Genomic DNA, 288,358 nt, shown 5'->3' on the forward strand with positions numbered 1-288,358 from the left:
ATGATTCAGAAGGTGGTAGCTGTGGGCAACTGGTGATCAGCAGCATCATCATGACAATTCACCCACTCATGCATCACGTCTCATGCAGAATTTTCTGGCAAAACATCACATCACCCAGGTGACTCAGCTGCCTTACAGCCTTGATTTGGCACCCTGCAACTTCTGGCTTTTTCCAAAACTAAAACAACCTTTGAAAGGGAAGAGATTTCAGACCATCAATGAGATTCAGGGAAATAGGACAACGCAGCTGATGGCAATTCCAACAAAGGACTTTGCAGAGTGTTTTGAATAGTGGAACAGATGCTGGGTGAACTGTGTGAGGTCCCAAGATGCCCACTTTGAAGGGGACTGAGGCATCATTGTACTATGTACAATGTTTTTTGTATCTTCTATCTTCGTCAGTAAGTGTCTCTCTTTTTCATATTACATGGCTGGAAACTTTCTGTACAGACCTCACAAAACTGAAAGCTACGAATGAACAAACAAATCAAATAAACAAAAACTCATATATATGAACAACAGTATGTGGATAACCAGAGGAAAAGAGGGGTTAAGGGAAGGTAGTAAAGGGCAAAGAGGGTCAAATATTTGATGACAGAAGGAGATTTGACTTTAGGTGGTCAACATACTATGCCATATACAGATAATGAATTAAATAGTTGTACACATGAAACCTATATAATTTTATTAACTGATGTCACCCCAATAAATTTAATACAAATACTATCAAAATAATTGTTTTATTTGACATATAATTATCATATAAAATTCATACCTTTCATTTGTATAAGCCAATGAATTTTGAAAAATTTATACACAAATTTCAGTAAAATTTATAACATTTCCGGAAACCCAGAAAGTTTTCTCCTTCCACTCTTCATTCTACATTACTGCATGCCCACCCCAAGGCAACTACACAACTAATGTTCTGATTTCTATCATCATAGGTGAATTTTTCCTATTCTGTATTATTACATAAATAAAACCATACAATATGGACTCTTCTGGCCCTGATTTCTTTTGCATGTATCAGTGGTTCAATTCTTTCTAATGTTGACATAATGTTCCATTTATGAATATACCACAATCTGCTTATCTATTTACTCGTTCATAAATGTGTGTTTATTTTCAGGTTTTGGCCCTTATGAGCATGCTTGTTTAAGTCAATTTGTGGACATATTTTCATTTGTCTAAAGTAAATACCTAAAAGAGAAGTTGCTGTGTCATAAAGGAGGGGCATGTTTAACCTTATGAAAAATTGCCAGAATGCGATCCAAATGGTTCTAACATTTTAAATTCTCACCAGCAGTGTATGAGAATTCCAGTTTCTCTATATGCTTTCCCAGCATTTGGTATTATCAATGTTAAAATTTTTAGCGATTATCGTGCATATAAAGTGATCTCATTTTAATATGTCTCTTTCCCTGGTGACTGATTATGTTAATGTCCTTTTCATATGCTTATTTACATATCCTTATATGGAGTCTGTTCAAGATGGTTATCCATTCAAAATTTTGGGTTGTTTGTCTTTTTATTGACTTGAGTGAGTTTTTAAAATACTCTTTTTTAAAATACTTTATTGATTATATTATTACAGTTGTCCCAATTTTTCCCCCTTTTCCCCTCCACCCAGCACCTCCTACTCCCTCAGGCAATCCCCAAACCATTCTACATGGGTCAAATGTATAAGTTCTTTGGCTACTCCATTTCCTGTACTGTACTTTACATCCCCATGGCAATTATTTAATTACCAGTCTGTACTTCTTAATCCCCTCACCTCTTCACCCATTCCCCCAAGACCCACTCCCACCAGGCAACCATCAAAATGTACTTTGTCTCCATGACTGTCACTGTTCTTCTTATTTGCTTAGTTTGTTCTTTAGATTCAAATGTTAAAAGATATGTATTTATTGATATTTTATTTTTCATAGTTTTGATCTTTTTTCTTAAATAAGTCCCTTTAGCATTTCATATAATAATGGTTTGTGATGATGAGCTCCTTTAGTTTATTCTTGTCTAGGAAGCTCTTTATCTGCTTTTCGATTCTAAATGATAGCTTTGCTGGGTAGAGTAATCTTGGCTGTAGGTCTCTGCTTTTCATGACTTTGAATATTTCCTGCCAATCCCTTCTAGCCTGCAAAGTTTCTTTTGAGAAATCAGCTGAAAGTTTTACAGGAACTCCCCTGCAGGTAACTAGCTGCTTTTCTCTTGCTATTTTTTAGATTCTCTTTTTATCTCTAATCTTTGGCATTTTAATTATGGTATGTCTTGGAGTGGGCCTCATTGTATCCATCTTATTTGCAACTCTCTGCTTCCTGGAATTACATGTCTATTTCCTTCACCAAATTAGGGAAGTTTTCTTTCATTGTTTTTTTCAAATAGATTTCCAGTTTCTTGCTATTTCTCTTCTCCTTTTGGCACACCTATGATGTGAATGCTGGAACATTTGAAGTTGTCCCAAAAGCCGCTTACACTATCCTTGTTTTTTTGGATTCTTTTTCCCTCTTGTTATTCTGATTAGTTGTTTTTCCTTCCTTATGTTCCAAATCATTGATTTGATTCTCAGCTTCATCCTTTCTACTGTTGTTTCCCTGTAATTTGTTCTTTATTTCAATTAGTGTATCCATCATTTCTGACTGGATCTTTTTTATGCTGTTGAGGTCCTTACTAAGTTCCTTGAACATTCTTATATCCAGTGTTTTGAACTCTGCATCTGATAGATTGCTCTTCATTTTGTTTAGTTCCTTTTCTGGAGTTTTAATCTGATTTTTCATTTGAGCCATGTTTCTTTGTCTCCTCATTTTGGCAGCCTAACTGTGTTTTTTTCTTTCTTTCTTTTTTTGTGATGGGGAATTAAAAATTTTATTTGTCATATTTTATTTTATTTTTATCTTCATTTTCTTTTTTACAATTTATTTGTTATTCTTATTCAAGAACAATTGTCTCCATTTTCCTGTCACCCCAAACACCCCCACCTCCTAAACTCAAACCTTCCCCATTTTCTCTTTGTCCATGAGTCCTTTGTCCATGTTCCCTGACATATTCCTTTATACATGTTCCTTGGCTTGTCCTTTATACATGTTCCTTGACTTTTTTCTCCGTTACCACTCTCCTTCCTCCCCGCTGGTTACTGTCGGTTTGTTTTTACTTTCAGTGTTTCTGGTTATATTTTTCTTGCTTGTTTGTTTTGTAGATTAGGTTCCACTTATAGGTAAGATCATACGGTATTTGTCTTCACTGGCTGGCTTATTTTGTTTAGCATAATGCTCTCCAGTTCCATCCATGCTGTTGTGAAGGGCAGGAGTTCCTTCTTTCTTTCTACTGCATAGTATTCCATTGTGTAAATGTACCATAATTTTCTGATTCACTCACTTATTATTGGGCACTTAGGTTGCTTCCAATATTTGGCTATTGTAAATTGTGCTGTTATGAATATTGGGGTTCATGGGGTCTTTTGAATTGGCGTTTTTGGATTTCTTAGGGTATAATCACAGCAGTGGAATTGCCAGGTCAAAAGACAGTTCCATTTTTAGCATTTTAAGGAGATTCCAAACTGTTTTCTATAGTGGATGCACCAGTCTACAATCCCACCAACAGTGTAGTAGGGTTCCCTTTCCTCCACAATCTTGTCAGAACTTCTTGTTTCCTGATTTGTTTATGGTGACCGTTCTGACAGGTGTGAAGTGGTATCTCATTGTGGTTTTAATTTGCATTTCTCTGATGGCCAGTGATGATGAGCATCCTTTCATATAATTCAGAGATTTGTGTTCTTCATATCCTCTTGCCTATTGTTGATAGTTTCTATGTCCTTTTTTATGCTTATATAGTTTGCAGTAAGTTCCTCATTGTTCCCCTGTAGTTTTTGGTAATTGTCCCTGAGCTCAGTGAGCTTATTGAGCTTCCTTATAACCATTGCGTTGAACTCAATATCTGATATTTTACTTGCTTGTATTTCATTTAGTATTCTTCCTGGGGATTCCTCCTTTCCTTTTGTTTGGGCGTTGTTTCTTTGTCTTCCCATTATTTGTGAGACTTCCTTTTTTGCTTCTGCTTCTTTAATTGATCCGTTTTTGACTTCCTGATTTTGTGGTGTGAACTTCCATGGTAGGAAACCTGTGAGATTCAGTGGTGCAGACTCCTTGATCTCCTGAACTTCATGCTCTTTGGGTGCCTTTTATGCCATTTATGTTGGCTCTCTGGAAGTAATTGGGTTTTGATTGTTATTTGGTCATTCTTTGGTGGGTTGTTCCCAGTAACTGGTTGACCGAGGGTAACTCTGCCTACCATGTCTTGTGTGTTTCTGTGCAGGCGCTGCCAGAACAGAACCACAAAACCCAGGAAACAAACCCACATCTGCAAAAATAACTCCCCTGCAATCCCCCTATCAACAGCAAATGAACCAGTATTAATAAGGCTGTAAAGAGATTAAGATTATTATAAGAAAGGAGAGAAATAAACTATTAGTACAAAATATACTTAATATGCACAAACTTGTTGGACCCAAAATGAATGTTATAAAGCTATGTAGTAAAGAAAATATTTTAAATCGTAGAGAAGACTACAGTGGATTTTGTCTTGGTAGCCTCTAGTATTTACCACTGTTTTTTCTACCTGGATCCACTTTTGCTGATGTCTGATGTTGACCCTATCTGACCTTATGCAGTCTGTTGGAGACTTCAGGAATCTACTGTCTGTGCCTGTCTTGTTCAGTTGCTAAATCTAGTCATTCTGCACAAAGCAGTCAGGTTTAGGCCCTGTGGGGCAGAATCCCTCTTGGGGTAGAAGCTGTTGTATCCCCTCAGGCTGTTCAGAGGGTAATAGTCTGCTTGAGTCAGAAGGCTTGAATGGGGGGATGACTTAACACTGGGATCCCCACAGATACTCTCTCAGTTCTTTCCCTAAAGTCTTTATCTCCAGTCTCCCTTCAAGCATCTCTAGTCCACTCTTCCTATCCCCCTTTGCCAGGAATCTACTATTTGCGGATGCCACTCTGTACTTAGCAGTCAGGCTTAAGCACCACAGGACCAGGGCAGAGTCCCTCTGGGAGCAGGGGGGTTCTGTTGTTTCCTCTCAGGCTGCTGCCACTTAGGGGAGTGGTCTGCCTGAGCAAGATGGCTGCTGCCATATGGGGGATAAGTCATCAGTGGGATCCCACTGGCTACTCTCTCAGTTCTCTCCACAAAGCCTCTGTCCGCAGTCTCCTCAGGCATCTATAGCCTACTCTGCTTCCACCTTTGCTGGAGCCCAGGGTAAGTGGTTGCAAATAAGAATTTGTGCATTGGTCTTTTAAATGGTTCTTTGCATCTCCAACCTCCCATCTCTGGCAGAGAGCAACCCTGCCACTTTTCGCAGCTGGCTGTTATCTGTGTACTTTTTGGACTCTGATGTTGTAAGTGGGGGATCCCCGCTTATGATTTAGACCCCACTCTTCCCAGGGGGATCCCACTGGCCACTTAAATATCCCTCTGGCGCTGCTGCCTGTAGCACCCAGCCAGCCTCCTTGAGTCTCCACCATACTCCTTATCAGTCAGGTTGTGCTAAAGCTGATTCTTGTCTGTCCGAGGTTATAAGGCTTCTCTCTTGCTATTGTTCAGTTGTTTGTTCTGGGTGATTTCTCCACAATTTAGTTGTAATTCCAGACTGGTCCTGGAAGGATGTCAATGTGACTTCCATTCACTCCTCTTCCATCTTGCCTCCATCTGTTTTTTTTCCATGTATTAGGTAGAAGTGCTTTGACTCCATGTCTTGGTAGTGAGGCCTAATACAGTGGGTGTCCTGTAGGGTCCAATGGCACAGCCTCACTTATCACCTAAGCTGGGTACTCAAGATGTGCCCTTTGTGTGAGCTAAGTACACCCTCCTCTTGTAGTTGAGCCTTGATTGTTATTGGTGGGTTATGGGGAAGTGTTTACCCAGGCCAATCAGCTGCGAGGACTGGCTGTGACCACTGACCATCAACTTCTACCCTCTGTTGAGGATCAACTGTGCAGGGGCAGGGTGGCAGTGCTCTGACATATTCTGTAGTTGTTAGTGGGGGCACTAGCCTTGAGTTTTTCTGGGTGGTGCAGGCCAAGGTCAGCTCCAAACTGTGTTTTGCCCAGGGCCACCCTGCCTGAGCTATAAAGCAATCTGAGATGGTTTCTACTTCTTCCTGGCTTAGAGATTCCCAGGTGAAGCCAAGTTGTGAATCTAAGGTGGGTCCTGGTAGTCCTGGGCCTCAAGCCACTTAATAAGACTTATAAGGGCTGGGGGCTTACTGAGGCTGGCTGTTGCTTATTGATAGGATTTATGAAGTGTGAAGCATTAGCCAAGACCAGCCATTCATATGGAAAAGTCAGTTAACAGTTTGGGTGGGTCTGTAAGTTGGGTGTGATGGAGTCTCAGGGGATCTCCAGGGCAGGGGAAACAGTGTTAGCTTGGTTGATGGAGTCTCAGATATGGCACCTGCCTGCTGGCTCTGCGGTTTTCATTGGGAGAGGCCTCAGAAAAGGGACAGTGGCCTCTGCCTACCTTTCTGACTGAGAGAAAGCTGTCTTCCAGGTCCCACCTTGATGCCAGACACTTTGGTTCCTCCCTGTATGCCACTGGTGTCTTACAAGCTGTTACCCGGGTGCTGGAGCTCAAGGAAGTAAGTCTGATTAGTCCATGTGTGGGTTTTTTAAGGGGAACTGCTTTGCATTCCAGAAGTTTCTTCCATTGACTTAGTCCCCACTTGTTTTGGCAGTCAAAAGTTAGGCAGACTTATCTTCTTTGCACTGGAACCAGGGACTGGGGGGCTGGGACTCCTTACTCCTGAGATATCCCTCCTGAATTTTTATTCACGATTTGTGGATGTAGGACCACCCCATTCCATGTCTCTTCCCCTCCTACCAATCTGGATGGATGTGGTTTCTTTAATTTCATAGTTGTCAGACTTCCATTCCACTTGATTTCTGATGGTCCTGAGTGATTGTTGTTCTATACCCTAGTTGTAATTTTGCTGTGGTTTTGTGAAGAGATGAGCCATGTTTACCTATGCCACCATCTTGACAGGTAGAAATATTCTTAATACAAGTTATTTTTCAGATTCATAATTATCTTGTGATTTTTGTTTCCCATTCTGTGGTTTTCTCTCTTAGTTTCTAAATTATTTCCTGATGAGTAGAGATTTTTAATTTTGATGATGTTAATTTATCAATTTATTCTTTTATGATTATACAGTAGGTAGTTAGATAGGCATGAGTAGAGTAGGAATGATAGTCCAGGTGGCAGAGGTTCACCGGCATGGAGATCCCTAGGTGCCTAGCAATCAGCAAGAGTACAAGCCCATGCCTGACAACCCCCTTAAGTAATTAACCCCTAGAGATGACATCTAGGCCTCAGCCATGTTTCAGATCCAGGCCAAGATAAGCAGCAAAACCAGATGGAGAGATGCCAGCAGAACCAACTTAATTGACTAATGACCTCCTGCTCTGGTAGTAACCAATTACTGGAGACCACAGACCTGTGGAGAAACACCTGGAAAGCTAATGAATATTCTATTGAAATCCTCTCTTGTTACCTCCAGATAAAACTGTAGGGCAGAGGACCCAGTGTGGCTCTTTCTATGGAGCACACCTGTGCCTTACCCCTCCTTCCCTTTTCCATCCTCTCCTTTTTCTCCCTCATACTTCTCTCCTTTCCTGAAGGTGTGTTTTCCTTGCCTCTCTTTTTCCGCTAAGCTCCAAGTGCTCATCTTTTGCCTGTGTAACTTTTTTGCTTAGCCAATTCCTTTTATGGCTCACTTCTTCTACCTCTGTGACTTTTAAAATAAACTTTCTCTTATATTTTGAGTCTTGACTCTGAATTCTTTTTTAGCCAGAACTCAAGTACCAAGGTTGCTGAATCCACCATTCTAACACCAGTCTAATAAGGCCACCAACAGTTAGTGTTTTCTGGGTTCTAAGAAATATTTGTTTATCCCAAATTGTGAACATTGTCTCTTGTTTTTTTTTACAACAAGCTTTGTTATTTCAATGTTCACATTTAATTTTGGGTGGATGTCAAGGTTAATTTTTTATTCCATGTAGATATTTAGTGGTTCTAGCATCATTTTTTTGAAAAGGATGTACATTTAAAATAAATGGTGTTGAGATAACTGGATAGCCATATGAAAAGAAAGAAAACTGCATTCATTTTTAAAAAACTGAAGAAAAGGAGATTTAGTCTCATAAGATCCTAAATTAAAATTAAAATTAAAATTCTGACCTCCAAAATTTTTTTTTGCCTGAGCCTAGCAATGTTTAACAGTGGCTTTATTAGATGAATGCTTGAGAGTATTTAATCAGAATTTTAACATAATAAATTTGTTATTTTGCCCTAGCTTTTTCTGAGGTAGAATTGATATAACATTGTGTAAGTTTAAGGTATATAATGTGATAATTTGATAGTTACATATGTGAAATGATTACTGCAATTATTAATGTTAGTTAACACATCTTTCATTTCACATAATTACCATTTTGTTGCTGTTATGGTGAGAACATTAAAACTACTCTGATAGCAACTTTCAATTATCTGATAACAGTGTTGCTAACTATAGCCATCATGTTGTATATTAAACCTCAAGAATGGATTCATCTCACAACTAGAAGTTTGTACCCTTTAACCAACATTACCCTCCTATCCTCAGCCCCTGGAAACCACCATCCCACACTGTTTTTCTATGAATTTGGCTGTTTTTAGATCCCACATATATAAATGAGATCATATAACTTTTGTCTTTCTCTGTCTGACATATTTCATTTGCCATAGTGTCCTCAAGGTCCATCCTTGTTAGCACAAATTTCCTTCTTTTTTATGGCTGAGGAATACTCTATTGTAATATATATATATATATATATATATATATATATATATATATACCAAATATTCCTTATCCAGTCATCTGTCATAGAAATTTAGGTTATTTCCATGTCTTGGCTATTGTTAATAATGCTGTAATGAACATTGGGATGCAGATATCTCTTTGAGATACAATTTCTTTCCCTTTGGGTATATAACTGGAAGTGGGATTACTAGATTATATGGTAGTTCTATTTTTAATTTTTTTTAAAACCTCCATATTGTTTTCCATAGTAGTTGCTTCAATTTACATTACCACCACAAATGCACAAAGGTTCTTTTCCCCCCACATCCTTGGTAGCACCTGTTATGTCTTCCCTTTTAGACTACAACCATTCTAACAGGTGTGAGGTGATATCTCACTGTGGTTTTGATTTGCATTTCCCTGATGATTAATGATACTGAATAACTTGTCAAAGATAATAAATTTGCATTATTTAAGCAGTATATACATACATACAGACAGACAGACAGAAATACAAAAAGGTCCCAGGAACATTATCTCCAAACTAATAAAACATGTTAAGAATGTCTATAAAATTAGGAAAATATGCTGAAATACTTTTGTGATTGTATTAAGCATGCTTGTATGAGAATTGTGAGAAAAGTCTTTTCTTTATTTTGTCTATTATGATTATACTATAGAGATTTTTTTTTTAATGTAACCAAAAAAATGCATGGTGAAAATATGTAAGTAGGCTTTCTAGCTCTTCTCTAGACTCATCTCCATACAGATGTCTGTAAATCAGAAGCATCACCCCCTGTATATTCTGGATTCTGAAAGATTATCTGATTCCTTGTCTCTGTGCTCTGATACCAGTGGGATTATCCAAAAAAAAAAAAAAACAACAAAAAACAAAAAACCAACCAAAAAACAAAAAAACAAGGAGGGTTTGTTAAGCCATAATCATTCCCACCATAGAAATTTATACCATCTGACTCTGACTATTCATCTTCTGTCCTTCTCTCTCAGCTCATGGGGCTGGGGTCATTCCCTGACTTTCTCAGCTCTTATCTCTCCCACCTAGCTGTTGATGAAGGTTGTCACAGTTGTGAAACCTGTACACTGGACAGTATCTGACACTCTCATCAGTCCTTTAAGGACTCCTGGGAGTTAGTCATCTTCTACCTGATTTGGATGCTTACAGCATAGACTCTTGAAGAGGTACTTTAGTGCAATGGTTTTTAATGTGTGGTCCCTGGGGTATTGTTCACCGGGGAATTTATTAGAAATACAAATTCTTGAGTGCTACTCCAGACCTGCTGAATCAGAAACTGTGAGGGTGGCACCCAGCAATTTGTGTTTTACTAAGTTCCCCAGTAGACTCTGATGCATGCTAAAGTTTGTAAAGCACTGCTTAGCTTGGTCTGCCCTCTCATCCTTAACCTTAATTAGAAATAATCTTCAGACCCTCAGAGGTTAGATTAATAGGGATATATATTTGTATTTAATATTAAAATTTTCCCTCCATATAATTTGACATAGCTGATAGAATTAATGTGACATAATAATCAAAGAGATGAGGAAATTGGGACAAAGACAAAATAGCAAAGAATCTGGAAACTATTATTACGTAGCAAACATCCAGTAACCTTTATAGAGGAGAAGGAGAAAGAAGGAAATGTGACTTAGTACTTAAAAGCTGCCAAAGAAAACACCATCACCTCAAGTGTTCCAGGAGTCACAAGATGATTACCTAGCAGAATAGAGAAGCATATTGCTCTTTCTGGTATTGGGAACTGAAAGATTCCTTTCCCAGATCTTTACATGGAGACTGTTCAGTGTGTAGCATCTTCCTCAATTCCCAAAGACAAGCTTTGGGGAGACATCTCCTGTAATATCTCTTAATTTAGCTGATGGCATAAATCCCAAAGCTTATGTAAATGCATCGCTTGAGGGGTATTCTTGAAGGTGTGTCAAAGTTTCAGTTTGGTGTTTGCCTTTCTAAAGATACGACTTAATCAAAAGATAAATTGTAGAGTGTTTAGATCTACTCTTTTTCAAAATTTTAAATATGCATTTTATCACCCAAGAACTTCAATTTTTATTTCTAGAGGTCAATATTAAAAATGACACTTTATTTTCCAAATATAAAAGTATACTATTAAATGAAATATGGTTCTACATGTCAGGCTTGACCCTTGTCTCAGCCTGGTACGTCATATTCCCTTTCTCCTTGGATTGTCACTGATCTGCAGATATGGAAAGAGTGGATACTTTTCAAGAAATACTCCTGAAATGTTATTCATTTGTGGCCTCAAGGATGTTAGGGAGCAACGGGTTTATCTCCAGATAAGGGAAGTCTGGATTTTTAACACTCAGCCATACCCTGGAGGCCCTCAGGGAAAGGGCATTCAAGGCAGGCCTACGCATCAAGAAGAAATGAAGGGGAGACCTCCTGTGGGTGACAGAATCCCCAAAGGGGAGGGCCTTGTTCTTGGCGAAAGGAACCCAGGTTTGAAGGCATCATGGATTTGCTCCAAATCTTAGCACTTAGAGGATTGCTCTTTCCTTTCCACAGGCTCAGCAAGATCTCAACTCATATTTTGGTGTAGTAGGCAGGGTGTCTGATTCAGGCATACCCCAGAGCAGTGGAAGGCAGGCAACAGGAATTCGCAAGCACAAAATGATGGAGGTGTGCACATCAACAAAAGGTGGGGGAGCACCTGTCAGTTCCAAAGCTAAGTCTACCAGTAACTTTTCGGTGTCAGGAGGTGGGTTGATAGGTTTGACCTAGGTCAAACAGCACATGTTACTCCCCAAAGCCGGTTAGAGATCGGGTCAGCTTCTGGACTAAAGTCGCGGTTTAGGCGGAGCAAACACGTGAATCAGGGGGCAGAATAGCAAGGTCAGGGGAGGGGGGCGGGTCGACCTGGGGGCGGAGCCTTGGAAAGGCTGGGGAGAGGGCAGGGGCGGGGCTAGAGGTGGGCTGAGGCTTGAGTCAGGCGGCAGGGGCGGTACTAGAGAGAGTGTGTGGGCCCGCAGGGTTTGCGCCTGCGCTGTGGCGTCCGGGGCGGGGCTGCGCGCGCGCCCTTGCTAGGGCTCTGGAGGGCGGAGTCGCGGCGGGCGCCGGCTGAGGGAGGGGGCGCGGTGGCTTGGGAGTCTGACGCTCCTTCTGGCCACTGGCGCGATGTTGGCTGCTGCAGATCGGGCCCCGAGGCCCGCGGGGATGTGACAGGCGGCCCTTCCCCTTACCTACGGTTCTTGGGCCCGTAGGGCTCTGGGCGAAAAGTAGCTGGGCCAAAGCCGAGGAAGAAGGACACATCCGCAAGGTAGGAGCTGGGGTCGGGGCTGGAGCCGGGGTCGGGGCGGGACTGGGAGAGCGTCTGCGACTCCTTGGGCAGGGGGCGCGGTCCGATTGCTCGGGCCCTGGTGCTTGAGATGAGGCTTTGGCGCCCTTCGGCCTCCTGCCCTCTGGGTTGACCCTCTCGAGCCCCCAGCGAGCCTCCTGTGGGGAGACACGCGTGAAGCCGGGAGGCGGACGTTCCCCGCCCCCAGCCCACTGGCTGTGACAGGAGCGCTTGGGGCCTCCGCGGCTGGGGCTGCTGCCTTTGCCTCAGGAGAAATCAGGGCGAGGCTGAGATACCCAGTGGTTTCAGAGTCAGGATGCTCTGAGGGTTGGTAGGGGAAAGTACCGGGGTGCCCCAATGACTGTTTTTTTTTGGGGGGGGGAGGGTGGTTATTACTAGGCCACAACAAAGACACACCCTAAACACATCCTGAGATGAAACTTTGGTGAACCACACCGTTTCCATAGATCCAGGTGCTTCTCTCTCCTTTTTAGACATCTGATATTTTATAGTACAAATATATTTTATGTACCTACTTTTCTTTGTCAAAGTAAAATGAGGAATGACTTCTTTGAGGTAGTCGTTGGTGGCTAAGCTTGAGTTTGAATTTCAATAATTGCAAATTCATCTTTGTAGGCTACCCAGCCAATTAGGCATGCTGTTCCAAGACTAGGCCTTAGCACTATGGAAATTACTTGGGTAGGGACTCTTTAAGTGGTCCCAGATTGGCATATGCATTTTTCACTCTCATTGGTGAAATAAACAGAGTTTTAGGCTTCTCCAAATAACAATTTGAAAATACATCCTTTTTCTTTTTTCCTGAGCATTAAAATATAACAGGACCTATTAGTTTTGCCATTAAAAAAAATCTTCCTTTAAACTAGTCTAAAGGGATTAGTTATGAAGACAGCTCTTCTTTAACCAAAAGAATTTAAAATAAATACCCTCCTCTTGCAAAAGATAGGCACAAAACGTGTCTTATCCAAAATCAATATACAATAAAGATTTAAACATTTGTTAATGTTTTACCTGAAGTAAGTCTTCTCAGATGTTATTACTGTTTGCTTTTCTTAATTTATTATATAGATCTTTAGTGTTATCAACAAAATTGACTTCAAAAGAATCGTTAGGTTAAAAAGTCTTTAGATTAAAAAAACACATTCTTGAATCTTTTAGCAGTAGTTTTGCTTGAGTGTTGTATTAATATGCCATCGTAAGAAACTGATGGAAGCCATCCTGAGAGCATGAACTCGCCATTTAAATAAACACAGTTTATTCTACCATTCTACATCCAGACTTGCGTTTTTTTGTCTATTGCCTTGACTCAACTCCTTTGACTGTATGGTAGAAGATGGGACTTTGGTTCCACGTTTAAAAGTCCATCAGTGACTGTCCATAATCTGTATCTGATAAAAAAGTCAAAGTCCTTCACAATTCTGGTACTTGTGTATGTTTCTAATTTCATTTTCTATCATTTTGCCTGCCCTCTTCATACAAAGACTACATAGAGGTCTCTGAAAATGACATCTTCCTTTGTGGTTTTACACCGTCCTCTCAGTTGAGAATTCTTTTCTACCTAGTAAACAACTTCCTTTCAAGACCTAACCAAAGTATCACTGAATCTTGTCCAGACATCTTATCCCACTTGTCTTGACTAATCCAATTGATAGTGCATTATACTAGCATTTGTCAGTTGGTAGTTAATGATTTGTCTCCACTAGACTTTTGGGCTTCTTCAGGAAAGGGACCTTTGCACATGCTATTGTGTGGCACAGGTGCTCAAAAGCTATTTATTGAATACATTTTTGAGGAATGCTTTCAATCTTGACTATAACTTTAAGATAGGCAAATGTGTTAACTACTCCTCTCAATACCAGAAAACTTGGAAGAAATGAATGCACAAACAAGGTACTTTTAAATTTCCAAGAATGAAGTCAAAATTATTATTTCTAGTTAGGAAGGAAACCCTTGTTATGACAGAATAAATCAGTGTGTTTTTTAACACAAGAATAAAAGAGTATGACAGTAAGGATTACTACTTCTTTGATTTTAGGATTTTGAAGCAGAATAATTTGCCCGAGATCATGCGGTTATATAGAAAGAGGCATAGCTAGGATATGATCCAGGTTTTTGACCATTCATGTATTTTACCTTTGCCCCCAGTTTCCTAGCTCTAAGACTTAATAATTGTTTTACAATCTGAGTAAGAATATTGAATGGGTGATTTTAATTCTATTAAATTAATAGATTATGGAACTTGAAAGCATTAACAGATTATTGGGTTCAGCTTTTAAAATTTTACCCATTAAACAACTAAAGCCCGAAAGGACACGTTGCTTGAGGTTAGAGTCACCTGTATCCCACATGTCCTGATCTCATGCTTGTGTATTTTTCATTAGTCCATGGTGCTTTTGGGAGAAAATGAGAAAGTTCTCAATTTTCAAGAGGGAGAGCAAATCAGCTTGCACTTTCTCCCTCCTTGAATGCTTAGCCTTTGAGTGGCTAAGAAACATGATAATTCATTTGGGGATATAGGAGAAATCTAAACTTCACCATTCCATTTGGTCCGATAGTTTTTAACCTCAGCACTTGAGGCCCTGTCTCCAAGTGCCCCATAGCAAATGGCTTCTGCTCACCATATGGAGATCATACCTACAGTTATGTTTTGATGGTAAAATGAGATTTTAATATAACAAGGTTCCAGCTGGCTAATAGCATGGCTAAAATTACATGTATGGCTGCTCTGAATGTGAGAAGAGCCTATCTGATTACTCTATGTGATAGGTTTTTTGGGGAAAAAATTTATAATTGTGGTTTTATGCTTCTGAAAAATCAATTTTAAAATTTGTACTTACTGTGGTGGGCCTGATCAATTCCAACAGGCTTTTTATTTTACAAACAACTTAATGGTCAAAGAAATTTAAAAAAATATCAGACTTTCAATTTTTTTCTTAATTATTTCTCACCATATGATTTTATACGATAAAGCATAAATGTAATGTTTAATATTTGCTTTTATAGTTAATGTTTTCTTTTTGCTAAAGTTTTTATACATTTAAATTATATTATTGTGATGAGTTAAATTTCTTATTTTTAATAATTGTACATCTAATTTGCCTCCGGTTTTGCAAGTAATGAAGTTAATATGTAGCTGTCCTTCCTTTTTCTTTTCCTTTATGCTGAAGTTTTAGGAGAGGGATTACAAGGTCAGAGGGTATGAAGTTTTTTGTCACTTTTGAAAAATATTGCCAAATTGATTTCTGAAAGGTTGTATTGATTTACATTGCCTCCTGCAGTTTTGTGACAGTTTTATTATGCCTTTATAGGCTTTTGTTTATTAAAAGTTATTTAAAAATGGGTATGAGGGTACCTGTTGTCTAACATACTGTCTACAATAGAAAAGCAAATGCAGTATTTTCCTAATTTTATTTTCTCCTTTGTTGGAATTGTTTGTCCTTTGCGCATAATAAATTTACTGGGATCTTCTTAGTAATTTTTATTAGCACTTAATATCATAAATACATTAATTCCTTGAAATATGTTTCTGGTATGTTTTTGTTGTGTTTATTATTGTAGACTTTGCAGTTTTAAAAATGATTAAAATCGTTGACTTTTAAAAAAATTTCATCATTTCATCTTTTTAATTGTGAGGTCTGAGTAGTTGACTGTCCATCGTCTGATGTACACTTATTTTCTTAAATTTCTAGAATTTGTTTTGTTATTTTTATATATCTTAGCAAAATATTGCTAAGCCTGCAGTTGAGATTGAATTTAATTCATGTGGATTTTAAACTATAGAGAATCACATTTTTAAATATCTAAGTGGGTTTCCATTGATAAGGTATTATTTTTTTCCTTCCTGAATTTGAAGAGGAAACAAAACAAAACTAATGTAGTAATTTTTTAAATAAATGGATTTTTTAAAATAAATGATAGTAAATTTAGACAAACCAAAATTTTCATGAAAGCAATATTTTGGTTAATTGAAGTTTTTGTTGGTTCAGGATTAACCAGAAGGCCATTTTCGATTTAACTCTTACTGTTAATCATTCTCAAATACATGAAAGTAACACCTTGATTATGTGCTTCCTTTGGGGAGTGAGACATTCTGGATAGATGAGACATCCCAGGGTAATAGTTAATATTGATTGAGTGCTTGGTACTGTGCTGGTGTTTGGCATGAGCTTTCTTATTTCTGATAACAACCCCAAGAAAGGTAGGTTCTTTTCATGTCCCCATTTTGCAAATGGGAAAAATTAGAGAGGAAGAGTGACACTCCAAAGGTAAAATAGCCAGTAAGAAGTGAAATTGGAACTTCATCTTCCTACTTTTAAAAGGCTGTATTTGAAAAATGTATTATATAATCTTATTTTTTGTGCTAAGGATTTGAACTTTATCTGTTAGTCATTGGAATGATATTAGATGTTTCAAAGCAAGGGGAAGATATGGTATGTCTTTTAGGGAGATGGGTGATGCAACAGTGTGAAAATGTGTTAAATTGTGTTTCTGATAGACAGTGGTTGCAATAGGTCATATGAGAAATGAAGCCTGAGTTGCAAGGTGGTTCTGGAGATCAGGGGATATGATGGAAAGATATGATACTTAGTAACTGACTTACAAGAGAGTGGGAAGCTGGAGTGTTGATTTGGAAAATATCAAATGGAGTAATGAGAGATGAATGAATATGCACTCACAGCCATTTGTCGTATTTTTTTTTATAGCATTGACTATGATGTACTGTACTCAATCTAGTGACATATCTACCTCATGCACTGGATTATGTGCTTGTCAAGAACAGGACTCAGAAGAAGGCATGAGCTAATGTAGGATGAACTAATACAGGAAAAGGGCAAGAGACTGAACTGCCTGTGGGAAACACCAGAGTGGATGGAGGAAGAGGAGCTGTCAGGGAGGTGAGGTAGAGGCATCAGTGTCAGATGGGGGAGTAGTGTTAAGGAGCAGGAAGTATTAGCAAAGACGTAAACACAGAATGCCACCTCAGGCTACAAACAGTTCTGGTTGGTGTGTCCTAGATATACTAATACCAGGGGTTGTATAGAGCTAAACTGTGTTTTCCTGTGTTACACACTCAGCACCCCCTTCCTCCCTTTCTCAGTATATCCTGTTGTCCTCTACTTCTTTTAGCTTCTGACATCTGCTTGGACAGGTACTGATGTTGGGGTTTGACTCAGCCTAATAAGAACACCCAATTAGAACCCTCCTTTCTTTTTAACTGAATTGCTCAAGCAGAGTATGTTAGGTGTAATCTCTGAGTTTTCAGCTCTTATCTGCTGAGTTGATTGCTTTTGAGTGCCCTCAGTGTTATTTCTCTGACTTCAAGACTTCTAATTGGTTATTTTGAGATTTGGAGCCATTGGAAAGAAGATTCTTAAAGGCTAGGTGCATGAAATCTGATTTTTTTTTTTTTTTTTTTTTTTTTACCAGTTTACTTTTGCATGTTGATCTGTAGGTTAGTTTAAATATAGTTGGATCATCTTTGAGGATTGTTGGCTTTAACAATGCCACAGGACCATTATTCCAAATAATTGAGAATTTCTGTTCTCTTTTGTACAGGTCTATAGTTATCTAAGGTATGGGGGCTTGTTTTAAATTTCTTTGGTCAATTCCTAACTTAATTCATATGTCTGCTTTTCAAAGACATGTTCCTTAGAAAAGGAATTTCTGCTTGATTTGTTCTGCTACCAGTAACTTCAGAGCATCCTTACCCTTCACTCTCTGCCTCCTCCTTCCCAGTTTTCATCTGCCCAATCTCTCTACCTGGTTAGTACAATAAGAAGAAAAAAGAAAACAAAACAAAACGTGGGTAATTACCCCTTGCATCCCTTCCTTTCCATGGGTCACCACCCTCCTATCCCAGCTGTCCAGTTTGGCCTGGCCTCCTACCCCATGGTTTCAGTTTTGTGTGTGAGAATGGAATGCTGACTCTCTCAGGGTTTTGGTCCTTCTGTGATCTGTTTCAGTGTCTGGTATTGGTAAGTTCAGGTGACATGTTTTAGTAGATGCTTTCTATTCCCTGGCAATCCACCTCTCTTTAAAATGCAAAAGATAATCTAGGCCCTGTTCATTTTTTTTTTTTTTAAAGATTTTATTTATTTTTTAGAGAGTGGAAGAGAGGGAGAGAAACATCAATGTGTGGTTGCATTTCGCGCGCCCCCTACTGGGGACCTGACCTGCAACCCACGCATATGCCCTATACACTGACAGTCCTTTGGTTTGCAGGCCAGTGCTCAATCCACTGAGCCATACCAGCTAGGGCTAGGCCCTGTTTTTTAAAAAAAACTCATTGTCCCTTTCCTTCTTTTACTCCCTTTCCCTTTCCCTCTCCCTCTCCCTGTCTCTCCCTCTCTCTCCTCACCTTCTCCCTGTCCCTCTTTCTGTCCCTTTCCCTCCCACATTACTACCCCCATACCAAGATATCACAATCTCTGATGCCTGAACCCTGAGCCCTTAGCGAATACACTAGGGACAGTGAAGATAGGCAGACACCAAAGGTACTTTGAATTGTTGTTATCTTATTAATGATATTTGATTGCAGCCTGAGTGCTTTGGAGAAATTTGAGAGCATTCTGTGACCATTATGTCTTGGCAGCCAGTGTTAGGGTTGGGAGTTAAAATTTTTTCTGAAGATCGTAGCTTAGAAAAGCAGGAACTCTTCATAATAGCTATTTAAGTGTGTAGAATGGGTCTGGTGATATTTTGGTCAGAGTTGGTAGGTCAGCTTACAGGAAACATATTTAGGTGGTATTTCTTTACAGGAAGTGTGGAGTCAGGGATGGCCATTTTTTCCCTTATTTTTATTTTAAATTTTTTTCAAGTTTATTTTCTTCATTTTCAGGATAGTCTGGACTTGTCAACCCTTGTTTATTATTGGCTTCAGCTAGAGTTGGACACTTTGCCACTGTTGTGGCCACTCTTGCAATCAGCTTCTTTCCAGGACATGTTATACACTGTAAATGCCCTCAACACAGACTTTGAGACCAATTACTGAGTCTGGATTTTCCTTATGCATGTCATCTGTCCATTCAAGAAATATCTGCTGAGTGCTTGCTAGTAGTAGTATAGGGAGGAAAACACATTTTCTGCCCTATGAAACTTACATTCTAATGACAACATATAGGAAATAAGTAAATATGTAATATGTCTCCTATTATAGGGCTGTGGAGAAAAACGAAGCAGAATAATGTGAAAATAGCATATGAGGGGGATACCGCTGTTTTATATAAGGTGGTTAGAGAAGGCTGTAGTGATGAATGGTATTACAACAGATATGTAGAAGAAGTAATAATGTGATCTAATCTGAGCAGATTTTAGGGAGGAGAACATTTGAGGAAGATGGAATAAGAGTGCAAATGTCTTGTGGTTGAAGCATGCTTGTCCTGTTTGAAGAGTGGCAGGTGTCTCTGTGGAGGCATTGAGGGGAATGATTGGAGGAAGATGAGGTGGTGGGGGTGGGGGAGCGTGAGAGCATGGAAGAAGGGTGCATGATAGATTATATATGGCCCTGTTGGCCAGTGGGACTTTGACTTTTATCCGGAAGATGGGAAGCCATTGAAGGGTTTTGACTTGTTTTAAATAGACTTCCCAACTGCTTTTTAGAGAACGTTAGAGGCAGGGCATAAGGAGATCCTTCAGCAGGCTCCAGCAATAATCCTGGGTGGGAGAGGATGGTGATTTTAGGGAGGGACTGGGAGAAGTGCTCACCTTCTGTACACATTTTGATGGCAGAGCCAACAGATTTTAAGGGTGGATCGAATATGGGCTACGGATTTTTGCCTGAAAAAGTGGAAGAGTGGAGCTGCCATTTACTGAGATGGGGAAGCTGCAAGATAAGCAGGTTTTTAGGTGGAAATAATGAGTTCAGTTTTGGACACGTTAAGTTAGCAGTTCAAGTAGAGATACTGTCTGGACACCTGGGTATACATGAGCCTGCAGTTCAGGGCAGAGGTTTGGGCTAGAGATAATACATTTTCAGTCATTGACTTAGAGATGTGATAACTGAATAAGATAATCTAGGGAGCGAGTGTGGCTGGAGAAGTCCTAAGACTTTGCCGTGGGATGTGGGAATGTTTACAAAGAGAAGGAAAGAGAGAGGCATAGAGGGGAGAGTTAGAGCAAGAGCTAGCAAGGGATACTAAGATGCACCCAGTGAGGAATGAGGAGAATTAAGAGTGAATGGTACCACTGAAACCAAGTGAAACATTTTAGAAGGAGGAAGTGATCAGCTATGTATGATGCTGTCAGGTCAAGGACCAAAATGTGGTTGTTAGATTTAACAGTATGAAAATCATTGATAACCTTAACACGTTGTTTGTGGTGGAGAGGTGGAGATAAAACTTGATTGGAGTGTGGCTAAGAGAGAACTTTAGGGGAGGAATTGGAGGCAGAAAGTCCTTTCAAGGAGTTTGTTATAAACTGAAGCTGAGAAAAATAGGATGATAGCTGGAGGGGATGTTGAGTCAAGGATTTTTTTTTTAATGGGTGCCTTTCTAGTATATTTGTATAAATAGATAGTATTTATAGCTGATGGAACAATCTAAGAGAGAGAGAAGAAATTATAGGAACCATATTTTTGAAAAATAAGTGAAATTAACTTTATCCTAAAATGTGTACCCAAGGTCTATCATTATCATTCATATATCCTTGTATATTAACCTATTTCTTTCAAATGAAGACAATGGCTGACTGGGAGAGGTGTTAAAGAACAGTCCCTCCCCCAAGTTTGGTGAATTTTCATCAGTTCAAACTGTAGTTTTTATATGTGAGTAACAGTTTTTTTATGAATTATTAGGAAATGGGTTAACGGTTTTTGTTTTTGTTTTTCCCTCTCCTATTTTTCTCTGGTAACTTTTACCTGTTTATCGTTCTCAGCAGTTTTGCACAGTGCTTGCCCAGTGGTAGATTCTAAATTTTGATTTGGTAATCTCTGTCCATTATGGTAGTTTTACTATCAGTACTTTTTTAATAAAGAAAAAAATATATTTAAAAACATTTTAAAGTATAAATGAAGCATTTTTAAGAGGAAAATTTGATGGCCACTCTTTTTCCTTTTTTTCTAATGTACCTGACCACACTTGTACTGTAATTGCTTCTGATTATTGAGTTGCTATCTGAGATGAGTTCAGAAAATTAAGTTGAAAGCCCATATTACAGTTAGAGCACTTTATGTGCCTTTTTCTGTGGTTCATTTATGTTTGAGTAAGTAGATGTCAATATTTAGTGTTGGAGCATCATTACAGGAACTTTTTTTTGGTATTCACCGGAGGATATGTTTGTTGATTTGAGAGAGAGAGTGAGAAATCAATTGGTCGCCTCCCATAGGCATTGAATCTGCAACGTAGGTACCTGCTATGACTGGGGATTGAACCTGTTACCTTTTGGTGTATAGGGCAACACTCCAAACAACTGAGCCATCCTTCCAGGGCTCATTACAGTACCTTCTTCATCTTCTTTACTGGTCTTCCTCAAGATTTTCTTCCCTTAATCACTGACCCATGCTACTGACTTTGGATTTCTGAAACACAGATCTCATCAGGTTCTGCTGTTGCTTAAAAATCTTCTGTGGCTTCTTGTTTATGGAAGATACTTTGCCCTCTTTTTTGCTTCTTGCCCATTTCCTTGTGCTTGCTTTCTGCTTTAGGGGGTCTGGAGTGCTTCCTAGGGGGTTCTACTGCACATCTGATGTTTCTTACCATGGGATCACAGGAGAGTGATCAAATTCTTTTATCAGTGTACAGAAAGCCCTCCAGGAGCCGTGGCCCTCATCTTCTGTTATGGTTCTATCCTGACGAGAAACTCTTTTGACATCTCTGTCCTTTTGCACATACTATTCCTTTTTTCCAGAATACTATTCAACTTAGCTATCTTGTTAAATCCCTTCTTTTTAAGAGCTCAATATAGATATTTCCTTTTCTAGGGAAGCTTTTAGACATATTTTTTATCAATGATTCTTCTACCTATCCTCCATTATATTCTCTGTTCTCTGTTCCCTGTGTTCCTATAATATTTTGCAATTATTTCATTGTAGTAATTGCTATATTTTACTGTATTTGCTTCTGTGTCTAGCTCCCCTTGCCCCAGCACAAACTTATAATCACTCAGATTTTCGTTGAATGCGTGATGAAATAAAGCAAATAATTATTCAACATTGACATAGTTTTGATTTACCTATTTACCTATTTGGTTGGGCTTTTATGTCAATTTAATTTGTAAAAAATATACAAATGAACAACTCAGATAACATGTTTAAGACAGAGTTAGACCCCAAAGTATTTTAAGAAATTAATATTTTATTAAGTATTCTTATGAGCAAATAAGATTTGATTTTATTGTATGTGTATATAGCAAACCTAGTTTTGTCTAAAAGTCCAAATATTTTCCTCTGTGGTATCATTTTACTCTCTTTGGCATTTCTATTTGGATGTTGACCTTAGACACTCTTCACCCTAAACCTATCTTAAATTAATTCCTTAAATTTGATCTTGACTTCTTCATTAGTATTTTCTATATCACTATGTTATAAGATACAATACTTAGGTTTATGTACAGTATCTTTAAGTCTCACTTCTGTATCTTATGATTACTGAGTTCTATTGTAATTCAACAAATGGTGTTTCTGATTTCTTAGTACTAATGATGAAAGGCTGAAAAAGAGAGGGCCCCATTCCACAAATGATTATGATACAGTGTGATGAGTATAATAATATAGTCATAGGGGAAAATATGGGGCACCCTTGGAGTAGAAAATATCTCTTTTATGTATCCCTTAATTTTTACTTCGTTCCTGACAGACTCTTTTAGGCTCTCATTACCATGTTTAGATAATTTTAAGACTGTTTAATAGGTTGGCCTCCCTTAACTCTCGTCATTCTAGTTCATCATGGGTGCTGGTCATCAGAGTAGTTGTCTGGAAAAAAAAAAAAGAAAAAGCTACCTGTCTTTCTTTTTCCTACTCACAGAATAAAGTCCAAAATAGAATAAAATCTGGACTGCAAAGCCTTTGGCCTAGACTTTCTTTTTTGTTTTCTGCTATGTGAACTTTCCATTCCAGCAAAACTCTTCTACCTACTGTTGTAAACACACTTCACATAATTGACCTTTTTGCCTGGTTTGAGTCATACCCCCTCCCAACAGTGTTTTTACTTTTGTCTCCTCTACTTACTGAAATTGTATCTATCCTTGGTCATAGTTACGTAATTTTTAAATTATTTGTGAACTTTCTATATGGTCATGCTCATGCTTTTAATACCTTTTCTTCCTTTGTCTTTTTGACATCACTGTCTCCTATTTCTTTCCTCTTCCTTTTTTCTTTTTAACCTATTCTTTCTCAGCTGTCTTTCCTGACTCCTATCCCTTAAGGTTCATGTTTCTTGAGGTTTCAGGCTGACATCTTTTTTTTTTTTCCCTTCATTGTGCCATGCTTTCTTATTTCCATTCTGTGTTCATTTCCTTAGGCCATTTTATTGCTAAGGACTTCTAGTCCTTAGGTTGCTACATAGAATGCCTACCATATTGTCTAGTAGAAAACATCTTAGAGTATCAAATATTAAGTGCCTGATTTTCTCCAGATGGCATGTATTCATCTCATTTTCATGTCTTGATTAATGATGCTGCTAGTCACTCAGTTACCCAAATTATAAATCCAGGAGTCATCTTGATTTCTGTTCTCCTATCCCTTATTGTTTCCTCTCCATTCCCTTTACTGTTGCCTTGAGCCAGGCTATAATATCCTGAGTAGACCATTGTAAAAAGCCCCTTTAAGATAAGTCTTCTGCCTGGTTCTGTATATTCTATAGGAAATGGCATGTTGGTTATATTATGTAGGAATGCCGATGGCAGAATAGTTTCGGATGCGCCACCTTAGAATATTGTTTGAACTATAGACTAATCCATGTGTATCCATTAAAGGTCAGTTTCCTAAATATTTTTATTAGGTGACATGATTAGGAAATAATTATGGTTTTATAAGGAATTTGCTTAAGGATTAAGAGTATGATTTATAAGGATTAGAGGGAAAAAGTAAAAAAAGTGACATGGAAAATGAAGTCGGGCTGGGATAAGTGGCAGGAATGATCTTAGAGGACTTTTTTTTTAAAGAGCTAGAAAAGGAATTAAAAGTTTGAAAGTAAAGTGATACAGTACTTGGTGCTTGGTGTTCAAATACCAGGTAGGAGCAGTTAACTAGAGAAAGATCTTGAGACTGAATAGACAGAAATGAGAGCTTTAGTATTGGAATTGTAAGCTAATATATTTGAGTAGTACTTTGAAGAGATGCTATTAAGTTTCGGTTAATACCCAGGAGAGACTCCTGATACCAGTATTGTATGTTCCTGGCAGATACTGGCCTAATGTGGTAAGACTTCAGATGTGATAATATAATCACTGTATCTTTACATCATCTAATATGTTTCATGACCACAGGGTGTTTAGTATATAGAATCACTCTTTTCTGAACCCAGACATAATCATACAAGTGCTCTTAATTTCTTGAATTTTTATTTTGCTTTGCAAAGAATAGATTTTAGAATTTGTCTTCCTTGTAACATTTTAAAAAGTTCAAATTTGCACAAGAAAGTACTTTAAAATTGAGCCCCTTATATTCTAAATTACTTAACACATTTTAAAATAATTGAATTTTACCAATTGTGACTATTTTGCTAAAGTATGAAGTATATTTACATTATTGCTTTCAGATGAATTTTGGGTCTGAGGCTGGCACTAGATTCTCATTTGTAACTTAATGTTGGAAGATCTATTCAAACCTTCTGTATTATAATATTTTGAAGTTGAGAGTGGAGTGTGTGTATCATTTTAGTCTATATTGCTGTGCCTATGAACTCACCTGTGGAGATGGTGAAAAAGAAAGGAAAAAGATTCAGAGAGAGAGTTCCCAAGGTGGACCAAGGTGGGTAAGTGGCATTTTGAGCCAAAGTAGTAGCATGTGCTCTGATAAGGAGTCCCGAAAGGTCATAGTGTGATTAAGGATAGAAGGCAGGGTTCGTTGGGTAGTGGTGGGAGAGAGTAGCTGCCAAGGAATACCAGAGATAGATTTTGAAGGCCTTTGTTATCTTAGCTGAACTCGCTTGCTTTCTGTCTATGTGTCGACTGTGATTTTTACAAGTTTCAATTTCTTTAATTCTGCAAAATAAGAATAATAAAAATATCTACAATGTAGCATTGTTGTGAGATTTAAATGGTATAATCTAGGTAGCCAGCACACAAGGGCTCAATAGGTATCAGCTGCTGTTGATAGTACTATTTTATGGCACTTGTCATTTGGAGAGCCACTGAAGGATTTTAAATTGGAGTGACATGATCAGATTTATAATTTTAAATATTAACTCAGGGAAAAGTGTAAAGGATAGATTGAAGGGGAAGAAAGTGAATGTAGGGACTTTAGGACATATACTAGAATACTAGCTAGAGATGGTAAGATTCTAGATTGAGAAATGAGGCAGTGTTGGAGGAGACGGTGAATTTGAGGGTTATTACAAATTGACCTGTGTTTTGTATTTCATGAATTTGGAAGCTCTAAAGAGAACTAGGAAAATAGACAGTAAGTATGTAGACAAAGCACCCAACTGAGTAGGATACTCGTACATTGTACTCTCCTCTTCATAGTAGGAGAGTGCTGAAGAGGGTGATTAGAGTCACCTGCTTCCTATTGGCAAGTATCTGATGGCAGCTGAGCTGGACTGCCCACCGTTCCCCTGATGCGTTCCCCTGATGCGTTCCCCTGATGCGTTCCCCCCTGCATTCCCCCGATGGCAGCTGCAGCATTTGGGTAACTCTCGATGAGTCTATTGCAGTAACTTTGGGCAGCACACAGCAATAATGTGCCAACTATCAGGAAGCTCTTACCAGGGCAGGTAAGAAACAATCATAAACCACACATAGACTTGTACAGTCAGTACCAGGCATGAAACAGAGGAAAAGCTAGTTCCTAAAGGACTAGAAGGACAGCAGTGTTGCATTATGTTTGGATTTGAATCTCTCGGTTCTGCCCTTTCTGTGCCAAAAGAGGATCAGGTCCTTCTAGGGACTCACCTCAGTTTTGTTAATTTTATAAGCTGTGAAGTATTTTTTAAGCATGTGGTATTCTAACATTTGATAGTGGAACATTTTGAAGTGTTATTGTATAGTCATTTAGGGAAAAGATGCATTTCTACTTTATAGTTTTGTTTTTGGAGTACTTTATGTATATTCTCATTTAATCACATTCTCTTTGGCAAGTTTAATGGTAGCATTTGAAAAGCCCTCTCACTGTAAAATGATTAGTTTTTAATTGGTTTACTAGTGAATATTCTTACCTCATTACATAATTTTATTTAAAGAGTCTTTGAAAATAGAGAACAAAGTTCTGTCTAGAATATTATGACATATATTTTCTTGTTACTGAAGTGTTCCCTTCATTGTACTGACCAGTGGCTAGGATAGATTATATATAAATATACTTTGATTTTAAGGTTTGGATGACACTCAGGTCTCAGCCCAAGATACCATTTAACTTTTTTTTTAAACATTTAATTAATTAATTAATTTTTAGAGAGAAGAACGGGGAGAGAGGGAGAGAAACATCAATGTGTGGTTGCACCTCGCGCACCCCCTGCTGGGGATCTGGACTGCAAACCATGCATGTGCCCTGCACTGGGAATCAAACCGGCAACCCTTTGCTTCAGAGGCCAATGCTCAGTGCACTGAGCCACATCAGCTAGGGCCCTTTTCACTTTTTTCAATTATATTTTATAAAATTATAATTATTATTTAGGTAAGCACAGTTTTGGGATTTTGCATAGTGTTATTGGTATTTTCAATCCTTGTCTCCTTTGGTATGGAATTAGAGTAAGACTTCTGTGCTATGTCCAAGGTAAAACAAATAAACACACAACAAAAAGAAAACCAAAAGGAAACCTTTTAGTAAAACTGCAATCAGAACATATTTATATGTTTCAGTAACTTTTATTTATTTCTTCATTCATTCAGTTTTGTTGACTATCCTTGCTGCATGTTATGATAGTCTTTAGGAATTTAAAAACACCCAAATATGTTGTGGTCCTTCGTCTCAGGGAGTTCCAGTCTAGTAGAGAAAGTAGAATACATGTACATGTAATTTTAAAAATAAAATAATAGGATAATTGCTATACCCAGAGAGATATGAAAGCATATGGGAAGAGCACTTAATTCAGGCAGATGTAACATGAGTTTGCTAATTCTACAATTAGATTTATTGTTATATATTACATGAGAAGAGAAAATGCAAAAGCAAAGAGCTGTCATCTAGCAGCCTGTCATAGATTGGGGCATAGTAGATTCTGGGGAGCAGAGATACAGACATTATACTTCATATGAGATTGCAAATTACAGAAGCCTGTTGTTATAGTCTTTACCTTTTGTTATGCCGTCTATTTATAGAGTGATCATGTGTGCTCCTTGTCTCCCTGAAGGGGACAGTAATATGGGTAAAGGAAAAGACAAGATGGTTGGTTGATGGGAAATGCATACGATATGAGTTGAAAAAAATTCAAATTATTTAGCATGAATAAAAGAAGTCTAGGACTGACAGCTTTCTTTTTAATTTAGAAATAAGTTCATACCTGGAGAAATGTTTCAAGAATAAGAATAGTGCAAAGAATATCTGAGTAGTCTATATCCAGATTTACCTGTTGTTAATGTTTTGTGCCATTTGGTTCTCATTTGCTCTCTTGCATGAATACATATATATGCCTATACAAATGTCTGTATATGTATATATGGTCTCTCTGTGTGACACATACAAACCAAACATTTGAGAGTAAGTTGCATATTTTATGACAATTTACTCCTATATATTTCTATATGTATTTCTTAAGGATAAGGATTTTTAAAAATTGTAACCACTATACAGTATGGACTTGACTAAATTTAACACTGATACAGTAATTTAAGCTACCATTTGTATTTCAGTTTTTTCAGTTGACCAAGTTTCCTTTAAAACATTTCACCCCTTCCACAAACTGCCTTTTAAAGAGCAGAGAATAAGTCATGAGAGGTTTTGGTGGAATTTCGTATTAAAAAAAATCGTGGAAACTTAAAGTTGGAATCTCTTCGTACTCTGTCTTTCCCCTGATCTTTCCATCCCAGAAAATGGCAGCATCATTTGATTAGTTCATGCCAAATGCCTGAGAGTCATTTCTTGATTTCCATCTATCCCTTTTCTCTTTTCCTTTGCATTTAACTCATCACCAAGTGCTATAGCTTCTGTCTTCCCAACAGGTATTAAACTCTTTTGTTCCTTTCTATCCATCTACTTCAAGCTACTTAGTCCACTATTATTTCTCATCTAGGCAGGATTCTTTACTACATAGCTTCTTAACTGATTCCCCTGTGTCCATGTTTCTTTCTTTTAACTCATTTTCTGTGTAGCAGGGAGGATAATCTTTTAGAAATGAAAATCAAATCGTGTCACTCTCCTGCTTATAACCTTCAATGGCTTTTCATTGTGCCAGAGTGCTCATTGCATAGTTGGCTCCTCTTCCTTTACATCCCAACTTAAAAATGCCCTCTCTGAGAAGCCTTCTTTGATGCCCAGTCTACTATATTCTCCTGTAGCTTTTCATTGTTTTCCTTCACAGGACTCATGGTTTGTAATTTGTTTACTTGTGGGTTTTTTTTTTTTCTTTTATTTCCTGCACTAGACTATACTTACAAAATCCATAGGGGCCATGCCTGGATACCTAGCACCATTGTTAGGATTATAGCAAGTGATTATTAAATATTTGAATACATTGTTCACCCAGTATAAGAATCTTCACTATCTATGGCAAATGATTATTCAGCTTGTTTATGAATACTTTCAGAGATGGACAACTTAGTGTTTTTTGTGGTAGCCCATTACCTTGTTCAGTAATTATGATAATTTGAGAGACTTTTTTAATTTTGGGCTGAAAACTGCTGTTCTGGTTTTTCCATCCCCTGATCCTAGTTCTGCCCCTAACACCTTAAACTATTTGAAAACAACAATTGTATATTCTCTTGGTTTTGTAAATGCTTTACCTTTCATCATGTGACGTGGTTCTTCATCCTTACCCCTCTGTATATATCTGTTTTGTTAGTATAACTCTAAAAGTGGTATATGGTATATTGAAGGGTAAAGATGTTCATAATCTTTGGTTCAGTAATTTATGGTTAAATAGTTTATATTGCATGTAAGTTCAGTGTATTACATTGTAGCCATTAATATAATAAATATAATGAAAGAAATGTGGGAAATATTTATAAAATGGTGATATTTAAAAAGTAGAACATTAAGTTGTACCTAGATTGTTATTATAGCAGAGTGAATGTGTAGAGGTAGGTATGATTCAGAAAGGTACTTGAAGTAATGAGAAAGTTGTGTTAAGATGGTGGAATTATAAGAAGATTTTAAATAAAGAATATTTTATAGTTAGCTTAATAAGAAAGGAGAAAATGTAATGTTCAGAGATATTAATGTCATTCCAACCAGAGGTGAGACTTCAGTGGCCTGCATTAACTCCTCTAATTTAGATACTGTATTTCTCTTATGTAGTCTTAAGATTGCCTGTTTTGTGGCCTTATCACAATATTAACCCATTTGAACTTTTCAACTACAATTGTTAAGGTGGATCTAAGGCACAAAATTTGTTTCCCTGAGATTTAAAAGCATTTTAATTTTTTCGTAGTGATGTATCAAATTTGCAGTTTAGAAACCTGAGATAGACTGAGTGACTGAGGGATTGTCCAGGGTATTCTTTGCTGTCCAAATTATTTCTTGAAGGTATCAAAACCTCAGACTGCTAGTATTTTTCTTTTAATATTCTGTTCCAATACTGTCATTCCTACTGTCCTGAAATAGGTTAATATTTTAATGTTATTTTCAATTAAAACTAATAAGTGGTAATTATAACTGAAGTTTAGGAAGTTATTTCTGAGAAATAGCTTACTTACTAAAATGCTGTAGTTGGCATATTTAATAGCAAACTTAAAAATAAATTCATACTTTGTACAGAAAAAATCTTTAGAATTGAATTATAGTAGTGCCCAAACTTAAAGGTGTTTATATAGTACTTGGAAAGCTTTTTTTCCCTCAAAAATACTCTTTTATATTTATCAATAGAAAATAGAAAATAATATCGTTGGATATTAGTAATTAAATCCAGAAAATAAAGTTGATTGAAGTTTATTCTTTTAATTAATATGTGAAGAAAATTACATTGTATCAGATGAGTGTTAAGGAGACAGATGGATACCTAGAAAGAATGAGTGTCTTGAAAGTAAGGTTTCTGTCTTACTTTTTATCTAGTAATTTGCTGTAAGTGGTTGTTGAGTGAATTCTGAAAGAATTTCTGGGTACATACTGTGTCAGAAAAGCTGGCTTTGTGGTCAACAAACAGTAAATGACAATTCCCTTAACTTCTTTGACCTCAGTTTTGCATATGATCTGTAATCTTCCAATTCTAAAATTTTGGTTTACTAAAATACACTATATGACAGAGTGGTGTTTTCAAGGATATAGAGGTAAATAGCAGTTTTATCAATTATATCTAATTTTTAAAAATATTTTTTTTATTTATTTTTAGAGAAAGGGGAACGGAGGGAGAAAGAGAGGGAGAGAAACATCAATGTATGGTTGCCTCTTGCCTGCTCTCTACTGGGGACCTGGCCCACATCCCAGGCATGTACCCTGACTGGGAATCGAACCAGTGATCCTTTGGTTCATTCACAGGCTGGCACTCAATCCACTGGGCCACACAAGCCAGAGCTTATTAATGGTATCTAATTTTATCTTAAAAATTCTTAAAGGAAGCTATTTTTATCTGATTTATCTATTTTTCAAGGTTTATCTGTCTTCCTAAGGTACATTTTGTGGTCCATAAAATGGAATGAAAATAAACAAGAGGCCTCTTTCTCTTAAATAATAATGACAAGATTTGAAAAGACAGGAAAGAGGATAAATAATCTTTTGTGTGTGTGTGTGTGTATGAGACTGTGCTGTCCATTATGCTATTCTCTAGCCACATGGAACCATTTAAATTTAAATGAATTAAAATTAAATAAAAATAAAAATTCAGTTACTTAGTCACCCTAGCCATATGTACTGAATAGCAACATGTAGCTAGTGACCACTGTATGGGACAGGACAGATAGCATTAACATTATCTCAGAAAGTTCTATGGACAGTGCTAGAATAAGTGACTATATGGGATCGGATTATTCATGAGGATGAAGACAGACAAAATGGTGACTTGTGTAAGACTGAAGAGGCAAAATCTTGAAGGTGGGGTGAGGGAGAGGAGTTGTGTGAACAGGGCCCAAAGACATACAATTCTTTGCACTGGCCAGCAGCTATCAGTGTCTGTTCAGGTCAGCTGGTTATGGGAGAAGCACTGGGGAAGGGAGAAAAATAAGGGGAGCACTCCTCTGGATGAGTGGCAGCTAGTGTGCAAAGTTTTTTGTATATGCTATATATAAAAGTTTGTTGGTAGGGGTTTTATATTTTAAGGAATATCTATGCAGAAAAAATTTCTTGGACCCTACATAAAAATGTTTTATCCTTGTGTGTTTTAATTTTATAATGTTCAGAATATTTTACCTGCTGCACATACATATAACTGAAACTAAAGTGTCATGAAACACCCTCACTATGCATGATGTCTTTATATTTTCTATTCTGTTCTTATTGTTGAATATGCAGAAAGGATATTGACTCATTATTAAGTAGGAAGAGACTGTTTTAGGTTATTACTATAATGAATCTAATTTGCAAAAGAAAAAGTGATTCTGTGAAATGTTGCTAAATTAATTTAACAGTCCAACTGAAATTATAAAAATTACTGATGCTGTTATCACCTTAGATTCTGTATTGGTTTTTCCTATATGAGCCACTTATCAAAAACAAAAATGTTTATATAATATAATTATATTTTAGAGTATTGTTTCAGTTTTAAAAAATGTTACGGTGAAGTTTTTTACTCTGTCTCTTAAGTCCATGAATGTAACAAACCTTGTTTCTTTGGTCTGACAGGTAAGACCATTACCACACACAAATGGATTTACTTATTTCACATGAAGAGACTGAGTCTGTCACTATTTAACCGTCTTTAACCCAATTTCATCTTTCATCCATGGCTTGATTATAGAATTCAGATGAAGCCTTTTAAAGTAATCTAGAACATCTGTCCTCCTTTGCTGGCATTTTCCCTCGTGGTGGTCCATTCCACTATTTTTTCTAATTCACCACAAATAAGATAATTCATTTTCACCTTTGGACAATTTTTATTTTGATTTTTCAATTAAATCAATCAGATTTTCCACTTGCTGTTTTTCTCCTTTAAACAACCAAATGCATACATGTATTTGTATATTCTTCCAGCATCTCTCTACCTTCTATTTGTTCTTTAAAAGAGTTTTAGATTTTCCCGAACTTCCCCTGCTCCCTATTTACAAAAACTTAGTCTTCCTTTATCTATCCTTCTGTCTCATTGACAATTTTCCAGTTAACATTTTATAGCTACTTTTTTCCTTATTTGTTTCTTAACTTTTAATGATGAAGCTGACCGACTTCCAGTACACTATATCTTTCCACTTAAGATTTCTTCCTCAGACTGCTTTTCAAAACTTATCTCTGAATCACCTGAATCAGCCAGTACTTTTATGTCATCTTTCTGTGTAGAGTGTTGCTTTTCATTTTTCTTGTTGATTTCTTAGCCCCCTCTAATTTCTTTAGGGGGTGAGAAGTATCTTTGATTTAATGTCCAAAAGACTTTAATACATTTTTTGTTGTTTGCCATAGTCTTGTTTGCATTCAATGTTTCATTTTCTTGGCTTTAGGTGTGATTGCATAAGGGGTTATTTTAATATATAATTACAACTCATGCTATAATTGTTTAAAAAATGATTTTTTTCTTACTGTGATATTCTTGAAAAAACTGCAGTTTGTTAAAGTGTTGGCATACAATATGTCGTATTAGTTTCAGGTGTACAGTAATGATTCTACATTTATATACCTTACAATGAGATCGTATGTAACCTTCTGTCATTGCACAAAGCTATTACAGTATTATTGACTATATGAGGTCTGTGCAGGAAAAGTCCAGCCATTGTTACTGTAACAAGAACGGTTTGCATGCCATGGACGTAACCTGACAAGGAAAGTGGACATGGGAATGCGCACTTGTGAATAATGATGACTTCACTGTTCTAGTCAGTGGGGGCAGTAGACGCGGTTGAGTACACATGTGTACTGTGTGGCCATTGCATTCAAAATGACTAAGTGAGTAGAGCTATAGATCTGCATCAAATTTTGCATGAAGCTTAAACATTCCTCTGTGGAAACTATTCAAATGATTCAAGAGGCCACAGCTATGGGCAACTGGTGACTGGCAGCTTCATCACAACAACATGCCTGCTCATGTGTCACGTCTAGCGCAGAGTTTTTGGCAAAACATCAAATCACTCAGGTGACCCAGCCCCGCTTAAATCCTAGATTTGGTGCCCTGTGACTTCTGGCTTTTCCAAAAACTAAAATCACATTTGAAAGTAAAGAGATTTCAGACGGTCAATGAGATTGAGGAAAATACGAAAGGGCAGCTGATGGCGACTGGGAAAAAACTGTGTGAGGTCCCAAGGTGCCTACTTTCAGGGGGACTGAGGCATCATTATCCTGTGTACATTGTTTCTTATATTTTGTATCTTCTTCAGTAAATGTCACTATTTTTCATAGTACATGGCTGAGTACTTTATGAGCAGGCCTCATATTCCCTTTGTTGTACTTTCCATCCACATATTTTTTTTGTAACTGGAAGTTTGGGCCTATTATTCCCCTTCACCTTTTTCACCCATCTCCCCACCCCACCTCCCTCGGCAACCATCAGTTTGTTCTCTGTATATATGTGTCTGTTTCTGTTTTGAAAAACTGCCATTTTTATATTGTTATTTTTAGTTCTCCTGGAGACTTAACTTTTCTTCTAATTTTGCATACTTGCGTTTGGTGGCTACATATTTTTTTCTCTTATTAAATTGAGCATCCTCTTCAGCTTAATTTTCTTAATTCCCACCCTTCATATTCTTCTAAAAGTTTTCCTAAGTGTTGATTTCTTCAAAAATATATTATTCTTTGGATTTATTTCATTGAAATTGACTTTATAGTTACTTTGAGTAATTCTTAAATGTTTTCTCTTTCTATTCTGTGTAAGTTTACACTTATACAAGTAGAAACAGATTTTTGGATTTGTGCTCCATGAAGTTTTTGAATATTTTTTATTATTTAACTTAATTGTTTTTTTCCCTACCCATTGCAAAACTAAACACATTAATTATAATATTTTTCCTGCAGTTTGCCACCTCTATCTTGTCCAGCACTAGAGAAGGTACTATGAAAAGAATGGGATAGGCAATTCTATTCTGGTATTTTCATTTACAACAAAACTTGCTTGTTGTAAAAGAATAAATTGCTGTCACGATCAGCAGTTTGAAAACATAGGTATATTGAGTATAGCTTAAGAAAATGAATTGGAGAGAGGTCATATAGGGTCATGGTTAAATTTCAATCCTGGCCCTACCACTTACTAGCTGTGTGATCTTGGGGAAACTGCTTAACCCCTCTATATTTAGTTTCTTCATTTGCAAAATAAAGATTATATTTACTTCATAAAGTAGTTGTGAGAATTACATAGGTTAATATATATCAAACCCTAAGAACATTGCCGAACACATGGCAAGAGCTATAAAAGTGTTAGCTGCTATTGCTGTTTTTGCTACTACTACCACTGCTCATTCATATTGAGCACCACTGACTTGGTCAGTAGTCTTGGCTCTTTATTATTTATATGAACTTGGACAAGTTACTTAACCTCTGCAAATCTCAGTTACTTCTTTTCTGAAATGCAATAAATCACCTGTCCTATGTTGTAATGAGGTTAAGATATGATAATTCTTAGAAACTGCTTAGCACAGTGCTATGCACATACTGTTGTTGGTAAAATTAGCTGTTATCATTAAGGTCTCTCACAGTCACGTTGTTCTCTTTTGTTTTCAGCAGGGACAATTAGGTCTTTCCACCCTCTGGTCCCATAGGTAGGAGAGTTTCTTGCCCAGGTCATGGAGACACTACATAGCCTACGTTCCACAGGTGTTCCCGTCCCTTGGATATTGGCCTGAACCAACCCTCAAATATCATTCATTTGAAGACATTGATGTCTGTTATATGTCAGACTCTGTGCTAGAAGCCGAGATTTTTAAAAATGCATCTTTTAGTTAAGCTACTGAATATATAATTTTCATTACACTTATATTTTTGAAATTGTACTGCCAAAGTTCTACATGCTCTTGTTGGTTGAATTTGCTCATAACATTTTAGAAAAGTGTAGTTCCTGCCTTCTCTAGCTCCATTTTGTTGCAAGCACAATTCCCACACCCTGTAGACTCGGCCAGTCCTGACTAAGATGGGTGAGTGGGGCCTGCAATTAGTGTGGGTACTGTAGCTGAAGTGTTAATTGGTCCCAGGGCTAGAGCCCTGAGCAATGTGCCTGTCAAGCTGTCACCATTTTCTTTACCCAGCTGTAAATCAGAACCTCTGCTTTGTTTTACTGACTAGCATTCCAGGTCTCATAACAGGACTGGAAGCTTACCTTTAGCTTTTAGTCTGTTGGATCTAGCTCCAGCTATTGTTCCCACCATTTTCTTTATTTTTAACCTTCTTTTTAGTTTTCCCCCTGTATCTTTGAAATAGAAAAAGGGTAAACAAAACAAAAAACCATTGTCTTTATATCCTCTCAAGTTATTGCCTTTTTCTTTCTTGTCTTTGAAAGAAGGGCTTAATTTTCTGATTCCATTTCTTTATCTTTTTTACTGTTGAACTTGCTGTAGTCAGTTTTTTTGTGTCATATCTCGTCTCTTGAAACTGCTCTGGCAAAGGTGACTAAACTTTCAAACTACCGAGTCTAATCATTCTATTCAGTTATTAGTTTTTCTTTGCTTACCTGTGGAATCTGACACTACTGCCTCTTACCATTTTCAAATTCTCTTGCATTTCTTTTCTTTCCTCTCAAATCATACATTCTCAGCATACCCTCCCTCCCATCCCTTCCTTTCTTTCTTTCTTTTTCTCCATTCCTTAAATGTTGTTGATCCCCAGGGCAGTGTCCTTAACCTTTCTCTTTCCTTGATCTACATCCTTCCCAGGTTACCTCACCTGTTTCTGGTGGAATATTTGACCATTATCTTTGTGCTGACAATTCATAAATTATCATCTCCCATTATGACCTTGTCCTTGTGTTTCAGACTCCTTTATGGGACTTAATAAACACCCCACTTGCACCCCCTGGAGATACCTGAAATTCTGCTTGACATAAGTTTATGATCTTTCTCTAGACACGTTTGCCTTCAGTTAAAGGTTCCATCCTTTGTTTAGTCTGTCAAGCCTGGAATCCTGAAACATTTCTTCTCTTTCATCTCCAACATCTAATCAGTCAAATCAGTTATCTATTTATTCGTTAAATATTGTGCTCTTATTTTGTGCCCACTATTGTGATAAAGTTCTTTAGATTCCATATTGCTAATATTTTTTTTTGTATTTGTACCTTTTCTCTAATCTTTTTGCTATAATCCCTGCCACTTAATCTCATGTTATAACTACCTAACCTTCCTTCTTCTAGTCCATCCTCCATACTGAAATCAGAGTGACTTTACAAAACTGAGATCAAATTACTGTTTTTCAGATTAAGATCCTTTGATTTCCTAACTCTTTAATAAAGTCCAAATTTCTTAGTGTGGCACATAAGGCCTTCCATAGGCTGTGTTTTCTCCAGTGTTCTCTTTTTCCTATTGCAATTCTTTGAACCCTGTTCTGTACCCTTCTTTAATTAATAACAGTTTCCTAAACGTGCCCTGCTGGCTCTATGCTCTATGCTCTTTACTCAGGCTTAATTGCTTTTCACATTCAGTGTCTTTACTTTAATTACTATACATTACTTGAGACCCAGCTCAAGCATTGCCTCCTCTGTGAAGTCATTTATGATATCCTCTTCTTCAGTTAAGCACTTTCTTTTTTGTGCCCCCAAGCACTTTCTTTTTTGTGCTGTAGCAGTGAAAGCACTTCATTGCCCTTTCTTGTCTACATGTATTTGTATTAGGGCGCCTTATTTTATCTCTAGCCTCTAGCACAGAGCCTGGTTTGTAATAGCTTTCAACAAATGTTTGAATGAATATATTGTAAGTCATTATGTAATGAAAGCATTCCTTCCTTTCCAGATCATGAACTTCTGCAGCAGGTATTATATCTAATCTTGTTTATGTTTCAGGATCTTGTCATAGGTGCTTAATAAAAAAATATTGTGGTAATGTGAGGTGGAGTAATAAGTGAGGTAATATGCAGTGGATTAAAGCAGGGCTTCCCTGCAGAGAAAGAAGTAGAATTGTGCTGGTCCTAAGCACAATAAGATTTTTTAATATTTCATGGTCTTCATGTTTATGTTATGATCAATTGATAGATGCATCTAGCGTTAATCTTCTTTGATATTTGCCAGATCAAGCAGATTCTTAGTATCAGTACTTGGAGGATTGATTAAATGATGTTAACTAGTATGAGGATTTTTACTTTCTACAAATGTTAAAGTATGGGTGTCCTAGTTGCTAGTAAAAGTTGCAGAGTAATTATCTAAAATACTTTGTAATTAAATCAAAGAGCCAGCATTTGAAGAGCACAGTCATGTTCTCTTTTGTCCTATTTCTTTTGTAATTCAGTTTTTTTTTTATTGCCGTTTACATTCAGTATTATTTTGTATTAGTTTCAGGTGTACAGTATTATGGTTAGACAATCATATACTTTACAAAGTGGTCTCCCCAGTACTTCAAGTACCCACCCAGCACTTTACATCGTTATTACAGTAATATTGACTACATTCCCTGTGCTGTATTTTTACATTCCTATGGCTATTTTATGATTCCCAATTTGTACTTCTTAATCCCTTAATCTTTTTTACTCAGTCCCCCAAACCCTCTCCCATCTGGCAGCCATCAGTTTGTTCTCAGTATCTATGAGCCTGTTCCTATTTTGTTTGTTCATTTGTTTTCTTTCCACATATAAGTAAAATCATATGGTATTTATGTCTCTGTTTGACTTATTTTACTTAACATAATTCCCTCTAAGTCCATCTATATTTTCACAAATGATAAGATTTCATTCGTTTTTATGGCCTCGTAATATTTCATTGTGTATATGTACCACAGCTTTTTTATCCACTTGTCTATTGATGGGCACTTGGGTTGCTTCCATAGCTTGGCTATTGTAAATAACGATCAGTGAACATGGGGGTGCATATATCTTTTCAAATTAGTGTTTTGAATTTCTTTGGATAAATGCCCAGAAGTGGAATTGAGTCATAGGTAGTTCTATTTTTAATTTTTTGAGGAACCCCTCAATACTGTTTTCCGTCATGGCTGCACCAATCTGCATTCCCACAGCAGTGCATGAGGATTCCTCACTAACACATTGTTTGTGCATTTATTGATGATAGTCATTTTCTCCACATCCTCACCAACACTTGTTTTTTGTGTGTTATTGATATAGTCATTTTGACAGGTGTAAGGTGATATCTCACTGTGTTGTTTTTTTTTAAATATTTTTTTAAAAGATTTATTTTATTTTTTTAGAGAGGGAGATAGGGAGGGAGAGAAACATCAATGTATGGTTGCCCCTCAAGTGCCCCCTACTGGGGACCTGGCCCGCATCCCAGGCATGTGCCCTGACTGGGAATTGAACCAGCAATCCTTTGGTTCATAGGCTGATGTTCAATCCACTGAACTGCACCGGCCAGGGCTCTCATTGTGGTTTTAATTTGCATTTTTCGGAAACTATAAAACTCCTAGGAGAAAAAACATAGACAGTAAATTCTCTGACATTGCTGTTAGTAATATTTTTTTTTGTGATATTATCTCCCTGGACAAGGGAAACAAAATAAAAAAATAAACAAATGGGACTACATCAAACTAAAGGTTTTGCGCAGCAAAGGAAACCATTGACAAAATGAAAAGACAGCCTACTGAATGGAAGAAGATATTCACCAATGATTCATCTGATAAAAGGTTATTATGATTAGTGATTTTGAACATCTTTTCATATGTCTGTTGGCCCCTTCTGTATGTACCCTTTGGAGAAGTGTCTGTTCAGGGCCTCTGCCCATTTTTTAACTGGGTTGTTTTGTTGGTGTTGAGTTATATGTGTTCTTTCTTTATAAATTTTGGACATTAAACCCTTATCATCTGTTTCCTTTGCTGTGCAAAAACTTTTTAGTTTCATGTAGTCCCATTTGTTTATTTTTTTATTTTGTTTCCCTTGCCTGAGGACATATATCAGAAAAAAGTACTGCTAAGAGAAATGTCAGAGATATTATTGCCTATGTTTTCTTCTAGGGGTTTAATGGTTTTTGAGTCTTATAATTAAGTCTTTAATCCATTTTGAGTTTATTCTTGTGTATGATGTTTAAGAAGATGGTCTAGTTTTATTTTATTGCATATCTCTGTCCAGTTTTCCCAACACCATTTATTGAATAGACTGTCTTTATCCATTGTATGTTCTTGCCTCCTTTGTCATATATTAATTGACCACCTAGGGGTGGGTTTATTTCTGGGCTCTCTATTCCATTCCATTGATCTGTTTGTCTGTTTTTATGCCAATACTGTGCTGTTTTGAGTACTATAGGCTTGTATAGTTTGATATTAGGTAGCATGATACCTTCAACTTTGTTCTTTTCAAGATTGCTGAGGCTATTTTGGGTCTTTTTTCAGTTAGGCTTTTTTAAAATAATGTTTTATACTGAAAGTTTAATATTTATTTTTGAAAAAAACTAAAGAAGTTAGGCGCCATATATATGAGTATGGATTGACATTCCAAAATAAAAAAAAAATTAAGCAAGAAGGAAGCCATCAGGGAATGGATTGGTTTGTTAATTGGGTTTAATAACCCAGTGTGGTTTAATTACCCAGTGTGGTTTGTGGAAGGTTGGGAAAAAAATCAATATCATGAATTTGCATACCTGTTTTAACCTGGCAAAACAGGATCTTATACACTGAAGCTCATAAGCCAGTTCTGTAGGATCTTAGATATTGCCAGTAGTTGATATATAGTGCCTAGCAGTGTCAAGGTATGTTAGGCTTTATATGTAGTATATGTGTTGGTATTGTGCATCTGAGGTAAAACAAAAATTCTCATCAAGACACTGTTAAGGCTTGTACTATTCATTCTTGCTTTCAATCTACATTTATAAAACACCAGTTATGTGCCAGGCTGTATCCTAGGATTGGAGAGAGGAAACAAATGAGTAGAAAGCATAGTCTCCGTTCTCAAAGAACTTGGCCTCCAGTGAAGGGAACAGATACCTAGAGTGGTATGAGTAACACTTCTTGACTTGTTGACAAGAAATAGGAGATCACAACCTAGCCAGGTGGTCTCGGGCTCTGCAGACGTTGTGTGATGCTGTGAAGGATGTATGCATTCCACGCAGAAGAAACTGTGTGCAAACACACGTTGGTGGACCAGCATCATATGTTGTGGGAGCTGTGAGTCCCACAACTCCTCAAAAATCAATCATGAGCCCTTATAAGTAGTGGAATAATCCTGGGTTGATTACTAATTACACAGTCCACACAAACACTGAAAATTCCCTGACCTGGTTTTCCCACATTGAACTTCATTCTCATTGTATGTCCTGACACCATATTTTAGAATATTAAGTTTTATTTTTATGCGTATTTTACTGTCTAATCTTTGATGGACCATTAGCTTTGTGAATACAAAGTTCATGTCTGTTCTAGTCATAACTGTATTCCTAGTACCTTGTACAGTGGTTGACACATAATGAGTGTTCAGTAAATATTTAGCCAACACATACATGGTATTATGGATAACATTGTGATAGTGTTTATGGAGAGCATACAGTAATAGCTTTGTTAGAAAAGAGAATGTGACTTAATGCATTCTTTTTTTTAGCTTTGAGTTCTTTTCCTTTTAATTTCAACCCAGATTTGTTTTCTTTTCCTTTCCTGCGAGATGGAGATTAGCCCTCTAGACTTCATAAAGAACACGCTTGTTTCTTAAGTTGCTTACCTATACTGCACTTGCCTCCCATGATCTGGAGGACATATGCAATTACAAAATAGGACATCTTGTTTGAAATTAAGTTTAGTTAACTCCTAGATTAAAAATTTTATTAAAGTCAAAATTGTTGGAAAATCAGATGGTGACCAAAGATCAACCTTTCTTTGCAGATTTTTTTGAGCATCAGTTCAAGTAGTTGGCTCATGCAAGAAAAACCTGTCTTCAGATAACAGTATCACACTTTTGGTAACATGCTCATGCTGACAGGCATGTACACACTGAGACACTGAGGGGAAAAGAGATTCATACCTTCCTTTGTATTCCTTACTTTGCTTTGCTCACATCCAAAAGTTTATGAGTTGACAGGGAATAGAGGAGCTTCTGTAATTGGGATCCATGGACCATCAGCATTTGTTTTGTGAAGTTTGTTCCTCAAATGGACCCCTATAACTTCCTCCCACTGTTAAGGATTCAAAGTGATGGGAACATCTAACTCTTAGCTGACTTTTTAAAGTTTTATTTTCAAAGGATTACTTAACTTAGGCATTACTATACTGATAATATTTTATACAATTGAAGATTGACAGGGAACTTATCTGCTGTATGGGCACTTGCAACTCTGAAGGATCTAGAACAAGAAGTACATTTTTTTATCCTGAAATTTTATGAGAATGAAGACTGCACCCCAGTTCTTCTTTTAGCTGGAAACCTCTAATCAGCTTTTCAGTGAAATAAATGAGTCATTTTAATAACTGAGAAAGGCCGTTATCTTTAGGTGTTTACTGAATTATCAGAGAGCTTATAATAGGTGTTGGTATAGGTCTAGCTCCATGTATGTTATTGCATTCTGAATATCAGTGTTTGGTTATCAGAAAAATTTGTTCCCTGATTTCCCCTGGTTGGTTTATTGTGTATACATTTGTTGTTCAATAACATTTGAGATTAATATTAAAATACTAGCTTCGTAATTTAATATAGTTTCTTAATATATAGTAAGTACTGTCCTTTCATAGCTTAAATATAATAAGTGAGCTAGGGGTAATGTGGTGAGGCTTTGTGCCATGCTGATAGGAAACCGAATATGATGCATCACTTTGAAACTTGATTGGATACATTGTGTTGTGATCTGCCAATTTTGGTGGAAATATTTTGTTTTGCTTAAAAAATAAATTATTAATATGAAAAACCTACAGCCAATATTATACTCAACGGGCAAAAACTGAAAGCTTTCCCACTAAGATCGGGAACATGACAAGGCTGTCCGCTCTCACCGCTTCTTTTCAACATCGTATTGGAAGTCCTAGCCACAGCGGTCAGACAAGAGAAAGAGATAAAAGGCAAACAAATAGGAAAGGAGGAAGTAAAGCTATCATTGTTTGCAGATGACATGATAGTGTACATAGAGAACCCTGTAGACTCCACCAAAAAACTCCTCAACCTAATAAGTGAATTTGGCAAAACAGCAGGATACAAAGTCAACATTCAGAAATCAAAGGCATTTTTGCACACCAGCAATGCAATAGAAGAAGAAGAAATCAGAAAAAAAATACCATTCGATATAGCAAGAAGAAAAATAAAGTACCTAGGCATAAATTTAACCAAAGACGTAAAAGGCCTGTACGCAGAAAACTATACAACATTGAAAAAAGAAATTAAGGAAGACACAAATAAATGGAAGCATATACTGTGCTCATGGATTGGAAGAATTAATATCATCAAAATGTGCATACTACCCAAAGCAATTTATAGATTCAACGCAATCCCTATTAAGATACCAATGAGATATTTCACAGAAATAGAACAGACATTTCAAAAATTTATATGGAACTATAAACGACCCCGAGTAGCCTCAGCAATTTTGAGAAAGAAAAACAAAGTAGGAGGGATCACAATACTGGACATCAAACTCTACTACAAAGCCACTATACTCAAAACAATCTGGTACTGGCACAAGAACAGATCCATAGACCAGTGGAATAGAGTAGAAAACCCAGAAATGAGCCCAAGTCTCTATGGGCATCTAATATTTGACAAAGGGGGCAGAAGCATAAAATGGAGCAATAATAGCCTCTTCAACAAACGGTGTTGGGAAAGCTGGACAGCTACATGCAAAAAATTGAAATTGGATCCTCAGCTGACACCATACACAAAAAGAAACTCAAGACGGATAAAAGACTTAAATAGAAGTCGCAACACCATCAAAGTCCTAGAGGAGAACATTGGCAGGAAACTCTCAGATATCCCACGCAGCAATTTTTTCACTGGTATGTCTCCTAAAGCAAGGGACATAAAGGAAAGAATAAACAAGTGGGACCTCCTCAAAATAAGAACCTTCTGCACAGCTAAAGAAAACAGCAGCAAAATGAAAAGGGAGCCAACCCTATGGGAAAATATATTCGGTAATGATACAGCATATAGAGGTTTGATCCGCAAGATATATAAAGAACTCACTTGACTCCACTCCAAGAAGACAAAAGATCCAATCCAAAAATGGGCAAAGGACCTGGGCAGACACTTTTCCAAGGAGGAGATACAGAGGGCCCAGAGGCATTTGAAAGGATGCTCGGCATCACTAGCCATCAGAGAAATGCAGATCAAAACCACCGTGAGGTACCACCTCACACCGATCAGAATGGCCATCATAAACAGATCCACAAACAACAGGTGCTGGCGAGGCTGTGGAGAAAAGGGAACCCTAGTCCACTGAAGGTGGGAATGCAGACTGGTGTAGCCACTGTGGAAAGCATTGTGGAATTTCCTCAGAAAGCTGAATATGGAACTGCCTTTTGATCCATTGATTCCCCTGCTGGGACTATACCATAAGAATACCAAAACGCCAATTCGAAAGAACCTATGCACCCCAATGTTCATAGCAGCACAATTTACAGTAGCCAAGTGTTGGAAGCAACCTAAATGCCCATCAGTAGGTGATTGGATCAAAAAGTGATGGTACATATACACAATGGAATACTACGCAGCAGAAAGGAAAAAAGAACTACTACACTTCGCGACAGCATGGATGGAACTGGAGAGCATTATGCTAAGTGAAATAAGCCAGGGGGCGAAAGACAAATACCATATGATCTCACCTATAAGCGGAACCTAACCAACAATACAAAGATGCAAGGAAAATAAGACCAGCAACACTGAAAGGAAAAGAAAGCAACAGAGACAAGAGGGAAGGAGGGAGGGGGGGCGGGGACAAGGAAGGGAAGGGGAAAGTCAAGGAACATATAGCAAGGACTCATGAACAAAACCAAAAGGGAAGAGCTGAGGGAGGGAAGGAGGGAAGGGGCAAGGGAAAGTGGTAGGGGGTAGGCAGAGACAAATGTATTTGAAAAAATAAAAATAAAATTTAAAAAAATATATATAATTTAAATTAAAAAATAAAAATTATTAAACATCTCACATGCGTAAACCACAAAGTAACATCTGACAGCCACTTTTCCATCATCTATGACCTCTGTGTCAGGTACTCAGGTGTGGGAAAGGCCAGGGATGCCTGTTGTTCATATTACTTTTTGATAGTGTTTTCACAAAACATCCCTTGACAAGTGTCAAAATAACAGGGCCAGATTGGCTCCATGAGATTGCTCTGTTAATCTGAAAATAGTCACCTAAGATAAAAGCTGTGATTAGGTACTATTATTTATCCATAGTTTACACATGAAAAAACATTTAATGATGACCAAGGAATTTGTCCTAGGCTACACCTCTAGGAAGTAGTGAGCCTAAATTTCCAATTTGGGCAACTCTACAACACTCTTAACCATTACCCTTTACCACTTTCCTAGATAGTTTCCCTCCTAGTGGAAACTCTCAAGCTTTGATTAGGTCAGTTTATGGCTCATGGTACTGCTAATTTACGAGTCCTTTATCATTTACGGGAGGGGTTAAGTGTAGGGAACCAGGCATTGGGAGTCCTCTGAATAGAAATTGGGGGAGTGTAAGGGGAGGGAGAATATGAATGCTAAATGGAGGAGGATAATGTATAATGATCTGTAATTTATTACATATCTCTTTCTCTTATGAAAGCATCCTTGCTTGGATTTACTTTTTTAAAGGAAAAATTATATATGGACTTTTTTAAACATACTAAATAGAGAAAACAGTATGGTATGTGGCGAGCCCCCCAGTGTGTTACCATTCAGCTTTTAACAGTTATTTTATCTATAACACCTTTTTTGAGCAGGGTGGTTGTGGGGAGAGGTGATATTTAATAGAATATTTCAATGCAAATCCCAACATATAGTTTCATGTTTAAAGACTTGGTATTTGTAATGTAAAACAGGCTTGCTTTTTTTAAAGTATGGGCATTAAAGTCATCACTCCCAACAAAAATAGTAAAGTCCTTAATATGATTCAATTCACACGCCATGTTCAATTTTCCTGAATTGTCTCAAAAACAGTTCTTTATTACTGGAGCTTGATTAAGTTAGGATCCATACAGGGGCCTCACATTGCATTTGGTTAATGTGTCTATTGACATTTCCTTTCCATTTATTTGTTGAGGAAAGAAACTGAATCCTTCCTCTTACAGATTTCTCATGTTCTAGATTTGGCTGGTTTTTATGTTCTTTGTCTTTCTTGTAAACTGATCTAGGGGCTGGGATGGATTCAGATTGTTTTGGCAAGAATATTTCATAGATGGTACTGTATATATTTCCTCATCTCATGATAGGGCTTTTAGATTGACCCAGGTTCAGGTGTCTTTTTCACCTAATGGATTTAGCAATCATTAATGATTGCTACCTGAATCTATTAGTTCATTAGGGACTGCTTGTTAATTAATATCAGATACAGCTGATTTTCTTATTTTGTGATTCCATTACTTTTCTGCATTATTAGTATGATTCTTCTATAGAGAAACCTTTTACCATCAGCTGTTTCATTACCTGGAAATACAGGAAAGACAGGAGGGTTTGCTACCCTGTCCCCAGTAGTTTAAGGCTGTGTTTATAGGATGGAAGGATTCAGAGAAACAGGTGGGGCTGTGTTCTTGTCCCAGGACAACCTCTGATCACTTCCTGCATGCTTGTGTCATTGAGAAGGGGCTTGTTCATGTCTTTCCCTTAAGAAACAGGTTGAGGCCCATCAAGAGGAGCTTGCTATTCCAAACTAACATTATTACTCCACATTTGGCTTTTAAGCACACATGAAAATGTTAGTCTGTTACTCCTTTTTTGGTGGTCACCTCTTTCTCTTATGCTCTGCCAAAAGGAAAACTGTTAAATTGTCTTGTTTCTCCTTGAAAGACCTTGGCTCCCTTTGAAATTTGGCTTGCTTGCCTTACAATGTAAGCTCTCTGATAGGCTCAAGAAAAATTTAGGATTTTGAATATTATCTAGCTCTTTCAGGTTGTTAGGTAGTAGTGAAATTCATGCCAGTGGTCTGCATCCAAAGTGGAAGTGGAAGTCTTATCTTCCTGTAAATGGAATGATGTTGTGTGTACTTTTAAATATCTGAATTCTTTCATTTAAAGGATTTTATTAGATTTATGTTGTTACATGTAACCAATAGTTAGCTTTTTAAAATTACTGTTGTATTCTATTATGTCAAAATTACTATTAAAATTTATTTTTCAGTGATACTATACTTTCAATACATGTAAATTTTAACAAAGTGTTTTATTTTGCGGTATTTATTGTGTGTGTCACATACTGAGCAGGCTTGGGGTTGGGTAATGTATACTGATAGAGCAGACCACAGTATATGTGATCAGTGAACTTACAGCCTAATAATTATCCATCCAATGTTAATTTTACCCAGTCACTCTTCCCTCTGACACGTGGCCCTCCAAACCCAGCTCTCATTGCCTGTTTAATTTAATTTAGAAACTTTGCTCCAGCAGGTCCTAAACAGACCAAAATGCAAATGATTGCATGATGGGATTTTTTTCAAGCACCTACGGTTTGTAAAATGTCTGTGCTTAATTGTTATGCCTATATCTTATTTTAAAAGGCAGTGTAAACTACTCAGATATTAGGCTCAGTTGTTATTCAGGCAGCATGTTACCTATCTTTACCTAGCCTTTACTCAGCACTTTAATGTCATATGCATGCTCCAAACATTCATTTGAATTCGACCTGAACTAAGTGGTAAAATTTGGAGGTAGAGTTTTTTTGGTTTGGCCAGGGGTACTTCTGTTTCCTCTTTATCTGCTACTATTCTCCTCCTCCCTTTAGTTGAAATTCAGGAGGTAATACACCTTGAATTTACATTTTATAACATTGTTTAATGTTTCTAAGCCACAAATCCATTTAGAGCCTAACTTTCACAAGTTGCTTTGATCCCCATCTGCCCAATTAAAAAGTTGTAGCTGGAGGTCAGCTTGATTCAGCAATGAGGCTTTGTTGAGATTTGGTGTGCTGCTCTCTTTAAAACCATGAAGAATCTGTAATGAAGCTGAACTGTTTTCAACCTTTGCTTTCAGCTGAAGGTGTCATTTTTGCTTATTTAATTGCCATAATTAAGCGTTTGAATCAGCTTGTGCAATGGATGAAAGCCAGGAAAACCAGAGAAGAAGGGGGTAATGGTTGAGTAACACCAGCGGAAGAAAAACAATTGTTTTTAAAATTCAAATGTAATTCAGATAAAGTTACCTGCCTGTGAAAGCAGGTTTCCAGAAGTGACTGATAATGGGTATGTAGCCATCAACATTGTTCAGGTAATTATTTGCTCTTGGACTCAATTGTGAATTTATGCCTGTGTAAATCTCTAAAATATAGGCAATTCATACCTTCTGAAAAACTATTCGAAAACTAAAAAAAAGGAATGTGAGTGGGTGGTTCCCTGGATGATAAGGCAGTAGATATGAAAGGAGTTTGAAAGAGTGAAAGCTCTGTCTCTCTGCAAAACTTCTCCTTTAATTAATACCTAGGTTCTTTGTAGTCCTTACACTTCTCTAACCTTAGCTATCCAGTTCCTTCTGTCACCCTTGTACCTAGCTATCAGTGAGCCTCTTAGAATATTTCATTCTTTTGTCAGGAAGGCAGTTGGCATAGACCCTGGAATCAGGTAGACTTGAACCTGAATCCTCTTCAGTAGTTTAGGAACTTGGACTTTGGACAACAATTTTAGCGTTTCTGAATCTTGGTTTATCTATTTAAAGTGGGATAAAGTGTACCACCTTATATTGCTATGGAAATTAAACAAGGATAGAGTGGTAGGCACCTGTTGTGTAAGTGCTCAGTAATGTTTGCTACTTCTTTTCCCTTCTCATCCAATTGTGTATTCCTTTTAAAAGCAAAAAAAACCTGTGATTTATTAGTTCTTTAAAAAGGAATTTGTAAGTAATTTGAAACTTTTTTCAAATGTGAGATACCAGTACTGTAAATCTGCTATACTTTTAAAAATTGTTCTTAAAGAAATTAGCTCTGAAAATCTCAGACCTTTCTAAGCCCTGTACCAGCAGGCAATATTGAAGTACTTTAGAAATTGTTATATCATTAGGTTTTATAGCCAACATGTACTTTTTCAGATTATTATGACTCCATTTTTTTTGTTGAGTTTTATTTATTTTTAATTAAGTTTATTTCAGTAACATTGGTTAATAATATTGTCTAAATTTCAGAAATACAACTCTATAACTTGGTATTTCTATATTGTGTGCTTACTACCAAAAATCTAGTTTCCTTCCATAACCATATATTTGATCCCCTTTATTCAATTTGTCCACTCCCATCTTCGTCTCCCTCTGGTACCCACCATTCCATTGTCTGAATCTATGAGTTTTTGTTTTGTTTTGTTAGTTTGTTGGTTTTTTTTGTTTTGTTTTATGTTCTACATATGAGTGAAATCATACAGTTTTTGTCCTTTTCCATTTGACTTATTTTAGTTAGCATAATACCTTCCAGATCTATCCATGTTGTCATAAAATGCTGTATTTCATCTTTTTTATGACTGAGCAATATTCCATTGTACAAGTACTGCAGCATCTTTTCCATTCATTCATTGATTTATCAGGTAAAGTACATCAGGATAGCATAGCTACTGAAATAAGCTAGATTCACAATGTCTTACTTCATTTCAAAGTTGCAAGTTAATGTAGGAGGAAGTTTCATGAATACTTAGAAACAGAAAGTAGGTCATCAACAAATGAAGTGTCAAAATTTATAATATAAGCAGATACAGAAACTTTAGAATTGAGCCCTCAGATTAGCTTAGACTTTATTTTTAACTGGGGTAACTTTTCTTAAAATAATTTTTTATTTTTCAATTACAGTTGATGTACCATATTATACTAATTACTTTCTGGTGTACAATTCAGAGATTGGACATTTATATAACTTATGAATTGATCACCTAGATAAATATTGTACCCATCTGACACCATACATAGTTATTACAATATTAATTGACTATCTTCCCTCTGCTGTACTTTACATCCCTGTGACTATATTGTAATTACCAATTATACTTCTTAACCCCTTCACCTTTTTCACCCATATCCCTCTCCCTGCTTCCATCTGGCAGCTGTCAAAATTTTCTCTGATTCTATGAGCATTTTTCTGTTATGCATGTTTATTTTGTTTTTTAGATTCCACATATGAGTGAAATCATGTGGCATTTGTCTTTCTCTGACTTATTTCACTTAGCAAAATACCCCGTAGGTCCTTCCATGTTGTTGCAGGTGGCAAGAGTTCATTCTTTTTTTATGGTTGAGTCCTATTCCATTTTATATATGTACCACTTCTTTATTCATTTATCTTTTGATGGACATTTAGGTTGCTTCTGTATCTTGGCAATTGTAAATAATGCAGCAGTAAACATGTGATTATATATGTCTTCTCATTCAGTGTTTTGGGTTTCTTTGGATAAATAACCAGAGTGGAATTGCAATGTCCTTCTTTTTCTCTTGTTATAGCATTTGTTTTAAAGTTTATTTTATCTGGTAAAATATTGTTACCTCAGCATTTTAAAAATTCCATTTTCATGAAATATCTTTTTCCATCCCTTTGTTTTCTAATCTGTGTGTCTTTCAATCTGAAGTGAGTCTCTTGTAGAAAGCATGTGTAACGACGATCTTGTTTTTTTATCCATTCAGCCACCATATGTTTTTTGATTGGAGCATTTAATCCATTTGCATTTAAAGTAGTTGTTGTCAAGTCAAGGAACAAGTATAAAGAATCCGTGGACAAAGCCAAAGTGGGGAAGGATAGAGGGTGAGAAGTGGGGGTGGGTGAGGCAGGGGAAAGTGGTGGCTGGAAAATGGAGACAAATGTATTTGAACAATAAATGAAATCTTATTAATCATCAAAAAACCCCCAAAAAACAAACAAATCAGTTGTTAACAGAAATGTATAATTGCCATTTTATTATTCATATATTTGATCTTTTCTTCTTCAAGAAGACCACTTAACATTTCTTGTAATACTGGTTTGGTGGTGATGAACTCCTTAAGATATTTCTTGTCTGGGAAGCTCTGTATCTGTCATTCAATTCTAAATGATAGCTTTGCTGGATAGAGTAATCTTGGTTGTAGGTCCTTGCATTTCATCACTTTGAATGACTACATGCCAATCCTTTCTGGCCTGCAAATTTCTATTTTGAAATCAGGTGCAAATTTTATAGGAGTTCCTGTGTAGGCAACTACCTGCTTTTCTCTTGCTGCTTTTAATAGCCTCTCTGTCTTTAATCTTTGGCATTTTAATTATGATATATCTTGATGTGGGCCTCTTTAGGTTCATCTTGTTTGGGATTCAGCAGTTCCTGAACTATTTCCATCACCAGGTTAGGGAAGTTTTCTGTCACTATTTTTTCAAACAGGTTTTCAACTCGCTCTCTTGCATCTCCTTCTGGTAACCTCATAATGTGAATGTTGGTATGCTTGAAGTTGTCCCAGAGGCTCCTTAAACTATCCTCATTTTTTTTTTTTTTTTTGGATTCTTTGGTTTGTGTGTATGTGTGTGTTCTGATTGATTTTTTTTCTGCTTATCTTCCAAATTGCTGATTCAATCCTCTGCTTAATCTGCTCAATCATTGATTTCCTGTAATGCATTCTTTATTTTAGTTATTTTATTCTCTATTTCTGACCAGTTATTTTTATGTTTTCTACCTCTTTGTTGAAATTCTCACTAAGATTATCTACTTTTCACCTAAGTTCATTGAGCATCCTTATAAGCAGTGTTTTGAACTCTGCATCTGGTAGATTGCTTGTCTCCCATTTTGTTTGGTTCTTTTTCTGGAGTTTTTTTCTGTTCTTTCATGTGGGACATGTTTCTTTGTCTCCTCATTTTGGCTGCCTTCCTATGTTTGTTTCTGTGTATTAGATAGAACTGCTACATCTCCTGGTCTTGGTAGAATGGCCTTATGTAGGAGGTGTCCTGTAGGTCCCAGTGACACGGCCTCCCCAGTCATCCAGCTGTTGGCATGTCAATGGGAGGGATTAACCCCCAGGCCTATTGGCTGTGAGGATTGACTGTAACCACAGCAGAGGATCTGCTGTGCAGGGGCCCACTCCAGAAGCAGGACTCGCTTCAGCAGGGCTCTAGGGCTCACTGAGTCCACACCTTGAGTGCGTTGCTCATGGAGGTGGTTGGGTGGTGCTTCAGTGTGGACTGAAGCTGTTCCCTGGGCATGCTGTCTCTGGGGCCTCCTGGGAGGTCCAGGCCAAGGTCAACCACTGCCTATGTCCTGCCTCAGGGCACCTGGCATGAGCTACAGAGTGATCTGCAGAGGACTGCTAATTTGCAGGACTTGGAAGTGCTGGCGAGAGGCCAAGCTGTGAACCAAGGCTAGCTGCTGCTAGTATTGGGCCTGGGCTACTTAGCAAGAGGCATAGGCCTGGATGGAGGCCAGATGCTGCTTGTTTAGGGTTTGTGAACCTTTGAGAGAGTTTTTAGAAAGTCTGAAGCATGAGCCAAGACTGGCTGTTTGTATGGAAATCAACTTGTGGGTGGACCCACAAGTTGGGTGGGGCACGGTCTCAAGGAATCACCAGGACGGGGCAAACAGTGTTAGCCAGGTTGATGAAGAGTCTCATATCATGCCTGCCTGCCTGGCTCTGTTGGGGGAGAGCTCAGCAAAGGAACAGTGTCCTCTGCCAGCATTTCTGTTCGGGAGAAAGCTGCCTCTCTAGAAGTCACTGTGAGGCCAGACATTTCAGTTTTTCCACGTATGTCCCAGGAGCCTTGTAAGCTGCTGTTGGAGTGCTGGAGCTCAGTGCAAGTGAGTCTGAGTACATCTGTGCATGGGCCCTTTAAGAGGGACTCTAGAAGCCCTCTGTCTTACTCAGCCACAATCCCTGCTGGTTTTCACAGCCAGAGTTACGGGGATTTCTCTTCCTGACACTGGAACCCTGGACTGCTTGGTCTGGTATGGGACTGGGTTCCCTCAATCATCAGTGAGGACCTCCACAACCGAGGTATTCCTCCCAATTTTTAATATTAAGAATTTTTAAGATTTTATGTTATTTTTAGGGAGGGGGAAGGGAGAGAGAAAGGAAGAGAAACATCAGTTTCAGAGAAACATTGATTGGGTTGCCTCTCGCACATATCCCAACCAGGGACTGGGCCCACAACCCATGCATGTGCCCTGACTGGGAATTGAACCAGTGATCTTTGTCTTTGCGAGATGATACTCAACCAACTGAGCCATGCTGGTCAGGGCTTCTCCTGGTTTTTACCTGCCACACGTGAGTGTGGAACCAGTGGGTTCCAGCCCCCTGCCCCTCCTACTAGTTTTGGTATGTCTTCTTTGTATCCTTAGTTTTAACACTTCTGTTCAGCTAGATTTCAGATGGTTCTGAATGTTGATTTTTCTGTAGTTGTAATTTTGATGTGGTTGTGGGAATATATGAGTATCACACTTACCTACACCATCTTTACCTAGCTTAGATTTAAGACCATAGCCCAAGATTATTGATATTTATGTTGCAATTATCTGTGCATTTAGAAATCAGTGAATGTTCTTGATAGGAAATAGTGCATTCAGGCTCTTATCTTTTTATTTTTCCCAAATGGTAGCACCCCAGATACTTTGGAGTAACAATGTGCCTTTCTTGTGGGCTTATCTTGTGACTCTAAGCTATTAATACTTAAGATGTTTTTAGGACATAACATAAATGATCTCCATTTTAGACAATAAAATAGGGGCATAGAGAAGTGAAAGAATAGAATGTTCAGTCCTCAGTGTACTTGTGACAGTCAGGGAAATGTCCTTTCTGTCTTACAGACTGGCTCACCAGAGGACAGAATCCTTAATCTGAGTTATTTGCAAAATGACTCATAGCTAATATCATTTCCAGTTTCCTTATGATTATGCTGAAACTGTTTATACTTGTGGGAGAGTGTTGTGTGATAAAGACCATTATCAAAAATGGAGATGGCAGTCATCTGGCATGGATATCACCACTGTTCTGCTCATGGCAGATAATGTTTGATCATGGTACTTTATAGTAGAGTCTACATTTGACTTCAGAACCTTTTTCTACCTATTGCTCAAGGCAGCTACTACCAGTTAATCACAGGCACACAAAGCAAAGTTATTTTTCAGTTTTGACTTAATTATTTATTAAATTCATTTGTACTGAGAGAGTAGGAATTTACTTACAAATTGAGGATCTATCAAATTTGTGGTCCTATAGCAGACCCCAATTATATGGGATTCAATTTATGGTTGCAACAGGTTTACTTTCTTATGGGTTAAGTAGACATGCATACAATTATAATACAGACTTAGCTACATTATTGTTATAAAGGGAATCGAGAAGGATGCAAGATCAACTCTTAACTGGAAAGGTCTGTGGGTATAGGGATTTTGGAACTTGAGAGTAGGACCTTCAGGTGGTCTTTACAACTTTAGGACAAGCTTAAAAGGAAGAAAATATAGGATGGATTTTGGGGAATGACAAGCAGTGCATTTTGGCTTGAATGCGTAATACTGCAAAGATAGAGTTTAGAACCAAAGAGAGAAGCTTGATCTCTGTACCAAAGATTTTGAGTTTTATTCAATATTTTGTTGTTCCTGGGACACACATAGTTTTTAATCATTAGAATGATATGATCAGATCTGTGCTTTAAGAGAATAATTGTTGACAGTTTGAGTAGAAGTGAGATTGAATCTTAATAATGTAGGAAGCCTTTGTAGTAATATAGAAAGAGAAGATGAGGGTAAGCATTAGAACTGTGTAATGGAAATAGTGAATTTAAAATCAGTTTTAAAGAAAAAAATTGGTAAGCAAAACATACTAAACTTAGGTTGAAGTCTGGAGAAACTGAAATGGTAATTTATGAAGTAATAGCTGTTGAATTAAATCTTTTTTATCACCCAATATTATTATGTCTTTTAAAATATATTTTATATAATATAATATTAAACTTAATTATAAATACTTTTTTGGTTAGATTGAATTCTTAAGTCTTGTTTTGGCATTGAATAAGTTGGCTTCATTTTTAAAATGCAGTTTTTTAGTTAAAACTTTTTAACATGGGAAGAATGTGAACATATGTAAATATTTAAGCTGTAATGATTTAAAGGTAAAAGAAGTCTCCTTTCGCCTAATTCTCACTTCTCTAAATGATAACCACTATTACTATGTTTAAATATAGGTACACACACATCTTTATGTTATATCTATTTCTATCTTTTGTTACTTTTATAAAAATATGATCCAGTGTACAATTTCTCAAAGTAACAAAAATAAACACATTCATTTATGTATGTAGCATACAAAAATAAGAAGCAAGAGCCTATGATTTTGAAATTATGTTGATCAATACTTTAGTATTCTTACTTAGAAATGATCTAGTGAGCCAATGGTTATCCACTGATTAATTTAATATTAGTCCAAGGTCTTAGGTTACCTTTAAAGTTCTTGGAAATTATTTGTAAACTGACATACTATAAAACAGTGTTGAAATAAAAAATTTGTCAGAATAATTCTTCAATTTAAACACAGACTTACATTTTCATAATCTTAAACATTGTGTCGGAGCAATACTGGCTTGTTTGATCAGTAACCTTATATACATTTCAAAAAGGTTACTCTAGTAGAATAAATATATATGCTTATACTTAACACTAATAAGAAATCAGAAGACAAACCTATTTTATTAAACCAATTTTGTTTGCTAGACATTTATTTAACCTAATATGTGAACTTGGTTCTTAAAACCTTTCTGAGTTAGTTTCTGTAAGAGTAATAAAAAAAGTAGAACACAATTAAAATATTAGATCAGCTTACTTATTTTGTGGGAATTTTGGTAATATTCAGTTTAAGTAAGTGCATATTTATCTCTGTTAGCCAATCAGAACAGAGTTGTTTTATAAGTTTTTATAATATAATTTGTTAGTACCCTCTGGAGTTAGGAAAGCCTTAGGTACTCACAAAGAAAGGTAAAGATCTTTCTGAATTATAGACACGTAGCCATACAAATACTGAGAAACCTTATCATTTCCAGTTTTACAATTTTAGCCATGGCTGCAGAGTTAACACAGAAATATAAAGCTGGACCTGTTCAGATACCAAAAAACTCTTCTCCTTTCTGTTACATTGAAATTCTAAGTTGGTTTGAGCACAAAATAGATACACAAAAGAGATAAATGAACAAATAACTAAAGAATCAGGTTTTCCTTTTTCTCTCATCCAACACAGAATAGATCTATTCTATTGTCCAGTCTTTTGGTGTCTCTGGGCCACACTGGAAGAAGAGTTGTCTTGGGCCACACATTAAGTACCCAAACACTAGGGAAAACTAATGAGCAGAAAAAAAAAAAGTGGGGGGCGGTTTAAGTAAATTTATGATCTTTTGTTGGGCCACCACATTCACAGCAATCCTGGGCTGCATGCAGCCTGCAGGCTGCCTGCTGGACACTGCTGGAACCATTAATTTGTGCATAGTGATTACTAAATGGCAATTCATAAAATCAAATTCACAATCATTGTTATCACCAAAAGGGATAACTTACTGACCACAAAAGAAACAAACAAACTAAATGCAAAAACAATACAAAATTAGAAGAGAGGCAAGTTAAAATAGACGGAATTAGCAAAGTTCTATTGCTTTTCTTTATTCACTTCTGGAAGACAAAGACATGTCTGGACTTAAGCTGTGAAATCTACCACTCTAGCAAGGAAATGACCCAGCTGTGTTGTGTGAATCTACTGGGTATCTTGATGGAATTTCCAAACTGTTAAGGGATAAATTTTAGAAGAGGATAAAATCATGACTTCCACTCAAATAGCAAATGAACACATGTTTAAGATTTTATTTATCTCATTATTAACAAGGTAGTTAGAGAAAATAGCTGGTTCAAAGGAGAATGCAAAGAAAAGGTACATTTGTAGATCAGGAATATTAAAATGAATTTGCCAATGGATACAAGGCTGGCTTCTTCCATAGTAGTAGAAGGAAATCAGCTGTTCAGGACAATTTACTTGCATGCCTGTAGACAATAATTGTTTGCATTACTGTTAATTTTCTACATGTTAACCTCTGTTTTCAGAGTTACCAAATAGCCCAATGATAATTCCTGTAGGATTAAATTATCCACAGACGCTGCAACCATTTCATTGGAAGGGTATCCAGTACTCTCTTTTGCTTATTCTGAAGTCTTAAAATTTTCTTTACAGAGTGATTTTTTTTCTGCCTGTATTCTTGGAAAGTTATGTCTTTATTTTACATATTTCATTAACTCAGCCTAGATATGTATTTGAATCTATGGTTTAGTTTACTTTTCCTTCTCTTCTGTAGATATTTTTTCTCCTTTATTTTAGGGATATTTTCTATTATGTCTGTGTGCTTTTTCTTTTCTACTTGTTCAGGTATCCTACTTCAGGGATACTAATTATCTTTCTTGTCAATGTCTGTCCTACATCTTCTATCTAATTGATATCTTTCTTTTTTTTCTCCTCAATAATCAGGTTATTTTACGTTTTTATTGTTTGCATCAGTTTGATTTCTTTTGTCTTTAGTTCTTTTCTTTTTTGGTTTTATTCCCCCTAATTCATTGTTCTTGTTCATTGATTTCTTTAGCTCTATTTTCAACTTACCTCTTTTGTCTTTTCATCTTCGAGCTTTTATTTTATTAAATATATGCTCTTTGTAGGTTGTTCTCTGTTACAGAGAACTCACTGGGGATTTCCTTATTTTCCTTTTTATGTTTCAGACTGAGTTCTTCCTTTGTTTTTCATGCTATAGTCATTATTTGTCTTTCTCCTTCCTTTCACCCCCTTGTTTATATGCAACTGAAATGTCGGTCCAGCTGTCTGCTGTTACAAAAGTCAATACTTCAGAGGCAGGTGCTGATATAAAGGAAAGTGGTTTAGTTTTGGGTGCTGGCCACCTGGAAGATGCAGGACTCGTGTCTCAAAGCCCATCTCTACCATCTCAGTGGAGGCAGAGGTTTTTATGAGGAGGGAGAGTGGAATAGAACAAAATAATCAGGGAAGAGGGTTGAAAGTTCTCCATGTGCAGACTAGCACAGTCCATTCTGGCAAGACAAATGATGGTCTGGTGTGCATCATCCTGGTTTAGTCACCCTGGGCATACATCATCCTGTCTCTACGTCATCCTGGCTTCATGGTTGAAGGTCAGCAAATCTCCCAGGGCTGGGATCCCTGAAAGTCAGAGTATGTGTCTTTGACGTTAGTGCCTAGGATTCTTATACAAACATGCTGTTCATCTACAAGCTACATCAATTAGTCAGAGTCAGCATTTACAGAGATAATGTCAAAAGAATCCACTGTTACATGTACAGTTAAGTGGTGGTTCTTTTTTATCTTGCTAGGTACAGGCTTAGCTAGATCAGATATTGTATTGGCCCTGATGTAACATGAGTTAATTCTCCAAGCCTTTCTTACCTTAGCTATAACTTTGTTTCCTTCTTTTACTGCACCCCCTGGATGTACCTTTTGTTGTTCTCTGTTTTCTCTTTAGTAGAAGGATATAAAGTGGTAATAGGGGAAGAGCTTTTCAGGCACTTCAGGCTCTCTCTCCTTCCTGTCTCTTTAGATTTTGTTAAGTGTCCTGTAGTGGCCTCGCTCCATCATGCTTAGGGTGTAGTGTATTTCTAGTAGCTTCAGACCCTTCTCTCAATTCAGAATAGTGCCTTGGAAGTCAACAGGTTCTGGTGGCCACTCTGTCTCAACTGAGGTTTCGAAGCTTCTGTGCTGAAGATGTTTTCTAGACTTTTCTAGGGTATGCCAAATTGAATTTTTCCTTCCAAATTGGAGGATAGTCATTAAAACTTTGAAGTTTTATTAACTCATCTATTTTTCTCATTACTGCTTCCAGGCAGTGTAATCAGGCTAGGAGTCGGATCATACTGTACAAAATCTTTCTGTCTACTTTCTAAAGTTCAGAGGTTCTTAGTTTAAACAGTTCCTTGTTTGATGGCAGCTGGTGGGTTTTTTGCTAAAAAAATTATACACACACATGCACACATACACGTACATACATAAATGCATATATTGTTTTCCTTTTTAAAAAAAATATTGGGGACATGAGATTTGGTAATTCTGTTGTACCCCACCATCTTTACTTGAAAGTCTGTATGATTTCCTGAGTATTACTTTTGACATAATTAATAACATATATGCACTCTAGAAATTCTCTAAATTCTTAAGGTCAGGGATGACGTGGAACCAATTTTTAGATTAAAAAAATAAAACTAACAAATTAAAGATAATGTCGTAAGATACATAAGTTTAAAAACATCATTGACCCTTAAGCATATATTTTTCTTTTATTTGCATTTTGCTCTTGTGGGTGCTTTTGTAGACTTTTTATATAATCTCAGTGAACACATAGTTAGTGACCATATTATATTTCTATTAATGTTAGGGTACACCTTTTAATATTTTTGTTTCATCTTTTTAATCTCATCATATGACCTGTCATAATTTATTAAAGTTACTCAATTAAAGGACACTAATTGTTTCTACTTTTATGTTCTTATTTGTGCATTGTACTTTTTCTGTTTGTTGTCTTATATTACCTTTAAAATAAATCAGAGAGGTTGAGATTAATGGACTAATAAGCTTTATTGAATTATCATACTTTTTATTCTGACATTAACTGTAGTGTCTTTTTATATTGCTGGATAAAAATTCTTTTGAGATTGTTGCTTAAAACGACAGCTGATATCTCAGCCCTTAATGCCATTAGACTTTTTGGTGCTATTGTATTCTTCACTTATATCCTTCCCATGACTTGAATGATGAACATTTAAAAATGTAGCCTGGTTTTTATAAGATCATGTATGCTTGTAAATAAACCAAAAATCACATGTTCATGTTGTTGAAGGATATAAAATTACCCAAAGTTAAAAAATAGTTTGGATTAAAATTAAAATATATGCTAGAGAAGTGGGTTTTTAATATATTCTTTAGTAGTTTAATTTGTTATTTCTGGGTTTTGCTATAATCACTTATAGCCCAGGTATATAAAAGTGTTTATAAGTGTTAATAAAAATGTTTTTTATTTTCTTCTAAGTTACTAATTTAATCATTGCATTCCATATTTATGAATTCTGTAAGAATCATGAGTAGTTTTGTGGGTTTTCTTGCATTTAATTATATAAAAATATGCATTCACATTATGTAATAATCTATGTAATTGACTTTATTTAGGAATGTGTAATCTGTTTTTTTGTTTTCTTTTTTTCTCTCCTCAGATTCTGTCAAATTTTAAGAACAAATGTACCTTATAGCTCATGGAAGAAAAAACACAAATCAAGACTTTTTTGGGTTCCAAGTTGCCAAAGTATGGAACAAAATCTGTAAGAAGTACACTGCAGCCAATGTCAAGTGGGACACCTGTTAATTTATTGGGAACTTCCAAGAGTAGCAATGTCAAAAGTTACATCAAAAATAACGGCTCTGATTGTCCATCACCTCATTCATTTAATTGGAGGCCGGCTACTAAATACCAACTTAGTGCACAAAGTGCTGAAGAGTCTAATGATACCCAAAGTTCACATGATAAAGTAACTAACCCTGAAAAACATACATCTGCTCAAGGAATGTTTGCTAAAAATGGGATAAAAGGAGGTTTGAAAAGTGTTTCTTTATTCACATCAAAGTTAGCAAAGCCATCCACTATGTTTGTGTCACCTACAGAGGAGTTAAAACAAAAGTCTTTGTCTGGACCATCTAATTTGGGTAAATTCACCAAAAGCACATTTTTAGGAAGGACTTCATATTCTTCAATCAGTGCTCCAAAATCACAGTTGAATGGATTTTATGGAAATCGATCGACTGGTAGCATACAGAGGCCTAGAGCAAACTCCTGTGCTACCAGAAGCAGTTCTGGAGAAAGCTTAGCACAATCCCTAGACAATATTAAATCTCTTACTTGTGAAAAAATGGTAAGGTCACAGAGTTTTTCACATTCCATTCAGAATTCATTCCTTCCACCTTCATCTATAACCAGATCACATTCCTTCAATAGAGCTGCAGATCTTACTAAGCCTTATCAGAACCAACAGCTGCCCATTAGAGTGCCTCTGAGGTCAACTATGCTAACAAGAAATTCCCAGCAGTCAGAAGTACTCAATGGGAATGAACATTTAGGGTATGGATTTAATAGGCCTTACGCTGCTGGTGGAAAGAAGTTGGCTATACCAAATGGCCCAGGTATAACTTCCACTTTGGGTTATAGGGTGGCTCATCCCCCTCTACTGAAATCTAGTCGATCTCCATTTTCTGGGACTATCACAGTTGATGGTAATAAAAATTCACCTGCTGGCACGTGTGTAGAGGAAGATACTGCACTTTTGGCTAAGGTCAGAGCTACTGACAAGGACCAAGAGCTAATTGAAAATGATAATTATAGAACAGAAAATGGCCAGACCATGAAGCATGATGCTAAAATTAGATACCTGAGTGATGATGTGGATGATATTTCCTTGTCTTCTTTGTCATCTTCTGATAAGAATGATTTAAGTGAAGACTTCAGTGATGATTTTATAGACATAGAAGACTCCAACAGAACTAGAATAACTCCAGAGGAAATTCCTCTCAAAGAAGAGAAGCATGAAAATGAACCACCAAAGGATATATTTGATCCCAAGGAAAATGAAAAACCTTTCAGTAAAACTGATGAGTGGATAGATATAAGTGTCTCTGGTAAATATTAATATGCTTAAGTTTGTTTGCTTTTTCCTAGATAATATAACTGAATTCACATTTAGGGTTATCTTCTAAATCCATGATATTATCAACTTCATGGAGGAATGAATCTAGGTAAAATAGTAGAGGGGCAACATTTTTCTTCCATGTGACTTTTGTCCTGTTCTGTTTTTAACTTTAGAACATCAATAAAAACTTTCTCCTAAAGAATCTTACCTTTGTTCTTTTTTGACTGTCATACCCAGGCCTATTCCTACTTGTTTCAAAAACAATTTCTTACACTTCCCCAACAAGTGACATGCCATTTTATTTTTTTATTTTTATTTTTTAAATATACTTTATTATGTTATTACAGTTGTCCCAATATTTTCCCTTTGTCGTCCTCCACCTGGTACTCCCATTCCCTCCAGTAATCCTCCACTTAATTCATGTCCGTGGATCATGCATATAGGTTCTTTGGCTACTCCATGACCTAAACTATCTTAATGTCCCCCTATTTTGTACCTACCAATTTGTGCTTCTTAATCCCTGCACATTTCCCCCCCTTTTCCCCTTCCCCCTCCCAACTGATAATCCTTCAAATGATCTGCATATCTATGATTTTGTTCCTGTTCTGCTTGTTTGCTTAGTTTGTTATTTGGATTTTACTGATAAGTTGTGAATTTATTAGCATTTTAATATCCATCGTTTTGATCTTTTTGTTGTGTAATTCCTTTTTGCATTTCATATAACAATGGCTTGGTGATGATGAACTCCTTTAGTTTTACCTTCTCCGGGAAGCACTGTATCTGCCTTTCAATTCTTAATGATAGCTTTGCTGGATAGAGTGCTTTAGGTTGTAGGTCCTTGCTTTTTATCACTTTGAATACTTCTTGCCAGTCCCTTTTAGCCTGCAGAGTTTTTTACAGAAACTCCCTTGTGTGTAACTCTCTGCTTCTTTCTTGCTGCTTTTAAGATTCTTTCTTTATCTTTAACCTTGGCATTTTAATTATGATGTGTCTTGGTGTGGTCCGTTTCGGGTCTCTCTGTGTTTCCTAAACTTGTATGTCTATTTCCTTCACCAAATTAGGGAAGTTTTCTTTCATTATTTTTTCAAATGAATTTTCTATATCTTGCTGTTCCTCTTCTCCTTCTGGCACCCCTATGATTTGGATGTTGGTACGGTTAAAGATGTCCCATAGGTTCCTAAGCTTATCCTCATTTTTTTGAATTTTCTTTTCTTTCTTTTGTTCTGATTGAATGATTTTTTCCTTCCTGTGTTCCAAATCATTGATTTGCTTTTCAGGTTCATTGCCTTTATTGTTGGTGCCCTCTAGAGTTTTCTTTATTTCACTTAATGCAGCCTTCCTTTCTGCCTGGGTCTTTTTTATGGTGTTGAAGTACCCAATAAGGCCCTGGAGCATCCCGATAACTATTGTTTTGAACTGTACATCTGATAAAGCTTCTTAGCTCCATTTCATTTAGTTCTTTTTCTGAAATTTTGTTTTGTTTTTTCATTTGGGCCATATTTCTTTGTCCTCTCATTTTGGCAGCCTCCCTGTGTTTGTTTCTATATATTATGTAGAGCTGTCTGGACTCCCTGTCTTAACATACCTGTTAAGTTGTATGGGGCGGAGCCTTAGGTAATTGCCAGGGCAGGGCAACCTGTGTCTACACTCTGTTGCTCTGTGTTTGGGAGGGCTCTCAGAGGGGACGGTGGCACTGCCTGGCTTCTGGAGTTTTGCTTGGGAGGAATCTGTCTCCCCACTTGCACTTTACTTTCTCCCCATATGCCACTGGTACCCTTCCAGCTGTTTCCCTTGTGCTGAATCCCAGAGGGGGTGGGTCTGCCTGGGTCCTGAGTCCCTTGGGGGCCCTTTAAGAGGACACAGTTTTTTCTGCTGCCCCAACTCCCACTGGTTTTTACAGCCAGAAGTTATGGGGACTTACCTTTCTGGCGCTGGGACCCTGGAATGGATGGTCTATTCTGGGGCTGGGATCTCTCATTCCTTAGGTATCCCTCTCATTTTTTATCCACCATACGTGGATGTGAGACTACCTGTTCCCATCTCTGCACTGCTTCTCCACGCCTCTTCATGTCTCCCCTTGTCTCCACCCTTCCTACTTGTCTGGATGAGTGTGGCTTCTTTAAATCCTTAGTTGTCAGACATCCACACAGCTTGATTTTCTGAAAATTCTGGGTGATATTTATTTTGTAGTGTACCTATTTTTTTTGATATAATTGTGCTTGGAGGTTAGGTGTGTTTATCTATGCCTCCACCTTGACCAGAAGTCTGGCATGCCATTTTAAACCATCTCTTTTCTTAGGGTAGTAGATCATCGCTGTTTGTTAAAAGTAAAAGTTATACCAAAGGATAAATGAGCAGCTATGTCTAATCTAATGAATTTTCTTATCCCAGGAAATTTTAATTTTTTTTTAATGAAAGACGTAGATTTCTTGTTATAACAAGCTTTATAGTTAATACTTTCAGAGGAGCTTTATTTTTTTAATTGAGGAAAGTGAGATAGCAAATGTTAAACATTTCTGCTTCTTCTTGGTTATCTTAGCACTAAGTGTCAGAGCAAATTTATTTTTGTGCTCGTACAGCCTGAAAGAAGAACAAACTGAAGGGACTGGATAAAGTCACATGGCCTGGTCAAGGCACTAGGCCATATCTAGAGATGTGTATAACCCTTGATTGTTAAGGGTGTTCTAGTTAGGAGTGATTGTCAGAACAACGTTTTTCCTTAGGGACCAACTGTGAGGCTAAAAAGATACACACAGAGGAAGGAGTTTCCTGGCCAGTGCTTAAATGTAAGTATCTTAGGAAATGTTAAAGGAATATTAGGCTTTACTTGTATTTCTAGAAATGTTGCAGAAGTCAAAGATGATTCTGAATTTTCTTTACATCTATTGGGAAACATTTCAGTTGGTTATTTTCAACATTTCACCTTTGTATTTATTTATTGTTTAGAAGTTAGAAAATGCTACAAGTATGAATGCTCTTTGCTAAATTTTTTGCTATATCAAGTTATTATTTTAAAATATATATAAAAATATAATTTGTATTTTTGGAACCTGAGAAATAATTATATTTTTGTGAATTAATTACTGTTTCTTTCTCTTTTTTTAAAAAAAAAACAATTGAAGACAGGAGTGAATGTACGAAACATAATTCTGGGAATAACTTGATTTCACCAGATACAGACTACAGAGTCGGTTCTTCATTTGAACTCTCTCCATCTGATAGCTCTGATGGAACATACATGTGGGATGAAGAGGGCTTGGAACCCATTGGAAATGTCCACCCTGTTGGGAGCTATGAGTCCTCTGAAATGAACAGCATAGTATGTATGGAATTCTCTACCCTTTTGGAATGTTTGTTTGCCTTACTGTAGCAGGGGTGTCCAACCTTTTGGCATCTCTGGGCCACTCTGGAAGAAGAACAGTTGTCTTGAGCCTCACATTAAATACATTATAACACGTAATCACAAAAAAAGATCTCATAATGTTTTAAGTAAATTTACAGTTTTGTGTTGGGCTATATTCATAGCCATCCTGAGCTGCATGTGGTCCACAGGCCGCAGGTTGGACATTCCTGCTAGAGAGACTTGTGATATGGATTGGATTATTTTTCAGTTAAATTAACTCTCCTAGTTTGAGAATGTAAATTTATATCCATGAAGGCTACAATAAAGCATATATTTGTGTCACATGACATGTGGTTAAATATACTGTCATACACATATATATAGAGAGAGAGACATTTGTATTTTTCAGGTTAAGTGAGGCTAATGGTTCTCCAACTGGAGGGAAGGGCAATGTCAGAGAGACATTTTTAGTTGTCACATTGAGGGGTTCCATTGAGGGGTGCTACTAGCAAATAAACAACGAGGAATGCTGCTTAATGTCCTATAATGCTTGGGACAGCACGCATAGCAAAGAAGTATCCAGCTCAAGATGTCAGTAGTGCTGCTGTTAAGATAACTCTGGCTTAGGCTCAGTTAACATTATGTGCCAGTTATCAGGGGCTTAACACAATAAAACATTATTTTTTACTCTTACAAAGTTTCTTGTAGATATGAACAAATCTCTAGGGCAAGTTCGTAAGTGTTCTAAGCTGTTTTTACCTTGAGGCTTTGCCATCTTCTTTTGAGGCCATCTTGTCACTGTGGTAGAGGAAGAGTGCCTGAAGGTCTCAAACATGCAATTACTAACTTTGGCCTGCAGATGGCACATGGAACTTTCACACACAGCTTATTGACCCAAACTAATGTTACGAACTTGTTATGTACTAAGCAATTTTCCTGTGTGCTTGGAAGGTAAGGAAACCAATATGAGTGAGTACTAGAAGACCCACCATGCATATGTATACATGTATATTTTGAGAAACGTTGCAAGTGATGTATATGTTATGCCATATGTTTAGAGTGTATCTGTTGTGTTTAAAGTGACTCACGTACTTACTCAGTATATAAAATGATTTTTCAGTAGGTGAATGGAAAATTGGTAGGCTTTATGGATATATTAAATTTTAAGTGGATTTCAGGCAATATAATTTTTTTACACTCACATAAACCTGTAACTTGGAAAAAATAACCATTGTTACCAAAGGCTTATTAAGTTGCACAGAGAGACTACAGATTTAATTCACAGAGATCATCTCTATTCTGTTAGATAAAGGAAGTTAAGAAAAGATTACATTTTAAGGTCTTATGTGCTTTTTTATTACTAGGACTTTTTAAAGCAAATGTGATTGAAATGGAAATGAACATTGTATCCAGAAGATGGCAGCAGTAATCCACTTAGTACTTGACATTTCTCAGAAGGTTCACCACATTCAGTTCACAGTTCCTGTAACTTAATGACAAAATAACTTTTAGAAGTTCACATGTACCTGGAATGACCATTAGTCTTTAAGATCTTAGGTCTTCTGATCTAAAAGGGAAAAGTGTGAAAAATAATGAAGAGTTGATGACAATAGGGTTTTATTCTAAAAGATTTGTTTTTTAACTTTTAACATTTAGAGCTACAAAGTCATCTGGAAGTTATTTCTGTGCATAGTGTGAGGTAGAGGTCAAGATTAATCAGTTTTTTAAACTCAATCTTTCCTTCTCTCTACAGTTATTTTTGTCATATATTTCTTGACTCTCTCTTAGTTCATCGGTCTCTTTGCTTATCCTTATGCCATTGGTACACTGTTTTAATTACCATTATCTTTAAGACAACTATCGACATCTGGTAGTGAAAGTCTTCCATCTTTGTTCTTTTCCAGGGTTTGCTTAACTTACCTTTTTCAGTCTATTTAAATATTAAAATGAACTTACCAATTTCTGCAAAAAACCTGCAGGGATTTTGGATAGGATTACATTGAATTTTTTGTGAATTTGAGAAAAATTGACATACTTGCTATAGCAAGTCTTCCAATTCATGATATATGTCAAAACTCGTTCTTTTTATTTGGGACTTTAGAAATATTTTTTGCTAATGTTTTTGTAGTTTTCTGTAAAATTTTATACATATTTGCTTTATTTTAGGTATCTGATTTTGCTGTTATAAATGGTACTTTAAATTTTTATTTTTTAAGTTTGTGTTGTTTGAACAAATTTACCTGATTTTTGTACTTTGACTTATTTTTCCGAATACCTTGGTAAATTCACTTATTAGTCTAATAATTTGCCTGTGGATGTGTAATTTCTATATGTACTGTACAATCATACCATTTGCAAGTCTCCATTTCCCCACCTTCCTCTTTAGTGCATTTGTTAGGACCTCTAACAATGTTGAATTGAAATGATGATAGAATTTCAGGAAAGTTTTAATAGTTAACTGTTAAATTTTTTGTATGTGTGCATGTGTGCTGGGGGGTGGTTAATACACATCTTTCATCAGATTAAGGAAGTTTCCTTTTATTTCATTTACTGAATTTTTGTTGTGAGTGAATGTTAATTGTTACCATATGCTTTCTCTACTATTGAAATGATCAGACTATTATTATTATTGTTATATATTTGCTGTTAATGTGGTAGATTGCATTTCTTGATTTTAAATATTAAACCATCTTTTTATTCCTGGAATGAATTCACTTGATTGTGATTCATCATCCTTTTAAGTGTTGTTAGAATTGATTTCCTATTACTTTATTTAGGTTTTTTGCATTTATATTCATGAGCAAGATTGCGCTCTCTATATATCTACATCTCTCTATTTTTATTTTTGTCACATTTTGGTATCAGGGTTATGCTAACTTCATGAATGAGTTGAGACGTGTTTTCCTGTTTTTTGCCCTTTGCAAGAGTTTATGTACAATTGATGTTATTTCTTCCTTAAAGGTATAAGGGAATTCACTAATGAAACCTTTTGATTCTGGAGTTTACTTTGTGCGAAGGTTTTTAATAACATTTGGTTTTTAAAATAGATGTTGACCCATTGAGATATATATGTATATTTCTTTTTGTGTTGGCTTTTGAGAAATTGCTTCATCTGTGTTGTCATTTATTGCTGAAAGCTGTTCAGAATTATCTTACTAACATCTTTATAGTAGTGATGTCCACTTTTTCGATATTGGTAATTTTTTATCCCTTTTTCTTCATTTCAAAGAATGAAATTTGGACTTTGCTGATTTTTGTCTATTGTTTACTATTTTTCTGTTTTATTGATTTTTAACTCATATCTTTATTTCCTTCTTTCTACTTTCTTTTAGTTTGATCTTGCCTTTTCCAAATTTTTGACATGGAAATTAGAACATTGGTTTTTTGTTGTTTTTTTTTTAGCCTTTCCCCTCGCCCTGTCCCCCCAATATATTCACTGATGTCTCATAAAGAGAAGACTTTACTATGTATGGTACTATGTAGTGTGTTCAGTAGCATCATAGTGAAAGATGTAACAAGTGGGTTTCTTCTTGTGTGCTTGGCTTTAAAACAGTGAATTCTAAGCCATGTCAGAGAGGCCATGTGTAGTTTTTTAACCTTTAATACATTTGCTTATCTGTGAACAATACATAATACTGTTTTGTATATATATCTTATAGCTTATTTAAGTGATACATTATGGTCTGCAACTTTTTTTACTCAATTTTGTTTGTGTTACATGTGTATATTATAGGTGTACTTTGTTCATTTTTACTGCTGTATAATATGTGTAATATGCTATATAATAGCATTTAAATATATCATTTTTTCTCTGTTCCCCAGCTCAAATGGACATTTGAGTTATTTCTCAGTAATAAAACATATCAAGACAGTGCAGCAGTGAACACCCTTACTCATGTGTCTTTGATGTGCATGTCAGGGTTTCTCTAGGATGTGAACCTAGAAATACCATTACTGGATCAGAGGATATGTGGATCTTCAACTTTATTAGATGCAGCCAAGTATCTCCCTAAAATAGTTTTACCAATTTATACTTCCCAGCAGTGAATGAAGATTTATGTCATTTCTCATCTTTACCCTCCTTGCCAATATCTGATTTTTTAAAAAAATGTACCCAGTCTTGTGAGTGTGAAATGGTATGTCATCTTAGTTTGCATATGTTATTATTATTATTATTGATATTGTCATTTTTCATGTATTTATTGGCTGTTCGGTGTCCTTTTCTCTGAATTACTTACCTACTTTGCTGATTTTTCCCATTTTGTTTTTGCCTTTATCTTGTAAGGAAAAGTTTCTTGTATGTAAATTTAATGCTTATTACGAGTGTCGCAAATAATCTCTCAGGCAGTGGCTTCTAACTTTATTTATTATGCTTTTTACTATATGTAGTTTTAAATTTTAATGTGATTAAATTATGGTTTATTTATTTATTTATTTAATTGAGAGGCAGTATAGCACAATGATTAAGAGTCGGTGCTCTGGAACAGGCTAAATTAAAAAATCCCATCTTTGTCATGTACTAGCTGTATATCTTGAATTCTCTGTTTGCTTCTTTTCTAAAAAATAAAATGGAGATAATAATAGTAGTTATCTCTGGGGCTGATATTAAAAAGTACACACCTTAATGATGTAGCAGCCATGTGATACTGGTTTTTTAGTATTTTGAGTATCATTTCTCAATACTTCATGGAGTTGCTATGAACATTAAAGAAGGTCATACAGATAAAATACATAATGCCAGGGATATAGCAAGAGCTCAGTAAACGTTAACCCTTAATTATTATTTTATTCTAGTTGTTTTAACTTTTTTTATATTTAAGACTTTAATCCATCTGAAATTATTAAGAGACATAATAATTTACCCTCATTAATATTCCTTTGTAATGTACTTGGGGAGAAGAATAGACTTAATTTAACAGTCCTGAGATTGCCCATTCTTAGAAAGGCCATCTCTCTCTCATAAAACAGTACCTCTACCGTGTTACAAAACTTTACCTAAGTGATCAGAGTGGCTCACTGAACCTGAAGTGTTGAACAAACAATGTGGCTTATGCTGAGCACATGCCTTCCTTCTGGGATTCTGGAGTTTTGGCATGTGCTAAGTAGAAGTGCTCACATAACTAGCCCCCAATTAAAAATCACCACATTTCTTAGGAACGTCTGTAATAGACAACACTATTTGTGTATTGTCACAGCTTGTTCAAGGACTTAAGCACCACCTATGTGATTCCACTGGGAGGAGACTCTTGGAAGCTTACACCTGATTTTCTTCAGTTTCACCCTGTGTATCTTTTCCTTTGCTTATTCTGTTTTGTGTTCTTTTGCTGGAAGAAACCTTAGCTGTAAATATGACTCTATGCTGAGTCCTGTGATTCTTCTTTGTGAATTGTCTGACCTGGGGGTGGACTTAAGAACTCCGACACAGGTACTGATTTCGAAGTTTATTTTGCTCACTGCATGGCAATATCATTTTTTATTCATCATCTTTAATATTTTTATAATAATACTTTGGAGTAGCTATATATCAGTTACTAATTCCTGTTTCAGATTTGGATGCGTTTCAGAGTGAATTGATTAGATTAGGAATGACTTTACTAATTATATACTCACTCTGGTAGTCTTGATTTTTAGCCTCGTATCTTATCTACTCAGGATAACTGAGCATTTTTTTAACTCAATAAACTTTTAATATCTTTGATATTTAACTTTTTGGAATATGAAATATAGCAATTTTTTTTCTGGTAGGTATTATCAAAATCATATTTTACAATATGTGTGCAATTTTAGGCAAAAACAGTTTTTCTTCTTATAAACACAGTGAGCCATACTCAGAATTCTCTTTGCTGCAATTTTGTAACCAATAGGAGAGCTCTCATTGAAGAGGACTTGAACTATTACAATGTTATCATGACTGATTTACTAGCACTAAAACATCTAGGAGTTGATAATTTTAAATCATCACATGGAGTCATTTTATTTTTGGAAGGATTTTTAGAGGAAGCCTAAAGAAGTTCTTAAACCAGATGATCCCTGAAAGTGTTTTCTTTTTGTGTTTTATCAGCCTTGACTTACCTTCACATAATAGGCAAGTCTAACCTTCTTATCATTTAAATAATCTTTTTCACTTTAAAATTTAGATTAATACTTTTGCTCAACTATTTTTGACATACCAGTAAGTAACTATGCCTTCATTTCTCATGATGCTAAAACATTTTTATTATACATTTCTTTACTTAAGTTTACTAAGGCAATGACCAGCTAGATTTGAGATTCTACCTTGGTGACTAGAGTTTATTGAGACTTAAATGTGTACTGAATGTAATAATACTCTCAGCAATTGTTTATGTGGGAATATGAGTTTCCTAGGTTATTTGTACTGAATTTTGGAATATTCTGTGGTCCATAATACAGCAGAGGAATATCAAATCTGGCTTGTATTTGCCTCTATTAATTTTATTTTGAAGTTTTGAGAAAATCCCAGTTATTTTAAAATTATTTGTATCATGGTTTTACTGTAATTTAATGGAGCCTGGGCTATTGTACTTTATGGGTATGACTGGGGATGTTTTAATCTCTTTAAAATATATTTACAAATGTTTTCTTAGAAATGGTGGCAACTTGTCTCCATTCTGCTTGTTTTTCACCCCATTTAACAGCCTTTCGTACCACTGTCAGGTTGTTTTCAGTAAACGCTGGTGAGATTATACTAAGGCTTCTTTAAATCTGTATCCATGTTCAGAGGCCTTTTAATATACTGCTTCTCTTACCTGTATCCCCATGCAAAGATCATTCGACATTATTTACATTTCTCTAAATACTCCCATTCTCTGCCTTTGTCTATGCTATTCTTTAGTCTAGCATGCCTTCTTCCCATGATTCCTCTGCGTATTGAGTTTATTCATCCTCCAAGGATGTATTCAGACTTCTCCTCTCTCCCCTCCCCCTAAAAGTTAGCTGTTTGGCAATGAAACTCCGTAACACTTCTCAGACACACTCTGGTTTTCTACTTTTCTTCTTGCTAGATAGTGAAGTGAAGACTGCCTTTTTTCATCGTTTTCTTTCCCCCTTAATATTGCCTTAGGGTATGTAGGTAGATATTAAGTAAAATGGTTCCTTTAAGTTAGAATTAATCACTCCTTTCTGCTTCTAACCATATTCCTTCCTCCTGGTTTTGGCACTTACTTTACCTTGTAGTGTACTACTTTTTATTGGTCTCCCCGCAAACACTGAAGTACTTCTGAAGGCAAAACAGGACTGTGTCTTACTTATCTATTTTCCAATCCCAGGATAGAAACTGTTGATATGTTGAAGTGAATTTAGAAATCTGGATAAGTGCCAGTGATATGAATTATCTATGAAGTTTTTAATTTACTTCTGTAAAACTCCAATTTTCTGATGTTTTTGTCACCCCTCCCTTGGGTTTTACCCTAGATTTGGCATCCTTATTAAGTTTCTTGTTATTTATCTTTAAATTCTATTGTTTTGGTTTAGAATAAAGTCTCAAATTTTGGTCTCTACTCCATAAGGCTATTTTCATGGCTGAGCTTTTAACATTATACATGTTTGTCCTTTCTTCACTGTTAATAGCCTTCTTATGACCTTTTTTACACAGAACAATGGAGACTGTTCTTTCCCCCATTTATTCATTTTAATAAAATAATGGTGAGAAGGTTGGGATACGTGGTATTGATCTCTACAAAGTGATGCAGAGACCAGTGTAGTTAGTTGTACATGTTAAAAAGCATACAGTACAAATGACTTTTTCCTTGAGACATCTCAGATTTAGTTCCCTACCTGATTTTCCATCACTCTGAGGTTCTTTAATGTATATTTCTTATGAAGAAGATCACTTTCCTATGGAACTATAGTAAACCATTCACATCATGAAATTAACATTGATATATTGCTACCATCTAATCCTCAGAAGCCATTCAAGTTTCTCTAGTTGATTAATAACATCTGTAGCAAAGAGATCCAAGTTTTATCTTGTTAGTCTCCTGGCCAATGAGTGCACCTTGCAGCTGGCTGCTATGTCTTTTCTGCTATATTTAGCATTCTTTGAGCACTCCTTTGCTTTCTTGTACAAGATGTTCTGGTTTCATTCAATACTTTTTCTTCTTCTCTAGACCTAGAATCAGCCATTTGTCCAAGAGCCCTGTTGTGGGTTTTTTTTTTTAATGGAAAATGCTGTTTAGAAGCCAACTGTTGTTTTTTTTTGTTTTTTGTTTTTTGTTTTTGGCGGGGTTGGGGGTGATATGCTCACTGCTGCTGAAAAGTTGCTGCTCCCAGGCATCTTCAGCAGGCAGGTAGAGAATGTGTGTATGTATTATATTTATTTCTACATTATCTATATATTGAAAACTGTGTGTTCATACAAATACCTCCAATTAGAATTCATCACTACAGGATTCATTCTAGTCTCTATGTGTTACCTCTCATTTCTGATGGTGATAAACCTGACTTATGTTATTCTTAAAATATCTACTTATTTGATCATGTAGCTAATTGTCCTTTTTGCCACCACTTACTCTTTCCAATTGATGTCTTTCTTTATTAGGCTCTAAAACATATACAGTAGGCCACTACCCTGCGTGGATAACTTTCCTATTGTGTTTGGCCCTGACTCCTCACATCAGTCCATCCCCCACATACATTCTGCTTACATTCTCATATCCTTCGCCAGCTCTGTGCCTTAGATTCTGCCTCTCCATGCTTCAACATGAGTATCATCTAATTAGCCCTGATGTGTACAAGCTCTGATATGCCGGGTCAGCGATTTTCAGCCTGTGTGCCATAAGAATTTTTAGAACATGCAGTACCAGATTATTTAGTCATGGTCACTGACCTCCTTTCCCTTAGATTGTCAAATAAAAAAGTGAAAACAGCAACACAGTAGCTGTTCAGTGTGAATGAATCAAAATTATATCTATTTTTTGTCAGATCAGCAAAAAATACAAAATTTTAATAATTCGTTTGTGTGGGTGCCATGAGGTAAAAAAGGTTGAAAGTCGCTCTGCTAGGCCAACCTATGCATGATGTTTTTTTTTCACATTACTTGGTTTCTAATTCCCCATGTTCAGCTGCTTCTCTGTGTATATGACTTCCTCACCTTGCAATTTATTACTCTTCATGCCTCACTGCCTCCACTCCCTATCCTACATGCCAATTTGAAAAACTATTTATGGAGATGTTCTTAGACATCTTAATAAAAGAGATACAGTATAAACATTCCCAAGCCTGTGCATATATCTGTTTTATTACCAAAATGAATGACAAATAGCTTTCATGAAAATTATGAAAAACGCTTCTAGATGTAATGAGTTTTATAGGATCCGTATTTTATGTAATTATATGGAAAGTTGGGTCTAGAAATGTGCAGAGAACTAAAAGTTTCATTTTTCCAAACACTGGTGAAAGTCAAAATTTGGTGTAATATACTCAGATTTTTAGGAAATGTGAATTAGGTTATCATAATGGTCAGTTTATAATTATTATCACTTGGGAAAGTACACAGTATTTTGTGGTAGAGAGATGTATAAGAATCTGGGATCAGCTCATTTCTAAAGATTTAAGAGGCATTTATTTCAAAATGATTTCAAAGGGGAAAGTATTATTATTTAGTTGGAAAAAATATAGCACATATTACCACCTTTTTTGTAAGTTTATACAGATAAAGTATTACATACATTTTTTTAAAAAAGAATCGCATTAAGGATGCCAGGCATTCTGATTTTTGTTGTAGTTTTTGTAATCATATTTAGACATTAATGAAAAACACATTTATAAATCTATTGGTGTCTTAGTTTTCTTTTATAACTAATTACTACAAACTTAGCTTAAAACAATATAAACATTGTCCGACTTTTAGAACTCAGTTCAAAAATGAGTCTGGGTGTCACTGGGCTAAAAACAAGGTAGGCAAGATTGCATCCCTTTTGGATGCTTTAGAAGATAGTCAGTTTCCTTGCCCTTTCCAGCTTCTATAGGCTTCCCTCATGTTTGGCTTATAGTGCCCTTCCATCTTCAGAGAGGGCAATGGCAGGTTGAGTCTCATAGCATGTCACTATGACCTTCTGTCTCTCTTCCACTTAAGGGCCCTTGTGGATTACATTGGGCCCATGTGGATAATACAGAATACTATCCATCCCTACTTTGAGGTCAGCTGATTAGCAACCTTAATTCCACCTGTAATCTTAATTCCTCTGTGCTATGGAACCTAATATATTTACAGGTTCTAGGAATTAAGATGTAGACATCTTTGAAGGAGTTGTTATTCTGCCTAACATAACTGAAGGCATACTTTTCAGTTTTTAAAATAATACTATTATTATCTTAAAAATTCATTCTTTTTGAGGTTAACAAATTTAGTTTTAGTAAGTTGTAAATTTGACTTATAAAATAAATAGTAAATTATAAGCACAATTTAGTCAAACTCAATTTTTCAGTTTAAGTTAATCTAAACTGATGGCATAGCTATTCAAGTGGCCTTCGCTGAAGATTGTTATTGTGATAACTAATTACAGATTTTATTATTTACAGATGAATATTTTCACTCTTAATATTTGTTTTGGTATCTTGTAATGATTGGAAATAACATAGTGGCTTGTTTATATGTATGAGTTTGTATTCTCTGTAAATTGACATGGAATTTAAAGATGACTCATTTCTAAGAAAGGCAATTAAGAGCAAATAGGGTGATGAAATCATTGGCCTGGTTTAAATTTTAGGTATATTCAGCTCTTTTCTAGGGAAAATTGTTTATAGACACTGATTTGAAAACAGTATCCAGTACTGTCAAGTAAATTTTGGATTGGCCAAAAAGTTGCTTTGGTTTTTTCTGTAAGATGGCTTTGGTAGTACTTAGTTGTCTTTAACTTCATTTGAAACAGTTTTGTTAGATTGTATTGTAACAGCTGTCATATCAGTGTGCATTTAAAAAAAACTTAATCAAAATTGTTGAATTTTTGTGTAGCCATTTTAATATTAAAGATGGAAGAAAATATGCAACATTTTCAGCACATTGTGCTTTATTATTTTAAGAAAGGTAAAAATGCAACTGAAACACAAAAAAAGATTTGTGCAGTGTATGGAGAAGGTGCTGTGACTGACTGAATGTGTCAAAAATGGTTTGCAAAGTTTCATGCTGGAGATTTCTCGCTGGACAATGCTCTTCATTTGGGTAGACCAGTTGAAGTTGATAGGGATCAAATCGAGACATTACTTGAGAACAATCAATACCATACCCCCGGGAGATAGCCAACATACTCAAAGTATCCAAATCAAGTGTTGAAAATCATTTATGCCCGCTTGGTTATGTTAATTTTTTTGATGTTCAGGTTCCACATAAGGTTAAGTGAAAAAAAACCTTCTTGATCCTATTTCCTCATGTGATTCTCTACTTAAATGTAACAAAAACATTCCATTTTTAAAACAAATTGTGATGCATGATGAAGAGTGGATACTTTACAATAATGTGGAATGGAAGAGATTGTGGGGCAAGTGAAATGAACCACCATCAACCATACCAAGGGCCTGTCTTCATCCAAAGATGTTGTGTATATAGTGGGATTGGAAGGGAGTCCTCTATTACAAGCTCCTTCCGGAAAATGAAACAATGCTCGACAAGTACTGCTCCCGGTTAGACCAAATGAAAGCACCACTCAATGAAAAGCATCCAGAATTATTCAACAGAAAGTGCATAATCTTCCATCAGGATAATGCAAGATGGCATGTTTTTTGATGACCAGACAAAAACTGTTACATCTTGGCTGGGAAGTTCTGATTCATCCACCATATTCACCAGACATTGTACCTTTGGATTTCCATTTATTTCAGTCTTTACAAAATTTTCTTAATGGAAAAAAATTTCAGCTCCTTGGAAGACTGCAAAAGCACCTGGAACAATTTTTGCTCAAAAGGGTAAAAAGTTTTGGGAAGATGGAATTATGAAGTTGCCTGAAAGATGGCAGAAGGTAGTGGAACAAAACAGTGAATATGAACTTTTTGGCCAACCCAATATAAAATTAGATAAGCACTCCATAGATTACAAAGAATAATGATATCTTTATTACTAAGTGTGCAAGATAAATGCATGTTTGATATTATTGACTGTCTTACATCAATAGCTATCTAAAATAATTACAGGTCTAGCTTCTTAAATTTAATCTTACATTGCATTTTTTTTCCGTTACCATTTAGTTCCCTTATACCCCCCTCTCAACAGTTGTCACCACACTGTTGTCCATGTCCATGAGTCCCTTTTCCTTTTTGTTCAGCCCTTCTACCCTCTAACCTCCCCCCAACCCCTAGCTATCATCCTACTCTCCATCCATAACTCTATCCCCATTTTCCTTGTTAGTTTAGTTTGTTCATTAGATTCCACATATGAGTGAAATCATATGGTATTTATCTTTCTCTGACTGGCTTATTTCACTTAGCATAATGTTCTCCAGGTCCATCCATACTGTCGCAGATCTAGATTCTTTACAACTGAGGGATGAAGTATTTGTTTTGTCTTGTTCCTATAAACTATTTTTACTCCTTTGATTATTTAATAATAATTAAAATAAACAATATTTTACTTGTTTGACATTTCCTGTTTCTATTGAGATGTGAGTATATACTTAGCATACTAGGTGTGGCTGCACTGTGATTGAAGATAAAAGAAGGATGGATTACCTTATAACTCCCAGTTTTTGTTTTCTCGGTCCTTGGGCCTAAATTTATATATTTAGTCTGCATTTTTATTTTAGATATGTTATATTTATCACAATAATAATCTCCCATTCTGTTTTGTGAGATTTTACTTTTGCTTTCATCCATTTGGCCTTTTACTATTTGGCAAAGCTATAGAATCTTTATATGCAGAAAAATTAGATGCCATAACATCAAGGACACAGAGCTCACTTAGTTTTATCCACTCATTTTATAGATAAAGACACTGAGGCCTAGAAAGGTTAAGTGACACAGTCACTTAAGGGACACAGAGGAATGAAAACTTGGAATAACTTACTCCCAGGTTATTATCCCTACTATACCACGTGCCACCATAGATTTATACTGGGTTTCTTCTTTAGGGTAAAGAAGTAGCGGTTTACTGCTGTCCTGTTTTCTGTTCTCAAATGTCTGCCCTTTGGAAAATGGTTTATTTGCAATCTTATTGGAGAATACATGGTTTGAAAATCAAAACATTCAGGTTATCTGTGTCTCCTCTTATTTGTCTTTGTGCCACACTAAGGTAGACTGGGAAATTGAAAGGGGAAATGGTATGTGGAGGACTCCCTCTATATATTTCTTTCTTTTGGTTCATTCATTTATTCAGCTGGTATTTTTTAATTCTTACTTTGTGCTACTGCCACTGTAGTTACTGAGAAATTGTATGAAGAGACTGTTGATACCTTAGCAAAAACTCATGATCCAAATTAAGAGAAGCAACATACTTAATTCTCACCATTAGAGGAAGGTTTCACTTCTTCCTAATTAACAGATAGTCTATTTCCATTTCAAATTTGGGAGGTTTGTATGGTATTTCAAAAAAAGCTTCTTTATGAGTTTAAAATAGAGAGTAAAAAATTTTTTTTGTTTAATTTTTATCTCCTGTTTCTTTGGGATATTAATAGCGGCCAGTAAACAACAGCCTGCAGGCTGCCCTCCTGTTTTTGTAAATAAAGTTGTACTGGAACACAGCTATGCCCTTTAAGTTACCTATAGTCTGTGGCTGCTTTCATGCTCCTGTGGTAGGATTGAATGGTTGCAACACAGATTGTATTGCCCACCAACCTAAAGTATTTACTATTTGACCTTTTAGAAAAAGTTTGCTGAACCCTACCTCATTTTAAAGATTCAGATATTACTTTTTTTAAACCAAACATGAATCTGTGTAAATTTTTATTTATTTTAATTTTTAAAATATATTTTATTGATTATGCTATTACAGTTGTCCCATTATTTTTCTCCCCTTTATTCCTCTCTACCCTACACCGTCCCACCCCTTAGTTCATGTCCATGGGTTGTACATATAAGTTCTTTGGCTTCTCCATTTCCTATACTATTCTTAACCTCCCTCTGCCTATTTTGTACCTACTATTTATGCTGCTTATTCCCTGTACCTTTTCTCTCATTCTTCCTCTTCCCCCTCCCCTCTGTTTTACTGTTAATAGTTTTTTATCCTTTTCTTAGATAAGTTCCTTAAAATTTCATATAATAAAGGCTTGATGATGATGAACTCCTTTAACTTGACCTTATCTGGGAAGCACTTTATCCGCCCTTCCATTCTAAATGACAGCTTTGCTGGATGGAGTAATCTTGGATGTAGGTCCTTGTCTTTCATGGTTTTGAAAACTTCTTTCCATCCCCTTGTCTGCAAGGTTTCTTTTGAGAAATCAGCTGACAGTCTTGTGGGAACTCCTTTGTAGGTAACTGTCTCCTTTTCTCTTGCCTTGAAAATTCTCTCCTTATCTTGACTCTTGGGTAACGTAATTATGGTGTGCCTTGGTGTGTGCTTCCTTGGATCCAACTTCTTTGGGACTCTCTGAGCTTCCTGGATCTCCTGGAAGTCTATTTCCTTGGCCAGATTGGGCCAAGTTCTCCTTCATTATTTGTTCAAATAAGTTTTCAGTTTCTTGCTCTTCCTCTTCTTCTTCTGACACCCTTGTGATTCGGATGATGGAACGTTTAAAGTTGTCCCAGAGGTTCCTAAGCCTCTCCTCATTTTTTTGAATTCTTGTTTCTTCATTCTCTTCTGGTTGAATGTTTATCTCTTCCTTCTGCTCCCAGTCGCTGATTTGAGTTCCCGTTTCCTTCCCATTACTGTTCGTTCCCTGTATATTTTTCTTTATGTCACTTTGCATAGCCTTCACTTTTTCCTCCATTTTGCCACCATACTCAACCAATTCAGTGAACATCCAGATTACCAGTGTTTTGAACTGTGCATCTGATAGGTTGGCTATCTGTTCATCATTTAGTTGCTTAGTTCTATTTTTGGAGCTTTGATCTGTTCTTTCATTTGGGCCATATTTCTCTGTCTTGGCACGCCTTGGAAATGGTTGGAAGGGGCAGAGGCTTAGGTATTTGCCAGGGTGGGGCAACCCAGGTCGCTGAGTTGTGACACTGTGTGGAGGAGAGGTCCGAGTGGAACAGTGCTGTTTGCTTGGCTCTAAGCTGGCTTTCAGTCACTTACCCTCTACTCACAAGCAAATTGAGCCCTTGTGGTGCTAATTTCTGGATGGGTTGGTCTGTGTACATTCTAGGACCCCATGGATCTCTACAACAGATTCTCCTGTGAGGCTGGAAGTTTCTCCTGCCGCCTCAGTCCCCGCAGGTTTTTACCCCTAGAGGTTTCTAAGCGTTTTTCCCCTGTGCTGGAACCCTGCATTGCGCACCCTGTCTCACTTCCCAGCTGTTTCTCTGATTTATCTGCATGCAAATATGGTACCGCCCAGTCCTCTAGCCCGCTGCCTTGCTGCCTGTCCTCTCCAGCCCTGTTGCCTGTCTCTGTCTCTCCTTCCAATCTGGATGAATGTTTCTTTAACTCCTTAGTTGTCAGACTTCTATATATAGTTTGATTTTCTGGCAGTTGTTGTTATTTTTTTTTTAAAGTTGTTGTTGTCCTTTTGCTTGTGCGAGGAGGCAAAGTGTATCTACCTCCATTTCCATCTTGGCCAGAAGTCCTGTGTAAACTTTTTAGGCATTCAGTTTTCTCTTTGTTGTCATTCCTAGCACTGTTTTTCCTCTGGCAATAGTGGAAGGCATCCATCATTACATTCAGCATATTACAGCAACTGCTGTTAAGTGCAAGGCACTGAGGATACAGTGATCAAGAAAGCTACAGATTCTGTTTTAGTGTTACTTATATTTGTTGAAATTTTTTTTCAGCTTTAGTATTTTTTAATTTTGTTCAGTTACAGTTGACATTAAATATTATTTGATATTCGTTTCAGCTATAAGCATAGCAGTTAGACAGTTAAATAATTTATGAAGTGTTTGAACAGTGGCCATTAGTGAAAAGGTGGAAGGGTGATTTTCATTCCCCATTGAATAAGAAGGTCTCTTCCCCAAATATTAAGTGGGGCTGGAAGGACATAAGGCTGGATTTACCCTATCTGTCCGTCAGGGCCATAGCACCTGATGGACCAGACACTTTTGCATGGCTGAGTGTTGCCTCCTATGCCAGTTACAGATGTGTTGGCCTCTGTTAGTGGCCACTCTGGAGGCCAGTATTGGCTAGAAATTATAGAGACATCTGCACCTATCTCTAGCAGACCATGGAAAGTTCTGTCTTTAATGGTCACTTCTAAAAGAGGTTTATTTAATTTAATGGAAGCAGTCCAAAAAACCAACTGGTTCTTAGTACTGCGGAAGCCTCCCTTTCCTCTCTTAATGTCTTGGGTATTTGGCACTATACAGGGAAGAAGAAGAAGTTGGGCTATACGAGTCTGGGCAGGAATACATGATATCCAGAGGCTCTAATCATAATTTTAATTTCTCCCTGGTAATCAGAATTATTCCAGGCTGGACTAGGACTCCTTTGACAGGAAAGCTAGTTTTTTCTAAAATCAATCCAACTGTGCCCTCAGGCAATGGCCCCCACACTCCCGTAGGAGCTAGGAGGGTTTTGTCCTGTTCCTTTAAGACAAGTTCCTGGGTAGTGACCAAGTCCAATCCTGCTCTCCCTGTTGTGGCGGCACGGAGTTCGGTGACTCTGCATGTCCCTGACATCAGAACTGATTATGGCTGTCTGGAGAACTCCTGTTTGGGTTTGGGGCACCAGAATTCGTGCCCCTCTGCCCGTTTCCCTGAGAGGGAAGTGGTTTGCCATCCTTGTCATAGTTAGATCTACTTTGATTAACCCAGTGTCTGCCCTTATGACAACGTGGGCAAACTTTATCCGGTCAAATTAACTTGCGGGGCTTTGCAGTCCCTGCGAGAATGACCTGGCTTACTACAGGCAAAACAATTTCTTGTCTTATAGCAGCTGCTGATAGTGAGGCATGATGCTGCTCCAGACCTGCTTTCTGGCAGGCCTTAACGAACTGACTGATATTAGTGGCAGTTAGCTTAATAGGATTGAGAACAGCTTTACAATTATCATTCGCGTTCTCAGAGGCTAACTGTAATAGAAGTGTTTCAGCTGCTTCCAGATTTTCAACCTGCTTCTGTATTGTCTCCTGCAGTCTGTCAACAACATCTAAATAAGCTTCCATGGCTCCTTGTTGAATGTTCACAGAGGAGCTGGGCCCCTGAACTTAAGCTTCTGGAACCATTTTTAGAGCACAGGAAGCCACCTGGGAACATTGGGTAAAAACCTGGGGATCCATTCTGGCCTGCTCTTCAGGAGGTTCATACTGACCGGTCCCAAGTAGCACAATAAGCTGCACTGGGTTGCTGTTCCTGTGGTTTTCTATGGCCTGTTGATGGCAGCAGTCAGTATTCTGAATGCCACACAAGGAACTGAGCTGGGGTCAGAACAGTCCTAGCCAGAGCAATCCAGTCACAGAGGGCCATTTGATAGCCATCAGTGATGGCAGAGATAAGCCCCAAAGTGTAGGGTGACTGAAGTCCATTGTCTTTGATGCTCTTCTTTAAATCTTTATATATTGTAAAAGGCAATGGCTCATGGACAGGCTGTCCATATTGCTTAATGATAACTGGAAAAGCTGATGAAGCTTTCCAGTCTCCTGCCTCTGCAGCTTCTTTAAGACATTGCTGCACTGCAGTGGTGGTCTGATTAAATGCCAGAGGAGAATCTGCGGGAGGACGCAGAAGTGGTAAATCTTTCTGCACCTCTTCCAATGGTGGGGCAGTAGGAGGGCTAAGAGAGGAGCCGCCCTTCTCTGTGGTGGCAGCTCCCTGTAATTAGATTCAGTATTCATGCCTGCATTTGCCCTATGACCCCCTCTCTTTAAGTCTGAGCTTTCTGATTACAAGGATTTCTAGTATGAATAGGGACAAGAGCTGTTCTAATTAGGCTCCAAGATAATAAATTCTGATGTCCTATAGGTGTCCCATTTTCCTGAAGCCATTTCAGTTTCTGTCCGATTTTTTCCCATACTTTTAAATCCAGAGAACCTTTATCTGGAAACCATGGACAGTATTTCTTTATTGTCTGCAATAAGTTGGTTAAATTTTTCTCTTTAACCCTACATCCAGCAGCCTTAAAAAGCTGCTGAAGCAGTTGAAAGTACATTTTCTGCTCCCTAGAAAGTCCTGAGCCCATTTTTGTGGCTCAGATGCTGTTGTTTCTGTTTCCAGGCTCTATCTTCTCTCAATTTCACTCCGCCTTTTGTAAACCTCTTCTGACTAATTGCTAGGGAGTGAGAAAAGTGTAATAGGTCAAAGTGTGCTGCTTGTGGGAGGTTTCCAAGCATGTGACCCCTTGGTAACCCCCAACTTTCTTATGTGTCTCGGTTTCTCCCTATTGTCTTAAACAGCCAGGGGAGCTCTGAGTGCTGGGTGACCAACCCTTATTTTTGCATGTCCCTGAATGAGCTGAGAGTTAATTACTGTGATTGGAATTCCCTGTGCAGCCCCTGCACATTTTAGGAAATAATCCCAGATGCTCCCATGAAAGCCCCCACTCATGTGGAAACACTCCAGCGTGGAGCACCAGAGCTAGGAGAAGGACACACCCGTTTTCCTCAGACCCGTGCGAGACTGAAGCACTCCTTCAAATCCTGACTACTTAACTACTTAATTGCTGGAGACTTCCTAATTACATTGAAAAGTGGAGGTAGAGGAGAGAGAGTCTGGAAAAAACAGCACTTTTTGCTCCAAGCTAGATTCTTGCTTTCTCGTCTGGAGAACTAAACCTAGGTGGGAATATGCTGCAGGGATGGGACTGTGAATGTTTTTACAGCATGCCTCTTGTTGCATGGACTTTAGCTTGTGGCTGGTGGGAAACCTAGTGTTCTGTCCAGGTCCACGTCCAGCTTAACTTTTCATGGGAGACTTTTAGTGTTGAGCGCACTTGTGGCATCCATGCCTATGAACATTCGGCCAAAACTCCCAAGGGAGAGAAAGCAAGCTCCTGCAAGGAGTGTTTGGATTCAAATTGAACTGTCTGATATTATCTGAGGCAAGGAAAAAAATGGGGCAGAAAATAGAATGGATGCGATGGCCCTAACGAATGGGTGCAAGAGATGGCCCTAAAAGAAATTCCCCTCCCCTTGAAACTACACACACCCTCAGCCTTACCATCAAGTGATGGTGCTGCTGAGTCCCTTACCGGGGATGAAAGGCACACTGAAACTCCCGTCCAGTAGGTGTGTGGTCTGTGACGGTGGCTCGTAGCCACTGGCTGATCCAGGTTCTGATGGCCCCGCATTGGGCGCCAGCTGAGGTGGTGCGGAGCTCTGGATCTGAGCGCCCCTCTTTGGGCGCCAGCTGAGGTGGATGGTAGACTCTCTCCTGCAGAGTACGCTCTGGGTCATCATGAATGGGGAAATAAAATAAAGTGTCCCAGACACTTTTCTGTAAGTCTGCCAGGGGAAGGAGTAGTAATTCCCTCTAGTGGAGAATGCCCCAGAGCCCTTCTCTTGAAGTGGCTTTTATTGAGAACCATATGCATAGGGGTACACAGCATGGATGTAAAGCCAATCAATCAATGTGAAAAGGCTGTGTTTACAGAAAACAAATAGAGATCATGGATAATAATGGAAGGAACACAAGAGATTTGCCTCAGGTCAGGGTCTGGTAGACAGTGCCTTGAAACCTGGGAGCATGATCACATTCTATGCTCAACCCCAAACATTAGTATTCATTAACTGGAGGGCATTCTTAGCAATGTAAGTTTCATAGATTTAATGCATTCCTTTTCCAGGCCTAATTGTCCCTGGGAACCACCCGATCCAGTTTAGGGCTGTACCTGCCTTTAGTATTGTTTCAAGCCTGAGCCAGGTAGGTGGGGCAGAGCCAAGAGATAAGGAGACTTCTTTCAGCTAAAATGAGGACTCTGGCTATATCTAAGCGTAGGGATGAAGGGTCTTTTTCCCCTTCTCCTTGTCCCCCAAGTCCTTCCCATGATGGCCCATGTGGCTGTGCTTTAGGTTGCCCCTGCCATTGAGGCATCATTTACTAACCAGCCATCTCTGGGGCCAAGCAGGGTGATGTGAAGGAGGCAGGGGCTACATTTCTGCCATGGGGACAGGTTGTATCTCCTCAGTGGCCTATTTTCCAAGGCCTCCTTGCTCAGCCCCAGCCTTGAGGCCCTCTTGCCTATTCGGTGAGTCTGCAGTTCCTGAAACCAGGCGGGATGGTTCCCAACAATGAAGTGATTCCCACCCCAATTTCTTGTACCCACCTGGCACCATGCATTGTTATTACAATATTCGCTATAGTCTCTATGCCGTACTTTACCTCCCTGTGACTATTTTGTAACTACTAATTTGTACTTCTTAATCCCTTCACCTTTTTTACCAGGCTCCCTCCCTGCTCCCATCTGGCAACTATCTGTTCTCTGCATCTATGAGTCTTTTTTTATTTAGTTGATTTTTTTCTTCTCTTACCCTCCACCCCGCTGCTGTGTAGCTCCTGATTAAAAGGGCCACTGGAGGGGAGCAGTCACCCCAAGTTTTGTGCAACGATGTTATCTGGTGCTGCAGCCTATTTTGTTTTTTAGATTGCACATATAAGTATAATCATATCGTATTTGTCTTTGTCTGACTTATTTCACTTAATATAATACTCTCTGTGTCCATCCATGTTGTCACAAATGGTAATCTTTTTATGACTGAGTACTGGTTCATTGTATATATATCCCACATCTTCTTTATCTACTTGTCTATTGATGGGCACTTGGGTGGTTTCTATATCTTGGCTATTATAAATGATGCTGCAGTGAGGATAGGGGTGTATATATCTTTTCAAATTAGAGTTTTCGACTTCTTTATGTAAATATGAGAAGTAGAATTAATAGGTTATAAGGTAGTTCTATTTTTAATTTTTTGAAGAATGCCTCCATACTGTTTTCCATAGTGGCTACACTAATTTGCAATTCCAACAACAGTGAACAAGCGTTCCCTTTTCTCCACACCCTCACTAATACTTGCTGTTTGTGCACTTACTGATGATAGCCATTTTGACAGGTGTGAGGTGATATCTTATTGTGGTTTTAATTTGCTTTTTTTTCCTGAAACTATAAAACTCTTTGAAGAAAATATAGGCAGTAATTCTCTGATATTGCTCTTAGTAATATTTTTTGTGATACATCTTTGGTAAGGGAAACAAAAGGAAAAATAAGTGAGACTTCCTCAAAGGTTTTACACAGCAAAGGAAACCATCAACAAATGAAAAGACAACCCACTAAAAGGGAAAAGATATTCCCCAGTGATACATCTGGTAAGGGGTTATCAACCAAAATTTATAAAGAACTCACATAATTTAATATTTAACAAAAAAATAAAAAAAATCCAAACAAGTGGGCAGAAGACCTGAGTAGACATTTCTCTGAAGAGGACATACAGATTGTCAATAGACATATAAAAAGATACTTGATGTCACTTGATGAGGCAGGTATAGTTGAACTATTTAGCTAACTCATTAACTGGTTATCTTCAGTTGAAAATAACCAGTTAATGAGTTAACTGGTTAACTGGAAAGTGCTACAGAGGAAAATTTCAAAGTGTGAAAGTATTATCATTTGAAAATCTGGTCTCTGGTGGGTGTTAGGCCCTAAGGCTTTTTCAGGATATGGTGTTTAGGCTAAGTTAGTCTAGGAATACAGTAGGTAAAAAGAGCATATGTAATTGGAAGAATATTATGTATTTTAGTAAATTGCATATGGGAATGCCTTGAGATTGTGGAGTGTTTGAGGAACTATGGGAAGGCCGGTATAGATGAGTACTGACACACAGGGGAGGGGTGGTGGGAGAGGAGGCTGCTAGTAAAGAGGTTTTATTGGAGCTCAAAGGATTTGGATTTTTACCCAGAAAAATGGAAGGGAAGATGTTGGAGGATTTTAAGCTGGAAAGGGACGTAATTCGATTTATATTTAAAAAATTCTCTCTATGAAGATTGAATTAGAAGGGAACTAGGCAGGATGCTGGAAACTACTGTTCCAGTGAGAGATTGTAGTAGCTTGGGCTAGGGTGATTGCAGAGTGGAGATCTGGGAAGGGGTGTGTGTGTGTGTGGCAGTTTTGAAAATGGGCTAAGAGGGTACAATTGACAAAAATATGTTGTTCAATGACTGTAGGGGAGAAAAGTGTCTTCTCACTTTTAGAAGTTAAGACTAGTATTGTTGCTTCCATTTATTGTGCCCAGATCACCCTTAATTGCCAGTTTGACGTGTTATTTTCCTGTTAATTTTCCCATTCCTTGTAATGTTAAATCTAAACTCCTGTTTTGACTGACGTTCCATGTCCTCTTCTCACCTTATACTTGTCTATCTAGTTGCTTTTAATTTCCAGTTCCTATTATGTGTCTTGAATATAGTTGATATTTCATTATCTATTTCATTACTCTCTTTTAGATCTCTGGTGCTAAATAAGGACATAATATATACATACTTGTTGAAATGAGTACCATTTCATTCAAAATAAATAGAAACACTTAAAGATACTATAGAAACACTTAAAGGTACTATTAAATTCTGTTCAATTTTTTTCACACACATTGTGACATAACCTATTTCACAAAGGAAGTTTCCAAGGTACCACGTGTCATAATAGTAAGCTACAAGTAACTAAAAATGTGATGTTAGCATAGATATGATAGTGGAGGGACAGCTTACAGAAAGTTGAGACTGTCATATATAGGTAAATTGAAATCTCAAATTGATTTGATAGTTTCAAAAAGCTATGCTCTGATACTGAATATAGAACTTAAAGGCAGAAAAGGGATTTAATCCAATTCAGTTAGTTTACAGATAAGGGACAGAATGAAATGAGGACACTAGATTTTTCTTAAGTCTGTCTTTTTCTTTTTTTTTTTTTGCCCAACGATTGAATCTCTCATATATATTTAATTATTAGCATAGCTTCTTTTTGCCCAATTAATATAACTTTTATGTTTGGAAAAAGTTTAAATATATCAAATAAGTTATTGCGACCCTTTAAACATAATTTTCTTTATATTGTTTCTTATAGATTAAGTCTATTACAGCATGAAGTTCAGTTCAGTAATTATTGAGCTTCTGTGTGCAAGGTATACTGTCAAGTGGTGAAGATACTGATGTGGATAAGACTGTCTTTGTCCTTAATGAATTCAAAGTCTAGTATATGTATATATTTTTATCATACTATAGTTTTATAAATGATATTATGCATTCTATGATTAGTGTGCATGTGATCCTGAAATAATGCATAAGGGAGGTTTAACTGTGTGTATGTGTGTTCAGAAAGTTTAGAAGAAGGAGTAACATCTGAGTTGAGTTTCAAAGAATGAGTAGAAAGTTGACCAACTGCCTAAGGAAAAGAAGGTAAGTATTTTAGGCATATGGAACAGCATGTATTATAGCATGGATGTAACACACAAAATCATGATGTGCTAGAGGAATATTCGCACTGCTAAGAGTATAGAGTGAGGTGAAGAGTAGTTGAAGACAAAGCTAGGGAATTACAAATGTGGAAAAGAGGAAAAAATCTTGCATGTCAAGCTGAAAGGACAAATGATGTTTACTTAGATTAGTTGTTATTAGTTCTCATTCCTGTGGTTGTTACTCATTGGTAATCCTGTTAGGTTCATTTGTTACTATTTGTATTTCAGTTTGAGGTTTCCCCTCTTCACAGTCATGATTCATTGAAATTATTGATCTACTTCATATCATTTCATAAGGATCTTCATTTTTTTACCACTGTATACTACTTCATTTCATAGATATACATTGTTTATTCAGTTATTCTTTAATAATGGATGTTAAGCTTATTTCCAGTATTGTACAGTTATAAACTGCTGGAGCACCTATCCTAGTGCATATTTATTTTTGTAATTTAAATAAAGGAATGCTTTTTATCACCTTACTCTATGTCCATTGCAGCTCCTTTTCATTTGTTTAGAAATTTCTGCATGTGAAAATGCTACTCAGTATTACAATCTGGTGTTGTTACTCCTGATACTGTATTTTCCTAGAACATTTCAGTCACCTTCCACTCTTATCCAAAACTTACTGGCTATACTTATTAAAACTATGAACTTACTATAATATATTCATAAATTTCATCCTATGATATTTTATTACTACCACCTCCTTCTTTTGTTAATCTTTTTAAAATATATATATTTTATTGATTATGCTATTACAGTTGTTCCATTATTTTCCTCTCCTTTATTTCCCTCCACCCTGTACCACCCATCCCTTCAGCATTCCCCCTCCCTTAGTTCATGTCCATGGCCTGCACATATAAGTTCTTTGGCTCCTCCATTTCCTATACTATTCTTAACCTCCTGCTGCCTATTTTGTACCAACTATTTATACTGCTTATTCCCTGTACCTTTTTCCCTCATTCTTCCTCTTCCCCCTCCCCTCTGAGTTCCCATTTCTGTGATTCTGTTCCTTGTTCTAGTTGTTTGCTTAGTTTGTTTTTTTTGTTTTTTAAGTTCAGTTGTTGATAGTTGTGAGTTTGTCATTTTACTATTCATAGTTTTTGATCTTTTTCGCAGGTGAGTCCCTTCAACATTTCATATAATGGCTTGGTGATGATGAACTCCTTTAACTTGACCTCGTCTGAGAAGCACTTTATCTGCCCTTCCCTTCTAAATGATAGCTTTGCTGGATGGAGCAATCTTGGATGTAGGTCCTTGTCTTTCATGATTTTGAAAACTTCTTTTCATCCCCTTCTTGTCTGCAAGGTTTCTTTTGAGAAATCAGCTGACATTCTATCGGTACTCCTTTGTAAGTAACTGTCACCTTTCCTCTTGAATGTTTTTAAGATTTTCTCCTGATCTTGAATCTTGGGTAATGTAATTATGATATACCTTGGTGTATGCGCCCTTGAGTCCAACTTCTTTGGGACTCTCTGAGCTTCCTGGATCTCCTGGAAGTCTATTTCCTTGGCCAGATTGGGCCAAGTTCTCCTTCATTATTTGTTCAAATAAGTTTTCAGTTTCTTGCTCTTCCTCTTCTCCTTCTAGCACCTCTGTGATTCGGATGTTGGAGTGTTTGAAGTTGTCCCAGAGGTTCCTAAGCCTCTCCTCATTTTTTTGAATTCTTGTTTCTTCATTCTGTTCTGGTTGAATGTTTATCTCTTCCTTCTGCTCCCAGTCGTTGATTTGAGTCCCGGTTTCCTTCCCTTTACTGTTAGTTACTTAAATATTTTTCTTTATGTCGCTTTGCATAGCCTTCACTTTTTCCTCCATTTTGCCACCATACTCAACCAATTCAGTGAACATCCAGATTACCAATGTTTTGAACTGTGCATCTGATAGGTTGGCTATCTGTTCATCGTTTAGTTGCTTAGTTCTATTTTTGGAGCTTTGATCTGTTCTTTCACTTGGGCCATATTTCTTTGTGTCAGCATGCCTGTTACATTGGGAGGGGCAGAGGCTTAGGTATTTGCCAGAGTGGGGCAACCCAGGTCACTCACTTGTGGCTCTGTGTGGGGGAGGGGTCTAAGGGAACAACGCCCCTTGCTCAGCTCAGGGCTGGCTTTCAGTCACTTCCCCCAACATCCACAAGCAAATTAGGCCCTTCTGGTGCTGATTCCCAGGTGAGTGAGTTTGTGTACATTCTAGGACCCCGCGGGTCTCTCCAGCGGACTCTCCTGTGAGGCTGGGAGTTTCTCTTTGTGCTGCAACCCCCACAGGTTTTTACCCTCAGAGGTTTTGAGGCTTTCTTTTCTCGCACTGGGACTCTGGATTGTGTAGTTTGTCTTGCTCCCCAGCTGTTCCTCATGGTTTATCCACAGGCAAAGGTGGGACCACCCACTCCACCAGCTGCCACTTCGCCTGCCTGGTCCTCCAGCCACGGCCTTGTTGCGCTACCTCTCTGCCCTGGATGACTGTCTCCGCCCCTCATACTGGTCTGGATGGATGTTTCTTCGTTAACTCTTTGGTTGTCGGACTTCCATACAGTTTGATTTTCTGGCAGTTCTTGTAATTTTTTTGTTTTTAAATGTGTTGTTGTCCTTCTTTTGGTTGTGTGAGGAGGCAAACTATTTCTATCTACTCCATATTGTCCAGAAGTACCCTCTTCTTTTTCTGAACCAGGGTCCCATTAAGCATACTATTGGGTGGGCCAAAGAATCTGTTTAGCTTTTTTTTGTAAAATAAGACACCAATAACTTCATTTTTTCCAATAACTTTATTGATTTGGATATTTTGAGTATGTCAGCTATCTCGCAATTGGTGTAATGTTGATTGTTCTCAGTTAATGTTCTGATTTGATCCATATCAGCATCAACTGGTCTGTCCCACCGTGGAGCATTGTCCAGCAAGAAATCTCTGGGATGAAACTTTGAAAACCACTTTAGTGGTTTTGATTAGTCATAGCACCTTCTCTGTACAGTGCACAAATTTTTTTGCATTTCAGTTGCATTTTTACCTTTCTTGAAATAATAAAGCATAATATGCTGAAAATGACCCATATTTTCTTCCATCTTCAATATTAAAATGGTTACACAAAAATTCATCAATTTTGATAAATGTTTTTTTAAATACACGCTGATATGACAGCTCTCACAATACAGTCTAGCAAAATTGTTTCAAATGAAGTTAAAGATAATTAAGCACTACTAGAACCATCTTACCTAAAAAATTCTAAAGAGCTTTTTGGCCAACCTAATATATTACAGTTAGTAGCCATGTCTCCTTAGACTCTTCTTGGTTGTCATAGTTTCTCAGACTTTCCTTCTTTTTCATGGGCTGGGTAGGTTTAAGGAGTACTAAGCAAGTTTTTTGTAGAATATTTCCCAAATAGGATTTGTCTGATGCTTTTGTTATGATTAGACTGGGGCAATATATTTTTGGAAGGAAGACCACAGAAGTAAAATGCATTCTTAACACATCATATCAAGGGTACAGTATCACTTAATCACTTGATGTTAACCATGATTATTTGGCCTCAGTCTTTGTCAGCCTTGACAATAAAGTTGTTTTTTTCCCCTTTCTGTCCATACTGTATGTACTCTTTGGAAAAAAACACCATGAGCAGTCCATACTTAAGGAGTGGGTATTTATGCTCTACTTCCTTATGGGTGGAGTATCTGCATAAATTATTTGTATTTCTGCTGTGAGACTGAAAGGGGTTTGTCTCTTCTTCCTTACTTATTTATTTATTCTTTATGTCAGTATGGACTTACATATTTCATATTTTTTTGCTAATCTAAACCTTAATGGTTTTTTTGTGACTTTGTGAGAACTTTAAAAAAAATTTTTTTTGACACTGCAAGGTGCTCCAGGCTCATCTTGTATATGTCCTGCTTAGTTATAATTCAGCTATTTCTTCCAAGAACCCTGGTTCCTTTAATTGGAGAATGGTATTAGTAACCAGAATTTAGATGTGAAGTGTCCTTCTAGGTTCTGTCAGCTGAAAGAAGATACATGTTTATATACGAACCCTGTGTGTATGTATATACATATACCTGTAAGTATGTCTATATAAATAACCCTTGTATTTTAAGCTAAGCATGAGTTCATATACTCCAACTCTGGTCCATTACTACATGTATCATTCTTGCTTCTTCTTGCTTGTTTGTAACTTTGCACTTATCTAGTAAGGAACCTGCTGCTTACTGTCAGCCATCCATTTAATTGTTCTGTTTCAGTATAACTTATAGCCATTTCAGAATTGTTAATATATGTGCTGTGGGGACAGCAAACACCTTTATCAAACAGTGTGCAGTTCTGATATATAACTCCTATACCTTTAGTCTTACAGACTCCATTCATTTCCAAAGTTACTGAGGTCAGCACTTTAATTTCCCTCACCTACTTCAGTGAAGTTGTTTCTTACTTTTGTAATACATTTCAATTTTTGTCACATTCTACATACCTTCCAAGGACCCTGATTCCTAAAAGATTTTTTAAAAAAATTACATGCGCTAAGGTTTACTCTTTGTGCTATAAAGTTCAGTGGATTTTGACAAATGCTTAATGTCTTTTACTCACCATAACAGTATCGTAAAGAATAATTTCACCATCCTAAGATGTTTCTTATACTTCATCTACTTTTCCTTCTCCTCAGTGACCCACTGGCAAACACTGATCTTTAGACTATCTCTATAGTTTTTCCTTTTAAAGAATGTTACATTATTGAAATCATACAATGTGTAGCTTTTTCATACTGGCTTCTCTGATATAGCAATAATCATTAAATATTCATCCATGTCTTTTTTTGGGTTAATACCTTTTTTAAAATTTTTTTCTTTTCTTTTTTGTTTTTTACCCCAGAATCCTCATTTCCTTCTGGTTTTTGCTTAAGCGTCCTCAAAGGACCTTCCTTCACCACCTTATCTTTTAGTAGAATTTGTATATATTGCCTGGGATTATAATCCATTTTATATGACAGGTGTTAGTACATAAATCCTGTCTCCCAACAGCACTGTACATTCTTTGTGAATGAAGGTTGTGTAATGTATATCTCTTTCCTAATCCTAATCAGTATTTAATACAGGGCTAGAACTGTAGTGAATATTGCCATTAAGCTTATTCACAAATACTTATTTATTTATTTATATTATATTTTTATCTCCTGAATTTCTTTTTTTTTTTTTATTGTTCAAATACATTTGTCTTCATTTCCCCCTGCCCCTCTTCCCCTTTCCCTCCCTCAATCCTTTCCCACTTTGGCTTGTCCATGGGTCCTTCATAACGGTTCCTTGACTTGACCAACCCTTCCCTTCCCTTTCCCTGCTTCCCTGATAGCTTTTTTTAATTGATGAATAATGTTACATTGTATGGATCTACCACAATTTGTTCATTCAACTATCAAAGGACTTGTTGGTTGATTCCAATTTTAGCCATTACGAATAAAGCATGCATAAATTCTCACATGCAGATATTTCTGTGGGCAGATGTTTTAAACTCATTTGGGAAAAATATCAGAGTGAGATTGTTTGATCATATGGAAAGACTATGTTTAAAACATCTTGTAAGAAACTGCCAGGCTGTTTTGCAAAGTAGCTGTATCATTTTGCATTCCCACTGGCAGTAAGTGAGTGGAATACTAGTTGCTCAGCATCCTCACTGGCAATTGAACCCCTATGAGTGTTTTGGGTTTTAGGCATTCTAATAGGTGTATAGTGATACCCACTGTCATTTTAAATTCACAATTTTTCTAATGATAAGTGATTTTTGAGCATTTTTTTTCGTGTGCTTATTTCTCATTTTATATCTTTGGTGACACGTGAGTTTAGATCTTTATTTTTAAATTGATTTGTTTCTTATTGAATTTTAATACTTCTTTATATATTTTGGGTCTAAGTATTATTACCTATGTGTTTTGCAAATATTTTTTTCCTAGTCTCTGCCTTGTCCTTTCATTCTGCTAAAAGTGTCATTTACTGAGCAGAAGGGTTTCTTTAGCAGAAGTTTTAATAAATTCCAGCTTATTAATTTTTTCTTTTTTTAATTTAATTTTAATTTATTTTCTCAAATACATTTGTCTCTGCCTACCCCCTACCAAGTTCCCTTGCCCCCTCCCTCCATCCCTCCCTCAGCTCTTCCCCTTTGGTTTTGTTCATGAGTCCTTGCTATATGTTCCTTGACTTTCCCCTTCCCAACCTTTTCCCCGACCCCCTCCCTCCTTCCCTGTTGTCTCTGTTGATTTCTTTTCCTTTCAGTGTTGCTGGACTTATTTTCCTTGCATCTTTGTATTGTTGGTTAGGTTCTGCTTATAGGTGAGATCATATGGTATTTGTCTTTCGCCCCCTGGCTTATTTCGCTTAGCATAATGCTCTCCAGTTCCATCCATGCTGTCGCGAAGTGTAGTAGTTCTTTTTTCCTTTCTGCTGCGTAGTATTCCATTGTGTATATGTACCATCACTTTTTGATCCAATCACCTACTGATGGGCATTTAGGTTGCTTCCAACACTTGGCTATTGTAAATTGTGCTGCTATGAACATTGGGGTGCATAGGTTCTTTTGTATTAGCGTTTTGGTATTCTTATGGTATAGTCCCAGCAGGGGAATCCCTGGATCAAAAGGCAGTTCCATTTTCAGCTTTCTGAGGAAATTCCACGCTGCTTTTCACAATGGCTGCACCAGTCTGCATTCCCACCAACAGCGTACTAGAGTTCCCTTTTCTGCACAGCCTCGCCAGCACCTGTTGTTTGTGGATCTGTTTATGATGGCCATTCTGACCAGTGTGAGTTGGTATCTCATGGTGGTTTTGATCTGCATTTCTCTGATGACTAGTAATGCCGAGCATCCTTTCAAATGCCTCTGGTCCCTGTTATCTCCTCCTTGGAAAAGCGTCTGCCCAGGTCCTTTGCCCATTGTTGGATTGGATTGTTTGTCTTCTTGGAGTGGAGTCGAGTGAGTTCTTTATATATCTTGCGGATCAAACCTCTATCTGCTGTATCATTAGCGAATATATTTTCCCTTATGGTTGGCTCCCTTTTCATTTTGTTGCTGTTTTTTTAGCTGTGCAGAAGCTTCTTATTTTGATGAGGTCCCACTTGTTTATTCTCTCCTTTATGTCCCTTGCTTTAGGAGACATATCAGTGAAAAAATTGCTGCGTGGAATATCTGAGAGTTTCCTGCCAATGTTCTCCTCTAGGACTTTGATGGTGTTGCGACTTCTATTTAAGTCTTTCATTAATCTTGAGTTTATTTTTGTGTATGGTGTCAGCTGATGATCCTATTTCAATTTTTTGCATGTAGCCGTCCAGCTCTCCCAACACCATTTGTTGAAGAGGCTATTGTTGCTCCATTTTATGCTTCTGCCCCTTTTGTCAAATATTAGATGCCCATATAGACCTGGACTTATTTCTGGGCTTTCTATTCTGTTCCACTGGTCTATGGGTCTGTTCCTGTGCCAGTACCAGATTGTTTTGAGTATAGTGGCTTTGTAGTAGAGTTTGATGTCCGGTATTGTGATCCCTCCTACTTTGTGTTTCTTTCTCAAAATTGCTGCGGTTATTCGGGACCGTTTATGGTTCCATATAAATTTTTGAAATGTCTGTTCTATTTCTGTGAAATATGTCATTGGTATCTTAATAGGGATTGTGTAGAATCTATAAATTGCTTTGGGTATTATACACATTTTGATGATATTATTTCTTCCAATCCATGAGCACGGTATATGCTTCCATTTATTTGTGTCTTCCTTAATTTCTTTTTTCAATGTTGTATAGTTTTCTGCGTACAGGTCTTTTACGTCTTTGGTTAAATGTATACCTAGGTACTTTATTTTTCTTCTTGCTATATCGAATGGTATTTTTTTTTCCTGATTTCTTCTTCTATTGCATTGCTGGTGTACAAAAATGCCTTTGATTTCTGAATGTTGACTTTGTATCCTGCTGTTTTGCCAAATTCACTTATTAGGTTGAGGAGTTTTTTGGTGGAGTCTACAGGGTTCTCTATGTACACTATCATGTCATCTGCAAACAATGATAGCTTTACTTCCTCCTTTCCTATTTAGATGTCTTTTATCTCTTTCTCTTGTCTGACTGATGTGGCTAGGACTTCCAATACGATGTTGAAAAGAAGCGGTGAGAGCGGACATCCTTGCTGTGTTCCCGATCTTAGTGGGAAAGCTTTCAGTTTTTGCCCGTTGAGTATGATATTGGCTGTAGGCTTTTCATATATGGCCGTTATTACATTGAGGAATGCCCCATTTATTCCCATTTTGCTGAGTGTTTTGATCATAAATGGGTGCTGTACCTTATCGAATGCTTTTTCTGCATCTATCGAGATGATCATGTGGTTTTTGTCTTGTCTTTTATTTATGTGATATATCACGTTTACTGATTTGCGTATATTGAACCATCCCTGCATCCCTGGGATGAATCCCACTTGATCGTGGTGGATAATCTTTTGAATGTATTGCTGGATGCGGTTTGCCAATATTCTGTTGAGGATTTTAGCATCTATGTTCATCAGCGAAATTGGCCTGTAGTTTTGTTTCTTTGTAGGGTCTTTATCTGGTTTTGGGATCAGGGTGATGTTGGCCTCATAGAAAGAGTCTGGGAGTCTTCCCTCCTCTTGGATTTTTTGGAATAGTTTGAGAAGGACAGGGGTTAGCTCTTCCTTAAATGTTTTGTAAAATTCTCCTGTGAAACCGTCTGGCCTTGGGCTTTTGTGTGCTGGGAGTTTCTTGATTACTGCTTCAATCTCCCCAGGTTTATCGGTCTGTTCAAGCTTTCTGTTTCTTCCTCCTTCAGTGTTGGAAGATTATACTTTTCTAAAAATTTGTCCATTTCATCAAGATTTTCAAATTACTTGGCATATAATTATTCATAGTAGTTTCTAACGATCCTTTGTACTTCTGTGGTATCAGTTGTTATTTCTCCTCTTTCATTTCTGATATTATTAATTTGGGTCCTCTCCCTTTTTTTCTTGATGAGTCTGCTTAAAGGCTTATTGATTTTATTTATCTTTTCCAAGATCCAGCTTCTGGATTGGTTGATCCTCTGAATTGTTCTTTTCGTCTCTATGTCATTCAGTTCTGCTCTCATCTTGACTATTTCCTTCCTTCTATTTGCTCTGGGATTTATTTGTTGTTGTTTCTCCAGTTCTTGAAGTTGTAGGGTTAGGTCTTTTATTTGAAATGTTTCTATCTTTTTTAGGTAAGCCTGTATTGCTATGAACTTCCCTCTCAGTACCGCCTTTGCTGTGTCTCATAGGTTTTGAACTGTTGTCTGTTCATTTTCATTTGTTTCTAGAAATTTTTTGATTTCTTCTCGTATCTCATTATTTACCCATTCATTGTTTAATAGTGTACTGTTCAGTCTCCATGAGTTTCCAAGTTTTTGAAGTTTCTCTTTGAGGTCGATTCCCAGTTTCAATCCCTTGTGGTCCGAGAAAAGTTTGGTATTATTTCAATTTTCCTGAATTTACTGAGGTTTGCTTTGTGTCCTGTCATGTGTTGTATCTTTGAAAAAGTTCCATGAGCATTTGTAAAGACTGTGTATTTTTCTTCTTTGGGATGTAAGGTTCTATATATGTCAGTTAAGTCTCTTTGATTCAGTGTGTCATTCAGCTGCACAGTATGTTTATTAATGTTTTGCTTGGAAGATCTGTCCATTTTTGACAGTGGGGTGTTGAAATCCCCTACGATCAGTGTGTTGCTGTCTATATCTTTTTTGAAGTCATCCAACAATTTCTTTATAAACTTGGGGGCTCCTGTATTGGGAGCATATAAGTTTACAATGTTGATGTCTTCTTGATAGATTCTTCCTTTAAGTATTATTAAGTGCCCCTCTGGGTCTCTCTTTATGGCCTTTGTTTTGACATCTACTTTGTCTGATACAAATATGGCAACCTCGGCCTTTTTCTCATGCCCATTTGCTTGGAATATTTTTTTCCATCCCTTTATTTTCAATATGTGTAGGTCTCTTGCTCTGAGGTGGGTCTCTTGTAGGCAGCATATGTGTGGGTCATGTTTTCTTATCCATTCAGCTACCCTGTGTCTTTTGATTGGGGCATTTAGTCCATTCACATTGAGAGATACTACTGATAGAAACTTACTCATCTTTTCTCTTTGTACCTGTGTTCCTCTCTCTCTAATTCTTTTCCTTCATCTTCTTTAACCAGTCCCCTTAGCATATCTTGGCGTGCTGGTTTGGTAGAGATGTATTCTTTTAGACTTCTCTTGCCTGGGAAACTCCGTATTTCCCCTTCCATTTTAATGGAGAGCCTAGCTGGGTAGAGCAGCCTTGGTTGTAGGCCCTTGCTTTTCATGACTTGGAATATTTGTTGCCATTCCCTTCTTGCTTGTAGTGTTTCTGTTGAGAAGTCAGCTCCTAGGCGTATCGGGGCCCCCTTGTATGTAACTTTCTCCTTCTCCCTTGCTGCCTTGAGGATTCTCTCTTTGTCTTTGACTTTTGCCATTTTAATGATGATATGTCTTGGAGTGGACCTCCTTGAGTCCCTCTTGAGTGGGGTCCTCTGTGCCTCCTGGATCCATGAGAGCCTTTCTCTCCTCAAATTAGGGAAATTTTCCATCATTACTTTTTCGAGGAGGTTCTCTATTCCTTGCTCCTCTTCTTCTCCTTCTGGTATCCCTATTATACGGATATTATTGCGTTTCAGGTTATCCTACGTTTCCCTAAATGCCTCTTCATTCTTTTTGAGTCGTTTCTCCATTTCTTGTTCTTCCTGGGAACTTCTTTCTGGCTTGTCCTCCATCTCACTGATTCGATCCTCGGCTTCATCCAGACTGCTTTGGATTCCTTCTACTGTGTTCTTCAATTCAGAAATGGTATTCTTCATATCCTCTTGTGTCTTCTTGATAGTTTCCATGTCCTTTTCCAGGCTGATATAGTTTGCTGTAAGATCCTGATAGTTTCTCTGCAGTTTCTTATAGTTATCTTTGAGCTTGCTGACCTCATTGAGTTTCTTTAGAACCATTGTTTTGAATTCAGTATCTGATAGTTCCTTTGCCTTTATGTCATTTAGCTCTCTCTGTGGGGAGTCCCCTTTTCCACTCATTTGGGGGGAACTTCTTTTTCTTCCTATTTTTGTGAGAGTCTGTTAAGTATTTTTGTCCTTTTCTTTTTGGGCCTGCCTCTGATGATGTCAGTTGTTGACCCTATAGGACCTTGGGTTGTTTGTTTGAGCCTTCCAGGAGTCTACTGTCTGTGTCTGACTCCTGCTTCGGGCACCTCTGTGACCCCTTCGGTCAGGGCTGGGCTATTTTTGGGATCTCTCTGCACTCTCACCCTGGCTCTTTGAGCGCGCTCCAGGCATGGCAGGATCCCCCGCCTGCCTGGGCTCACATGTGCTTGCCCAGATCAGGCGGCTTCTTCGCCACCTCGCGTACTCATCTGGCCCCCCTGGCCGGCGAGCTCCGCGGCACTGGTCAGTTTAGGGTCTTCTATTGTGTGTTTTCCCCGCTTTTGGCTCTTTGGGTGCGTTGCTTGCCCTCGCCAAATGGGGACTACGGAAATGGGAGGAAGTCAGCTCCAGGACTCTCCGGTTAATCCTGTCTCCGGTCTCTCCTCCAGGGACTCTGGGCAGTTCTGTGACCCTTTTGGCCAAAGATCCAACCCCTGTGCGGACTGCGTTTCAATCGCAGGCAGTCTGGTTCATGCGCGCCCTGCTTCTGCCTTTTTGGGGTTGAGCCTTTCCAGCCCACAATGGAGATTACAGAACTGGGAGGGAGTCGGGACTCCCCGTTTTCTCCTTCTGCTCATTCCCCTACACCTCCGTCTCTTCTCTCTCCTCAAGGCTCTCCCAGCCAGTCTGCACTCAGCCCCACTGCTCACACATGTACAAGCTGTGTGTGGAGCGCACAAAAGGCAGGTTAATTGATTCACTTATGCCTGAGCAAGATGGCAGCTGCAGAGTTGGAGGTGTGTTATCACCCGTGCTCCACCAGCCGCTGTGTCAGTTCTCTTCACGAAGTTTTCCTCGCCAGTTTTTTCCCAGGCACCAGCCCACCCTGCTGCCGCCTCTACCCAGAGATCAAGGAGCGTGGCTGCCACTGCAGTGTTTGTGTTGGCCTTTTAAATGTCTCTTTGCATCCCCAGCCACCTGTCTCTGGCAGAGAGGGCCCCTAAGCTTTTCGGGGTTGTGTTTTGTCTGTATTTTCTTGGTTTTAGCTGCTGTAGTTTAGGGGTCCCTGTTTATGATTCAGACCCCATTCTTCTCGGGGGAAGCTAACTGGCCGTTTCAATGTCCCTCTGGTGCCAGTACCCGTGGGCACCCAGCCCACCCTCTTGAGCCTCCACCACACTTCTCACCCATTGGGACGTGTGAGAGTCGAATCCACTGTCCGCGGCACCAAGGCTCCTCTCCCACTATCGTTCCATTGTTTTCCAGGTGATTACTCCACTATTTAGTCGCAATTCCAGTTTGGTCTTGGGAGGAGGTCAGCGTGACTCCTGTTCACTCCTCCGCTATCTTCTCCCAATTTTTTCTTTTACAAGTCATGCTATTGGTGTAATTAAAAAATCATAAGCAAACCCAAAGTAATGCAGTTTTTCTACTTTTTTTTTACCTCAACAAGTTTTGCAATCTTGTATTTTACATTTCTGTGATTTATTTTGAGTTAATTTTGTATAACACCTCTGTTTGGGTTTATTCTTCTGCATAAACAGTTGGCCCTTGAACATGGGGGGATTGGAGCACTGATACCCCATGCAGTTGAAAATCTGTGTGTTACTTTTGACTCCCTGGAAACTTTACTAATAACCCACTCTTGACCCAAAAGCTTTATAGATAACACAGTCAATTAACATATATTTTGTATGTTATATATGTTATATACTGTGGTCTTATAATAAAGTAAGCTAGAGAAAAGAAAATGTTAAAATCATAAGGAAGAGAAGATATCTTTACAGTTTTTACTGAAAAAAGTTCATGTACAAGTGGACTAGGGCAGTTCAAATCCTGTTCAAGGGTGAGTTGTAATTTTGTGTAATTTCAGCACAATTTGTTGAAAAGATTGTGTTGTTTTTCCTGCTAAATTGCCTGTCAGAATCAGTTGAATGTATTTGTGCGGGTCTACTTCTAAACTTGCTGTTCTGTTCCGTTGAGCTAAGTGTCTATTCTATTGTGAATAACATGCTGTCTTAGTTATTGTCTTGTTTTGTCTTGTAGTAAGTCTTGTATAATAAAAAATGTAGCTGCTTTTGTCCCCAGTTCCTGTGTGGGAGCCTCTACATCTTCGGAATTTTCCAGATGATAGGAGTGTTTTTGTTCATAGTGGGCCCTTATAGTTTATGCTAATGAGTTTACTCAGGATGGGGTAGGCCACATGTAATTAGCGGGTTTGGATGTAGAGTCATGTGATACGAGTCTGACTCTTGGGGAGCAGAGGAAGTAGGCTGTATCAGGAGGTCAATGATTCAATTAACCAGGCCTATGTAATGAAACTTTTATAAAAACTCTGAACCCTGGACACTGAATACCAGGTGAGCATTTCTTGTTAATACACTTTATCAGTGTGGCCAAGGAGATGACCTGTTTTGACTTGAAATGGAGAGAACATGGAAGCATTGCATTTTGGACCATCTTACACCCTACCCTATGTGTGCGTCCTTCTGGCTGGTTGTGACCTGTACCTTTTTTTCTATAGTAAAACTGTAATCATAATGTATATTGCTTTCCTGAGTTCTGTGAGTTGTTCTAGTGAATTATTGAGCCTGAGGGAATAGTGGAAACCTCCAAATTTATAGCCAGTTGATCACAAATGGAGGACCTTGGGAACCCTTGAGGTTTGGCTGATGGTGTCTGAACTAAGGTCAGTCTTGCAGAAGACTGTGCCTTTCACTGTGAAATTTGTCCTAACTTTGGACGGTAGTGTCATAAAAAGTGGAATTTGCTAGACAACTCTGACTCATTGAAATATGTTTTTTGGGAAGAGAAAGGATTAAAGGACTGAGGAGGGTGAGGAATTTTTTGATTCTTGGATGGCTATCTAGTCACTCTTGATATGAAACTGCAGCTGTGCCGTGATTCATTACTAAAAGCAGAACTTGTGGAATGGAATTTAGGAATGGTGGTAGATCTAACTCACTAGATATATAAGGAAATACAGAATAAGAAGAAACAAACTAAATATACAATACTCTGATTATTATTACCTGTAATAACTAAAATGAAAGTAATAGAGAGTGCTGGGTGCTGGTCCTGATGCTGGGCCAAGTTTAGGTTTCACTCAGTTTGAGCTACAACTAATAATCTTAAAGCTACTCCTAATAGGAAAGATTATTCTAAGACAACACACAGTATTGTTATGACCTCTGGTTACCATGAAGGTAGTCCATTTGTGGAGAGGGCAAAACCAAGAAACTACTGAAACCAGGGGTTATAGTGTGAAGAAGTTGTCTCATTTTGCGGATTAGTATCATCAGCTTCCTCAAGGACCTTTACTAACGTGTATTGCAACAGTGATTAAATTTAGAAGTATTTTTGGTTTTGAATGCTACAGAGTGGAAGAGAATGTTTGGGTTGATGTAGGACTCACAGCTCACTATAGAACAATCACAGATGGTGATATACAGCAGGTTATTCCCAAGAGAGCAGGTAGCCTGGTAGACTGGATAAAAGCTGTTGTGAAGTTTGTTTACCTGAGAAGTAGGACTCCTTTCTCCTATAAATGCTGTTTGGAACACCCCAGATGAAGTGGCTGTTCATTTAATAGTAAGCCATGATGGACTGGCTTTACGATGATTGGGATATTCATCTACTCAATAGGTCGTTTAACAAGGTCATAGTAACTGGCCTGATTAAGGGGGGCCTTTTACATGGGCACCTCATGTAACCATGCTGCTATAAAACCAGGTTACTATCCAAGAAACCTTATCAGATTTGCTGTCTCAGTTTCCCTTATAGGTATTAAAGATGCTTTAAAAAATTAGAGTAATTAACAAGAAAAGGGGAAAGGCAGAAGGGGAAAGCCGAAGGATTCATCTCATCAGGGATCAGTCTTTATTAAGAAATGGAATGACTCTGTTGGATATTGATGAGGTCAAAGCAAAAGTGTTAATGAGCCCTGTTGAAGACTGAGTGTACTAAGGGATGCAATGCTGGGTCTACAACATTAAAGGGCCATAAACAACTCTATTTACATAAGTTTGGAGGAATTGAAGAAGCTGAAAAGCAAATTGAAAATGAGAAAGAAAGGGATCTGGAATCACCTGGGACAATGGTTTGGTAGATGAGTCAAGGAGATGATTGACAGAAGGTCCAGGATCCCTTTGCTCTTACCTCTTCCCCCACTGAGGACCTAAGGCCTTATGTATATGAGTGAGTAAAATGGTCACTGGGTGTAGAAGAGACTTTTCTGGACTCCTTGACACAGGAACTCCACGTGCTTTGGTATCAAAACTTTTTGATGTTCTAATGGGGGCTACTTTTAGACTGAGACAGTCTAGAAATGCATCAGTTGATGGTATTAAGTTGAAAGTTCAGATGAAAATTGGAATGTTTAAACAGGCCTTATGTGACTTGGTTGATCTCCTTAACCTAAATGTTTATTTAATTGAAAAGGCTCCTATGCCATACCTAGTATTATAAAACCAAAACCACTTGAAGTCTTGATGGAGGCTTCTGTTAAGAATGCAAGTTTCAATGGGATTGTTGTCCTATGAAGGCAACAATAATTCCATCGCCAGCAATGTAATTACTGAAAACAACTTGAGGATTAAAATTTTTTTCCTACTTGAAAAAGTTTCTCCCTGAATATTTATTCCATGAGCTTGATACACAGTTGAGTTTGTGTATATCATTCTTATTTCTATTTTTAGGGATTCATTTAAGCATTATTTGTTACAGTAGAAGATTAGAAGCAACCTAGACATCTAATAACACTTATTTTACATAAGAATAACATTGCAGAAGCTAAGTAGGGAAAGAGGTATGAATATAGATTTTTCAAATTTTTTAAATTTACCTTTTATTTCATTTTTTTCAAAAAGGAAGCATATGCAGGGTTGGGTAAAAGTAGGTTTATAGTTTGTATGAAAATAATAATAATACGGGAATAAACTGTTTCGTGTATTCACAACTGTAAACCTACTTTTGCCCCATCGTGTGTTTATATTTACCTCCCTCAGCTTCTAAGCATATACATTATGCTTTTGCTATTATAAATAACACTTTAATAGCCTTGTCTTTTTGTATGTGGATGATATATGTGTAGAATTGTGAAAGGTTAAATGTACTAGTAATTTTCTAAGATACTTGAGCAATAATTTTTGTTTTTTAAAAAGCTCTTTTTGGGGGATGGCAAAATTCATGTAACATAAAAGTAACCACATTAAAGTGAACATTTCAGTACCATTTAGTACATTTACTATATTGTACAGCCACTATCGCTATCTAATTCCAAAGCATTTTCATCACCCCCAAGTAAATCTCATACTCATTAAGTAGTCACTCCTACTGCTCTCCAACCTTTGGAAACCACCAATCTGCATTCTGTCTATATGGATTTATGTATCTTGAATATTTTATAAAAATGAAATCTTACAAATATGTGACCTTTTCTGTCTGACTTCTTTTACTTATTATATTTTTGAGGTTTATCAATATTGTAGCTTGTATGGACAGTCCATTCCTTTTTAAAGCTGAATAACATCCCATCATATGTATATTCCATTCAGGAGGACCAAATGGAATAATAGAAATGCTTACCGCATACCTGGAATCAAGTAGGTATGCAGTAAGTGTAAATTACGACTGTATAGTCCCCTAATTCTTAAGAATTGTCAGTTAATTGTTCTTTTTTCTTAAATTTTTGATGGTGGTAAAAATAATTACATAAAATTTACAATCTTAGCCATTTTAATTGTACAGTTTAGTAGCATTGATTATATCCATATTCTGTGCAGTATCTCTAGAAATTTTTTGTTTTGCATAACTGAAACTATAATCGTTAAACTCCTTTTCCCTCTTCCCACAGCCCATGTTGCTGTGAGTTTGACTAGGTACTTCATATAAGTGGAATTATACAGCATTTGTCTTTATGTGACTGGCCTGTTTAACTTAGCATAATATCCTCAAGGTTCATCTCTGTTGTAGCCTATGACAGGCTTCCTTTTTTTTAAGGCCAAATGATAATCTGTTATATGGATATATATTTTATTTGAAGTATATATGGATATACACTTCATTTTATTCATTCATCTGTTCATGTACATTTATTTAGGTTTCCACCTTGTAACTTGTGAATAATACTGCAGTGAACAAGAGTACGTAAATATTTCTTTGCGGTCCTTCCTTCAGTTTTCTGCGTAATGTATCCAGAAGTTTTAGTGAGTGTTTCAGATGTCATATTTTCACCTTCAGAATTTTTATTTTTCCTTCCTTTATGTTCTACTCTTCACTGAGACTCTGTACTTGGTTAGATATCTTTGCCTATGGTTTCCTTTAGCTCTTTGAGCATATTTAAGACTATTGGTTTAAAGTCTTTGACTATTAAGTTTAATCCTTGACATACTGAGGACTTCTCAGGGATCATTTCTGTTATTATTGAATATTACTTTTTTTTTTTTTTTTTTGTGAATGGATGATACTTCCTTTGCATGCCCATAAGTTTTTGTTGAAAACTGGATGTTTTGAATATTTTAATACACTAACACTGGAAATCATATTATTTACTCTCCTTAGGGTTTATTTTTGTTACTTGCTGTATGGTACAGTTACTTGCTTTTTTAGTGACTTTTCTAAACAATTTTTGTAAAGTCTTCTTAATCATGTGTTGTCTATGAAGGCAGTGTTACTTTAGCTTGAATCTATTTGGTCTTTTGCGCAGATTTTCTTGAATGCTAAGAGCCAGGGAAAAAAAGAGGGAGAGAAGGGAGTAAGAGAGGAAGGAAAGGAGAGAAAGAAGGAAGGAGGAAGATAGAGAAAGAACAGAGAAATAAAGAAATCTCAGTAAAAATTTAAAGAAAACTTTTTTGCATATTGGCTCTGTGTTGAGGTTCTCCTTCAATGTGTGGTCTTCACTTGCTCCTCCTTCTGAACCTAGAAATTAGCCAGAGTTGGACCTTCAGGTCTTCTTAGGTCTCTTACTCAGAATGCATCCTGCCCTGGGCTTTTTTGTGGCTTTCTAAATTCTCCAGTATACATGACACTTTTGAATTACTAATTTTCCAAGGAAACTCTCTCCCCAGCCATTTCTTTCAGTCTTTCAGCATGACTCAACTAGTATCTTTTGGCCTAGGATGATTGTGGATTATTTGTTAGTTTTATAATGTTTTTGAGCATTACCCATTGTTTTTCTGACCCGTGTGAATTCCAAGTTAGGCAAAACAAAGATGTGTACTTTGTGTCAGTCGTTCAGATAACCCCAACATAGGTTGAGCAGACAAAACACAACTTGTGAATAAGGTCTGCACTGCTCTCTTTGCAACCCGAGACTAAACTGGGAACAAAGCCTGCTATCTTCAAGTCTGCAACCAAGCTAGGGAATGGCATATGGAAAGGCCAGTCTTATTGATGATTGGAATGCAAGATGTACAGCAACTTCAGGACATGGTTTAGTAGTTTCTTATAAAATTAAACATGTACTCAATATATCAACCAGCAGTCTCACTCCTGAGAATTTACCCTAGAGAAATGAAAACTTAAATTCTCACCAAAATGTCTACATGAATACTAATAGTAGCTTTATTTTAAGTAGGTAAAAACTGTAAAAACCACAGTGTCCTTCAATGAGTAAAGGACATTGAAGTAAAGGACTGGTACATCCATCCTGCAATGGAATACTACTACTCAGAAGTAAAAAGTAATGAATTATTAACATATTCAATGACTTAGATGACTCTTAAAGATATCCTGCTGAGTGAAAGAAGCCAGTCTCAAAAATTATTCCATTTATGTGACATTCTTAAAGATAAAACTATGATGGACAACAGAGCAGTATTTGCCAGTGGTTACAGGTGGGTAGAGAGTGTGACAATAACTGGATAGTACAAGGGAGTTTTTTAGAGTGAAGAAATTTCTCTGTCCTGACTGTGTTGATGTTTACACAAACTTATATAAACTGATACCAAAATAAAAAATTACTTTTACTACATGATAATTAAAACAAACTGGTAATTATGCCGTTCATTTGTCAAAACCATTTAGATTATCTCCATTTTTTAGTGAAAGCAAAACTCGAAGAAAGTACTGGCCCACTATCTCATAGTTCACTCTGTTTGAATGGAAGAGCATTCTCAGAGACCAAGGGAGTTCTTTGACAATTCTGCTAACATGTGCTCAGAGTTTTAATTCTCTGAGGCTTGTGGGAGCCTCTGGAACCCAGTGAGTACACAGATTTAGGTTTACATTGTCATACTCCCAGCTAGTGGTTATGCTGGATGGTCTTTCAATTAAAAGAGGTGTATGTGGATGTTGGCTGCCAACAAGAGCTGGCCGCCAGTTATTGAAAGAATCTACCATGATAAATGGAAAAAAGTCTTTACCACGTTAATCAATCTCGATACAACATGGTAGCCTTTCTACCTGTAATAATGCTATTTGTAGCCTGTGCAGATGACTGGTGAATAAAAATTATAACATTATTTTTTAATTTAATCTTTATTGTGTTTTTTTTTCCGTTACCATTTAGTCCCCTTATTCCCTCCTTGCCCCAGCAATCACCACAATTCAGATTATGTTTTTCCTTTTCTCTTCGACTGGACCCTGAAAGGTTTAATCCTATCTCTGATATAACTTCTCAAAATCTGATGTTGGAGAAACATAGGCCTTCTGTAAAGATGAATAGGGTAAAGATTGTCTAAGACAGATATTAGAAGCCAGTCTTCTCACTCTGTACCATCTCTCTTGTCTAATTCATACTGCTTAACATCTTTCAGTTGTCATTAATGTGGTGATGATGACTCCCACACCTCAAATCTCTCTGGTCTACTCCACACTGCTATATATTCAATTATCTGCTGGACATGTCTTCTTAGAGAGGCAACAGTCATGTCAAAATTATCAGGTTTTAAAATTATATAAATTTTTTATTCTTCTACCTCTGGTATTTCTTTTTTTATACTTTAATTCAGTGAAAAATAATCATCTGTTTCTCAAGCCAGGAACTAGGGAGTCATTCTTAAGTCCTTTTTTCACTTCTCATTTAATTTTGATTCTATAGACCCTAATCCTCAGTATGTCTCATCACTGCTTATTCTTCATTCTCACTTGGCTACACAGAATGGATGCCAACGCAGCAGTATCATGGAGTAGTTTAGTTACACTCTCAACAAAAATAGGGATTGTCTTTACATGCTTATATCCCGTGTCCAGAATTGTCCCTTACATATACTGCTTTTTATTTGTGTTGAGTTATTGATAATGTGTCTTTGGTTGCCATATGAAGGCGCAGGGTCAACTCCCTTCCCCTCAAATTTTTTTGGATGCTGCAAATGTACTGTCAGGGTATGAAAAGATTTATTACTCAGATAATAGGATTTTCTGGGAAGAGCATGGCAGGCACCCAAACCAGTCCAGTATGGCTTGAGTGAAGGCAGGAGGAGCAGGTAGCTCTAGTTTTTATTGTTGTTAGATGGCTGGGTTGAGGGTTCCCACAAGCAGGCTAGATTTGTGTGGTTGGAACTTTCCTGTAGATGCAAAGGTAGGTAGACTTTTACTAACATGGTTTTGCTTATTATAAAAGCACTATGTCCATATTACAGAAAAAACAATAAGGATATAAAGAGCATAAGCACATATTTCTCCCATAATGGAAAATTATAAAAATTTCTTTGATATTTAAATATTTAAATATATTTCCATTTTTTTTAATCTTCTGCCTGCCTTCCTGCCTTCCTTCTCTCCCTCCTTCCTTCCTTCCTCTCCTCCTCCCCCACTTCTTTTTCTTTCTTTCTTTTTAAGAGAAGGGAAGGGAGGGAGAAAGAGAGGGAGAGAGAGAAACATTGATGTGTGAGAGAAACATCGATTGGTAGCCTCCTGCACACACTCCAGCTGGGAACTGAACCCACATGCCCTGACTAGGAATCAAACCTGCAACCCTTTGATCTGTGGGACGATGCTTCCACCAACTGAGCCACACAGACCAGACTTCCTTCCAAGTTTTTTCTATGCATATCACACAGTGTTTTTTTAATTCATAAAACAGATAATTTTATGATAATTAACACGTAGTATTTAGAGATTTTTTTTTTCAGTTAACATCTAGGCCTTTTCTGTGGAAAAAATTATTTTTTCTTTTAACATGAAAACCACCTTGTATTCATACTGATACTTCCCACTTATATTCAGGAACATAGCGATTTTATTTATTTTCACTGTTTTTTACATTTTAATTTCCTTTTTCCTAAGAAGAGAATCTATTTTTCAGCAAACACCAATACAATTTTTTTCATTTACACCCATACACAACCATCTCAAAATAATAACATCAGTACTACCATCCATATTATAATTACTGAAAACAGTATCCCCCTACTTGAGATAGTTTTTGAGTGTTATGCCATCAACATGATACACAATTAGTTTCATTGATTTCAATTTACTTTTTGATTTATAAGAATTTATTGAAACATATTTTTAAGAGCAAAAGATTAGAAACAACCCAGTCTGTTTTTTTTCTCCCCAATTAACATCTTTTCATGTCTGTAAATATATTCATTATTTTTAAAAAATAACAACATAATATTCTGTTGTATGATTATATCACATTTTTGGTTTAACTTTTCGATTGTTGGGCTTTTAGGCTAGTTTCTCCTTTTTTACCACCTAAACAATGCTGCATACTTTACTCATATAATTTTCTGCATTTGTTTATTTCTAAGGCATAAACTCTTAGGAAGGAAAAATTTACCTTTTTAAAAAAGATTTTAGCTAAATTTTGATGTATTGGCCTCTAGAAAGTTTATATGAATCTAATGCTATCTGAATTATAGATGAGTATTAGATTCCTCTCAACCATAAGTCACCTGGTGTTAGCATCCTTTCCTACATCATATTTATTGGCCAATTATTTTATATTTATTTTGTGATCTGTCCATCATAGCCTTTGTCAATTTTTTCGTGTTCATCTTTTTTCTTGATTTTTAAGTAGACTATATTAAGGATAGCAAGTTTTTCATGATTCTAAAGAGGTTTTATGAAGTAGTTTTTTTCCTGCCAAGATTAATAATTATCCTGAGCTTTTTTATAATTACAGTTATCTTATTTCTCAATAAATAAATAACTGTGTGTGGATCCTGGAAGGAAGGTCCAGCAACACAAAATTAAAAAGATTTGGTTGGAATACCTGATTTAGGGAACAATCTAATTCATTCATATTATCTGTAACAAAGTTAGTATTCCTCTTCTATAAGTTTTTCAAGGCCATACTTTCTAAATCCCTTAAAAATTTGTGGATTTTTTATCTTCTTACATGTATATAGGTATAAATATATTACACACACACACACACACACACACAGAGAAAAGGTATTATAGTATTGAATCAGTTCTTGGATTAGAAGGAACCCACTAGTAGACTTTAATTTTTTTTTATTTAGTTATTTAGACTTTAGAACAAGAATGTTTGAAAGCAAAAACATTACTTTCTTTTTTCAATCCTTATCCCAGGATACGTTTATTGACTTAGAGAGAAAGGAAGGGAGGAGGGAGGGAAGGAGAGGGGGAAGGAAGGAAGCAAGGGAGAGGGGAAGGGAGAGAAGGGAACAAAGAAATCAGTGTGAGAGGGAAACATTGATGATTTGCTTCCCATATGTGCCCTGACCAGGGATCGAACCCACAACCTTTTTGTGTACAGAATGACACTCCAACCAACTGAGCCACCCAGCCAGGGCAAAACATTACTTTTCTTGGGATAGATGATAGCTAGCAAGGTTGCAAATAAAACACAGGAAGGGCTGCTAATAGCAGTTTGACTACTCTGAATGAATTAAGGCAAACCAAGGAGTTAGTATCAGTACTGAAGGTAGTAGTAGGTAGGTAGGTTTGGCACAAGAAAGAAGTGGAATAATAACATCCTTAAAGGATTATTTTGTTATTTTTACATAAATTATCCAGTCCTTAGAGATAATACAACAAAACCTCCCATACCAAATATGAATGAATTTTCGGAGATGTTTTATTATTTTGGATTATTCATGTTATCCTATGTCATATCCTGTTTTGGCCAGGTCATTTAGGCTCTCTGTGCATTAAAGTCATCATATACAATATGGGAATTGTACAAGTCATGAAATCACAGGGTTATGTTGAAAAATAAATGAATATTTGAATGTGCTTAGAACAATGTCTCGCAGTTTGTAAGTTTTTGAAAATAAAAATCTGGTGGGGAGGAAGACTTAGGAGAATAATGTTACAAATAGCTTAATCAGGTAAACCAGTTGAGTCTACTTTTTTATTTAAGAAATTTTATCTGTAAAATCTGCTTTTACAACACAAACGTTGAGTAAATTCAGATTATCACATAGCCATGTTTCTATTTAGATCTAATGATTACACACATCCTTGAGCTAGGTTATAGCATTTTTACTGCTTTTGTTCACAGGATATTCTGAATAATCTTGAATCATGTGACCTTGAGGATGATGACCTTATGCTTGATGTGGATCTGCCTGAGGATGCACCTCTTGAAAATGGTAAGTGAGGACAGTATTGAACCTTCAGAGGCATATATTTGACTATAAGCCAATTTGATATTTGTTACAGACTTCCTAATCTCAATGGAGGAAGACTTTTAGACTGAGAATCAATCTTAAGTGATGTTAAATAGTTCATTGCAAATTTATGTAAATATTTAAAATCTGATTTTGTAGGTCTTAGACATAATTCTGTATGATCCAATAATATTGTATTCCTATACCATAAAATAAGTAGTAGATAGGATTTCGCCTATTTTCCCCTATATACACACACACACAGTTTTTCTCCCTTTTTCTCATTTTGATTCCAAAAAGAAATACATTTGGCTTGTGAAATATCCATAAAAAATTATTAAGTTGATAAATATTTTAAAAAGATCAATTCTGGGAAAATCATGACCTTCTGAATAAATCATTCTACCCTTTTTATTCTGAAATTCAGTCTGCTTCCTTTGTGGACCCTAGTAACTGCTGGAGTAGTGGGGCTTTAGATAATCCACATGGAAAGGGGGACTGGATGCTCTTGCCCCTACTGACATAGCATTTGTAGGACTTTCTGTCTTAAGGACTGGCCAAGAACCAGACACCAGACTAGAAAAGCCCTTGGGACAGGGGTTGAGATGGGGATACTCTTGGGAAGAGGAGTGGCTCTGCAGATCTATGGATTCCCTGTTAGTCAAAACTTGCCTGGTCTGTCTGGCCTCCCCGGGGACCAGGGATGAACTAAAAAGGATGGTGAAATTGTTTTTACATGTGATGATAGAAGAATGCAAGGATATTTCAAAGAGGGTAGCTGTTTGGTTTTAGTGTATTATCGAGGTATTAGGAACCTGTTGGTTCTCACATTATTCATATTGATCTGGCTTATTTTTGTATGGGGGGGAGGGTGTGTGTGTGTGTGTGTGTGTGTGTGTGTGTGTGTGTGTGTGTGTGTGTGTGTGTGTGTGATTGTTACAGAGCACTGCCAGGATGCTCTGTAACAATCAATCTCAAAATCTCTGTGACTTTCAAAATCGATATTTACTTTCCTCATTCATGGATCCGTGGATTAGTTGGGACAGCTTAGGCTGTTGGACTGAGTTCAGGTCTACTTGTTTTTCATTTTGAGACCAGGACAAATTAGAGTAGGTATCTCTCATGGCAGATGGCAGAAGGACAACGGGGAGAGCAGAAACACACATATATCATCTCTTAACGTCTTCACTTGGAATTAGCACACTGTTAATCCTACACCACTGGGACTGGGAGGTATACATTATTCACAGTGAGAAGCTCTGCAACAGAGGGCATTAAATGTATAATTCTATTAAAGGAAGGAATGGCAAGCTGGTAACAGTATCTACTCTACCCTTGGGGTAGAGACTTGCACCTTCTTGTGGTTCTGCTGTCACTTGGGGTACTCCAGCTCAAAGCTGAGTTCCAGTCAGCTGAGAAAGAAAATCACAACTGATACGCAAGATGAAGAACGTGGAAAACAACGAGCTCCCAGAACTAGAGTGGCCCAAGGAGATGATAATGAGAGCACTTTGGGAGAGTCAGTTGCAGCACAATATTTTGTGGAGTTATAAAAGAAGATTGATTTCCCCATAGAATGGTTCAGAAAATAACAGAAAGAATAGCTGCGATTGAGATCTGAGTTAGTGGCCTGGAAGATCAAGTAAAAAATTGTAAAACACAGAGAAAAAACATAAAGCATTGAAAATTATAAGGGAATAATAATGGTACTTCATGATTCAGGATATTTAATGTTAAGTTTTAAATGCTGGTAGTGAGGAGCAAGGGATTTACCTCATTGGTGTAAATCACATCCTAAATAATGCATTTTACTTTGACAAAATTATAACCACTTCTCATTGGAAACCTTATACCCCTTTCTGAGCTAAACCAGGGAGTAGAGATGGAGTGGTCTCTACTAAGAGGGGAGTCTTAGAGGCTGCCTCACTTTTGGAGCACAACAAAAAGTTATCCACATATTAGATAAAAGCAGAATCGCAGGGAACTTAAAGGCTTGAGGTCTTGGATGGGACCTGTGAAAAGTTTGAGGGAATCCCTGAGGTACATCTCATATATATTACAGATTTTCCTAGAAGGCAAACAAAAATTGACTATTTTGAGCTAATGAATATTGAAGAAAGCAGAACATGAACCTAAAATATGTTGCCTTCACAGGCACTGAAGATAAAGTAGTATTAAGCATTGTGCCCTAGCTAGTGTGGGTCAGTGGATTGAGTGCTGGCCCTGCAAACCAAAGGGTTACAGGTTCAATTTCTAGTCAGGGTACATGCCTGGGTTGTGGGCCAGGTCCCCAGTTGGCGGTACTTGAGAGGCAACTGCACATTGATGTTTCTCTCCCTCTCTTTCTCCATCCCTTTCTCTAAAAATAAATAAATAAATAAATAAATATATATATATATATATATATTTAAAAGGATCGGTATTGCTAGTAAGTAGGAATGACTAGTGTCTTTAAAGCTCCTGAATAACACTATAACCACTCACTGAGTTTTTTTTTTTGGAGGATTGGAATGTTATGAGGACCAGCACAGGATTTGAGGAGTCCTCTAATATACTTTTGACTATTGTTTTCAGTTCCCTATAAATCCTGGGTTTTGAGGCTGTTAGGCAAATTTGAGTCAAGTTTTTGGATGGGTCACTCTGAACCTTGATGGGTTCAACTCACTAATTCTGCAACTCTAGGTAGAATTTTTACCAAGAAGAAGACTATCACCTCGTTGAGATCTTCTATTTGGACAAAAATTTGCCATAACTTCATTATGAATAGGGGGCTGTTCTGTGATTTCAAGGAAGAGGCCATGATCATTATTTATCTGGCAATTGAATTTGTATAGTAAATCATTACCTATTAAGCCAGCATATATCGTAGCACAGAGGAGGAACGAATGTTTCGTGGACAGTTGTGGGCTAGGATTTGAGAACTGTTTTGAGTTATTGATCCTAGTCACACCTGAGTGGTTTGGTGACACAGGGGGAGGTTATGAAGAAGTAGTAGCTTGATACTGTAGAATCTATCAGTAAAAATTTCAAGGTTGTCCTTAAATATTTAGAGAAATTTATCTTTAAGTTACAGGGTGAGACCAGAAATTGGGTGCTTGATTTCTTTCTTAGAACACTTTGATGCATCACCCACTTTACTTTTTATATTTTATTTCTTAAGGCAATATAGGACACTTATTTTTTGAATGCCCTGCTACTTATAGGATCTGTAAATGTATTAAGAGATTCTTTCTTCTAGTGTTTAACTGAGTTTGGTGGAGGTGTCTAGTTAATGTATGTGAAGGACATATTTTATTCTGAGGCTTATTCTGCTTTTTTTTTCTCAGGTTCTTTCCAAGCACTAGAAGTCTGGCAATGAAGCTGTTTACAGGATTTCTGCCTTAAAATTTTTCACAGAAAGTGACTAGAAAGATAGGGTCCCATCTCTTTCAGTATCTACTCCTGAATGTTATCTATTGGTGTTAGTCTTTCTTTGAAGGCTGCAGTAGATTTTTCATTACTTACAGAGCTGAATCAGAACCTGGTCTGTGTTTACAGAAAATACTGTGCTTACAGCCTGTGAAAGGCCTTTTTTAACTTCTTTTGGTTTTTTGTCCAATTGAGTTCAGGACACACTACCCGAAACATGGCACCTTGGCCAAGAAGATAGTAGGAGGGGAAAGTCACTCTGACCTCCTCCCCACTTTGCCCTTCCCTGAAACTGGTCATAAAACCCTCATGTGAGAGTTGCCCTCCCTATACATCCTTTTCTTTGAAGACAAAGGGACACTAAGGGGAATCCTAAACAAAAGGCCTTGCTAAGTTTTCCCCTGTGTACTACAATTACCTAATGCTCCTTAACTAGTCATATTCTTTCATGACTGTCCAGTCTTCATCAAACGTGGCATAAAAACACACAGGTCTAATGGTTTCTTTGGGTCGTTATTTCTTTACAAAGGCTCTATGTCATGTATTATATTAAATATTTTTGTATGCTTTTCCCCTGTTAATCTGTATTGTCCATTTAATTTTCAGTCCTTAAAAGGATTGAGAAAAACTTTTTCCTCTTCTACACAATGTCACGGGTTCCTAAGTTATATTCACGTTCCTCACACTGTGCTTGTTCTATCTTTTTTTTTTTCTTTTTTTTTGCTCCTGGAGTACCCTGTAATGTATGAACTTAATGGTATAGTTCTGGGGGACTCTGGATTATCAATTCCTAACTATTGTGGGGAGCGCTGTGCAGGGCACTCCTGGATCTGAGGGTTACTGTCTGCAGCCGGCTGAGGAGGGAGCAGGACTCTGAATCCTGCAGAGCCTGTCCTGGGGTTGTCACAGATGCAGGGAATAAACACGAGTTGTCTCAAACTCTTCTCTGTTTGCCAGGGGTGGGGACATGGCTTTTCCTTCTAGTGGAGAAGGCCCAAGCCTCTTTGTTCAGAGGCCTTCATTGGGAACCATATGCTCAGGGGTATATGGCAAAGCTCATCAGTCAATGTCAAAAGGCTATGTTTACAGAAAACAAATAGAGATCATAGATAACAATTGAAGGAACACAAGACATCTGCCTCAGGTCAAGGTCTTTGAATAATGTAAATCTCCTTCCCAGCATGAGCCGGTTATCATTGCTTTTGAGGGAAGAACAAAGCAGGCTTAGAGGACTTTACTTCTAGGCCTGATTTTCCTTAGGAACCACCTGATCCAATTTAGGGCTGTACCTGCCTTTAGTATTGTTTCAAGCCTGAGACTGGTGGGTTGGGCAGAGCCACCAAGAGATAAGGAGACTTCTTTCAGCTAGAATGAGGACTCCGGCCATGTCTGCGCCAAGCTGGGGGGTGTGGGCCTTTTGGCCCTTTCTCCGTGTCCCCCAAGTCCTCTTGCTGCCCATACCGACTGATGTCTGTTTAAGGTAATCTCTTCTTGTGAGAGAACTTACCGGTCTTGGACTAACTGACCATCACAGGGCCAAGCAGGGTGATGTGAGGGAGGCAGGGGCTCCGCCCCTGCCCGGCAGACAAGTTTCATCTCCTCAGTGGCCTGTTTACCCGAGGCCTGCTCGATTATTTCCAGCTTTGGGGCCCTCTCGCCTGTCGAGAGGGCGGGGCTGCAGTTTCTGAAACCTGAAACCCGAAGGGGTGTTTCCCAACACCTAATGCTGTTCTAAATTACTCTACAAATTTCTTCCAATCTCATTTAGACCTTTGAAAGTATGTAGCCATGGCCCTCAGCTCAGAATGAGATACCAGGTCTTAAAAAAACCTTAAGGGGTTTTAACCTCTCTTCTGAAGGAGATTTAACTTTAAGAGGTATTGAGCTTTTGAGGCTTCTGGACAGCTTTGGGGAAGGATGAACAGGTTAGGGGGAGAGATCGGGCAGAGGGAAGTCGAGCATAGAATGAGGGAAGAGGAATAAAAGAAGAAAGGACTTTTGGTTTGAGTTACAATTCAGGAGGATATAAAAGATAAATTGTTTTAATTTTTTTAAATATTTTTCTTTTACCTTGATCAAGGAACCTCTTAAAACAATTTTGGAATCTGAATTTATTTTGGCAGATTATTAGATATTTGAGATTTGTGCCAAACTGTCTCCTTAAATAAACAGTTTTGTACGTCAGCTGATGGTTGTTGGTGTCAATTCAGCACCAACAGGAATCCCCAATTTGTGATCTGATGAAGAAGAAAACTTTATTCAGTGCAAACAGCTCAATTGTGATTCAGCATGTCTGTAAAAACAGCATGGCTATGGAACAGCTCAATTGTGATATAATTGTCTGTAGAAGAGTGCAGGGACCAGGCAGCCCTGGGGCCAGGCCCCTCTCTAGCTCGACAGCTTTGCTCTGCTCCTTGATGTCCGCCATGCTCTGATGAGACATCTTCAGTTTATCAGCTCAGCCAGGGAGAGGCAGCCTTATTCAGTGGAAAAGGAAAGTGTGCTCCCTAAGCCACAGGGGAGCTGGCTTACTTGGAAAGAGTCCCTGCCCTTGGTTCTTGATTGGTCCATCCTCATGCAAATTAGGACTCTAAATCCTCATAACCTGGTCCAAAAGGCCCTGTCCTGATTCTAGAGATGCTCTGATTGGCTAGAGCTGCAGAGCTCTGATTGGATGGGGAAAGTCTCAGTCCTGTTGGTTGAAATATGATCCTAGGAACTCCTTTATAAGAGCTGTCTCAGGTGGTGGAAACCCAGTGCAGGTATGCAGTTTAACACAGAGCCCAGCAATTTAGCACAGAGGCAGGGCAGTTCACCCCAGGTTTCTTTGTGAATTAGAGTTTGTGTAAGAGGCTCCTGTTTACAAACGATTACTAGGCTCTGTTTTTTAAAATTTGAGTCCAGATAGCCACTAGGAGCACTTCTTAGTAGTTGTTTTGTTGTTTTTTTTTGTCCCCCTCAGGCTTCACAGTTATATCAAAAGCACCATTGTATTATTCTCTTGCTCAAGAACTTCTAACAGTCACTCATTACCTATGGATTAAAGCCTAGCATTTGGCACATTCATAGTACTCAGGCTTATGAAATTTCTGTCATGTATCCCTTCTTACGTGTGCTGTTTACTCACTCTGGTCAAACTTTTCTGAGTTGAAAAAGATGTATAATACCTTCTGAATAATAATACCTTCTGTATAATACCTTACCCCACCAAGTTATGGTGCCTATTAAATTGCACTTATTTATGTGATCCTAAGGCCACATTTTTGCTAAACTTATTATTGAGGTATAGTCATATGAGGCTACCAGTATTGTCCTTGACCACTTTCCAATTGTACTTTCTTTTGGAAACTTATATATATCTATTTCTTCTTCTTCTTCTTCTTTTTTTTTTAACTGTTCAAATACATTTGTCTCCAATTTTCCCACCACCACTTTCCCTTGCCTCACCCAGCCCCACCTCCCACCCTCAATCCTTCCCCACTTTGACTTTGTCCATGGGTCCTTTATATGTGTTCCTTGATTTGACCCTTCCCTTTCTTTCCGTTACCCCCTCCCTCCTTCCCTCTCATTACTGTTGGCTTGTTTCTTTTTTCAGTTTTGCTGGTTATATTTTTCTTGCTTGTTATTTTTGTTCCACTTATACGTGAGATCATATGCTGGCTGTGTTTAGTACTAATAAGGTTTCGTGATTTTTTTTTTAACAGGGTCTTTTCTTCTTTCAAGCCAAATTTCAGTTAAAACCTTTCCTGATCAAATTTTAAAACATCCTGCAAAGCACATTTTTTCCAGTTTTTGTGTCGTATAATTTCTTCTGACTATCTTCATAACCAATTGTTAGTCACAGATGGAAATATTACTATCTGTGTCTTCCATTACCTTCTTAGGACAAGCTACCTGAAAAATAACCTAGGTAACTTTTGGTCTCATGTTTTGTTTCTTTATCAAATTAGAAGAAATGTGTGTGATGAATGCTAGACATAGGCTTCCCCCCCATTCCCATAGCTGTCAGCTGTGTTAGATCTTCTTTACCTCCTCAGTGTGTAAGTCATGGTACTACCTTCCTGTTGCCTACTTACAGTAAAAAAAAAAAAAACCCTACACACTAAAATGTGTTGCCCTTTACATTTGGAGCTGGAAACCTCCTTCAAAGGGTCTTTTTTTTCTCCAGTTGTAAATTCATAGCTAGGGCCAAATCTGCTGAGGTTAGGTAGTTTTGATCAGCTTATTGGGTTAAAACTTTTTCAAACTAGGATGCCTTTAGGTTTGCCCTATCATTTCTTATGATATCACATTCTGAAGGATTCTTAGTCTTCTTTGTCTTTTTCTTTATTGGCTGTGGAAACTGGTTTTGATTTATCTCCACTTTGTGATTTTATTTGCTTTCATTTTCTTTCTATATTATTTCTTTAATTCTTTTTGAGAACTCTTAACCTTTTCTCAGAAACCACCACTGATTTTATTTCACATTACCTTTTTAGTAATATTTTAAAAAATATAAACCTGTGACTGATGGGTGCCTCAGGAAGAAGTATAGCAATACCCTCCCTACAGAGTTCTAGAGCAGTCGGGTCCCTGAGAAGTAAGCCCCTCTTTCTCAATTTCTACCAGTCATCTTTTGAAGCCATGCCAAATGTTTGTTTCTGGTCCTCATTTGTCATTATGCACAGGTTTGAGTTCATATTTCAGTAAAGGCGCTTTAATTTAAAGGCTCAGTATAGTACCAACAACCTTTAGTAAATAGAAAAACCTCACATATATTTCTGCACTATAATTTCCACGGTATTTAACCTTATCTTCTGACCTGTTTACCTGGTTTGTTTGCTTCTTGTTACTCTGTGTGCACTGTGTTGATGATGTGCTAATTACATATCAGATTTTATTATAGAATTTCTTGTTTGGTGAGTTGAATTTTACCTGCTTGATTTAAGAAAAATATGAATTTAGAACATTTAAAAGTAGGTATAGATTATCCCTTAGCTGTTTGGAGTTGCTTAAACTAAACATTTTAATACCATGTAGAAATACTTAAGGAACTTAACCAAGTCTGTGAGTATAATACAAATGTATACTAAACACAGATTTAATTAAGCCTTCTTAGAGTTAATTTTTAATTTATTTTTCTTTTGTGATTTCATTTTCTACTAATGATTTTTTTTGGGGGGTGGTGTCATGGTCACCATACTTTTATTTATCTAAAAGCCTGGTTTTTTATAATTGAGTTTTAAAAAAATATGTTTTAATTTATCTCAATAAGAAGATAAGAAATTGAAGTAATTTCAAATGTAAGGCCTCTTTTAAATTTTTTCCTTAAAAAAGTCTTTTTAAAAACTATAAAACATACAGTTTTTTCCCAAAATTGGTTCCTCTAATGGATTTAAACAAAATTTCAGTGTCTTTTAAAACCTATTTGAATTGTGCATTTAGAAGAAATGTGTTACAGTGAGTTCCATGTATATGAGAATGAACATCTATACTTTAAGTACATCATCTTTTCTTTGGAGTGCAAATGTTGTTTTTCATATGGTATACTGGACTGAAACACTCTCTGTATTTCTAATTCAAGTTTTAGGTTAAGTGAAAACAATCAAAGAAATAATGAGCTTTTTTTTTTAAATAAGGAATTACATTGATTTTTAAAGGTTTTTATCACAAGAAATTCTGAACATGCAGGATTTGAACTTTCTCATGTAACAATTCTCAAACTAGAGAATCCTTTCCTGTTCCCAGTTTGGATTAGAGTTGAGTTGTATTTTTAGTAACAGTCCTAACTCAGTAGCTATGTAAGCATTGAGCGAAGATGGAGTCACAGGGTAAACTGGGCTGGCTTCCCACAGGGAGGGCTGGGAATCTAGCAGGAAGGAAGGCCTGTTTGTCAGTGCCTTGTGTGCAACTATGTCTGAGTAGGCAGCAGGCAACACAATGTCTCCCTTGTACAAAGTAACTCTCTTAGTGAGTGCTCAGATATGTGAGGAAAAAGTGTTTGGGTAAGTGAAGGAGAAGCTTGGGGTATTTCAAAGAGATTCTTTTCGTGTTTTTGTGGCATTTGGATTTCAGGGAGTGTACTATTTGTTGCTGCAAAGTACTGGCTTTGTTTTCAGTGGCATTTTAGACTTATCGAACAAGCTCTACTGCAGGCAGATTGAAGCGTCTTTCTAAAACTGTGAGCTTAATTAAAAAATATGATTTGTTTGTGATGAAAAGTTAATTTATGCTTGAAATCAGGGAAAATTAATTGTGACATTCATTTTTAGGAATGAATTCACTTAAAAACTATTTATAATTTTCATTCTGAAGTCGGAACCAACTAGTGATAATGAAGGAGACCACTTAAAACTGATTACTGGTGTTTAAAATGTATACTGTTGATTTCAAATACAATTTGCTTGTTTTAAAACAGTGGGACTGTTAGTTATTACTTTAAGTGACTGTGATATGAAAGTTAAATAATGTTCTTCAGTTCAAATGATACAAACTTCAGTTTTTACCAAAAGAACTAGTTATTTTTCTTCTGGACATCTTGATTTTGAGATTAGCTAACATAAATTATTGATATTTTTATGAATATTTTATAATTTCAGCAACATTAATGATTAAGCTATAAGTAATTTTTTTTATAGAGTATGTACATATTTATAGTGTTTTGCTTTTCAATCTGCCTAGTGGAGTGTGACAATATGAATCGCTTTGATCGATCAGACAGAAATGTTCGGCAGTCTCAGGAAGGATTTTGGAAAAGGCCACCCCAGAGGTGGAGTACACAGGAACATTACCACCTCAGCCATCCTGACCGCTATCATCACCATGGAAAAAGTGACTTGAGCAGGTGAGTCTCATTTTCTATCTTCTGGTTAATTTTGAGTCATAATTTCCTCTTTAACCCTCCCCCAAAAATCTTCTTGTTTTTTTTTTGGCCTGGTTTTTAGTGGATGTCATAAACCATTGCAAGTTAGATGTGGTACTATTTAGAATAGCACATCTAAATTTTTTCTTTGGTCCTAAATCTTTTTTTCATTAACTATCATAAATATAAATATTTTATTTTTGTCTGCTATTTGGACTTTGAGTTTTGGTGTGATTTTCTAGTTCTTATTTGGGAATGATTAAATGTTGACTTTGTTGTAGTTTATTATTTTTTAAATATTGTAAAATTAGTGCCAAGTTATTTTTTTTGCATATATAAATTGCAATTTAAAAAATTCTCAAGTACTATTAAAAACAAAAGAAAGTACTGTGCAACACTAGAATTCTATTCCTTTTTGAAGTATAGCATAGTCTTTAATTTGATCAGACTTTATATACAATGTGGCTCTGTAGTCATTCAAGCCTGGGATCAAACCCTGGCCTGGCACATACTAGCTTTGTGAGCTTAAGTAATTTATTTAAACCCTCTCTCCTTCAGTTTATCATCTATAGAAAACAGTTTATAGTAACTTTTTCTCACTATTTAAGGATCAGGGTTATAAGTGCCTGGAGCACTATCTGACTTATAGTAGGCACCCAGTGTTAGCTGTTAGATTCTTTTCCTTTTCACTCTTGTTGTGTTCCACTGGGGATTTGAGGTCGTTTTGGAGCTAATTTACAATACAAGTAATAAAATTGGGATAAAGAAGAAATGGAAAGGAAACACATGGCTCCATCTAGTTCTTGAAGTAAGAAAAAGAAAAATTGGCTCTAAGATTCCTTGCAGCAAAAGCAAAGAATAAAACTTGATCTATTACAAGAGTTACAGAGTACATAAGATAAAGACATGTTTTCCTGAATTGATTGGCTTTTATGAGACAGAAACCTAAAAAAGGTTGCTTTGTATTCATTCTTATAAGGAAAATGCCTTGTGATACAGTGGACAGGTCTCAGACAGCTTCCTGAGGTAGAAATAATGATAAATTCCTTAAGTTCATTTCTTATGTTCTGCAGAAAGCTCCAAAGAACTCTAGTCCAGGTGAGAAAAGGCAGCTCTACAGTGGGTCATAAAATGGTGATGTCCAACCAAAGATCCTTCTATTGGTATAATTTGATGCAAGGATAAAATTTAGAAGATTTGAAAGAATGCATGCAGTACAGATCCTCCCAGGCATTATTTTGTCTGTTCTGTTTCTTACATCTGGGCTTTTGATAAGGAACAGACATCAGAGAGTTGATATTATCATACAAGAATCTGACATAAAGATAAGTCTTCATTTGAAGATTTTGCTTCCCTTATCTTTGATCGTTGGCTTATAAAGAGGTAAATTTAAGTCCAAATTATGAAAATTTAGAAGTCTTAAGTAAAATGTGAACCATTGCTTATACTTCAGATAAGATCTATTCAACCATTTCCCAGTTATTCATTAAGAACTGATATGTCACACTTTGTGCTCAGTTCTCAAGCTGGGATAAATTTGTGTATGGCATGAGAGCTATGGAATGGTAATAGCTTCTTGAAACATTGTTTTGAAGATGAATAAAAGAGTTATGCAGTGTGTGGGCTCAGTTGGAATCATTGCAATTATTGGTTAGGTAGAAGATTCATGTCTCTCTTCCATCCCATAAAAGAATGAGTAGTAGATACTTACTGCTGACGGGGTGTTGAGTCTGTGGGAATGACAGGTTGTTGTTAGTTATAATGCAGTATTAGTGTAGGGCAATGGTGACATGTGCCTCAATAAAGTGATGTCTACAGGTCTGTAGAAGCAAGCAGCAATGGGTTGTTGTCTGGGATAGTGGTATATAAAGGAGGTTACTTTTGAACTGATAAGTATGACTAGAGATTACAGAGGAGTAGTTTCTGTAGGAGAAGGATGAGTGTTCAGATGGAAAAAAACAAAGGTGCAAAACCATTTACGAAACAGTGTGGCATTTTCAGAGAACTACCCTACATTTAGAGCTGGATTGCTAGGTCATTTGGATGAATGAATAGATGTGATTTCTAACTGTAGATGGCAAAGCTATCTATGCATTTTACCATAAAGGGTGGCACATTTCAGCCTAAAGTGAGAGACTATTAATCAGACCATACAAAATGGAACAAATTACCTGGAGATAGTCTCTGTCCCTGGGAATGATCAAGCTGAGGCTGATTAGTTTAATCTGTCAGAAAAGTTAAGTAACATTTTCCAAAAACTATATTAATGGATGTCAATAGGTATAGATATCTTTGATCAGATGAGTGTGGGAATGATGAATAAGTTAAAGTTAAATGAGGTCTTTAATAGTAGACTCCATAGTGCCTTTAATATGTAGTATTATGATTTTGCACAAGGTAGTAAAGGATAGAATATGTAGCCATTTCCCAAAACATATGACCACAAGTCTCTTCTACACAATGTGTTTTGAAGGACTAGTGATTTGTGGATCATCCACACTGGTAATTCTCAATGAGGAGACAGAAATGCAGAGCATTCTTGGGGGTTTCTAATATGACTCGTTTAGCACAGAATTTCCCAACAAATGGGCTGAGGTATACCATTTCATCATGAATAGTTATAAGTTAACCAGGCCATTTGGAGTTTGGGACATCTAGATCCCCTAGAGCTAGTTATGGGGATGTTTGGTAGAGAGAGATTCCTCAAGCAAGACAATCCTTACTCCAGTGTTCTTTAAAACTATCATTTACTCTCTATGCCTTGATGTACTTGTACTGTACAAAAAAGGTTTGGATGCGCTAATCCCAGATCCTTTTAAATATTACATGTATAAAAATCCCTCTTTCCATTCTATGACTTCTTGGGTGTTGGTGCCCTGTCCTTTCTGCCCTTCAGTTCCTGACATTGTCATAATTACAGAATTATGTTGTATTCATAATTCAGGGGACTGGTGGTTCAGAAACACTGATCTACTTCCTCTATACAGATTCTCAGTTTATGATGGGGTTATATTCTGATAAACCCTTCATCAGTTGAAAATACCATAAGTCAAAAATGCATTTAATGCACCTAACATCATAGCTTAGTGTAGCCTGCCTTGAAGGTGCTTAGAACACTTACATTAGCCTACAGTTGGACAAAGTCACCTAATAAAATGAATACACTATAGAGTATTGGTTGTTTACTTTCATGATCATATGGCTAACTAGAACTGGGGCTTGCTCGGCTGCCGCCCAGCATCAAGAGAGAGTATTGTACTGTATATTGCTAGTCCAGGAAAAAAATCAAAATTTAAAATTCTCAGTATGATTTGTACTGAACACATACCACTTTCGCCCCATCATAAAACTGAAAAATTGTCAGTAGAACCATCTGAAATTGGGGACCTGTATTTTTATCATAATACTGTGCTCTCTTTTCTCTTGGCCTAATTTTTTACTCCTCTTTTCTCCCAGACCTCCCTTTTCTCCTATACTTTCTATTTTGTTATATAGAATTTTCTCACATCCTAACAAACTCATATGTTGACCTCTTTTTCTACACATTCTGATTGAAATTGAAACCTATCTCTCAAATGTACTGATTCCCCAGTAGCATTCTTAAAATAAAGAATTCTTATTTTTTAGTTACTCCAGTACTTTAGTGATTAGAGGTGGGGGTCTTGTCTTTACTCCTCATTGCCACTTCTAAATGAATTACTATTCAGTTACTTTCCTTTGACATTTAGGATTTTTGGCTATATGAGCTCCTCCTTAATGGCCCATAACTCTAGCTCACAAAAATCCTGGCCCTCGACTCACTTTCTGTCTTCATTGTAAGCTTTGCTGTAATCCTGAGTGCCTCTGATGTTCATGTACATGGCTCATATAACCCTGTGGTCCTTAGTTCCTTAGGCTTTTCTATTCTATATTCAAGATCGTATCATCTAAGACTAGAAATAGTTTTACTTTTTTCTTTCCAATCTGGACACTTTTCTTTTTTCTCTCCATCATAATTGCTATGGCTAGAACCTCCAGTACAATGTTGAATTGGAGTGGTGAGAGCAGCCATCTGTGTCTTATGTCTGATATTAGGATCAAAGCATTCAGTCTTTCACTGGTAAATACAATGTTAGTTTTGGATTTTTCATAGATACTCTGTCAGGTTGGGGAAGTTCCCTTCTATTCATACTTTGTTGAGTGCTTTTATTATGAAAGGGTGTTGGATTTTGTCAAATGAAATTTGTGTCTGTTAAAATATTTTTTCCCTTCATTCTCTTAACTTGTTCTATGACATTGACTGATATCAGGCTGCATTTCTTGAATAAATCCTACTTAGTCATGGTATGTAATCCTTTTATATGTTGCTAGACTCAATTTGTTAGTATTTTGTTGAGAATTTTTCTGTAGACATACTAGATATTGACCTTTTGTTTTCTTGAGATATTTTTGTGTGGTTTTGGTATTATGATCATATAGATTGATTTGGTGTTCCTTTTATATTTAGTCTTAGAAGAATTTATAAAGGATTTTTGTTAATTCTTCATTAAATGTTTTGTGGAATTCACCAGTGAAGTAGTTTGGGCCTGGCTTTTCTTTGTGGCAAGTTTTTTTAGTTACTAGCTTAATCTCTACAGATGTCCTATAGATGTCTTTTTGGTTTTGTTAGTTTGTAGTGCTGTTCAAGTCTTCTGTTTCCTTGCTAACCTTCTTTCTGGTTCTATCCATTAATGAGAAGGAGGTATTGAAGTCTCTAGCTTCAATAGATCTTATAGGGAAGGTCTGATAGTAACAAACTTTCAAGTTTCTGTCTGCATGGGAATGTTTTAATTTCTCTTAGTTTTGGAAGATAGTTTTACTGGATATTGAATTATTGGTTGATAGTCTTACTGTTAACATTTCAGCCTTTGCTTTCTGATGAAAAGTCAGCTAATTTTATTGAATATGTCTTCTACATGATAGGCTGCTTTTCTCTTGCTGCATTCAGAATTCTCACTTTTTCTTTGGCTTTAAACTTTTAACTATGATGTCTCTCTTTTTAGTTTATCATATTTTAGAGTTTGTTGAGCTAATAATTATGAGCTAATGCCTTGAACCAGTAAGTATTCTAACCTTGGCCAAGGAGCTCTTTATGTGTGTAAGTTTAGGGAAACCTTCAACAACCTTGTAAGCAATTTGTAGTTCTGCGTTAGCCATGATTTTCTGTTTGCTCAGAGGCTCAATGTTGGCCAATGGTGCACACATCCCTATAGATGTGTATGTCCTTCTCTATGCCCAAGAATATATTGGAGCATTTCAAAACCTCCTGTGGATATCTCATTCCTCAGGTTTTCCTTACAAGTTTTTTGGTTATTTTGTTTGCCCCAGTTGGTATCATTGTCTCAGGCAGCTGGGATTTTAAACAATTGCCACTGATTTTTTTTTTTAAACAAATATACTGCAGATAAAGCTGTTTCCACAGAATGAATTCTGAATCAGGTCAAATACGGCTGCTGAGAATGGGCCTTTTCTAGGGAGGTGCCAGTTTAGGTAAAACAGTAACAGTTCTCTGGAAATGGTGGGTTTTTTTGAGAATTTCAAACGCAATTTACCATCCCCACCCCCTAGTGATTACTGAATTTCATAGCTACCATGCTTGTAAGACTTGTTTTTCAAGCTACCACAGAGCTAGAGAGAGAGGTATGGCAGTAGAATAAATTAAAATGCCACAGAGCTTTTTGGTCTCACCAAGATTCATGAAGCTGTTTTTTGTTGTTGTTGTTGTTGTTGTTGTTTTTAAATAAGTGCTCCTTAGTTGTTGCAAGCATTAGGTTGATTTACAGAGTTCTGAAAAAGTTGATTTTGACTAATTTGCCAATGTTCTCAATGCTTTCATGGAAGAGTGAATTTTTGGAGAAATTTATTCTAACATTCTGGAAGTACTCCCTTTTCATTCTGTCATTTTTTCCCTTTGTTTTAATTAATAGACTTCATTTTTACAGCAGCTTGAAGTTTACAAAAATATTAAGCATAAAGTACAGAGTTCTCATGTACTCCCTCACCTTTTATACACAGTTTCTCTTATTGTTAGCATCTTGCATTAGTTGTTACAACTAATGACTCAGTACTGATATATTATTATTAACTAAGATTCATAGTTTACATTGGAGTTCATTCTTTGTGTGTACATTCTATAGGCTTTGACAAATATATAAAGGCATGCATCTACTATTACTGTGTCATACAAAATAATTCCAATGTTCTTGAATTCCTATGTCCTCCACCTACTCATCCCTTCCTCTTTCCCAGTCCTATCACCCTTGGCAATACTCCTGTCAAACACTAATCTTTTTATTGTCTCCATAGCTTTGCATTGTCCGGAATGCCATCTAGTTGGAAATGGACAGTATGTAACCTTTTCAAATTGAATTTTCTCACTTAGCAATATACATTTCAGGATACTTCACCTCTTGATGAGTTGATAGCTTATTTCTTTTTACCTGTATATAATGGTACATTGTATGGATGCACTGTAATTTGTTTATTCATTCATCTAGTAAGGACATCTTAATTGCTTCCAAAACTGGCAGTTATGAATAAAGCTGTTCTAAACATTTATGTGCAAAGTTTTCAGCTCCTTTTGGTAAAAAACAAGATGCGCAATTGCTGGACCAGATAGTAAAGGTTTAGCTTGGTAAGGAACTTCCAAAGTGTCTTGCAAAGTGGCTGTACATTTTGAATTTCTTTCTACATTGAATGAGAGCTGCTGTTGCTTCACATCCTCGTCAGAATTTGGTTTTGTGTTTTGCATTTTAATCACTAAATTAGGTGTGTTTTTATATCTCTTTGTTTTAATTTGTATTTCCCTAATGATATATGATGTTGAGTTTTTTTAATATGCTTATTTGCTCTCTGTACATCTTGTGTAGTTAGATGTCTGTTTATATCTTTTGCTCATATTTAAATTGGGTTGTTTCCTTGTTGAATTTTAAGAGTTCCTTGTATATTTTACTTATTTTTTAAATTATATATTATTGATTATACTATTACAGTTGTCCTGATTTTTAACCTTTTGCCCCACTTCATCCAGCATACCCCACTCCCTCAGGCAATCCCCCCACCATTGTTGATGACCATGCATCATGCATTTAAGTTCTTCAGCTACTCCATTTCCAGGCTGTACTTTACATCCCCATGGCTATTCTGTAACTACCTATTTGTACTTCTTAATCCCTTCACGTCTTCACCCATTCCCCTACACTCCCCTTCCATCTGGCAACCATCAAAACACTCTCCATATCCTTGATTCTGTTCCTGTTCTTCTTGTTTGCTTAGTTTGTTTTTTTAGATTCAGTTGTTGATAGATACACATTTTTGACATTTTATTGTTTGTAGTTTTGTTCTTTTTTTTTAAATAAGTACCTTTAACATTTCATATAATAATGGTTTTGTGATAATGAAATCCTTTAATTTTCCTTTGTGTGGGAAGCTCTTTTTCTGCCCTTCAATTCCTTGCCTTTGCTGGGTAGAGCAATCTTGTCTGTAGGTCCCTGCTTTTCATGACTTTGAATATTTCTGGCCAGTCCCTTCTAGCCTCAAAGTTTCTTTTGAGAAATCACCTGACAGTCTTGTGGGAACTCCTCTATAGGTAACTAACTGCTTTTCTCTTGCTGCTTTTAAGATTCTATCTTTATCTTTAACCTTTAGTATTTTCATTATGATGAGTCCTAGCTTGGGTTTCCTTGCATCCATCTTGTTTGGGATGTTCTGTACTTCCTGGACTTGAAGTCTATTTCCTTCACCAAATTAGGGAAGTCTTCATTATTTTTTCAAATAGATTTCCCATTTCTTGCTCTTTCTTTTCTCCTTCTGGCACCCCTTGATGCAAATGTTGGGCCTCTTGAAGTTGTCCCACAGTCTACTTACACTAACCTTGTTTTTCCGGGGTTTTTTTTCTTATCTCCATGGTGGTTTTTTTCTTTCTTACATTCCAAATCATTGATTTGATTCTCGGTGACATCCGCTCTACTGTTGTTTTCCTGTAAATTGTTCTTTATTTCAGTTAGTGTATCCTTTGTTTTTGACTGGATCTTTTTTATGCTGTTGGGGTGTTCACTAAGGTCCTTGAGTGCCCTTATAACCAGTGTTTTGAACTCTGCATCTGATAGATTGTGTATCTCCTATTTATTAAGCTCTTTTTGTGGAGTTCTGATCTGTTCTTTCATTTGGGCCATGTTTCATTGTCTCCTCGGTTTGGCAGCCTCCCTGTTTTTGTTTCTATGTATTAGGTAGAGCTGCTTTGACTCTGTGTCTTCATAGTGTGGTGTAGTGTAGTAGTTGTCCTGTAGGGTCCAGTGGCACAGCTTCCCCTATCACCCAAGGTGGGTACTCCAGATGTACCCTTTGTGTGGGCTGAGTACACCCTCCTCTTGTGGTTGAGTCTTGGTTGCTGTTGGCAGATAAGTGGGAGAGATTTACCCATATCCCAGGTCTGTCAGCTGCAGGTTTTGATTGTGACCACTTACCACCAACCTCTACCCTCTGTGGAGGATCAGCTGTATAGGGGCAGGGTGGTGGTGCTCTGATGTGGTCTACAGCTGTCCACTGGATGTGCTTGCCTTGGGGTTTCCCAGCTGGTGCAGGCCAAGGTCAGCGCCCACCTGTGTTTTGCCTGGGGCCACCCAGCCTTGAGCTATAAAGAAGTCTGAGATGGCTACTACTTGTGCTGGGCTTAGAGATTCCCAGGCAAAGCTAAGCTGTGATTATAGGCTGGCTGCTGCTCGTGCCAGGCCTGCGACTCACTGAGGCCAGCTGTTGGTTATCTGAGAGGATTTAGCAAGTTTTAAATCATTAGCCAAGACTAGTCATTTATATGGAAAAGCAGTTTGGGTTGGCCTGTAAGTTGGGTAGGGTAGAGTCTCTGGGGATCCCCAAGATGGGTCAAACACCTTAGCTAGGTTGATGGAGTCATATATGGCACTAGCTTGCGGGTTCTGTGGTTTTGTGGGGGGAGGGGGGTTTAGAAAAGGGACAATGGACTCTGCTTGCCTTGATACCAGACACTTTAGCCACTGGTACCTTTCATGCTGCTACCCTGATGCTGGAGCTCAGGAGGAGTGAGTCTGAGTAGGTGAGTCCATTTGTGGGTTCTTTAGGAGGAAATGCTTGGGACTCCAGCAGTTTCTTCTACCAACTTGATCCCACCTGGATTTTGCAGCCAAAAGTTATGGGGACTTATCTTCTGGCACAGGAACCTTGGGCTGGGGAACCTGGTGTGGGGCTAGGGACTCTGCTTTCAAAGTATCCCTCTAGAATTTTTATTCATCACACGTGGATGTAGGAGCAGCCCATTCCATGTCTGCGTATCTCCTACCAGTCTGTATGGATGTGGTTTCTTTAATTTTGTAGTTGTTAGACTTCATTCAGTGCGATTTATGATGGTTCTGAGTAATGGTGGTTCTATATTTTAGTTGCAATTTTGATGTGGTTGAGCGAAGAGGCAGGCCATGTCTGCCTACACTGCCATCTTGACTAGAAGTCCCAAGTTCCTGATATATTTTAAATACCAGTCCTTTATCAGATACATGTTTTAGAAATATTTTCTCTCAGTCAGTGGCTTGTTGTTTCATTCTCTTAATGTTGTTTTTCACAGAGCAGTCATTTTAAATTTAATTTTATTTAGTCCCTCTTGTCATTGTTTTCTTTCATGGATTCTTCTTTTTGTGTTGTATGTAAAAACTTATTGCAAAACTCAAGATCACCTGGATTTTCTCCTTTGATATCTTGTAGTTTTGCATTTTACATTCAGGTCTTTGATCTTAGTTAATTTTTGTGAAAAGTGTATAAGGTCATTTTTTTTTCACATGTGAATATCCAGTTGTTCTAGTATCATTTGTTGAAAAAATGATCCTCCCTCCTTTGAATTGTCTTTGCTCTTTGTCAAGGATCAGTTGGCTCTATGTGTGTGGGTGTATTTCTGGACTCTATTCTAGTTTATTGATATGTCTATTCTTTAGTCAGTACTACAATGTCTTGATTACTGTCATTTTGTATAGTAAGTCTAAAAGTCAGATAGAGTCAGTATTCTGACTTTATTCTTCGATATTGTTTTGATTATTCTGGTCTTTTTCCTATTTATATAAACTTTGAAGTCACTTTGTTGATATCCATAAAATAACTTGCTGGGATTTTGATTGACGTTATGTTGAATTAAGCCTTTAAGAAATATAGACAGGAACATATAAATACACAGTTAACTTTAAATATACAATTTTTATTTTTAGTGAGAAAAGGAACACTAAAGGTTTTGTAAAGTCAACTTTTGACTTAGGAAATAAATGAAGAAAAATATCTTCCTTTTTTGAAAAATCACACACACACAAATAAATGAAGAAAAATATCTTCCTTTTTTGAAAAATCACACACACACACACACACACACACACACACACACACACACACACACACACACACACACCCCCCCCCCACCCCCCCAATCCCCCCGCCCCTGCATTTGCCTTTCTAACCTATGAATCATGAACCCTCAGCACAAAATCAGACATATTGGTAATAAAGAAGTGGAAAAGAAGTATGTAGATACAGCAACATAATTTTAGGAGATTCCTTTAAAACTATAATAAGTAATTATGCAGCAATGTGGTTATTAGATGTGTGGGTTGAATGCCAGGTGCTGATACTGTATTGGATTCAATTTTAATGGGTTAAAAAATGGCTGATATCTTAAAGATTCCTTTCTATTACTCTGATTTTTTTTTTCTTGTTGATCTTATTGGCTATACTCATTGAACAATGTTAAATAATATTGGTGATTGTGGGCATTTCTTTCTTATGCTTCTATAACCACTGAACTCACTTGCCTTCACTCTTACATTGATTCAGTTCCTCATATCTACTATCCTGCCTGGCCTATAATTGTCCACATAGACCACAAGGGCACATTTGTGGCCTTTGCTAATGCACTGCTGACTTTCCAGTATATTCCCCAAAACAGCTTGTAGTGTTCTGTTGGTTTCACCATCTAATTTCTCTACTGGAAACCCATGATTGTTAAAACTTGTATAAAAATACAAACTTGTGCATGTCACCTTAATATGAGGTGTCTAGTAATTCCTCTTTTGTCTCATGTTTATTTTTTTCACCTTCTTTCTCTTCATCTCTGGATTTGTATTTTTGCTTGCAGTCTTAGAAAGTAGTTTTACCTCCGATTCCAATTGAAAGGTTCAGGTTCTCTTTTGAGAACTTCATTATCTTCTCAGAATGTGAAATTTCAAATTCCCTCTGTCCTATTTTCCCCCCTCCTGTTTTAATAGTGCCATTTCATTTTCTGAAAATAGCCTCTACTATATATTTCCTTTCTCTTCCATTTTTGTCTTCTGCCTCTTGGCTTTCTCAGTTATACTCATGTTTTTCCAGCAGACTTCAAATGGTCCTCCAAAGAGGTGTTATGTTACATACAACTTATTGTCAGATGGTTTAGCAATGATTTAGATATTCATGTATGAAGGAAATTGTGTCAACATTTACCAATTGGGGAATGTATCTTAAGGGTGTATGGCATTATATTATCTCTTGACATTAATGTTAGAGAAAATTTTCAACATAAAAAAATAGAAATTATTGATAATAATAATACAATAGAAATTTGATTTTATTTAACATTTACTATGTATTAGCCATTGTTCCAAGCACTTGAACATATATTACCCCATTTAATCCATAAACTAATCTAATGAGGTATTCTTAATTATCCTTATTTTATAGATCAGAAAAATGAAGCACAGATAAAGTAACTTGCCCTGTGTGTTATATAGGTAGTAAATGACAGTACTAGTATTTGAACTCAGATAATCTGTGTAGATAATATAAAAATGAGTAAGATATAACCCTGTTTTCAAAGGCTTGCAATCTAATTAGAGGTGGTATGTATACAGGTTTATCAGGAAGAACTTTTGGAGGAAGACCTTTTCAGTACTAGGAGAAAATATAAGTTTAGTTTATATCTTGTGGTGGAAGTATTTAAAATGCAGCCTAAGGTATATGAACCTTATTTGGTAGGTAGTGGAGAACACTGAGAGTTAAAGAAACTATGGCCCCAAAATAATAGTATTTTCAATAGCTAGTTACTGTAAGCCAGGAATTAAACCTAAATCCTAAACCAGACCTATTTCTTTAACATTGCTGTGGTTTTTCTAGATGCCAGTTCTTTGCCCTTACATTTAGTTAATGATCAAGACTTCTTGACTCTTCCTTTGAAATGTTTTTAATTCATTAGTTCCTTGAATGTAGTTCATGTTTATGTCAACCTAATATAAGCCCTTCGTCCATTCCTGATTCTAATGCTATAGACAGCAGACTAATTTCCTCCAGGCTCTTCCCTTTCCAATTTTTCTTTTACTTACTTAGTAAACAAAAAAGTAAACTTTAACTCAATTGTTAACTGGGAATTTTTAGTGTGACTGCTTCCAGATTTAAAGTATTGTTTTTAATGTCATAACTAAAGAATTTTAGAATCTCAGAGATGGAAACTTAAAAAAAAAACAACCCCAAAACCTGGTGGTTAAAATCCATGCTCCTTACTCATTCAGTGAAAACAACCACAACAGAACTAAACAAAAAAACCCGACTATCTTTGTTAGAGAGAAAAATGCCTAGTTTGTCTTCATGGAGTTTCTAATTTGGCATGGTGACAAACAAACACAATATACTCTAACAATATGTAGTAAAGGGTTGTATAAGGACACTTGTGGAAGTACCAGGCCCTGTTTTAAAGGATTAAGGAAGCTTTCTTTGAGGAAATGCCAACTAATTTAAGATGAAGAGGAGTTACCGTTCTCCAGATCATGTGCGGTGGAGGACAGGATGGATAGATTGGCCGAAAGTCCAGAGAGGTTGGGGACATGGTTTTGAAGATGAGGGATATTGTAGCATGCTTTGGCAATCTCAGGTAATTTGCTACGGATTAAGATGTCAGTCTGAGGGAGGCAAATGTGTTAAGGGAGAAAGTTGAAGAATAAATTGGATTCAGGCTCTCTGTGGCCTTACAAGCCATATTTGAGGGTTTCCTTGACCCTAAAAATCATGCTTAGACTTTGTCATTACTTTTCATTTTCTTTTTCTAAAAAGCCTTTGCCTTTCATTTCAGTCAGACTCAAACCTCATACTTTGTAGTTCATTCCAGGTTCTTTCCTATCCAAGAAAAAAACCTTTTTTCTCTGAAAACATGACTCATTATCTCTATTTATTTGACAGATATATTTTTGTCTTACTATTTTGTTAACTTTATTACTATATATTTTTCATCACTTTGTGTATAGATTGTCAGTCATGGATGGTTAATGCATACTAATTAATAGATCGGTATTTGAAATTGAATAATGCAGCTATATTTTGAACCAATAAAAATAAAACAGAATTATGTGAATGAATTAGGGCCTTACCTATGGATCAGCAATTTAAAAGATCTTAAAAATCTTTTGTGGGGGTTAAAGGAAAAATCAGGGAGGTAAAAAATGGAGTAGTTTCAGAGAATTAGTTTCAGACAAGAATAATATGGTGAAAACAAAGATTATCTTGAGTATTTGAAATTAGAAATTTGGGGATATTTGTTTAAATCTACAAAATTTAGTAGAAATCATATTCCTGCTTTTTCAATATGGTTGAAAATTAATGCATTATGATTTTTTCAGATTTAATGCATCATGGATTTAACTTTAATAGTGGTAAACCATAGCCATGATATTGGAGAGAATATTTTTTTCAGCATGTTCTTGTCTTAAAAACCAACTGAAATTATGTGTAATGTGAATGCAGTACTTTTATTTATTTTTAAAAGATTTTATTTATTTTTAGGTAGAGGGGGAGGGAGGGAGAAAGAGAGGGTGAGAAACATCAATGTGTGGTTGCCTCTCACACACCCCCTACTGGGGACACGGGTTGCAACCCAGGCATGTGCCCTGCACTGGGAATCAAACCTGTGCCCCTTTGGTTTGCAGGCTGGTGCTCAGTCCACTGAGCCACACCAGCCAGGGCTGAATGCAGTACTTTTAAATTGCTGTAGTTATAACTTTTGGTTAAAACATTGTGTTTTTCATGTCCATGAAACGCATTATCCTTAGTGTTAAATGTCCAAACAAAAAGAATTTAAATTTTTCAGAATTCGTATTGTATGAAACTAAGGGAGGCTTAAATTATTTTAGAGTAGATTTTTTAAAAATGTAGTTTAAGATTAGGAAACAAGATTTATAAAATCTTACTCTTTATTGGAAAAGATGATTTATCAACAACGTGAAAACAGAAGAAATAAGTGTGTTCATCTGTCTTAACTGTCTGTGGGGACTTTCAAGAACTTGGAATCGAGCAGTGTGTCAAAACTGAGTATTAACATAGGTAGAGTATTTATGAAACTTAAAAACAATGTGCTGTTTAAGAAGCCACCTAAAGTCAAAAAATGGAAAGCAGACAAATAGTGCAGAAAAAATAAAATAAGTATAATTTTTTCCAGACAAGGTTCTGGAAGGCCTTTCCCCAGAGTTTTTTGTTTGTATTCAAGTTCCTAAGGAATAAGGTTTATTTAACCAATGTGTAAAATACACAAAAGGGAGTACAGAAAAAATTAATACAGAATATTAATTACAACTAGAACTGATTGTACTTCTCAGTGGAAACAAATTTGGTGTCTGAGGCGAGTAAAAGTCAGAGGCTTTGTGATAATGATAAATGAATTGTAATAATCATTGCAATAATTTTATTACCTTTATTTCTTCCTGAAATCGTGCTATATATCTTTTACCTCCAAATTCTTCTCCTGCCCTTCCAGAGGCTCTCCCTACAGAGAATCTCCTTTGGGTCATTTTGAAAGCTATGGAGGGACGCCCTTTTTCCAGGCTCAGAAGATGTTTGTAGATGTACCTGAAAATACAGTGATACTGGATGAGATGACCCTCCGACACATGGTCCAGGATTGTACTGCTGTAAAAACTCAGTTGCTCAAACTGAAGCGTCTGCTGCATCAGGTGAGTACATAATGAACATTTTCAGCTCTGACACTTTGAGTTTCAAGATAGATTGACATTACTTAAAAAAAATTAATTGGGTTTTAATGTCTATTTAGAGTTCTGTAAAAATAATACTCATAAATAATACATAATAGAAATTTTTATGGGAGAAAAAAACATGGGATTTTGTATCATGGGTTCAGTATAGTCCTCAACATTTATGAGCTGTGTAATGTTGGGTAAGCCAATCTCTCTGCATATGTTTCCTCATTTTTATGGAACCTACATTGTAAGTTTATTGTACTTGTAAATTGAGAGATCTAATACCTGAAACAGTAGGCATTCAGTTTTCAGTGACTGCTACTTTAATTTCAGCTAAGTGGGAAATAAGAAACAGCAGTTTTTACTCACCTAAACTTGAAGGGTTTGTTTAGAACCTTTAGGTTTAATCTTTCTCAGTCTTATCTTTTCATTTGAGAAAATCTAGCCTCATGGCAGTGATGTGACTTATCAAAAGACACAGGGTGAGTTGGTGGTTGAATGTGGCTTCTGATTCAATAGTGCTCTTTTTGTTTGAACGTATAACACAGACAAGGTCAGATGCATAGCAGAAAACTAAACAGTAAAATTCTAATTTGAAAACCTGGATTTTTTTTTTTTTTTTTAGTTTTAAATCTATGTTTATCTTTGTAGACTAGTGAAATTAACTTAAATTATTGGTGAGAAAGGACATTGTGTCTTTTCTGTTCAACTTACTTTCTCATCTTCCTCGGGGTTGTATGTTCTAGCTAATTATGAGTAGAGACCAAATTTTAGAATTTATGGTGGTGATTAAAATCAAACTCATGATATATGCTCAGAAGCGAAATCCTGTATCAGTAATGATGATTCATGTAAATATTCTGTTAAGCTCATGTAAATTGTTTTATGTTACTTGGTTATGGATTTTCTGGACTACTCTTCTCCTTTCTTACATATTTCACTTTTCTATGCTAAGACTGGAAGCAAGTGGACGATCCTTTTTGGTTATGTGATTCTTGGACTCCTGTCAAGGCAGAAAGGATTTCATGTTTGAAGTATATAGACATAGAATTTACATTGTTTAACTGTAATAGAAGATAGATGGGTTTATATTGTTTTCCTCCATACCTGTGAGGAGAATATTTTCTGATCAGGAGCTTGAGAGTTAAAGTGAAAAAGAGATAGAAAGGGTGGGAAATAGCTAAAATATGTTCAGTATCTTCTTTGAGCCAATCATTGGGCTAGCTATGCTACATACCCTCTTTTCTGCCTGGGCTTATTGTCCTGAGACATAAAGAATGATTAAATATCAGCTAATAAGACCGGACCACACCTGGTAATGAGAGAAGTAGCATAATTCAGGAGAGAATAGGCGTAGAAGTACCGTAAGAATGGAAAACTGTTTTTCCACACACTTTCTGAAAAACTGAATCTCTTAATAACTTTTTGTCATTTTAACCTCTGAAATTTTTCATAGTACGCACTGAAAAAATGGACTTTTTGTTTATGCAGTGACAGCAAAATTTTGAGAAGAAAATTATGAAATCTTTTTAAGGCAACTTTACAATTTCCCAGAATCTTAATAGATGTTAAAAGCTGAATGAAATCCAAGATTTCATATAACTGCCTCTTAATTTTTCCCTTTTAATATTGCTAAATTTTAAAAAGTTGACTGTGGTACATATGCATGGTTTGAAAATTTTCTTAATGAGAGAAACAGTATTCCTGTCCCTCTCTTCACCTCACTCAACCTTGGAACATCTGAACAGGTTACTGTCTGAAGGTTCTTTAGAGCTGTCCTGCACTGACTTTCTTTTGTTATACTCTGGGATTGGATCCCCGTATTTTCTGGATAATGTATCTTCTTTTTGCTTAGGCTTACTCCCTAATTTTTCTAGAGTATGTCCTTAATTTACTTCCTAAGAGAGGTCAAATGGATGATAAATTTTTTTTCTTACTGCATTACGGAAAATCTCTTTTATCTACACTCATTTCATTGATATTAATAGTTTGGCTGGGATAGAACTGAGTTTTCCCTTAAATCTGAATGTATTGCTTTTCTAGGATCCAGTTTAGCTACTGAGAAAAGTTTACTACATTCTGATTTATTTTACATTGTATTTTGCCTGTTTTTAATTTCTTTGGGAAATTTTTAAAATCTTTTATTTCTGACATTTTAATCATTTTCCTGACACTCTGAGGTCCTCAGAGACATGCTGGGTTTTGAGTTTCATAGTACTTGTTTGTTTTCCAATTAATGTATGGATAAATTATTGGACTCTTTGAAGAATCATGTACTGTGAAATTATGTCATTTCTGTGATTTGTTGTTTTACCATGTTTTTTTTTTTTAATGTGTCTGGTATTCTTCATAATCACAAGCTAGAACTTTTAAATTGTTTTTCAGTCTTTTATTTTTTTCTTTCATATTTTCAGTTTCTTTAGGTTTGATTATGTTTTCTAGTATATTTATTCAACTTCATATTCCAGCTATTTTTGTTGAATTACTTATTTTTGGCAGTGGTATTCTCAATATCCAAGAACTCTTTATTGTACACTATCCTTATTCATATCATTCAATTCTTGTTTTGTCAGTAACTACATTAAGTAGAATGTTTTTGTTTATGTTTTGTTAAGATTTCTGATGTTCCTTGCATTATCTCTCTTTCTAAATGGTTATTTTTTTCATTATATTTATTTTTTCTCTTTCTTGTAGAATCTTTCTTCAAATATATAATAATTCTTTGTTGCTTATTAATATTTAAGAGTGGGGAACTAAAAAGTTCCTGTGTACAGGAGGCAGCTTATAATCCAGCTCGTTTTATTTTACAGTGATGGATGGATATTGGTGGATCCTTAGTGTCCACACAAAGTGGAGGATTTTTCTTTCTTAGGTTACTGGAGTTTCTCCAGAGAAGAAACCTCTGATATTTTTCCTTAGAATAAAGGTAGAAGACTGGGAATCTGCTCTTGCCTTATGCAGACTTCCAGTCAATTTCCACATTTTTAACCCTGACAGATCATATGCTAACCTTTTCCTGTATTTAAAATTTTGGCCCTCTTTGGGGTTTTACAGGGCATATTTTGTCCATAATTTTTATATATGTACACCTTAGTTATGTCTTCCACCAGTCCTGCTAAAATCGCTAAGTTTCTGTTTTCAGTCCTGATAAATCACTTACTAAAGTTATTATTTTTGAAAAATTTCTTTACTATCATTTTAGTATAGGTTTAAGAGAAGATAAACATATCTCTAATCAAAACCCCTTTTTTAAAAATGTACGGAAAAATTTTATAAAAATACTTTAGTGAAGCATGAGGGGACGGAGCGTGTCACGGGGAGCGCAGCACTTGGGGATCTGAGGGTTACCGTCCAGGGCCGTTTGAGATGGGAGTGGGGCTCCGAATCCCACAGAGCCCGTCCCAGGGTTGTCACAGATGGGGGAATACACACGAGTCGTCACAAACACTTCTCTGTTTGCCAGGAAGAGGGGTCAGGGGCACTTCCCTCTTAGTCGAGAAGCCCCCCTAGCTCCTTTTTCCAAAGGCTTTTATTGAAAAGGTTGTCAGCGGGGCTAGGTAACGGGAATGCCCAAGTTATCTCATTACATCAGTATGTTAGTGTTCACAGAGAATGGGTAATGTTTTGAAGAAAACAAATGGCAGAAACACACCTATTTACATGGGTCCAAAAGGAGACTAGTAAGCAAGAGAGATGACTAAACATGAGAGCATAGTACACATAAGAGTGCCTAAGGATACAGGGTTAGGGTGTGTGATAAACCTAAATTTCCTTCCCAGCATGAGCTGGCTATAGCTTCTGAGGGAAGAACAAAGCATACTTTAAGGAATTTACTTTTAGGCCCGATTTCCGTGGGAACTGCCAGATCTGGTTGAGGACTGACTCCAGTATTGTTTCGAGCCTGAGCCAAGTCGGGGGAGGGAACTGCCAAGAGAAAAGGAGACTTCTTTCGGATAGAATGAGAACTCCAGCCATGTCCAAGTGGAGCTGAGAGGTGCGGGCCTTTTGCCCTTTCTCTGTGTCCCCCAATTTCTTGACTGCTGCCCATACCCGATTGGTATCTGTCTTAGGTTGTCATCTCGTCATGAGATAACTTACCCGTCTTGGATTACTGACCATCACAGGGCAAAGCAGAGGCAGGAGCTACGTTCCTGCCAGTGGGGACAGGTTATGTCTCCTGAGGACAGGTTATGTCTCCTGAGGCCTCCCTGATTATTTCCAGCCTTGGGACCCTCTAGCCTGTCGGTGGGATTATAGTTCCTGAAACCAGACAGGGCATTTCTCAACACTTTAGTTGTGCAAATGCTTCCTTATGAAGCTTCACTAGGTCACAGCTCACAATTTGATGTAATCATTGCACATTCTTAGTATCTTTCTCCCTGGAAAGGGACCAGGACTGAGGCAAGTCTTCCCCAGCACGGTCTGGAATGTGTAGGTTCTTGACTTTGTGCTGGAAATATTTCACAACATAAGTCCAGGTGATTTTGTGAGTATGTTTATTAAAGCTGGGAAAAGTGAAATAAAGGAAGGACCTAAGATAGAAGAGGCAAGATCACAGAAACAGGGGTGAGCCTAGACGGAGCTGCCTTCGCCTATTGGAAATGTGAGAAACAGTTGAGCCTAGACAAGGCGGCCTTGGCTCTTTAAAAAGAAAGTTACAGAAAGAGAAAAAGAGAGCTAGCTGGGCTGTGTGGATGCAGGAAACAAATTAAAGAGGCAAAAAGTTCAGGGAGTTAGCCTGGGAGCTGCTGTGGCCCATCCCTGGTTGCAAGTCTCCTGGGAACCTTTAGAGTTAGAAGAAAGACAGCAAAGATACATGCCTGAGGAAAGAATTGGGGGGGGGGAATGTGGGCATTCTCAACTGAGAGCCTGCACTGGGTCCTTGGTCTTGAGGGTTTTTATCTGTTTTCTAAAGGCAGAAATTTCAGGGGAGGTCTCAGTCCAAATATTCATCAACTCTCCAGGTATTTCTTTTAATACAGGGGTCCCCAGCCAGGGCACACAGCAGGATGTGAGCAGCGGGCAAGCAAGTGAAGCTTTGCTCACATTACCACCTGCATTATACCTCCTGTCCCCCGACCTGCTCCCACCACCCCTATCTGGAAAAATTGTCTTCCACGAAACCAGTCCCTCGTGTCAAAAAGGTTGGGGACTGCTGCTTTAATATGCTGATACATCAAAATGAGCATATAGAGTCAGGGTCATTCTCTGGTCAGTTTTACCTTCAAAGAATGTCACCAAAGATGGACTAGACTGAGACAGACAGGTCTACCCTAGCAGCCTGGAATGCATAACCCATTTGCTCTAGCTGCCCTTGGTTAAGGAAGATAAGACTTTGTGATTTATTATCTGGCTGTAAATTGCTAGCCAGTGTTTAACTATCTCTCTTTTCCCTATTCCAGTAGTCAAAAAATTCTCCTAAAATCTTACTGTATGCCTCAGTTGTGTGCTGGATTTAACAGTGGAGAGTTATATTTAACCATATGCAAATATAAGATCTTAAATAAGTTCTAGTAACCAGTATCTGCTTGGGGATATGCATAACAGATTGGAATTATAGGGAGGAGTCAATCTTACTTCAATAGCACATGAAACTCTTTAAGATATAACTGAATACTAGCCCAGAAAGAAGTATGTCCACATAGAAAGAAGTAGTTGCTTAATCTCTTATGTTCTCTTACTTTGTTACTCTTTCCTCTAAGTGATGTATCCCAAGGCAGTGATCCTTTAAATAAAGACAGAATTCTTTTCCTTGATTGTTTTTAGCAAGGTTTAATTAGATTATTTCCCTAATAAGATTGAATTAAATTTATATAAGGAAACTAAAGAGAGATGGTTAATGAAAATATAAATAGTATAAAAATAGTTTTTTTAGCCTGATTCTTATTGGAAATAACAGAATTTTATAGAGCTCTTGAGAACTTGACATATACCTGTATAAAATTTCTGTTACCTAGTACTCAATAAATGTATTTTAGATTGATTTTAATCAAGCAGTTTTCCAAGTACCTTACCTGTCTTAGTTACTGGTTATCTCTTGATCCAGTGGCCTCTCATTTTTATCTTTGTTTTCTTGATTTCCAGAACCCAATCAAGAAACCCTACTTGATAAGAACAAATGAGAAACCACCTTTACATTTTCCTAAGTTTCCCCTTAGTGTCTGTTATCAGTTTGAAGGACTTGTCTTTGGAATTGGTCTGGGTTCTCCAGAGAAAGAGAACAGAGAGAGAAAGAGAAGAGAGAGAGAGAGAAAGAAAGAGAGAGAAAGAAATTTTGTGTGTGTGGGGAGAGATTCATTGTAAGGAATTAGTTCGCATGATTATAGAGGTTGAGAAATCCCAAGATCCTCAGTCAGCAAGCCAAAAACCCAGGACCGCTCAGGGTATAGTTCCAGTCTGAGTCTAAAGGCCTAAGAACAAGGAGAGCCCATGGTGTGATTTCTAGTATGAGTTTGAGTCCAAAGGCAGCTGATGACCAATGTCCCAATTTGAAGACAGTCAGACAGAGAGAGAGTGAATTCTCCCTTATTCCGCCTTTGCTTCTCTTCAGGCCTTCAGTGGATTGGATGAGGCCCACTTAAAAGCATTTTGTAAGTCCACGGAGAGTAGTTTTGGCAGAAGCATTGTGAGCAGGGAGACAAATCCATATTCAGAGTAAGTGTCTATTTCAGTAAGGACAAAATACTGCTCTTTCCGTGATGGAAGTCGTACAGTATAATTAGCTTGCTACCAGGTACCTGGCTGATCAGCCTTACTGGGGACTCACTGTTGATCTCTGCATCTGGCAGATTAGTGACTGAGCTGTGACTGTAGCCAGGTCAGTCATGTTGCTGATTCCAGGCATAACCTCTACCCTGCCACCTTTGCTATTTTGTTCATGAGTCTACTCGGTGATGACAGGAGTGGCTCGGGAAAGAGGCTGATTGGTATCCACAGAATGAGTCATCCTGTCCAATTATTAAAATCCTCTGCTGAGGTCACTCTTCAATGAGCATTCACATAAAACACAAATATCTTCATATTTTTTGCCTATACACATAACTCTATCCCAAAATTCCTTTTTATCAATTTTTAATAATGTTCTATCCCAAAATCTATTCATATAGCTCCATACACATAGCTCTATCCCAAAATTCCTTTTCATCAATTTTTTAATAATGCTCCTATACACATAGGAATCTATACACATAGCTCTATCCCAAAATTCCTTTTCATCAATTTTTTAATAATGCTCCTTCTAGGTCCATGACTGTACAGTCAAACCATTGAGCACAGCCCATTTTTCCTTCAAGCAAACTGAGCAACCAGATGTACTGCTTGGTTTGCCCACTGGAAAGGTTTCCTTTCACTACTGTTTCTCTGGCTGTCCCAGAAAGAGACTATAGTAGTGCTGCAGCTCTCCACTTTCGGGTGTTGTCTGTGTGTTATACACAACCATCTATAAAGTAGACCAGAGTATTCTTTTTCTCTGTCAGCTGATCATAGGGAACTCCACATGAGACCATAGTGCAGGCTGGGAGAGGGAAGGCAGTGTAGCAGGAATAGGAAACATGGGCATTTGAGCTACTTCATGTAATTTACTTGTTTCTTTAGGACCTATTTGGGCATTCTCTGTACCACTTGCATTTGATGATGGAATGTTACAGTGCACACCCAACTTTATGGCTTTGAATGTCAGATAATACCCAGTTCATGATGGGCAGCTTAGTATTGGTAATTGGGTGGCCTGCTGTTAAGCATTTAGTCACTAAGACCCAGTAGCAGACCAAGAGTTATATTTCAAAAGAAGAGTAGTTATCCACAGTGACAGGCAGGGCTTTGCTCCAAAGGGGCTGCATTGAGATTTGCCTGTAGATGCCTGCTAGAGTCCCCAAACAGTATCCCTCTGCCACTGCCATTTCAAGCACCATGGGATCTGCTGGGTCATATGACCCAAGAGGCAGAGCAGCTTGCACAGCAGCCAGGAACTGTTGCAGAGCCTTCTGGACCTTACTCAGAACAAGCAGCTATTCAGGTCACTAGGTGAGTGGGCCGGAGTAACACACCCAAATGAAGAATATGTTGTCTCTAAAACTCAAAGAGGCTGGTGTTATATATCTTCTTTGGTTGTAGAAAGATCCAGATGCAACAAGTTACCCTTTACCTTAGAAGGAATATCTCAACATGCCCATGACCCCAACTCCTTCTACATTGACCTCTCACTCTACAAATAGTTGCTTATAGTCCTTTTGTGTTCCTGGCAGTCAGTGTAAATTGATGATTGGATAGTGCTGTCCACAGTGGCTTGTGCATGAAGTATTTGTTTCTGGTCCATTGAGAAATAAAGTAGCCCTGTCAGAATAGAAATCAACACATTTCATCCCTCTTCCACAAATTCTTACTACCAAAGAAGAAAATTGATCCAAACTAAACTGTTTAGTGACTAGTTGATTTCTAAAGTGTGGTGTAAGCTTTTTTTGTTTCTCATACAGGGAACAGGTTGTGGACCAGAACTGATACACACATCAAACTGCATAATATAAGTGTAAGATATTCTTACCTGTGAAAGTACTAAAGTAACACTCTATAAATTACCTTGTGGTTACAAGAGAAAAACACGTAATTATTCATTGGCGATATCAAACTGTTACTGCCCTAATTCAGAGATTAGTTTTCTTATCACTAATGAATTGGATTAGCCAGATATACATCTTCTCATGTGATACACAGAATTATATACAGTACACAGATTTATGTGTAATACCCAGAATTATGTATAATATATTCTAGCCAGTAACATTTATTTTTAATTTCTCAAGTTATTACTTACAACTTTATTTTTACAGGAGAAACAGGTGGTAGAAGAATAAGAGAGGAGAGAACCAGACGAATTCAGATTGATAAAAATTGTGTATGAAAAATAACAACATCTCATTAGCTTGTCAATAACCTAAAAATTTGGTGCAGGGAGGTGACAGTGCTACACTAAAAGAAATTTAAGGCACAACTTGATGTGATAAGAAATTTTGAATTGGATACTGCTTGGACAGATCAACTAGAAAGGACATTTTGGGGCTATTGTGGAATTTGAATATGGCTTATGTAGTAGATGAGGTAGAAATTTACTGAAATTGAAAGATAGAGACTATTGACTAAAAAAAGCAGGTTATAAAAACAGTATGTACATTATGATCATATATCTTTATTTATATAGCTATGTCTCCAGAAGGGTATGCACTAAAGTGTTTATAATAATAAAACCTGGAAGGTGATAATGTGATGTCCTTTTTTAAAAAGTACATATATTCTAATTATCTACAATGTGTATTTACACTTTGGGGGAAAATTAAAAAGGTTATTGAGAAAGTATGTGTCCTGCTGAAAGATCAGTTCATAATTGGATATGGTTAAAATGCTGGATTTTAGAGAAGAAGCAGGAATGATAAACAGGCTTAGGATAGATTGTAATGGCCTTTGTGCCACAAAAGGAGCTTGGACATTATTCTGTAGAAAATAGTAAGCCAGGCGAATGACATGGTCAAATTGGCCAAATTGATATTTTTAAAAAAATTATTTAAAGGGATTTGTGGAAAATGATTCGCAGAGGGATTGGCTTAAGTCATAATATTTAGGAGGTTATTGTCAACATCCAAGTTTTAGACTAAAATGGTTAAATTTAATTGCTTGGAAAATAGTTGAATTTTAGTGCTTACCTGAATGAATGTGTTTTACAGAGCTGTGCATGTGTGAAACTTACATAGTGGTCACACATTGCATAGTGGGCATCATTCTTAAGTTCTCTAGTTTACCTTATCTCTAGTCCTTGGAAAGTAGATGATACTGACTTTCATAGTTGAAGAAACTGAGGCACAGAAAGCTAAATTAGTGATAAAATCAGAACATTTTACTCTAGTCACTATGACTCCAGGACCTGCACACAGTGGCATTCTTGAAGACATCTTGGGGGACAGCAGGGAGAGGAGACAATGAAGGCAGCCTCCAGCACTCTCCTTACCATCACCCTTCATCCCCTCAGGCAAACCCCGAGCAATGTAATCTTTATTTTATTAAATGGGGCTCTGTATTTAAGAGTTGACTTGAACAAAATTCTCATTGCACACAAAATTAAAAAATTATAAACGATTGTATTTAGCCTTTGGTCTATTTTTTGTTTTTGTTACATGCTGTTCAGTTACTTCGTAGTTTTAACAGCACTTTCTGTATGTTATTTTCTGCATCATAGCGACACTTGCCGGGTAGGGAGGACAGCAGTAATCTTATTTAATGGCCAGAAAAGTGAGATTCCAAGATTGTATTGCATTTCTCAAGGTCACCTAGTTGCATACTAATGCAAATTATAGTTTAAACCCAGAACTTTTGAAATATTTTAATTTAATACTTCTCATATTGCCTAAATTCAGGGAATTTTGAGTAAGAATTTTGATCCTGATCTGAAGAATATGGGATATATAGAAAAAGAAATTTTTTAGTGGCTTCTTGTCTTCTTTCTTTAATTCTTTATGTCCTATTTCAAACATTTGAAGGACAATATGCATATAGAAAAGGGTACCTTTGAGAAATGTCTATCTCAGTGAATTTTTACAAACTGAAAATATCCATGTAGCCAGTACTCAGCAAGAAACAGAACATTACCAGAACCCTAAAACAGTCTCCTTCCATTTAGTACCTCACATTTCTAATCGTGACTACCAGATTTCTGAAAACATAGATGCTTTTACTTGTGTTTGCACCTTATGTGAATGAAATCATATACACTTTTTTATTTTTTAAAATATATATATATATATTTTTAAAGATTTATTTTTTTTAGAGAGAGGGGAAGGAGAAAGAGGAGGATAGAAACATTAATGTGTGTTTGCCTCTTACACGTCTCTTACTGGGGACCTGGTCTGCAGCCCAGTCATGTGCCCTGACTAGGAATCAAACAGGCGACCCTTTGGTTCTCATGCTGGCACTCAGTCCACTTGAGACACACCAGCCCGGGGCATATACACTCTCTGTAAAATCTGGCTTCTTTTGCTCAACATAGTTGTGAGTCATCCATTTTTTTGCATTCATTCTCATTGTAGAATATTGTAATATATGATGTGAATATACGACAATTTCTTTTGTTCTACACTTGATAGGCATTTAGGCAATTTTCCAGTTTTTGGTTGTTATGAATAGAGGCTGCTACAATATTCTAGTATATGTCTTTTAGTGAATACTTGTATGCACTTTTGTTGGGTATATACCTATGAGTCATAAGATAAGAAGATATTCAACTTTGGTAGAAACTAAAAAAGAGTTTTCCAAAGTGGTCATGCCCATTTTCTTCTCTCTCATTTCTTTGCATTACTTTCCTTGTTTGCTTTTATCATATTATCGTATTCAGCATCCATTTTGACCTTGGAAAGAAAATTAAAAATCTAACGTGGAATAATGAAAAGAACATGATGGTATTTCTTTCTGACATTTTCTGTGGGATTACAAAATATTTGATACCAACAGTTCACACCCTGTCTACCTGTTTGGGGGATAAAAATAAAGAAAGATACAATGGTTGTTTTAAGAGCTGTCAGGTATGATATACAAATGTTTTATTATTTGCTCTTACCTCCAGTATTTAGATAAAATCAATAATTTTCCCTCATTTAATTCTATGCATGTGTATGTGTATGTGTGTGTGTTTAGTGGAAGGTGAATGGTGGAAAGCAGCAGCATTCTGGGTGAGCGCAGGAAGAGTTAAGGAGCTGCTGAATGACTGCCACTTGGTGGCAGAGAACCACAGAAGAGCCAGGGAACTCATGCTTCTATATTCTTAGACTTTTCTCATCACTCCTGGGAAAAAGTTGTTTATCAAATATGCATAAAACATACAGGTACAATTTAATGAATAACAATGAAACAGATTTGTACTCACTACCCAGGTTAAGAAATGAGACATTATGAGGCTCCCTATGTTCCTCCTGGTTGCAGCACCTTCCCTTACCAGATTCTAGCATTTCCTTTTTTTTCTGTTAGTTTTTAACAATCGCTATTTGTATCTCTATGAATACTTGTTTTCTCTCCTTTAGAATTTTACATAAATTAAATTGCGTCATAAGTATTTCTTTGTGACTTGATTCTTTACATTCAGCATTTTCCCTAAGGTTTATTCATATTTTTATGCATAGGCCACCTCATTAATTTTCATTTCTGTATTTTTCTGCTCTGAGTACAAACAATAATTTCTTTGTCTATTTCATTCTTGATGTCTACTTTGTTTCTTTCTAATTTTTAAAATAATATTGATGTGAACACTTTGCTGGTACACTTGTGCAGGAGTGGATTTCTGAATCGTGGGTCATGGTAATATTCTACTGTATCAATACCAAACTGTTTTTAAAAATTGTTTAATGTGTTTCACTCTCCTTAGATATTAGCTACTGTTTTCCATTGTTCCACATCTGTACAACACTTGGTATTGTCCAGCTTCTTAATTTTTGTAATGAGATGGGAGTATAGTGATATTTAATTGTGGCTAAATTTTGCATTTCCCTGATTAATCATAAATTAGAGCTTCTTTGTATGTTTATGAAATGTTTGTTGCCTAGTCATGTCTTTTTTCCATGTGTGTGCACACATATGTGTGTGCTTCTGTCTTTGTGTTACTTAGAGGGGTTTGTTTTTTTTTTTTGTATATTCTAGATGTAAGTATGTTATTGGTTATATGTGTTGCAAATATCTTCTTTCCTTCTGTGGCCTGCATTTTTACTCTGTAATATCCTTTGATGAACAGAAGTTCACCATATAACATAGTTGAATTTATCAGGCTTTTTTTCGTGGTTTGTGCTATTAGAAATCGTTATTTAATATATCCTCCCTTTGCTCTTAGGTCATAAATGTAACCTGTCCTTTTCTAAAGAATTCAGAGTTTTGACCTTTACAATGAAATAAAAAATAACTCAGAATTGATAGCGGTTTATATAAGTTGTGAAGTAGAGATCCACTTTCATTTTTCATAGCGCTCAACAAAATGATTTTAACATTTTATGAAAAGATAAAAGTCTAAGTCTAAGAAAGTTAAGATACTTTAGAAGAAGAGCAAGGTAGGGAACGATGGTGATGTATTACTAAATCTCATAAAAGCAACAGTTAGATTATATAACTTGGCAGTGGGGTAGTATCACATAAATGAACATCTGGTTCTATTAAAAAGCAGGCACTGCATATCAGAGGAGAAAAAATTGAATTTTTATACTTTTTGTACTGAACCTACTGATTATTCTTATGGGGAAAAAAAAGCTTTTGAAGCGTTAATGGGAATAGCGTTGAATCTATACAACAATTTCAGGAATAATTAACATCATGGAATATTTAGATTTAGTATCACAAAGCATGATATGTAAGTCCATTGATTTAGTTCAAATTTTTTCAATAAAGTCTTATATTTTTTTTCCTTAAAATATTGTACAGTTTTTTAAAACATACTTCTAGTACTTAAAGTTTTGGTACCTGTTGTAAGTGCTGCCATTTTCTAATGGAATGTTGCTGGTATACGGAAATACAGTAGATGTGGATTTATCAAGTTTATATCCAGCAATCTTGATACAATCATTATCAATTCTAATAATTTATCATTAGATTTATTTGAATTTTAAAAATTTAGATAAGCACATAATCTGCAGTAATGACAGTTATGTTTTTCCTTTCCAGTGTTTGTATTTTTCCTTGCCTTACACACTGGCTAGGAACTCCAAATTAATATTGGATTGTTTGTGTCTTGCTCCTGAACTTAACAGGAGTGTTTTGCATGATTGACTGTTAAGTGTGATAGCTACTATATCTTTTTTGAGGATACTCTTTGTGAGACGAAGGAAATTTGTTTTTTGTTTTATTTTTTAAATATAAAACATTTTGAATCATTTTCATTCTTACAAAAAATTTTTTTTCTTCAAGTTTCAGGGACTTTTTTTCTTGAACCAAATGAGAATAAATTGCCTGTTAAAGCATATCACCCCTAAATATTGTACATATTTCCTACTAATAAAGATTTTCCTCCTATATAACTAGTACTCTATCATCAAAATTAGGAAATCAAGATATGCTTTGCCTCTTGCACTACCAAAATAAGGACAACAACAAATTTAAAAACAAAAAATAACCAGAACTGACAGAAAATCAAACTGTATGGAAGCCTAACAACCAAGAGGTTAAAGAAGAAACATTCATCCAGACTGGTAGGAGGGGTGGAGACCGGCAGCTGGGACTGAGAGAACGTGCAGCAAGGCAGTGGCTGGAGGACCAGGGGGGCAAGGCTGCAGCTGGCAGGCCAGGCAGTCCTACATTTGCGTGCAGATACACCATGAGGAACAACTAGGTAGCGAGACAGACTATGCAATTCAGGGTCCCAGTGTGGGAAAAGAAAGCCTCAAAACCTCTGGAGATAAAAACCTGTGGGGGTTGAGGTGGCAGGAGAAACTCCCAGCCTCACAGGAGAGTCCATTGGAGAGACCCACGGGGTCCTAGAAAGTACACAAACTCACCCACTGGGGAATCAGCACCAGAAGGGCCCAATTTGCTCGTGGGTAGCGGGAGAAGTGACTGAAAGCTGGAGGAGAGCCCAGGGAGGAAGCGGCATTGTTCCCTCTCAAACCCCTCCCCCACATACAGCGTCACAACTTAGTGACCTGGGTTGCACTGCCCTGGCAAATACCTAAGGCTCTGCCTCTCCGAACATACCAGGCATGCTGAAACAAAGAAGTATGGCCCAAGTGAAAGAACAGATCAAAGCTCCAAAAATAAAACTAAGCAATAAACAGATAGCCAGCCTATCAGATGCACAGTTCAAAACACTGGTAGTCTGGATGCTCACTGAATTGGTTGAGTAAGGTCGCAAAATGGAGGAAAAAGTGAAGGCTATGCAAAGTGACATAAAGAAAAATACACAGGGAATGAACAGTAATGGGAAGGAAACGGGAACTCAAATCAGCGATTGGGAGCAGAAGGAAGAGATAAACATTCAACCAGAACAGAATGAAGAAACAAGAATTCAAAAAAATGAGAGGCTTAGGAACCTCCAGGACAACTTTAAATGCTCCAACATCCAAATCATGGTGGTGCCAGAAGGAGAAGAGGAAGAGCAAGAAACTGAAAACTTATTTGAACAAATAATGAAGGAGAACTTCCCCAGTCTGGCCAAGGAAATGGACTTCTAGGAGATCGAGGAAGCTCAGAGACTTCCAAAGAAGTTGGACCCAACGGTGCACACACCAAAGCACATCATAATTATATTACCCAAGATTCGAGATAAGGAGAGAATCTTAAAAGCAGCACGAGGAAAGGAGACAGTTACCTACAAAGGAGTTCCCATAAGACTATCAGCTGATTTCTCAACAGAAACCTTGCAGGCAAGAAGGGGCTGGAAAGAAGTTTTCAAGTCATGGAAGCCAAGGACCTACATCCAAGATTACTGTATCCACCAAAGCTATCATTTAGAATGGAAGGGCAGATAAAGTGCTTCCCAGATAATGTCAAGTTAAAGGGTTCATCATCACCAAACCCTTATTATATGAAATGTTACAGGGATTCACCTGCGAAAAATATCAAAAATTATGAAGAGTAAAACAGGGGAGAGGGAGAGGGAAGTATGGGGGGGAGGTGCGTGAATCCAAAAGAATGAGGATAGTATAAGCAGCCTCTGGGACAACTTTAAGAGGTCTAACACTTGCGTTGTAGGGCAGCCAGAAGGAAAAGAGAAAGAGCAAGATAATGGAAATCTATTTGAAAAAATAATGAAAGAAAACTTCCCTAATTTGGTGAAGGAAATAGGAATGCAAGTCCTGGAAGCACAGAGAGTCCCAAACAAGATAGATGCAAAGACACTCACTCCAAGACACATCATAAGTAAAATGCCAAAGGTTAAAGATAAAGAGAGAATCTTAAAAGTGACAAGAGAAGTTAGTAACTAACAGAGGAGTTCCCATAAGACTGTCAGGTGATTCTTCAAAAGAAACTTTGCAGGATAGAAGGAACTGGCAAGAAATATTCAAAGTCATGAAAAGCAGGGACCTTCAGCCAAGATTGCTCTACCCAGCAAAGCTATCATTTAGAATTGAAGGACAGATAAAGAGTGTCCCAGGCAAGAAAAAACTAAACGAGTTCATCATCATGAAACCATTATTAAAGGTACTTATTTAAAAAATAAGACAGTGAAAACTCTGAGCAATAAAATGGCAATAAAAACAAATCTATCAACAATTGATTCTGAAAAACAAACTAAGCAAACAAGATGAAGAGAGACAGAATAATGGATACGGAGAGCATTTTGATGGTTGCCAGATGGGAGGAGGGTGTGGTGGAATGGGTGAAGAGGTGAAGGGATTAAGAAGTACAAATAGGTAGTTACAGAATTTGATGCAAAGTACAGTATAGGAAGAAAAGTGGCCAAGGAACTTACACCCCTGACCCATGGACATGAACAATTGCCTGAGGGACTGGGGGTTGCTGGGTGGAGGGGAGGCAATGGGGGACAAATCAAGACAACTGTAATAGCATAATCAATGTAATATAATTTAAAAAACAAAACAAAGATATGCCAGTCTCCAACAACCAGAGTCACTGGAGCTTTATTTTTAGGATTCACCAATGTGACTCCAAAATTATTAACACCAAAACTAAGGTTTGTATACATTAAAACAAAAAGAAAAGAGAGGCCCTTTAGAGCAGGATATAATATTGACACAAATAGAAATAGAGAGCCATAGAACAGAATAGAAAATCCAGAATTACATGCTTAAGTATCTACTAAAAAGCATTTGGACACAGAAGGTTTTTAAAGTAAATGCTGAGAAAAACTCAGTAGTTTAGAAGTAATTATTTAGTTTCTTGTTTTATACTGTGGTAAATTGAGGTATTTGTATTATATGTAGAAATTTTACTAAATTAGAAAAAATTTACAACTAATATTTTTAAATGTCAAAAGAAACTGATAGAAAAGGATATCCTGATTCTGATATGTATAAGTTTAATACTTACATTTAATTTTTACAAACACAGTTTGTAAATAATATTTGCTTATAATACAGGGTCCAGCAGAAGAATGCCTGAGTGTGGTTGGTAGGGTAATAATATGGGTGTAATAATTTATAGTTTTAATTTGAACATTTCACCTAAAATGTCATGTGGTGTGCCTGAGTGTGATATTGTTATATTACAGAACTATGTGCTTATGATATTGCAATAAAAAGGGGGTGTTATTTATGCTGGACCCTGTATTATAGGTGTATGCATAAATGACAACATTCTAGTCAATTTGAACATGTGTTACGTTTTTCTGTTTTAAAAATGTCTTTGTCCCAAACATCTGTTAGGATCACCTCATCTCCGAAGTACTCATTTAAAATCAGACTTTGTGAGTCTGAATTTTTTAAAGCCTCTCAATTGTTGTTTGAATCAGTAGATCTTAAATCTCATAGGTGAATTTTACAGTATTACTTAAAAATTATTCTCAGTGAACATTCTAAAGTCTGTGTGATGTGATACTGTTTTTTATCCATGTACTTTTGTTTTAAAAAAGTGACTTTGAAAAGAAAATGAAAAAATCGATCTCTCCCCTTTCACTATTCCCTTTCCTAAAATGCTTCTTGTGAATGCGTTTTATAATGTAACACATTATCCTCCTGAAACACAAGGGAGCTTTGTTGACATCACTGATGATGCTTGTCAGCAGAGGTGGGTCAGCACTGCCAAATTTTTGTTTGTCATTTCAAGTATTCATGTCCATTGCAGCTGCTCTGGAACTCATAGGAAAATCCCAGTTTTTACAAACTCCTGGAAGAACCACATGGGTAAGATGGAGTTTATTATAGGGTTATCCAGCAAGTTAATATATATAGAAAAGTTACATTATTAGAACAAAAGTTTACTATATGCTGTGTCAAAAAAGTAGAAGATGGTTTGCTGACAGTAGTCCCCTAATGCTCTTAAGAATAGAGGAAGGCTTATCTATCTTCCTGAATTTTTAATAAAATGCGACAAAAGAGTTAACAAACTTAAGGTTAACTGCATTCAAGTTAAGAAAATCCTAACTAGAACTTACATAAACTGCTGAGGCACTTCACTCAGTAATACCCAGAATACTTGGATAATCAGATAATTGTGAATTGCTCATATTTTGTACAGTGATGTGTTTTAGTTAAGTATTATTTTTCCATTTATTAATGCAAAATGCTTAGAATAAACAATGGCCATCAGTGTTCAATAAATATTAGCTTCTTAGTATGTGTAAAGTGAAACATGAACATTGCCATGCATGACTGTTATTCAGACTTTTTTTCAAAGAGGTTTTCTGTTCATTTTAAGGTTTCTGCCTAGCCCCTCTCCCCTCCCCCCATGTTGCTTACAGAAGCTTTTCTCAGACTGTTTCCTAATTTTGGCTTGGACACTTTTCATCTTAGTCAAGGTTTATTAGGAATACTACCATTGGTTAGTGTCAAGGTTGTATGGAGGAGAGATGGTATTATTAATTGATTCAGTTAGAGAGTATATTCATGATCTTTAAACTCTTGTGCTTTGATGAAAATAAAAGCTTTTTTCCTATTTGATCTCCTAGGTCTAGACTGCTAGACTGTTAAAAAAAACAGACTTTTCTTTGGCCGGGGGGAGGGGGGCATAGCAATAACTTAAACATTAATAACTCCCAGTTGTCTTTGGCTATATTACAAATTTATTTTATTTAGGATATTATTTTTCAGTTTTCAAAGAAAATTGGTTTGGTATATGGGGCTTTCACTTTTAATTGATTTCTAATCTTAGTACATTAATAATAAAGAATAATATCTATGATAAAAATTCTTTGCAATGTGTTGATATTTTCTTTGTGTTCTAAAGCAGAGAAAAGGGAAAACAACAACACTCACCAAAACATTTCCTTAGAGGGACACATAATACTTTAGCTTTTTCAGGGAAGAGGCAAAATTGAGGTTTTTATGTAGATATTTATAAAATCATTAAAAATGCAACCGTTAGAAATGTAAAAACCATTCTTAGTTCATGGATTGTAATTAAAATAGGCACTGGCCTATTTGTCCAATGAACCTTAGTTTGTTAGCGTCTTCTGGCTCAGAGCATGGTCATTTTTTGTGACTGCTCTGTGTTTGTTTGAATAAAATAGGTATTATCTATATATATGGTAATGGTATGTCTATTAAGCTTTTTAATTGTGTTGTATATATCTTATTTATTTTTACTAAATTATTGTCTTTGATCTGTGAGTTTCTGAGAATCATTTATTTCCTGTGGTAATTATGGATTTTTAAATTATCTTTTTATTTATTATTATTTATTTGTTTCTTAATTTATCTTTTATTCTTGTTCAAGTACAGTTGTCTCCATTTTCCTGCCACCACTTTCCTCTGTCCCATCCACCCCCACCTCCCACCCTCAATCCTTCCCTACTTTAACTTTGTCCTTGGGTCCTTTATACATGTTTCTTGACTTGACCCTTCCGCTTCTTTTTCTCTGTTACCTTCCTCGCTCCTCACCTTTGGTTACTGTCGGTTTGTTTTTTATTTGAATGTTGCTGGTTATATTTTGCTTGCTTGTTTTTAATTAGGTTCCACTTACAGGTGAGATCATATGGTATTTGTCTTTCCCTGCCTGGCTTATTTAGCTTAGCATAATGCTCTCCAGTTCCATCCATGCTGTCATGAAGGATAGTAGCTCTCTCTGCTGCTTAGTATTCCATTGTGTAAATATACCATAGTTTTCTGATCCACTCATTTACTGTTGGGCACTTAGGTTGCTTCCAGTACTTGGCTATTGTAAATTATGCTGCTATGAATATTGGGGTGCATAGGTTCTTTTGAATTGGTGTTTCAGGATTCTTAGGGTATAATCCCAGCAGTGGAATTGCTGGGTCAAAAGGCAGTTCCATTTTTAGTTTTGTGAGGAAATTCCAAACTGTTTTACACCGTATGCACCAGTCTTCATCCCCACTAAGAGTGCAGTAGGGTTCCCTTTTCTCCACAACCTCACCAGTACTTGTTTGAATTTTTCTTTTAGTGTCTTCAGGCTATTTTATTAGAACAGCAATGTGTCTTTATCTGCTGTTTCGCTTTCCTGAGTTTATTACCTGTAGTCAATTGTGATTAAAAAAATATTAAGTGAAAAATTCCAGATATGTCAAGAGAGAAGAACCGCATTCACATAATTTTTATTATAATCTATTATAATTATTTTTGTAATTTTATTATTTTTTAACAACTATTTTATTATTAGTTGTTAAGCTCTTATGTGCGTAATTTATAAATTAAACTTTATCACAGGTAGCTATGTATTGGGAAAGAATAGTGTACAGTACCGGGCAAAAGTAGGCTGACAGTTATGAGTATTTGGAACACAGAGTTTATTCTTATATTATTTATTAATTATTGTATTATTTATTATTATTATTAACCTACTTTTGCCTACCACTGTATATAGGGTTCAATGTAACCTGTGGTTTCAGGCATCGACTGTGAGTCTTAGAACATTTTTCCTGTAGATAAGGGAGGACTATTGTATGTATTATGGTAAATTTATGTTTACTCTATACATTTGTGTATAAATTACATAAATTTTTATGATTGGTACATCTTGGTAGATTGGAAATGTTCTCCATATACTTGATTTTTTTTTTTTTTTTTGTAGTAGAGAAACAGTCTGGTTGGGTTGAGGCTCCAAGTTCAAATTAGCTACCTTCAGATTGCGGTTTTAACATCAGTTCAAAGCATTTGCCATACTCTTCACCATCCAGAAGCTAGTTTAGATAATGAATAGTGGTCTTAGCTTGTTTCTGAGTGTTTGGTATGCTACTTAGAATCAGATCTAAGCAAGTGCTGCTCGAAATGAACCTAGAAATTTACATAGAATTTTCTGGCATCACTTTCCTGAGCTACCGGTGCTTTGTGGTCTGCCTGGTGTTATCTATATCCCTGAGCTCCTTTTTTTGAAAAAAGCTCCTTCACCTTGAAAGCTCATTTTTAAAAAAAAATCCTCTCCCAGGATATGTTTATTGATTTTAGAGAGAGAGGAAGGGAGAGAGAGAAAGAAACATTGATTGGTTGCCTCTCTGTGTGCCTCATCTGGTGACAGAACCTACAGCTTAGGTATGTGCCCTGACTGGGAATAGAACTTGTGACCTTTTGGTGTACCAAGTGATTCTCCAAACAACTGAGCTACCTGGCCAGTGTCTGAAAGCTGATGTTTCATATTTCCTATTCTGCTACAGAGTTCTCACAACTATACCCATGTCCAAGGCAAAGCAATGTGTGCTTCTGTGTCTCTCATTCTTTCCTGCTTTGCAGTGGGCAGAAAGATACAGATTTTTGGAAATGAGTCAAATTTTAAAGTCCCTCTTTTCTCAAATATATACTTGTATGTAGGCCTGTCCCTGGTTTTATATGTCAAGGCATTTCCAGCAGAAATGAACTTTTTACTGACATGAATCTTATAAAATTTTTCTTTAAAAAATTTTTTTAAGTTAGTGTTCTGAGAACATTTGTTATTCATTAGGTCATTGCCTCCCCTCTCAAGTAAGTTCTGAATGTCCATGTGACATCACCAATAAAAATGTAATTTATCCATGTTGGAAATTTGGCACTTACTCTTCATTGTCAATCAGTATTGCCTGATAACTTTTCTGTGTATACATTCCTAGGCCCCATCCCTAGAGATTTTGATTTTGTAGGTATACAGCACAATACATAAAGAAAATGACCTACATGTTTATGTCTCCTCTTTTAGCATTCTTGTTTTAATGCAAGATATTTTCATGGTTTGGGAGATTTCCTTGAGGGCAAATATGTCTGAGAAAGATTACAATGGTATTGCTCCTTGAAGGTTATTAACTCAGTGGGTTTCCCAAGGCAAGTAGGTACCATCTGAACAAACAAGGTCCAAATGAGTTGTACTGATTTGATTAGTGGCTCAGTTCTTCGTCATCACCCAGGTATTGATATATTCTTCACTGGTTCATCTTTCCTGTGGTTGTCTGTGAATCATTGAACCTGCCATTTCTTAGCTGGTTGTTCCCAAACCAGTTTGGCAGGGGATATGACTTAATATTGTCCTGTCATTTTCTTTATTGTGTTTAAGGATAAAAAGTTTAATTCTCTAAACATTTTTTTATTGAGGTGTAGCATATATACAGTAAACTGCTTAATGTGTACCAATCTTAAATATACAGCTCGATCTCTGCTATGTGTGCACTCTTGTAACCACCATATAGTCAAGACATAGATAGAACATTCTATCATCCTAGTAGGTGACTTAATGCTCCTTTCCCATCAGCAACCACTTCCCCGAGTCAACCACTGTTTTTCTGATTTCTAACACCATAAATTAGTTTTGCCTGTTCTTAGACTTCATATAAGATGCAAAATATATACTCATGTGTCTGGAATTTTTAATCAAATGATTTTTGTGTCCAGGCCTTGGCATTAAGTAATATTACTTAATATTACTGTTTCTGTCTCCTTAATGCTCCAAACACTGCAGCTAAACCAAAGCAGATTTAATGACTTTTATTTCACATTTTTTACAGGTGAATCTTAAAATTCTTTAGAAAATGTCTCATATTTCTTTTCCCACTCAAAGTTTCATTGGCTTTCTGCTTCACCCACTCATATAGTATGTTATTTATTGCCACAAATTTTTTTTGCCCTAGTTCTATTTTTCCCTCTGCCACATTTGGATAGATGAAAAGGAGATTCCTAATATCTTATTTTTCTCTTTGCCATGCTAGCATTTGGTCTGGGGTGAATTCAGGTAGAGTTGAATGCCTGAGGTTATTGTATGAATCTCATATTTTCCTTCTGTTCTTTCTGACAGCATGATGGAAGTGGTTCATTGCATGATATCCAGCTATCATTGCCATCTAGTCCGGAACCAGAAGATGGTGATCAAATATGTAAGGTATGACTAAGTAGTCATGTTAAATGTTGCGGAATTCTTTTTATTACCAAAATTATAAAGCAGCAAGAATTAAAACATTTACTAATAAATGTTATGAAACCTTTAACTTTGCTGTCTTGAGTTTAGACAGGTTTACTTTTAACTGTTGCTACCTTATTAAGTTAAAGTGGTATCCCTATGGGGCTTTAATTTGAATTTGTTTTATCAGTTGGATCATCATTTGTCCCTGTATTACTACTGGAACAGGGTACTTTCTATTTTAAATATCATTAAATTTTTAAAATTCTTTTTTTATAATTGTGAATAATAGTTTTCAAAATAAGACTACCAATAAAAATTAAAATGGTTAGTAGGTACTTCTTATCTATCATATCATAGCATTGAAGAGCTATACTGAAAAAGATTAATTTATCTTTATGGCCCCTTTAAAAGATATAATTATGCAGGGACATTTTAGGAAAAAGGCAGAGACAAATGTATTTGAAAAAATTAATTAATTAATTAAAAAAATAATTTCCATTTTTAGGTCTATTTTTAGTTAATAAGAATTTTTCTTTTGCAACTTTCTTTTTCTATCCTCACCTGAAGATACGCTCATTTATTTTAGAGAGGGGGGAAGGGAGAAAGACGAGCAAGAAGGGACATGAATTGGTTGTGTTTTGTACGCATGCCCCAACCAGGGACTGAATGTGCATCCTAGGCATGTGCCCTGTCCAGGAATCGAACCCCTGACCTTTCAGTTTGTGAAATGACAGCCAACCAACAGAGCCATACCGATCATGGCTCTTTTGCAACTATTTCTGAAGCATATATTTATTTCTTAAGTACACACAAGTATTCTTAATTTATTTAAATCTTAATTTATAAAATTTTTTTGCTCTTACGTTTTATTTCCAGGGCATGTTAGTCAGTGTTTGCTAGTCATCTGTGTTAACAAACAACCTTGAAACACTGGCACTTTACAATAAGAAAAGTTCGTTTCTCACATGTTATTTTTTAATATGTTAGATACTGGCTGTAGATCAACTGAGATTCTGTTTCATATGTTTTCTTCACTCTGGAACTCAGGCTGAAGGATCAGTCCCTACCTGTCCTGGAACATAGTGTGTTTGTACCTGATGGAGAAGAGCATTGGTAGAATCATATTTGATTATGCTTGGATGTAGCATATGTTACTTTCACAACAAACCAAGTGACCAAGCCTGTTTTAAGTAGTCAGAGAAGCATAGTTTTCTCACAGGATGTGGAGTGACTTATTGGGAACAGGATTGTATATAAAACAATTAAAATCTAAAGAATATAAGAGAGTAGTCACATCTGGTTATCTAATTATGGCTTTTCAACATGTGACCTACCTGCCTTTGCACACATTTCTTCTCATCGCTACGCTTCCATCATATTGTGAATATAATAATATTCTAAATCATCGAGTCTGCAACAGAATTTTTTTCTTAAAAAAAAAAAAGACTTGTAGCCCTGACTGTTGAGGCTCAATGGTTTAGGTGCTGGCCTGTGAATTGAAAGGTCAGTAGTTCAATTCCCAGTCAGGGTACATGCATGGGTTGCGGGCCAGGTCCCCAGTTGGGGGCATGTGAGAGACAACTGATTGATATATCTTGCATGTTTGTCTCCCTCTCTTTCTCACTGCTTTCCCCTCTCTCTAAAAGTAAATAAATAAAATCTTAAAAAAAAGAGGAAAAGACTTTTACATGCATACAAGTTGAGAACAATTGATTTATATGATTCTTGCAAAGCTGACATTTTTCCCCTGAATTCTTTTTTGTGAAAAGTTTTTTACATGTAAAGAAATTCTTTTTAAAGAAAAAGAAATTTAATTCCAACTTTTTTACTCCAGTATCTTCATTTTTTTCCCACTCTTTCTTTATTTGTCTAAATAATATTACATGATAGACATATTGTTACACAGTATGTCTCGCTTACTTCTTTTTTAATGTAAGATGCAATAGCGAGAGTCTCTCTCCAGTACACTAGACACTCTTTTACTTCCATCAGCAGATCCCCAGGTGTGTTTCCATCTCATCCAAAATGTTTTAGCAGTTCAATTTCAAATAATGCAAATACAGTGACTTGTATCATTACAAACTTAAAGTTTAAAATCTCCACTGGACCTGCCATCGCTTTTTCTCTCCGGACAACTCCCTCTCCCATCCCCCTGATGAATAAGCCCAGACAAACTCTCCTCAAGCCCCTTCCTCAGCCACTCTTCTCAACTTCTTGAGGTAGTGTTGTGTTCATCAAGAAAGATCTGCTACTTGCCATTCTGCCTTCTGACTTACCTGTAGCTATTGTCATTCTTATTCACTTTGTTCCAGCTACAGAGGAAAAGTGGCCACAATGCTGTGTAAGACCACCCATTCTTCTTGTGTTCTTGACTCTCTCTTCTACTGCTTAATTTACTTTCTCTTCATCCTCAGTTTATAAATTTCTGTATCTTTTCTGTCTTAAATTCAGTAAATCAAAAATAAACTTTCCCTTGACTCCCCTTAAGACCCTTTCCAGTAAATGTGGAAACATGGAAAAATGAAAATAGCAACTGATTTTAATGTTGTAGACATTTGGTGTGGGCTTTGACTTAAAAGCTTTTATCCCTTGGTTTTTGTATCACTTCTTTCTGCAATCCCTTACACCTTTTTTTCTCCCATTTCATTTGTAGGTTCCTTCTCTTCTTTAGAACGTAGATTTATATATTTGACCCAGTTCCCTTTGAACCATTTTCGATAATGATTTCACATATGAAATACTTGATAACAGGTAAAGTCTTTCTTCAACACTTGGTAATCCAGTTGCCCACTGGATATTTCCACTGTATGTCCCATCCACAGATACCTTTAATAATATAGTAAAAATTCACAAATATTTATTTTGGGGCATTTATCTACCTCTTCCGTTATTCTTCAGTGCTTTTAGTGGCACAATCATTTAACATATCACCCAGTTCTTTTAGTGGCACAGTCATTTACCCTATCACCCAATCTGGAAAAAAAAAGGTGTCACTCTTGACTGTGCCTCTGTGCTGTTCTCTCACATGAATCACCAAAAGCTCCCAACTCAGATTCTTCTCCTCTGCCTTCTCCCCCTATTATCACTGTCATGGGTGTGGCTCCTAGTTACCTGGAGTGTTACGTCTTCATAAGAAGTTCCCTAGCCTAGTTTTGTTGTTATTGTCAAATATAGCTTCCAAACAACTGTCAAAGACATCTCAAGTGCAAATTCATCTGTCATTCATGGCTTAGGTCATACTTCATACTCATGGTCCTTTATGGTCTGGCCATTGCCTAGTTATTAACCACATTGCTCTCCATTACTTAGCATAACCTTTGTGTGACAGTGCCTCTGCTTATAGGTCTCCGAATATGCTGTGCTTGTCCTCCTCTCTGTTTTGTTAAAATACCTAGAATCTGTTACCCTAAAATCCAAAGCCTGCCATACTTCTGTAACTTTGGAAATTTTTACCCATGCTTTAGGACTCCCCTGGAGTTAACCCATTCCCTGTTGTATTCTCCTTTGCTTATCTTTATGTATAAATCCTTAAAAGTAGTACTGTATAAAAGAAGTACTATATACATGTTGCTTAGAATGTTATTACTTCCCTACATTGTAATTTGATTTCATTTTTCTATCCTTTATTCCATCAAAATAGTGGCAGAACCTAGCAGCGACAAAATAATTGCTATATAATATTCCATCAAGTTGCTACATTGTATTTCAATTCATTTTTTCCCTTATAGAACAAGTGTAAATAGTAAACCTTCAGATAACACGTTGGTGTAAGTTTTCTCATACTTAGGATCATTTCTTTGGCAGGGATTCCTAAGAGTGGGCTAATCAAGTATTTTTATGACTCCTGTATATAACCATACTTTGTCCAGAAAGGTCAGTTGTGGTGTCTTATAATGTACCATATTTTTTTACAATCTTGTTAATCACAGTATTTCTCCCCCAAATTTAATGCCTATAAAATAATACCTTTAATGCTTTATATTTCTTCAATAAGTTAAATAGCAGTTTGCCAATTATTTGTATATTTATAAGAACTAGATGTTTGTCTTTTGGGGCCTAGAAAATGATGTTATGTGTTCGAACAGGCTTTTAATATTCTTGAGATATAAACTCTTTGTTGTTTCCTTAGGTTTTCACTAACTTTTAACTTTGATGTTAATTGTATAGATGCTTTAAAATTTTATGTAATTAAATATATTTATCATTTTTACTAGTTTCATTTGCCACGTAGCATAAAACTATATCCTTCATGATCTGCAATCTGTCTTTTTTTTAGTCTTGATTTTTGAATTTTAAAAATGTCTAAATTCTTAAATTTTACCTGGAAATCTTTTTATATACATATATTAAATAGTCCTTTCCAATTGTAGTATACATAGCATCATTTAAAAAATCTTTTCTTATCCATTGTCTATTTGCCATGTTAAAGTCTTTACAAAATGACCCTGGCTGGTGTGGCTCCGTGGACTGAGTACCAACCTGTGAACCACAGGGTCGCAGGTTCGATTCCCACTCAGGGCACATGCCTGTGTTGTGGACCAGGTCCCCAGGAGGGAGCATGTGAGAGGCAACCACACATTTATGTTTCTCTCCCTCTCTTTCTACCTCCCTTCCCCTTTCTCTAAAAATAAATAAATAAAATGTTTTTTAAAAAAAGTCTTTACAAAATGTCTATTTCTGATCTGTTAAAAAGAATGCAGTTTTTTTTTGTTGTTGTTGTTGTTCCCAACATATCTGAAGGAGGTGGCATACTTTGCTTGGGAACACATTATAATTACTTCCTTACATATTTTCCTGTCTGGAAAGATGATAGTATTATTCACATATATATTCTAATTTACTTGCTTCCATTAATTTCTCAGTATATATTTCTGGGTAGTTGAATAGTAGTAAACAAAATAACTAAAGCGTAATTATACTTTATACTTGGAAATGTAGCTGGATTCCTGCTTAACTTGACAATAGATTTCTATTTAATATTACTAGGAATTTCTTATAGATTAAGTTGAGAGGGTATTTTCCCTTTGATTCAGGTAGTTCTCAGAAAAATGGCTACTGGAAAAATATCTTCCCTGTTACCCTTCAGGCATATTTATCTTTCTGCTGATTTCTGAACCAGCCATGAAATAACTGTTCCTTTAGTTACACTGTTCTCTTTGCTTGTTGTGCCCTTCAATGACAGGCCCCTTTACACATCCCTTGAAATTTAGCTGGAGTTACTGTTTTGTATGTAATTTGCTGTACTATATGACCTATGTCCCAGTTTCCTTATATGTAAAATGGTGATAACAATACCTACCTCAGGGTTGTAGTCAGGATCGAATGCTTTGATACCTAACAGTACTTAGTTCTTGGCACCTTGTTAAGTACTCAATGAATGTTAGCTATTGCTCCTATTATTGTTCATTGTTTACATGTCAAACTCCATTAGACTATGAATTCATAGAATATTAAAATGTGTTTGGGGATCTTTTTTAGGTTAATAGCTGGAATATTTAAGAATAATTTTTCTCTTGAATGAACAAATCATTCATTTCTCAGTCTTCATCATTGATTTAATGTTTCTCACTAGGGTGTTTTAAATGCAGTTCAATACTTTATGTTAAATTTTTTAATGTTTCAGAATGAAGATTTATTAAATGAAATAAAACAACTTAAAGAGGAAATAAAGAAGAAAGATGAAAAAATCCAACTATTAGAACATCAGCTTGTAAGTATCATAGTTTGTAAAGAAGACTTTTTAAACTCAGCAATGTGTATTTTTTATAAAACTATAGCCAGAATTGAAATTTGACTTTGGTTTTGGCTTTCAGAGTTGCATTATTTTGTCCATTTATTTTCAGCAGCCTATGTTTTGGGATTTTGCACTTGATCTTAGCCAAAAGGCCGAGAAGCGATTGGGGGTTTTGAAATTCACCAATTTTACAATCATTCATTTTATTCATAAAGGCTAACTGTCTCTTCTTTGTGTGTTTTAAAGAAATGAATACTGGTGAGTTGAAAACAGGGCATTTTTCTCTCTGATAGCAGAATGAAACTGGGTGTCTGACTTAGGTATCTGTACACCTTTCGGTTAGAGGAAATGTTTCTTCTCCATGGATGATGTTAAATAGAATTTTCATAATTTTATAGTGGTTACAATTTCAAATGTAGTACCATATGAAAACAATATGTACAGTGCTTTGAAGTTAAAGATAATTTAGGTTGTAATATAACAGGCCAGGATAGCAAGAACATAATGGTATAAAAGTACAAATAGGCTAAGGAAAATCTTTGTTAAAAGTCAAAAGCATATTACTGACAAGTAGTTTCTCCAAATTATGGAAAACACAAATATTTGCCAAATCTTACTCTTAATATGACAGTACATGGACACAGAAGGGGAATTATTTCCAGAATTGCACTTATCAAGATAGAATAAGTAATGTGCTTGTACTAAGATAAATGCTTTACATTATCTTTCGTGTTCTTTAGTCACCTCCCATATATTTTGAAAGTTAAATCTTACTATAGTGAACACCTGGAGACTCCAAGTTGACCCTTGAATTGAACAACAAGGGATTGAAACTTTGTGGGTCCACTTATATGCAGGTTTTTTTTTTTTTTTAGCAATAAACATGCATAGTATTGTAAATGTATATTCTCTTCCTTATTATTTTTAAAATAATATTTTCTGTAGCTTTATTGAAAAAATATAGTATATAATGCATATAACATATGTGTTAATTGACTATTATTTATGTTATCCTTAAGACTTCCGGTCAACAGTAGGCTATTAGTAAAGTTTTGGGAGAATCAAACATTATATGCAGGTTTTCAACTGTGCAGGGGTTGGCACAACTGAACTCCACATTGTTCAAGAGTCAACTATATATTGAATTTTGTTTCAATGACTTATCTCATTTCTTAGGAATGAGAAATATATCTGTACTCCAAGAAATGGAAAATATTTCAGTACTACAGAGATTTTTTGTATTAATTAGATTTTATTTGTATATGGAAACTGGAGTGATCTAGTTGCAATCAAAGTAAATTTTGAATATTTGTAATTATTTTTAAAGTAGAAACTTAAAATTTTAACTTGATACAATAATCCAGGATTTGTTACACAGATTTTTCTACAAGGAAATATATTTACCTCTATTGAGATTATTTAACAAATACAAGGGGGTACCCTTCAAAAACCAGAATTACCTTGTGGATGGTGGGTCCCTTGTAGTACAGTCTTCCCCTGCTAGGTGAGTGTTCTAAGAACCCACCTGTATCCGTGTAACAGCTGGCATTCCTGTGAGAGGCTGTGTTCGGCTTCAGTGAATTTTTTTTGAACACTCAACATGTTTGCCCATTTCATGACGGATGATTTATGAGAACATGTGCCCACACCACACTGAGTGTGCGACAGTTTTTGACCAAAAATGAAACAACACCCGTGCCCCACCCTCCTTGTTCACCATTCTTGCCCTGAGCGACTTCGTTTCCCTGAGGATGAAAAAAGTGCTCAAAGGGAAACATTTTGCCAGTGTAGAATAGATGAAACCAAAAATGGCAGAAGCACTAAAAGGCATCAAAATCAATGAGTTAAAAAACTGTTTTGAGCAATGAAAAGAACATCTCAATAGGTGTATTGCATCAAAAGAAGAGTACTTTGAAGGTGACTGAAGTTTAAACATATAAGAATAAATATACAATTTTTTATAAATAAATTTCGAGGGGGGGAGGTTTGGGTCCCCCTTCATAGTATGGTTATATTCCAAATTCACACTAAGGAGAATTTCTCATTATTAGTCTTTCCATTTTTTTTAGAAGATTTTCTTTATTTATTTTCAGAGAAAAGGGAAGTGAGGGATAGAAGCATTGATTGGTTGCCTCTCACACAACCCCCACTTGGGGACTTCTCCTGCAACCCAGGCATGTGCCCTAACCAGGAATTGATCAAACTGGCAACCTTTCAATTTGCAGGCTGGTGCTCATTCCACTCACTGAGCCACACCAGCCAGGGCAGTCTTTTCTTTTTTCTTTTTCTTCCTTCAAAAACTTCGTATATATTTGGAAGACCAAAGTTTACACAATAGATACATTACTTTATGTTGTATGGATGACTAAATGAGTATGCTTTGAGTGGAATTATAGTTAGAGAATTCATTTGTGAACTGAGATGCTAAGATATATCTTATCAAAGGGCAGAGTTCCTTCAAAGTATTCCAGTCCAATAAAGTCAGCACATCATTAAAGGAACTTAAAAGTACTAGACATGGGAAAAGACAGTCTTACTTGCAGGCTGGTGGTATTCAGTATCCAGTAGAATACAGTCAAAAATGAACTTAAAATATTGTGCTGCAGTTATTGTAATAACCCTAATAGTTTAGGGAAATACTTAAATTCTTGCAGTTATATTCTTTACATACTATATATTGTTATATATATTTTCCATTCGTATACATAGTACTGTATATATTTAGATGCATAAAATTACAGGTAGTGGTAAGAGATTGCCAAAGGTAATTTTGACTATTCAAAATTTTAGCCTTCTGGATGACTGGAGAACCCAATCTCTGAATAAGATGGAAGATTACCTGATAGATCTTGATGTCTGCCCCTCTTTTTTTAACCCCCTAAGAGAGACCCAAATTACTTTGTATATGTAGGTATGTATGAAGTATTAAACCAGTATATAAATTTGTGTTTTTGTTCAGGCAACTCGATGTAACTGTCACCAAAAACCTAAAGAGGAAAAAGGCACATATGCTGATAAATATACCCAAACACCCTGGAGAAGAATTCCTGTAAGTAGCATATATCCATAACCCTTTCTGTTGTCACTTAACTATTTTGATGTTTTGTTTCACCTATTTTTTTTTACTCTAGTCTTTAAAAATTTTGAATTTGCAGTGGTTGTTGATTTCTTCCAAGTAAGTCATTTTTTTCTTGTCTCTTAGGCATTTATGTGCTTTCTAAAGCTTTTTCTTGTGTGTCTTACATAAGTGAGTGTGCATTTAATAGCTTTTCTATTCTGCATATTGTAACTCATTTTATTTGAGCGTCTAGTCTCTTCTCACTGCCTATATTTATTTATAAGAGTAGTATTTCCCCGTACCCTTAAAGAAACAGGAGTCCAAAATGCAGACTTGCCTCTTTGGCAGCATATGACTCTGTGAAAATCTATCATGCCATATATTCTTTTATTTGTTGAAATTTTCAAATATATTTTATTATTATGATTACTCATATTTTTCAAATGTTGAGGCTGTTAGGAAGTATAAATACATTAGGATATAGACAGTAAAGATTATGTTTTAGACACAGTTAGGGAATGTTTTATTCTAAACAGTAGAAAATAACCATGTAGTCTGTCCTTTGTCGTTTTTCAAAAAGAATATATCTCAGAACATATTTAGTGCTAAAATACACTGACCATAATTTAATCTGAGTTTTTCTCAATTTAGTTCAGGTTGTGTCTGAGCCAGAGAATCATCATATGGCCATCAATTATCATTATCCTATTGTGTAGTGCTAAGTAATAGATAGTTCTTGTTTAGAGAGTGCCTAATAAGCCAGCCTTGACTCTTGTTCTGCCTTATTGTAGCAGTGGAATCCTAGTAACACAAATGAACGGGGAGCTATAATGGCTAATATAATCAACAATCCACTTTTTGAAACAGGTGTAGGACTTTAAAGTTTATAAAATACCTATTTCTTTTCATTCAATTAGCAACTTTTGTGTGCTCTTCAAAAATATAAATGCCAATAATTTATTCAGCAAAAATTTGGTGAGTCTCCTCCATCTCAGCAAGGCTTTGTGGAAGGAAATACACAGACAAGTAAGGGGATTCCTCCATTAATCAGTTTAATAAAGGAACTGGTGATATAAAGTTTAGTAAGTTCTATAAGGTTCAAAAGATTGGGAAAGTCTAGTTGGAAGAATCAAGAAGCATAGTGAAGAAGGTGACAGTAGTATTGAATCATAGACATAGAACGCAAAAAATGCCAGTAGATAGAGGTGATGGAAGATTTCTTTAAAGTCAGAGGATGTGGAAACTTAATCTGTTTGGAAACAATTGTAAAATGAAAGACCATGCTTCTTGTTTCTAAATTTAGTTTTGGGTTTTCCAAATTTCTCCAAGTATCTTGGCAGGGATGTTTGTGTCTCCTGACATGGTTACTAAGTAAATTGGTGGTTTCATTGCATGTGAACAGTTCTATTTTACCATCCTCCTGGGAGTCTTGGTAATATCTCTGGCTCCCTCAACTTCACTGTTTTGGAAACCGGCTATCATTTGTAAGCATGCTCAACAGTCAAAAATAAATGGTGTAGAACACACCAAGACATTCCTGAATATACTCCTGAATTAGCTTTACTATGACCCTGGGTAAACTGAAGATCAAATTTTCAGCCTAGCCCACTTAACAAACCCAGACTTTAGGATTCCTTATTATCTATTACTCTAGAAATCACCTGGCTGAATACCTTTGCTTTATAGGTAAGGTAACAAAAAAACAGGGAGGTTAAATGGCATTTTAAAGTTTCCATAATTAACCAGTAGCTGAACTAGTACTGTTAACTTCAGACTGCTGGCTTTTAGTCCAAGGCTCCTTTCCCCCGAAGCACACTGAAGAGCCTTGAAGGATAGAGAGAGGAAATGGGAGATATATTCTTGGTAAAAGAAACAATACAAATAAAGACAAAGAGGTGGGAAGATACAGTTGGGCAATAGTAAGTATATTATAGTATGATTTTGGCAGGAACACATATATGTTTAGAGAAATAGTTGAAGTTAGTGTTAAAGTTCATTTGAAGGTAGAATTTAAAATTTTATCCAGGAATTACTGGGAAAAACAGCTATATTTATTTAAACAAATAATTACATATATTTATTTAATTACTTAAATGTTAATTAAATGTTAATCTTAAATTTTTATTTTATTCTCTGATTTTATGTTCTTTGGACTTTGTTGGATTCATTTAAAATAAATTATTTTGGAAACCATTTATTATAATAACAAAAACTTTACTTTTTTATTTTAAAAAGTTACACCTGATTCTACATGTTCTTTTTTTTAGCAAGAACACAACATATTTAAACAAGATGTTGATAATGGGGATGCAGAGACACAGTGGGACTCATCTTTGACCACATCTAGTTTGTTAGGTGGTTATTTGGGGGATCAAAACATGTTACATTAAAAAAAAATTCCCCAAGTTTAGTGTAGGTAAATATGTTTTTTTTGGATCTCGTTAACCCTTTGGGGAGATTGAAAGTAAAAATTCGAGTACTTGTTCTTCATTATTCCCTATAATGGAACCTTTAAATGCCCTTCTTGAGATTCTCTCAGTTAGTTGAGGATTACAGAATCAATCTAAGAGATTTGTGAGGCTTAGTAAATATTTCCTGTGAACATTTCCTGGAACAGAAGGAAGAAATCTGGCTGCAGTGGAAGGCAGAGAAGGATAGTAGAGGAGAGAGTTACTGCCTATAATACTTCGTTAGCGACCATTTAAGATATGTAAAGAAACTTCTTAAAAAATAGACATCTCAGTCAGAATCTGTCAGAAGAAGGACAATGGCAGACCACCAACAGCAGCAGAGCAATTAAATTTGAATGTTGAGCCCAACAAATTGATATAAATTTTTTCAAAAGAAGTTTGGTATCACCTAAATGCTGCAAATAGATTTTTCAAAGTAGTGAACCAACAAGAAATAAACCAGAGAATAAAATAAGTCAGTAGAATAGGGGAAAGGAGGAAAAGCAGATACTAACTGTTGATTCACAGATATTTGTGTGCCTGCTCTATCCTGGGCACTGTCCTAATCTGAGAGTATGAACATGAAAAAGGTATATACAATCCCAGCACTCAGGATACTTACTCAAATGTGTCTAAAATGGTATTAAGCTCACTCTTTCCTACATCTGAAAAAGCTGTACCAAATCTCCCGAGAGACAAAAAGCTGCCCAGGTTTATGCTATGTGGTTTTAGCAGTCCATTATGATAAACCATAGAAAATATCTGTAGTATGTAAAATTTTATCCTGGGAGATAAAATGAAATGTTAAATGCAAGAAACAGTATAACTCAAAGATTTGTCTTAGAGCACTTTCTCCTTAGTTCTTTTTCTTTTATATCATGTGCCTTCCCGAATTAGAAGTGGGCAGCATTATTTGTTAATTATTATATGAGATTAATGTCCTGATTTTAATTAGATATGCCATTTTCTCCCAATGAGAGAGATGTCACATTACTATTCATATGTATTTCCAAAGGGAATTAAGGAATTTATTTCTTTGTCAAGGTCTTTTATTTATAGTCGCTATTAGTTATATTCAAAATATGCCACTAAAAGTATTTTAAGTGAATTATACACTTAATTATACACTTACTTGTATTTAAACAAGATTTATGATGTGGTCATACAATTATTTTTAAATTGTTTAATGTTTAGTCAATATGAGATATTGACCATTGAATATGGCCTGTGTTTCAATGAGTTCAGTGCTGACAGGTACCATCTATGTTGCTGAGACATTACATTCCATGCTCTGATTTCTCTTCAGGTCGCATAAATCTTTTGCCTTTTACATTCCACTGCATGTCTCTTACACTGATTTTATCAACAATAATACTGTGACTTTCATGGCTGGATCTAAAACCAATAACTGAGAAATGGAATTGTTTTTCAAGGCTAGGAACAAATTACATATGTCTATTATAGCAGCAATTGATTTATCTTGTCATAAATTTTAGGGTATCTAAATCTGTGTCCTCCATTACAAAATACTAGAATGATTGAGAAGGCATTTTTGAAATCACTGAAAGAAGCAGTTTGTCTGCAGTGCAGTTAGAAAACAAAGGATAGCCCCTAAGTTTTCTACTACTAGGATTCCCTTCATTTATGTAATATAATGTACAGTTTAATTTACTGATTTGTACATTAGAGTGCAGGCAGGACATAGAGAGATTTTACAGTTAGGATTTAATGTTAGATAGCAGTCAGGACATGGAGAAGCATCATGATCAAATCAGTTTCAGAAGAAATCAGTCAGCTTTCCTAAGGTAGTAAAAGAGGTAAAAGAAGTTGCTCCTCTTTTAGTCTGTGCTAGCTGAGTGATAATTTTATTGTGACTTTATTTGCTGGAACATTCTAACTTTTTCTTAGGTAATACAAAAACATTTCTACAGGTGTTTTAAAAATTGCTATTTTTTAAATGTCAAATGTAACTAAAGTTTTCTTTTTGCCCCTGGAGAATGTGTCTTTAGTGGTATGCTCTGAAACTGCCAAAAAGTTACATTACTATTCCTTATATAACAGAAAATAATACTATTTCTCTTACTCAGTCCTAAAATTTCTAAACAAATATAGCTGTCTTGATCATTTGGAGCAGTGACATATCAATGACCTTCAGCAAAGCCCACCTATGAAACAAGTTGGATTATGTAGGGCCAGGGAGAATGCACAGTGTGAGGAACCATCTCAAAAAAAGTATGTCAGAAAGAACCTTTTATAGTATCTGAGCTTTTCCTGGGTGACTGGAAGCAGGGGTTTGCTCAGATTAGATACTATCAGAAAGTGGAAAAGTTCAGTGTGTTTTGTAAATGTGAAAAAGGTACAGTGACCTTGTTTTTACTCTCTACTTACATAAAGCTATGAAGAGGTCTCATTTTGTTTCATGTTATTAAAGCCTCAGAGTAACTTTTGTATTCTGTGAGATCGTTTATGAGATCAGTTCTGGACACAAGGGGCTGCTTGTTATCTTTCTCAGAAGGAACCTACATTGCATGGATTAAATAAAATTCTACCAACCAGATGAAATTTCTTGTACTATTACAACTCTGTATTATTTGGATTGTTATTACCTCTCTATATTTTAAAATCACTTACTGTATTTTGTCATGAGTTAGTGTACTTATGGTAAAAGTAATGATTTACATGAGAATATTGGGAGAAAAGGGAGAAATTTGGAGAGTTACACTTGGATCACATTATGGAGACTTAGATATTAGACTGAGAACTTTCCACTTAATTTTGTAGCCAAAAGATTCTAGCAGGGAACAGGCTTAACCATGTTTTGCTACAAGAAAAATATAATGTGAGAGGAGAAACTATCTTGTGGCAGGAATTTTGTCTCATTTCTCTACCAGTGCTTAACACAGGGATCCAGCAGGAGTGAATTAATCCTAGTGAGCACAGAATGAAGGTCAGGAAGGTATTATAATAGCCCAGGCAAGAGAAGATGAGGACTGACCTCTGATTATTTATCCCTCATGGAGACAGAGAGAAGGTCACAGACAGAATCTTTTATCTTGGTATGAGATTGGATGAGAACAACGTGAAGAATGGAAACCTGGATGGCTGGGAAGATGGCATGTCAGTCATAAAACAGGAAAACCTAGATAAAGGATTTTATTAGGGAAGGAAACTATTGAAGGATAAGGAGGGACATATATGTATATGAATGTATATGAATGGGAGGGGCCAAAAACCAATTTATTTATTAAAAATTCTGTATTTAATTCTTATATGTTTAAACTTCAGTCACCTTCATATACTCTTTATTTGATGCAATACACCTATAGAAACCTTTTTCCCACTGCTCTACACAGTTTTTGAACTTGTGGGTTTTGATGTCTTTTAGTGCTTCTGCCGCTTTTTGTTTCACCTCTTCCACATCGACAAAATGTTTCCCTTTGAGGACTTTTTTCATCTGGGGGAATAAAAAAGTCAGTTGGAGAAAGATGGGGTGAATAGGGAGAGTGGGGCACAGGGGTCATTTTGTTTTTGGTCAAAAACTGTTGAACACTCAGTACCGTGTGGGCAGGTGTGCTCATAAATCACCCACCATGAAATGGGCAAACACTTGAAAGAGCGTTCAAAAAAAATTTCACTGAAGCCAAACACAGCCTCTTACAACAATGCCAGCTGCTACACTGATAACACATGGGTTTCTGGAACACTCACTTTGTAGGTAAAGCCTATACTACAAGGGACCTGCCCTCCAGATGATAATATTCCGGGTTTTTTGTGGGGGGGTTCCTCCATACACACACGCGCGCACACGTATATAAGTGTGTGTGTGTATTTATATATTTATTTGATCACTTGAGTTTCAGATTCTGGCAGGACAAAAGGTAGAGAGAGATGTTTGAATTTGTAGGATTGGAACTTGAAAAGTAGAGAAGTTAGGTAAAAAATCTAGATTCAAAGTGTATAGAAGACAGAAATCTTATTATAGAGCTCATCCACTGGGAAAACTGAGAAGTGCCACAGACCCTTTTTGGCAGCAAGTAAGACCCTTTCAGGAGGCTTACTAAATTCTCACAGAAGAGAGAGAAATATGTAAACTAATTTTCCTGAATCAAGAAAAGTTTTATATATCTCTTCAGTGTTAAGATAAAAATCCCCCAGCCTCAAAAAAAGAAAAAAATCCCCATATTCTAACCTCAGGTGGTAACTCTCATCTGTTCTCAACACAGCCCTGCAAGAAAGCAGCTTTCTGAGATCTGAGGGAAGAGTGACAAGTGTTCTGAAAGACTTGGCTTTCAGTTCCTTATTTTGTTTCTTATAGTTAGAGCTCACAGAAAGAGGGTTATTTTTTGTGTGAAACTTGGAATCTATAGGCTTTAGTTTATAGAGAAGAGGAGATCCTTAAACATATTTCCCTTCTCTCCCCAGGAAAATATGACCCTATAAATAGAATCATCATTTCAAATAATTTTCCTCTGTATTACTCTAATGTGCATTATGGTTTTATTAATCTCTTTTTTTTTACTTTTTATTTTAACTACTTATAGATTTATAAGAAGTTGAAAAATAGGACAGAAAGGTGCCTTGTATCTTCATCCAATATCCCCTGTGGTTATCAATATAAATATAGTACAGTATCAAAACCAGTAAGTTGACATGACTGTATACATAGTTTTATGCCATTTTATCACTTGTGTAGATTTATGTAACAACCACTATATTTAAGATTCAGAAGAATTGCACTACTACAAAGTTCTCCTTTTGTGCTGTCTTTTAATAGTCACAACCACTCCCCTTCTTCCCCTACCATTCCTAACTCAGAGCAACCACTAATCTGTTTTCCCTATCTATAATTTTGTATGTAATTTTATATAAATGACATTATATAGTGTGAGAGCTTTTGAGATTGGCTTTGTTCACCCAGCATAATGCCCTAGAGATCCATCCAGATAGTTGTGTCTGTCAGTAATTTGTTCCTTTTTATTGCTGAGTAGGATTTCATGATATAAATGTATTGAGAGACATTTTGGTAGTTTCCAGGTTTTAGCTATTACAAGTAAATCTGCTATGAATAATACACGTGAAGATAATCTGGTGTAGGTGCGCATTTTTATTTCTTTGGAATTAGCTCCCAGTAGTGCAATTTCTAGATTTTATGATAACTGTTTAGTTTTTAAAGAAACTCCTAACTGCCAGAGCAGCAGTGCCATTTTAGATTCTCATTAACATTGTATGAGTGATTCAGTGACTCTGCATCCTCACCAGCATTTATTGTTGTCATTATTCCTTATTTTAGCTGTTCTGGTAGGTATGTAGTGATAGTTCATTGTAGTTTTAATTTATATATTCCTAATGGCTAATTATGTTGACAGTTTTTTGTGTGCGTATTTGCTGTTCTGTTGAAATGTTTCTAAATGTCTTTTTTTCCCATTTTAAAGTTAGACTGTTTATTTTTCTACTCTTGCATTTTGAGTTTTTTATGTATTCTCAATATGAGTCCTTTATTTGGTAGGTGGCTTGCAAGTACTTTCCCTCACTAGCTTGTCTTTTCATCCTTTTTCAGTCTTTCACAGAGCAAAATATTTTAATTTTGATGAAGTCCAATACATTGATTTTTTTTTAACGGATTGTGCTTTTTGTCTTATGTCTAACTCTTCACCAAGTGGAAGACACTGAAAATTTTGTTTTCTTCTAAAATGCTTATAGCTTTACATTTTACATTTAAATCTATGATCTATTTTGAGTTCATTTTTATGTAAGATACGGAGTTTAGGTCAGGGTTCGTTATTTTCATACAAATATCCAATTGCTTTGCACTATTTGTTTAAAAGACTATCCTTTCTCTATTGAATTGATTTTGTATCTTTGTCAAATATCAGTTGATGGTACTTGTATGGATCTACTTCTGGGTTCTATTCCATTGATCTTTGTGTCTACGCCTATACCAATGCCACACTGTCTTGAATGCTGTAGCTATTGAATAAGTCTTAAGTTGACTAGAGTGATTACTTCTAATTATTATTTTTCAAAATTGTTTATATATTTCTAATTCCTTTGCCTTTCCACATAGTTCTGAATAAGCTTGTCTATATCTTAAAATAACTTGTGACAGGATTTCAACTGGAAATGTGTTATACTTAAACATCATTTTGGAGAGAACTGATATTTCTAGTGTGTTGTCTTTAATGTGAATAAGGTATCTCTCTCCATTAACTTAAAACTACTTTGATTTCCTTAATCACCAAATTCTAGTTTTCAGAATACGAGTTCTGCATACACTTTCTCAGGTTTATTAAGCATTTCACTTTCTGGAGGGATTAAAAATGGCATTGTATTTTAAATTTGCTTCCATGTGTTAATTGCTGGTGTTTAGAAATACAGTTGATTTTTGTATATGGATCTTTTAGCTTGTGAATTTATTAAATTCACCTGTTCTGGGAGTTTTTTCTATAGATTGTATTATTCGCATGGACCATCATGTCATCTGCAAATAAGAACAATTTTCTTACTTTTGATCTACATGTCTTTTATTTCATTTTCTTGTATTATGTTCCTTGTGAGGACTTTCAGGAGTTTGTTGAATAAAAATAGTGAGAGTGGGCATTCTTGCCATGTTAGTACTTTAAACGGGGGAGGCATTCAGTTTTTCACTATTAAGTAAAACTTACCTGTAGATGTTTGAGAGATGCTTTTTATCAAGTTGAAGAACTCCTGTCTCCCTAATGTCCTAAGAGATTGTATCATGAATGTGTGTTGGATTTTGTGTTAAATGCTTTTGCTATATTAATATATGTGAACATGTGATTTTTTTCATTGCATTAATTGGCTTGTGAATAATAAATCAGTCTTGTTGCTGTGAAATTCACTTGGTCATGTGTATAATTCTTTAATATACTTCTGAATTCTATTCAGTAGTAGTATTTTGTTAAGGATTGTTTACATCTATATTCACTAGGGATAATGGGCTGTAATTTTATTTTTTGTACTATCTTTGTTTGGTTTTCCGTTAGGGTAATTTTTGGGCTCACAAATAAGTTGGAATGTGTTCTTTCCTTTCCTACTTTCTGCAAGAGATTGTGTAGAATTGGCGTCAGTTCTTTAAATGTTTGATTACCTTCTCCAGTGAAACCATCTGGGCCTGGAGAGTTCTTACTTGGAAGTTTTTAAATTGTTTTAGACATATTCAAATGATCTCTATTATCTTGGATAATTTTGATAGTTTGTGCTTTTGAGGAATTAGTCCAGTTCTTCTCAGTTGTCCAATTTATATCTGTAAAGTTGTTCAGAGTGTTCCCTTATTATCTTTTTAATGGATGGAGGATCTATACTAATACCCCATTTCATTCCTTATATTGATGATTTGTGTCTTACCTGTTTTTGTAATCAGTTTTGGTGGTTTGTTAGTTTTATTAACTTTCTTGAAGAACCAACTTCTTGTTTCCTTAATTACCTCTAATTTTCTGTGTTCAATTTCAATAGTTTCTGCTCTTTATTCTTTTTATTTACTTCCAGTATATTTTGGTCTTTTTTCACCAAGTTGTCTAAGGTGGACATTCAGCTTAATGATTTGAGATTTCTTGTTCCTATCGTTGCTTTAACAATGTCCTACAACTTTTAAAAAAAATTTTATTAAATTTATTGGGGTGATATTGGTTAATAATTATATAGGTTTCAGGTGTACAATTCTTTAATGCATCATCTGTTTATTATATTGTGTTCACCTCCCCAAGTCAAGTCTCCTTCCATCACCGTTTATCCCCTTTATACCCTCTACTTTCTCTCCCTACCCCAGTCCCTCTACTAATCCCCATACTGTTACCTGCATCTATGAGGTGTTTTTTTCTTTGCTTAATAATCCCCATACTGTTACTTGTATATATGAGGTGTTTTTTTCTTTGCTTAATCACTTCAGTTTTTCACTCAGCCTTTCCCCAACTCCCCTCATCTCTCACAGTTATCAGTCAGTTCTCTGTGCCTATGAGTCTGTTTCTATTTTGTTAGGTTTCTTTTTTATTCATTAGATTCCACATAAACGTGAAATTATATGGTACTTGTTTTTCTCTGACTGGCATATTTCACTTAGCATAATACTCTCCAGGTCCATCCATGCTGTAGCAAAAGGTAAGATTTACTTCTTTCTTAAGGCCGAGTACTATTTCACTGTGTAAGTGTACCAGAGCTTTTTTATGAACTCATCTACTGATGGGCACTTGGGCCGCTTTTAAACCTTGGCTATTGTAAATAATGCTGCAGTGAACATATATTTTTTGGAATTAGTGTTTTGGGTTTCTTTGGATATATTGCCAGAAGTGGAATTGCTGGGTCATAGGGGAGTTCCATTTTTTTCTTTTTTCTTTTACTTTATTTTTTTAATTTATAAATCATGTTTATTCTATTACGGTTGTCTCAGTTTTTACCCCTTTACTCACCTCCACCCATCCCACCCCCAACCCCCACTCCCACAGTCAGTTCCCACTCTGTTGTCCATGTCCATGGGTCATTCATACATGTTCTTTGTCTAGTCCCTTCCCCTTCTTTCCACCTTTGTCCTCTTTCCCCCTCCTCTCTGGTCACTTTCAGCCTGCTCCATGTTTCTATGCCTGTGGTTTATTTTGTTCATTAGTTTATTTTGTTGAATAGAGTCCACCTATAGGTGAGATCATATGGTATTTGTCCTTCATCAACTGGCTTATTTCACTTTGCTTAATATTCTCCAGTTTCATCCATGTTGTCACAAAAGGTAGCAGTTCCATCTCTCTCTCATTCTTTCTTTCTTAAATGCAGATTGATTTTATTTATTTTTTAAATGTCAAAGATAATTATATTAAAAAAATTTAAAACTCTTATAAAGTCTCAGTAATTAAACCAACATGACACCAGCACAGAAATAATCAAGTAGATCAATGAAATATAAAGAACATTCTAGAGACAAATGTTTATATCTGTCTAACAATATATGATTAAGTTGATATTTCAAATCAATGGGTAAAATAAGGCTTACTCAACAAATAAGGTGCATGGACCACTATTACTTGAAATAAAAAAATATAGAGCCCTATTTCACAAATTATACAAAAAATATTCAGGTGAATTAAAAATCAATATGTAGAATTTAAGGAGTTTTCAGAGAAAATACAAACTAATATTTTTCATCACCTGAAGTAAAACATTCAAATTCAAAAGCTATGAAGTAAATATTAACATTATGACTATATTAAACATTTAACTATATAGTAATATACATATTAAAAAAGTTAAAGGATCAGGAATAGAAAAGTATTTGCCACACATCTAAAACATGGTTAATAGGTTTGTTTGTTTTTTTTTGAGAAATATTCTACAAACCTTTAATCAATAAATGGATAAAGAATACCAAAAAGTCATGTAAAGCTTTTTTTAAAAAAAATAGAAATAGGCAAGAAATATACTAAAACAGGTTTAGTTTCAACAAATAATAAAGGAACAATTAAAATATCATTGGCACAATCAGATTAATGAGTATTAAAAATATTGGTAATATCAAGTATTGGCAACTCTGAAAAGAACTGGGTATTCATAGAAACTTTTTCTTCATCTTAAAGCAGTCCCTTTAGCATATTTTGCAGTGCTGGTTTGGTGGAGGTGTATTCTTTTAGCCTTCTGTTGTTTGGGAAACTCATTATTTCGCCTTCACCTTAAAATTTTGCATTTTAATTGAGAGCTTTGCTGTGTAGCTTTTCACTACTTGGAATATTTCTTGCCATTCCCTTCTGGCTTGCAGTGTTTCTCTTGAGAAGTCAGCTGCTAGCCGTATTGGGGCTCCCTTATGTTTTACTACCTCTTTCTCCCTTGCTGGCTTTAGGATTCTCTCTTTGTCTTTGCTACTTGCCATTTCAATGATGATGTGTCTTAGAGTGGGCCTCATTGGGTTCCTCTTGAATGGGACCCTCGGTGCTTCCTGGACTTGTGTGACTTCTTCTCTCCTCCAATTCTGGAAGTTTTCCATCATTACTTTTTCAAACAGGTTCTCTATGCCTTCCTCACCCTCTTCTCCTTCTGGTATCCCTATTATATGGATATTATTACATTTCAGGTTGTCCTGCATTTCCCTCAATGCCTCTTCATTCTTTTTGAGTCTTTTTTCCATTTCTTGATCTTTCTGGGAACTTTTTTCTACCTTGTGCTCCAGCTTGCTGATTCAGTCCTCAGCTTCATCTAGCCTGCTTTTGATTCCTTCTACTGTGTTCTTCAATTCAGAAATTGTTCTTCATTTCCTTTTGTCTCTTATTGATAGTTTCTATGTCCTTTTTCATGCTGATATAGTTTGCAGTAAGTTCCTCATAGTTTCCCTGTGGTTTTTTGTAATTCTCTCTGAGCTCACTGAGCTCCTTGAGCTTCCTTAGAACTGTTGTTTGGAACCCAATATCCGATAGTTTACTTGCCTCTATTTCATTTAGTTCTCTTTCTGATTATTCCTCCTTTCCCTTCGAGTAGGGAGTATTTCTTTGTCTTTCCATTATTTGTGAGACTCTTCTCTTTTGCTTCTGCCTCTAACATTGATCTGTCTTGACTTCCTGACTCTGTGGTGTGAACTTCTATGGTAGGAAACCGCTGTTTTTATTTTGTGGATCTGCCTCTGATGATGTCAGATGTTGACCCTCTCCGACTTAGGCAGTCAGTTCGAGACTTCCAGTAATCTACTCTTTGTGGCTGTCTCCTTCAGCTGTTAATCTATTCTCTCTGCCCTCACAGGCTGCCTTAGACAGCTCAGGGTGGGTCGGAGTCCCTCCTGGAGGTGGGATTATTGGGTCCTTTCACACTGCTGCCATATGGAGGAGGAGTCTGCACTGGGATCCTGCCAGCTACTCTCTGTTCTCTCCCCAAAGCCTCTGTCCCCAATCTCTCCTCAAGAGTCACCAGACCTCTCTGTGTCCCCTTTCGCCAGGGATTTACTATCTGTGGCTGCAACTCTGCACACAACAGGCAGCTTAGACAGCAAGGGGCAGGGTGGAATCCTACCTGGGGGCGGGACTATTGGGTCCTTTGACGGGCATGCAGCTCAGGGTGCGGCATGGGCTCTGCTGAAGCAAGATGGCTGCTGCTGCGTGTAGGATGAGTCAGCACCGAGATCCCACCAGCTACTCTCTCAGTTCTCTCCCCAAAGCCTCCTTCCCCAGTCTCTCCGCAGGCATCTCTAGCCCATTCTGCCCCCGCCTTTGCTGGAGCCCAGGGTAAGTGGCTGCAAATAAAGATTTCGCACTGGCTCTTTAAATGGTTCTTTGGGTCTCCAGCAGCCTGTCTCTGGCAGAGAGCAACCCTGCCGCTTTTCCCAGCTGGCTGTTTTGTGTGTACTTTTTGGGCTCTGGTGCTGTGGGCTAGAGTCCCCACTTTTGGTTTAGACCCTGCTCTTCTCAGGGGGATCCAACTGGCCATTTCAATATCCTTCTGGTGCCCCGCCCGCCTTCTCAGGTCTGTACCTCACTCCTTACCAGTTAGATTGCGCTAAAGCCGATTCTTCTGTCTCTGAGGTTACAAGGCTCCTCTCTCACTATTGTTCAGTTGTTTGTTCCAGGTGATTTCTCCCCAATTTAGTTAAAATTCCAGGTTGGTCCTGGGAGGAGGTCAGTGTGACTTCCACTCACTCCTCAGCCATCTTGATTCCTCCGGTAGTTACGTTTTGAATTTTTTGAGGTAACTCAATACTGCTTTCCACAGTGGCCGCACCAGTCTGCATTCCCAACAGTGCATGAGGGTTCCCTCTCCTCCACATCTTTGCCAACACTTGTTTGTTGATTTATGCATGATAGATATCCATTCTGACAGGTGTGAGGTGATAATCTTACTGTGGTTTTAATTTGCATTTATTTGATGTTTGGTAACATTGAGCATCTTTTCATGTCTTTTGGCTATCTATGTGTCCTCTTTCGACAAGTGTCTTCTGTTCAGGTCCTTTGCCTATTTTTTTAATTGGGTTGTTTGGGGGATTTTGGGTGTTGAGTTTGTAGGTTCTTTATAAATTTTGGATATTAACCCCTTATCAGATGTATCATTGGCAAATATGTTCTCCAATATTCAGCGGGTTGTTCTTTCATTTTAATGATGCTTTCCTCTGCTGTGGAAAAACTTTTTAGTTTGATGTAGTCCGTTTGTTTTTTTAATTTTGTTTCCCTTGCCCAAGGAGATATATCCAAAAAAAATTATTGCTGTGAGAATTGTCTGAGATTTACTGCCTGTTTTCTTCTAAGATTTTTATGATTTGAGTCTAACATTGAAGTCTTTGATTCATTTTGAGTTTATTCTTGGTTTTGATGTATAAAGGTAGTCTAGTTTCAGTTATTGCATGAATCTGTCCAATTTTCCTAGTACCATGAATTGAATAGACTATCTTTTACTCACAGCACGTTTTTGCTTCCTTTGTCAAATGATTGACTGTAAAGATGTGGGTTTATTTTTGGGCTCTCTATTCCGTTTCATTGACATGCAGGGTCCAGCAGAAGTTAACACCTCCTTGAGTGTGGTTGGTAGGGTAATAATATGGGTGTAAACAATTTATAGTTTTAATTTGAACATTTCACCTAAAATGTCATGGTGCGCTTGAGTATGATATTGTTATGTTTCAGAATTATATGCTTTTTTTATTTTCTTAAGTTAATTTATTTATTTTTCCAAATACATTTGTGTCTGCCTTGCCCCTGCCACTTTCCTCTGTCCCCTCCTCCTTCTCCCTCCCTCAATCTTTCTCCTCTTTTGCTTTGTCCATGAGTCCTTGCTCTATGTTCCTTGACTTGCCCCTTCCCTTCTTTTTCCCCTGCCCACCCCTCCCTCCTTCCCTCTTGTCTCTGTTCGTTTCTTTTTCTTTCAATGTTGCTGGTCTTATTTTCCTTGCATCTTTGTTTTGTTGGTTAGGTTCCACTTATAAGTGAGATCATATGGTATTTGTCTTTTGCCCCCTGGCTTATTTCGCTTAGCATAATGCTCTCTAGTTCCATCCATGCTGTCGCAAAGTGTAGTAGTTCTTTTTTTCTTTCTGATGCGTAGTGTTCCATTGTGTAAATGTACCATTATTTTTTGATCCAATCATCTACTGATGGGCATTTAGGCTGCTTCCAACACTTGGCTATTATAAATTGTGCTGCTATGAACATTGGGGTGCATAGGTTTTTTTGAATTGGCGTTTTGGGATTCTTAGGGTATAGTCCCAGCAGGGGAATCACTGGATCAAAAGGGAGTTCCATTTTCAGCTTTTTGAGGAAATTCCACACTGCTTTCCACAGTGGCTGCACCAGTCTGCATTCCCACCAACAGTGTACTAGGATTCCCTTTTCTCCACAGCCTTGCCAGCACCTGTTGTTTGTTGATCTGTTTATGATGACCCTTCTGACCGGTGTGAGGTGGTACCTCATGGTGGTTTTGATCTGCATTTCTCTGATGGCTAGTGATGCCGAGCATCCTTTCACATGTCTCGTGGCCCTCTGTATCTCTTCCTTGGAAAAGCGTCTGCCCAGGTCCCTTGCCCATTTTTTGATTGGATCATTTGTCTTCTTGGAGTGGAGTCGAGTGAGTTCTTTATCTATTTTTGAGATCAAACCTCTATCTGATGTATCATTATCAAATATATTTTCCCATACGGTTGGCTCCCTTTTCATTCTTATATGTTTTTGATTTTGTAATAAAAGATGTAGTATTTAAAAAAGGGTGTTATTTGTGTTGGACCCTGTATATGTTTGTTTTTATACCAGTACCATGCTGTTTTGATTACTATGGCTTTTTGTATAGTTTATTAGGTAGCGTGATTCCTCCAACTTTGTTCTTTTTCAAGATTGCTGTGGCTATTTAGGATCTTTTGTGGTTCCATATAAGTTTTCGGAATATTTGTTCTATTTCTGCGAAATAATACCATTGGTATCTTGGTAGGAATTGTGTTGAATCTATAGATTGCTTTGAGTAGTATGGACATTTGAATGATGTTAATTTTTCTTGACCATGAACATGGTATATACTTCCACTTATTTGTGTCTTCTTCAGTTTCTTCAATGTCTTATATTTTTCAAGCGCAGATATTTTACATCCTTCCTTAAATCGATTCCTATGTAGTTTTTTAATCCTCTTCTGAGGATATGTTTATTACTTTAGAGAGAGAGAGAGAGAGAGAGAAACAAACAAACATCAACATGAGAGAGAAACATCAATCTCTGACTCCCGTATGTACCCCAACCTAGATATATGCCCAAATGAGAGATCGAACCCACAGCCATCTGGTGCACAAGACAAGGCACCAGCCAGCCAGGGCCTAGGTATTTTTTGTTGATGTAGTTCTTAATGGGATTGTTTTCTTAGTTTTCCTTTCTGATAGTTCATTATTGGTATATAATAGTGCCACTGCTTTCTGGATATAACTTGTGTATCCTGCTGACGTTCAGAATTCATTTATCAGTTCTAGTAGTTTTTTGGTGGAATCTTTAGAGTACTCCATACACAGTATCATGTATACTGCAAAAAGTGACAGTTTTACTTCTTTTTCAATTGGGATGCCTTTTATTTCTTCTTGTCTGATTGCTGTGGCCAGGACTTCCAGTACTATGTTGTCAAGAGTGGTGAAAGCAGACATTTCTCTCTTGTTCCCTTTCTAAACAGAAACACTTGTAGCTTTTGCCCCTTGAGTATGATATTGGCTGTGGGTTTATCATGTGTGGCCTTTATTATGTTGTGTTCACACTTGAGTGAGAGTTTTTATCCTAAATAGGTACTGGGTTTTATCAGGAGCTTTTCCTACACCTGTTGATATGCTCATGCAGCTTTTATCCTTCATTTGTTTATGTGGTATATTCACATTTATTGATTTGGTAATATGGTAACAGCTTTGCATCCCTGGAATAAATCCCATTTGATCATGGTATATGATGTTTTTAATGTATTGATGGATATGTTTTTGCTAATATGTGTGGAGGATTTTTGCATCTATGATCAGCAGCAGTAGTGGCCTATAATTTTTCTTTCTTTGTAGTTTCTTTATCTGGTTTTGGAATTAGGATAATGCTGGCCTTCTAAAATGAGCTTAAGAGTATTCCCTCCTCTTGAATTTTTTGGGAATTGTTTGAGAAGGATAGGTGTTAGTTCTTCTTTGAATGTTTGGTATAATTCAGCAATGAAGCCATCTGGTCCAGAACTTTTATTTGTTGGGAGCTTTTTGATTATTGCTTCAAATTCATTCATTGTAATAATTTGTCTATTCAGATTTTCTGAATCTTCCTGATTCATTTTGGAAGATTTTTGTGTTTCCAGGAATTAATCTGATAAGGGCAAGATGATTTAAGAGGAACAGCCTAGCCAGAGACCCCTCCCAGGTTAACTGTTAATCATTGCTTATCTGCTTCTGTAGCCCGTTTTCGTTTTCACATCCCTTCCCCGGCCTGGGTAGCACATCAATCTCATCAATCTCCCACCTGAATGCTAATCCCTTCCCCCACCTGGGAAACCCATCTGTTTCCCGCCGGAATGCTAGGGCTTATAAACCCCTATCTAACCCCAATTCGGGGCTCAGAATTTGGAGACTGCCTCCTCTGAGCCCGCGCGTGTGCATAAAGGCTTACTCCGTTCCCTGAATCGTGTCTTGAGTCTGGCTTTCCGTAACAAATCTATTTTGACTAGATTGTACAATTTGTTGGCATATATATATTTGTAAGATTTTCCTACAATCATTTTTATTTCCTTAGTATCAGTTGTTAATTGCCCTTTTTTATTTCCAATATTATTTATTTGGGTCTTCTCTTTTTCTTGATGAGTCTGGTTAAAGGTGTGTCAATCTTTATCTTTTCAAAGAACCAGCTCTTGGTTTCATGATCTTTGTATTATTTTTTTAGACTCTGTTTTGTTTATTTCTGCTCTCATCTTTTCATTTGCTTTCTTCTACTCCCTTTGGGCTTTATTTTGTTTTTTTCTAGTTCCCTTAAGTATAAAATTTGATATTTGAGAATTTTGTTTCTTGATGCAGGCCTATAATGTTGTGAAATTCCTTCTTAGGAGTGAACAACATTTTTTTAAGTATTTTTTATTGATTATGCTATTACAGTTGTCCCATTTTTTTCTCCCATTTATCCCCTTCCGCCCTGCACTCCCCCTCCTCCAACAGGCTTCCCTCCCCTATAGTTCATGACCATGGGTCATACATATAAGTTCTTTGGCTTCTCCATTTCCTATATTATTAACCTCTTCCTGTCTCTTTTGTACCTATCATTTATGTTTCTTACTCCCTGTACCTTTCCCCCTTCCCCATTCTCCTCCCACCCTCTTCCTACTGATTATCCTCCCTGTGCTCTCCATTTCTGTGATTCTGTTCCTATTCTAGTTGTTTTGCTTAGTTTATTTTTGTTTTTTAGGTTCAGTTGTTGACAGTTGTGAGTTTGTTGTCATTTCACTGTTGATAGTCTTAATCTTCTTTTTCTTAGATAAGTCCCTTAACATTTCATATAATAAGGACTTGGCAGTGATAAACTCCTTTAACTTTACCTTATCTGGGAAGCACTTTATCTGCCCTTCCATTCTAAATGATAGTTTTGCTGATAGAGTAATCTTGATGTAGGCCCTTGGCTTTCATGACTTTGAATACTTCTTCCCAGCCCCTTCTGCCTGTAAGGTTTCTTCTGAGGAATCAGCTAGTGGTCTTTTTATGATTATTATTATTATTTTAATTTTATTTTTAAATCATGTTTATTCTATTACAGTTGTCTCAATTTTTTCTCCCTTTGCCCTCCCACCCTGACCCATCCCACCCCGACCCCCTCTCCCACAGTCAGTTCCTACTCTGTCGTCCATTTTCATGGGTCATTCATATATGTTCTCTGTTTAGTCCCTTTTTCTTTTCTCCACTGTTGTCCTTCTTCCTTATCCCCTCTGGTCACTTTCAGTCTGCTCCATGTTTCCATACCTGTGATTTATTTTGTTCATTTATTTTGTTGAATAGATTCCTCTTACCGGTCAGATCATATGGTAATTGTCTTTCATCAGCTGGCTTATTTCACTGAGCATAATATTCTCCAGTTCAATCCATGTTGCCACAAAATAGCAGTTCCTTCTTTTTTTTTTAATCTTTAAATGCAGATTGACTTTATTTATTTTTTAATGTCAAAATTCATGGTAAACTATTATAAAATTTAAAGGTATTATTAAGTTTCAGCAATTAAAACATGACACCACCACAAAAGTAATCCAGTAGATCAATGAAATAAATGAGCATTCTAGAAACAAGTGTATATATATCTCTCTAACAATGTAATATATGATTAAATTGATATTTCAAATCAATGGGGAAAGTAAGCCTTATTCAACATATAAGGTGCATGGACCACTATTACTTGAAATAAAAAAATATAGAGCCCTATTTCACACATTATACAAAAAATATTCAGGTGAGTTAAAGATCAATATGTAAAATCTAAGGAGGTTTAGAAGAAAATACAAAGTAATATTTTTCTTACCCTCAAGTAATGAAAATGTTCAAACCCAGAATCTGCAAAGTAATATATTGACAATATGACTATATTAAACATTTAAGACTATATAGTAATATACATATTTAAAAAAGTTAAAGGATAAGTAATAGAACAGGAAAGTATTTGCAGCACATCTAAAAAAAGGTTATTAGGTTTTTTTAGGGAAAAAGTTTTAAAAACATTCAATCAAAAAATTAATAAAGAATACCAAAAAGTCATTTAAAGCTTTTAAAAAATACTAGAGATAGGCAAGAAATATACAAAAAACAGATTTAGTTTCAACAAATAAAGTAACAATTAAAATAACATGTCATTGTCAAAATTAGATTAATTGATATTAAAAATATTGGTGAAAGGACCTGGGTATTCATAGACTCCCTTTCTTCATCTTCTTAAAGTAGTGTTTTTAGCATATTTTGCAGTGCTTGTTTGCTAGAGATGTATTGTTTTTGCCTTCTTTTGTCTAGGAAATTCCTTTTTTCGCCTTCCATTTTGAGAGCCTTGCTGGGTAGACCAGTCCTGGTTGCAGGCCTTTCCGTTTCATGACTTGGAATATTTCTTGCCATTCCCTTCTGGCTTGCAGTGTTTCTCTTGAGAAGTCAGCTGCTAGCCGTATCAGGGCTCCCTTATATGTTACTGCCTCTTTCTCCCTCACTTGATTTAGGATTCTCTGTTTGTCTTTGCTGTTTGCCATTTCAGTGATGATGTGTCTTGGAGTGGGCTTCATTGGGTTCCTCTTGAATGGACCTTCTGTGCTTCCTGGACTTGTGTGACTTTTTCTCTTCTCCAGTTAGAGAAGTTTTCCATCATTTCCAACAGGTTCTCTATCCCTTTCTCCTCTTTTTCTCCTTCTGGTATCCCTATTATACGATATTATTTCGTCTCAGGTCGTCCTGAATTTTTCTCAGTGCCTCTTCATTCTTTTTGAGTCTTTTTTTCATTTTCTTGCTCTTTCTGGGAGATTTTTTTTCTACCTTATCCTCCAGCTTGCTGGTTCGTTCCTCGGCTTCATGTCTGCTTTTGATTCCTTCTCCTGCATTCTTCAATTCAGAATTTGTATTCTTCATTTTCTCTTGCCTCTTACTGATGGTTTCTCTATGTCTTTTCATGCAGATCTAGTTTGCAGTAAGTTCCTCATAGTTTCTCTGTAGATTTTGTAGTTCTCTCTGAGCTCACTGTGCTCATGGAGCTTCCTTAGAACCGTTGTTTTGAACTCAATATCTAATAGTTTGCTTGCCTCTATTTCCTTTAGTTCTCTTTCTGGGGACTCCTCCTTTCCCTTCAATTGGGTGATGTTTCTTTGTCTTCCCATTATTTGTGAGACTCTTCTCTTTTGCTTTTGCTTCTTAAGTTGATCTGTCTTGATTTCCTGACTTTGTGGTGTGAACTTCTGTGGTAGGAGAGGGCTGTTTTTTCTTTCTGGATCTGCCTCTGATGATGTCAGCTGTTGACCCTGCCTTACCTTAGGCGGTCTGTTCGAGACTTCCAGGAATCTATTGTTTGTGGCTGTCTCCTTCAGCTGTTAATCTAATCACTCTGTACTTAGCAGGCTTAGAGACAACCACTGGGCAGTGCAGAGTCCCTCTTAGGGATGGGGTATTGAGTCCTCTCATGCTGCTGCTGCTCAGGGGAGTGGTCTGCCTGAGCCAAGTGGCTGCTGCTGTGTGGGGGAGGAGTCAGCACCAGTATCCTGCCAGCTACTCTCTCATTTCTCTCCCCACAGCCTCCCTCCCCAGTCTCTCCTCAGGAATCTCTAGCCCACTCTGCCCTTGCCTTTGCCAGAGACCAGGGTAAGTGGCTGCAAAAAGAAATTTATGACTTGGCCCTTTCAAAGGATCTTTGTGTCTCTCACCACCTGTCTCTAGCAGAGAGAAACCCTGCCACTTTTTGCAGTTGGTTGTTATCTGTGTACTTTTTGGGATTCGGTACTGTAGACTGGGGATCCCTGCTCATGGTTTGTTTTTATCCAGCTCAGGAATCAGCTGAGAGTCTTATGGGAGCTCCCTTGTAGGTAACTCCCTCCTTTTCTCTTGCTGCTTTTAAGATTTTATCCTCATCATTTATCTTGAGTAATTTAATTATGGTGTATCTTGGTGTGTTTCTCCTTAGGTCCAATTTCTTTGAGACTCTCTGAGCTTCCTGGACTTGCATGCCTGTTTCCTTGGCCAGATTGAAGAAGTTCTTCATTATTTTCTCAAACAAGTTTTCAGTTTCTTGCTGTTCCTCTTTTCCTTCTGCCATCCCTATGATTTGGATGTTGGAATGTTTAAAGTTGTTCCAGAGGTTCCTAAGCCTCTCCTCATTTTTTAAAATTCTTGTTTCTTCGTTCTGTTTCTGTTGGATGTTTATTTCTTCCTTCTGTTCCAAATTGTTGATTTGAGTTCCAGTTTCCTTTCCTTTACTCTTGGTTCTGTGTGTATTTTTATTTCACTTTTTACAGCCTTTACTTCTTCCTTTATTTTGAGACCATACTCAATGATTTCTGTGAGTATCCTGATTACCAGTGTTAAATTCTTTAAAAAATTAAAAAAATATATTTCTTATTTTTATTGAATTTTGGGGGATGACATTTGTTAATTAAATCTGGGCAGGATTGAACAACTGTTCATACTATGCATTTTTTTTTCATATTCTGTGTGTTTTTTAAATTTTCCTGAAGTCGTCTTCTTTGACACATGAATTATGTTGTTTTGTATATAAGATTTTGGGAGTTTTTCTATCACCTTCCTGTTACTGATTTCTAGTTTGATTCTTTTGTGGTCAGAGAACACATTGAGTATAATTTCAGGTATTTTAAGTTTTTGTGACTTGTTTTATGGCCTAGACTATGACCCATTTTTTTGGTGAATGTTCTGTGAACTTTTGAAAATAATATATAGTGTGCTCTTGTTGGGTGGACTGTTCTGTAAATGTTGATTAGATTCTGATTATTGATGGTATCCTTAAGGTTTTTTGTATGATTCCTGATTTTATTGTCTAGTTTTATTTATTTTCTATTGTTTTTCCATTACCTTTTAGTTCCCTTATACTCTTTTCCCTCTGTAATCACCACGCTGTTGATCATGTCTATGAGTCCTGTTTCCTTTTATCTCAATCCCTCTACCCTCTACCTTCCTCACCTCCTTACCTGTCATCCTGCTCTCTATGAGTCTGTGTCTATTTTTCATTTTGGTTCAGTTTTTTCATTAGATTCAATATATGAGTGAAGTATGGTATTTGTATTTCTCAGATTGGCTTATTTCACTTAGGAGAGTGTTCTCCATGTCCATCCATACTGTCACAAAGGGTAAAATTTTCTTCTTTTTTTACGTCCAAGTAATATTCCATTGTACAAATTTCCCATAGTTGTTTTATCTACTCATCTACTGTTGGACACTTGGGTTGTTTCCATATCTTGGCAATTATAAATAACACTTCAGTCAATATAAGGGTGCTTATGTTCTTTCAAATTAGTGTTTTGAGTTCCTTTGGATATATTGCCAGAAGTGGGATCACAGGGTCAAAAGGCAGATCCATTTTTAATATTTTGAGGTAATTCCTTAGTGCTTTCCACAGTGGCTGCACCAACCTGCATTCCTGCCAACAGTTATTATCTTGTTGTTTTATCAATTGTTGAAAGAAGGGTTGCTGGATTCTCCAACTGTATTCCTGGATTTGGCTGTTCTCCTTCTACTTCTATCAGTTTTGTTTCATGTATAGTTCTGTAGTTCATGCATACACATGTCGGATTGCTATGTCTGCTTGGTATATTAATCCTTTTATCATTTTGTAATGTCCCTCTTTTACCTGGTATTTGCTCCAAATCCTTTATTTGTTAATATAGCCACTCTTGTTTTCTTTTAATTTTTTGCATGGTATACCCTTTTCATGTTTAACTTTAAAATATCTATATTGTTATATATAAAGTGAATTTCATGGACCATGCATATAATTGGATTCTGATTTTTTTTAGCCACTCTGACAATCTGTCTTTTAATTAATGTCTATACAGCCTTTATATTTAATGTAATTATTGATACGTTAGGGCTTCAGTCTGACATTTCATTTGTTTCTTCTCTACTTTGTTTCTGTCTTTTTTTCTATTTTTCCCTTTATGTTACTTATTCCTCTTTTAAAATTCCATTTTGAGTTACATTCAGTGTTTTTTTGATGTGTGTATCTTTTTTAATAGAAATGTTTTGGTTGTTCTAGGTATTATGTTTTATATTGTCAAAGGGTTAGAAATAACATGTAAAACCAGTGAATCACCAAAGAAATAAATAATAAAAGTGTATGATGCAAACACCAAAAAGACAGTTTGTAAACTGGGAACATTCAAACCAAAATATGGAATGAGGTTCAGGGGCATGTATATTGTTAATTTTTTTTTTTTTTAGTTTAGAACATTACTGTTATTTTTTAAATTTTTTTATTTTTTGTTTATGCTGTTAAAGTTCCCGCTTTTTCTCCCTTTCCCCACTCCACCCAGCCCCACTGTCTCCTCTCCTAGGCCAGTCCCCATATTGTTGTCTGTTTCCATGAGTTGTGCATAAATGTTCTTTGGTTAATCCCTTCACCATCTTTTATCCCATCTTCCCTGCCCTCTGCATCTTACCCTGCAGCTGTAAGTCTGTTTTTATGTATCTTAGCTTTTGTCACTATTTTGTTTATTAGTTTATCGTGTTTATTAGATTCCACATATAAATGAGATCATGTGGTATTTTTCTTTCAATGACTGGAGTAGTGCACTTAGCATAATTTTCTCCAGGTCCACCCATGCTGTTGCAAAATGTGAAAGTTTCTTCTTTTTTACTGCTGGTTAATATTTCACTCTGTAAATGTACCACAGCTTTGTTAACCTACTCATCTGCCGATTGGCATTTAGGCTGTTTCCAAATCTTGGCTTTTGTAATAGTGCCCCTATAAATATGGGTGCTTTTTTTTTTTTATTGGTATTTTGGGATCCTTGTGTTATATTCCTGAAGTGGAATTGCTGAGTCAAAAAGGAGTTCCATTTAATTTTTTAAGGATACTCCATATTTTTTTCCATAGTGGCTGCACCAGACTGCATTCCTACCAAGAGTACACAATGGTTCCCTTTTTACCACATCCTCTCCAACACTTGTTATTTGTTGACTTCTTGATGGTAGCCATTCTGACAAGTGTAAGATGATATATCATTGAGGTTTTAATTGGCATTTCTTTGATGATTGGTAATTTGGAGCATTTTCTCATATGAGGTCTATCCAGAAGGTATCGAGCCATGTAATATGAAAAATAGAGACATTTATTGAAGAATATAAAAGATACAAGAGACATTGTAGATAGGACAGTGACGCCTCAGTCCACTTCAGAGTAGGGACCTTGGAACTTCACACAGGTCTCCCAGTTGCCATCAGCTGCCCTGTCTTATTTTCCTGAATCTCATCGATGGCCTGAAATCTCTTCCCTTTCAAAGGTGATTTAATTTTGGGAAAAGCCAGAAGTCACAGGGCACCAAATCTGTGCTGTAGGAGGGCTGAGTCACCTGGATGATTTGATGTTTCACCAAAAAACTTTCCATGAGATGTGATACATGAGCAGGTATGTTGTCGTGATGAAGATGCCAATCATAGTTTACCCATAGCCACGACCTTCTGGATCATCCGAATAGATTCCACAGAAGAATGTTCAAGCTTAAGGCAAAATTTGATGTAGATTAGTTGCTTTACTCACTTGATCATTTTGAATAGACAGCCACACGGTACACAAGTTCACTCATGGTGACTAGGACACCCCCACTGACTAGGACAGTGAAGTCATCATTGATCACACATGTGCATTCCAGTCTGCAGTCCTTGGCTGCCAGGTTATATCAGTGTCATGCAAACTATTTTCCTTATATTAGCAATGGCTGGACTTTTTCTGTACAGACGTTGTCTGTCTATGGACCCTCTCTATGTCCTTTTTGGAGAAGTGTCTATTCAGGTCTTTTTGCCCATTTCTTGAGTTGTTTGTCTTCCTAGCATTGAGTTGTATTAGTTTTTTGTATATTTTGGAGATTAAACCCTTGTCAGATGCATCATTGGTGAAAATGTTTTCCAATACAGTAGGTTCCCTATTAGTCTTGCTAATGGTTTCTTTAGCTGTACAGAAGCTTTTTAACTTGATGTAGTCCCACTTGTTTATTTTCTCTTTTGTTTCCAGTGCCTTAGATATATTGGCAAAAATATTTCTACATTGAATATCTGAGATTTTACTACCTATGTTTTCTTCTAGTATTTTTTTGGTTCTGTGACTTACATTTAAGTCTTTTATCCATTTCTAGTTTATTTTTGTGTATGCTGTAAGTTGGTGGTCTAATGTCTTTTTTTTTTTTTTTTTTTGGTATGTCTCAGTCCAGTTTTCCCAACACCATTCATTGAGGAGACTGTCTTTGCTCCATTGTATGCTCTTGCCACCTTTGTCAAATATCAGTTACTCCTACAGGCATGGGCTTATTCCTGGGCTTTCTGTTATTTCTGTTGATTTTTGTGTCTGGTCTTGTGCCAGTAACAGGCTGTGTTTATTATAGTGGCCTTACAAGTACAGTTTGATATCAGGACTTATGATACCTCCAGTTTTGTTCTTTCACAAAATTGCTGAGGCTATTTGGGGTTTTTTGTTTTGTTTTGTTTTGTTCCATATACATTTTTGGAATATTTGGTCTAGTTCTGTGAAGTATGCCATTGGTATTTTAATAGGAATTACATTGAATGCATAGATTGCTTTGGGTAGAATGTCCATTTTAGTAATGTTAATCTTTCTAAACCATGAACACGGTATATGCTTCTACTGATCTGTATCTTCTTTGATTTCTTTCTTCAGTGGCCTATAGTTTTCCAAGTACAGGTCTTTTACTTCCTTGGTTAAATTATTCCCAGGTACCTTATTTTTTTTTCTTTTTATCTCAATAGTAAATAGAATTGTTTTCTTAGTTTCTCTTTCTGATAGCTCATTTTTGGTATATAAACATCCCATCAATTTCTGGCTATTAATTTTATATTCTGCTACTTGGCCAAATTCATTTATTACGTCTGGTAGTGTTTTGGTGGAATCTTTAGGGTTTTCTATGTGGAATATCATGTCAGCTGTGAACAACAACAGCTTTACTTCCTCCTTTCCAATTTGGATGCCTTTTATTTCTTCTTGTCTGATTACTGTGGCTAGGACTTCCAGGAACTGTATTGAATAAGAGTGGTGAAAGCCCTGTCTTGTAGACATCGCTGTTTTGTTCCTGATATCAGTCAGGAACAAGAAAGTGTTCTTAAGAAGAACACTTAGTTTATGTCCACTGAGAATGATGGTAGCTGTAGGTTTTTGATATATGGCCTTTATCATGTTGAGGTATGATCCCCTCTATTTCTACTCTGCTAAGCATTTTTCTCATAAATGGGTGCTGGATTTTATAGACTGCTTTTTCTGCATCTATTGATAGGATTATGTGATTTTTGTCTTTATGTGATGAATCACATTTATTGATTTGTGAATATTGTGCCAAACTTGCATCCCAGGGATAAATCCCACTTGATCATGGTATATGATCTTTTTGATGTATTGCAGGATCTAGTTTGCTAATACTTTGTTAAGGACTTTAGCATCTATGTTCATCAGGAATATTGGCCTATAATTTTCTTTCTTTATTGTAACTTTACCTTGTTCTGCAATTAGGATTATACTGGCTTTCTAAAAAGAGCTTGGAAGTCTTTTTTTCCTCTTGAATTTTTTGGAATAGTTTGAGAAGGATTGGTGATATTTATTCTTTGAATGATTAGTAAAATTCTCCCAATGGAGCCATCTGGTCCAGGGCGTTTGTGTGCCAGGAGTTTTTTTTTTTTTTATTACTGCTTCAATTTAATTGATTGTTATTGTTCTATTCAAGTTTTCTGCTTCTTCCTGTTTCAGTTTTGGAAGAGTGTATGTTTCTAGAAATTTATCCTTTTTGCCCAGGTTGACCAATTTCTTGGCATATAGTTGTTCACAGTAATTTCTTAGGATACCTTGTATTTCTGTGATACCATTTGTTGCTTCATCTCTTCCATTTCCCATTTTATTTGAGTCCTCCTTTTTTTTGAGTCTGGTTAAAGATTTGTCAGTCTTGTTTAGCTTATCAAAGAAGAGCTCCTGATTTCATTGAACTTCTGTATTCCATTTTTTAGTGTCTATGTCATTGATTTCTACTCTTACCTTGATTATTTCCCTCCCTCTGCTTGTTTTCTGGTTCTTTTAGTTGTAATATTAGATTGTTTATTTGAGATTTTTCTTGCTTCTTGAGGTAGGCCTGTAATCCTGTGAACTTCCCTCTCAGGACTGCCTTCATTGTGTGGCATAAATTTTGGGTAGCTGTGTGTTTGTTTATTTTCATTTGTTTTTAGGATTTTTTTGATCTTCTCTTTCATCTCATTGGCTACCCATTCATTATTTAATAACATGCTATTTAGCCTGCAAATATTTGAATGTTTTTGAGTCTTTCTATTGAGGCTGAGTTTTATTTGGTTGGTCAGGAATTTTGTTTGGTTTCAAAGTAAATATAAAAGACATTTTTTATTTTCACCAATAACTTTATTGAACAACCTATTACACTGTTTTGTTCCTCTACCTTCTGCCATCTTTCAGGCAACTTCATAATTTTATGTTCTGAACACTTTTTTCTTTTTGAGCAAAGAACAGTTTAGGTGCCTTTTACTGTCTTCTATGAAATTGAAATTTTTTTCTCTTAAGAGAATTTTGTAAAGACCAAAATAAATGGAAACCCACAAGTGCAATATCTGGTGAATATGGCGAATGAATCAGAACTTCCCAGCTAAGTTGTAAAAGTGTTTGCCTGGTCATCAAAGAAACGTGTGGTCTTGTGTCATCCTGATGGAAGATTATATTTTCTGTTGACATTCTGGACACTTTTTGTCCAGTGCTGCTTTTAGTTGGTCTAATTGGGAGTAGTAATTGTTGGAATTCATTGTTTGGTTTTTCGGAAGGAGCTCATAATAGAGGATTTGCCTTTCAATCCCACTACATACACAACATCACCTTCTTTGCATGAAGACCAGCCTTTGGTGTGGCTTGCTTTATGGTCTCTTCCATTCCACATTATTGTAAAGTATCAACTTTTCCTGTCCTATTAAAATTTGTTTTAAAAACAACAATTTTGTTATACTTAAGTAGAGAATCACATGTGAAGATACAGTAAAGACTTTTTTTCCCTTAACTTATGTGAAACCTAAACATCAAAGCAATTCACATGACCAAGCTGGTGCAAATGATTTTCAACACTTGATTTGGATGGTTTCAGTATTTGGTTATCTCCCTCATGATAAAGTGTTGATTGTTCTCAAGTAATGTATCGATTTAATCCCTATCAACTTCAACTGATCTACCCAACTGTGGAGCATCATCCAGCAAGAAATCTCCAGCACAAAACTTTGCAAACTACTTTTGGCATGTTCAATCAGTCACAGCATCTTCTCCATACACTGAGCAAATCTTTTTTTGCATTTCAGTTGCATTTTTACCTTTCTTCATGTAATAAAGCATAATATGACAAAAATGTGTATTTTCTTCCATCTTCAATATTAAAATGGCTACACAAAAATTCAGCAATTTTGGTGTTTTTTAAATGCACGCTGATATGACAGCTGTCACAATACAATCTAACAAAATTGTTTTGAATGAAGATAAAAACATCCAGGCACTCCTAGTGCTATCTTATGGAAAAAACCAAACAAGTGTTTTGTCCATCCCAGTAATTTCATGCCATTTTGATCCATGAAAATGGTTGGTATGATTTCAATTTTCTTGAATTTGTACAGGCTTGTTTTGTGGCCTGATGTGGTCTTTGGGAATGACCCATGTGCACTTGCGAAGAGTGTATACTAGTACACTTATGCTTTGGGGTGAAATGTTCCATAAATATCAATTAAATCCATTTGATCTAGTGTGTTGTTTAATGCCACTATATCTTTGTTGGGGTTTTTTGTCTGGAAGATCTGTCCATTGTTGACAGTGGGGTGTTAAAATTCTCTATTATGACAGTATTGTTGTCAATATCTTCCTTAAAGTCCACCAAGGTTTTTTAAAATACATATTTAGGTGCTCCTGTATTGGGTACTTATATATTTACAACTGTTATATCTTGTTGGATTGAACCCTTTAGAATTATGTAATGACTCATCTTTTTTTGTGGCCTTTGTTTTGAAGTCTCTTTTGTCAGATATAAGTATTCCTACATCAGAGAGATATATATATTGTTATAAAGCAGTTTATATAGTAAGAAAGCAATGACTGTTTATTCTTCACAGTGATTGGTTATAATATATAAGAATTTTCATTGGTTATCTCATATCAACCTTGTGAAACAGTTCAAGTTTTACTTAATGATTTCCAAAGGCATAAGCAGAAAGTAACCCAGGTCAAACTAGTCTTGCAAAATAAGCTAAATTAAGCTTTGTTTATAATGGTAAACTGGTTTTGTCTGCTCAGGAAATATTCAAGGCTGGTCTCCATTTGTTTTTTTTTATTTTAACAATATATTTAAATTTGTGTAGTCTTCTAAGTATAGAAATCTTACTTTCCTTTATGTCCCTTCCTCTCTCCCATTTATAAGTATTTTAAACATTTCCTATACATACCTTAAGAACCACATAAGACTGTATTAGAGCCAGATGAAGGTGGAAGCCTAGACTTCTCAGTTGGTCTTTTCTGATATCAGTGGGGTCTGGGACTGCAGTTTTTCCCATGTCGTTTCGCGAATTACTTTGTACAAATTTTGGGTGTTGTTAGGCTTCCTCTTTCCTGGTAACACCTTTGCTAGGGTGCAGGTTTTACTGGAGATTTTTTTGTTTTTGCTTTTGTCTGCGCTCATTAGTATTTCTGGGTGCTGACTTCTCCATCATCTAAACAAGGATACATTAGGCAAAAAGAAAACCCAGGAATTCTCTACCATGTTTTTCTGCAGATTTAAAGGTCCCTACTTGGTCTGTCTTACTATCTTTACTTTTTAGTGTTTGTTTGTTTTATATATAATCTCCAGGGTTTTTAGCTGCACTTTGCAGAAGAAAAATGGGGGGAAGTCTTTTTCATCCTGTGCTGGTACTGGCGCTCCCTCTTCTATTAAATTTTAATTACAGTATGTTGTTTCTGCTCTGTGAAAGTTACTTATCAAGAAGCCAAAGTTCACATAAAGTAGGAAAGAAATTATTCTAAGGATGGTTATGTTTAGTAAAAGAAAAATAAAAATATTCAAATCAACATAATGAAGAGAGGAAGTTCCCTGAGACAAGTATCTATCAAGAGAGATGGATACTTATAAACAAGAGTGATCATTACTTTAGGTAGGGTTGGGAAACTTTTAGGAAATGGGTTTGAAATGTTGGGACATGGAAGGAGGCATTTTAAGTGGCAGAAGTAAAATGAATAACATTCTTTGTCTTTCTGGGCAAAAACTCAGATGACAACTATTCAGCTTAATAAATGTGTGCTCCTTAGCAGTAGCAGGAAGAGCTGTTACTTATTTCACAAAGTTTTCTTTCTCTCCTCCTCATGCTCAGGCCTGTCCCAGAGATTCTGATGTGTTGGTCTTGGGGGGGTGAAGATGGGTTGTCGTTTTTGTTTTTCAAGATTCTTAAAGGCTTGTAGTATATGTCCAGGCCTAGCAGATGTTATGGCTTCATCTCTAGATAAAAACAGTAACTTAATTGATTTTAAATTAGTAAACAGTTATTTAGAGCCTGCTTTGTGCTGGGGAATGTTACAGAAAGTGAACATTTGACATTTTTAAAAACTGTCAGGTTCGCCCTGGCAGGTGTGGCTCAGTTGGTTGGAGCATTGTCCCATAACCAAATTGGGAGTTCATTCCCTCATCCATGCGCATATGATCCTTGGACTGGGTGTGTACAAGGGTCAACCAGTCCAACCAGTTGATTGTTTTAAATGTCATATAAAGAGTTATAAAATGAAAGGATAGCAAAGATTCCAGACAAGTGGGAGTAAGAGGACAGATATGTGAATAATTGAATTATAAGAACTAAAATTAAGAAATTTCTTAAAGATGAACCATTCTGCTTTAGTCCATTCAGGCAGCTTATAACAGGATACCATAGACTGGGTGGCTTATAAACAGTAGAAACTTATTTCTGGAGGCTGGGAAGTCCAAAGTTAAAAGCACCAGCATATTCAGTGTCTGGTGAGGGCCACCAACTTCCTGGTTCTCAGACAGAGAGCTTTCTGGTATTTCTTTTATAAGGACACTAATCCCTCTTCATGAGGGCTCTACCTGATCACTCCCCAAAGACCCCACCTTCAAACCATCACCCTAGGGGAATAGGTTTCAACATAGGAAATATTAGTGAGACACAAATATTGAGTCTAAAGCACAGTCCAGCCCTGCATGTTATAAATGAAGAAACTGAGGCTCATAGAAGAGCAGTGATTTTCTCAAGGCTGTAGGGCTTATGGAAGATGGAAGGAAAAAATCTGTGCAGAGTACCTGGGGTCATCACCCTATTAAATATTTTCTAAACTATTTTCATAAACATCTGTGGCTAAGTTAGTGGAAAAAGTGCAATAATTTTTTTTAAGAAAAACAGGATCTTTGTTTACTAGGATACTCTAAAAATCATTAATTCTATTTAGTTTTTTTGTAGATGTTTTTTCCCTTCATCAACATAGGAAGTGGATCTTTTATTTTTTTTTTAATAGGGGACCACTTACTTACTTTCTCTCATAATCCTGAACTGAGCCAGGAATGTTATTGATAGAGAAGTGGCAAACAGATTTTTGTTTGGACCAGTCAGTGTTTTTGAAATATGTAAACACCAATAACCTATGTTAGTAATCTTCTAATACATCATTTCTAAGTCCGATTAATTGGTTTGAAAAATTATGCATACTTCCTTTTGCAAATTGAACTGAATATGATGATTCATAGGCGCATTTTCCTTGGTGATCATGTTTCAATTTGTTTGTCGATATGTTTTAAGCTGAAAGCATATCGACAAAGTCCGTGAGGAGGCTAGGAACAGAGAGACATGAGACCCAATCTAGCTCTATTTGTGTGACATTGAACAAATAATTTCTTTCTTGAAGACACAGTCTTACTCAGAAAGTGAAGAAATTGAAGTAAATTACATCCCCGATGTATTTTAATTCAGAAATCTGTATTAAAATAAGTAAAACTAAGAAGCCACAAGTTTTTCAGATTTAAAAGCATGCCTTTGTAACTTGTGGCATGTATGTCACGTTTTTGGTATAGCACTCACTCTCACAACATCCTGACCTTTTTAATGCTATGTTGGTTCTGCTCTCCTTTCCTAATGTTCTTTATCTGCTAATTCTTGAAAACCTGTGATTTCAAAAGAAGTACAAAGTTTTTGCATGTTAATTTTTTTATTGCCTAATTTATAATTAATGCAATGTCTGTGTGTTTAACACCTACAGTCTACCCTTTTTAAATGCTTTCATTTTTTTTGCAAGACTGGAATATGCTACTTTAAAAAGAGATATAATGATTAATGTATGCTAGAAAGAATATTTTATTTCTTATGCGCTAATTACAAATATTAGAGGAAAATATTTGTTCTTAAAATATATGAAAAATAAATAGGTATGGAATTATGTTATGTTTTAGTAATTTGAGCTGCCTATGTTTAAAAAAATGAAACCTGTCTTCTCATTAACACTATTGTTGTGTTATTTTTTAAAAAAGTATAACTTTGGTTTCTTTATTTTTTTGGTTCCTTTTTTTTATTATACCTCCCTACCCCGTCTCTCTCTACACAGGGTGGGTATTCTGCTCCCTCCTTCTCTCCTTGGCAGGGCTCCTTCCAGGGGATCCCACGGACTGTTCCACCGCACCGCAGACAGAGTGAGTCTGTGTCTCTCACTCCTATCCTGCTCTGTCTTCCCCTTCATGGTATTACCCTTCTGCATGATCTGTCCCTTCCCAGCACCTCCTCTCCTGTTCAGTGACCTGCAGGCACGTGCTAAACCAGCACTCCCTGGGCTCCTCTCAATTAACACTCCCTTTGACTGCATGTAAATAGACTTTCACCTAGAGCCTTAGGAGAACTATCAGAAGTTAATTTCATTCTAAAGTTGTTAAAACCTATTGCCAGCAACCTTAGACCTACTGACATGCGTCTGTCTCTAATGCATTTTTTCATGACCTTGAGATATGTGAATAAAATTTTTTTTTATCTAGTTACTTTAAAAATGTACACAGTCAGCAGAGGTATAATGAACAGATGCATACTGTTTAGGGAACAGGCTTATATAACCATTGCACATTTCTTTAAATATTTCCTAATTAGAAGGCTTTGATTACATTTTATTGTCTCCTAAAATAAAAATCTTTTGAATCGTTTTTCAAGGGTGTTTCTTAACAATATGTCCTTGTAATTCATCAGCTGCTTTACAAGTACAGAAGAAATGGCTTTTCAATATGCATGGATTACTAACATTTCTAATGATTTAGTAATTGTTTGATTTTTAAAAATCTGTTTACATTAGAAGGGATTGTTTATATTATGTACTTAAGTATATCTGGTAAGTTGGATATATATTATCTTTTTGAAAAGTCACCCAAAAAGCTAATGTTAAAGAAAAAGATATAAATATTGTCAGTCACTTTTACATTTTCTCCATGTATTTACCCTTATTTGTGATACATACCAGTTTTATCATAAATTTTCCATAACTGTGTGATACATCAAAGGTCCAAAAGAGGGAATTTTAAGCAATTAAAAGTGATTTCTTAAAATTAAATTTTATTTTTTTAATTAATCAAAGTTATTAGATATCAACATGAATTTGAGACAAAGTTTGAAGTTTATTCTTTAGCTGTTATGCCTCTCCTTCCCTTTTGCACTTCTTTTCAAATGTCAAAATCCATTATAAAATACTAAAAAATTTAAATCCATTATGAAGTCTCAGCAATTAAAACAACATGACACCAGCACAGAAATAATCAAGTAGATCAGTGAAATATAATGAGCATTCTAGAGACAAATGCATATATCTGTCTAACAATATAATATATGATTAAGTTGATATTTAAAATCAATGGGGGAGATAAGGCTTATTCAACAAATAAGGTGCATGGACCACTATTACTTGAAATAAAACAACTATAAAGCCCTATTTCACACATTATACAAAAAATATTCAGGTGAGTTAAAAATAAATATGTAAAATCTAAGGAGTTTTAGGAGAAAATACAAAATAATATTTTTCTTACCCTGAAGTAACATATTCAAACCCAGAATCTATGAAATAACATATTGACTATATGACCATATTAAAAATTTAAGTCTATATAGTAATGTCCTTTAGATAGGTAAGTATTTGCAACACATCTAATAAATGGTTAATTAGTTTTCTGATTTTTTTTTTTTTAGGGAAATAATTCTACAAACATTTAATCAAAAATGGATAAAGAATATCAAAAAGTCATTTAAAGCTTTGTAAAAATAATAGAAATAGACAAGAAATATACAAAAATAGGTTTAGTTTCAACAAATAATAAAGCAACAATTAAAATAATACATCATCACAATCAGATTTAATATTAAAAATATTGGTAATATCAAATATTGGTGACTGTGAAAGGAACCAGGACTCTTCATTGTAAAACAGTGCCTTTAGAATATGTTGCAATACTGGTTTGGTGGACGTGTATTCCTTTAACCTTCCTTCGTCTGGGAAACTCCTTATTTCACCTTCCACTTTAATTGAGAGCCTTGGTGGGTAGAGCAGTCTTGGTTGCAGGCCTTTATTTTTCACAACTTGGAATATTTCTTGCCATTCCCTTCTGGCTTGCAGTGTTTCAGTTGAGAAGTCAGCTGCTAGCCGTATCAGGGCTCCCTTATATGTTACTGCCTCTTTCTTCTTTGCTTCCTTCAGGATTCTGTTTGTCTTTTGATATTTGTCATTTTAATGATGATGTGTCTTGGAGTGGGCCTCATTGGGTTCCTCTTGAATGGACCCTTCATGCTTCCTGGATTTGTGTGACTTTTTCTCTCCTCCAATTAGGGAAGTTTTCCATCATGACTTTTTCAGACAGGTTCTCTATGCCTTGCTCCCCCTCTTCTCCTTCTGGTTTCCCTATTATATGGATATTATTACATTTCAGGTTGTCCTGCATTTCCCTCAATGCCTCTTCATTCTTTTTGAGTCTTTTTTTCATTTTCTTGCTCTTTCTGGGAGATTTTTTTTCTACCTTATCCTCCAGCTTGCTGGTTCGTTCCTCTGCTTCATGTAGTCTGCTTTTGATTCCTTCTCCTGCATTCTTCAATTCAGAATTTGTATTCTTCATTTTCTCTTGCCTCTTACTGATGGTTTCTCTATGTCTTTTCATGCAGATCTAGTTTGCAGTAAGTTCCTCATAGTTTCTCTGTAGATTTTGTAATTCTCTCTGAGCTCACTGTGCTCATGGAGCTTCCTTAGAACCGTTGTTTTGAACTCAATATCTAATAGTTTGCTTGCCTCTATTTCCTTTAGTTCTCTTTCTGGGGACTCCTCCTTTCCCTTCAATTGGGTGATGTTTCTTTGTCTTCCCATTATTTGTGAGACTCTTCTCTTTTGCTTTTGCTTCTTAAGTTGATCTGTCTTGATTTCCTGACTTTGTGGTGTGAACTTCTGTGGTAGGAGAGGGCTGTTTTTTCTTTCTGGATCTGCCTCTGATGATGTCAGCTGTTGACCCTGCCTTACCTTAGGCGGTCTGTTCGAGACTTCCAGGAATCTATTGTTTGTGGCTGTCTCCTTCAGCTGTTAATCTAATCACTCTGTACTTAGCAGGCTTAGAGACAACCACTGGGCAGTGCAGAGTCCCTCTTAGGGATGGGGTATTGAGTCCTCTCATGCTGCTGCTGCTCAGGGGAGTGGTCTGCCTGAGCCAAGTGGCTGCTGCTGTGTGGGGGAGGAGTCAGCACCAGTATCCTGCCAGCTACTCTCTCATTTCTCTCCCCACAGCCTCCCTCCCCAGTCTCTCCTCAGGAGTCTCTAGACCACTCTGTGCCTCTTTTAGCCAGGGATCTACTACCTATGGCTGCCACTCTGTGTACTGAGTGGGGTCGAGTCCCTGGGGCAGGGCCATTGTGTCCTCTCACTCTTTTGCCACTCAGTGGAGTGGTCTGTCTGAGCCCGATGGCTGCTGCCATATCGGGAAGGAGTCAGCATCAGGATCCTGCTTCCTACTCTCTCAGTTCTCTCCCCAAAACCTCCTTCCTCAGTCCCTCCTCAGGTGTCTCTAGCCCACTCTGCCCTGCCTTTGCCAGAAACTATGGTAAGTGGCTGCAAATAAAAGTTTATGTGTTGGCCCTTTAAACAGCTCTTTGTATCTCCAGCTGCCTGTCTCTGGCAGAGAACAACCCTGCCGTTTTTCCCAGCTGGCTGTTACCTCTGTACGTTTTGGGCTCTGGTGCTTCAGGCTAGAGATCCCCGCTTATGGTTTAGACCCTGCTTTTCTCAGGGGGATCCAACTGGCCCTTTCATTATCCGTCTGGTGCTGCTGCCTGCGGGTGCCCCACCTGCCTTCTTGAGTCTCTACTGCACTCCTTACCAGTTAGGTTTTACTAAAGCTGACTCTTCTGTCTGTTTGAGGTTGTAAGGCTCCTCTCTTGCTATTGTTCAGTTTTTGTTCCAGGTGATTTCTCCAAAATTTATTTGTAATTCCAGGTTGGTCCTGGGAGGTCAGTGTGACTTCCACTCACTCCTCTGCCATCTTGATTCTCCCCTTGCACTGTTTTAAATTTAAATAGAATAGAGCGTTTGTATAGGCTTTTATATCAAGTTCTTTTGTAGCAGGTTAATTTGTTTAGTGGACGCAGTGAAAAGAGGAATTTATTTCTCCTTTTCCATCTTCTACTATCTTTGTAAACTTTCATTATTTACCTCTCTTGTCTGCAAGTAAGTTTCTTTCCTTTCTCCTCTATTTAAAGATTTCTAGCACATAAGAATTACGTTTAATTGCTAGTGGTCTAATCTGAATTTCAAGTGCAATTATAACAAATGATAATGTATTTTGGGCCTGTAGCCAGTAAATAGCATGATTGACAGGCTTACCTCTGATTTACACACCTACCTTGAATTTACCGAAGGTGGCTTTTAGCTCCTATTCTTTTCCTCAACCATTCTTTTTCCCCATTCTCCTTACCCTCAGCTAGCTATAATATGGAATTGAAGTTTAAAGTTAATTACTTTTGCATTGCAGATAGTGTTAGATTTATTTTTAAAACATGTTTCTCAGAAACATCCATTCACTAGTTTCTTATTTGTATTGAATTTTCTTGTTGCTTTCCTGAGTCACTGGCTCTCCATTTTCAAATGCTTCTTCCTCCTTTCCTTTTGGCTTTACAGCCCTCTTTTTCATTTCCAACTATGAAACAGCACTGTCTTGCAGCACTGCTATCAAGATTTGTCTTTCTAGCTTTTCTAGATCAAATCTTTCTCTGAATCTCCAAGTTAGTAAAAAGAAAGTTTTGGTTCTCCAGAATTTGGATGTGTAAACCACCTAGGAAAATACACATGTACACTGGAGTCTTTTCCTAAGTAAGTTCTCATGGCTAACAGAGCTAAGAGAACTGGCCCTGGGACTTGATTATTGAAGCTTGTGGGACCATGTTTGTGGAAATTGGTGACTAGATGACTTGTTCTTAGCTTTTTAACAGTGGAGCTTAAAATATTCCTTTAAAGAAGAAATATGTTCCAAACTACTACACTATTTTGAATTTACTCTGAGAACAGCTGAAGCAGTTTACTAATGAAATCATTATATATATTTTTTTAAATAATAAAACATAGAGAAAGAAAATGGTATGGAATTATGGGAGTAAATCCAGTGGTTTTTCAGATGTCTTTTTCCTGCACTAAACATATTCAATGAAATATTTGTTTCCACATTTAGTTAATATGTGATTTCTAGTTCTGATTTTTTGGAAAATTTAATTCTGTAAGTGATGGTAGATAGTTGAGAGAGTTTACCTGCATTATAACCTGTTTCATTAATACATTCTTTCCGATGCCCTCTTGAACATCCACTAAAATGAACTGCTTTTAATTTTAAATTTAGAAGCCAGGTAGTGTTGGCTATTACTGTTAGTAAGGCCATCTGCTACTTTTTATTATTTATTTTTGTTAATGTATAAAAGTAGTAGCCTCCATTAAAAAGAGAGGCTGGTATCAATATGCAGAGTGAAATAAAAAATGTTTGCAGGGAATATTTAGCTCTGGTCACTCAAGGAAGCTGCACTAGCCCAGAATGCCCTTTGCTGAATGTAAGCATAACTCTAGAAAAATGGAGATACAAGGAAAATCCTAGTCTTTAAGTATTTTTTTTTTTCTTTCTCAGGGCATTTTGATTTGCATTTTTTTTCTTGAGTATATCAGTAGTGTCAGCTTGAGGATGTTAATTCTCCAATTTCAAAAAATCTTTCTCTGCGTTAGCAGAAAATATCTACATGTAGTGGTTCTTCCTATTTATTGTCAGTAGGCACTTCAACTTTTGTCCAAATGGATTTAACTGGAACTAGTTTAGTCTTTCTAATTGTCAGCTGTGTAAAATTAGGTAAAATAACCTACCCCATAGTGGAAAATGTAATAAAAATAATTATTTTTGGCAAGTGAAAACCTTAATAATTTCAAATAGCATTTCTTGCTAGAGCATATGCTTCTAGGAATTCTTGACTTTTCAAAAAGTTTACTTTGAGATTATACGAACTTCTCACCATGCCTAAACTGACTTAAAATTTGCTGTTTTACACACTTGCTTAAAGGAATTTACAAATCTTACCTTCCTTTACCTTAACATGTACAATAACTTAAATGGGAAGAAAAAAATTTTTTGAATATGAAAAATAGCATAAATGCATATTTATGTCTCAATAGCCATATGTCTTAATGGCCCAGCAGATTTTTGTAATTTTTGCCTGATTTCTAAATTTATATCATCATAATAACTAATTATATTACCAGAATTAGATTAAGAATGGTGATTATATTGGCTTTATATCCTCCTCCTTCTCTTATAACCTTCAGAGGTTGTTTCACAAGCCTTTTTGAAAAGCAACACTTTGATTACAACCCACTATGTATTTACTGAATGAAACTATGCATTTAAAAATCAACACCATTTGTGTGTATATTTAACATTCAGATAAAAGATTCATGAAATAGTACGTTTTCTTAGGATATATGATACTTGTATATTTTATTCTTAATTTTTTGTTTTCCTTTTTTTTCACGTAGTATCATTATGTGAACGTTTTTCATATGAGGGCAACCCCCCAAAACGGAATTTATTTATAAAAAAATGTGTAATTATTCTTACATGTTTAAACTTTAGTCATCTTCAAAGTACTCTCCATTGGATGCAATACACCTATCAAGATGTTTTTTCCGCTGCTCAGAACAGTTTTTGAACTCATCAATTTTGATGTCTTTTAGTGCCTCTGCTGTTTTTTGTTTCGCCTCTTCCACATCGGTAAAACATTTCTTTTTGAGGACTTTTTTTATCCAGGAAAACAAAAATGTCACTTGGGGTGAGATAGAGTTAATAGGGTGGGTGAAGTATGGGGGTTGTGCCATTTTTGGTCAAAAACTGCTGACCACTCAGTGTGATGTGGGCAGGTGCACTCATAAATCACCCATCATGAAATGGGCAAATGCACTGAAAGAGTCCTCAGAAAAATTTCACTGAAGCTGAACACAGTCTCCCACAACAATGCCAGCTGGTACACTGATACAAATGGGTTCCTAGAACACTTAGCTAGTAGGGGAAGCCTGTACTACAAGGGGTCCACCCTATAGAAGGTAATTCCAGTTTGTTGTGGGTCCCCCCATATCATAAATGTTTTTTAAAAACATAATTTTAATGGCTTCATGATATTACATTATCATGTGTGGATATACTCTAATTTATTTCATTTTTTTCCCAGTTGTTGGGCATTGATATTGTTTACATTTTTCCCTATTAAAGATACTGTTGCAACACCGGTCATGCTTGTGTATAGATCAGTGTCAACATCTCTCAAGTAGATTTCTAGAAGGATATTACTTAATTAAAGGCTGTGCATTTTCTAAAAAAGTTCGCTGTGTATTGTTAAACTTGTCAAACATGCTCATAAGGCATTAATGTGGTTCAATCTGATTGGCTTCACCATATGACTAATTTTATACATGAGGAGTCTGTCAACTTCAGTACTTTAGTGAGAAATTGGCTTTAAGAGTGACTTTTCATAAAGATAAAATATTTTCCAATGAAATGGAATCTAGGGTAACTCAGTAAAAACTGAACAATTCAAATTTACACTAAGCTAATTTTTTGATATGTGGTTAATGTAGAATATGGTTCTTTGTCCATTTTTGCAACTAATTCAAGTACTGTTTAGTATAGTCATTGGTTAACTGACTAGAAATGTACATGAAATTCATGGTCCAGTATGCTGTCCCATAAATCTAGGTGTGGGTTAGTTTCTTTCTCAGCAACTTGGAATTATGAGAAACACAGCAGTTACTGTTTTCTATATAAATCTTTTATAATAACCTGCTATGCAGATTTTGGGTTTGTCAGCTGTATTTGTTTCTATAGCTAGTTCCTGCAGTGTCCTACTCTGGGTAAATTTTATCATGCCAATGGAATTGTACTATTATGATGTTACTTAGTTTTATTTTATGAACTACTCTGCATCCCAAAAGTAGATGTTGATGGGTTCTCTGTCTTAGAGATACGAAAATTAAGCATCTTATATTGATTGTGCCTGTGGAAAATTCTTACTTAAGTCACTGTTACTCACTTTGATAGTTTCTAAAAGCAGTTAACTGATCAACTTAGAAGAGCCATTGAATTTCTTACTTTAGAATTTGCCTATCTATATTCATAAATCAGGTATCTTTTCTGAGTTCTCTGAGATTGAGAGGCACCATTCTGAGATATAAGGAAATAAGTATGCATTTCTGGTTCCCAAGAAATCTTGGAAGCTATGATTGGATTCATGTGAATTATAGAGCAGAATTCATTTAATCTACAGTAGTCTCCCCAATCTTCAAGATATACATTATGAGACCTCCATGGATGCCTGAAACCTGATGGTACCAAATCCTTATATATACACTATTTTTCTTCCTATTCATGTAAACCTTTCATCTTAAAGAGGAAGTGCTTTAGAGCTTCTCTTTGGCATATTGCTAGCTTTTGGCATATTGCTTTGGCGTATTGCTAATTGCTAGCATCACTACTCTTCTGCTCTGAGGTCATTTTTAAGTAAATCAAGTGTTACTTGAACACAAGCACTGTGGTACTGTGAAAATAGATCTGAAACCAATAGAGCTACCAAGTTACTAACTGACAAGGTAGCGTATACAACATGGATACACTGGACAAAAGATGATTTACGTCCTAGGTGGAGTGGAGCAAGATTTTATCATACCACTCAGAAGAGCACACAGTTAAAAACTTGTTTATTTCTAGAACTGTTTATTTCTGGAATTTTCCATTTAATATTTTTAGACCATGGTTGATTACAGGTAACTAAGACCTCAGGTACCTGAAACTGTGGACAAGGGGGGAGACTACTGTAGTTTTACTAGGTATCCAGTCATGTCTTCCATCTCTAGTGATGTGTGGAGCCTCACTAATAATTTAGAACATTATATTGAAGACATCCGTAAAGATCAGATTATGTTTAATTGGTCTTTAATGCAGCAGCAGTAATAAAAGTAAACCAAGTACTGAGTTGTATTTAGCTTATAATGAAGAAGACTCTGAAATTATTAAAAAATAATGTCTATTTTCATCATAAAGGATTGCATGCAGCTAAACCTTTTTAGATATTTGGAATATGAATATTGTCAAAATTCTTTTGAATATTTTATTTAGAAAAATTCAAGTGATTACTTGTAAGTTTGAGAACTTTTACATACACTGTTCTATAGATATGAATATTTGTGCTGACTTGCAAGAAAGTATCACACTTTAGCAAGAAAGTCTAAATCTATTATTTTATTTCATACAAATATATTAAATAATGTCTAGAAAAAAAAACCCGAAGGCAAAGCAGATACTGTTGACAGCTACCCAATCATGGCAATTCTTTGGTGTTGTGTGTGGTCTCTGACACCATTGTCCTGTCTTTTTCTTGTCTCTGCTCTCCCATTATGCCATTGGCAAGGAGTTGAGAAGTTAGTCCATTACTTCTCTGACAAAGCGTGGTACAGTACAATTTTAGATTTTTTTCCTACCACCTTTCTCATAACCACTTTTTTAGTTTATTTTTTTCCGGTTTGCATGATGCATGACAGAGCCTGCATGAAATTACAGGCATGTTACAGATGGCACCATTTCTATCTTTCTTTTAACCTTTAAAATGTCTTTAATAATAATAATAAGCTCATGTGTACCAAGAAAATAATTGTAGGTAATTCCTGTTTCTATTATGCAGTAACATTATTTCACTTCTGAACATTTCCTGCTTTCTCTTTTACACACTGAAATATTTTTACTCTGTTAGAACTTGATGTATCTAGCTGCCATTTTACTATTTTTGGTTACTTTAGAACAAGAATCTTTACAGAAAGCCATATGAGTATTTTTTTTTCCTTACGGTAATGCTAGAAATCTTTGAACTGGTATGAAAAGGTGAAAGTTTTTCTTAGTGATGAATGCTAATTAGCCTTTCCTTGTATTCAGTGTATTTTTTCAAGTGGACCACTTGGGACCACTGTTTCCCACAAATACTGCTCCACAGTGTGGCTTGTGTTTGGTGTTTGAGAATTATTCTATGTAGGATAGATCAGCTAAGAAGGAATTAGGGTATTATCCATTCTCTGAATGTTGGTATTGAATATGCCTGTTGAGTTTTTAAAATAATATCTGATTATGTTGCATATTCTGAACGTTTTAGCACTGCATTTTAAATTCTCAGTGGGTTCAAATTCCGGCTTTGCCTTTGCTAAGGTGTGTGAATTTGGACATGTTACTTAACGTTCATTTAACCTCAGCTTACTTACTTACCAAAAGAAAACATTACCTTTCACCTAGGGTCTTGTGATAATTAGAGATCATACACGCAAAATTAGAGTCTGGCTATCTACCCTTGGTAAAAAGGGAAACTCTGTTCTTGGTCCAGCATTTAATATTTCTCAAGTATTTGTAATGTGTCGGGCATTATGCTAAGCACTTTGAATGCATGTTATCATTTAAGGTTTGCAGTGATTCAATGTGATATAGGTAACTGTAATTATCCTCATTTTATAAATTATGAAATTCCAACTCAGGGTAGTAAGATAATTTACCCATTGTCTCACCGAAAGTAAGTGATAGACTTGGGACTCAAAACCCAAGTTAGTTGACATTAAGAGCTAAATGATTCATTACCATGTTGTACTAGCTCCTTCTTATAGCCATATATAAATTCTTACACTTTAAAGTGCCTTGCATGTCCTAGCTCTGGTGTATCTCCAGAGAGGCTGTTATGGAATCTTGACTTCTGTGTCATATCACATATGCCTGCTATGGATTTAAAACATTTAAATGGGACTAACATTACTGAAATGTGTATTTGGAGCCGTGAAGCCTCTTATTCTGTAACAACTAGTTTATTATTATACTGCTATAGAATGTGCCTCTTTATTTCCAAGACCCAGTTACAAAAAGACCATGGTTTAAATTAATCATTTTTACACCCTTAAATCATAGGTAACATTTATTATGTATATCTGATATGCTGGGAGGTCCTATGATAAGTATTTTATATGGATAATATATATTTAATTACCAAAATTAGAAATGGAATATTGCTGAATGCTTAAAACAATATTCACAACTCATTTTATCTAGAAATACTTAGTCCCCAAGTAATAAACATTTGTCGCTTAGCTGTGTTCAAGTTAAAAGGTATTCTTTCTTGCTAGCCTTCTGTACATGAATCAGTAAGCTAACCGCAAACTTATTTAGGGTAAACTTTTTTTTTAATTACAAAATTTTTTCCATCAGTGCTTTTGAAAACTTTTTATTTATTTATGAGGTCAATGATGCAGCACTAATAATCAAATTAGTGCTGCATCATTGACCTCATAAAGAAGTATCATTTTGATTATTATTACCAAAGTAGGAATTCTGTAATACAGCACTCACTAATACTCATTTATTTATTTATTCATTTTTTTCTAGCAAACGTACGTGTGTGTGTGTGTGTGTGTGTGTGTGTGTGTGTGTGTGTATTCTCTACCATGTTCCAAATGCTAGGGATACCAGCTACAATAACAAAAATGAATAAAGCATGGTACATGCCTGTAGGAGCTCAGAATCTCTGGTTCTTTGTAAGTAGCCCAAAATAGATATTTAAGATTATCATTGAAGATGCCTACCAATCCCTTGCACAATTAATTACTCAGTAGTTCCTGTCACTGGCGCTCTTGACCTTGACACTTGTAACTGTTGCATCTGAGAATTAACAGAACAGTATGCTGAAGCGTACATATTTAACCGAAGTAAGACTTTGTTAAAAGTTACTGCGTCCAGTTAGAAGCACTTAGCTCTTAAGTCTAAAGATGAGTCCACATTTTAGTGTCAGTAACCAACCCTTTTACAGGTTGCAGCCTTTTTACAAGAGTAATAAAGTTCTATTTATTTGTGACTATGGGAGTTTCATGAAGCCCGCCCCCCTCCCCAGCAGTGGGGGTTCCTTTTGCCCTGAGTCTTACAGGCTGCTGAGGCTATGAAATGAATGGGCCACTTCCCCAGAGGCATTTTTTCTTTCTTTCTTTCTTTTTTTTTTTTGTTTTTGTTTTTGGATACAGGGCAGTGCTTCGGCTTGCATCTCCAAAACCAGAAACCCAGAAGTCATCTTAAATTCCTCCTGAACAACCACTTATCTGTCCCACCTTCAAAATCCCTTTCAATTCTTTCCAGTGTTTCTTTTACTATCCTAATTTTAGACCTTTATAATTTATCACCTGGGCTGCTAGTAATAGCATACCACCTGGCTGTTTCGCTTACAGTCTAAGTGCCTCCCCTTACATAGCTCACTGATTCCACCAGTGACATTGTAAAATACACGTTGGATCTTAATGATTCTGCTGCTTAAAATTCCATCTGCTGCACAAGTCAGACCTACTTATTAGTGTTTAGAAGCTGATCCTTGCCTATACTTCTCACCAGTAATGTGTTCTCCCAATTCAGTCTAACATTTTGAAGTTACTAGAACATACCATATTCTTTTTTTGCCTCTCTGCTCTACATTGGTCCCCTATACACTGAGTACTCCTCCCTTTGTGTCTACTTGGCAAACTCCTACTCATCTTAAAACTCATTTCAGATGTTTGTGATTCTTAGATTCCCCCTACGACCTCCCTAGTAAGGAATATGTTTTCTTTTTGTTTCTCTGTGTTGTTACACTTGAGACATGGTCTCATCATTTGTTTACCTACCTTCCTCACAAGGCCTCTCAACTACAGGAATAGCATTGTATTCGGCTCCATGTTTTCCTACAGCTAACAGTGTGTGACTCATCATTGACTTTTTTTTTTTTAAATGAATGAATGATCTTTAGTATTCCTTCCTGTTGGTCTTATTACCCATGAGAACATGGAGGTCTTTCTTTTTATATGTAGAATTCATTCTAATGATGTCTGAGGGCACAGAAGCAGTAGTGAATGTGATCAAGATGAATTGTTCTCACTTTGCCTTTATATTAATACAGTTGAGTGTTTAGAATTTGGGGAAATTGTACTGCAAGCAACAAGCCACCAGAATACATCTCTTAGCTTGCTAGATGTGAAGAGGCTTGTTGTTCAACTTACCAGTAGGTAATTGACAGTCCAGTCCTTTGTGGGTAACCAGCTCTGTATAATCTCATACCAGGAGCAAGTCATTTCCTTGGTCCTTGCTATAGTCATATCTTGATATTTTCAAGAGACTTTTTCTTTTTTAAAAAAAAAATTTTTTAATTACAGTTGACATACAATATTATATTAGTCTCAGGTGTACAACCCAATGATTAGACATTTATGTCACTTAAGAAGTAATCACCCTGATAAATCTGGTACCCATCCAAAACCATACAAAGTTATACATAATTATTATAATATTATTGACTATATTTTCTATGCTGTACTTTACATCCCCATAATTATTCTGTAATTACCAATTTGCACTTTTTAATCCCTTCACCTTTTTCTCCCATCCTCCCCAGCTCCCTCCTATCTGGCAAACCTCAAAATGTAAGAGACTTTTTTCTTTACTGTAGTAGCAAATTAGTTTTCAAATAAACAATACAGCAATACATTTATTTTATGATAGGGAAATTATACCACTTTTAGTAAAAATAAAAATCTATGTTATTTACTCATTATTCGGAATTCACTGATTTATTTAATGTAAGCAAGCAATAGTTTAGACTTTTTAAATATCATTGTTCAATTTAACTTCTCTTAGTTAAAAAAATTTTATTTTTAAAAATCTGTTTTTTCTAATTCTTTTATATTTGATGTGGCACTTCATTATATTTAATAAATAGCTGCTCGCCTTTCTGTCTGCACTATTTCCATTTAGTTCTCTGATAAGTAGTAGTCAGTTGGGTAATATAAGTAATCAGAACAGTGCAAATGGATACTTTATCTGCAATTCCCAGTGTCCCTTTTCTGGAGATTTGGTTATCTCAGTAAGTGTATTACTTTGTCTTAATTAGCAAAATCATACCTTGCATTGAGCTGATAGCACACATTTATACCTGCTTTTTCTTACTAGCAATAGACATATTACAATGAAGTCATTTTTAAATTGTCACTGATATTTTCAAAGGTCTTAGTTGTTTCAAGATTTTTAACTTGAAATTACACTTTTTGGGTGTGAAAGGGGGAAACAAGTCTCCCTTCAATTAACCATTTCATGCCATACCTGTCTTCTCCTTGGTTTTTTTCTCTCCCCCTATTTAGTAGATTTTAGTGTTAGGGTCCTGTTCTATGTTTTTACTAATTTTTGTAGAGCATATGATTGCTTTGGCATGGTCATTTTTTTCAAGGGAATTCCAAGGAGAATCTTTTAAATTAGTTACATGGTTATTTTAGTACCTTTCTTCTTTTTTCTTCTCCCCCTCCCCTGCCACTCCTCCTCTTCCTTCTTGTTTCTTTTAGTACCTTCATTCTTGAAGGACACTTTATTCATCTCTATGGTGATTTATTGTGAAAATGCCCACTAACTTTAAAGTAGGATATTTCACCTTAAGTAAAAACCGAGGTGACTTATTTATTTTAAACATTCTAAAATAAGAGTTTAATGTAACATTATGGATTAATTTTGAGTAGTCATTGTCTTGATTTTATTATTTTTTTAAATACCAAGTCAGCCCTATACCATCTTGGCCAACCATTCCTCCAAGAATTAGTGAACTTTGTTCTTAAGAAGTCCCCAATTATATGCCATAATATAATCCCTGATTGCTGATTCTGGCAGCCATAGTTCAGTGCTGGTCAAGGAGGTGGAATAAGTGGCAAACAAATGATGCAGTCAGTACAACTATATCCACCCCTTCTGTTGGAGAAATTTTAGAAATACTGTATATATTTGTTTATCGATTGGCAGTTTTTAAAAGTTATTTAATAGTAAAAAAAATGGTCCTTTAAGTTCATGTTTCAAAGCCCTGTACCAAGCTTTTCAGTATTTTCAGCCCACATTATTTTATAGAAAGTGTAAGTCTGTGTGTGTGAGTGTGTGCGCATGAGTGTGTTTATACATATATAGCAACTATCCCTGTATCAGGACATGATCAATAGGCTCTGCCCCATATAAATTATTTGGGTCATTGAAAGATGACTTTAAGATACATATTTCTTTACTGAATGCACAAAGGTAATGGAAGTTGCAGGTTTCCTCTGAGTTGTATAGAATATAACCACACAGTGAGCTCTAGAAACGTGTGTGCAAGGCACATTGGCCTCTGTAAGAACTTTGCTATTGTGAGCTTCAGTTCAAGTGACAGTCAACTTCAGATTTGTTTTCATATGAGCCATCATTCCAAAGGCAGATAGTTTTTAACTTGTTAAATGGATGTTCACTCTTGGGCAAGGTAAATCTGTTTTCTATGTATTTGCCATAGCGAAACCTCAGTTGATCCCTCGTTTGGCAGTGAGACAGAATAAATAAGCTATGGAAACATTTTATTCTGAAACTTTTCAACAAGAATTTTAAAGGTAGCATTAGCTAAGTATATTGACCTATTTTTGTTTAACTAGAATTTCCTGTCAACTGAGAATATAACCTTTATTCTAAACTTTGTTCTCAATAGAGGTACAGTACCTTGACACTTTTATTTTTTACAGTTTTTAAATGTTACTCATTTGAAATTATAAAGAATAATTTCAATTATTTTTTAATGAGTAAAATGTGTAATATATATCATGAAGAAAAGTGTTGCACAATGTCCTAGCATATTCTGACAATTTCATATCCCCTTATTTCTAGGAAAAATGGTTTGTTTCGTATTTCACTTTCACATCAATTTCACCAGAATGAAAGGCCATATTTGTGGGAAATGACATTTCAAAACTGGGAAAAAGGAAAGAACATATTTATGAGGAAACAAATGATTCATTTTGGAGACATGGTTCTGTCTCGTGCCCAATTAATCAGAGTTAAATACATACCTCATTTCTTCACTGAGTAAATATTTACTGAGAGCCTACCATGTGCTAAGCTCTCTATAAGTCAAAGACAGAGGAAGATGCCTCTCCCTGGGATCTGAGTGCCATTAGTCCTTAGGGTAGGTGTTTAAAGTTAAAGCCAACATTATACCAATGATAGATTGGAAGTTACAAATGCACCTGAGTGTTCTGTAACAAATTTGTGCGTATGTATGTGTGTTTTGATATGCAGGACCTTTAAAGGACAGAACCTAAATCCAAATTACTCCAGTTAGATCATAGTACCTTCCTTGACCTTCAGTAACTTCCTCTGTCACTATTAGTTACTTTCTGTTACCACTTTTATCTTCCATGTAGTACTTCTCATTATCCTGAATTACCTTAGAGTTTTCTCTGTTTATAATCTGTATCTTTTCAATAAAATATAAGTCCTGTGAGAGGAGAAATTTTTTTCTGTGTAGCTCACCAAAGTAACCTTGACACTTTTAAATTACTACTTCCTCTAATGAAATGTGACAAAGTGGTATACAACTTTTCTTTTCTAAAAAATCTTGAAAATTGGTGATATTCTGAAGGTCATAGTTACTATCCGAATGTTTTATCGAGATTAAACCAAAGTGCTGTGGAAATCTTTCTGTCAAGCTCTCATATAAAGTTTTTAATACTTAATGAATCAGTTAAGGCAGGAATCTCTTTTCAACAGTAAATAAGTACTTTAAGTTTTTTTCTTTTCTGTTTGATTTTGGATCTTGTTTAGTGTTTACTGCCTGTATCATTTTTGTTTGCATTATCACTCTGTGTCTCATGAACTTAGTTGAATATTGCAATTCATTTTTTAATTTAAAAGAACGTATTTCTCTTACATATTTCTCATATTAAACATAATAAGTACCAACACAGCCTAACTGGAACTTACATTAATTTTAGGTGGCATTTCTAAAATGAGTTGTTGCTAATGTTGTTTTTAATTTTAATAGCCTCAAGTACTACAGCCTTCCAGCAGCCTTCCCAGACCCACAGACCACACCCAGGGAAAACTAATAAAATCGCAACATATCGAGGACCACAGTGAATGCACAACCCAGGGCATGCATCAGGGTATTGCACATCTGGATGAAAGCTTTACACATAACTTGCAACAGGAAAGCAACTGTGGTGCAGAAGACCAACCTTTTTCCTCAAGCCCGCAATTCACTAAGGATGTGGCTAAGAGTACACCTTTGGAAGCAGACTTGAACACGACCATGGATGTGCAAGAGCCTTATCATTTGGCAAATAATCAAATTAATGATTTGCAGATTGTACCCACTTCTCCTCAAATACTTACCCAGTCAAGTACAGTAGACCAGGCTAAGAGAGTTGGAAGAAATCAGTCTTCATTGGAGGACTACACATGTCAGCCCAAATCCTTACAGTTTTTTAAGCCATCCAACTTAAATTCTTTGGTACCTCCTTCAGTTTCTGAACCATCTTCTAGTAGGACTCCCATTTGTAAGAGCTCACCAATAATTGCACCATGTAATTCAGCAAAACTTAAGCTAACATCTAGTCAGACAAATCTTGCAAATAATCTAAATCTAAAGGCATCTAAGCTCCGCCCTCCTGGCTCTTTCAAACAAAAACAAAGCAACCCCCGACTAGAGCCTCAAAACTTTCAGGCCAAGACAAGCATCCCAAGGCCACTAACAAAAAGAAAAGAGATCATGCAGAATCCAAATGGCATTTTGAATTCTGGGGATTGTTTGGCCTCTAATCGATATTCTCGTCTTCCTAAACCAAAGATACATTAAGTACATAGCCATCACCTGCCAATTTGTTTTTTTAAAAAACAATCTGTTCTATAATAGCTCTTTATGCAGTTTGCTGCCGTGATAGAGCTTGCAAAATCTCAAAAATTAAAATATGGATGCTTCTACTAATTTGGGCTTTCCATTTTATATCCTGGTTGAAGTACATAGCATTTGAGTATATTTGTCTCAGGTAAACACAAAGTTTGCTTACCCATCTCAGAGGCCTACAGAAGGCTTTAATCATGTTATGCATCCCTTTGCACATCAGAAAATCCATAATATTCACCTAGTAGGCAAGAAACGTGCTTTGCTTATTTAGTCCTTTTAAGGTCTGTATTAAATGTGGTTCTCAGAGCCTCTTTTTCACTTGTCCCTCTTGTGAATATGGTTATTATTTAAATAAAGATTTGGTGATAATGGAAGATGGTACTCTGTAAGCAGAGTTCTGGCCAATGATTTGTCTATTTAAAAGGTCTATGCAAAAGCTCTGTGATGAATAAAGGAGATCAGGCCTTGAATGGGAAGTCTGTGTAAGTTTTATTTTCCCTAGCATCAGCAAGCTACTCTGAATGTTTGTTTACCAAATATCCCAGGCTAAAATGTATAAACCATTTATATATTACTTAAACATTTTGTTTTATACACACACACCATTGTGTTTGTTTTTGCTACTGGATAAATTTTGGAAAGCTTGAGATATATCTTGAATCCTGTACCTAAAGATGTATTCATTTATAGCATGTTGGTGCTAGAGTTTTGCTGGTAATTCAATTTGGAACACTTATAGGCTTATGGACCCATGATAGCTGTTTTAAAGTTCCATCACATATATATTGTTTTTAATGTAATATGTATATTTATTTACTTTCTGCTAATATCTGAGTACTAGAATAATGGACTTGAAATGTTTGCACAAAACTTTGATGGGCTATAAATATCCTATAAATAGGGATATAAGACTAGTTTCTGCAGTAAAACAAGTTAAAATATTTTCACAATAATTATAAATTTAAGACTAACTTGAAAAAGCTAGCATTCACAGTATTTTTGTTCTACTGAGTTTTTCAGGTTTCCCTTTTATATTGGTATATGTTTGAGTGGTAATTTCTTGAAAAGTAGCTTTTGGAAGAAAAATAGAATTAGAGAGGGGAAGTTATGTTTTTATTAAAAGGTATTAAAAGATGTTTCAATGGCAGTATGCTTATTTAATGTTCTAGAAAGGTAGCTGTGGAACTGCCAAGGGACCAGATGTACTAACCTAATCATGCTGTGGACCGCTCTTCAGATGGTTCAGTAAATTTGCCCCCCTGTCCTCTCAAATCATGTCCTCTTTAGGTTGTTCACTGTTGCTGCTTTAATTACAATTATTGTCTTTCAGAGAGAGAGTATTTTACAGTGTGAACTTTTGTTGTGATCAGCTGGCTAAAATGTATCCAAAGGGGCTCTGGCCAAAAAGTTAGTCACTCAAATTTCTAGAGATTCCTTTTAAAAATATACATTGGTGAAATTGTGTGCCCCTTTTTAGAGAAATAACAGCATGTGTTTTACTGTAAAATTTGAGAAGTGATTACTACCATTTTGATGTAGCCTTCCCTTACCATTCCCTTACCATTCCCAGCGAATTTGCTATTCGCTGGTTACAAACCATTCTTGGACTTGGTCACAGGTGACTATCTTATTCTCATTCTACAACACTTCTTCAGGGGAAGCACAGTAGTTCAGAAAGTTTTTCACATTTTCCAGATATTGTTAGTATAAAATGATTAGACATATCAACAAATCTCTTGTTTGTTCATAGAGATGAGCAGTAGCTCCAAGTGGGTACATGTGGTCCTACATTTTGAAAGAGAAAACTTATATCTTACAAATGGGATGTTATTACCCTATATTTCTTTAAAGGAATACATACTGATGAATTAGGAGGGTTTTGGTTAATTTAGAAGCTGATAGAGATTCTCCAGGCACATCATTAGAGGGCAGGTTTCTTTGGAAAAAACCGTAATACTGGGAAACTAGAAGGCAACAGCAACAGGAAAAAAGGAAGACCAAATATAAGATGGATTGACTCCGTAATGGAAGTAATAGGCATGAGTTGACAGGAGCTAAGCAGGACTGTTGAGGACAGGACATTGTGGACATCACTCATTCACAGGGTTGCCAGGAATTGGAGTCAACTTAATAGCATGTAACACAAATGTGCGCTTGTGTGCGCCCTCACTCGCTCACTCGCTCGCTGTCTCTCTCAACATTATTTACAAGTAGGCCTTTGTCTTTAAGGAAGTTTTAGTTTTTTACATTATTTTTAACCCCTAGTCTGAGGTAAATGTCCTGGCTATTACATAAAAATACTGACTTCTGCAATTTGTCTGTTCTAATGTTTTCCTGCTCTTTTTTTCTCCCTGATGAATTTGCAGAAATATGAATCAACCCATCAGTTCAAAATATACCTTTGTTGAGCTTTAATCTTAGCAGAAGGCTGATCGATATATATATAAAAATATATATCATAATATATTTAAGAGAAAAAAATTAGGATGCTTGCACAAAACAAAGTATTTGCCTGCAGTTTTCTTTAGATACTGCAAGAGTATTATGTTATGCTGCTCCTTAGTAACCATTTGTCAAAAATGAGGTGAGGATGTAGCTCGCCTTAATCTCTGTTTAGTGCTTCTATAAATCAACTCTGTGCCAAAACCCCTCCACAAGAACTCAGGTCATTTTTTTCTTAGTTCTTGTGATTTCAGTGAAGATGGTTGCAGTATATGAATTCCAAGTTGTTAGGAAGTTTTCTGGGGATTGGGTAAGTTTCACATTTGTGAAAGAGAAAATTACTCGAGTAGGTAGAATTATACATTTGGCTTTTAATGGGATGCCTATCAAATTCTTTAAAGAAAGCTTGGCCTAGGCCCTAAGGCATTTATCAGTACAGGTGCAGATGATTTTAATGCATTAAAGGATTACATCATTTAGATGTTAAATCATTTAGAATGTTTATAAAGACTGAGACCCTCTAAGCATTTTTCTTTTGGAGTCTCTTTTTAATTTGTGCAATATTTTCAGGCATATGGACTACTATTCATTGGGTTTATGTAGATATTAGGGAACTTACTAAGTATTTTAACAAGTAAAAACCTGAATATGAAAGAAAATACCAGATTTGCACTTTAAATGAGCTTAACTGCTTGGAGCTGTGCCTGAAATATTGAAATGCCTCCTATTGGGTGTGGCTTTTTTGTTGAAATAAATTTGTTTGTTGCTGTTTGAAGTACAGCCTTTCACAGAATTATATCCTCAGCATGTCCCTTTTCCCATTAAAGCACTAAGTTCTTTGAATGTTTCATTGACCCTCTAAGTATTTTACTCAGCGCATCAGAGAGAACATGCTCCTCCTATAGCTGTCAGTTCTAAATCTTCCCGTAGCTTTAGATGGTGGTACAGACACAGAGGTACACTTTTCATTTCTGAGCAGAGTTGTCCTGATTGTTTCCTGGTCTCTAGGGCACTGAGGATATAATTTGGAATCACCAAATAGGTTTGCAATGATCAGTAAGACTGCAGCACATTTTAGTTTACTCTCATAGTAAACTTACGCAATGGTTTTCGTGTTTATAAATTGGGTGGTTATGTTTGCATGCTTATGCACACATTTGAAAATTAATTGTAGCCGTAATACAAATACCCGATTCTTACCTTGGGGACGGTGGCCTTGCTATTTTTCTTAATTCTGATGCTTGGATTAGATTGTTCTAATTTTCTTTCCACACCTCCCTTCAGTTTTTCTGCTGCAGTAACTTGAAAGACTACGTATGAAAAAATTATTATGACGGTGGACACCAATGTACAACTATGTTATTAACTAAAGATACATCTTATGTTTTAACTCCGTTGGGGAAAAGCTATCCATTTTCTCCGTGGTAAAGCATCACCATAACAAAATAATACTGACCCTAAGAATTTAAGTCTCTAAGGCATTACTAACTAAAAACAGAAAACACCACAATCTTTAATATCTGCAGTATTGTTTTTCCTATTGATTTAAAAAACCAGTTCAGACTAAATACTGTATATTAGAATTTGCTTGTAAAATGAATTATAAGAACTGGATGTAAAGTCTCTTTCCTCAGAATGTTGGCATAGTAAACAAAAATAAAGTCCATAATTATAAAAATTTTCTTGTTCTTCTCAACATTGACTTCCATAATGTTACTTTTTCTTGGATATCATTTTTCCCACAATGATTTAAATACTGTCCATTTGGTGGTGGTGGTTGTTTTTGCAAACTGTATGTCATTTCACATACTCCCTTCTACATACATAACATACTTGGAGCCTTGAGTAGGAGTTGAACAGTGTGTTGTGATTTCACAAATTCTGTAAGTTATTTAGTACTTCAGTTTCTATTTTAATAAAACAGTTGCTTTATCTCAGAAGATAATGGGACAATGGATAATTTTTACTTTCAAAATAAACATTAACACCTTGAATTAGAATGCTGCATAAAAGCGGGAAACATTAAGTTTTATTGTTTTGTTTTATTTTTAAGCTTTACATGCACAAAATAGCTTGAAACAAGAAGAACGTTTAGTGAAATTTTACATAGTTTTTTAGGAACGAAAAGTTTGGAATTTATAATTTTCCAATTTAACTGTATGTACTAATGATATAATAGGAAATACAAAGTTGATGTATTGATATGTTATTAATCCAAAATGGTTACATAAATGATGGAAAAAGAATGTAGGAAATTTCATTAGTAATAAGTTTGATTGATAATGGCATTTATCCCCTCTCAAGTCACCCGTGTCAGTTTTATGTCCCTCTGGGTTATTAGCAAGTATTTTCTTAGACTAACTCAAAAAATGTTTTTTTAGTCTGTCATCAAGTGCAGTTATTTTAGTTTTCTCATTATGTTGTTCATTCCACATTTCCTATTTTGAAAAAAAAGTTTATCACCCGCAGAAAAGAAAGTAGAAGTTAATTCTGACTTTTTCTGTTAATTGGGTTTAAGCAGTTTAAATGAGATGTCTTATGTATGTCAGTCACTGCGTTAGCTATTGTTGTGTGTGCAGAGATGAAGACTACCTGGTCTCTGCCTCTTGAAGCTTAAGGACGACCCCAGGCAGTTTTTAACTTCATGCCATCCAGTTCAGGAATTACTGTGTAATCTTAATCTGGGCAAGATACATTCAACCAGCTTGAGACATGGTTAGTTCAAAATACTTCAGAATTACAGGAAATTTTCATGACAAATTTTAGTTGAGGCTCTATATTTATGTAATATAAATTAAAGGTGGTTCAAGTGCAAATATGAATTGCAATCAAAGACAAAAAATAATAGAACCTGTGATGAATTATGAATCCATGTTGTTTCTTAAACTGTTCCAGACTAATGCTAAGGTATAAACACATGCACTGCAAACTCCTTCCTACTTCAGTCAGGCTCAAAAGTCCAGGGCTAGACAAGAGGTTGGAGGAAGTGTTTAGAAAGGGAGTAGAGCAGAGATCTGCCTTTTATAGCTCCCCAGAATTTAAGAGAGAAACAGAGGAGACCATGGGCTTATATTTGTGAACAGTTCAAAAAGCATTACTTCAGTTACAGTGTGGATCAGCCACAGACAAAAACTGGACAATGAAACATGAAAAATTGACCTCACTAGTAGGGAAATGCAAAATCAAGTGACAGGCTGTGTGTGTGTGTGTGTGTGTGTGTGTGTACGTGTACATGCGCGCGCGCACCTTTATATAAAGAGCTACTTGAAGGAATGGAAAATTAGAAGTAAATGTCTCACTGTGAAAGTGACCCTATTATTTCATCCATATGACAGAATAATTCTATAGTCGGTGCTCTTGAAGAATATTCAGAATATTCAAATTATAACTATTTACTCAAAATATTCTCATTATAACGGGACAAAAAGCAAAATAACAAAACTGTTAATATAGTACAATCTTAGTATGTATAAATTCCTATATAAAAGTATAACATGGTAAGAATGGGTGGTTTTATTTTTTTACTTTCATTTTACACATTTTCTTTTTTTTTATATTATGCGACTGTCCTCTTAGACAAATGTTTTGTTTTAAATAACAGTCATTTCTGTTGCCTACGCACATAGGCATTCACTAACTGGTCCTCCTTACTGCATCCCACCCGTCATCCCCAGACACACTATTATTGAGTCTAGAAGTCCTAATGAGAAGGGAGAGTTGGGTCATCTTGTCCTTGAGGATTTCTGAATTTAGTCACGGCTCCACCACAGTCCTCTAGTCCTCATTTAAGTTTTGGACTCAGAGTACACCCAGAACCTTCCCTGAGCTGACTTGGCTAGGACATGGTCAAAGGAAGGGGTATAAAGTAGTAAAGCCACAGGGAACTTAGGAGCAACCCGGCCTCCTCTAGTCCCCTGGACCTACTTGGTCTGCCTTTGAACTCGTAACTCATTTTTCAAGAGTCTATCTTCTGCCCAGCTTTCTCTTACCCCCTGGGTTTGCACAGCCCCTAGAGGATGTCCCCTCACAAGGAGCCCTCCCCACCCTGGAGAGAGAGCTCCTCTAGGACTGATACTCATGCCTCTCTGTCTAGTCATAAGCACATTGGTTACATAAGTGGACAGGTGGAAGGTCAGGATAAGACCTGCAGAAAGAGTGGCCATAAATTTGAAAGTCCCCTTCTTTCCCCAGCCAGTCAAGCTGAAGATGGGAAAAGTGAGGGATAGAGCAGAACATTGAATTCTTTAAAATTTCTCTTATTAACTCACAAATGCAAGTTAAAACATTTGAAATGGAGGCTATTTAGAACATGATATCTAAGAACATGGTATAACAGGATGGGAGATGTCACTAGTATACAAAAACGTAGTCAAATTGACTTCAGCAAAGTGTTACTTCATCTCCTATGCCTCTCTCACCAGACTTGTGTGGAGCAAGGATATGTGTGTCCAGGTGCTATCTGACAAACTGGAAATACTTGTTATTAAAATCTATGGCATACAAAACAGTTGCATTTTATTTAATTGTTAGCTTTATTTACTATGTGTAGCTGCTAAACAAAATGAGTTAGAACCTAGAGAAGGGGGCACTCCAAGAATAGATGAGATGAGACAGGGAGTGATGATCCTTAGATATAGGCGTGGGCAAAAGTAGATTTATAGTTGTGAGTACACTAAACAGTTTATTCTTGTATTATTATTTATTCTTGCATTATGTTTTTTCCACGTGAACAACTGTAAAAAACCTACTTTTGCCCACCCCTGTATAGAGAGAGGCAGAGACAGAGGAGGAAAACTGCAAGAGAGGCCTTGTTCCCCAGGCTCTGTGGGCCCATTGGTCTGGTGACGCTCAGTATGCGGTCAGTATAGTCTCCTGTAGAGCCAATCCTGTCTCACCTCCCTGTTCAAACCCTCCCGAGGCTGCCAGTGCCCTGCCTCCTGTGCTCCACCATACTTTTCCGGAGCAGGAATACATGTGTCCTAGGCCTCCCTCATTTCCTTGCAGGGTCCCCAGGCCCACATGCTGCTTACAGGGAAAGAGCCGCTGAGTGAATGAGCAGTGTTTGTTCACAATGCCCTGTTAGAGGATGATGTGTCAACACATTTTAAGTCATGTAAGCAAAGACACAAAGACAGGTCTACCTGACACCCAAACTAGTACTACTGCTCCATCCTTTTCCTCCTTCTTGCATTCAGGTAACTGGGTTTGGGAACATTACCCTATGCATTACAGATAAGTCCACCGAAAGTGACAAAATATTCTCCCAGACTTAAAATTTATACCCTTAACATGTATCAGCTAGGCGTGGAAATATTCAGCTTAACTTACACCAACTCTTCTCATGTGGTATTTTCTAACTAATCACCAGTTCCATCTATACCCTATCAAGTGGGAGTACCACTGAGTGAAAACCTGCATAAACTGATTGATTCTTACCTGGGTCCCACTGCGTGATTAGGCTGTGGAATGTCAGCTCTTCATGTATTGACAAGACTTTCATGTTTGGTATAAAGGAATATATCATGCCATTGGATATATTTTTTGAAGTATGGAAGATGGAGGCATAGGTAGATACACTTTGTCTCCTCGCACAACCAAAAGAAGGACAACAACAAATTTAAAAAGAAAACCAGAACTGTCAGAAAATCAAACTGTTTGGAAGTCTGACAACCAAGGAGCTAAATAAGAAACATTCATTCGGACTGGTAGAGGGGGCGGAAACAGACAGCCAGGGTGGAGAGGATGTGTGGCAAGGTGGCGGCTGGAGGACCAGGTGGTCCTACATTTGAGAGCAGATAAACAGTGAGGAACAGCTGGGGAGTGAGACAAACCACGCAACCCAGGGTTCCAGGGTGGGAAAAGAAGGCCTCAAAACCTCTGGCAGTAAAAACCTGTGGGAGTTGCGGTGGCAGGATAAACTCCCAGCCTCACAGAAGAGTTCATTAGAGAGACTCCCAGGGTCCTAGAATATACACAAACCCACCCACCTGGGAACCAGCACCAGAGGGGCCCGATTTGCTTGTGGGTAACAGGGAAAGTGACCGAAAGCTGGCGGAGAGCCAAGCAGGTCATTGTTCCCTCTCTGACCCCTACCACAGACACAGCACAATACCACAGTGACAAGGGTTGCCCCACCCTGATGAATACCTAAGGTTCTGCCCCTTACAACATAACAGGAGTGCTGAGACAAGGAAATATGGCCCAAAGGAAAGAACAGATCAAAACTCCAGAAAAGAATACAACTAAGTGATGAAGATAGCCAGCCTATCAGATGCAGAGTTCCAAACACTGGTAATCAGGGTACTCACAGAAATGGTTGAGTATGGTTGCAAAATAGAGGAAAAAGTGAAGGCTACACAAAATGAAATTAAAAGTATGCAGAGAACCAACAGTAGAGGGAAGGAAACCAGGATTCAAATCAAGGATTTGGAGCAGAAGGAAGAAATAAACATTCAACCAGAACAGAATTAAGAAAAAAATTTGAAAAAATGAGGAGAGGCCTAGGAACCTCCAGGACAACTTCAAACATTCCAACGTCTGAGCCATAGGAGTGCTGGAAGGAGAAGAGGAAAAGCAAGAAATTGAAAACTTACTTGATCAAATAATGAAGGAAAACTTCCCCAATCTGGCAAAGGAAATAGACTTCCAGGAAGTCCAGGAAGCTCAGAGAGTCCCAGAGAAGTTGGACCCAAGGAAGCAAACAACACGGTACATTTTGGGTAATAATTACATTACCCAAAATTAAAGATAGAAGAAGGAGTCTTAAAAGCAGCAAGAGAAATGGAGACAGTTACCTACAGAGGAGTTCCCATAAGACTATCAGCTGATTTCTCAACAGAAAACTTACAGGCAAGAAAGAGACTGGAAAGAAGTATTCAAAGTCATGAAAGCCAAGAACCTACATCTAAGATTACTCTATCCAGCAAAACTATCATTTAGAATGCAAGGGCAGATAAAGTACTTCTCAGATAAGCTAAAGTAAAAGGAGTTCATCATCACCAAGCCTATATTATATGAAATGCTGAAGAGACTTATCTAAGAAAAAGAAGATCAAAACTATGAACAGTAAAGTGACAACAAACACAACTATCAACAACTGAACCTAAAAACAGAAACAAAATCAAAGTAAGCAAACAATTAGAACAGGAACAGAATCACAGAAATGGAGATCACATGGAGGGTTATTGGTGATGTGGGGGAGGGAGGAGAAGAGGGTTAAGGTATAGGGAATAAGAAGCATAGACAAAATAGATGGGGAGGTTAAGAATAGTGTAGGAAATGTAGACACCAAATAGCTTATATGTATGACCCATGGACATGAACTAAGGAGACATGCCCCCTGTTGGGAATGCTGGTGGGAGGGGGTTCGGGGCAGAGGGGAATAAAGGGGAGAAAAAAATGGGACAACTGTAAAAGCATAATCAATAAAATATACTTAAAAAGATAAAGTGAGGTTCAATGATGCTAGAAACCAGAACAGGCAAATCTCAGGGCTTTGCCCACCACCTTTTGGTTGCAGAATGGAGGACTCCTAGTTTGCTCAACTACAGTCCTTCTGCCTCCTGCCTCCTGCCTCCTATTCTTGGATGAGCTGAAGAACCCAGTTCTGCTTGTCTTGAGCCAAGGAGGGACTCCCAGCCTTTAATTAGACCATTTATTGTTTCCTACACACTAAGCTTTCACTCTGGTCTGAGGTCAGTAGGAAAACTCTGCCTGAGTGCAGTTGCCCAGCATTGAGAAGCATAGAGCAGGTAGGAGCTTCCTCCCCTAAGAACCACCACACACACTGCCCATTGTTAACAAATGGGAGAGGAAAGGAAACTCATGGCAAGTGACCTGATGAAAATCCAAACCTAATCAATATGTGTTACAAAACTCAGGGGCGCCAGGCAGGATCCTCTTGCCTCATGGGAATACTCAGAAGCTTTCTCCAGCTGGAGAGAAGCTGCTCATTTTGCAGAGAAAATCCTTCCCATGCCAACTATTTTTCTCTTGTTATCAGTATTTAGGTTTGTGTAGCTAATGGCAAAATCTCAGGGTTACTTTTCTAATAGGCTGTGACTGTAAATCAAGTTACCTGACCGATAATTATTTTTTGCCTCCTAGGAGAAGGGCAATTTTTTCTTTGTTATTATTAGGTCCCCCATGCTTAACTATTTTTTTCTGCCACTCAACCCTTGTAAATCAAATGTGACAAATTCAGAACATCAAAGACAAGTGTCTTATCACTGTGTTCATTTAATGTCTGATTCTCTGCCGAGCTGGAGAGGAGAGAAGAGATGGGCTCAGAGAAGGATGAACTGTACAGATCAGGGCACAGGTGGCTCTGTGCACTGGGATTATTAGCTGGGGGAGGTAGGAGTGAGGGGCTGCTCCTTCTCTGCCTGAGGTAGGCTAAAAGACACAACAGTCTCTTAGCCCCTTTTAATCCATGTGGCCTATGCTTTCTCCAGCTTCTGAGTATTCCCATGAGGCAAGAGGATCCTGCCTGGCACCCCTCATTTTTTTTGTAACACATGTTGATTAGGCATCTTTAAAAAAGATATCATTTCCCTGCCTGCCCCCTTCCCTAGACTTGACACTTGCTGGTAGGGAGTTAAGGTAAATTGGTTTTCCAAAGCTGTGTTGCCTCATTTGACTCTTTTTTTTTTTTAAATCCTCACTCAAGTTTATGTTTTTATTGATTTTTAGAGAGAGAGGAAGTTGGGGGGAGGAGAGAGAAGCATCAACCGGTTACCTCCTGTACACCACCCCAACCAGGGATCAAACACGCAACCTAGGTATGTGCTCCAACTGGGAATCAAACCTGCAGTCTTTTCAGGCATGGAATGGTGCTCCAACCAACTAAGCCACCCAGCCAGGGCTCATTTTACTCTTTTTTTTTTTTTTTTTTTTTTTGGGAAACATCACTTTGAGTTCCATTCAGGATGGCAGCATAGGTAAATGTGGTACTTGAATCCCCCACAACTGCATCAAAATTATAACTAAACTAAAGAAAAAGCATCATTGAAAACTGCCTGAAACCTAGCTGGAGAGAAGTCCAACAACTAAGGATATACAGAAGGAGCCACATGGTGGGTGGGGTGGAGACAATGAAACCTTTTGGTCCTGCACCCACGTGTGGTAGTTAAAAATTGGCAGGGATATCTCAGCTGCAGAGATCCCCGCTGAAGAGTGAGGGGTCCCAGTCCTTCAGGCTACCCAGACCAGTGTTCTAGTGCTGGGAAGAGAAGTCACCATTACTTCTGAATGTGAAAATCACTGGAGACTGGCTGAGTGAGACAGGTTTTCAGGAGTCCCAGGTATTCCTCCTAAAGGGTCTGCACTGACTTGCTTAGACTCACTCAGACTTACTAGCTCTTAGCTCCAGTGCTGGGGTAACAGCTCCAAAGGCACCAGAGACATACTGGGAGAAAATGAATTATCTGGCATGAGGGCGAGAGCTGGAGGGACAGCTGTCTCCCAGACAGCAGTGCTGACAGAAGCTATTATTCCTTTTTTGAGCCCTCCCCACCACAGAGCCAACAGACTGGTGCCATATTTGAATCTCCATCAACCTGGCTAACACTGTTCACCCCACCCTGGTGGTTCCCGAGGCCCTGCCCCCACTGAATTGGCAGGCCACTCAAACCATTTCCAGTGACTTTTTTTAATACAAACAGCCTGCCTTGCTAATGCATCAGACTTTTCTAAGATCCCTCAGAGGCCCATAAACCCCAAACAAACAGCATCTGGCTTTGGCATGCCCCATACTTCTTTCTAGGAGGCCCCAGACCTGGCACTAGAAGCTTCAAGCCTTGGTTTGCAGCTTGGCCTCTCCTGGGTACCTCCATGCCCAGCAGAAATAACAGCCATCTGCAGGTCATTCCGGTGCTCAGGCTGGGTGGCAGATGACCTTGTCCTGCACCTCCGGGGAGGCCCCAGAGTCAGTGCACCCAGTGGACAGCTTCAGACCACATCAAAGCACCACCCAAACACTTCCACAAGAAACACATGCAAGGAGTGGACTTAGCGGGCAACAGAACTAAGTCCTTTTTTGTGGGGGCCGGCCCCTGCACAGATGAGCCTCCACAGAGGTTCATCTCAGCCAGCACTTGCAGCAAATTCGCCTAAGGGCAAATCCCTCCAATTGAGGTGCCAGCAACAATCAAGGTTCAAATACAACCAGAAGGTATATACAGTCTACATCTGAAGTGCCCAGCTTGGGTGATCAATGGAGCTGTGCCACTGGACCCTGCAGGACACCTACTAACTTACTAGGTTAGGCCACTCTACCAAGCCTGGGTAGAGAGAGCAGCTCTACATAATACATAGAAACAAATACAGGGAGGCTGCCAAAATGAGGAGACAAAGAAATATGCCCCACATGAAAGAACAGAACAATATTCCAGAAAACTAAACGAAATGGAGTCAAGCAATCTACCAGATGCAGAGTTCAAAATACTGCTTATAAGGATGCTCACTCAATGAATTTAGGGTAAAAGTAGAGGAACTCAGTGAGAACTTCAACAAAGAGATAGGAAATGTAAAAATGAAAATAGAAAACATAAAAAAGAACCAGTCAGTCATGAAGAATACATTACAAGGAATCAACAGAATCAGCAGTGCTATAAATGAAGCAGAGGATCAGATCAGATATTTAGAAGATAAGGAAGTAGAAAACACCCAATCAGAATAGCAAAAAGAAAAAAGAACTCCCCAAAAATGAGGCTAGTGTAAGGAGCCTCTAGGACAACTTTCACATCATGTGGGTGCCAGAAGGAGAAGAGAAAGAGCAAGGAATGAAAAACCTATGTGAAAAAATAATGACAGAAAACTTCCCCAACCTGGTGTAGGAAATAGACATCTAAGTCCAGGAAGCACAGAAGAGTCCCAAACAAGATAAACCCAAAGAGGCCTACACTAAGAGATATCATAATTAAAATGCAAAAAGTCAAAGAGAGGATTTTAAAAGCAGTAATAAAAAAGCAATTTGTTATCTACAAGAGAGCTCCCATAAATCAGCTAATTTCTCAACAGAAACTTTTCAGTCCAGATGAGATTGGCAAGAAATAATCAAATTGATGAAAAGCAAAGACCTACAGTCAAGATTGCTCTACCTAGCAAAACTATCATTTAGAATGAGAGGACAGATAAGCTTTCCAGACAAGAAAAGCTAAAGGAGTTTATAACCACCAAACCAGTGTTACAAGAAATGTTGAAAAATCTTTAAAAAGAAGAAAAAGAAAAAAGGATCAAAACTATTAATATCAAAATGACAATAAATACAATTATTTTATCAACAATTATTTTATGTGCAAATGGATTAAATGCTCAAGTCAAGAGACACATGGAGACTGTATGGATAACAAAACAAGATTCTTACATATACTGTCTACTACAGACTCACTTCAGATTGAAAAAACACATACACACTGAAACTAAAGGAATGGAAAAAGATATTTCATGAAAATGGAAACAAGCAAACAAACAAATAGCTGGGGTAACAACACTTACACCAGACAAAATAGTCTTTAAGCAAAGGTGATATAAAAAGAGACAAAGAAGGACCCAGTTATTCCACCTCTGGGTATTTATCCAAAGAAACCCAAAACAGTAAATCATAAAGACATATATACACATATGTTTATTACAGCATTAATTACAACAGCCAAGATATGGAAGTAACCTAAGTGCCCTTTAATAGATGAATGAATAAAGAAGCATGCATATATACAATGGAATATGACTGAGCCATAAAAAAAAAATGAATTAAATCTTGCTATTTGCAACAATATGGATGGACCTAGAGGTTATTGTGCTGAGTAAAATAAGTCAGAGAAAAACAAATGCTGTATGATTTCACTCATATGTGGAATCTTAAAAACAAAATAAATGAACAAGCAAGTACCCAGACATTGAGATACAGAGAACATTTTGACAATTGCCATATGAAAGGGGGGTTGATGGGATGGGTGAAAAAGATGAAGGGATTAAGAAGCATCAATACATATTGGAAGTTACAGCATAGTCATAGGGATATAAATCACAGCATAAGGAATATAGTCATAATATTTTAATAACTATGTATGGGTGTCAGATGGGTACTAGATTTATTGAGTTGATCACTTACTAACATATATTGTCTAATCACGGTGTACACCTGAAACTAATATAATATTGTATGTCAACTGTAATTGAACAAGAAATTATTTAATGTAAAAACAATAAACATTACTTTATCAATGCTTATACATATCATATAATTTACCAGGTTGTGTAACCCTCACTGTAAATCAGTTTTAGAATATTTCTGTCACCCCAATAGGATCCCACATGTTCATTTGATGTTAATCCCTTTCCCTTCTACCTCCAGTGTCCTAGATATCAAAAATCTTTCTGTCTCTATAAATTTCCCTTTTTCTGGACTTTTAATATTAAAAAATAACAAGATAAAGTCTCTTATAGCTTATAGTTTCTTCCACTTAGACTAATGCTTTGAGGTTCATTCAAGTCATAGCATGCATTAGTTTACTCCTTTTTATTGCTAAATTATATTGCATTTTATGAGGACATACCACTGTCTATCAGATCAGCAGATGACATTTATGTTGTTTCCACATGTTGACTCTCATAAATAACATTGCTAACAACATTCACGTGTAAGTCTTTGGACACATGTTTTCATTTCTCTTGGGTAGATTAGGAATGGAAGTGCTGTGTCATATGACAAATTTATGTTTAACATCGTAAGAAATTGCCAAACTGTTTTCCAAAGTTCCTGTACCATTTTAGATCCCTATCACCAACATACGAATGAGGGTTTCCATTTCTCCACATCCTTGACTGTATTTGTTATGGTCTGTCTTTTTTTTTTTTTTGTAGCCATTCTGCTGGGTGTCACATGGTATCCCTTTTGATGCCCAGTAGTTTCCTAATGACTAACATGCTGAGTATCTTTGCTTAGTCACCGTTCATAGATCATCTTTGATAACACGTCTACTCAATCTTTTGTCTCATTTTTTGGGGTGACCTTGTTTGTCTCATTATTAAGGTGTAAGGATTCTTTTTATTTCCTAGATACAAGTCATTTAGTCATTCATCAGATATGTGTTTTGCAGATATTTTCTTCCAGTCAGTTGCTTGTTTTCATTTTATCAATGTCTTTTGAAGCACAAATGTTTTAAATTTTGATGAGCTCAACTTTATCAATTTTTAAAAATGTATTGTGGTTTTGGTGTCATATCTAAACTCTACTTGCTTAACTCTAGGCCCTGAAGATTTTCCTCTATTGTCATCTTCTAAAAATCTTCTTTTATGTCTTACATTTAATGTAAGACATAATGTAATGTCTGTGGTCCATTTTGAGTTAATTTTTGTGTGGGGTGTGAGTTGAGGGTTTAAGCTAATCATTTTACATGTGAATATCCAATTGTCCCAGCACCATTTATTTAAAAAGCTGTTCTTAACTCAGTTGATTGTCCTGGCATGTTTGTTGAAAATAAATTGACCATAAATATGAGAATTTTTGACAATTATTTCTGTATTGTATGTTCATATGTATGTCCATATACCAAGCCCATACTGTCTTCAGAACTGTAGTTTTGTAGTAAATTTTGAAATTAGGAAGTTAAAGTCTTCCAACTTTGTTCTTTTTTCCAGAATTATTTTGGCTATTTGCGGTATCTAAATTTCTGTATAAATTTTGGGATCATTTTGTCAAGATTTGCAAAAAAGAAAAGGATGTTGGAATTTTCATAGGGATTGCATGGAATGTATTTAATTTGGGGAAACTAGTCATTTTAACAACAGAGTCTTCTAATCCATAAACATGAAATACCTCTTCAATTATTTAGAGCCTCTTTAATTTCCCTCAGCAATGTTTTGTGATTTCCAGTGTGTAAATCTTAAACTTCTTTTGTTAAATGTATTCCTAAGTATTTATTCTTTTTGATGCTATTATGAAATGAATTGTATTCTTAAATTCTTTTTTGGGTTGTTCATTGTTCATAAATAGAAATACAATTAATTTCTTTATATTGGGCTGGTATCCTGCAACTTACTGTACTTATATATTCTAATAGTGTTTTTGTGGAGTCCATGGAATTTTCTATAAATAGGATAATTTCATCTGCAAATAAAGACAATTTTACTTTTTCCTTTCCAGTGTGGCTGTCTTTTCTTTTTTCTTTCATTTGTCTGATTGCACAACCCTCTTGAGGCTGATGCTTACTAATGTTGGGACACACTTGAGAGACTCCTTGTGGCTACAAACTGCTGTATGGCCTTCAGTGGCCCTGGTGACAGCAGCAAGGAGCCAGCACACCTCCAACTCTAGGGGACAGGGAGGGTGAAGCCCATGCTCACTTTGTCAGCAGCCTGTCACACAGGTTAAGTCACCAGATTTCCTATCTCATTCTTCCAGACATTGCATCAGGCGCTGACTGCCTGGGCCCAAAATGGGGACCCTAAGTTATTTTTTAAAAATTTATCTTATATTTTTCCTTATCAATGAAAGAAGTAGCAGTTATCTAAGGAATAAGACCTAGAGACATTTGGGAAGCTGAGGTGTCAAACTGTGGGGTGTGTGGTTTTAGATACACGCTCCCAAAACTGATTGTAGAGCCTTGAATCTGAGATACATACTTCTCAGGAAGAGATCCAGAGGTAGTGTGGGGAGGAATTACTTTTTATGGGAAACAAGGAGGTTAAAGAAAGGTTAAGCTGCTTTCACAGGGGTGAATTACAATGTCTGATGGGAGGGAAGTATACTTAAAAGAAAGAATATTCAATTCTATAATTCAAATTTTGTTTTCTAAATCTGAACTTATTTTTGCTGCAACATAATCAAAAATTAAATTCAACAAAACCATTTTTGTTATGAAAACTGCAGATGATACAGTGAATCACAAAGGAAATGTTGAATTTGGAGGTTTCTCCACTCCTGCAGGTTCAGACTTCACTGTAGGTTAGTGCAGAAGGAGGAAGCTTGGTCATACCATAAGAGTTAGTGTTAGTTGTGGGCTCTCTGTTTGCCAAGAACAGAGTTAGATGCTTTATACATGCAACCATTATAAATGAAGGACCCATCCTGTTTTGTGTTGATGTAGGGTACAATGGAAAATACAAAACACAGTCTGGCAACCAAAAGTACGTTCACAATAGTGTAAGTTCTTTTCTTGCTGTGTTGAAAACTGTGATGGAACCAAATCCATAGTCTATACAGCAAACTTCATGAAGAGGTCTGTTCACCTGTACAGCCCACTTATCTCAAGCCTTCCCCATAGCCTGAGTTGCTCTGAAGCATCTTTCCGCCCTGTTCACCTTTCTCCACATCAAGTCTCTTATCCTCAGAGCAGCAAGGCCAGGAGTCAATCCTACAGGCTCACACACAGGAGAACCTGTGTGTGACCCAAAGGGAGGCCCGTTTAAAGCATCCTAGATGTTCACAGGCACAGCAGCACAAACCTCGGTGTCTAAACAAGCACTATACCAAGTGCCCTGACGGCTGCTTCATGTGTTAAGTACAACGATAATAGCTAAGAACCTTTGCTGTTCTGTGTGCTTCATTGTTCTAAGCACTTTTTATACTAGCCTTTAATTGTTGCAACAATCTTATATAGCAGACACTAGAATCTCTGTTTTACAGGGAGGAAGCTAAGGCTCAGAGAAGTTACATAACCTGCCTGAGATCTCACAGCTATTAAATAGCACAATAGAGTTTAAAACCAGGCCACCTGGTTTCAGAGTCCATGTAATTAATCACAAGTTTATTATCACTTCTCAAGGTATATTTCATCTCGGTTCATTTTCACAATAACCCTTCATTTCTCAGGCAGTAAAAATGAGACTCAGGGTGCTGAAGATTACTTGTCCAAAGTCACATTGCTCTTAAATAGCAGAATAGGACCTGGTGGGCCTGAAGCCAATATATTGTATTGCATGATTCTGACATCTGTTGGTAAAATCTGGAAACTTTTTACATATATGTACCCCTTCGATTTCAAAGATTTCAGTTTCTTAAAATTTCAGAAGGCAGAAACCCCGCAAAATTCCGAGTGTTAAAATAACAATGAAAGGAAAGCAACTGCATAATAATGGAAGTATGGCTGAGGGAATACATTTTAACTGAGAGCAGACTTGGCTCTGAGTTTCTTGGCAGCCAAGGCAAAGAGGGAAACTTATGTGTTCCATTGCTCTCACTGCCCAAAAAAGTAAATTGATTCATCACAAAAGTTCTCCTGGTCTTGTATTTCATTAATAATTCAGCAGGAACAATGCTGAAAATGCTGGAGGTGCCCTCCGGTGGACATTCATTTGCTTGGAAAAGACAATCTAGAGATGCAATGGAACAGGTGTGCCTGTTTATATAAGAGCCTTGGTTCCCTCTCCTGCCGCTCTCCTCAGGCAATTCCTCCCAGAATGGGAAGGCCCTGTTAAGGGCTCAGCAAACTCTATCCACTAAGTCTTTCAGACCCAGGCTCCCACATTTATAGTACTTTAGGCTCAGTTATGTTTTGAAAGCATTGTTGAGGACCTGATGCCCTTCTCTGGACTTTAGCACAGATCCAATGTGATAGCCATGAGCCACGCATGGTGGCCAAGCATTTGAAATGTGACTAGGCTGTATTGAGATGTCCTCGTGAAAAATTCACACCGGGTTCCATATTAAAAAGGTAAAATATCTCATTAAAATTTTTTATACACATTCCATTTGGAAATAAATTATTTAATATTGGGTTAAATATCTTATTAAAATTATTTTCACTTATTTCTTTAAAGAATTTTAAGTGTGTCTCCTCTGTGGCTGGCATCTGATTTCTGTTAGCACCGGTCCAGACCATTCACCCTCTCTTTCCTGGTTCTTACCAGAGGGCAGGTGGAGTGGGCACTGTGGTCACCATGGGCAATGCCCAGGACCCCTAAGAATCTTTCATGCCATCAAGGGGAGGAGTCTTGTTCTTGTCCTCCTAAACACAGGCTGGCTTCAAAGGGGATTTTCAAGACTCTGATGTGAACTACACCAAAGTGGAGTTAAGAGTTGGAGGATTTGGCTAAGAAATTCAGTGGTTCCAAATAGCTTTGCTCTGCCAGTTGGGACACCTGGTTCTCTATATGTGTATAAATAGTCTGCAGGGAGGATATTGCCAACAGTGGGAGGAGCGGAGGAAGCAGGGAAGCAGGTTTGCTTTTCTCGAGTCCAGAATGAACAACTCCATGTACTGCAAATGGGTCTTTCTTTTGTAGAGGGTCCCCAGTCTCCGGGTGTACGTTGCTCAGTCCTCTGTGGGACCCAGGCTCTGATTTGCCATCACATCAGTTATAGCTTTCAAGGGTCAATCTCATTAAATTTCCATTGGATTTTTAAAAGGCTGGAGACAGGAAAGCTTTGTAAATTATCACCCAACAAACCCCACAACAGAAGGAACATCAAACTCCATCTTGAATCTTTCTACATCATATGTTAAAATATTAAGAGTCAATTTTCCATTTCCTGGAAGTTTTTAGCAGCCTTTCTCTGACCGTACCGATTATATCAATAATAAACTCTCACAGTCCCATCAAGGGATTGTCAGCAGATTCCAGGGCACCATGCTCTGCATAATTACCAAATAAAGAAAAATCTCTCCAGAAAGTTGCTGGAGGACAACAGAGCACAGATTCTGGAAACTTTGGCAAAATCCAAAAGATGGTGTCAAGCTCTCCTGTGCACCCTGGGCAGACCAGCCACATTGTGACAGCAGGTTGCTTGGATGGGCTCCTTCAAAGTCTCCAATTTGCTCCTAATGCATCTAAGTCACACTCTAACTCTTGAGTAAGATTAGGCAGGACCAGCGTCCATCCAAATTATCAGAGGAATATGTATGCCTCTCACAAGCCACCCCTCCTGAAAAAGTTGCCGTCACATCTGATATGCAGGAGGGTGAGGACCCAGGATGTGCAGGATGCCTTTTCCTGGGCTCAAAGCTGGGAAGGGGGCAATGATAGGCACACAAGAGTCACTGTGGGGATCTGTCCCTTTGGTTTGTCTGAATTTCTGTGGGTAGCTTTAAAAACCTTGTAGCCTGTACAGGACACAGCTTCAGTCTCGCAGGGTGACTGGCTTTGGTGGACAGTCCATAAGTCCTGCTGAATGAATGGATGAATGTCTTACCCCTGTTACTCTTGGCCATTTCTTTGGAACTGCCTCCAAATTTTCCGGGCAGCCTTGGGTGGGGGAAGAGGGGATAGGGGGGAAAGGGTTGCTTACACCATCCTCAGGCTAGAGGTCTCATGGGAAGGCAGTGTCCCTGGGATGTGAGCCCCCAAGGGGAGGAAAAATCCTGGGATTCAGGAGAGGGGTTTGTACCACCAGGCGGCTTCCTTCAGGGGGATGAGCCTCAGGTGGTGGCTGTCACAGGAGATCCAATTCTGTCAAGGACCTTCCAACTTAAGAAAGTTCTCTCGAGTGGTCTCCTCCCTTTTCCTTCCGCCCCTGTATGAGGCTACCTCTAGGACGTTCCCCTCTCACCTGCGTGTACGCACGCAGGAGCGCGCGCGCGCACACATTCACCCACCCTTTCCTGGGGTGGTCCTGTTGCGGGACTTGCGTTTCCAAGAGCGGCCACACGGTGGCGCGCGGCTCCCACTCCGGAGGAGCTTCGCTCTCGGGTCTGGTCGGGAAGCCCAGCGAGAAAGGAGGCCAGCCAGGCTGAGGGCCCGAGACGTCTTCTGTTAGGGTCGCCAGAGTCCTGGGCAGCCTCTCCGGTCACCTAAGAGCGAAGCATTCCTTGAGCATCTAAGAGACAATTCCATTCACCTTGGAGTTCTCTTCTGACTTTGTTTTCAAGGACACCGAGGACGCCTGAGTAGAAACTTTTCAGCTGCCTGACCCACAGCGAATCCCAGGCTGTAGCCCCGCTGTCAGTGAATGGTGATGACGGTGCCCCTTACAGGCTGTTCAGCGTTACCAGGGCACATTTAGTCCTCAATGCAGGGAAGATTGTAGAGTAGCTGTTCCCAAACAGAAGGTGCTGGGGATCCTCCAGGCAGTGGGTTACGGGGCAGAGCAGGAGGCAGGGGCTCCCCCAGGAACCCTATGCACGCCTGCTTTACTGCCTACCTCCTTCTGGGGGACTCCCCAGAGCTGGGGAGCCACCACTGGATGAAGGTGGGCTGGCCCCACAGTTGCCAACTGAACCAGGTTCTTGAGCCTCAGTCCTGTCCTAGGGTTACAGGGAACCTCCCCCAGGCTTTCACAGGAGAGGCTGGGGCACCTGGGCCCTGGCCAGGCACAGACCAGGCGACAGAGTGTCTGGAGGAGCTGGCTGGAAGATGGGACCTGCATAGTAATGGCTCCAGCACCGAGCACTTAATGCCCGCCAGTTACTCTATGCCTCCTGTGGTTTTTCAATCCCACCACCATCTGGACATGGGTGCTCAGGGTCCTGGCTCTATAGGTGAGGGGAAGAAAGCACAGCCAGCTTAATAAACTTGACCACAGCTCCCCAGATTTAGGGGTACAGGGCTCTGGGGTCAGGCCTTAACCACTGTGATGCTGCCTAGCTGTGGTCCCAAGACCTAGATGCGGTCCCGAGACCCAGACACATCCATGGTCCAGCAAGTCAATAGACAGCTTCTGAAGTTTCCTGTCTCAGCTCAGTGAGCATTCCTGTCTAATATCTCCTAAGCCTTCCAGCACTGCTGGGTGTGAAATGAGGTTCTTCTAAGGCACCTGGGGGAAATCCAGGCCCAGAGTGGGTGTGCAGCTGCCTGCTGGATCACTGGACACATTGGGTGTCGGGTATTTCCTGAGAAGCTGCCAGCTACTAAGAGACTAGGGATTCCACCCTCAGTGGGGTGGGGAGTGGGGATAAGGGAGATGACACAAATCCCTACATTTATGAAACTTGCATTCTAGTGATAAAGACAGAAAATAAGTGAGATAAATAAGGTAAGTAAGGGGGATAGACATTTAAATGGTCATGTGTGCCATAGAAAAAAACCAGGACAGGAGAGGAGTGTGGGATTCTGTTGACTGGGCGGCCAGGACCGGCCTCACTGAGCCTGTGTCACTGTACTTGATCCCCTAGGGATGGCAGTGGTGAGGCAAGTGCCCCACCCTGCAACCCGTGGCTGCAGGGGCCGGAGAAGCAGCGTACATGCCCTGGTGCAGATGGGGTGCATATCTGGGGCCCACACTCCCTAGCGCTGGCCTCTGTAGAAAAATAATGGGTCATGGTCTCGAAGGCTCCAGAGTCTGCAATTCCCGTATAAACAGGGCCAGGGCTATGGAGACAAGAAATGGTGTGCAAAGGTGAATGTTCTTGACACAAATAGCTGATTACAACTGTAATATGTTTGTATGATATGCAAAATTTAAAACTTGGCATAGCAGTCAAAAATGCTTGAATTTGACCTTCAGAACATGTCTTATTTAAAAGCATTAGAAATTCTGCCAGCTAATGTGCCGAGGAGGCAGCTGCAGGGCCCTTAGATGCATGTGTGTGGCTAGGGGTCCTATGGGGGTCACTCTGTGCTGGCCCTGGAAGTCGTCTAGATTGTGGGATGAGTAGATGGAGCCTTGGAGTATGTTTGGGAGTGTGCATATGTGTGATTCTGTGTGTGTTTACACACATTTCTCTATTTATTTATGTGTGTATTCTGTGTTACTGTGCAAGTGTTTGTGTTCATGCATGTCTGTGTTTTATGTACATGTATGTTTCTGCATTCTTAAGTGAATGTATATGCATGTGTTTTTGTGTATAAGAGTATGTACATATGTGTTTCTCTGAGAGTATACATATGTTTGTGTCCTGTGGTTTAGTATATGTACATGTGTGTTCTCTGTGTGCATACATCTTTATGGGAGCAGGGATGCGGTGTGTCACGCTCTGTCCTCATTTTGACTGAAGTCAGGAGGCTCTGATTCCTCAGCCTCAGGAGTTCCCATTTACTCCTTTTTGCCTGAGGACTAAACAGGGTCAGGGGTGTGCCCAGCCCTGGTCCTGATGCTGCCAACTGCTTTCTCCTCCCCAGGATGGTAGTGTGAAGGGCGCTGGCAGGGGATGGGGCACAGGGCCAGCACTCCGGCTGAGCTGTCCCACTTCTGCACCCTTTAATGTGGTACCAGCACCCACTTGTCCCCTGCTGGAAGCAGAGGGAGAGAAAAATATACTAAATACCCAGGGGAGAGGCTGAGCTGAGCCATCCCAGCCTGCCTTTCCTGTGCCAGGCAGGACAAAGGGGCATGGGTCTGCCCCAGCTTCTAAGCCTAGCACTGGGACATCTCAGTCCAATGCAGCAATCTCTGGGCTCCTGCCCTGGCCCTTGGGCATGGTGGCTACTGTGCCTCTCAGGCCTCTACCTCCAGCCAGCGGACAGCCCTTGCCGGTTTCCTCTTGGCTGCAGAACAGGGGTTGAGCCTGTTTAGGCAGCCAGAATGCCAGCCTAGAAGGAGACAATGCTGCTTCCACTTGCTTGGCTGGCCTGCCCACCTGCTTTTTAGCTCAGGACAAGGTATGGGGTCTCTGACTGGTTACCTCCTCTGCTTAAATTGGCTGTGAGCCCTTGCCTAGCTCTGAATTAGTGGGGCTGCTTGTAGGGGGCTGGAGGTAGGAAGCCCTTTTTCCCTGTGCCATTTTGTGTCAGGCACTTGGCTGAAGCCACTCTCCCAGGCCCTCCATGGCCACCAGCTTGGACCAACTTCAGCAAAGGAAGAGTCCTGTTGGTTCCTCAGGGACAGAGCTGGAGCTGGCCTCAGTGGTGTAGGCTCCAGGAACCAGAACCAAAGGAGTGATCCTTCCTCACTGGGCATAGTGGCTTTGTCCCATGAACATAGGCTTTCTTTGTGTGGGGGTTAGCCTGGCTGGCAGGTGAGGGTGTGGAAGAGGAAGAGTGTTTCCCCCAACTTCAGTGTGGGAATCCCAAGGGAGGGCTCTGCTGTGACCAGCCAGGAGAGGGCTGCTCCTAGGAGAAGGGGTGCAAAGTGCTTCTACAAAGAGACTTCTAGAGCAGAGACCAATCTATAGACTGATGTTATCATCCTGTTCTACAATTGAGGTCCCTGGGAGGAAAAAATACCTAATCCATTTCACATGGCTGGAAGCAGTGAGCTGAGATTTGAAATCGGACCAAAGGACTCCAAAGAACTTTTCCATACTCCAGGCCTCTCTGCAGGAATCCTGTGGAGGACCTCTGGGTTCCTCACCCCTTAGGGCAAAGGCTGGGCCCTCCAGGCTGTGTCCTTGGCTTCCTGGCCCTGCTTTCCAGGTGTCAATTCCTGTCTTGACCTCTAGGTGTCGCCCACCTCCATGTCTGGTCTTGGCTTAGCAGGACAATCCCCTCAATTAGTTGCTGCTCAGGTGGAAGGCCTAGGCTTCCTCCCCTCCTATAAGCCCCAGGGTCTCAAGCACAGCTCGTCACCCCAGGGAGGCAGCATATCTGGGGGTCCTGTAGGTTGGGGGAGCAGGTCAGTAGAGCCTGAAGGTGAGGGTGTGGGCAAGACAAGAATGACTCCAGCCCTTCCTCCCTGTGCCCCCCAGGCCTTTCATATCCCTTGCAGGTTCAGGTAAGATTCCTAGATAATGCTGTCTGTCAGATTGGGAACGTGAGTTGGTCCCTGATGGAGCAACTCCACTGTCCAGGCTCCATTGATGAGCAAATCCCAGTTTCTCATTATTTTGGTGCTGGGCTTCCTCTCTGCTGATATTTTTTCAGTTCTCATTTGCCAACTCCATAGCTCCTGCCCACTGGGAGGGAAACCCGTTGACATTGTAGTCCCTGCTCCATATGTCCTTGCCCAGAGCGGGGACCCGACCACCCTCCATGTAGTTACTCCTCTGCCTAGGCACACCTGTCAACTCCCCTTGTTGAATTTCTTCACAACAAGCAGCAGCCGTGTATTTTATCTGCATGGATTTGGGTGTACAGGAATAGTCGAATTATTTCTCTGCAAGGAAGTTCTACTTGGCTCACAGCCCCCATTTCTGCCTCAGAGCCAACCCTTTGACAATCCGAGGTGTCAGTGGCTTTGTTTACATGCAGTCACTTTGGGTGAATGCCTCCAGTGCTTGGCTAGGGAAGCTCTTCTTTCACCTTTGTCTTTAGATGGGGGTGGCTTTGGAGGGGGAAGCTGGGGGGAATGGCATCACATTTCAGGGCACTTTCTGTCTCTCCCCGACCCCCCGCTGCCATACCTGAAGGGTCACTGGTCCAGCCAGGATCAGGAAGCCCTGTGTCTCTAGCTCTTTCTGATCTCACTATCATCTCTGCTTCGCTGCCCAACCACATAGCTTTTTCCACCACTGATTACTGAGGACGGATGGGAACAGATGCTCTGAATGGGTGTCACCTGAGGGTCATTTTGCTGTGTCCTAAACAAAGGAAGGCCTTCTCCACTGTTTGATGTTTCCACCAGTAAGAAGGCAAATTGCCAGCAGTCATCTCTCACCAAACAAACCCAGCAACAAGTGACGCTGTTGGCATGAAATTAGGCCTCACTGGGTGCCCTGTCCAAATGCACCTTCTCGCCTAATTCTCAGCAGCTCACTGAAGCAGGTGCTCTGAGTGCTGATGACTGTGTCCCATGATGAGTGGGTGAGAACAAGCTCTGGTTAAACCCAGACTCATCCGACTCCAAGCCCAGGCTGCCACATGCGTGACTCCTGGGAGAAAGGTAATCAGAGGGATCTCCAGCTATAAACTGTGCTGGAGTGAGTAAGGAAGCAGTTCCATGGCACCCCACCCTCTCTCGGCCACAGTCCTGACCCATCTCTGGCTCTGGAGGAGAACAGTGGTGTAGTGGAGAGAAAGTTGAAAAATGGGCAAAAAGTAGAGGAAGAAGAAAGAGCCCAAGGAGCATTACCTTTCTACCCTTTTGAGAGGTCCTGCCATATTTTTGGGGGGGAAGTGAGAGGGATGTATGCCAGGTGACTTAATCCTTTTGGGCTGCTAGAACAGAATGCCACAGACTGGACGACTTATAAACTGCAGATGTTTATTCTTGCCGTTCTGGAGGCTGGAGGTCTGAGGTCCGGTGCCAGCACAGCCAGGTTCTGATCAGAGCCTGCTTCCTCTCTGAATGCTGCCTTCTCCCTGTAAGCTCACCGGGCAGAAGGGGTGAGGGAGCTCTCTGGGGTATCTGTCTCTAAGGGCATCAATCCTGTTCCTGAGAGCTCCACACACAACGCCCAATCACCTCCCAAAAGCCCCACCTCCAAGTACTGTCACATTGGGAATTAGGATTTCAACAAAATTTTGAGAGGACACACATTCAGCCTATAGCAGTGGCAAGGCTGGGATTCATCCCTGTCTACCTGTGAGGTGGCTGCCTGGGGAATGGTCTTCCCCTGTACTCCTGCCTTAGGTCCCTCACTGGAGGCTTAAGCAGCAGCCTAGAGCAAAGTGTGCAGTCAGCTTGGATGGATCAGAAAGGATCCCTGAACTCCTTTCCCCACTGCAGACTGACCCACTTCACCATTTAGATGGATCCATACACACCTCCCAAGTGTAGACTCAGCTGTGCCCCTGTACCTGCCATACCCACAGTCAGTCACGTCCATACCTCACCAGCTGGGGCAGCCAGACTGTGTTGAATGTATGTGTACACAGTCCCAGGGTTGGTTGTGGGAACTCTGTTTTCTCCCACCTCTTCATATACCACCCATGTTGTCTGTGCCCACCCCCTACCCTGCCATGACCCATTGTGATAAAGTTTCCTGGGTCTGAATTCTTGAACCCAAGCTTCCTAAAAGTTACCATAATTAAAGATTTTATTTTCTCCATTGTTCCCAGTTTCTAACTCCCATTTCTTGTGAAAGTACCTAGTTGTTAACTGACCACTTAGAAATCTGAGGATCTTACCCATTAAAAACCCTGAGAAGAGAAGGCACCCTAAGTAGATTGAATATTGGTCCTGGTTCTTCACCAGCCTGTTATAGGAGCATACATCCACCCTCACTGTGGTCTCATGCTGTGCAGAGTGTACTTCCTGGCCTCTGGCTCTGGCCAGTGGACTGTGAGTGGATTTGACATTAGCAGAGGCTTTGTAATGTGCTTGACAGATTGGCTTTGCTGTCCTTCACTCTGGGGATTGAACATGAGACTGGCTTCCCCCAGGAGCTGCTGCCCTTTGTCCTGGGCCCAAGAACATGTGGAAGAGCCCTGAGCCCACAGTGGGGAGATCACAGGTGAAGCAGAGCTGTCCTGCTGAGCCCGACTTGGACCAGCAACCTTCAGTGGGTCACAGTCAGCATGGGACTGAATGCCGATTGTCACTGAACATTTGTGTTGGTTGTCCAGCAAAGCTGACCAGTGTCCTTTCTGGGTTTAGGCCTGAACGAGTTACAGCCCAATTCTACAACATAAAGCACATCATAGAGACAATAATATTTTGAAGAATATGCAGGACAGATCGCTGTTGGCCTTCCTAGGAGAGTTTTTGTTGTGTGTGTGTGGTATGTTTCTGAGGTATGTATGGTGTATGTAAGTGGTATGAGTGTGTGATGTGTGGTGTGTATGATATGTGTGTGTGTTCTGGGGGGAGTGGACATCATCTTGCATCATCAGGGCTCATGCAAGTGGTCTGAACACCAGTCTAAATGAGGGGCCAGGTTCCCACCCAGCATCACCCTAGGACGGAATTCCTTATAGACTCTATGGATGAGCTCAGCTTCATACTACAACACTATTATTAGTCATCTCACAGACCCGTAAAAACTTCCACTTACAAAATGATTTACACCTGTAGGTAGATTTGGATTTTGTTTGCTTATCTCTTTTGGGTGGAGGTGGGGCTATTGTCTTGTCTCCATTCTGAAGCCACAAAAGGTACTGCTGTTTCCAAGTTTCGTGGACTTCATGGTCCTCCTGTAATTTAAGTACCCCATGTTCTAAAGGTCCTAATTTGCCTCGAGTTTATATACCAGGTGAGTGGTTTTCTTTCGGAGAGCCATAAAGCACTGCAGATGGAGCCCTGAGGGTCTAGGTATTCCACAGTAATTAGCCACCAGCCAGGAAAATCTATTACATAAGAGCAGTGCCTGAGGCATGGTGGACAGGTCGCATCCTAAGCAGATTCACTTTAGAACTCGTTAGAACTCAGGGAAAGTGGAGGCAAGCCAGGTTCGCAAGATTCTGTCCTCTGGTTTGATGGGTAGGTAGACCTCCATCCACTGCATGTGGAGTCTTAAAAGCTAGCCTTTGGTCATCACCGTGGCCTCCTTTTCCTCCCTCACTGCCCACTTGGACACAGTGAGTGACTGGGGAAATTTCTGGCCATCTCTGGACCCCATCCCTCTCCACCCCTTCCTGACCCCTCACTACACATGTCTTTCTTGGGCATTGCTTTGTGCAAAGGCAAAAAATACCAGAGGTCACCAGAAAATGTGCCTTCATGCTGGTGCCCTGTAAGATTCACAGCATTTGACGTCTGAGCTTCTTTTCTGAGATGTTGCTTTTAAGGCTCAAAAACAGGAGCAGATTTTTGGCAACTACTCCAGCTTCTCTTCATATGATGAAATAATGAGAGACAATTGCCCTGTGACATCTGACACTGAACATTTCTGTTTCCAGTTTACCAAATAACAAGATAGTTTCATTTATAATGAGATAACTCGAAGAGAGATGCTCAGTAGGGCCTGGTGTCATTACAGAGCTATTTCTATGTTAATGGTGATGAGAAGAGAATGCAGAAAGGGCTATCTTTGACTGAAAGGGGTGATGTTAAATATGCCTGTTGCAATGCAGCCAACGTGGAAGTCTCCATTTCAATAGGGAGGATAAACAAATATTGTATGGCTTGTATGGTCTCTGAAGAAGGGGGTGTTTGTGCCACTTTGAGCCATCTCCCAGGGACTCTTTCTAGCAATCAATCCAGCCTAAGGGCAGGGGTTCCTGGGGATGACCCGAGGAGGGTCCTTAGAGAGATGCAAATCTCAGGTCATTGGCCTTGGCACCAACAGGTTGGGGAGGAAACTAAAGGGTCCAAGCATGGGATTTGACATTAAGACTTGGAAACTGACTTCAAGCTGGGCAAATGATGAGCCTGGGATTGATGATGATAGTTGATGACAGAAAACGAGATTCAAACTGATTTAAGCAGAATAGGTTCAGGTGTGGTCTGATTTGAACTCAAAGGAAGCTATACTGGTGCCATTTCTAGTTTTTTCTTCTTCGCACTCCATTCTCTTCCATGTTGGGTTTTATCGTCTCAGGCTCCCTGTCATGGGCAGGTTCCTACCTCCGCAAGTGTAGTCACATTCTGTCAGGCTCTGGGGACAGAGGGAGAGTCCATTTCTAAGGCACCCAGTAAATAGGTCATAGAGCACCTTTGACCCTGAGTGGGCCAGGTGCTCATCCCTAGCACAACTCCTGTGCCAGTGACAATGTTGGCTCTGCTCAGTCAGGCCTGGGCCAGGGACTCTGCCTGAATCACATGGGCCCCAAGCGATGGTCTCTCACATGAGTCATTGCCAGAAGTCAAGTGCATCGTACTCACTGATCATGCTTGATAACGGATGGGGGCCCTGGTTGGATGGAGCAGAAGCGGGCCCGGAGCCTGCTGGGAGGGTTTAGGAAGGCAGATCAGTACAGATCCACAAGTGAGAAGTTTTCTTTTATGTAGCTCTTAGGTCTATCCCTTTTTCTGCCTGCATTGCTGCTACCTTACTTTGGGCCCTCATTTTTCTTTTGTCCCTTCTGAATCATTGTTGTCTGAGAAACATTTAAGGAACACAAAATCTCAGCATGCCACTCCTCTTCAAATACCTGAGTGGCTCAGACTCCCATAGGATGAGGCCCAAGGTCCTTAGTGTGGAGACAGTCTCTCCTGGTTAGGCCTGCTCCCACCACCCTACTCCTAGCCTCTCCAGATCCATCCAGGTCCCCCAAGCATCATGCTTTTCCACATTTTGCTTTGCATGTGCATCTGCTGGAGGTGCTCAGCCACACCTATCTGCCCCCGGCTCTAAACACTTCTGTAGCCCTCAGGACCCAAGTTGTGTTACCCATCTGTGATACCTCCCCCAACTTCCTCTGCCATTTGTCCACCTGCACTGTGGCTTTCTCTGTGCTGGCTCTTTATTAGTCTTAATAGCTGCCTCCTTGTCTCATGTCCTCTGAAGCCTGGAAGCTCCTTAAGGATTGTGCTGTAAAATATTAAAAAAAATTATTATAACACCTTTCAAACATTGAATAACCACAGAAAATAACAAATATGTATTCACCACCCAGATCAGATAGGGAGTAACAGCGTGCTGCATTTGTTTTACCTTTCTCTTTGAAGGAACAAATATCAGAAAATACAACCAAAGCCCCCATTCACACAACCCCTTTCCCTCTGCTCCCAGGCTTCTGAAATGGGATAGAACCTCTATTCAACACGATGCTCTTTGAGAATTCTCTGTTAATTTGTGTAAATATGCTTTGTTCATTTGTACTACAATGAAGTGCTTTTGATGTTAAGAATAAATCATAGTTTATTTATTCTTTCCTCTCCTGATGAATGGATTTGTTTTGACTTCTCAACATTGCAAACCTGCTGCAGTGAGTGTTCTTGAATGTGTCTCCTGGGCTCACAGGTTTCAGCAGATAGCCCAGTAGTATAACTGTTCATCCTCAACTTTTGTAGCCATTGCCTGACTTCTCACCAGGGTGTTGTACCTGTCTCCATGCCCCTGAGGGGTTCACATCCGGGCTGCCCAAAAACCTCACCAATTGATATCAGGAGATTTTTAAATTTTTGTCACTGTGACTAGAAGAAAATGATGTTTGGTTTCATTTGCGTTTCCCCGTGACTGATAAGGCTGAACCTCTTTTCATGTATATTTGGTCATTCTAGTTTTCTGTGAGTTGCCGGCTTTCCTGATGGCTTGTTTGCTGCTCTGTGTCCTGGAGCTGACACCTTTGTTTGTTATACACAACCATGTCTTATCCATCAGCACAGCCCTGCATGTCCTGAAGTGCAGACGCAGACCCAGTCTGTGGCTGATATTTGTTGGAAAGGGGCAAGGAAGGGGATGAGCCTCTAGAACCAGATGAACCAATGGGGAGCCCTGCATGAGCACAGGGCCTGTGTAGGAGATGGGTCTGCCTGGAAACGAAGCTCTGGGGACTAGAATCAGAGTGGATAGGAAGGAGGTTATGGTCAGATAGGGCAAGAAGATGGAAGTTCAGGCGCTAAGATGGGATTTGAACCAAGTCAGAGACTGTGCTTTGAAGGAAGCCTGTGTTGGGGATGGATTGGGGAGGAGAAGCCAGAAAGAGCTGAGCAGGAGCAGCCTAGCCCCCAAGGAAGGGGGAGAGTGTGGCCTCCAGGAGCCCAGGACAAAAGGGCTGGGCAGGTTGCCAAGTCCATGACCTCCTCAAATCTACCCTCCATGAAGAGTGCCTAGGTCTTGCTAACTGTGTGGACAACAATTATTCTGGAGGCCTCTCTAAGCTCTTTGGGAGGCAGTAAGAAGTGTCCCAGTACAATCCCCTTCCCAAGGTGAACCCATTTGTAGCAATCCTCAGGACTCACATTAAGACATTTTATTTCCAGTTTCTTCCTATCATGCTATTGTTATGAATCATTAAACAGGCTTCCAGACTCCCTCCATTGAACACACACTTGAGGGAGGACAGCTTCTGGGTGCTCTGTGGGGACAATGAAAGAATGGCCCTGTCTTCCAGTATTCAACCTGGGAGAAGTGGGTGATGCAGTCCTGGGTCTGAATGATGTCCTTGATTAGTGAAGATGTACTTGCAGACACCACACTGCCAGAATTCAACTCTCACCTATGTGTGAGTGATTCTTTAAATAAACAAAGTTCAAAATAAGCTTTGAGAGGGCAGGAATCATAACTGACATTGTCCTCTGTCCTAGCACCTACAATATCCCTGGCACATAGGAAGCACTGGTAATGATTTATTCAATGAAGGGACCAGACCACTCAACACTCTAGAGGTGGTAAATCTCCCTATGTTTGTCTATAAATAGAATTCTGGTCAAAGTGTTATCAGGATTTTACCTATTTATTTAAACATTTAATCAAATTACTTCTAAAGTTAATTTACTATAATGAACATAGAATAGCTAAAAAAATCCTGAGATGAGAAATTCCTAGAGAGTAAACTTCCTTCAAATATTAAACCTATTGTAAAGGAACAATAACTGAAAGAATATGGTACTGGTACAGAAATGGATATATTAATGGACAATATTAAATGCAGAAATATACTCAGGTAATATTAGAATTTAGTTCATAGTAAAAGTGGCATTTTCAAACAGTGGACAATGATTACCCAAATGGTGGTGTTGCAACCTTTGGCAAAATATTTGGAAAAGCAGAGCAGTTGAAGTCCAGCTTCATCCATGCATCAGAATAAGCACCAGCTCCTGGGGTTGGGGGTGTTTCCTAGAGTGTATTTCCAAAACCCATCAGGCCAGGCTACTCCTTACCTTCGTCCACCTCAATAGAGGGAGCTGGGGCTCAGCCCCACTTTCCTGACAATGGGCCTGTTAGGAAAGGTCACTGCTCCTGATGGATGTGGGTCCCTGGGTCAACACCGGCCCTTTCTGCCCAGGAGGTTACATAGAGGTGTGAGGGATTTGGACTGAGAAACAAGATATGAGAGGCAGTAACATATAACAAGCTTTGCTGGGTGACAAGTGGATAGGGCTTTATGTGTGGAAACAGCTCTGTGCAGCAGGAGTCTCTGCAGAGGCTATGGCAGCTCAGGGCTGCTACTCAGAGGGGAGGAAGGCCAGGGAACTCCCCAGGGGAAGGAGGATCAGAGAGGGTCTTATGTGTCTGATGATGTGCTCGGCAGCATGGTGGGGGATCTGAGCTTGCAAGGGCCTTAATACTTTGGATTCTGATAACTGCAAGACCCCATCTTATCAACTGCTAACAGCTGGGGTGAGGAGGGGTCTGCGAAGTAGACAGTTTGTTAAAGGCTAAACATATGTTTGGACTAACTTAAAAATAATTGGATGTATAAAAATTTGAGTTTGGCACTGGCAGGATTTTGAGCTAAAGGGTCTTGTCCTGCAGTGAAGAAAATAAACAATCTAGAGGCAAATACACATGGGCCATCTTTGACTCATGTACATGATAAGTCCCCTCAGCCACCTAAGTGGCCATGGCTGGTTGGGACACCTTCTCCTTTGTCAGAGGATCTGTGTGTGAGCAGAGGAGGTCAGAATTTTTTTTCAAAACTTCCCAGGTGGTGCTGATGTTTTAGCCACATAGGAAACCGTGGCCCTAGGTCAATGGTCCTCAGACCTCACTTGCACATTAGACTGTTCAAGGTGGAGGTAAGAGTAGAGATAGTGATGGAGCTTTTAGAATGTATTAAAACCTGGACCATGCTCCCAGAAATTCGAATTTACTTTTGATGTCAGGTAGGAGACAGGTAATCCTTCAACTTCCAGATAAGTGTAATGTGCAGCCAAGGCTGAGAACCATTGTGTCGGGTCTGGGAAAGGGGAGCCAGTGCAGGCTTCTTCCAGGAGAGTCATGATGCCCATAAAATGCAGGGAATGGGAGTGGCCAGTTACTGCCTGCTGACATATTGCACTGCCAGGCACTGTGCTGTTTGCATTATCTCATGTGCTTGCACAATTTCATACAGAAAACCACTCCACATGGCTTTCCACTCTTCCCTGCTCCTTTCTCGATGTCATTCAGGCTTTCCCAAGAGTTTCCCTTGATTGGTGGCCTTGCTCCGTTCATAATGTTTGACATAGGTTGCCCTTTGCCTTGGCACACCTCACTTTAGCTTCTTCAGGAGGGTGATCAGGAAGTGTTCCTGCCCAAGGGTCCTGTTCCAAGTGGGGAGTACTGCTGAAGGAGCCTGAAGATTTGGGAAGGAAGTGTGACCACAGATTCAGCCCTAAACTCTGAGGACAGAGGGTCAGCTGGGCGGTAGGAGGGTAAGTCCCAGGCTCTGGGAGAAGTTTGGAGCATTGGCCAGGGTTATGTGCCAAGGCTGTCCATGCTCCCCACACACAGGCTTCAGTGTCAGGGGGGCTGAGCTTATCACTCTCTTATTATAACTGACTTTCAGGCAATAGCTGGAGACTACTGGCTATGTGGTCTTGGGCGAGCTATTGACTTTCTGTGCATCATTTTCTCTCCTCCTTCCAATAGACCTCAGATAATCATCATCATGATCCGGATCATAGTAACAGTCAGCCTGTTTTGCACATTGCTATGCCAGGCAATCTGCCAAATTCTTTTACATAACATATAATTAAATGCACAAAACAATCTTTTGTGCATTGAGGTTGGGACTGGTCTCATCCCCATTTTACAGATGAGTAAACTGAGGCATAGAGAGGCTAAGCAATTTGCCCAAGGTCACAGAGGAAACAAGAGGCAGAGCTGGATTCAACCCCACAGGCTAACCTCCTCACCATGCTGAAGCAGGTGGGCTTTCTCACTCCCATCCATCACCCCTCGCTTGTTCATGATGCCCTCTGTAAGGCCTCCTTCTGGTGTTGGTGCGGCCTTTTCGTCCTCAGTATTCTACTGGGAGATGGAAACCACATTGGTTATTTGAACAGACAGCATTTAACCAAAGGAATTCTATACTAGATATAAAATTGTTAACTACATAACTGAAAGGGTACAAAGAGGATTCTAAAGTGTCACAGAGGAAGTGACTGCAGGAGGCCTCACCCACTCCTAGGGCTGGAGGAATAAGGGAAGAGAATGGAATTACTGAAACTCAAGCTTGGAGAGGAGTCCCACGGGCTGGGGGACTCAGCCTGCTCGGGGTCGGGGCACTGGCCCATACTGGGTCTCTGCAGTATGTGGTGGGCAGATAGAGTGGGATGGAATTGCGGACTGAATTCAGCTGCTGCCCTCACCGCTGGAAGGGGCTGTCTCAGATACGGATAGGCAGTGTTGCTGAGGTGATGTTCACAGGAACAAGAGGCCACAGGAAAGGGCAAGCACTGTTCCACTGCCAAGCCTCCCAGTCTCCTTCCCCTAGTGGCAGGTTGTAACAGGAGCAGGTTGCAAAACAGGAATGGGCTTTACTGGATAATGATTTCAGCATCACAGAGCTGACATAGAAGGGTGGGTTTGGAGCTGAAAGACAACTACTTAATAACTGCCAAATCTTCCCATGGCCAAGGCTGACACTTTGTCTCCTATACATCAGGACATACCCCTTACCCACTTTCTCTTACAAACCAGGTGAGCTTAGCTATTTTTCTGGAAGCCTTGAAATACCTCAGTTTCCCACATCGCCATTGTTACATTCCCGTGGGAAGCAGGTGGTCGAGTGCCAAAGTTTCTCTTCAGATTGAACTGAGAAATGTACATAATATGTCCTCTGCATGCAGAGCCTGAGACTCATCCTTGTCCACATCCCACTCCTGGGTGCACCGGAGTCCATATTCCGCCATGAGTTCCGGGCCCCTTCCCAGAGACAATCAATGTGGATGGGGATGGAGGGAGGCCGAGTTCACACTTTATTTCCTTCCTTCCTCAGCATGCCCAGCTCCTCCGTGTCACATGTGTTCTCCCAAGCGTGACACCGACACGGCGAGTGCAGTTTGACCTTTACAGAAAGGAATAATTTGATTTCTCAGGAAGGTAGTGAACATAAGGTAGACTTCAGCAATATCAAAGCAGTATATTAATTAAATATCTCCCTAAGAGTTCTCTCTGGGTTTCTGTATTCCAAAAGACTCACAATAAAATTAACTCCAAAGTTACTGAACTGAGAAATGTACAATTATAGTCTTGTTGGTGCAATAAAATAGAAAGGAATGTTTAGGCATTTAATTTGCATCCAACAACAGGCGATAGTATGTTAATTAGACATCAATTACGGTAGAGTACTAATTGACATTTGATAAGCATTCTAACTGATAACCAATGTTTGTTCTGCCAAATTAAATTGCTCGGTGGGCCATGCTTCACAGCTGGGAGGGAGATTATAAAAGACTGCAAATGCTTGGCAGCCTCCAGGAGCCTGTCTCTAGAATATCCACTCCTTGGGAAACACTTCCAAGAGTCATGATTGGTCTTGGGTTTTTCTCCTGATGGACTACATTTCACCTGCCTTAGATACAAATAATCTTCCCATTCTCTGTCCCCTCAGATGGCTGAGTCTCCAATCTGAGCCTAATTTTTGTGGACTTTACAGTCAGGCCTATTTGAATGCTGAGCCTGGCTCCACCACTTCAAAGCTGTGGGCCCTGTACAATTCAGCCAGCTGTTTCCTCTGAGAGGAAAGTGCTAGCCACAATGCTCAGCACGGACAAGGAGTTCAAGATATTTTCGTTCTTCCTTCCTCTCTTCATTCCCTTCTGGTCTGCTATTCTGACTCCTGTGCTATGGTTTTTGTTCCACACTCTTGGATTGTGGCCCTTTTTTCTACACCATCTTTCCCAATTCTCCACTTGAGCTGATACCAAGCTTTGACTACCACCTGAGCAATAGTGTGGCTTGAGCTCAGGATTTAAATGCTCATTCCAACACTCATTAGCTGTGTGACACTAAGCCAGTTACTTCACTTCTCTATTCTTTAGTTTTCTCATCTGTGTTATGAAGATAATATCAATACTTACCTTGTACAGTTGATGAAAGGACTTAGGACAATGCTTGTGCTTATGAAGTGCTTAATATATGTTTTCTATTGTGATCCGTAGACCCAGTTGCCTAGGCTGAAGCCACTAAACTTGATTTCCAACCAGAGAATTTGATTTTTTTTTTTCCAGCAACCAACTCTTGAGTATATCTAGGCTTCCACAATCTTTTTTTTTTTTTCCCCTGTGTAGCACTCTGCCAAGTGTCCTCATTCCAGCCTCTCTATACCTCCTTCCTCTTGAGGACTGCCAGATCAGGTCAAATAGGCTCTGGCTGGGTAAGGTGGCAACTGCATACTTTGTTCAAAGTATGTATTTGTGTATGTGTACTTGCATACTGGCATACACAGTGATTAAGAATTAGTGAGTCCTACTTCTCTTAGAGTGGAAGAAAAATGTGATGCTTTCTTTGCTACCAGTTGGCATTTAATTCTAAAATATCACTTGGGAACTTAGATTGCCTACCAAACTAGGTCAATTCAATGCAAGGTAATTTATCCAATGACTTATTTGCCAAAAGCCAATTCACCAAAAGTTAATTTGCTGAAAATAAATTTGCTGAATCATTAGGTCACTGAATGACCAATTCATTGAAAACTTCCCAGCCCTCACCTGCACTTAGGATGGCTGGCTGCAGACATTTTGCTGTCATGTCAAGAAGCACGTGTAAAGACAGCTCAGAAGCACAGGTAAAAGATAGGCAAAGATCCTTAAAAATAAAAAAGACAGGAACCTGAATTTAAGACAAAGTGCAACTGTTCACAGTTAAATGCTGTCCATTTAAGAAGTATGCTGCTTTTACACAGCAAAACATACAAGGATTTCATGTTCTGTTGATCAGGGAAGGCTACAAGAAAGCTATGATAAAAGTAAAACACCAATTAATTCTCGGTAATTTGTAATCACTTGCAGATTGGCTTTTTGCAAAATGATTTTCAGTGAATAAGTCTATTTTCTTCACCAGCATGACCTTAGCCCTCAGGTATGTGGAGACTGAAGTGAGAGTGGCCAATTAGGAGAGGCCAGCCATCCCTCAGGAGAAAATAAGGGGCATTTGGTGTAGCATCTATATGTCACCTAGGACTGCGGGTGAGGAGCAGGGCCCAACAGTCTGAGCCTCTGGGCGGTGGTAGGATTAATGATTAAGTCAGTAGTGGTTCTGCATTCCTGGGGACATGCTTGGAGGATTGCCAGACCCAGACATTGCCAGCCCTGGGACATGCAGAAGCTTAGAGGTGACCTGGGTCTGAGGCAATAGGCAGGGCTCTGAGAAAGGACCCTCTTCAGACCTAGACCCTCTATTAGAAGCAAAACAGAATTGCCAGGGACCTAGGGAGAGCCCCCGGCACACCAGGCTGAGCTAGGGACCCCAGGGACCCCAGGCTCCTTGAATGCAGGCTAACTTAATGAGAAAAAACAAATAAACAAAAAATTATTGTGTGTCCATAATGGTAAAAAAGAATACTATTAACTGAATATACTGGGCTTTTACTATGTTCTGGTACCCTGCTAAAGACTTGTGTACATCATCTCATTTTTTTTTGTTTGTACAAGCTTTATTTTCAATAGTACCATCCAAGTCACAGCACCATATGTAGTGGTGGAAAATGGCACCAGGTGTTAACCTTGGTTCAGTGACCTCAGTTCTTGACTTCTGGCTAAGACAATAATTCAGAGGGAAAACTCAAATTATAAGAGAAAGTTTATTTAGAAAAGCATAGAGGTAGAAGAAAGAAGTGAGCTAAGAAAATAAGTTACAGCAAAAGAAGGGCCCTTGGAGCTCAGTGGAGAGAGGGTTGGGGGGAAGAGGGAAAAAGAGAGAGAGAGAGGGAGAGAAATAGAGAGATAGGTTGCCTCCCAATGAGCCCTGACTGGGGACCGAACCCATAACCTAGGCATGTGCCCTGACTGGCAATCAAACCAGTGACCTTTTGGTGTAAGGTATGATGTTCCAACCAACTGAGCCACCTGACAGTGCTAATAGTTGATTTTTAATTCATATGATAACCTTTACCTTTTAATTAGAGTGTTTATTTTTAATATAAGTGTTGATATATTTTGGTTTAAATATGTCATTTTAATGGCTTTTTTCCATTAGTTCCTGCAGTTTCTAACACAGAAATTAATATAGAATATTAGTTTTTATATTCCTTTCTATTTCTTACTTTGTTTTCTTATAGATCCATCAAGTAGTTTTCTTTTGTCTTTTTTATTTTTTATTTTTTTATTATTTCTCTTTTATTTTTTTATTTTTTTCTCTGAAAATAACCTTTATTTTATTTTTTTAAATTTTACTTTATTTTTTCAAATACATTTGTCTCTGACTCCCCCCCACCACATTCCCTTGCCCCCTCCCTCCTTCCTCCCACAGCTCTTCCCCTTTGGTTTTGTCCATGAGTCCTTGCTATATGTTCCTTGACTTTCCCCTTCCCTTCCTTTTCCCCGCACCCCCCTTCCCTCTTGTCTCTGTTGATTTCTTTTCCTTTCAGTGTTGCTGGTCTTATTTTCCTTGCATCTTTGTATTGTTGGTTAGGTTCCACTTATAGGTGATATCATATGGTATTTGTCTTTCGCCCCCTGGCTTATTTCGCTTAGCATAATGCTCTCCAGTTCCATCCATGCTGTCGCGAAGTGTAGTATTTATTTTTTTCTTTCTGCTCTCTAGTATTCCATTGTGTATATGTACCATCACTTTTTGATTCAATCAACTACTGATGGACATTTAGGTTGCTTCCAACACTTGGCTATTGTAAATTGTGCTGCTATGAACATTGGGGTGCATAGGTTCTTTTGTATTGGCGTTTTGGTGCTCTTAGGGTATAGTCCCAGCAGGGGAATCACTGGATCATACGGCAGTTCCATTTTCAGGCTTTTCAGGAAATTCCACACTGCTTTCCACAGTGGCTGTACCAGTCTGCATTCCCACCAACAGTGTACTAGGACTCCCTTTTCTCCACAGCCTCGCCAGCACCTGTTGTTTGTGGATCTGTTTATGATGACCATTCTGATCGGTGTGAGGTGGTACCTCATGGTGGTTTTGATCTGCATTTCTCTGATGGCTAGTGATGCCGAGCATCCTTTCAAATGCCTCTGGGCCCTCTGTATCTCCTCCTTGGAAAAACGTCTGCCCAGGTCCTTTGCCCATTTTTGGATTGGATCGTTTGTCTTCTTGGAGTGGAGTCGAGTGAGTTCTTTATATATCTTGGAGATCAAACCTCTATCTGATGTATCATTAGCGAATGCATTTTCCCATAGGGTTGGCTCCCTTTTCATTTTGCTGCTGTTTTCGTTAGCCTTGCAGAAGCTTCTCATTTTGATGAGGTCCCAATTGTTTATTCTTTCCTTTATGTCCCTTGCTTTAGGAGACATATCAGTGAAACAGTTGCTGCGTGGGATATCTGAGAGGTTCCTGCCAATGTTCTCCTCTAGGACTTTGATGGTGTTGCGACTTCTATTTAAGTCTTTTATCCATCTTGAGTTTATTTTTGTGTATGGTGTCAGCTGATGATCCTATTTCAATTTTTGGCATGTAGCTGTCCAGCTCTCCCAACACCATTTGTTGATGAGGCTATTATGGCTCCATTTTATGCTTCTGCCCCCTTTGTCAAATACTAGATGCCCTTATAGACCTGGGCTTATTTCTGGGCTTTCTGTTCTGTTCCATTGGTCTATGGCTCTGTTCTTGTGCCAGTATCAGATTGTTTTGAGTATAGTGGCTTTGTAGTAGAGTTTGATGTCTGGTATTGTGATCCCTCCTACTTTGTTTTTCTTTCTCAAAATTTCTGCAGCTATTTGGGGTCGTTTATGGTTCCATATAAATTTTTGAAATGTCTTTTCTATTTCTGTGAAATATGTCATTGGTATCTTAATAGGGATTACATTTAATCTATAAATTGCTTTGGGTAGTTTGGACATTTTGATGATATTAATTCTTCCAATCCATGAGCACGGTATATGCTTCCATTTATTTGTGTCTTCCTTAACTTCTTTTTTCAAAGTTGTATAGTTTTCTGTGTACAGGTCTTTTACGTCTCTGCTTAAATTTATGCCTAGGTACTTTATTTTTTTCTTGCTATATCGAATGGTATTGTTTTTCTGATTTCTTCTTCTTCTATTGCATTGCTGGTGTACAAAAATGCCTTTGATTTCTGAATGTTGACTTTGTATCCTGCTGTTTTGCCAAATTCGCTTATTAGGTTGAAGAGTTTCTTGGTAGAGTCTACAGGGTTCTCTATGTACGCTATCATGTCATCTGCAAACAATGATAGCTTTACTTCCTCCTTTCCTATTTGGATGCCTTTTATCTCTTTCTCTTGTCTGACCGCTGTGGCTAGGACTTCCAATACGATGTTGAAAAGAAGCGGTGAGAGTGGACATCCTTGTCGTGTTCCCGATCTTAGTGGGAAAGCTTTCAGTTTTTGCCTGTTGAGTATGATATTGGCTGTAGGTTCTACATATATGGCCTTTATTACGTTGAGGAATGCCCCACTTATTCCCATTTTGCTGAGTGTTTTGATCATAAATGGGTGCTGTACCTTATCGAATGCTTTTTCTGCGTCTATCGAGATGATTATGTGGTTTTTGTCTTTTCTTTTATTTATGTGATGTATCACGTTTACTGATTTGCGTATATTGAACCATCCTTGGATGCCTGGGATGAATCCCACTTAATTGTGGTGGATAATCTTTTGAATGTATTGCTGGATGTGGTTTGCCAATATTCTGTTGAGGATTTTAGCATCTATGTTCATCAGCGAAATTGGCCTGTAGTTTTCTTTCTTTGTAGGGTCTTTTTCTGGTTTTGGGATCAGGGTGATGCTGAACTCATGGAAAGAGTCTGGGAGTCTTCCCTCCTCTTGGATTTTTTGGAATAGTCTGAGAAGGACAGGGGTTAGCTCTTCCTTAAATGTTTTGTAAAATTCTCCTGTGAAACCGTCCGGCCCTAGGCTTCTGTGTGCCGGGAGTTTCTTGATTACTGCTCAATTTCCCCAGCTGTTATCTGTCTGTTCAAGCTTTCTGTTTCTTCCTCCTTCAGTGTTTGAAGATTATCCTTTTCTAAGGGTGCGTTGCTTGCCCTCACCAAATGGGGACTACGGAATGGGAGGAAGTCAGCTCCAGGACTCTCCGGTTAATCCTGTCTCCGGTCTCTCCTCCATGGACTCTGGGCAGCTCTACTAATTTTGTGGGCCGCTCCGCAATCGCGGGCGGGCGGATCAATTTACGCCTGCCCTTGCCGCTCTGTGCACTCCCTCGCAGGCCTTATTGGTGCCAATCTGCGGGATGCCTTGCCGGCCGGTGCAAGCGTTCGCCAGCCCCCGCGGGTCACACACATGCTCGCCAATTCACTCTCCGTTCACTCGGCGCAAGTGTGCGCGCCTGCACTGGGTGTTTTTGGGGTGTCTATGTGTGCTTTTTGGCTTTTGGCTCTTTGGGGGTGTGGCCTCTTCCTGCACAATGGAGACTACGGCAAGGAGAAGTAGTCAGGACTCCCCGGTTCCTCCTCCCGTTCTTTCCCCAATGCCTCCGTTTCTAGTCTCTCCTCTGGGGTCTCTGGGCAGTTCTGTGACCCCTTCGGCCAAGAATCCACCCCCTCTGCCGACTGCGTTTCAATCGCAGGCAGTCTGGTTCATCCGCGCCCTGCTTCTGCCTCTTTGGGGTCGCGCCTTTCCAGCCCACAATGGAGACTACAGAACGGGAGGGAGTAGGGACTCCCCGGTTCCTCCTCCCATTCTCTCCCCAATGCCTCCATCTCCAGTCTCTCCTCAAGGCTCTCCCAGCCAGTCTGCATTCAGCCCCGAAGCTCACACACGTACAAGCTGTGTGCAGAGCGCACCAAAGGCAGGTTAATTGATTCCCTTATGCCTGAGCAAGATGGGAGCTGCAGAGTGGGAGGTGTGTTATCACCAGGTTCTGCCGGCCTCCGAGTCAGTTCTCTTCACAAAGTTTTCCTCACCAGTCTTTTCCCAGGCACCAGCCCACCCTGCTGCCGCCTCTACCCCGAGATCAAGGAGGGTGGCTGCCACCGCAACTTTTGCGTTGGCCCTTTAAATGTCTCTTTGCATCCCCAGCCACCTGTCTCTGGCAGAGAGTGCCCCTAAGCTTTTCGGGGTTGCGCTTTGTCTGTATATTCTTGGTTTTAGCTGCTGTAGTTTAGGAGTCCCTGTTTATAATTCAGACCCGTTCTTCTCGGGTGAAGCTAACTGGCTGTTTCAATGTACCCTCTGGTGCTAGTGCCCGAGGGCACCCAGCCCACCCTCTCGAGCCTCCACCGCACTTCTCACCTGTTGGGATGTGTGAGAGTCGAATCCACTGTCCGCAGCACCAAGGCTCCTCTCCCACTATCGTTCCATTGTTTTCCAGGTGATTACTGTACTATTTAGTAGCAATTCCAGTTTGGTCTTGGGAGGAGGTCAGCGTGACTCCCATTCAGTCCTCTGCCACCTCTTCTCAAAACTTCTCCATCAAGTAGTTTTTATTTATTTGTTTATTCTCTGTTAGTTTGATCACTTTATATTCTTTTATAGTTTTTAAAAAGTATTACCTTAGACGTTAAAGTAGGCATCTTTAATTTATTAAAGCCTAACAAATTTTCTCTCACATCTCAGTAATTCAAGGGCTTTAGAACACTTTAAGGTATTTCTGCCTTTTTTGCTATTTTCTTTATGTGTCTCAGTTGCATGTATAATTTTAAACCCTACATGATGTCATTATTATTGTTTCACACAATTAGTATTTATTTAGATCTGTTTATCTACGTGGACATGTATATGCTTTCTAATTCTCTTCATTTCTTTCTGGAAATCCATAATTCTATCTAGAATTATTTTTCTTCTGTCTGAAGAATTTCCTTTATTATTTTATTTAATGCAGGTTTTTTTCCTCCCTATTCTCAAACTTTATCAGTTTTTGCATTTGTGGATGATTCTTGCCTTTAGCAATTATTTTTTTAATTTTTAATCTTTAAATCATTTTTTTATTACAGTTGTCTCAATTTTTCCCCCTTTGCCCTCCCCCATCCATCCCACGCCCACCTCCTCTCCCACAGTCAATTCCCACTCTGTTGTCCATGTCCATGGGTCATTCATACATGTTCTTTGTTTAGTCCCTTCTCCTTCTTTCCACCATTGTCTTCCTTCACCATCCCCTCTGGTCACTTTCAGTCTCCTCCATGTTTCCATGCCTGTGGTTTATTTTGTTTGTTAGTTTATTTTGTTGAATAGATTCCTCTTATATATGAGATCATATGATATTTGTCTTTTACTGACTGGCTTATTTCGCTTAGCATAATATTCTCCATTGCCATCCATGTTGTTGCAAAAGGTACCAGTTACTTCTTTCATTTTCTTTTTTCTTTCTTAAAATGCAGATTGATTTTATTTAATTATTTTTTAAATGTCAAAATCCATTATAAAATATTTTAAAAATTAAATCCATTATAATGTCTCAACAATTAAAACAACATGACACCAGCACAGAAATAATCAAGTAGATCAATGAAATACAATGAGCATTCTAGAAATAAATGTATATATCCAACAACATAATACATGATTAAATTGATATTTAAAATCAATGGGGAAAATAAGGCTTATCCAACAAATAAGGTGCATGGACCACTATTACTTGAAATAAGGCAAATATAGTACCCTATTTCATACATTATACAAAAAAAATTGAGGTGAGTTAAAAATCAATATGTAAGATCTACAGAGTTTTAGGAGAAAATACAAAATATTTTTCTTACCCTGAAGTAACATATTCAAACCCAGAAGCTATAAAGTAAAATATTGACATTATGACTATATTAAACATTTAAGACTATGCAGTAATATACATATAAAAGAAGTTAAAGGACAAGTAGTAGAATAGGAAACTACTTGTAACACATCTAAAAAGCTAAAAAAAGGGTTAATATTTTTTTTTAGGGAAAAAAATTCTACAAACATTTAATCAAAAACTGGATAATGAATACTAACAAGTCATTTAAAGCTTTTTAAAAATAATAGATTTAGGCAAGCAATATACAAAAACAGGTTTAGTTTCAACAAATAATAAAGTAACACAATTAAAATCACACCTCATTGTCACAATCAGATTAATGAGTATTAAAAATATTGCTAATATCAAGTATTGGCAACTGTGACAGGAACTGTGTATTCACAGACTCTTTTTCTTCACCTTGTTAAAGCAGTCCTTTAGCATATGTTGTAATGCTGGTTTGGTGGAGGTGTATTCTTTGAGCCATCTTTTGTCTGGGAAACTCCTTATTTGGCCTTCCATTTTAATTGAGAATCTTGCTAGGTAGAACAGCCTTGGCTGCGGGCCTTTGCTTTTCATGAATTGGAATATTTCTTGCCATCCTCTTCTGGCTTGTAGTGTTTCCGTTGAGAAGTCAGCTGCTAGCTGTATTGGGGTTCCTTTATATGTTACTACCTATTTTCCCCTTGCTTCCTTTAGGATTCTCTGTTTCTCTTTGATATTTGCCATTTTGATTATGATGTGTCTTGGGGTAGACCTCATTGGGTTCCTCTTGAATGGGACCCTCTGTGCTTCCTGGACTTGTGTGACTTTTTCTCTCCTTCAATTAGGGAAGTTTTCCATCATTACTTTTTCAAACAGATTCTCTATCCCTTGCTCCTCTTCTTCTGGTATCCCTATTATACAGATATTATTACTTTTCAGGTCGTTCTGCATTTTCCTAAATGCCTCTTCATTCTTTTGGAGTCTATTTTCATTTTCTTGCTCATTCTAGAGCTTTTTTCTACTTTATCCTCCAGCTCGCTGATTTGATCCTCTGTTTCATCTAGCCTGCTTTTGATTCCTTCTACTGTGTCCTTCAATCCAGAAATTGTATTCTTCATTTCCTCTTGTCTCTTGTTGATAGTTTCTATGTCCTTTTTCATGCTGAGGTAATTTGCAGTAAGTTCCTCATAGTTCCCCTGTAGTTTTTTGTAATTCTCTCTGAGCTCACTGAGCCCATTGAGTTTCCTTAGAACCGTTGTTTTGAACTCAATGTCTGATAGTTTACTTACCTCTAGTTCATTTAGTTTTCTTTGTGGGGATTCCTCCTTTCTCTTCAGCTGGGGGGTGTTTCTTGTCTTCTCATTATTTGTGAGACTCTTCTTTTTTTTGCTTCTGCTTCTTAAATTGCTCTGCTTTTTCCCCCTGACTTTGTGGTGTTAACTTCCATGGTAGGAGACAGCTGTTTTTTTCTTTCTGGATCTTCCTCTGATAATGTCAGCTGTTGACCCTGTCTGACTTTAGGCATTCTGTTTGAGACTTCCAAGAATCTACTGTTTGTGTCTGTCTCTGTCAGCTGATAATCTAGTCATTCTGCTCTCCTCAGGCTGGCTTAGACACCACAGGGCAAGGCGAAGTCACTCCTGTGAGCCGAGCTTTTGTCCTCTCAGGCTGCTGTCACTCAGGGGAGTGGTCTTCCTGAGTGAGCCAAATGGCTGCTGCCATATGGGTGATGAGTTGCTACCGGATCCTGCCAGCTACTCTCTCATCTCTATTTCCACAGCCTCCTTCCGCAGCCTCTCCTCAGGCACCTCTAGTCCTCTCTGCCTCTGCATTTGCCGGAGGCCAGGGTAAGTGACTGCATATAGAAATTTATGTTTTGGCTCTTTAAACAGCTCTTTGCATCTCCGGATGCCTGTCTCTGGAAGAGAGAAACCCTGCTGGTTTTTGCAGCTGGCTGTTTTCTGTGTACATTTTGTGCTCTGGTGCTATAGGCCGGAGATCCCCACTTATGGTTTATACCTCGCTCTTAGGGAATCCAAATGGCCGTTTCAATATCCTTCTGGTACTGCTACCTGTGGGTGCCCTGTCTACCTTCTTGAGTCTGTACTTTACTCCTTACCAGTTAGGTTGTGCTAAAGCTGATTCTTTTGTCTGTTTGAAGTGATATGGCTCCTCTCTTGCTATTGTTTAGTTGTTTGTTCCAGGTCATTTCTCCACAATTTAGTTGTAATTCCAGACTGGTCCGGGGAGGAGGTCAGTGTGACTTCCACTCACTCCTCTGCCATCTCAATTCTCTCTGCAGGTCTTTTTTGTTTGTTTTTCTTTCATTTTCTAAAAAAAAAAAAAGTCTGTATTTTGCCTTAGTTTTAAAGGACATAAATGATTTTTATTCTGGCATAAAATTTCTAATTGTCATTTTCCTTTAGCACTTTGCATATATTATTCTGTCATTTCAGATATTCTCCTTTTTGCCTCCACTGTGTCCCAGCAATCCTATTTTCTCTTGATAATCTGGATCAGGTAATGCAGCTGGTAAAATTAGTCCTCCTTATTGCTAGCTGGTGTAAAAATATGAGCCATGCGACAATCTCAACTCCCAGTCTCTCTGGTTGAATAGTTTTTCCTTAGTGTTACAAGTTTGAAACTAGCAGAGCTCCATGTTGGGTCATATTAACCTCCTACCCTGTGTTATGCTGGGATCTGATCTAGTAATGGGTCTTCAGACAAGAAGAACTGTTGGGGGGTAAATCTTAAGGAGAGTGAGACCATTCTTGCAATTAGAATCCTTTGATTCCAGGTAAGATCAAGTGTCATTAAGTGAGGCAGAGCTCTCTATATACTCATATGCACTGAGGGGAGAGGGGAGATGTCTTGGCAAAGTATGACTCAGAAGGGTTTGGGAACTCCAGGTGTTCAAATTCACCTAAATCTACCTAAATGCCCCCATTCTCAGGGCCCATCCCAATTATTACCCTAAGTGTTCCAGGAGAGGTCTGGTGAGGGTGTGAATTCAACTTGCATTGTGATTCTGGGTCTTTAAGCTACATATGGTTTGAATCAGGATACTGCTGGAAACTTATTACTTACCTCACAATAATTACACAGCCTTAATGGGGTGAAATGGAAAGGTATTTGCAAGTTTGAAGAAAGCAGAGATACCCATACCCTAATCCTCTGAAACTATGAATAGGTTGTTTTATATGGCAAAATGGCTTTGTAGATGTGATTAGTGGACCTTGAGATGGAGAGCAATACCTGGACCATCTAGGTGGGTTCAATCTAAGGCAACCTGAAAGGCAAAGAACCTTTCCTGGCTGCAGGAACTAGAGAGATGGCAGTGTGAGAAGGTCTTGGCTTGTCATGGCTGCCTTTGGAGATGGAGGAAGCCCATGAACCAGGAAATGTGGGCTTCCTCTGGAAGCTGGAAAGGCAAAGAAGGAGGTTATACCCTAGACCTCCATATAGGAACACAATCTGACCAACATCTTGATAGCCCAGTGACATTCATTTCTTACTCTGACCGCCATCATTTCAGCATAAGTTTGTGTTGTTTAAGCTACCAAGTTTGTGTTAATTTGTTATGGCAGCAATAGAAAACTAATATAGTAAGGAAAAGATAAACAACTCAATAGAAAAACAGGCAAGAATATGAACAGACAATTCACAGAATTAGCCAATTAACATTTGAAGAGATGCTTAATCTTTCTAATGAAGCTGATAAATGCAAATGAAAACAATGAGACACCATCCTTCATTTATTAAATTGGCAAATGTTAAAACAATGTTATTACATGCCCTAATAGTGAAAAATAAGCAGGCTTCGACACTGTTGTGTGGGAGTGTGAATTTCTATAACGTTTGGGAAAGTAATATGATGTTTAATAATATAAATAACACACAAATCCTTTGACTTAGTAAAACCAATTTTGGCTTTCTTACAGAAATAAAAGGCCCTTTTATTGATAGATGTACAAAACAACTTATTGTGCTGTCAAAAAAACTGGAACCAATCTGAAGTTTCATCTGAGAGAATGGTTAAATAAATTTTGATATGAATCCATAATATGAAATATTAGGCATAAAGTAAAAATAACTAGATCTCTAGGCAGAGGTCCAGAAGGTGGTGCATTATATACTATTGACTAAAAAAGCCAGGTTGCAAGATAATTTCTCCAGATTCAATTTATGAATACATTGAGATTAAAAATAATACAACAAAACATAAAATATCCTTTGCATGCATATGTTTATATGCATTTTTGTTTGTGTTGAGAAAGACTCGTGGAAAGAAACACACCAAGCAATTAACATTGTTTATCTCCAAGTATGGCTTTGGGGTTGAAGGGGCATGTGGGAGAGGGAGAGAATTAACTTTTTCTTCACACAACTCTATGGTTCAACTTTTTACAATGAGCACATAAAACTTTTATACAAGTGAACATTTCTAGTACAATACTTAAGAAAGGGAAGAAACCTGGCTTTATGGAACTGACACATTTTCCCATCAGCTGATAGATGACCCTTTCAGTGGGTGCTTGTGGCCCATGGCCGGCAGCACATCTTCATTGTCAGCATAGCAGTGGCACCGTCATGCGACTACTTGAGAATATTGTAACACTTTGTTCCTTTTTTTAATAAAAATGAGGGGAAGATGGGGAAAAAATGAAAATACAGATAGGAAGTGTAGGTTTCATAAATTTAAAACAGTAGGATCAAAGATGGAAATCATTAGGTGTGTCCAAAGTAATAAATTCCTTACCTAAATCAGATACTCACTGGGTTTGAACTAGTTGACTGTGAGTTTGGTTATGAGGAAAAAAAAATAAGGAAAAGAGGCAAAGATCTTGCATCTTTAAGACAAATAATTGAAGGTTGCATAATATACTTATTTTTCCTCTCCAGGGTGAAACTCCCTCTAAACACGCTTAAAATATGTTGGTAATTGCAGGTTTTTCTCACATTACACTTTTTTTTTTCAGTTACATGGTTGGTGTGCACAGTAATAATTTGAAATATTACTCATACTGCTTTCTCCTGTCCTTTCCTTGTACACATTTCCTGACCCCCACCTTATCCCTTAGTTGAGGTAGTGTCAGCTGGTTTTCTCTATTGTAAAATGCCTTCCCGTCCCATAGTCCATTCCTTAGAAGTGAGTCACTAAGTCCAGCCCATACCCAAGGGGGAATTATGTTCTATCCCATGAAGGGAGGAGTACCAAAAAATTTCAGGACATATGTTAAATCACCAGAGTAATTTTTGAGGCTTATGCAAATATCCCTGTTCCCCTGAAAATTTTGCCAGCTGATTTTTAGCATGCACAAATGGGTCTTGCCTACAAGCAATTATACTGTGGTGTTCTAGTGGTGTTTTTCTTAGTTTTCTTACTTTAATTGTCAAAGTTTATAATATTGATATTCTGTCCAGAGTGTACCTTCTGCCCTTTAATTCTGTGAGCTTCAGCTGAATTTTTGCTTGTTTCATCAGTACTCAGCTGAATACCTGTGGGACCCACTGCTCACCTCTGGCATTCTCTTTCTGTACTGCTCTGTTCTCATCGGCACTCTGTCTTGTGAACTCCAGCCACCTGGGTCTCCCTGCACTCTCAATGCTGTCTCCTCAACTCAGATTGCCCAACGGGCTCTGCCTGAGCTATCCCTTAGTTTCCCCAGGGCAGGAAGCTCGCCTTGTGGAATCATTGATCTTCATAGCTAGATATCCAGTGTCTTGAAAACCACTGTTTCACACATTTTATCTGTTTATTTTTAATTTTTTTGGTTGTTTGATGCAGGAGTGTAAATCCAGTCCCTATTACTCCATCTTTTCCAGAAGCAGGAGGAAACACGTTTGAACTTAAACAAAATTGACCTGCAGTAGGTGCTTTACCCCCACCATTCCTCAAGCACAGGAACAGACAAACATTTTCTTAGCTGAGTGCAATCTGTCCATCAAATCTCAGTCAACACGACACCTCCTCAGGCACTTCCTGGCCCCAGAGCTTGAGTTTGGCTTCCTGTTGCAGTGCCCCCAGAGCTCCCAGGGAGTTAAGGCTCTTGTCACCATCTCCCCCAGCCTGAGCTTCTAGACTCATCACCTCTCATTTCACTTAACAAAGGCTGATGGAATGAATTAATGGATGGATGAATGAGTGAATGAAACACAGCTTGTTGGTCAGCTGGCTGGGCAGGAGACAGTTTTGGGAAGGGAAGGAACTGTTTTAAGTCTGGCCTAGTAATGCTGGAGGAAATTCCCTCTGGGATCCACAGTCCCTAGGCAGGTTGGCAACATGTAGGCTTATACCTGTGAAAACAAACTGAGTGGATTTTTTCAGAGAAGACATTGCCTTTTTCTACACTGGCATGTTTCTGGATGATAAAGGCACCATCCAGTAAGGTCAAAGTTGTGGTTCATGAAAGAGATCTGCCTTCCTGGCCCTCTTTTCCATGGGTTACAGGGAAGTGGGATCAGGCTCCAGGATGCTTGACATGATTTCCAATGTCCAGGAAAATATTGGAAATGTATCACTGATCATGTTAAAGCCAGGCTTTTGGAGTTGATGGAGTAGAGGGATGGGAGGGGGAAGAGGTCTTATACAGAGTGTTTTGAATTGTAGAAAATAAAGAAGAGAAAGATGAGAGTGGTTTGTTTTCTGTCAGAGACAGTGCAATTTCATACTCTTTGTGCTTTTGTGTCAGACAGACCTATGTGAAAATTAACATTTGGGCTAAATGCTTCACTTCTTGGGGCCTCAGTTTTGCCATCTGTTGAATGAGTTGTCTGAATAAGGAAACGCCAAGCTCAACCCCATGTGAACTTTTTTCCTTTCCATCTTTCATCTTCCTCTCACTCACAAAAGAAAAGAAAAGGACCGGGTGTGTCTGCTTTCAGTTCCTTAAGGAAATAAGGATGTGGGAGCAAATTCTCTCTTCCAGCCCATCTGGGGCTTCAGAGAGTAGATAACTGAGCTGGGGCCTCCCTGTAACTGGCTGGTTGAGGAGGCTCAACCCAGAGGGGTGTTGACATGAGCAGATTTAGTCTCCCTCAGTTACTTCTTGTATTCATGTCCTGTTGAATCGCTTTTCCATCCTTAACAACATCTTGGTGAGATTCCATAACCTTCACCGGTCTCTTTTGGGTATTAAAATTTATTCCAAACTTATACCTTCAATCTCAACCTTGATTTAAATTTCATCTCTGCAATATAAGAAATGTTTTTAGTGGGGACCCTAATCACTAATTCTCAGGCAATGAGAAGAATGTGACTCAGTGGTATCCCTTTTTGATGAGAGAGTAGGGATGGGAAAGTTGGAGGGACTGTACTTTCCTTGTCACCTTCAGCTGCTGGTGACTGCCCAGGAGTGAGGAAGGGGTCCTGTTGGGGTGGCTGTGAGTGGGGAGAGAGCACTGTTGTCTTGCCCTCACTCTACATCTCCAGACATGTGCTCACTATCTGGGCATTTGGGAGTATCACTTAAGAGCTATTGAGATCACCTTGACCCCTGAGTTCTAACTAGACAGTCCAATTATCCTTCCCGAGACACACTTTTTGCTGAACCTCCCCACTAAAGCGTTATTAGGTTCACAGGCCACACCCCCTTTTCATGTCTGCTGGTAAGTGGGAATTTGGTGAGGACTCCTAGGAGGCCATTTGGTTCTCTTTTCTCCCACTTCCAGTACCCAGATTCTTTCCTGAATACAAGGTACACATTTTGGCTACTCTGAGCCTCCTTTTATTGTCCAGTGTGGTCTGGTCTGAGCCCCATTTCTTTGTTTCCTCAATCCAGAGATGGGGTCCACTGGTCTCACCACTTCTCCAGTTGGCTGGGACATGTCAGGGCAGTTGCTGGTGTCTGGGTCTGGAGTGAGTATAGCTGGATGTGGTGCATGGGACCAAAGAGGGTGGTCCAAGGGCACAGTGAGAAAGGGCCCATCATCCAAGGGCAAGGAAAAGAGTGCAGTTCTGGGGACAGCATGCAAGGAAGCCTCCATGATGTTGGAAAAGACAAGAAAGCTCAAGAAAATGAAATGGTACTGTTCTGGTCCCATGCCCCAAGTTGTCTCTGAGACAAGCCTTTGGGGCCAGCTTCCTCTAGCATCCAGGGGAGGCTGTTCCACTAGAAATATAATAGGAGATCAATTCCACTCCCAGGGGAGGGTCCCAGTCCTTTGGACCAGTCCCCAGCCATTGCTGAGTTCCTGTTTTCCTGGACCTGCTGGCAGATGCCTACCCCACCCAGAGGTGCAATGACTGCTTGGAGGCTCTCTACACTTTAATTTTATTCTCATTATCTACACCAGACATCAAGCAATATCTTTTTTTTCTTTTTTCTTTCTTTTTTGGTATCACTGAACTGAACATGCTCAGGAGTTCTTATTTTATTTGAAGATAGGGCTACCCTCTCTCACTAACTTCCAACCAACTTTAATTTTGGTAATGCAGTTTCTTCTGATTTAAGACATTATAGATTTGGTTAAATATTTTGCCAAATTCAGAACTTACCAAAACTTCTCCCCGTTTTGTACTCACCTCTGGGTTGAAATAAGTTCTCAATATGTGTTTCCATGTTGTCCTGGCTTTGGAGAAAGACTGCAGATGGGGCTCAGGCAAGCACCTGGAGGCACGGTGCAGTAGGATGAGAGCATAGAGCTGTCTTTTTGTGGATGTGGACAACTTGATACTGATAGCCTGATGGAAGATCTCCCACCCCTGGGCAAGATGGCAAGAGGAGGAAGCATTACACTGAGCACATGCAAGGCTAGCAAGACGATTGGATGAAGAAGAAAGCCCTCTTACCCTCTTCAGGTACCTGGCTGGGCGTGGGACCAGGGGAAGGCAAGCAAAAGCACCACCGAGGTCAAGATAGCAGCAAGGGGAGGTGCTATATCAAAGGAACCTGTCAGTCTAGCCTGGGGAAAGAAGGGATTGTTCGACGGTTGGACCCTCCCAGAGTGTGCAGAAGTGTGGGCTGATAAAGCACCTGGTTTGGCCCACATGGGAAACTAATATAAACCCAAGGGAAGAAAGGTATGCTCTCTTGCCCACCTTGTGAACAGACAGGCCAGTACATTTGCAGGACCTTCTGGCTCTGGAAGCCATACGGCCAGTGATAGCACTGGCCCCACATGTGGGTTCTGAGGAAGGAGCCTGAAGCCAGACAGCAACCAGAAACAAGCTAAGCTACCTGGATGACTACTCAGAAGCGGCCTGCAGTTCTCAAAGGATGGTATTTTAAGTGGGAAAAGAAACTCTGGATGCTGCCTGTGGTTTTGGTTTGACTGAGGGTGGCTGAGTTTACCTCTGGATTTTTCGGAGGAGATGGGCTTTTGAGACAAAGATCTGCCAATCTCCAAGATTGTGCAGCATTTGAATAAAGACTTCTTTTCTTTTTCACCTGCCTCTGCCTCTGGAATTTGCCTATTGGTGGCAGCAGGCAGCTGAACTCCAAGTTTGGTTGGGTAACAAGCTGACAGCTGAGCCTCCCTCAACTTGCCTCTGGGCATTGCAGCCATCAGATGGCTGGGCTTCCTCTGCCTTGTCCACCATGGAAACCAGCTACCTGACCCTTAACACCTGTGTTATTCCTTAGTGGTAGGTCCTGTTGGCCACACTAGTTCCACTTGCCCACCCTATGATCCAGCAGGTGGGGAAAGGAAGTACTTATTCCACTCTTCTCTACCCCATGGCTTCCAGGTAGAGCTGCCTCCTTCTGTTTACAGATTCTCCAAAATAGCAAGGATGATTAGATTCTGGGTAGCCAAATTAGAAATATTTTCTGGAGACAGAAAGGGCCTGAGCTAACCTCTGCTCACCCACACCAGTCTCTCTCAGTTCCTGTCGAGCCCGGAAAAATAATCCACAACAATTTCTGCATGCTTGGGGGAAGGCTGCAGATGGTAGCTGGGGATTCTGAGATGGTGTGCTTGCCAGAAATCACTGCAGGGTCAGTATGGTCCTGCCTGATGAATGGGGAGTAGGCTGGGGGAGGCGTTGGGCATGGCTGAGTCTCAGAGGGTTAGCAGTGTAAGAATGATGGCCTTGTCTGCAGAACAAGATGGGCCAGCTTCATGCAGTCAGCATAGATGATGACATCACCAGCTGCAGACACTTAGCTGTGGCATCTGCAAGGCCAGAGAACAAAGGCCAGAGATCCCCTGGCTGACTTCTCAACTGAGGCCTTTATGCCACTGATACCCTGCCAACAAATGTCTTTTTTGATTATTTAGCTGAAATTGGCCTCTTTGTTTGAAACCAAGAATCCTGATAAATACGTTGCTTAAACATGCTGTGCCACAGGCTCTATCTACTCTCTGGGGCTCCCGTGGTGCTGTGAAATATCTAGGTGATAATATTCCAGAATTTCAGGCAGGAAGTGGGGCAACCTTCTGCTCTTTGCTTTCAGGTTTTCCTTCAATATAACTCTGCTCTCTCAGTCCCTTTGAAGGGACACAAGTATTCCATTCTTAGTCTCATCACTTCAAAATCCTGTTGAGCGCCCTCAGCCCCAACTTAGCAGGGAAATATTTCTTAGTTCTATCCTGAATCCTTTTTCACACTTACCTTCTGCACTTGGACTTTAACTCCATGCTGCCTTTTCAGAGCTCTGGTTGCTGATCATCCAAGTCAAACATATTCTTTGAAATTTAAATGAAAACCAGTTCTCTTTTAAGTACCAACCTCTTGGAATTGAGCTCAGCGGTATGAACTTAGTTTTTGTTCTGGTATAAATCTTCTCTCACCTTCTCCACTGCCTTTTCTCCTCCCCTCCCCACCTCCTGTCTTCCCTGTGCAGTGCTGGGAAAAAGGTTCCCAGAAAGGTGGGGAAAGGATGTAGGAGCAGGACACCTGGGAACAGGAGCCTTGTAATATCTAATGATGTTATACCACTACATTTTACTTTTTAAGGTAGGTCACATTTTCATTAATTAACTCTAAAGGGTTTATTAAATTTTGAAGATTATAGTATGAAATCATTAAAGATGACTTTATAAATGGTACTGCATTTTGGAGTGCATATATTAAACTCAATCAAAAACACTGAATCCCAGACAGAGACGTATGTGTATGGAAGTTGGCTGGAGACATGCCTCTGGGTGGCAAATGTGCAGGAGACCAGTGCTCCTCCTGCCCCTCCCTACAAGGCCAAACCAGTAAATGAATTGTCTGCTGTAGTCCTTTGTTCCTCACCCCTGCTCAGGGGCATCCCTTCCCTCCCCTTTCCCAGGGCAAGCTTCAGGGATTTGCACAAGTGTATTCAACCTAGCTAGCTACAGTGAAGCCACAAAAAGAAAAGCAGAGCTGTTGCAGGGGGAGGCAGGGGTTGGGGGGTCTTGAGGACTCTGTGGGAGGTTCTAGGCCTGCCTACTGTGCCTCAGCCACAAATAGCAAAGGCCAAAATGACTTTCTGTGAGGAGGCAAGAAACTTTTGGCGGTGTCCTTCAAGATCTCCTGGTAGACCTAAGGCACTCAGGAGCTTTGCATCCAGACAATATGTGCCCTGCTGGGGCCTCAGTGACCTGGGATGGCATGGCCATGGGAGGCCCTGGAGTTTGGGGTCCGGGGATGAGACCTGGGCAACAAGCCTAAAGTGACAGCAGGACGAGTCCTGACCCAGGAGGCAAGAGGGGTGAGTTTTCTAATGACAGTGTTCAAAGAGCTGGTCCTAGCGGTGGGTAGTAGAGGCTTGACCTGGCTGGATCATGCTCCTGCTCTCCTCCTGGCCCTGGTGGGAAGGTCCAAGGTAGGTGTGCAGGGCTGTGATCTCCATGGGGTCTGATAAAATGAGGATCTTCATGGGGTTTGCTCCACAGGGAGCAGACAGGGGGCACTGTGGTGGGTGGCTTGGCTCACAAGGAGCAAGGTTAAACCTGGGTAGGGAAGACTGGGCATGTGGGCAGGATGGCTAGTGCCCATCCAGGACCTGGGTCTGAGATAGGATCTGCTCTGCAGCAAACAAGGTGCAGGAAGTAGAAAGATGTCCATGTGTGGGGGTGTAGCCAACCCTAAAGGGCCAAGTCTCCTGACTTTCCTACTCACATGAGAAGGCATGCATAGTAGGCCAGCCCAGAGTCCCTCCTTTTTGCTTATAGGGACCCCTCTGCCCTGGGAGTCACCGAACAGATAGAATCAAAGGTCAAAACCCCTTCCTCACCCCTAATTCTGGTGCCTTCAGAGGGTTGAGGTGTCTAAGGACTGTCATTGGGAAAAGCCAAACAGGAACTTCCTGCCCAGTCCTGTGCTCATTAAGAATCATTATAAATAAAAGAAAGTGACTCATGCCCATTTAAATAAGAAGAGGGGTCAGGCGATAGTTTTAAATGCCTCCTCTGACAACTTCTTTTGGGATAAAGAATTTTTTCTCTTTGCTGTCAAATCTGACTGTTAAGGCTGGCCCTTGAGACTCAGATGCCCAGGGAGTAGGAACCCTAGGTTCTCAGGACAAGGACCCCCACCAAGTGGGCCAGGAGGATAAGATGTGGTGAGGATGAGTAAGTTTTAGGAAAATCCTAGGGGGGCCCTGAGGGGGCTCAGCGCCAGCTCTCCTTGGCCTGATGGGGTGTGGCACTGTGCAGAGAGGAACTCAGTCCTGCTGTGGGAAGACAACAGTATGAGGGCTTGCACCTCCTGTACTGTTAAAACTCTGGAACCAGAGAGGACCTGAGGCCCACCCAGCTGGCTGCGGCAAAGTGACAAAATAGCAGTATGGATGTTTAGGCAGGGAAACAGCTTGGATTCCCATAGCTTGTGCAGGTGTGTGGAAGGCCACTGTAGGTCTTCCTTCCTGACCTGGGAACACAGAATACGGCCAAGAGGTAAAAGGCTCATGAAACCAAAAATTATATTAGTTGAGAATGTCAGAGGCACAGCAGGCCGTTTCACTCCCCACTGGAGAAGCCAATGAGGGCTGGGGGTCAGGTGCTCCTGTGAGGTCTCCACCAAGAGCCAACTCAGGAGAGATTTACTAGCAAAAAAGGGAGGAGGGAACCTGCAAGACTAAACATCCACTTGTAAAATTTAACCTGAATAAGACCATTTTATCTCAAAAGAGATTGACTTAGCTTTGATTGGCAAGTATAACTCCCCCACCCCAACCCAAACCTGTGTGGGTGTGGCGTCCCAAAGACAGCTGCTTCCTTAGAAGGAAAGGAGAGTTCAAAGAAGATGGGGTAGAGCTGGGAGATAAGAATGTGATTTTGCTTTCAAATTTGAGTTTTAGAGCATAGTTTTTTCATTACGGTTTTATTTTTATTTTGTATGGTATTTTTTCCGTTACCATTTATCCCCCTTATATCCTCTTCCACCTCCACCCACACCCCTTCCCCATGCAATCACCACGCCATGAGTCCTTTTTCTTTTTTTGCTCAATCCCTCCACCCCCAAACACCCCCCCCCCCGAGCTGTCATCCTGTTCTCTACTTATGAGTCTGTCTTTATTTTTCTTATTAGTTCAGTTTGTTCATTAGATTCCACATATAAGTGAAATCATATAGTATTTGTCTTTCTCTGAGTGGTGAATTTCACTTAGCATAATGTTCTCCTGGTTCATGATGCTGTTGCAAAGGGTAAAATTTTCTTTTTTATAGTTGAGTAGTATTCCATTGTGTAAATGTACCATAGTTGTTTTATCCACTCATCTACTAATGGACACTTAGCCACTTCCAAATCTTGGCTATTGTAAATAATGCTGAAATGAACATGGGGTGCTTATATTCTTTTGAATTAGTGTTTTGGATTTTTTATGATAAATTTGCACAAGTGGAATTGCTGGCTCATAACACAGTTTCATTTTAAATTTTTTGAAGTAATTCCATACTGCATTCCACATGGCTGCAAAATCTGCATTCCCATCAACAGTGCAAAGGGGTTCCCTTTTCTCCACATCCTTGCCAGCACTTGTTGTTTGTTGATTTATTGATGATAGACATTCTGATCCATGTGTGATGATATTCATTGTGGTTTTAATTTGCATTTCTCTGAGGATTAGTGACATTGGATATCTTTTCATATGTCTATTGGCCATCTGTACGTCCTGTTTGGAGAAATTTTTATTCAAGTCCTTTGCCTATTTTTTAATTGGATTGTTTGTTTTTTTTTTGGTGTTGAGTTTTATATGTTTTTTTTTATAAATTTTGGATATTAACCCCTTATCAGATATATCAAAAAATATGTTTTCCTATTCTGTAGGTTGTCTTTTTATTTTGTTGATGGTTTCCTTTGCTGTGAAAAACTTTTTAGTTTGATATAATCCCATTTGCTTATTTTTTCTTTGTTTCCCTTGCCTAAGGAGATATGTCAGGAAAAAAAAAAAAGTATTTACCAGCAATGTCTGAGATTTTACTACCTATGTGTTCTCCTAGTATTTTTATGGTTTCAGGACTAGGATTTAAGTCTTTAATCCATTTTGAATTTATTCCTGTGTGTGGAGTAAGAAAGTGGTCTGCTCTCATTGTTCTATATGTATCTGTTCAACTTTCTCAATTCCATTTACTGAAAAAACTGTCTTTAGCCCATTGTAAGTGCCTGCATCCTTTGTTAAATATTAATTGGCTATAAAGGCATGGCTTTGTTTCTGGGCTCTCTACTCTGTTCCATTGACTTATGTGTCTATTTTTTTTTTACCAGTACCATGCTGTTTTGATTACTATAGCCTTATAATATATTTTCACTATACCTAATATACTATATTAGGTAGCATGATTCCTCCAACTTTGTTCTTTTTCCTCAAGATCGCGGTTGCTATCTGGGGTCTTAGTGGTTCCATATGCATTTTTGAAATATTTGTTCTAGTTCTGTAAAATATATCATTGATATCTTGATAGGAATTACATGAATCTGTAGATTGGTTTCCGTAGCATGGACATTTTAATGATGTTAATTCTTCTTATCCATAAACATGGCACGTGCTTCCACTTTTTTGTATCTTATTCAATTTCTTTTTTCTGTGTCTTATAATTTTCTGAATTGAGATCTTTATATACTTAGATTTATTCCTAGGTGTTTTATATGTTTGAAGTAATTGTAAATGGGATAGTATTGGTTTTTTTTTACATTTCACATTCATTTATTTATTTCAATTTATTTTTTGAAATATTTTGTCTCTGCCTACCCCCCACCACTTTCCCTTGCCCCCTCCCTCCTTCCCTCCCTCAGCTCTTCCCCTTTGGTTTTGTCCATGAGTCCTTGCTATATGTTCCTTGACTTTCCCCTTCCCTTCCTTTTCCCCGCAGTCCCCTTCCCTCTTGTCTCTGTTGATTTCTTTTCCTTTCAGTGTTGCTGGTCTTATTTTCCTTGCATCTTTGTATTGTTGGTTAGGTTCCGCTTATAGGTGAGATCATATGGTATTTGTCTTTCGCCCCCTGGCTTATTTCGCTTAGCATAATGCTCTCCAGTTCCATCCATGCTGTCGTGAAGTTTAGTAGTTCTTTTTCTCTTTCTGCTGCGTAGTATTCCATTGTGTAAATGTACCATAGTTTTTTGATCCAGTCATCTCCTCATGGGCATTTAGGTTGCTTCCAACACTTGGCTACTGTAAATTGTGCTGCTATGAACATTGGAGTGCATAGGTTCTTTTGTATTGGCGTTTTGGTGTTCTTAGGGTATAATCCCAGCAGGGGAATCCCTGGATCAAAAGGCAGTTCCATTTTCAGCTTTCTGAGGAAATTCCACGCTGCTTTTCACAATGGCTGCACCAGTCTGCATTCCCACCAACAGTGTACTAGAGTTCCCTTTTCTGCACAGCCTCGCCAGCACCTGTTGTTTGTGGATCTGTTTATGATGGCCATTCTGATCGGTGTGAGGTGGTACCTCATGGTGGTTTTGATCTGCATTTCTCTGTTGACTAGTGATGCTGAGCATCCTTTCAAATGCCTCTGGGCCCTCTGTATCTCCTCCTTGGAAAAGTGTCTGCCCAGGTCCCTTGCCCATTTTTGGATTGGATCGTTTGTCTTCTTGGAGTGAAGTCGAGTGAGTTCTTTATATATCTTGGAGATCAAACCTCTATCTGATGTATCATTAGCGAATATATTTTCCCATAGGGTTGGCTCCCTTTTCATTTTGCTGCTGTTTTCTTTAGCCTTGCAGAAGCTTCTCATTTTGATGAGGTCCCAATTGTTTATTCTTTCCTTTATGTCCCTTGCTTTAGGAGACATATCAGTGAAAAAGTTGCTGCGTGGGATATCTGAGAGGTTCCTGCCAATGTTCTCCTCTAGGACTTTGATGGTGTTGCGACTTCTATTTAACTCTTTTATCCATCTTGAGTTTATTTTTGTGTGTGGTGTCAGCTGATGATCCAATTTCAATTTTTGGCATGTAGCCATCCAGCTCTCCCAACACCATTTGTTGAAGAGGCTATTATTGCTCCATTTTATGCTTCTGCCCCCTTTGTCAAATATTAGATGCCCATATAGACCTGGGCTTATTTCTGGGCTTTCTGTTCTGTTCCATTGGTCTATGGCTCTGTTCTTGTGCCAGTATCAGATTGTTTTGAGTATAGTGGCTTTGTAGTAGAGTTTGATGTCTGGTATTGTGATCCCTCCTACTTTGTTTTTCTTTCTCAAAATTGCTGCAGCTATTCGGGGTCGTTTATGGTTCCATATAAATTTTTGAAATGTCTGTTCTATTTCTGTGAAATATGTCATTGGTATCTTAATAGGGATTGCGTTGAATCTGTAAATTGCTTTGGGTAGTATGGATATTTTGATGATATTGATTCTTCCAATCCATGAGCACGGTATATGCTTCCATTTATTTGTGTCTTCCTTAACTACGTTTTTCAAAGTTGTATAGTTTTCTGTGTACAGGTCTTTTACCTCTTTGGTTAAATTAATTCCGAGGTACTTTATTTTTCTTCTTGTTATATCAAATGGTATTTTTTTTTCTGATTTCTTCTTCTTCTATTGCATTGCTGGTGTACAAAAATGCCTTTGATTTCTGAATGTTGACTTTGTATCCTGCTGTTTTGCCAAATTCGCTTATTAGGTTGAAGAGTTTCTTGGTAGAGTCTACAGGGTTCTCTATGTACACTATCATGTCTTCTGCAAACAATGATAGCTTTACTTTCTCCTTTCCTATTTGGATGCCTTTTATCTCTTTCTTTTGTCTGACCGCTGTGGCTAGGATTTCCAATACGATGTTGAAAAAAAGCAGTGAAAACGGACATCCTTGTCGTGTTCCTGATCTTAGTGGGTAATCTTTCAGTTTTTGCCCGTTGAGTATGATATTGGCTGTAGGTTCTTCATATATGGCCTTTATTACGTTGAGGAATGCCCACTTATTCCTATTTTGCTGAGTGTTTTGATCATAAATGGGTGCTGTACCTTATCGAATGCTTTTTCTGCGTCTATCGAGATGATTATGTGGTTTTTGTCTTTTCTTTTATTTATGTGATGTATCACCTTTACTGATTTGCGTATATTGAACCATCCCTGGTTGCCTGGGATGAATCCCACTTAGTTGTGGTGGATAATCTTTTGAATGTATTGCTGGATGCGGTTTGCCAATATTCTGTTGAGGATTTTAGCATCTATGTTCATCAGCGAAATTGGCCTGTAGTTTTCTTTCTTTGTAGGGTCTTTTTCTGGTTTTGGGATCAGGGTGATGCTGAACTCATGGAAAGAGTCTGGGAGTCTTCCCTCCTCTTTGACTTTTTGGAATAGTCTGAGAAGGACAGGGGTTAGCTCTTCCTTAAATGTTTTGTAAAATTCTCCTGTGAAACCGTCCGGCCCTGGGCTTTTGTGTGCCGGGAGTTTCTTGATTACTGCTTCAATTTCCCCAGCTGTTATCGGTCTGTTCAAGCTTTCTGTTTCTTCCTCCTTCAGTGTTGGAAGATTATCCTTTTCTAAAAATGTGTCCATTTCATCAAGGTTTTCAAATTTCTTGGCATATGATTGTTCATAGTAGTTTCTGACGATCCTTTGCATTTCTGTGGTATCAGTTGTTATTTCTCCTTTTTAGTTTCTGACATTAATTTGGGTCCTCTCCGGTTTTTTCTTGATGAGTCTGCTTAAAGGCTTGTTGATTTTATTTATCTTTTCAAAGGTCCAGCTTCTGGATTGGTTGATCCTCTGAATTGTTCTTTTCATCTCTATGTCATTCAGTTCTGCTCTAATCTTGACTATTTCCTTCTTTCTCTTTGCTCTGGGATTTATTTGTTGTTGTGTCTCCAGTTCTTGAAGTTGTAGTGTTAGGTCTTTTATTTGAAATGTTTCTATCTTTTTTAGGTAAGCCTGTATTGCTATGAAGTTCCCTCTCAGGACTGCCTTTGCTGTGTCCCATAGGTTTTGGACAGTTGTCTGTTCATGTTCATGTGTTTCCAGAAATTTTTTGATTTCTTCTCTTATCTCATTATTGACCCATTCATTCTTCAATAGTCTACTATTCAGTCTCCATGAATTTGCAAGTTATTGAGGTTTCTCTTTGAGGTTGATTTCCAGTTTCAAGCCCTTGTAATCCGAGAAAAAGTTTGGTATTATTTCAATTTTCCTGAAGTTGCTGAGGTTTGCTTTGTGTCCTATCATGTGGTCTATCTTTGAAAAACTGCCATGAGCTTTGAAAAGAATGTGTATTTTTTACCTTTGGGATGTAAGGTTCTATATATGTCAGTTAAGTCCATTTGATTCAGTGTGTCATTCAGTTGCACAATATGTTTATTAATGTTTTGTTTGGAAGATCTGTCCATTTTTGACAGTGGGGTGCTGAAATCCCCTACTATCAGTGTGTTGCTGTCTATATCTCTTTTGAATTTGTCCAAGATTTTCCTTATAAACTTGGGAACCCCTCTGTTGGGTGCATATAAGTTTACAATGTTGATGTCTTCTTGATAGATTCTTCCTTTAAGTATTATAAAGTGCCCCTCTGGGTCTCTCTTTATGGCCTTTGTTTTGAAATCTATTTTGTCTGTTATCAGTATTGCATCTCCTGCTTTCTTCTTTTGCCGATTTGCTTGGATTATTTTTTTCCATCCCTTTACTTTCAATCTGTGTAGGTCTTTTGTTCAGAGGTGGGTCTCTTGTAGGCAGTATATGTGTGGGTCATGTTTTCTTATCCATTCTGCTATCCTGTGTCTTTTGATTGGGGCATTTAGTCCATCTACATTGAGAGTTATTACTGATAGAAACCTATTCATTTTTTCTCTTTGCACCTGTGTTTTTCTCTTTTTCACTGTTTTCTTTCATCATCTTAAAGCAGTCCCTTTAGCCTATCTTGTAGTGCTGGTTTGGTAGAGATGTATTCTTTTAGCCTTCTTTTGTCTGGGAAACTCCGTATTTCCCCTTCTATTTTAATTGAGAGCTTTACTGCTTAGAGCAGCCTAGGTTGTAGGCCCTTGCTTTTCATGACTTGGAATATTTGTTGCCACTCCCTCTGGCTTGTAGTGTTTCTGTTGAGAAGTCAGCTCCTAGGCGTATCGGGGCCCCCTTGTATGTTACTTTCTCCTTCTCCCTTGCTGCCTTGAGAATTCTCTCTTTGTCTGATAGTTGCCATTTTAATGATGATGTGTCTTGGAGTGGACCTCCTTGAGTCCCTCTTGAGTGGGGCCGTCTGTGCCTACTGGATCCATGAGTCCTTTTCTCTTCTCAAATTGGGGAAATTTTCTATCATTACTTTTTTAAAGAGGTTCTCTATCCTTTGCTTCTCTTCTTCTCTTTCTGGCATCCGTATTATGCAGATATTATTGTGTTTCAGGTTGTCCTGCATTTCCCTAAATGCCTCTTCATTCTTTTTGAGTTTTTTTCCATTTCTTGTTCTTTCTGGGACCTTTTTTCTACCTTATCCTCCATTTCACTGATTTGATCCTCGGCTTCATCCAGCCTGCTTTGGATTCCCTCTACTGTGTTCTTCAATTCAGAAATGGTATTCTTCATATCCTCTTGTGTCTTCTTGATAGTTTCTATGTCCTTTTGCAGGCTGATATAGTTTGCTGTAAGATCTTGATAGTTTCTCTGCAGTTTCTCATAGTTATCTTTGGGCTGGCTGAGCTCATTGAGCTCCCTTAGAACCATTGTTTTGAATTTAATATATGATAGTTCCCTTGTCTCTATTTCATTGAGCTCTCTCTGTGGGGAGTCCCCTTTTCCGCTCATTTGGGGCAAAGTCCTTTTTCTTCTCATTTTTGTGAGAGTCTGTTAAGTAATTTATTTATTTATTTGTTTGTTTGTTTATTTTTGCTTCTGCTTCAATTGATCCGTCTAGATTTCCTAACTTTGTGGATTAAACTTTTATGGTAGTAGGTGAGTCTTTTTATTTATTTATTTGTTTGTTTGTTTGTGTATTTTTCCTTTATTTTTTTTCTGGTCCTGCCTCTGATGATGTGAGTTGATCCTATATGACCTTGGGTCATTTGTTTGAGCCTTCCAGGAGTTTACTGTCTTTGTCTGACTCCTGCTTTGGGCAGCTGTGTGACTCCTTTGGCCAGGGATCCACTATTTCTGCGGACCACTCTGCACTCGTGCACCTGCATGGGTCGGTTTACGCTTGCCCTGGCCCATCTGCGCACTCCTTCACAGGCCCTGACTGCGCCAAACTGCAGGCGGGAGTCCTCACCAGCCCTCAGGGGTCCACACACACGCTCGCCAACCCTCGCTGGCCACTCCGCATGAGTGTGCGCGCCTGCACTGGGTGGTTTTGGGATGTCTATTGTGTGCTTTTCATTTTGGCTCTTTGGAGGTGTGGCCTGTTCCCGCACAATGGAGACTATGGAAAGGAGGAGTCTAGACTCCCGGGTTCCTCCTCCCATTCTTTCCCCAACACCTCTGTCTCTAGTCTCTCCTCAGGGGTCTCTGGGCAGTTCTGTGACCCCTTCGGCCAGGGATCCACTATTTCTATGGACCACGTTGTAATTGCAGGCCGTCTGGCTCGTCCGCACCCTGCTTCTGCCTCTTTGGGGGCGCGTCCTCCAGCACAAAATGGAGACTACCGAATGGGGAGGGCGTTGGGACTCCCTGGTTCCTCCTCTCGTTCTTTCCCCAATGCCTCCGTCTCTAGTCTCTCCTCAAGGCTCTCTATGCAGCTGTGTGACCCCTTTGGCCAGAAATCCATTATTTCTTCCAGCTTGTCTGCACTTAGCCCCCCAGCTCACACATGCACAAGCTGTGTGCGGAGCGCACAAAAGGCAGGTTAATTGATTCCCTTATGCCTGAGCAGGATGGTAGCTGCAGAGTGGGAGGTGCATTATCACCAGGGCTCCGCCAGCCACTGTCTCAGTTCTCTTCACAAAGTTTTCCTCACCAATCTTTTCCCAGCTACAGCCCACTCTGCTGCCGCCTCTACCCAGAGATCAAGGAAGGCGGCTGCCACTGCAAATTTTTGCGTTGGCCCTTTATATGTCTCTTTGCATCCCCAGCCGCTTGTCTCTTGCAGAGAGTGCCCCTAAGTTTTTCTGGGTTGTGTTTTGTCTGTGCGTTTTCCTGGTTTCAGTTGCTGTAGTCTAGGGGTCCCTGTTTATGGTTCAGACCCTGTTCTTCTCAGGGGGATTCAACTGGCCATTTCAATGTCCCTCTGGTGCTGGTGTCCGTGGGCACCCAGCCCACCCTCTTGATTCTCCACCGCACTTCTCACCCATTGGGATGTGTGAGACTTGAATCCCCTGTCTGTCCATGGCTCCAAGGCTCCTCTCCCTCTATCGTTCCATTGTTTTCCAGGTGATTTCTCCACTATTTAGTCACAATTCCCTTGAATTTATTTTTTTTTTATGGTGTAAGTTGGTGGTCAAGTTTCACTTTTTTTTTTTTGCATGTAGTTGTCCATATATCCCAAGTCAATTTGCACAAGAGGCTATTTTTACTCCATTTTATGCTTCTTCCCCCTTTGTCAAATATTAATTGACAATAGAGAAATGGGTTTATTTCTGGGCTCTCTATTCTGTTCCATTGATCCATGTGTTTGTTCTTATGACAGTATCAGATTGTTTTGATTATGGTGGCCTTGTAGTATACTTTGATGCCAGGTATTGTGATCCCTCCTACTCTGTTCTTCTTTCTCAAAATTACTGCAGCTATTCAGGGTTGTTTATGGTGCCATATACATTTTTGAAGTATTTGTTCTATATATGTGAAATATGTCATTGGTATTTTAATAGGGATTGCATTGAATCTATAAATTGCTTTGGGCAGTATGGACATTTTGATGATGTTAATTCTTCTATTCCATGAACATGATATATGCTTCTATTTATTTGTGTCTTCCTTAATTTCTTTCTTCAGTGTTGTGTAGTTTTCTGAGTACAGTTCTTCTACCTCCTTGATTATATTTATTCCTAGGTACTTTATTTTTTTTGTTGCTCGAGCAAATCGGATATTTTTTCCTGATTTCAGTTTCTTCTATTTCATTACTGGTGTACAAAAATGCCTTCGATTTCTGAATATTGACTTTGTGTCCTGCTGTTTTGCCAAATTCACTTATTAGATCGAGTAGTTTTTTTGGTGGAGTCTGTGGGGTTTTCTATGTACACTCATTCCATCTGCAACAATGAAAGTTTTACTTCCTCCTTTCCAATTTGGATGCCTTTATTTCTCTTTTTTGTCAGATTGTTGTGGCTAGGACTTCCAATATGATGTTGAATAGAAGTGGTGAAAGCCGACATCCTTATCTTGTTCCTGATCTTAGTGGTAAAGCTTTTATTTTTTTTTCCCATTGATTATGATGCCGGCTGTAGGTTTCTCACATATGGTTTTTGTTATGTGGAGGTATGTCCCCTCTACTCCCACTTTGCTGAGTGTTTTTATCATAAATGGATCCATACCTGAGCAATTTAAAATAACCTAAGTACCCTAATATTCATAGCAGCACAATTTACAGTATCCAAGTGTTGGAAGCAACCTAAGTACCCATCAGTAAATGAGGAGATAAAAAAAACTATGGTATATTTACACAGTGGAGTACTATGCAGCAGAAAGAAGGAGCTCCTACCTTTTGCAACGGCATGGATGGATCTGGAGAGCATTATGCTAAGTGAAATAAGCCAGGCAGTGAAAGGCAAATACCATATGATCTCACCTATAAATGGAACCTAATTAATAAGACAAACAAGCAAAATATAACTAGAGACATTGAAATAAAGAACAAACTAACAGTAACCAGAGGGGAAGGGGGGATAACGGGGAAAAGAAAACGAAGGGTCATCAAAGAACATGTATAAGGAACACGTGGACAAACCAAAGAGGGGTAGAATTGAGGGTGGGAAGTGTGGGTGGGTGGGGCAGGAAGAGTGATGGTGGGAAAATGGAGCCAACTCTACTTGAATAACAATTAAAAAATTTTAAAAGTTCTCATATAAAAATTCTTCCTTGATCTCATTGTTGATCCATTCATTGTTTAATAACATGTTTGCTTCCTATGTCTTGGTGTGGTTTTCAGTTTTCTTTTGTAATTATTTTCTAGTTTCACAGCAGTATGATTAGATAAGAGTCTTTATATGATTTCAATCTTCATAAATTTATTGAGATTTGTTTTGTGTCCTAACAGCTGGTCT

At 37.9% G+C, this 288,358-nt stretch overlaps 1 protein-coding gene across 6 annotated transcripts; it reads left to right on the forward strand.

The window, feature by feature from the left end:
- Positions 1-11,903: 11,903 nt before the first annotated feature.
- On the forward strand, positions 11,904-224,266 carry CCSER2 (coiled-coil serine rich protein 2). 6 transcript variants are annotated; one of them, XM_054580459.1, is made up of 12 exons: positions 11,904-12,134; positions 59,878-61,330; positions 64,464-64,660; positions 111,695-111,785; positions 121,872-122,034; positions 136,847-137,042; positions 159,900-159,983; positions 165,628-165,714; positions 168,698-168,787; positions 202,479-202,611; positions 211,862-211,901; positions 219,308-219,511. In XM_054580459.1, the coding sequence occupies exons 2-12, from the start codon at positions 59,917-59,919 to the stop codon at positions 219,369-219,371; spliced, it is 2,559 nt and encodes an 852-aa protein (XP_054436434.1). In that variant the 5' UTR covers positions 11,904-12,134; positions 59,878-59,916; the 3' UTR covers positions 219,372-219,511. The 6 variants fall into 6 exon arrangements, with proteins under 6 accessions (XP_054436434.1, XP_054436435.1, XP_054436433.1 ...); XM_054580460.1 differs by lacking the exon at positions 211,862-211,901 and having other exon boundaries at positions 202,479-202,563; positions 219,308-219,526; XM_054580458.1 differs by lacking the exons at positions 202,479-202,611; positions 211,862-211,901 and having other exon boundaries at positions 219,308-224,266.
- Positions 224,267-288,358: the final 64,092 nt, after the last annotated feature.

This window comes from Pteronotus mesoamericanus, unplaced genomic scaffold (assembly GCF_021234165.1).
Source record: "Pteronotus mesoamericanus isolate MK-2021 breed Mesoamerican mustached bat unplaced genomic scaffold, CSHL_Meso_final contig_59, whole genome shotgun sequence".
NCBI lineage: Eukaryota > Metazoa > Chordata > Mammalia > Chiroptera > Mormoopidae > Pteronotus > Pteronotus mesoamericanus.

What these genes read in the sequence shown, in the direction of transcription:
- CCSER2 (XM_054580458.1), top strand. Translation starts at nt 59,917, where the DNA reads ATGGAAGAAAAAACACAAATCAAGACTTTTTTGGGTTCCAAGTTGCCA. An exon ending in AACTATTAGAACATCAGCTT is followed by an intron (nt 165,715 to 168,697) that starts GTAAGTATCATA and finishes GTTTTTGTTCAG; the next exon opens with GCAACTCGATGTAACTGTCA. An exon ending in CACCCTGGAGAAGAATTCCT is followed by an intron (nt 168,788 to 219,307) that starts GTAAGTAGCATA and finishes TAATTTTAATAG; the next exon opens with CCTCAAGTACTACAGCCTTC.